The following is a 233851-nucleotide window of genomic DNA, read 5'->3' as shown; positions in this document are numbered from 1 at the left end:
TGCAACATTTAAAGAATATATTGTTAGTGATGAATGAAATTATCTGCAGTTATTATATTAATGTATATTTTGAATTCCACCTCAGAATTAGGTACTGTAAATAACAAGAGCAGAAATATTTTAAATGTTTATAATATGTTATGGTTTGAAAATCTGTTTTCACATACATCAATTTATTTGACTATTATGCCAGCTTCATAAAGGTAACAATATAAAGATTCTGAATTTAAATCTAGGTATCTACTTATTTATAAAAGTTAAGAACAAAATATTTTATGAGTTATTCAAAGTAATGTAGGAGCAGAAAACTTTTCCCTTCTGTATTTCTAGGTTCTTTGGCTAGTCTAATAACTAAATTGACCTAAGACAGACTAACAGGAGAAAAACAAATTTAATTTTGTTTGTACGGGTGCCCCATAAAAAAAATTGAGACTCAATGAAATGGTCAAAGCAGGTCACTCTTAGACAAAAAAACTGCATTTGTGAAGAATCAACAAGACAATACATTCTGAGCTTGGGGAAGTAAATTAGTGAGGAAATAACAATGTTTTATTTATACAGTCTTTCTGGCCCTGAATTCCCTCTTTCTGGTAATAAGGGTCCCTTCTATGCTTCTGCTACAGGGAGGGTACCTTTCACATGGGAGATTTATTTCCTATTTTCAAGGGGACAAAGGAAGATCAGAGTGTTCTTAATATGAAGGCTGTTTCTTAAGTAATTCAAAATAATTAATATGTCAAAATGGCATATTCTGTTCCCCTTCAGTCACATGCTTACTGTGAAAACGCAGAACTTTAGAAGTTTGGCTACAAATCTATGATTGTTCCATGCTATGAATTTTCACAGATCAAATGTATACGAGATTCTTAGAATTCTGGGGACGTTTTTTCAGACTACACTGAGTGAAGCATGTTTTGTTCATGCTTGGTTACTAACTATAATTAGTCACTGTCTGCAAAACTACTTCATCATTATTTATTTGAGAATACACATCATTTTATAGGATATCCCAGAAAAGAGGACTGATGCAATTTGAAATGGAATAAAAATAGAGGATAGATAGGCAGACATGCTATAAACCAAGTGGCTTAATCACTGAATAACAAACACATAAAATAATAATAATAATAATAATAATAATGGGCTTTATTTTATGAATTAGTGTAAGCAATACATTAATACCCAAGGGATATTAATGAGAGAGGTGATTTGCTAACTTTATCATTCAGGACATCTCTTGGGTCCTTAATTGTGTGTATAAGTGTGAATGCATGTGTTTCCTTTCTCTTTACATACACTGGCAGGCACAGGATTCATGCCTCATTTACTGACTTTAAAAAAAAAAATCTTCTGAATGTTTACAGGGAGCATCATTAGGGGGACACTTTCATCATTTATTCAACTTTTCCTTAAAATTATGCTATTAAGAAAGAGATCCTAAACTATTTCTAACAAGTCAAATTGGCATTATTAATATATCTCATCATTGTATTCGCTATAGACCACAGATCTTATGGCTCACAGGATTCGAAAATCTGAGGTTACAGAATGAGTCTCTTAAAGTCTCAATCAAAATACAGAAGAAACATAAAGGATTTTGAGACAAAATATTGCAATCATATCTCCATATTGTTTCTAAATAATTTCCATCCCACAAATTCATGTGATGAAAGAGGTAGAAGAACAGGTTTTTTACGCTATCTTGTCTGGGTCCCAGGTCTCCACTGATATATCATAATGGACAACTAACGGCACCCATTGTCTCTGCATTATGCTTTCAAAGAATCAAGTTTTCATACTTACATATCAATGAAGCTGTAGCCTAAAAGCAAGATGCATAAAATGATGGATATTCTAAAGCAATGGTTAGGGCAATTTAAATAATAAAGGAAATTAATTATGTACGAGTTCAGCTCTTCTCACTATTCAGCCTTGAAGAGTTTCAGCAGAGAATAGGAAAGGTTGTGCATCTTTTACTTTATCCTTCAATTATCTATGAGAACAATATTCACTAGAGCTAAGCTGCTCATTGAAACTGATCCATTTCTAAAAATAAGTATGCTGGAACATGTGTTGTATACAAAGGAGCCTAATATATGAACCTAACTTATTTTTCAAAACAGCATTAAGAGTTGAAAGTGTGGAGGTATAATTTTAACAGTGGAGGAATAGTTTATAACTCATAGTAATAATAAGAAAGTGCCTTTTGATAGCAGCTACCATAGCTGGAAGGGAATTTAGAGATAATTGAATCCTACATCTTCACCTTCCATGAAGATGCTTGTGTGGACAAAGGAGTAAGCTTCATGCCTAAGGGCACAGAACTGGTTAGCAGCAGAACGTTCTTCAGATCTGAGGTACTTGCCTCAGAGACCAGATCAGTTTTCGGTATGTCATAGCTGACTGTCTATTGAGTGAGCAAATCGGTGTATTTCTTAAGTGGTGAAAATTCTAAGAGCTTTATTTTGTGATTTCAGGAGACATTTTTTTGAGTCTCGGTTTTACATGAGACTAAAAAGAATCCTTCCAAGATTTATCTAGGCAATCCATGAATCCATTTCTCTCTGTCATGTAGTTAGGCCCTTGGGTCACAAAATACTTGTTTGTGTGTGTAAGATTCCTGTAAAAATCCTTAGCTCTGACTTTCACAGTTTTGTATTTGTCTGGGGGGAGTAGAGAAGAAACAGAAGTAGAAATTTGGAGCAGACCTACACTTCAAGAAGATAACTACAAGAGATGAGGGAAAAGGAGCATGAAGGCAGTTTATTTTCCTCTATGATATGAGAAAACCTATTTCTTGCAGGAACTCAGATTCATTTAACAAGTATGTATTGAACCTAGGACCGAAGTACATGGGATATTCTTACGGTGAATCAGATAGGATCCCTGCATTTAGGTTATGAACAATAACTTGAGGGTGTCAGGAGAAGCAAGCAGCCAAATGTTAACTCAGAGCTCTCTGGAAAAGCACTTAAGGGGGACATGGCACGTAATTAGTGCTGAGCAGATATTCTCACACACTAAATTAGAATGTGATAAACACTGCAATAATGCTTGTAGGCTAACACAGGGAAAAAGGTATTATAGTAGGGCTGGACTAAACAGGTCAGATTTTAACTAATATAACTTGACAGCATGAACACATGAAGGAACACGCTGTGAGGAAAATTAAGAAGGCAGAAAAAATAGTAGGCCCTTCAATAAGCAAGATTAAATCTAATTCTGAAAAGATCTCTTTCTTTGTATTGATCATAAACACTCATGTGAAGAATGCAGGTATGTCATCCCTTATTTGAAGTGAATAATAAATTGGCTCAGATTCTTTTTTATTTTATTTTATTAGTTTCAGGTACACAAGACAAAGTAATACTTAGACGTTTATCATTTATATCCCTCACACTGTGTGAACCCCCCGCCCCCATCCACTATCCCTCTGACATCGCACAGAGCCATTACATTTCCGCTGTCTCTATTCCTAATGCTGGCTCAGATTCTTTATTCTGTTTGTTTTCTTTTCCTCTATACATTACCTTCTTTTCAGAATTGTGTTTTTTGGATAAAATTGACCTCCTTACATAATAATTGCCTTTTATACATACATGGTTTTTGCCTTCCTTTCTCATGGTTCTTTTCTTAACATATGTATGTTATCAACATTTTCATTATTTATATCATTACAGACTAAGCATGCCCTGTACATTTCCACATTTGCTTTGTGACAGCCTGCTGAATGATAATAGACTTATGAGTGTATTATAAGCAAAGAAAAGCAACACCATTTTACCAAAAGACAGTGTCTTAAGTAGAACAGTTATGAAAAATGGAAAAAAAAAAAGTAAAAGCCCCAACCTACCAACAGATGCTGCTATTTCTGCCAAATTTTGCATTGTCTCTAAGCTGCATTTGTGAAATGTGTGTAAAGAAATCAGCAGAATATAATTTTATTTACAAAATTCATAGCCATAAATCCTTTGAGTGCAACTTAAATCTTAGAAATTGATCTAAATCATTAATATAGTTTAAATAATGTCTTGAATTAAAAAGTATATATGACCTTGTCATTTGACAATGAAATTATTGACAGAGACTTTTGTATCATTCTTAAATTGATTGCAATAATTTTGTAGTGACAGTACAGTTTTTCTTGAGTAGACTTAAGATGGTTTTTGACATTCAAGTATCCCTTTCATGAAAATATATTAACAGACCCTACTTAAACCTGCCTGTCCCTTCTAATCTTGTGCAAGTTATCCATTTTATATAGGTATATAGGTATAGGTAAAGATTTATATTAATTGATTAATGTATATATATTGATTGATATACATAGGAAAATATAACTGTGCATATGTACTTAGGTGTGTGCACACTTGTGCGTGTGTGTATATATATATATATATATACACACACACAGTGCATATATATATATATATATATATATATATATATATGCACATGTATGTATATATACACACACACACACCATTAAGTTTGCGAACTCATCCTAGAAAAAGTGCTCCATACCTCATTTCTGGACATCACTATGGTCACCTTCGAAGTACTCTCCTTGGGAAGCTATGCACCAACATAAGCGCGTAGTTGATCCTTCAAAGCAATTTTGGAACTCTTTCTGGAATGGCCATCAGAGCTGTCATGAGATTGCTCTTGATGTCCTGAATGGCATCAAAATGTCTTCCTTCCAATATTTCCTTTATCTTTGGGTAAAGAAAGAAGTCATTGGGGGCCAGATCAGGTGAGTAGGGAGGGTGTTCCGACACCGTTATTTGTTTACTGGCTGAAAACTCCCTCACAGACAGTGCTGTATGAGCTGGTGCGTTGTTGTGATGCAAGAGCCATGAATTGTTCGGGAAAATTTCAGGTTGCCTCACTTTTTTATGCAACTCTTTCAGCACTTCCAAGTAGTAAACTTGGTTAACGGTTTGTCCAATTGGTGCAAATTCATAATGAATAATCTCTTTGACATCAAACAAGGTTAACATCATCATTGCAACAAGTTCACAAACTTAATTGACAGACCTTGTGCATATAGATCATATATATATATATATATATATACACACACACACACACACATATATATATACATGTATACATATATATACATATGTACATATATGTGTGTGTGTATATATATATATATATATATATGTGTGTGTGTGTGTGTATATATGTATATATATGGTCTGTCCCTCCTGGTTTATGGTTTTGCTTTGCGCAGTTTTAGTTACCTGCGGTCTGCTGTGGTCCAAAAATATTAAATGGAAAATTCCAGAAATAAACAATTGAATAATCAAGGATCCCCAACTATCAACACTGTCTGCTCCTGACAACCCATCACTGAAATTGTCATGGTTCAATGATGCGGGATTGCCTGAAGCAGATGATATTTCTTCTACCATATTGTCAGAAGGTCAATAGTAGCCTAATGCTATGTCACAATGCCTACATCACTCACTTCACTTCATCTCATTCCATAGGTATTTTATCATCTCACATCATCACAAGAAGGGGCAGTACAATATGGTAATATATTTTGTGGGAGAGAGATAGATATCATATTCATTTAACTTTTATCACAGTTTATTATAATTATTCTATTTTATTATTAATTATTGTTGTCATTGTCTTACTTTGCCTAATTTGTAATCTATAATAGGTAAGTACTTACAGAAAAAACATAGTATTTGTAGCGTTTGGTACTATCTGTGATTTCAGGCATCTACTGAGGGTCTTGGAACACATCCATCCCCTATGGGATAGCTACACACACACACACACACACACACACACACACACACGGTCTGACAATTATATTCTCAAGCTTGCTGCAACAATGTTGCTAGCATTTTTTGATATCAGAGTGATTATTTATTAGTAATTTGAGAAACTGGACAAGCAGTTAACCAAATTTACTATCTGGAAGTGCTGAAAAGGCTGTGTGAAAAAGTTAGATGCCTGGAGTTTTCTACAACAATTCATGGCTCTTTCATCACGACAATGCACCAGCTCTCAAGGCACTGCCTATGAGGGCGTTTTAGCCAGTAAACAAACACTAACTGTATGGGAACACCCTCCCTACTCATCTGATCTGGCCCCCAATAACTTCTTTCTTCACCCAAAGATAAAGAAAATAATGATAGGAAGACATTTTGATGACATTCAGGGCATTGAGGGTAATACGACGACAGCTCTGATGGCCATTCCAGAAAAAGAGTTCCAAAATTGCTTTGAAGGGTGGCCTAGGCACTGGCATCGGTGCATAGCTTCCCAAGGGGGAGTACTTTGAAGGTGATCATAGTGATACTCAGCAATGAGGTATGTAGCACTTTTTCTAGGATGAGTTGGTGAACGTAATTGTCAGACCTGTTTTTGTTTGTTTGTTTATTTGTTTTTTGGTATGTGTGTGTGTGTGCATTTTTAAAAGCTGTTTGAAGGTATTATGGAACAAGCAGAACAGCCAGGATTAAACAAATCTGAGTGTTGATTTCATGTAGAGAATCAGACTAATAATTTATGCTTTGTGGAAGGTGATGGTAATGATGATGATGGTTGCTGATATTTATACAAAGCATACTATTTGTCAGTTATTGGAAGAAGTGCATTGCTTGCTTTTGTTCAACAGGGCATGTTATCGCTATTTTTATAACCTCTGTTTTATAAAGGGAAATCATCTAATATGTGTCAGATCCTAGATTGGAAAACGCTTTCTGCCGGCTCCAGGGATTTCATGTTTAATCAGTCAGCTTCGTTACCTATTGGTTTGCAAGATTTGTTTTCTCACCTCATTTAAGTTTCTATGTAAATGTCACCTCCTCAAAAAGTTCTTTCCTAGCCTCACTAGCTTAAATAGCATCTTTAGTGTTTCCACTTCCTTACCTCTCTTTCTTTGCTTACATTATATCAACCATTACTTAAATGTATTATTATTATATGAAAATATACAAGTGAACATTAAATATGTGAGTATGATGTGTCTCACCCACACACTGTAAGCCCTGCAGGTTAAGGGTGTGTCCGTACCTGAAACAGTTCCTGATTTATATAACGCTTTTACGATGTTCTTTTATTTTATTAAACTATTAGGTTGGTGCAAATGTAATTGCAGTTTAAAAGGTTAAAAATAATTGCAAAAAACTCAAATACATTTGCATCAATCTAGTAATAGTATCCATTGTGAAAATTCCAGAAATAGCAAACCAGATCAGTAAAATAGTATTAAGAGTTTATTGTGCATATAAGAATAGTTCACAAAGTAGGATCTTTCAAATTCAAAAGTGATATGAGGGTTGGGGCATGACATTACAGGATGACTTATAAATTGAAAAGGAGGAAATTGTTTATACTTTACAGTGATTGGTTATTTTAATGTGGGGGGGTCACCAAAGGGCAGAAGTTTGGTTAAAAGTGATTATCTTATGCTATTTTTAGGAATATGACATAAGGCTTTTTAAAAATTGTTAAAATAAATAATTTACCAGAAATAATCTAAGTTTCATGTATGTTTGTTAAATAAGCCAGATTTAGTTTTGTTTATGTGGTTTAAATAGTTTTGTCTACTCAGACAATATTCACGTCTGGTCTCAATTTTGTATTTAATTTTAATACTAATTTCATTACTGGAGTTATAATTTGAATTAGTGATATATACAAAAATTAAAATAATGGAAACACTATAAAGTATAATTATTATATTAATCAAGGTTCTCTAGAGAACCAATAGGAATAGGAAACACACACACACACACAAACAAAGAAATTTACTATAGGAATTTGCTCATGCAATTACAGAGGCAAAAAGTCCCATGATCTGCCCTGTGCAAACTGGAGAACCAGTGGTGTAATTCAGTCGTAGCCCAAATGCCCAAGAACTAGTAGAGCCAATTTCTGAGGGCAGGAGAAGATGCATGTCCTAGCTCAAACACAGACAGCAAATTCTCCCTCCTTCTGCTTTTTTCTTTGTCTATTAGAGCCCTCAAGGAATGGATTGGAGGATAGTAACTGTGTTGGAGTGGGGCATCTTCTTTACTCAGTCTATTGATTCAAAGGCTACTACTAATTCAAAGTCCTCTTCCAGGACCACTCTTACAAATACACTGAAAACTAGTGTTCTACCAGCTGTCTGGGCATCTCTTAACACAGTCAAGTTGGCACATAACATTATCATCACAATCATAGTATCATAAAGTGTGAAAAATATTTCTACTAATTTCTAAAAATGAGTAGAGAAACCATAGATGTTAAAATAGCCTCAGTGCTTCAGGGTTATACGTTGTTTTATTGTTTGTTTGCTTATTTTTTGTGTGGGATCCCAAAGAGAATAATTAATTGATTATAATTCTTATCATTCATTATATCATATGAGTATTGACACAACTCTTATAATGAGGAAATTGGATTTTTAAGTAAATAAATTTCTATGTATGGTTTAAACATTTGAACCAAAATTAATTTATACCCGTTTATGAGTATGAAAATGTTTTCAATTTTGTAAAATGCTTTTAAAAATAGTACTTTTATCTAAAAAATAACACATCTAAATATTTCATGACTAAGGTACACTTTAAACTTATTTACAATGTATTTTTTGTTTTCTTCCTGTTGTGTATTATCCTATTAGATATTCAAGACATATTGTATCAATATAACATTTTCTCTCTCCTGTGGCTACAAACCGTAATTTGTTTTTAAAGGGGACATAAAACTGGGATCAAGTCACAGAGGCATTTTACCTGTCACAGACTAGGAGCATACCACAGAGAGCAAAATGGAGGGTACCGTGCATCTGTGCATTCAACATTTCATGGCTCAAAGCCACTAGACTCTTTTCTGCATGACCAACTGACTAATTGCTGTACTTGGCCTTTTCTATTCTCTTCAATTAATGCAATGCACAATTGCACATAGCAACAGAGTCACCCATACAGAACAGAATCTGGGCCAGAATTAGGCTCTAAATCCCAGAAGCACCTGTTACAAATCTAAAGCGTCCAGATGGTCCAGTCTTTGTGGGAAAGTGTCAAACACTGAGTTATCTGTCTTTTTTTACTTTTGGTTTAAGGTCAAAAACATGATCTGTTGAAAGCAAGGAGCCAAATAAAAATCATAAAAAAATACCTAGGATTAGCATGGAAACTTCTCAATTTGTTTATCTAAATCTTTATTGCCCAGTGGAGCTCATTGTTATCATTTTGTAAGCATGCAAATGGGATTTAGTCCATGATTACATGGCAGGCTTTAGTATAATTAGATAAATTTACTTAAACACAGCTGTAAATCATAAAAAAGTGAAATATTTGATGGCTTTAAATTCAGCAGTTTGTATATTCAGACTTAGACTTCAATCAATTGCATTGTTCTAGTTTTGTTCGGGATTCTAAGAAATGCAAAATATTACCTTAGCTCAGCTTTTTATTTTTTTCATTTCTTTCAAGCATACAGCAAAAAATGACATTACATTATGATATGTTTCAAGTGAATCATAATGATATATAGTATTTCTGTTCTTCCTGTTTTCCCTCATTGACACAATATTTAAATTGTACTTTTGTCCCATGCATAATCTTTAGCAATAACAAAACTTTAGTGAACCATATTGCTATTTTGTATTATTAAAAAAAAAAAAAAACACATAATGTGATACATAAAATTTTTGATCCTTCTATTCTTAAATTCTACTTGGGTTATCTTAAACTTCTCTTGGAACTAATATTTTATGAAATTCATTTGCAAGTAAAGAGGAAACGTTATTTTCTGAAAATAACCACTTGTTCATTTGTTAAAAACTGAGTGGCTTTCAAATAATGTAACCGACAGGTAAAGTGATTTTTGTTTTATTGGCTTTCCTGCTCATGACAAAGTTCTGAGGAATTTTTCTACCCAAGCAATCACACTGACAGCCTCACATTTCAGACTTGGAGTGGACATGACACATGCTGTACATTCTACAGCTGTTACTCAAGGTCACAATTACCAGTTGACATCAATTTATTTATTTCCCCCTTTGCTCTATTTTGTCTTATAAAGGGACATATCTTAAAGACAGGCCTGGATCATTTTTACTTTCTTACCAAGATTAAGGAATTATATTACTTGTCACACAATATTCACTGTCCAAACAGATGCACTTCATTACCACTTGGATATGTTACATATTCTGCTGAAGTACATCATAATTTTAAACATATGACTTGGAATATCCATGGATACTGAATTGTTTAGATGAATAGATCTTTTACTCTATAAAACCATTATGTAAGAGCTCAAAAATGTTAAAAAGTGGTTTACTTAAAACATGGAGAATTCATACATAGGTGTGCATATATATAGAATAGATGCATAATTATGTATTTTTATAGCAAAGGAAAATAATTGTAATTACAACGTAATATTCTTGAAGGTAAATTTATGAGGTGTTCCAATTTCTAACTAACCTTTGTTTAGCCACAACCCCTTGTTTAGGAATTTATTATAAGATAAACAATATACTTAAATATTAACATTTTTTAATTTATTCACATTCACAATAAACTTATATCTTTATTACAGCAAACATCATAGAGCTTTTATATTGAAAGGTTAGACTAAATTTCCCTCAACTAAAATCAAGGGTGCATTTTCACTTTATTCTCAGCGATAATGTGCAAATATTATTTATTATAAGCTACAGATACCCCCTCACCTAACTTTAACAATAACAGACATAGAAATATTATCTTAGTAATACTGCTTGGGTCCTGTCATAAATTAAAACTGAAAACTAAAATTTGTCCTCACAAACTACTTACCTACAAAAGAAAGTGAAAAAGAGCCAAGCACCACTTTCAGCTATCACAGTTGATATGTTTTATCCTGAAATTCCTACTGGAAATAATTGTAACAGCTACATAAAATATGTTAAAATATGTGTAAAGAAATCAAGGAGTTAGAATTTAGGAAGAAATTACAGATCGAAACTTGTGAAAAGTGAAGGGCTACATCGGTGAATGAGGCATTTAAGACATGCATCTACTCATGAAAGCATGGCTGAAAATATGAAAAACTGAGCATGATTTTAAACAGTTTGGGTTTGGGGACAAAGGTATACTATGAACTTGACTAATCTTTGTAGGGACTGAAGACTGATTTGACTCATCTCAAGCCCTGAATGTATTTAAATGCTGTAGTATTGCTAGTGCTTGGGTCTCCTAATTTCCAGTGAAATCCTTTTTGGAAAAAGGTAACATCACACAGAGCCTCAGATTATCTCTAACATTTTCACTGTATCGAGTATTGATATAAAAATTATAATACATATGATAGGATAAGATAGTGTGATGAAAAGCAAGAGAAACAACAGATAGTACAAAAGACACAGTGAGAAATCAGGTGATGTCAATATCATTCACAAAATTTCAAAAAAATAATTATGCTTGATATCACTAAAGAAGTAAAAGGTACTATTGATTACTTTGGCAGAAAACTAATAGCTATTAAAAAACTAAATAGAATAACTAATATGTGGGTTAATCAATGGGGTAAATAGCACTGAAACACATTTTATCACTCGGGCATACTGGTATGCAGCCTATCCTTGCTATTCACAGATTTAATATTTGTGAATTCACTTACTTGGTAACATTTATTTGTAATTCTATATCATTGCTCTCAGTTCTGTCACAGCCTTGCATAGACACGTGCATGTGCAGAGCAGTGAAGACTTTGAATGGCCCATGCACACATTCCCAGCTGAAAGCAAACCAGACACCACTCTGCTTTCTTCTGTCAGCTCTCATACTGTAAACAAGTGTCCTTTTGTGATCTGTTTAGCACCGCAAGTCTTGCATCATTGTGCTTTCTGTTGATAATTTCACTGTTTAAAATTCATGCAAAGCATAGTCCTTATGTGCTGTGTAGTGTTCCCAAATGCAAGAAGGCTGTGATGTGCCATATGGAGAACATACATGTGTTAGATAGGCTTTATTCAGGCATGAATGGCAGTTCTATTAGCCATGAGTTTAATGTTAATTAATCAATAGTATGTATTAAATAAGTTGTCTTTAAGCAGAAACATGCATTAAAACAAAGTTATTTATTGATTAGTTGATGAAAATATTTTCATGTATATAGCCCTGTATTTGCTGATTTGGTGTTCACAGCAACGTTATGTATTATGACTATTTTGGGTAATAATAATAGACTATATTACAGAAAAACATTTCAAAGCAAACATAAGTGGGGGAAGCTATAGTACACAGGAAATGATTTAGGAGACACAGGAAAAGATGAGTCATATATAAACCTTGAGATCTCCACAAGAGAGAAATAACAAGAATGAACCCAGAAGAAGAGGTGATAACTCAGAATTTTAACAAACATATGACAGATATCCAGCCACAGACAAAAACAGAACTCTGAAACCACGCAAAATGAACATAAATATATTAACAGGCTATTAGAATACAATTATTAAAACCAAACAAAGAAGACATATTACAAGCATTTAGAACTATAATTTTTTTAAAAGATTAATATCAAAGAACAACCATAAATTTGTCAGTCACTTTTTCAAGGAAAACAAAAATGAAACCAGAAAACAATGACACATCATTTTAAGGCAGTGAAGGGAATTTATATAAATAATGTAACTGCAAGTGTCAATATTTGGATAAAAGGAGTCACAACAAAACTTTGAAGTAGTAATAGACATACATTTCTTAAAATGAGAGAGTGAGAGAAGCAAATTTCAAATCAAAAGAGAGATGACTATAGACATATGTATTAGCATTCATTATCTATTCCTGCACAATAAATTACTCCAATATCACTGACTTTAAACAATAAGTGTTGATGACCTCACAGTTTCTGTGGGTCAAGAATGTGGGCGTAGCTTACCTGGGTGGTTCTCAATCAGTAATTCTAACCTGTAGCTACAGTTAAGTTGTTGTCAGGGGTTAAATTCATCAGATGGCTTTGCAGAGACTGGGAACTTCACTTCCAGGATGGCTTATTCGCATGGTTTCCTGCAGAGGGACTCAATTCTTCATCATGTGAGGCTTTCCATAGTTGCCTTGAATCCTAACAAAATGGCAGCCAATACCCCCAAAAACGAGCAATCAAAAAGAGAGCAAGTGAAGTGGAATCACACAATGCCCTTCACGATCTAGTCTCCCAAGTTCCATATTCTGCCTGTTTGACATGATTCACTAAGCCCAGCCAATCTTAAAGGAGTCTAAAGAAACTTTGGACACTTTGAAACTACATTTAAAGGGTTAAAATATAATAGAAGAAAACCATAAGTAATTATATGGATGCATTTGAAAACCTGAAGTGGGTTAATTTGTAGAAAAATGACATGCAGTGTTGGAACCCAAGACATGATGAACTTCTATTGACCAATAAATATTAAAAATAATTGAAAGAATACTAATAGGGGGCATCTAACTCGCACTCCCACTTTATGTGTCTCCCCCACTGAGAAATAAGAGCGGAAACACAACACACCAAAACTTATGGGGTGCAGCAAAAGTAGTACTAACAGTTATAGTGGAAATTCCTACATTAAAATAAAGAAAATATCAAATCAACAACCTAACTTTGTACTTTAAGGAACCAGAAAAAGAACAAGCAAAAACCAAACAAAGGAAGGAACTAATATACATTCGAGCAGAAATAAATGGAACAGAGAAACAATAGAAAAAAAAATCAATGAAACTAAGTGTTTTGTCTTTGAAAAGACTGACAAATTAGCAAATGTCACATTAACCACATTAGGCCACACAATGGGAAATATTTGTCTCTTTAACAAATGACACTTGGAAAATTGTATATTCATGTGAAAAAGAATGATGTTGGACCCTTACAGTATATACAGAAATTAACCCTAATAGAACAAGAACCTAAACATAAGACCAAAATCCATAAAATTCCTAGAAATAAACAGGTAAAAGCTTCATAACATTGAATTTGGTAATGGTTTCTTGGATAGGATACCACAAGAATAAAGAAAAAAAGCAAAAATAAACAAATGGGACCACATCAAACTCTAAAACTGTGCTGCAAAGGAAACAATCAACAGAGTGAAAAGGCAATATATGGAACAGAAGAAAATATTTGCAAATCATGTATCTGATAAGGGTTAATATCCAGAATATATAAAGAACGTCTACAATTTCACAACAACAAAATCAAATTAAAAATGGAGAAGATTTGAATAGACATTTCTCCAAAGAAGATATCCAAATGGACTACCAATGTATGAAAGGATGATCAACATCACTAATCATCAGGGAAATGCAAATCAAAACCACAGTGAGATATCATCTCATAGCCATTAGTATAGCCATTATTAAGTGAGAGGGAGGGGGAGGGGGAGGGGGAGGGGGAGGGAGAAGGAGTTGGAACTCTTTGTGGAGTTTTGATAGAAATATACAGTGGTGTGGCCACTACGGAAAACAACATAAAGTTTCCTCAAAAACTTAAAACTAGAACTACTATATGATCAAACAATTCCACTTTTGGGGATATATCCAAAAGAACTGAAAGCAGGGTCTCAAAGAGATATTGATACATCATGTTCACTGAAGCATTATTCTCAGTATCCAAGATGTGGAAGCAAACAAAATATCTATCTACAAATGACTAGATAAAGAAAAATGTGGTATATCGTACACAATGTAATATTATTCAGCCTTAAAAAGGAAGACAATCCTCTCATATGCTACAACATGGATGAACCTTGAAGATATAATACAAGGTGCAATAAGCCTGTCATACAAAGGCAAGTAATGCATTGATTCATGTATATGACGTATCTAAAATAGGTTTGAAAACAGAGAGTATAATGGTAGTTGCCAGGAGAGGGAAAAGAGCTGTTGTTGTGCAACAGGTATATAGTTTATCTATTGCAAGACGAAAAACTTCTGGATAGCTCTTGCACAAAGTTTGCATATAGTTAATACTACTGAATATGTGTTTAGTTAATGCTACTGAATATGTAATACAGTTAAGAAGATAAATTTTATGCTATCACTGTTTGACCATAATAAAAAGAAAATTAAATACATAATGTTGGTATTTATTCTCTGAAGGAAATTTTATACTTGCTTTACCCTTCTTACCTGAAACAATAAATTTATAGAAGCTCATAAACATCTATCGATTACATGAGGTTGATATATTTCAAAATCACATCCGTTACAAACATAGGAGTGTTTCACTTAAAGGCAGTGAATATACCTGGGGTAAATTTCAGATTTATCATCAACACTATGGCCATTGAGCTCAGTTCCTCATCTTTAAGCCTCTGCATCTAAGAATGGTGCAGGGATTAAAGCATGTAATACAAATACAATTTTTGGTGCAGTGCCTGGTATCTAAGAAGGCTTCAAAAAATTTACATATGATTCTTCCCTTTGTTATTATTCTCATTCAGCCTAGCCGACAGGTAATATAAGGAAAAACGGATTTTTATAGATTCAAATATTTTTTACTGTTATAAGCAAATTTATTATTATAAAATGTTGATTTAATGATGCTATATTTTATATGGAATTTGTTCTTGAAAAAAGAACGGAGGGAAAATATGCTTTATTGAGTGCATATGAATGTGTAGCTGCAAGGTGAAATTAAGGAAAAAAAATGTTTAAACTTTTCCCGTTATGAACACTATTCCATACTTTCTTAACTTAATAAAATCAATCATGAAATCTGAGATGTCATCATGTGCATTTCCTGGAGTGTGTTACAATCCTGTAACATGAGCTAGTGAAGATGAGTTTGATGGTAAAGTAGTATCCGTGATATTATATATTACAAATAATGGAAACATTGCATTAATTCATGTACATGAGGTATATAAAATAGATTTGAAAACAGAGAGTAGACCTCTTGAGATTCACAGTGTATCTGTACAAGGTTCTAAAAAGTCCTACAATAGAGAAATGATGTGATCACTGAATTGCCCTTTCCGTAAAAACATGCTTTGAAATAAGTTTCTCTAAAACACATTTGGGACGTGCTTCACTAGAAAAGTGCAAAGGAAATATTGTGGAAAGAAATATTGAAACAGCTTAACTAAAATGTTGAAGTGTTTAAATACATTGAACTTTAAAGAGTGAAGTACAAATACAAATGGTTAAAATAGAAACGAAATAAAATGAAGAAACGATTTAAATGGCTAAATAAATATGGTATAAAGAAATTAATTTTAAATCCTAAAATTTAAAAAAGAAACTCTAGAGATTAAACACTAATTTAAAATGGAAGTACACACACATTTCAAAGCTAGATTCTCAATAGAATACAAATCTTTATTCTTCCCCCCCCTCCTTAGGAACTTCTTCAAGACAAAAAAAAAAAAAAAAAAAAAAAGATGAGTAAGATGGCATACATTTCTGAAAATCAGTAGGTTAAAAAAATAGAACATCTAAAACCAAATACCGAGGTTTTAGTAACTTGTTATCCCCACTCTCTGCCCAAAGTCATTCAACCATTCCCTTGGATATGCATATATTTATTTCTGTGCTTGAACAGTATTGCCTTAAACAATAATACTGTTGATAGCTATACATTTGGAATTAGATGGCCTTTTAATTCCCTGAATTCTGTTATAAAATGATCAAATCCATCGATGTCTGCATGGAATGAGACCAAAATGAATGGATGGTGTGTGGAAAAGTCAGTCTATCACCTTGGCTTTTGCTATTTGTGGGATTTGGATAGACATTCAAATGCTATTAGGGTTTCAAACTCATTTATATGCTCTTTGAAGAGAGTGACCATGTCACAGGCATCTTTATTTCAGGAATTCCACAGAGTATATTGCAATCAGTAGCCATTTGAATAAATATTAAATTAATTTTATAAGAGCCCTTTTGGCATCCATAAAGCAGTCACAGCCAAAACAGAAAATTGAGAGGTCTGAAAAGATAGTGAAAAAATAATTCTGAATACTTAATTTAAATTGTTATTATGATTTAGACTTAAGATAAGGCTCATAGATAAGGTTTGGATGACTTAGTTGTTGGGCCTCTTCTTATATTCATTTTTCACAATATGTTCATTATGTACTTTTTTAGAAACCCCTTTCCTTCAAAATATTAGGTAAACACATCTTAACCACCTGTTTGGCATTCCTGTTTGACATTCTGGCTGATTGAACCTGTCAGTTTAACTTTCAAATAGAGAATTTTGGGCAAAATCATATTCTGCTGTGGTATTTAATGCAGTTAAAGTTAGAAAAAACTAATAGCTTCATAATGCATTGCCAGAAAAACATTTAAAATCATTTTAGTATTTTACTAATTTTCTTGAAAATGTATAACATACTTAACAAAGGATATTTAGAATAATTAAATACTGTAATTATAAGATAATAGCTAAAACATTAGAAAACTATTCCTTTCTTTTTTGTATATTGCATTGTGTATTTGCTGCAGTCACCAAATTGTATTCTGAGAAAAGGATGGGATACTTTTAGTTTAATTATTCATTTCAGTAAATTCAGAAAAGATGCAGTAAATATCCTTGATAATGAATATCTAATCTACATGTGTAACATATGTAACATTCTCAAGTATGATTTGAAGATAAAATTAGTAACAACAGCTTGATATAGTAAGAGTGCTCTCTTTTATCTTCTTCTCCAAAATGATACTTAATCTTTAATTTCACAGATGTGAATTTTTTCTTGTTTCATTTATGCTATTGAATTCTACATTCTTTTCAGTGTGTATAGTTACATGATTATAATGGTAGATGTATTTCAGAGTATGGTGTGAAACCGGTTGTGTGTCTTCATGTTAGTGCAGTTAGAACAGGTGGCCCTGTGTTTAGGAGTAAGGATGTCAATTATGATTATTTATGGATCTTATACAAAGAAAACCTTATGTCTGCAGTATGAAATATAAGGTTACGTGCTAATGTTTAAAATAGTTAATTTTTTTACGTTTTTAAAAATACTCAAATTGGTTTCTGGTTATATTTATGGCATTGCAGTTCAAATGATTGCATTGAAGGAAGAGTTTGTCTAGTTTAATTTTTTTTTCTTTTTATTGGGGAAGGGGAACAGGACTTTATTGGGGAACAGTGTGCACTTTCAGGACTTTTTTTTTTTTTTTTTTTCTCCAAGTCAAGTTGTTGTCCTTTCAATCTTAGTTGTGGAGGGTTCTGTTCAGCTTCAAGTTGTTCTTTCAGTCTTAGTTGTGGAGGGCGCAGCTCAGCTCCAGGTCCAGTTGCCGTTGCTAGTTGCAGGGGGCACAGCCCACCATCCCTTGCGGGAATCGAACCGGCAACCTTGTGGTAGAGAGGGCACGCTCCAACCAACTGAGCCATCCGGGAGCTCAGTGGCAGCTCAGCTCAAGGTGCTGTGTTCAATCTTAGTTGCAGGGGGCACTGCCCACCATCCCTTGCGGGACTCGAGGAATTGAACTGGCAACCTTGTGGTTGAGAGCCCACTGGCCCATGTGGGAATCGAACCGGCAGCCTTCGGAGTTAGGAACACGGAGCTCTAACCGCCTGAGCCACCGGCCGGCCCCTGTCTAGTTTAAATTTTAAATAAACTATACAATCGCATATTCAGCAATATATGTTCATAGTCCACTCAAAGCATTTTTTGTTTGTTTGTTTCAGCCCTATGTTGTTGTTGTTTTTAATACAAAATAATTTAATGGTCAGGGAACAAAATGCCCCAGTGGCTCCTCAATGAGACTAGTATAGCTATATAATTCTAATATACCTGTTGACACTCCTGTGATTAGCAACGCCATGTATGTGAGTGATCAATTTAATAATAACAACATTTATCGTTTTACATTGTCAAGCTATCTTTAAATTGTTAACATTACTATTTTATTTCAAAGTAATACATTCACTTAGAAAATTTAGAATACAACAACAAACAAAAAATACAATAAACTCATTCATAATTTTTCCCCAGTGATGATTTTCTGGTGTATATACCATGGCTTTCAAAATAATTCATATGTACACATTATCCAGTTTCATGTAACTTATACTATTGTGTAGGAGACAGATTTAAAAAGACAAAAATAATTGTTGTTTTTAACTCAACACAGGCAAATATAAATTTAGTGCTAAGTTAAAATGGAGAAGGTAAGCTGATCTTCTAATTCTTTAGGGAGCAGGGACCCCTGCTGTTGGTCTGGGGCCCCTGATTACAGAAATGAAACCTCCCTATTTTGGTATTCTTGCTTGCTTCTGGGTATTCTAAGGAAAGGTACAGTGGTGTGCTTCTTTCAGAACTGGATTTGTCATGGTTGTTTTCCCCTTCTGGGTAATCAACAGCTGCTTCTGTCCTCCTGTAAGAGCCAGGCATGGAATAATCTAGAGAGGGTGTTGTCATCTCATTCTGGAGACTCCTTCATTTCTGCACAGGTCCCTCACCTACGATCCATCGTACTTACTGGAAAACTGAAAAACACCAGAATCCAGAGGCCCAAGTTGAAGAGGCATTCTGCTTTCTTCTGCAATGGCTGAAAACTGGCTAGGCCTATCAATTTCGTCCTATCCAGTTGTCTTATTCAATTCATCCATATCTTGAATAGTAGGGATCTTCATGGGATTAGTGAATACCCGGTAATCACCATTTTCCATTGGCACCTTCTTCTTCTCAACAGTTTGATCTTGTTTCTTAGCTTTGCTCAAGTACAGGTCTTCATCAATGAGTTCTTCTTCTGGAACAGAATATCTCCTGTACTTTGGATGGGAATTATAGTAACAAAACCATCTTGCAGGTGATGTAGACAGATCAACCTTGCCAGGAAGCTTCCTTCATTTAAGACACTCATCATGCTGTACCCATGTCTGTTCAGGAATCTCCGGTACTGTCCTGGCTATGGCTGAGGTCTTAAACATTTCTTGGGATACTTTTTCCTTCAATAAGCACTGAGCTTCTGGGCAAGGCACTTGGTATACTCAAAGTTTTGTTTGTTGTAGGCAGGTTTTAAGAAATCTCACTCAATGATTCCAATTACTCCCACACCTTCTCCATGAGTTGACTTCACCTGGCATCCCCCCTTCTCAAGGGACTCTGAGTTGGTTGTAATGGGACATCATTACTCTAAACTGGTTATTATTCTTTCAAGAGAACAGAAAAGTTATTTTCATGTGCTTATTTGTGAAGGTAGATATATACATACATACATAGATAGATGATAGATAGATAGATAGATAGATAGATAGATAGATCTATATCTATATATATCTATATCTATCTATAGCTACAGCTACAGCTACATCTATCTATCTATCTAGCTATCTATCTATCTATCTATCTATCTATCTATCTATCTATCTATCTATCTATCAATCATATGCTACGTTGGCCAGGCTGTTGGCTATCATCTGAGTAGTCACCTTCTTTTGATGCAGAAAAATTTTCATTCATGCTTAATATACAGAATATCACAAAATGCCCATAAAGAATACTCTGTTTCTGGCACTCAGAGGTGATACCACCAGTCTCTTCTTTTATTATTACTGGAATTAGTAAAAAACAAAACAAAACAAAGCAAAAAAGAAAACAACAACAACAACAAAACAGAGAAACTCTGAAGCACTGCATTAAATATGAGGTCTGACGATTAAGTTTGTGAACTTGCCGCCGTGCGCTTACTTTGGTAGCACTGTACAAACAGCTCAGTAAGGTTTCATAACCTTGGTATATCAGTGTCTCACATGTTGTCCTGTGGCGGTGTCTTGCTGAGTGGCATTCATTATTGTTGTTGCATGTTTTTATGTGCTGTCACAAGAATGCTTGAGCTTGAATTAGAGCAATGAACAAACATTCAATTTCTTATTAAACTTGGCAAGAGTGGAAGTGAAATCAGAGACTTGTTAGTCCACATTTATGGGGATAATGCCATGAAGAAAACAGCAGTGTATAAATGGATTAAACGTTTTCTAAGGGGAGAGAACGCTCAGTGTTTAAGGGAGGTCAGCATGGTGAGTAATGAGCAGAACTTACAAAAACATTGCACAAATTTATCAAACTGTGCATCAGAATCATCGGCTGACTTTAAGAAGCATAGCAGACCAAGTAAACATTGATAGAGAAACAGTTAGGAAAATCTTGACCGAAAATCTTGGCATGAGAAAGGTATGTGCAAAAATGGTCCTGAAGGAGCTCACTCGTGAACAAAAGCAAAGAGTTGAAGTTTGCCAAGATCTTCCTGAGATGCATCACTGGTAATGAAACATGGGTGTACCAATACGATGCTGAAACAAAGCTTAAAAGTGCACAATGGAAGTCAGCCAAGTCTCCATGAACAAAAAAGTTCTGTCAGTCCAAATCAAGAGTCAAAATGGTGTTGCTAACTGGTTTTGATATCAGAGGAATTACACATTATGAATTTGCACCAACTGGACAGTTAACCGAGTTTATTTGGAAGAGCTAAAAAGGCTGTGAGAAAAAGCTAGACGACCTGAACTTTTCGCCAACGATTCATGGCTCTTGCATCATGACAATGCACCAGCTCACATAGAACTGTCCGTGAGGGCGTTTTTAGCCAGTAAAAAATAACTGTATTGGAACACGCTCCCTACTCATGCAATCTGGCCCCCAGTGACTTCATTTACCTGAAGATAAAGAAAATATTGAAAGGAAGACATAGCCCTTTTGATGACATTCAGAACATCAAGGGTAATCCAACTACAGCTCTGATGGCCATCCCAGAAAAAGAATTCCATAATTGCTTTGAAGGGTGGACTAGGCACTGGTATCAGTGCATAGCTTCCCAAGGGGAGTACTTTGAAGGTGACCGCAGTGATATTCATCAATGAGGTAGGTAGCACTTTTTCTAGGATTAGTTCATGAATTGAACTGTCAGACCTCAAATGTGGACTATATAAAGAAAAATAAATATTACAAAGACTCTTTCCATAAAGTATTGTAAATCTTAGAACAACTAGTAAAAAGCAAAAATAATGAAGTATAACCCAAAGCTAATAGAGACAGAAATGCTCAATTAATTCAAAAGTCATTTGATCCAATAAAATTACACTCCTAAATATTTACCCAAGAGAAATGGAAACATATGTCCACAAAAACGTTGCAAGTAAGCCAGATGTCCATCAACAGATTTTTTAATAAACAGATCCTGGCATATGTATACAAAGCATTACTAATCAGCAATAAAACAGGAACAAACTAATGATATTGATACAACAAAATGATGGATCTTAAAAATGTTAAGTTGGATGAATATAGCCAGAAACAAAATGTACAAATCATTCATATTATTTTAATTATATGACATTCTAGAATAGGCAAAACAAATCTATCATGACATAAATCAGATCAGTATAAACTGAAGACGGTAGTGGGGAAGGTTTGACTGCAAATGGGCATGAGGGAAATTTTTGTTTGGTGGATATATTTTATATTCTGAGCTGGGTGGTATATAAGTGCATACATTTGGCAAACATGTAATATGTTTGTTTTCTTTTACATAACATATATCTCAGCGTTTATTTAAAAAAGCATATGTAGGAGATATTATAAGCAGTAGATTAATGTTTCAATAGTGTACATAACATATAATATAGTCAAGATCACAGATGATATTGACTGAGGTTTAACTGTCTAATGAAAACATAATGTAATGTATGGATTTGGGTCCTTCTAAGATATTTAAGGTGCTGGATTGAGGAGAAATCTGTGAACAAGATTCAACAGAAGTAAGAGATGTAGTACAAAACCAAAAAATGTGGTGTCAAAATAAAAAAAGAAGATAAAACTCCATGATAAGTAGGTGTTGTATATTTTAAATATCGCAGAGATGTCAGCATTTGTCTTATTGGGCATTTAAATCATTGGTTGCCATGGAAAAGGTATTAATCTAATGGGGTCAAGAATCCAAATTACTTTGGCTTAAAGAGTGACTGATATGCTTAAACATGAAAATAGAAAGTGAAGACAACATTTGAAGAACAAAAAATAATTATGTATTTAGAGAAAAATTGCTCAAATGAGGATAAGAAAGAGAGGATGGAAATTTTAGCATATTTATAGGCTGAGTGGAAGGATTCAAAAAAAATGCATGAGGCTAATAGTACAAGAGAAGGATGTACATGGTTGAGCACTTGAGCTAGTGTTTAGGGAAAATATCTAGGTCAAGATAGGAAGAATTAATTCTGCATCAGAGGAATGATGTTTGATTAGATGTGATAGAAAGGAATAAACAAAGTTGTGAGGGCACAATCTTTTCATGTATCTTTAGGTATATCTGAAACATATGGAGAAATTTTCTATCATCTGTTTTCTGGGAATTCATTTTTGCTTCAAAAATTTCTTATCTAAAAAGTTCAAGATAAGAGGGTCTACATATATTTTGTGTTTAATGCAGGTAATGATTTATTTACTGTCATAAACTCTTCATTTTTTATTAATCAGAAACTACCTAATTTTATATATATATATATATATATATATATATATATGAATTCCTAAATTCTTAAAGAGATAGGTAACAAAGTTGTCGTCTCAAGAAACATTAACTCAGTAATGATCATAAATACACAAATAGATATTGTTAATGCCAGCTTGAGTTCAATGCCAATTATGATAAGGGGAGGTTGCACCAGTGGAGGCATTGGAAGTTTATTACTAAGTAAATATTAAAAGAGACTTTATGGCAATGAATTATATTGTTAAAGATATGAGGAAAGGAATAAGAAATGAGGAGAGAGAGGGAGGGAGAGGGAGAGAGAAAATCAAGATCAGAAATGTGGAGGCAGAAAACACAGGCTATAAGAATAATAATAAAAGTCAATGAGTGTTTCTTTTTTTTTTTTTTAACTAAACGTGATTTGAATCCTACCAGTGATATAATTTTGAACAAATTGCCTGCTTCCCCTTTTTTTTAAGTTCAAATATCCGTTCTAGAGACAAAGTTACAATATCTATTATACATGTAAATACTATGAGGTATTATATGTAAAGAACCCACCATAGTCCTTGAAACAGTGTGTGGACCACAAAATAATTATGGTGAAAGAGTGGTTATTAGACTGGAATATTTTACTACAGTATGGATCTGAGTTTGGGAAGAAATTGGGAATTTATGTGTAGCGGCAGACATGATTGAATATGCTCTTGGGAAAGATTAAGTAAACTGCAAAATCATCAGCTTCTTCTTCCTCCCAAGTAAGCAATCAGTCATTAGAGTAAAATTATTTATGCTGATGTTAGAATGCATTACTTTTCACTTTATTCAATAGTAAGTCTGGCAGACTATTGGTTGCTGTCTCATGCCAAAGAATTCCTTGAAATTGATATATCTTGGTGTGACAGAGGACCGTGATGGATTATGCCCAAGAAGCATGATCCTATTGATTGGTAAATGGCACTCATTGCGGGAGAAACTGGTTGGTCATGGCAATGTATTCAATGTCTTTTTTGCTTATAATTGCCCCTGAAGTGTCAAACTGTCTTTTCTTTCAACTGGCAAGAATATTGAACATATCTTTATGTCTAATTGACTTTAAAAGTATTATTTTAATATTAATCTAAATATTACTATATTTACCAGTAACAGGGAAAATGTATATACTACTGAATTTACTTCTGAATTGAATGTAAATTAATTTAAATAAAAGTTAAATCATATCTGAGAATATTTTGGTAACATCACCACGTTTATAAGTATATTAGTTATTCTTTCCTATAAAAAAATATTCAAACTTGTTCTTGTAGAAATACACCCTCAAAAACTTAGAACTAAAGTTTCTTTTTATTGTTTTATTTTTTATTATTTCACTTTTGTCCTTATTTTATTTTCATCTCTAATTTTTGTGTCAAATATTAGATTATGATGATGGCTAACAGAGCAAAGCAGAAGTCAAGAGAGTAGAAAATTGATGCCCCACAGGGGGGAAGAAAAAGTTCTCAAAAAGTTTAAAATTCAACCTTAAGACAATAAACAATCTAATAAAAAAGACACCAAATACCTTAGCAGACAGTTCACCAAAGAAGATATGCAGATGGCAAATAAGCACATTAAAAGATGCTCCACATCATAGGTTACCAGAGAAATGTACATGAAAACAAGAATGCATGAACATTGTATACGTATTAAAATGGCCAAAACCCTGAATGCTGACAACACCAAAAGCTGCTGAGGAGGAGCAGCAGGAAGTCTCATTCACTGCTGGTGGGAAGGCAAAATGATACAGCCACTTTGGAAGACAGTTTGTCAGTTTAGTACAAACTAGATGTGCTAGTACCATATGATCTAGCAATTGTGCAACTTGGAGTTGAAATGTATGTCCACAAAAAACAGCAAAACAAAACAAAACAAAACAAAAAACAAAACAGCAAAAAACAAAAACAAAAACTGCGCACAAATGTTTATAGCAGCTGATTCATCGTTGCCAAAACTGGGAAGCTACCAAGAGATCTTCAGAAGTGAAAGGATAATCTGGTACATGGACACAATGGAATATTATTTAGTGAAATGAGCTATCAGGCTATAAAAAGGCACAGGCAAAATTTAAATGTGTGCTTCTATGAGAGTGAAAGAAGAAAATAGGAAAGGCTACATATTATATGATTCCAACTTTATGACATTCTGGAAAATGCAAAAACGGTAGAGACAGGAGCAGGATCAGTGTATGTCAAGGTATAGGGGAGAGAGAGGGATGAATAGATGGAGCACAGGAATTTTAGAGTACAGAAGGTATTCAGTTCGGCACTAAAATGGTGGGTACATGTCATTTACACATTGGTCAAAGCCCATACAATATATAACACTCAGTGAACCCTATTGTAAACTATGAACTCGGGTGATAATACGCGTGTGTCAGTGTAGGTTCGACAGTCATAACAAAGGCCCTACTTGATAGGGGATGTTGGTAATGGGGAGACTATGCATGTGTGGGGGCAAGGAAGTCTCTGTACCTTCTGCTCAATTTTGCTGTGAACCTAAAACTGTTCTAAAAATAAATTCTATTAAAAAGAGACTTATACTTACATATTTGAGAAATACAGTATGGAGAATATCTTAGAACGCTCGTAGTTGGCTTTTTTTTTTTTTTATTAAAGAAGTCTCTAAAAGTTCCATTTCCCAGTGTTTCAACAGAAAACATATTCAAAAGGAAAAAAGTTTATTGATCTGGACCCCTCACAAAGTTATTTGTGTGAGGGTAAATACATTTATTTAAAAAGATTCTAATAACTTTGTATTTATTTATGTTATTACTTGTGCTCTCCAGAGGGGGAAATTCTAGTTATTTCATGCAATCCTTTTCCCTAACAAGCAATTATATGGTAGACTTATCTCCAGGAAACCTGTAGGCAGAGACAGTCAGGATGTTGGTCTCTTTTCTTTTTCCAATACCTCTATCAGCCTGTTCCTACCATTCAGGTGTAGTTGCCGTTATGCTTACCAGTACATTTAAATAGCTTCTATTTGAGTCTTAAGTTTTCATGCAAAATGAATTGAGAATGGTTGTATTAAAACAACTTAAAAATCAATAAACTGTTACATTCAAATAGTCCATAATCTCTGAAGAGATATTTGATCATCACTGTACTGAACATAATGAGTGACTCATGAATTCCATAACTACATAGTCAAGTCAAGGGGAAAAACTCTCAATATTATTTGCTTTATCACAGGATTCTCTCTGTATATGTTAATATTCTAATGTTACATATTTTAATATTTGCCATACTTATTGCTTCACAATAAAATATTTCCAACAATACTTTTAGAATTATTAAGACTCTACTTCTATTTATAACTGACATGCAATAAAATGATTATCAGTAGAAGAAAATTTAGTAAGAACTGAATTAGCAAGACTGAATTATTTAGTAAGAACTGACTCCATGGAAGCATGTGTTGGTTCAATCTTACAAACGCATGATTAATAACTTGAGTATATTATATTTGGGGGAAGTACATGGAAGAATTTAATCAATACATAACAGTTGCGTCAAGGAGATTAACTGTCTACCATTGTTGAGCTGGAGTAATAAACATGTCTGTCCTAAATTCACTTTGTTACTATATCTAGCTTATGAAAAAAAATGAATTTGTAGAAAGGTTTTCATTAGTACCTTAACATTTTGTATAGTTTATATCATGAATAAATTTAGATTTAGTTATTGGACTTAACCTAAATGATAGCCTAGGAATTTTTAATCTCATTTTCTAATGCTGTAAGTTTCAGTTTGATATCACCAATGACAAATATATACTGTATCGATGACTGTGGCTTTTAGCCTGTCAGAAATAACATTGAATTATCTTAGGACTTTCATAGGCTTGCAGTTTATCACCTCGTAGTTTCTTTTGCCTTATATATAAATATGCTACCTAGAGAAGAATTAAAAATGATATATGCTTTTTGTTGTCATATAAGGGAATTGTTAAAGTGTCTAACTTTAATGTGCCTTAAGATGCTTTGCATACTATTTTATTCCAATACCTCTGAAAATGCAGAAGATACATCTGATAACAAACTTCATCCTTATTCGAGATAAAAATAATATAAAAAATTTCTCCTTTGTACAAATACGGGAGTTAAAGCATCTGAATATTACATTTAATATGCTGGGAATATAAAAACACAAAACAAAACAAAAACAGACTTTAATACAAATGTTAATATTCAATATAAGAAGAATCTACATTACATAAAAAGGAACAATCAAGCTAGATATGCAATTCATCAAATTTTCTGCTGTTTTACCACACATCTTTCTTATCATTGTTAAAAATGCAATGTTTCCTACTGATACTACCCTCATATTGCAGACGTCTGAACTTTAGTTTTACAAAACTTACATTTCTCTTGATCAAGACTCAATGCCAAGTACCTTCCTCATAACATTAGATCAAGCAGCCTAACTTTCTCCCACATCTTAGACCCTGTCTTCCTCCTCAACCAAAATCTAAGAGCAAGCTCTTAGTAAACATTTGTTAATAGACTGATTTGCCTGGAAGCTTGATACTAAAAACAGTGTTTCTTATCAAACTTTGTTCTGCACACACACACACACACACACATACACAAACATCTGTGTGTGAATAAATATAAATACATTTCATATTTTGCATTCAATATGTATAAATAAATATAAACATATCTGTGTGTTCATTATATATATATATATATATATATATATATATATATATATACACACACGTATTTATTCTGTATTTGTCTTATATTGTAGAAAGACTCAGAAAGAAAGGACCAAAATATACATTTCAAAATTTATCTGTGTGACTTCCTTAGTTTGGGTCTTGATATTATTGATGAGGGGATGCTTCAATTTACTGTTAAATTAATTTAATTATAAATATTAGATATTTATTAATTGGTTACTTTATTGTTTAAAAATAGGAAAAAAGAGCAACATCTATGCCCTTTAGGAAGAAATGACAGTCATTAAAATAATATAGAGAAAAGTTTTTTATACTTTTATTTTTATTAGGTCCAACATTTTTTCAATCTGCAATGTTTTCAAAGCCTGTCTCGTTATCTTCCAATGATAAAATCTAAACAAAATTTTAATAGTTGTTTTAGTCAAAGAAAAAAATGTTATGATGAAATTGAATAAATCTATTCCTTTAAAATGAGTGTTAACATAAGCATATCCTTATAAACAAGTCTGAAATGGATTAGATAGACATAAAGGGACACATTAAAAATTACCAATTCCTCCTCATGCTAAGAAACAAATAATATTTCCGGGTATTGAGAATTTGAGAGTAGACTGCTCTGTTCAGGTTAGGATTCTACAATGAAATTCCACACTTGGTTTGTGCAAATGTAGTTGACTTTTTTTGTTTGCCCTGTGGTGTTTTCCAACCCTGCCATCTGTGCTGAGATTAGTAACATTAAATTAGAACACTTAGGTTTATTTTATGCTTATAAACGGGCTCAAACTTCACTTTATGTGTTGTTATCCTCAATAGATTTCTGCTGAGATTTGCTTTTTCTAGTATCACCTGTAAAAATATTTGTTGTACACTTTTCTATATTACTGGGATTTTGTTTTCCTCTTTCATGTCCCTTCAGCTCTCCCTATCATTTGAGTGTTTCATATTTTGTGATTGTTTTTTCCCATAGTTCCCCTTTTGTGTATGGATACTTGTCTGCTAATCCTAAAAACACCATAGTGGTTGCAGTTGTTTGTGTATAACAATTTCTATCATTACATTTATATATCGTCACACAAGCAAAAAGTAATGCTTTTAAAACAGAAGACCAATTCTCCCCTCACATTGAGCATAGGGAAACATTTTTGTAAGGCTTTTAAACCTACTTGTTCAATGCATAGAAAATTAAAATAAGGGAAAAGAAGGAAGATGATTGTATAATAAGAATCCAATGGAAGCCAGAAAAATAAGCTTACAAAAGTGATATAAAAGGGTAGCCTATTAAATAATAGTTCCAGGTTATATCAAAATGTAGCCGCTTGGTATAGGAAAAAAATAGCCAAGCCATATGATACTCAGAAAATGCAGAGGATACATTGAATTAATGCAAAACAGCCGATGTCCTTAGTATACAATTTAAACTGTCATAAGTTTTTAGGCTTCCTATTTACTCTTTGGTAAGGCAGAGAAGGATAAAATATATGAGATAGAGTTAAGACTAGTTTTAAAGATTTCATGCTCAATGATGTTTATCCTTGATTTTGTAGAAAACACTTTATTTTTTTTATTCAGGTATAATTTATGTACAACTTTATGTCAGTTTTAGGTTTACAATGTAATGATGAAATATTTGTATATATTGTAAAATGATCACGATATGTCTAGTTCATATCCCTTACCATACATAATTACATAATCTTTCTTAGGATGAGATTTAAGATCTACTCTCTTAGAAACATGCAAATATACAACACAGTATTATTAACCATAGTTGCCATCCTGTACATTACATCCCTATGACTCGTTTATTTTATGACTAGAAATTTGTTCCTTTTGTCCCCCTTCACTGATTTGACCCACGCCCCCTACTCCCCTGCCTCAGGCAACCACAGTCTATTCTCTGTATCTATGAGGTTGATGAAATTTACGTTTTAAAGCATTCGTGTCATATCCTATATACCATGACTCCCAAACCTTTTGGCTTTCCTGTGATTGAAGAGTGGACATATGAAGCAACCCCCATTTGGTTGCTTCTCCAGTAGACCCAATAGCTCAAGGCTCTGTTTAATGGTGAATGAACCCATTAGCTTTTTTGTTTATTTAATTTATAACATTATATAAATTTCAGGTGTGAAACATTATAATTTGACATTGAAGAAAATCTTTGTATCAAAACTGACACATTCACAATGAGAGTACAAGTAGTTTGTTTATGGATATAGTTGGTACACTACAGATGTTCTGCGACTTACAGTGGGGTTGCATCCCAATAAACCCACAGTAAGTTGAAAATGTTAAGTCGAAAATATGTTTAATACACATAACCTATTGAATATCTTAGCTTAGCCTAGCCTATCTTAAACGTGCTCAGAACACTTACATTAGCCTGCCGTTGGGCACAAGTATCTTGCTGCCCATGCTCAACATCACACGAGTACTGTACCCACATATCGCTCTCCCAGGAATAGATCAAAATTGAAAACTGGAAGTATGGTTTTTATTGATTGTGCATCTCTTTGCCCCATTATAAAGTTGAAAAATCATAAAATGAACCATTATAAATTGGGGACTATCTGTATTATTAACTTATTCACATTCTCTATTTTTCTCTAATTGTTTCTCTAAGTATTATTCTCCATTCATCAATATCATGGTTATATTTTATTCAGCCCTACGATTTCTAATGTGAGCCTTTCCTCTTAAATACTTTGAACATGGTGCAAGTGACACTATACAATTTCTAGTTATTATCTGAAACTTAAGCACTAAAACAAAAAAGGTGGGCGTATATATTTTGACAGTAGTTAAAAAGAGAATCGGAAGTGGGGAAGATCATTAAGTGACTTTCCTTTTTCACAATTACTATCCTGAAAAGATTGAAAACTATTGGAATCAATTATGTAAAATTGTTTACATATTTACTCATTTGTGAATTAAAATAGTGTATATGTAGGGTCATCTGATTATCCTTGTATTATTATTTTTGTTTGTGGTGATTCATTTGTTTTCTCACTATCCAAGAAAAAATACGTGTGCTTTATATTAGGTATTTTAATGTTACATTGTCATTCCATTTATAATTTAAATCAATGTATATGTATCAAAGACTTATACTACACCAAAAACTTTACATATATTACATACAGATTAACACTGTATGAATTAGTAGTGAATTAGTCATTGAAAGTTGAAAATATGCAATCTTATTTCAAATTTCATGATATTCATTATATTTTCAACGTCAGAATTACCAGATTATATGCTGAAACTATGCAGACCAAATGACAAATTAGGTTAAGGACCACATTTTGCGAAATAAATATAGTTTCTAGTAAATCACTTTATATAAATGATGTTTACTGAAAATTTGTCTCACTTAAAAACAGAGAGAGAGAGAGAGACAGAGAGACAGAGAGACAGAGAGAGACAGAGAGAGACAGAGAGAGACCTGTATGGTAAAACTTGTATTTCTAACACATTGGGAACAGGTCATGGGCTACTCCTGATAACTTTGACATCTTACAAGTTTTATCTCTCTACTGGTAGTACTTTTTCAATGTCAAAATATTCCAGTAATATTGAAGTAACTGCTAAGAAAAAATATTAGAATCTCTTATACTGCTCATTTAGGGGAAAAAAAAAAAAAATGGACAGCCAGTAGTGGGAGGGGGAATGTAAACATATTCTGTTGTACTTTTTGAGGAATCACCACCTTTATTTTATCAAATATATACGCTAAAGTGTATATATATATATATATATATATATATATATATATAATATGAAATAACAGAAAATACTTAGTAGTGATAGGGATTTCTTCTTCTCCCACTCCCCCCCCTTACTCTTCCCCTCTCCCTCCTCTTCTTCCTCCTTTCTTCCAGATGCTATGCTAGCCAAAAAAAAAAAAAAAAAAAAAAAGAGGGGATGGGCAATAAAAGGGATTTGCTCACCAAATATCATTCCTAATCAAGAGAAATTCTATTGAAATTATTGAAATAGGTTTAAAATTCCTAAGTAGTTTAGCTTATGCTATGAAAATATAGACTAGGCACTATTAATAAATGAAAATAAATGTATGAGTCTAATATTTTATTCAAGCTTGTAAAACAGTGAGACACTTTGATAATAGCTTGATTTGTTTACATTAATTAAAACAATTAATTTGTGTTATACTCCAAATAAACCATAAATTGATATTTTAATTCATTTTTTCTACTGCCTTTGATAAACAGTGAAGGCCATTAGAACTGCTTATGTGCTCTTCTAAATGAATGTCCTAATGTATCAAGATGGTAGCCAACTATGATAATGGTTTTGGTCATTGAAGTGACTTGGAGATACAGTCTGCCAGCAGCTAAGCTTTTATTTACACAAAATCTGCCAAGAGACATAACCTTGCTGCATATTTCTAATTTTCAAAGGAAGTTTCAGAGAAATAGGTTCATTTTTATCCAAAGAAATTGTACTAGCCAAATAAGATGAATGAAGTCTTAACTGAATGATTTTGGCAGTGAATAAATCAAAGCTTAGATGTTGTTTTTAAGTGATTTTCAGCTGCTAAAACGCCTCTAAAGTTTTATATAAGAAGGGCAAGCTACTATTCGGTCATCCTGCAATACAACAAGCTATTAAATATGAAGATGCTTCTAGGGTTTGGTAGAAACAAAATCAGTAAAGAAATGAAATGATCAGTCTCTTTGTATGCAATGGTCTTATGACACAAGTGACTTGTGTATGTGTATATATATATATATATATATATATATATATATGAATATATGTATATATACAAATATATTTATATATATATTTACAAATATATATGCACACACAAATCACTTGTGTCATAAGACCATTGCATACAGAGAGATTGATCATTTCATTACTTCATTGATTTTGTTTCTACCAAACCCTAGAGGCATCTTCATATTTAATGAATGCCATATATATATATATATACACACACACACACATATGTATGTATATATATATGTATATGATATACCTGTATATAATGTGTGTAGATATATAATATATATAATTAAATATATGTATATGATATATATGTACATAAGTAAATAATTTAGTAAATTTTGCATTCAATACAACAGTAAATACAGGTGGTAGGTTTAATTGAGTTCTGTAAAATATTCAGATGGAAGTACATTTGATTAAAATTATTGTTTTTCCAATTTCCTAAGATTTGTGAGATTTGAGAAAAAAAAAAAAAAAAAAAAAAACTAAAACAAAAAATAGAAGCCAACACCAAAAGCAGTAAAGGGTTTACTCAAAAACCCTAGACATTTTCTGGTTTTACAGTTTTTTCTTTTAAATTGCATAGTTATAGATTAATATAATAAAATTGTCCATCAGTCTTTGAAACTGTTGAACCCTGTTTGCAGAAATGCACAAAAAGCTGACAAATACTTTTTACTGTTCTCTCTGGAACTCATAGATTTCCTCACAGATAGTCCACATTCACTTCTGTTTGATATCGAGGTGAAGCAAACTTCTGGGTGTTATTCTTCAGAATCATTAACTTTTCAGTAACTTTAAAAATATCTATCCTGCTTGAATCACTTTCTCAGTTTATTATTTTTTTCAGATAATTTTATTTTAATGTCAACCCTAAATGTTTTCTAAAATAAAATTATCAACTTCATCTTGAAAAGAATAGTTTCTATGATTAGATCTGGATTGCTACCTATTGTCTTCTAATTTTACATTAAGAACTTAAGTACTTTGCCCTTTACCAATTTGGAGAATTTATACTTAACTATCTGAAGAATCCTAACAGAACCTAAAATTATATGAATCATGCACTTTCTATTGGTATTTGATTATCATTCGTAAATGAGAATTGTTAACCTAAATATAAAAGGCCAATGTGAGAAGCAACAAGCATTTATTTGGGATCAGAAAGAATTGCAATTCTGGGAAGTACTGATTCATGCAGAAGACTAAATGATTTTCCCATTAGGAGGTGAAGGGAAGAGATATTGATGAGAAAGGGAAGGGAAATAATTACATGAATAGAGGGAACAGATTTTCATTGATGTTAATAAGTCAATGAAGGGTTTTTTTATAGGTGCAAATTTGCTGTTAGTCTTTAGCTGCACATGGTGGTGTTAATTCTAAAGGATGTCCTTAATTTTTAGTTCAGTGGTCAGGATGTCTGCATTCTTATTAGCTTTACAAATAATTGTTTGGAATACAGTGTTGCTTTGTACCAGTAGCAAAGTAATTTTGCCCAGTTCAAACATTTTGAAGGTTGAGGAGTAAGACATGCAAGGCAATTCCTCTGGGAGAGCAGCTCTAACTCCATTTTGGACTGGCTCCATTTATATTACTTTTCTACAGAATCGCATCTATCAATTTACTATAATTAAGAACCATGTTTAAACTCAGTGCTATTGTCAGGGTCAATGGATCTATAACAATTAGGAAACTGTAATATACAAATTCAGCCAGCTTTGGCTTGGTTAAAAAAAGTCTGTAAGACTGGTCACCTTTATTTGCTTACTGTATGTATCAAATATCTGATTTTAACAGGCACCAACATTGTCCGTCTCCATCCTGGTCTAAGCATCTATATAGAATTGTTTTAGAAGTTGTTTAACTCAGGACATTATGAATAACAAAGAATAAGCTTTTTGAAAGTAAATGGATCCATAAACTATACTAAAAAATTATACAGGAGTGACAATTAAATTCGCGAACTTGCTACCGTGCGCTTACTTTGGCAGTACTGTACAAACAGCTCGGTAAGGTTTCATAACCTTGATATATCAGTGTTTCACAGCTGTGTTGATATTGATGTGTGGCAATGTCTTGTTGAGTGGCATTCAATATTGTTGTTGCAAGCTTTTGTGTGCCATCTCAAGAATGTCTGAGCTTGAATTAGAGCAATGAACAAACATTGAATTTCTTTTTAAACTTGGCGAGAATTGAAGTGAAATCAGGGACATGTTAGTCCAAGTTGGTGGGGATAATGTCATGAAGAAAATGGCAGTGTACAAATGGATTAAACATTTTTCTGGCAGGAGGGAACGTGTCCCTGATGAGGAGAGGTCAGCACAGCCAGTAACAAGCAGAACTGATGAAAACATGGCAAAACTTCATCAAATTATGCATCAAAATCATCAGCTGACTGTAAGAAGCATAGCAGACTAAGTAAACGTCAATAGATAAACAGTTAAGAAAATCTGAACTGAAAATCTTGGCATGAGAAAGGTGCAAAAATGGTCCAGAAGGAGCTCATGATGAACAAAAGTGAAGGAGAGTCAAAGTTTGCCAAGACATTTTGGAGAGGCAAGACGATGTTTTGAGCCATGTCATCACTGTTTTTTAAACATGGGTGTACCAATACGATTTTGAAACAAAGGGTCAAAGTGCACAATGGAAGTCAACCAGTTCTCCATGACCAAAAAAGTTCCATCAGTCCAAATCAAGAGTCAAAACGATGTTGCTAACCATTTCTGATATCAGAGGGATTATTCATTATGAATTTGTACCAACTGGACAGTTAACCAAGTTTGCTATTTGGAAGTTCTGAAAAGGCTGCATGAAAAAGTTAGAGGACCTGAAATTGTTGCCAACAGTTCATGGCTCTTGCATCATGACAATGCATCAGCTCACAGAGCGCTATCTCTGAGGGAGTTTTAAGCTAGTAAACAACTCATTGTATTGGAACACCCTCCCTTACTCACCTGATCTGGCCCCCAGTAACTTATTTCTTTACCCAAAGATAAAAGGAAATATTGCAAGGAAGACCTTTTGATGACGTTCTGGGCATCAGGGGCAATCTGACGACAGCTCTGATGGCCATTCCCAAAAAAAGTGTTCCAAAGCTGCTTTGAAGGGTGGACTAGGCGCTGGCATCAGTGCATAGCTTCTCATAGGGGAGTACTTCGAAGGTGACCATAGTGATATTCAGCAATGAGGTATGTAGCACTTTTTCTGGGATGAGTTCACAAACTGAATTGTCAGACCTCATAAGAAATCACTCACTGAAACTATTTATAGTGATCAAAAATAATATGTTCTAAATTTGAATATGTCAATACTTTTGCTTACTAAGAAAATGGTGAGCAAACTCAATCATTTAGATTACGGAAGTATTTATCGAAAATACTCCCTATTTTATGTGAGAAGCAAAATAGTTTCAAGGCTAAATGAGCATGTGCTACACTCACTAAGTGAAACACATTGCAAATTACATTACTGTCCAGGATCCCCAAAATGCAGATGTCAATTGTTGATCCCTAAGGAGTTATACTCTGTACTAGTGTATCCCTGAGACTTACTCATTCTTAGGGGACAGGCATCAATAAACTGCTCAGAAATTTATATATATATATATATATATATATATATATATATATATATATATATATATATATATAGTAGAAGGCCAACTCATATTGAAGAAAATCTTTCTAGCTCTACTTTGGTAAGAGTGTTTTTTATTTCTTTTATTAATGAATGAGTGTTGAATTTTGTCCAGTGACTTTTTTTTTACATCTGTTGGAATTATTATGTTATCTTTATCCCTCATTTTAAAAGACAAACAGATTATTCACAAAAATATCTGTTAACAAAATTCAAGATTCATTCTTTTTTCTTTTTTTTTTTAATTTATCTTTTTGGTGTTTGCTGACTTTCTTGAATCTGTAAGCTTATATTCTCCCTAAAATTTTTGAAAATTTGCCATTTTGTGCAATTATTTTCCTGTCCTATCTCCCTCTACTTTCCTTCAGTGATTCCAATTGTTATACTGCTTGATATTGTCCCACAGGTCACTGCAACTCTGTTCATTTTACTTCAGTGTTTTGTATTGAATAATTTCCATTAATTAGTCTTCACATTTAATAATTTCTTCCACCATCTCCAGTGTGCTGGTAAGCCAACCTAGTGATATTTTCATCAAATTATTGAAATTTTCAATTTAACTTTGGCATATTTTAGTGCCACTTCTCTGCTGAGATTATCTTACTTTCACTCATTAAAGTTACATTTTATTTTCAACTTTAAACTTAGACTCTTTAAAGTTTTGGTCTGCTAAATTCAACATAGGTGCCTATCATCACTGACATAATTTAGGAATCACCTTCCCATTTCCTCAACATCTAAGCACCTGTAGAGAGAGAATTCTGCTAAGTCCTCTGAAGCCAGACCACTCACAGAAATGAGGAAGTCATAGAGTTGATCCCTGCCGATGAGGGCCCACCGATGGCTGTCTCAGGATAAGCCTGAGTCACCATGATCTGTACTCTGCCTGTATTAAGGTTGCTATTTCTGGGATCTGCTGACAGAACTGCCCCAATTTCTATCTGACAAAAAAATGACTGTTAGGTCATCTGTGGCTCTTTTCTATGTCATCAGATTATAATAATCTCTATCTGGAGGCATGAGGGCCTACCAGTTTCAAGTCCCCTCCTGAGCCAGGGATCTTGGGGCCTGCTGGATTCATGGGGCCAGCAGGGGCCAACTTTGTGTATGTAGATAATACATTAACTGTAAGTCTTGAATACCTAAGTATAGGACCACTCATTTGGAAATATACATTGTGTTCTAAGTTTCATCTTTGGAGTCGAAAATTGATCATACACATTTTACCACCTTATGGTGCCTGGGGTATTTCTGTGCATCTGTATTAACCTGACTGACTACCCAGACATTTGTAAAGGTGTTTGTTTATAAACCCAAGGTATTAGAAATAAATTCTTGAAACTACAGATGTTCTCATTTACAAAACAGTGTCACCAAATAATTGCAAGTAACAACATTAACTGTCCCTACTGATGAATTGTCTTTTACCTTATAATATATTGATCCACAAAATCTTACAAGCCATTGAAAAATAATGATGGCAAGTACATATTGCTATTAACACATTTTCTTACTATACTACTGTGTTTCCCCAAAAATAAGACTGGGTCTTATATTAAGTTTTGCTCCAAAAAACGTATTAGGGCTTATGTTCAAGGGATGTCACCCTGAAAAATCATGCCAGGGCTTATTTTCTGGTTAGGTCTTATTTTTGGGGAAACATGGTATTCATTTCTTAGGGAAAAAAGTTTGTTCATAGTAATCTCATGATCCTTTGTATTGCTGCAGTTATCAGTTGTAATGTCTCCCTTTTCAATTCTGATTTCATTTATTTGAGTCTTATCTCTATTTTTCTAAGTATAGTTAAAGGATTGCCTATTTTGTTTAAAAACTGAGCTCTTATTTTTGTTGATATTGTCTAGTCTTTTTAGTCTCCGTTTCATTTTTCTGCTCTGATCTTTGCTAACTCCTTCCTTCTGCTAACTACGGGCTTAGGTTATTCTTCTATTTCTAGTTCCTTGAGGTGTAAAGTGAAGTTGTTTATCTGAGATTTTATTTTTTCTTAAGGTAAGTGTTTATAGCTATAAACTTCCCTCTTAGAACTCCTTTTTCAGTATCAAATATATTTTGGTATGGTGTGTTTCCATTTTCGTCTCTTTCAAGGTTTTTTAAAATTTCCATTTTTATGTCTTCTTTGACCCATTGGTTGTTCAGGAGTGTGCTGTTTTACTTCCACATATATATGTGAATTTCTACTCTCACTCCGTTATTGCTTATTTCTACTTTCATTCCATTATAGTAGGTAAAAATACTGGATATGATTTCAGTCTTATTGAATGTGTTAAGACTTGTTTTTTGACCTTACATGTGATCTATTCTGGAGACTGTTCCATGGAATGAATTCAGAATAGTTTTATTTCATTTTGCACACCTAGCGTTGTGTATATTTCTTCTAATGTAAAGATTTTATGTATTTAGAAACACATTGTACAAAGGGAGCCCACCATATTTACACAGATATGAGTATGTGTACAAACACAAATATTATGATTGTAGTTAAGATGCTATGACATCTCTGTGGGCAGAAATATATTTAGATTAGTTGGTCAGCAAAAACCTATCAAGCGAAGTCATATTTGAAATAAAGTTTAGACATGTAAAAAAGCAATTCACAAGAAGAGTCCAGGGGAGAGATTTTTATCAGAGTATACTGTACAGACACTGACACTATAAATGGTTTGTTCTGTTGTAAACTATTATAAATGAGGCACAAAATAGATATGTTTTCAGATGAGAATATAAGTAATCAGTGGCTGAAAGCTATGTATGCTGCATCATTATGTTCAGAACTATGTATTTAAATGAAAATAATTAGCATTTCTGGGTTGCAGAAAACCTGTCCTATTCTTTTGATAAATTTAAATTTACTTCTGCATGTTTAAAATGAAATTTTATCTGTTTCATCGAAAAACTACTAATGGTTTATATATCATATGTTTATGGAATGATATCTAAGTAAATGAAAGCAACTGTTTCCCAAATTTGTCTTTTAATTTTAGTAGGTATATTAATAATTTAACAGAGAAACACGATATTGTTAGTTTCAGGGTTGTGGAAATATTTTTCTCATTTTTGTTTTTGTCAAAAATTAAGTGTCCTGTTACCATGGAAATATTTGTATTTTTGCTTTATAGAGCATTAAGTCATTATACTGAAATTACAGTAGTGTCTCATGCTTTTAAGAAGCAAATAATTTTACAAAAACATTCCTGAAAACGATATTCAAAATATATGCTAATATAAGACAATATTAGAAACTCATTTTATCTACCTACTTTTCTTAATCTGCTGTGTACTGAGTAAAAGTTACGTGATTATATTTCTTATAATGTTGGATACCATAGCTGATACTCTATAAAAATATATAATCTTTAAAACTAGTATGTATTTTCAAAAAGCAAACTCTATATTAAATTAAAGGAACAATATTTGCATTTATAAATGTAGATGCAACAATAAAGTGAAGAGAGATTTTAGATAATGATAAGATCAGAGATGCAGTCATGCTTGAAGGAACATGATGGAAATAAGAAAAGTCATGGCCCAGAGAAGACGGCATGCTGACTGGTTAATATATATATATATATATATATATATATATATATATATATATATATATAACTTTCATATACATATAGATGAAAGTTATATATATATATATATACACACACACATATATATGCATATACATACATACATATATATAAAGTTATATGTCTTTATCTATATCTATCTATCTATCTATGAAAGTTACTATCTCTCAGGATGATGGAAAACTGCTGATTATCCCTAAAAGTTTTTATCCATATGTGTTATAATAATTAATACTTAGTGCCTTATAAATTAAAACTGAAAAAACTCAAAATATTTCTTTAAATTCACAAAAAAACTTAATAAATTCATTATGTTAATATAAATACTATATTTTTTGAAAAATGAAAATCATGTCAAAACAATTTTTGAGAAGATCTGCATTGTTATATGTTTTGGTAAATATGGTTAATGCTAGCTTGATAGATAATAGCTGGAATCTCATATCTGCTTTTCCATTCAATCTGTATCTATTGTTTTGGTTGAAGGGGATGTAGAAAATTCATTCTCAAATAGTTGAGAAAAAGAAAAGTAGCAATAGTATTTTTGGAAATTGTGGATATTCTTCTTTGAAAAAAAAAGGACAAATCACAATTTCTTGCAAGTTACTTAAAATATAGAATCTAAGAGCATATCAATGAAATTTTCGTAATCAATTTTATTTAAATTCATTGCTGTATCTCATTCGCTGAATAGATTATTTACCAATGTATGATTTTGTTCTCATCAAAAATTGGTCATTAGAAAATATTGTTTCATTGAATTAACCTTTCAAATAATGACACATTCCATTTTTAATGTAGAGATATTATTTATATCAGAACAAAAAATGTCAAATTATATTTTTAAAAAAGATTACTCTATTTGGCTGCTAAATATTTAATGTGTAAAGAAAATATATATCAAAAAACATAAACAGAAGATGGAAAACAATTAGTGTAACATCCTAAGCAAAAATTATGTTGTATGCCTGGACTTATTAGAGAGACCACATCACAGACTGTGTAGATGCTTGACCAGTGCTCTGTACACCTGAAGGTGAAGTTGAATAATATTGAATGTCAACTATAATTATACACACACACACATACACACACATATTTTTTAAGTTTTTCCCATGGGATGGGGATGTGGAGGACAGCTTAGGGAACATAGTCAATGGTATTGTAATAGCTATATACGATGTCAGAGGGATAAGTAGACTGGTAGACTGGGGGAGTTATCACTTTGTGAGCGGTGTAAATGCCTAACTTACATTGCTTTGTACACCTGAAACTAATAAAAAATTAGATTCTATATAATAATTTTTGAGTCAATAATAAGAAATATATGCAAAGCTATATATACACAACCAGATCACAAAAGAAGAAACATAATCAGGTCAGAAACCTATGACGCAGTAATCACTTTAACAATGAAAAAAATACGGGGAAAATAATGAAGCACTTTTCTTTTATCAGTGAAGAAATAATAAAAAATAAAATAAAATTTGCCACAAAAATTAATTAAATACTAAAGTTAACATCATCTTTTGAGATTTTCAATGAAAAGGTCGATATTTATTTTTAAAAGAGAGGCAAAATTGTATGTGATCTCTTACTTGTATTTTGAAGTATATAGGATGATAGAAAGTTGTATTTGCTTGAATTGTGCCTGTTTCTTATTTTCCTCATCTTTTTATTTAATATTATGTTCACTTTTTCTATAATACGTATTTTATAATTGCAGGGCCAAGTACAATGGCTTCCTAGAAGGTTAACTTCTAAAATAATATTTTACATGAATATGACCTTAGTACATATTAAACGTCAAATGGTGAAGTCAAAGTAGAAGGTTTTTTCTGTAATTTTCTACTTTTTACCAGTAAATATTATCTTGTGGAATTTGTCATTCATTGCTGTATTTCTCCAGACCATTCTTCAGTAGGATAACAGCTGTTAAAATTTAATTAGTCATTGATCATCTCTTCATAAAATACAAGCAGGTGTGAACCTATGAATTGAAACTATTAGTGAGTCATTCATGCTTTGTAAAAAGAATAACATTCAAGAAACATTTTTTCTTTTCTTTTCTGATTTCAGTTTGATGGCATTTAAATTTTGGCAGTCCAAATTTTTCAAAGTAAAGTCATTGCTTTTCATCTCTTCCTAATTGTCAATATATAAATAATGTAATAATGATACGTTTAAATTCCTGTTTTATTTATTATCTGCTTAAGCTACACAAGTCTGTTTTTTGGAAATCACTTTTTATCATATTCTGGGATATAAAAATGACTCTTAATTTAAAGTTATTATAATATTATGAAAAACAAAAGTGTATTTAGGAGAAATTTGATCTTACCATGGCAATAGACTAGTATTTACCATTTTATTTTACTAATGAATATGTTTTCTCATTTAATCTCATTTTGTCACATTCCCCCTTTCAATTATGAGATATATTAGAAATATTCATAACATAATCTCTCTCTAATTGTATCACTGAGCTAAGAGACCAAATAAAAATGAGTAATATTGATGATATAGTTTGAAATTCACTGAATTACAAGAAATTGGAAAAAAAATGTTTTCATTCAGAAATTATTCTGCTACTTTTCACCTTCAGAGTGGTTCTCTCTGTGGAAATAATAACTTCATATTTTCATGATTTTAACTGGATATTTTCAAAATGTGAGTGGAACACTGAGACACTTGGAGAAATTTGAAAATTAAAAGCATATTTATTACATAGTATTGGTGTGTCAATATTGGATTTTTCAGATGCTATTATAGTTTTATGGTTATGTAGGGGGAAGTTCTTTGTTTTAAAAAATGCATATCGATATATTTAAGGATGAAGTACCTAGTAACTTGATGCCTGAAACTTGTTTTTTCATCAATTTAAAGTGTATTATTTGTGTATTCTGTGCATATGCATGTATGTGTGTGTGTGTATGTGAAAGAAGAGAAAGAGTATGAGAGAGAGGGAGAGAAACAGAAGAAAATGAGGAGCAAATATTAACTGAACAAAAGTAAAATGTTAAGATTTGCCAAATGGAGTAGGTGAAGAGAAAGCATATAGTGTTAATTATATTGTACTTTCTACTTTTTCATAGAATTGCAAAATTGAAAAGAAAAGCATTAATGGGTAAAGAGAAGGTTAGAAATATCCAGCTTTAAGTGTATTAAGGAATATATAGGTTGCATTTGTTCTAATTTGTTCTAATTTAAGGGATTTAAAATTTTAGATATTCCACAATTTTTAACACTAGCATTTATTTAAAATTTGTATTATAATATCATTACAATCTAACATTTCACCACCTATAGGTTTAATTCTCTTAAACCAAATGTCTAAATGTGATCCATGAACCCGCAGCATCACCCTTTCTGGGACCTAGCTAGAAATGTAAGTTTTTAAAGAACAACATAAGACCTACTGAATCAAATGCTGGGATTGGGACCCAGCATTCTGTTTTAACAGGCCATTTATGTGATTCTAATATACATTAGCATTTGTGTACTACTGTCTTAAATAATTGATTTAGTTTTAGATATGTGTGTCTTCAATCAAGTATATATTTATATTTAATTTAGCCAATACTGGTGTGTATTTTGCTATTTTCAAGGTAAATGTTGAATAAAAAGAGGTAGATAAGGCAAAATCCCTGAATTTAATTATCTCTCAGACAGAGGAGAATTCATCTAAACTATCCCAACAATTATAAAAGCTAGGTTCCAAAAAAGTTATATGTGGGCATTAGGCTGTTAGGGTAATGTTCTCAATGCCCACGATTATTGAGTGGACTCCTGAAACATGTGTGACAGTTATGTGCTATGGGATTCTCCAGCTGTAGTTAGCTCTGTGAGTAAAGGCATATATTAAGCAGGAATTCGGATTTAATATTGTTAGGATTTCAGCACAACTAGTGTAACCAATCATGAGAGCGACAAAGATTTGAGGAGTGGGCATAATGATAAATTGAAGCTGGGCAAGAAGGAGGAGAATAAGACAATATCAGGGTGTCAGGTAATATAGATTACTGGTTGAATCAGTTGGCTGAGGGTTCCAGAGAGATTATCGCTAAAAATGAAGTATCATTGGTGGTGAGCAGTCAAAATAGGTAATCATGGCTAAAATGTGGGAACACTTTCACTTAGCGTAATGTTCCCTAGATCCATCCATGTCGTTGCAAATGGTAAGATTTCATTCTTTTTTTTCTTTATGCTAAGTGAAATAAGCAAGACTGAGATAAATACCATATGATCTCACTTACATGTGGAATCTAAAGAACAGAATAAACGAGCAAACAAAACAAATAGACACAGAGATACGGAGAAAAAACTGATGGTTGCTAGATGACAGGGGGTTTGGGGGATGGGGGAGAAGGTGAAGGGATTAGAAAGTACAAATTGGTAGTCACAAAATAGTCACGGGGATATGAAATACAGTATGGATAATATAATCAATAATGTTGAAAGAGTTATGTAGGGTTGTAGGTGGGTACTAGACTTATCAGAGGGATCCCTTCATAGATTGTGTAGATGCCTGACCACTGCACTGTACACCTGAAGCTGATGTAGAATAATACTGAATGTCAACTAATTAAATATAGTCACAGTATGTAAAGTACAGCACAGGGAATATAGTCAATGGTATAGTAACAGCTATATATGATGTCACAGAAGTAGTAGACTTGGGGGCGGGTATTGCTTTGTGAGGGGTGTAAATGTCTAATCATTATGTTGTTTGTATACCTGAAACTAATATTAAAACGTGGGAACACTTTAACTTGAGATATGGGAGTTACTGCAGGTCTAGGTAATGAAATACCTAGGGTAGAACCATGGAGGTGAATAGTGCAAGTAGGCTGGAGATCAATATGAAGAGAAAAGAACAGTTCAAATAACTAAGCCAGGTTTCTAGTTACTTAGAACAAGACAGGAGTAAATTTGGGATAGCAACCATGACCCAGAATTTGTACATGATCTCTATACTGAAAACTACGAAATGCTGATTAAAAAAAATCAAAACCTATCTAAACAAATGGTAAGGTGAACGTTTTGTTGTGTGTGTGTGTGTGTGTGTGTGTGTGTGTGTGTGTGTGTGTTTCATTTTTTGGTGCTATTGTAAATGATAGTCTTTCTTACATTTTGATTTCAAATTGTTCATTGCTAGTATACAGAAAAAATGTATTTTTCTACATTAACTGCATTGTGCAACTTTGCTGAACTGATTTTTTATTATTTTTATATCCTTAAGTAGATTCTTCAGTGTATTATTTGTAGATAATAATGTCATATGAATGCAGGCTGTTTTATTTCTTATTTTTAAACAAATTGTGTGTACATATATTTATATATAAAACTCATTTGTACCTTCTTTCATTGGATGGCCCTCCAGTGTATTGTTAAATGTGAGTGGTGATTGTGGATATTCTTTATGTGCAGTTGTTTAGTGATAAGTATAATGTTTGGTCAGGTTTATTATAAATGACCTTTACAGATTAAAGATGTTTCCTTCTATTGCTATTGGCTGATGATTTTTTTAATCTTTGATAAGGAATGAATGTTGAAGTTTGGCAAATACTTTTCCTGCATCCATTGAGATGATCTCATGGTTCCTGTTATTTAATCTGTTCCTACAGTGAGTTATAGTCATTGATTTTCAAATGTGAATTCAACCTTGCACTCATATAATAAACCCCAATTATTCATGATTTTTTAAAATTATTTTTATATATTATTGGATTCAATTTGTTAAAATTTTATTGGTAAATTTTACATCTGTCTTTTATGAGTGATATTGCTCTGCAGTTTTCTTTCATAATTTTTTTCTGGTTTTAGCATTAGAGAACACTGGCCTCAAAAAATGAGTTGCAGAGTATTTCCTCTGGTATTTTGCAAAGTTTGAATAGAAATGATATTTCTTGATTAAATGTTTGGTGTAATTTGCCAGTGAAGTCTTCTGGGCCTTATGTTTTCTTTGTTGAAGTTTTAAAACTATAGATTCATATCTTCCTAAGTGTAGTAAAAATCAAGTTATCTATTTCTTTAATAAACTTCGCTGGTTTATGTCTTTAAGAAACGAGTATCATCAATGTTGTCAAATTTATTCTTTTGATGTGTAGGTTTTGAAGCCATGTTACTCTTCATTCTGTCACTGGTGATTTACTTAATTCACTTTTCATCTTAGTCTGGTTAGATTTTATCATTTTTTTACTGTTTTATTTGATGAATCAGCTTTTGGTTCCATTGAGTTTCTCTTTTGTTTCTGTTTTCAAGTTCATTGATTCTGCTTTCAGATTTACTTTTTCCTTTGTCCTTCTTGTTCTGAGTTAAATCTGTTCTTTTCTAATTTTTCAAAGTGGAAGCTTATACAATTAACTTGAGACATCTATTTCTAATATAAGCATTTAATGCCTAAATGCCATGAGACATTTAGGGGAATTTCACAAATTTTGCTATTTTGCATTCAATTCAGAATATTTTTTTTCTAACTTTATGACTTTCTTTTTGATCACATGGATTGTTTATATATGTGATCTCTAATTTCCAAATATTTGTAGATTTTTTTCAAGTATCTTTCTGTATGGATATTTTCTTCAATGTCTTAATGGTAAAATAATGTTTCATGTGATTTCTATTTTTTTTTTTTAATATGTGGAGGTTGTTTTATGACAGTGATTATTATCTTTCTTGGTGAAAGTTTCACGTGTACTTGAAAGTATTGTATCTTCTTCTGTTGTTTAGGGAGTATTCTATAATTATCAGTTAGGTCCACTGGTTGATACTGTTACACAAGTCTCTTTATTCTGACTTGTATCATTTTACAGGCAGAATTATAGAATTTCCTTCTTAAGATCTCGTCTCTCCAGAATGCTTCCTGTACTCTCCAGCTAACAAGAACACTTTTTTCCAAGTTATTCTAGCCAGAAAATATGGTTTCTCTTAGCATTTTAGCCACCACCACATGGCTGCTTGCACTTCTTTAATTTAGCCTACCTTAAGTCCAAATTATGAGAGAAAATCAAGGAAAAAAAGAGTAACTCACCCTTTCCTCACAGAGTCTTCAAGTTTGATTCTTCTCCACAGTCTATTCTTTTATAGTATTTCCAGAATCCTTCAGTGTTTATACATTTAGCATTTTGTCCAATATTTTTTTTTCAGGTTTTTCTGCAAGAGGGACAGATTAAAGAGGATTCCTTTATTTTGGTAATGTGCCGGGGTGGGGGGGGGGGGGGCGTATGGCGGCAAACATACAATTACTTTTTTTTTAAAGCTATATTTTATATTATAAAAACAATTCTTTGGTACTCCTTATAAATTGTACTTGAAATGTTGCTTTTACTGGTGTTCAATTCCAAAAAATAGACTATTCTCAATATCCTTAAAATCATATATGTCTGACTTGAGTTTTCTTTCAAAGTCCCAGCAATGTCTTTTTTGAAGAAGTTTTAATATTTTTTTAAAGCTTCCTAAACTCTCAGCAACAGTTACCATTATGGATGATCCTGTCATTCTTGAAACATTTTCCTATATGTCCCCAAAACCTTCCCCTTATGATTCCCCCCTTGCTTCTATAAATTGTCACCTATCACTCAAGGCTAGATCAGCAAAAAATAGATGATATTTTCTGTCATCTCTTAGAATGTATAGTTTAAAGCCTGTCACATATTGAATATGGAAACAATGCATCATTTTATCTCTTTTTTTGTGTTATATAGTCATGTTAGGCTTAGTGCTTTCTGTATTCTATAATGTTAGATATTTCAACATTCTCTGGATATCCAATAGTTGGCCAATGTTTCCCTTAATGGGTGGCAATGAGTTCTAAGTGTAATATATTACCACCTCTGAACAATACATTTACTTCGTCTTTTATTATGGAATGTCTTTTAACACAAGACACATCTAAAATGTCAAATTGGCACCACATGTTGATCTTTTACTCAATTAAGACTTGGTCATAATTTATTTCCCCGACTTATAAGCTCCCCTCCTCCATTCTGTAGTGATTAGATTGATTTTAAAAACTGAATATTGTACTTATGTAATCCATTTTCAATCAACTTACATGACAGTGAGCTTACATTTTAGTTTCTGCTTTATGATCTCTATGAATTTAATTTTCTTTCTTATTATATGTTTCTAGGGAGATTACATCATATACGTATTCCATAAGCATGCCTTTTCAATGGTCTCAGGAGCTCCAGTCAGAACTACTTACAGTCAAACCTGATACAGACTCACTTCTTAGGTTACATTGGCCCATTAATCAACACTGTGTGGGTATAGCTGTGTTATACAAACACACTTCCAATTTATTTCAATCTATTTAAAAATTTGTTTTAAGTGTCTGTCTTTATTCCCACAGTCTGATAAAACTGCCTTTTATGAAAATAAGAAACCTCTTCTTTAGAACAGATGCCGAAACTACTTGACAGATGTTGTATCCCTGCTTTAGACCCAATCACTCTCTTAGATGGATTTACTGCCTTTTTATTTTTTTTGCAAGAATTGCTGCATTTCAGTAAAGACACCAGTAATTTTATATGCAGTGACCTTGACATGAAGTAACTTTTCCAAAATTGTGAAACAGCAGCTGTGTTAAACGTATTACTTTTCTACTTTATGCACAATATGTTTACTTTTTTTCTTGCTTTTGTTCCTCATAAATATAATTCTGCAATTTGGTTACCTTGAAGTTGTACATAAAGGAAAATATGTAAGTGCTCATTGTAATGAAGGATATTTAACTCATCAGGATTCTAACTGCAAAAGCATTTGCTTTGAAGAAATGTTTAAGCATTCATTGTATAATGGGCAGAATAATCATAAAAGGCCCATTATAGTGTGTTCCTTGCATCCTTCTATGCGGCCTTAGGGAATAGACAGCAGGTCATAAAAAATGGTGTTTTATTTAAGGCTCTAACAACTTTTGTGTCAGCAAAATCATAAGCATTAATGTGTGCTCTTATAAAATATTCAGATAACCATCACTAAAAATTACCTTTTTAAGAAACAATGCACCTGTGATATCTTTATAAATACTCAGAAATGAGAAGAGTAAGAAAAAAATCCTAAATTTTCTTCTCAAAATATATGATACAGTAGGCTTACCATCATTGGTGTTATATGGTGTCTCAGTTAAACATAGATCGGAGGAAATAATAGTCATCATTAAATGTGAGGCCATGTGTAATTGAAAAAAAAATTATATTGCAAAAACAATGAGAACACAGATAAATTTCCAAACTGATTGGTGACAGTGGGTGATCTCTAATTTTAAATATATTTGGCTTTTCTGTAGGTCTATTTGACTTTCTTAAACAATTCATAGTTTTCAGTGCTTTTTATAAAATAATCGTATATAGTACAAAATTGAGAAAAACACTCTACAAATTTTCTAAGAATTCTTGATCAAAATGAGTCAAAATAACATGATTTTCAGAAAAAAATAAGATCAGCCTCTTAATTTCACAGATTTGAAAATTGTAGTAATATAAATTATTTTTTTAGTTACTCCATTACTTACCACATTATAATTTAATAGACACTAAACAAATTCTTGCCTTTATTAAATAACAGGACACAGTAACTGCAGAAACAAATATTTTTCTCTATTATAAAGTCCAATAGACTTTGGGTCTGCCATTTTTATTAAATTTTTGAACTTTTTTTATTTGATTGTTTATATCTGACATGTTCTTGGTGATTGTATTATTTATATCAAACACTTCAATTAGTGGAATACCATCCACTTATGGAAAATAAACTTAAGAATGAGAAAGATATAAAGTCATGTAGAAATTATAAAAGAAAACTGACTTTATTCTTCTTAGCTACACATGTAATTGGTTCTACAATGCTTATCAGTGTCATGCAGATAGTACAGGCTCTGGAACCATATAATCTAGTGTTTCATTCTACAGCGAATCCATCCACTATCATGCACTTTGATTGCCTTGTATACAAAATGATACTCATACAACTAAATAACAGTGTATCTTCTATTTCAGGGCAATTGTGAGTTCTAATGGAACTATTATGTGTAAAATGTTGACTTCAGGCAACACTGCAAGTACTAAGTATAGTTTTTTTGATCCTCAGAATGTAACCCAAACTATTAGGTTGGTGCAACAATAATTGCAGTTTCTGCTATTATTTTTAATCTTTTAAACCACAATTACTTTTGCACCAACTTAATAATGAACAGTGAGAGTTCCTCTGTAGAGCAACCAGGATTAGATGATTTTTGTTTTTTGTTTGTTTGTTTGTTTGTTTATGTGGTGGAAGTCCTTTAGTTATTTTCTGTATTTCTTCTGAAGCAATGGGGTTAAGCTTGTTTTTTCTGCTAAAAACATGATTTTCCAAGGAAATTTTGCATTTCATGTTGTTTTAAAATTTACCGCCATAGAGTTTTGCAAAGTTGTTAATTGGAGATTTAATTCACTTACTTTCATCTTTTATTTTGTTGTTTGGTATTGGGGCTTTTGGAGTTATTGTGACTGGCCTCATTTTCACTCCTTTTCCCCGTCACTTCCCCTTTATTCCACACACATTCATCCCTACCAGAGGAAAGAGAACAAGTCAGGTACATAAATTTAATCTCCTGTGAACTAGACTTCCGGGTAAATAGACTGATGATATTATCAAGAAGAAAGAAAACTTGTCTACAGAATATTCGTAGCTGTAACTTGACTAGTTTTCTATTTTGTATATAAAAATACCATTATATAAACTGCATTGTGGGGGAGGGGGTGTCTTTTCCTATTTGTTTCAGTGCTGTCTCTTCTTCCATTTGATTTATTCTCCCTCTCCCTCTCCGCTCCTCTGTTCTGCCCTCTTCCTCTCTCCCTCCCTCCTTCCTTCCCCTTCTCTAGGTTTTTCACTTCTTGTCCCATGTTCTGCAATTTTTTTCTGAAGTTTAATTTTGATTTAAAGTGTGACTATGCAGTAAGTATGTGGGTCTGCCTCTACCTATGCTCCCTATGAATCCTCCACCCCTCCACCCACTTTCTCAGGTCTAATTTAATTTTAAAAATTGGGGATTTCTAGACAATACAAGTAGCATATATAAACACCCCTAGATAATGCCATCATCCAGTTCTTTAAAGCAGAATTTCTTCTTGAAAGGGGTTTATTTTTATTATTAACTTTTTTCAGCACTTTATAATAACAGTTTTATGTATACAGAAAAATGTTCCATGAACATCCGCTTCCTACCACAAAGATTTGACAACTTCCATTTCACTCCATTTTCTTTATCTATACATATATTCATCCATCCATTCATCTCTTATTTTGATTAATTTCAGAATAAGTGGCAGGCATCATTTCACGTCACCCATGGACATGTTGGCATGCTAGAGTTCGCTAGAGTTCTGTGTTTTTCATGATCTTTTTAGGTAAAATTTACATAAAATCAAATGCAGAAATCTCAGTATAGTATTTAATGTGTTTTGAGAAATGTGTGCACTTGTAATCCAAAGTACTATCAAGATGTAGATAATTATTATCACCTTCAGAAAATTTCTTTATACTTCTTGTCAATTTCTGCTCACACTTTGAGAGGCAGTAGCTATTCTTTGTTTTGTTTTGTTTTCTTTTCTTTTTCAGCACCAGTGATTAATTTTGCTTGTCTGTGCTTAATAGACTTGGTATTATATATTATATCTTCTAATATGAGACATTTTTACTCAGTTTAATGCTATTGAGATTCTTCTACATGATTGCATGATTTTTTTTAATTGAGGTATTGTTGATATATACCATTATATTAGTTTCATGTGTACAAAATAGTGATTGGATATTTATATATACTGTGAAATGATCACCACAGTAAGACTAGTTACCATATACAGTTACAATTTTTTTTTTTTTACTTTGCATACGTTCAAAAAGGTAAAATGAAATATTTGACATGGCAATGCAAGACCTCCAAGAGATGTCTGAATAGCACTACTAAAACAGAGTAAATATGTAAGAAATTAAGCCATATTAGGGTGAAACCACTTTTAAAAATTCCTACCTGATTAGCAAGCAATTCATGTAGTTGTCAAACAAATAGTTGTTTTGTATATAGCATTATGTCTTCTCTTAGTTCCACCTGCATCCATTTTATATATACCACCTTTGTCGATGCTTGAAATGTTTTTCAAACATCACCATTCAATTTTGGAATTCTACAAATTGCATTTCAAATGCAATTTGAGATTTTTGTTTCCCACATGTTCATTTTTAATGTTGCAATGAGTTTTGGAAATGTACATATATATTTTCCTATAAGTACTGGCTGACACACATAGTAATCAGGTAAGCACTTCATAGGAAAATTGGATATTAAAAACCAAGATATATTCTTCCAAAGGAAATACTAATTTAGGAGATGTTCTGCAGAATGTGTCTGCGTTAAAACACAAGTTTGCTTTATTTTCACTCAAGTCTTGGCTGAGGCAATTTTCCTGTTCTCATTATTCTGCCAGTGGATGTGTTGTTTCTTACATAAACCGTCACTGGGAGTTTCACCTCAGTCCCAAAACCCCGCATGAGACTAATATTCTACTGTCCCCAATATGGCCATTGAAACCCAAGCTTCTTGTTTAATCACACAAGCAAGCCATAGCTTTAGCAGTAGCTTTCCACTATGGTTTTCAGCTATTTCTTACGTTTTTGTTGTTCTTGCCTATTGCTTATTTCTTCCACTTTTTTTGAAATCAGCTAGCACAGACTTTTTATAAAAACATGTTTTATCAATCACTTCTAATTGTCTTGAATCAATTTTTTAAAAAAGATATTTAGTTAGCCATATTACAAGAAATGTAAATTAATATTGACTGCAATGTTTTAAAGATTATAGCAGGAGATTAAACTTCTTTGCTTGTTTAGTGATTTTCTCTTTTATTTGGGTTGGCTTATTAGTCACTGAGTGAAAGAGAGTATGCACTAAAGTGGCATTCTGCTTATTTACTACCGATTCTACTCATGGTCTTTTGTATTTTGCAATGTTGTTACACTACTTATTGTTTTATTATTTATCTATACTCATTAGCAATTCACTTTTGAATTATTTAACATTTTAATAAATTATTATTTACTAAGACAAATTATTTTCTGAATTATTGGAGGGCATTGGTAATTTCTGTTTGTTTGAATCATTTCATTATTGTCCCAAATATCAGTGAATTGTCCAAAAATACAAGTAATTTTTCCAAATTTCCTTTAGCCTATGTGAATCACACATTTTTTATAGTGAAAGTAAGTACTTGTTCTCATGTAGCAATAACATTTTTAGTTAGATCAGGATTTATATGTTTTAGTCTACAGAAAAGTCAAGTTGCTAGCAAGCTCATGAGTATTAGGCCAGATGTATTCACTTAGAAGAGAGTTCCATCTGCTCATCTGCTCGTAGGCTAGTTTCCCCATTGTATAGCATAGTTCCTGGCACATAATGAATGCCTGGCACATTAAATATTTGGTGAATGGGCTATTGTCCCAGCATGATTTTGTCACTTTCTCATGCAACATTCAGTAATTCGGGGAAAATAGTCAGTGTGTTGCCTACATATGAAGATTGCCAATGCAGTAATGACATGACAAGAAAATCAGATAAGGATTACATTGTACTATTGAAATGGCTGAAAACATTAGTTAGGATAATACACCCTGAACTAACAGATGGGAAATGACAACAAAATTAGCAAAGAAGTAGACAATATGTAATGACAGATTGTGTTCACAAGGAATTTAATGAAGATTAAAAGTATGATTGCTTTATGGGGTTTATTGCTCTTATATGACACACATTTCATGTGTGTGTAAAGATGTCAAAAGCTTCCAAAGACTTTACCCAGGTAGTTAAGTTCACTGGGCCTCATCACATATAACATATTAGAAAAAATTAATCCTATTTTCCCGTATTTCTTCTTGAAATAATCTTTTCCCTAAGATTGTGGAATGGCATATTCAATTTTTGTTCTCCCTCTTCCTGTTCTTTTGGTATCCATAACAGCTTACCTCCCTTTTCCCTACTGTTATTTGTTTTACTACCAGTTCTTGACCTTGTTCTTAGCCATTTAACCTCTTCTACATGGACTTCATCCATACTTCATTTTTAATTACCATGTCTATTTTTCTATCTGCTTGATAGTTCCAATACAATTAGACATATTAATCATAGACAATTAAAACTCAACAAGTCAAAAGCTGAATTCATCTTCAGTGCCTCTTGTTTTGTACTCCTGACATTCCTAGCTGTAAACCTGCACACTGTCACAGTGTTTTTGGTGAATGGAACCACCTTGTACCAGTTGTTCAAGGTACAATCCTTGACATCATCTCTGACTTGTCTTCGTCCTTCCCACTTTCCTGTCACATGCTGACATTCACCATATAAATACATGTCAAAGTCATCCACTGGATGTCGTCTTCAATCACTAATTCTTGATAACCACAAAAGTCATCTTATATTGAATATAGTAATTCATTTTTCAAATTGGGACACTTGTGAACATGGAAAGGTTCATGTGCGTAGTTACATGGGTATAACTGACATAAACAAGAACAGCACTGTCCCTGACAAACCAGGAATTGCTGTTCTCCCTATTTAAAGACCGCACCTTAGTGCTTGTTTCTATTCTCAACCATTCTCCTCACTGCAGTAACAGTTAACTTTTAAAAGGCAAACTTGTTGTAGCTTTTTTGCATTGCTTTTAAGTTAAATACAATTCCTAACATGGTCTGTATGGTCTTGCATAAACTGGCTCTTGCCTACATCTTCTAATATGTGCCATTCTTTTCTCCATCCTGCTCACTATAATCCAGTCATCGGGCTTTCCTTTCAATTTCTTAAATGACTGTCCCTGTACCTTTGCATGTTAGGCTGCTTTTGCAGGAATCCTGGCCTCTAAATGATACCTTTGCATAGATAATCTCTACTCTTTGGCATAGATAATCTCTACTCTTCATTCAAAGTTTACCTGACATTTAACTTTCTCAGGGAAGTCTTCCATTCCAGCCCTACTCAGGTCTAATTTCTAAGAAATCCTCACTGTAGCCTTGATCTTTTTTTCAACCCGCCTCACATGTACTGCTTATTATGTAATTACTTAATTCCTGCTCCCTACTGGAATGTCAGTCATGTAAGGAAGACTCTGAATATACTATTCATCTTTTTATCCTTAGCAATTTAAAAAAGTTTATTGTAGGAATAAAAGAGTTTATTGCAAAAAGCAGGCTCATCAAAGGTTGAAAGAAGCTATTGTCCTTTTAATAGTCTTTTTTTACGTAAGTTCAGTGTTTGATTTAGGGTAATGAGTAAAGATCCATCCCGAGAAGGATGGGAAGAGATAGACCAATAGCACAAGGAAGAAAGTGGGTCGTCATCTGGGTGTTTATGTCTGCAGTCTAAATATCAAATTTCCATCACTTGGCATTTTAATAAAATTTCTGCCTCAAAATGTACTCTTAATTGGCAAATCCAATAGGTTATCTTGAGGTCTTATCTTCTGTTTCCTAGAATACTGGCAACTATCTGTTTTCTAAAGATTTTTTCCAAATACTGCCATCCTGTATTTTTCCTCCTACCACTCTGATAGCTTTTCCTCTGTGATTTTTTCTTCTCCTGTACCCTGTTTAGACATTCATGGAGATTTGTTCATTCCGTTAATAAATATCCATGTGCCAACTTTTGCCTGTTATTGTTCTCATTATTAATTAATTCCTTTGTTCATTCATTCATTTCAGTAATATTTCTTAAGTGTTTCTTAATGCCAGACACTTATCTATTCACTGCCTACAAGTGAACAAAGCAAATAAAAATCCCTGCTCTCTGACACTTACAGACAATAATTTATAAAACACATGCAAGTTTCCTGCTGTTACAGTACTTGTATTTCAATTGGTGAGGAGGAGGGGAGGGGAGGCAGGGAGAGAAGATAAATAAATAACAAAACAAATAACAATAGTTTTGTAAAAGATGTTAAGTTTTGTTAAGAAAATAAGACATGTCGTGTGCTATGTTAGATACTGTAGTAAAGGAAAGTCTGTCTTAATAGATGCAGTTGAGGCTGAGAGTTAATTGATGAAAATGCTGCTAATGAACAATCAGGACAAATGAATCTATCAGGTAGATGGAAATAGCAAGTAAAGAGGCATTTAGGAGGTGATAGATTTGGGCCTGCTAAAGTACCAAAGATACCAGTGGTGATGGAAATTCGTCAGAGAGGAGATATTAGTGGGAGAACCACCATTTAACTATGTTCCTGCTCTTTACGCCCACATACATGTAGATCCTAGCCAATACTTGACTGGGCAGTTGTAAATTGCATCTCATCCTTGAACTATAATAAGCAAATACTTTTGGATTTATTTTGTTATCATGTGATTGTAATACAGGAAATAGAATGTCATCTTAGGCAACTTTGTGTGTTATCTTCAAAGGCTGTTCTCACTGATGGCACTAATGTTAATATTTCCCTGAAGTGTGTATAATCCGTATGACACTTTCAGGATCAATATTATGTGGAAAGATAAGTCCACTTTCTATTTGAGCTTGTGGAGCCTATTATTTAGCTCAACAGTTTTTGTTGTGTTTTTTTGTTTGTTTGTTTGTTTTCCCTCTAACTATCACTATATTTCCCTTCTCTTTTGGCATAGGCCTGTATTCCGTTTTGCTTAATTTTACTTCTATTTAAGGTACTGTTAAGACAAACTTACTTACTGTTGCATTTCATTCATCCTGCTGTTCTCCATTACATAGAGATAAGGTAGTTAAAAGACTGTATATTAAAAAGAAAATGCTAGTTAACCGAACAGCCAATTTTAAATGTCTTCACCTTCTCAGCCTTTCACAGACCTACTAAAATTTTGGATTTCAGATGATATAACAGCAATGTCTTCAATCCAAGTTTAAGTAGAAAATGCAGGTTTGAAATTGAGGACTAGTTTGGATTAGAAATGGAGATCTGCGAATCATCTCCATGGAGATAATGACTAACACAAAGGAAGTGGATAATATTGCAGAGAAGGAGAGAGAGTGTTAAGTGTTATGTAAAAACCAAGAATAAATTTATCTTCCCAGTTTTAACCTTTGAAGGCTTTGTCCTTGATAAACCCTTGCATACAGTGCAGGCCTTTCATTTTCCCACTGTCATGGTAGTTGTCAGTGTAAATAATCAGTTAACTCACCTACGCTACCTGTCATCCCAGCTTTATGGATGGGTTTTTAGGCTTGGAAAATAAAACAAAGTATATCCTGAGTTAGAATTGTAGTGACTGTGGCAGCCTGCTACCTCAACTGTTCTTTTTGACCCTTATCACTGTCAGAATACATTGAGTTGACTGTAATAGGAGTTAGAAAACTGGACCACAACCACATTTCTCAAAGTTTTTCTTCCACAATACTTCCTCTAACATTACTTAACCATGACTTTAACCATTGCCTCCAGCATCTTCTACCATAAATTAAAGTCTTAGTATATTTTAAACTAAATTTAGCATGGCTTTTAGTGAAGACAAGTCCCCCCATTTTTTTTTTCCGGATTACTGTTGTGTTAAGCAATTGTGTTACAAAATTGATCCCTGTGTCTCACCTGCCTACTATTTTTAATCAGCTGCACAGTTCCAAAATATCTAACCCGTATTTAATTTCAAGTCTATTCATTTCCTCCCATTCTCGCTGTTTCTTCTTGTTACTGGACCAGCTAACTATTCTTGCCTCTTCCCTTATCTCCATCTTCACTTATTACATTGTGAGATTTGTTACCTCGAAGCAGTTGCAAATTTGCTTCTTTGGTCTACAACACATACAATGGCTTACCACCACCAGTTTTCTTAGTCAACATTTCTACCTTAGAAATAGTGATTTTTTACAATATGGTCCCATCCTACATTTTGCTCTCACCTTTTACACCTGACACTCCAAACTGTTATGTAATCTATTTATTGTTCAACACATTTTTACTTATGCATTACATTCCAGTTCATTTACTAAAAGGCATTTCCTCCTAGTTATGTGCCTATATAAACTATCTTTACACTTAATGGCCTATCTAAACAGCCACTTCTGTTAGGAGCTTGTCTTATGTTTCCTGAAGGTGTTTTCTTTTGTTACTTTATGTGTTGAGCAACCATGGTATATTTTACTTCTCTTAAATTTTCATAACCAAGATAATATACTGTAGTATGATTTATGCTTATCTAAGGGGTTATCGTATCATTCTAGTTCTTTAAATTCTCTAATATTAAAATAGTGCTTGTTTCTTTATCATCTGTAGTACCTGGCATACTTGTATGCACCACGTTTAGTAAATACATGCTAATCTGAGTTAAATATGTGAATCTGTCTTTAATGGCATATGAATATCCTTTCATATACAATGGTGGACCATGTTACCCAGTAGGAATATTTTATTGCCACATATATTTCTTAACTAATCTTGAGCTTCAATCTGTCTGCTATAATATTTATTTTCACAGTGCATGTGGGTAAGCAAATTCAATTCATATATGAGTACAGGCTGGTAACTCAATGCTTTATGTATCCATTTCTTTGTTACATTATGCCTTATCTTTATTAGCTTCTAGTCAATAAAAACTCTATAGCCACTGTGAAATGAGATGTATGCTTTCACTAATGATTTGGAAGTATTTCTCGTTTCGAAAATAAATTTTACAGAAATGTAACAGTTTAACATTTGAATGTTTTTAATGCTTCAAAGAATGTTTATTGTTTTTTTAAATCTTTTTAATGACTGAAATATAAAGGAACGATGGTTCTTTAAACAATGAATCATGAAGGGTAAATTCTTATTTGGTAATTTATTATGTATTTAATCTGTAAAATGTTATTCAAAGTAGACTATGATAATTACTTAAGAATTCCTCATCACACAATTATGTCTTATAATCACTGTTCAATCTATTCGATCTATTTATTAGGCTACTGAAAGTAAGTCATTTACAAAATTTAATTGCTTTATATCTGAATAAATAATAGTTTAATTTAGGCAAAGTATAGTATTACATCAATAAATGTGATGTTTCTGTATAGCTAAAACATCAGTAGAGATTTTTTAATAGTTGAGTTACAAAAACTATATAATGCAATTGACTTCTACTTAAGAAAAAAAGCAATCACCACCTGGAAATTCGTAAGGAAGTAGTGGAGTGAGGAAATTAATCTATTAAAATCTATGTAAAGATTTCCCTTCCTATGAAAATATGCCTTAGAGCAATTTGTATAATTATGAATTAACTGAAAATGTGACTGAAATCGCAGATGTAAATATTCTTTTGTGTAAAATAATGTATCATCCTTCAGATATTATAACCTACTTTAGAAAGAGATTTGGAGGGACAATTAATTATCAAAAGCCATTCTGTAGCTTACATATTAAATACCAAGAGGCCAAAGAATCTTAGAAATATTTTCAGTCTGTTATGTTGTTATTTTATTACTTCCTGAACTAGTAAAACATGCAAAAGATAATAACCATAAAATATTAAAGCTACATTAAATATAATTATGGCTAAGGAAAACAAGGTGTCAAATCATTTTATGCCTCTATTTCTCTCGTATTGAAAAAAAAAGGATCTGTAGCTAGTGTAATTTTAATTTTATAATTACCTAATGGATTAAAAAAAACAGAAATCTTTTTGCTCTGTTTTATAGAGGAAAACTCTACCTTTCTATAAAATTGAAAATATGCCTCAAATCTCTAGCATCCTTTTAGTCCTAGTATTATCGTCTACAAATAGAGAAAAATGGAGAAGACATTTTGCACAATAAGGAATATGTATCATTGATAAATACACATCTTAATAAATTTCAGAGTTTTTCCTTTATGCCAAGCCATCTCCTAAGCGTTATTTTACTTAATCTTTAAAACATTTTGATCAATTAAGTGCAGTTATTAGCTAAGATTATAGATAATGAAAATAAAAAAAAACAGAAAGGTAGATTACCATGTTAAGAATTCCCAGTTACTAGATTTTGGAATTAGGATTCAAATCTGGCAGTTTGCCACCAAAAAGATTTAATCACGTCATCATACTGTCTATGTCAGATGAAAGGGGACTTACTTTCTCTTGGATAAACAGGAAGAATTCTCTGATGTGGAGGAGCCATCTATGAAACAAAAAATCTGGTACAGGCTTTCTAAGCAGAGGGAATAACACATGAAAAATATCTAAGGCAAAAAGAAGGAAAAAAAAAGATATTTTCTCGAAAAAGCAATAGCAAAAATGATGTCTGTGGCTGGAACAAAGAGCAAGTGATATAAAGTCAAGAGGCCTTGGTCAGTGTTTTGTGTTTTATTGCATATTCAGTGATCCACCCTTAGAGAAAAATACATGAATTTCTCTTTAAAATGCATGTATGCTCATATTTCAGTTACAACAGTGGTAATAACTTCATATAATAATCTTTATATATCCTGTATTAGCAATCTTTCCATTGAGTTTCGATGAACATTAGTTGAATTAATACTATAACAAATAGACTATCATGTATATTAAATACTCAATAAATATTAGCAACTATTATTACTTTCTAACATGGATAAGGTCTGATCAATGCTTTTCCATTTTTAATATGAAAATTTGGTGTTTATTTCCATAAAATGAAAAGGAAAAAAAAGCAAGCAAAATAAAAACGAGAAGTCTATACTCCAACTCAGTGATATGTGAAGATTTAAAAATAGCTGAATTAGCAAATTTAAGAAAAATGAGGGAAAAATGAGTCAAAAGCAAATGCTAATTTGATTCCATGAGAAAATGTCTCTTCAATACACGGTGCTGGGAGAATTGGATAGCCACGTGCAAAAGAATGAAACTGGACTGTTATCTGTCACCATGTACCAAAATTAATTCAAAATAGATCAAAGACTTAAGCATAAGACCTGACACAATAAACTGCATGGAAGAAAACATAGGTACTAAACTTATGGACCTTGGGTTCAAAGAGCATTTTATGAATTTGACTCCAAAGGCAATAGAAGTAAAAGCTAAAATAAACGAATGGGACTATATGAAACTTAAAAGCTTCTGCAGAGCAAAAGAAACCATCGACAAAATAAAGAGACAACCAACTGAATGGGAGAAGATTTTTGCAAACAGTGCCTCCGATAAGGTGCTAATATCCAAAATATACAAGGAACTTATGAAACTCAACAACAAAAAAAACAAACAACCCAATTGAAAAATGAGTAGAGGACCTGCAGAGACATTTCTCCAAAGAGGACATACAAATGGCAAATAGACATATGAAAAAATGCTCAGCATCTCTAATCAGCAGAGAAATGCAAATAAAAACCACAATGAGATATCACCTCACCCCAGTCAGAATGGCTATCATCAACAAGACAAATAGTAACAAGTGTTGGAGAGGCTGTGGAGAAAAAGGAACCCTCATACACTGTTGGTGGGAATGCAGACTGGTGCAGCCGTTATGGAAGGCAGTGTGGAGGTTCCTCAAAAAATTACGAATAGAATTACCATATGACCCAGCAATCCCTCTCCTGGGTATCTACCCAAAAAATCTGAAAACATTTATCCATAAAGACACATGTGCTCCAATGTTCATTGCAGCTTTGTTTACGGTGGCCAAGACATGGAAACAACCAAAATGTCCTTCGATAGATGAATGGATAAAGAAGTTGTGGTATACATACACAATGGAATACTATTCAGCAGTAAGAAAAGATGATATAGGAACATTTGTGACAACATGGATGGATCTTGAGAGTATGATGCTAAGCAAAATAAGTCAGACAGAAAAAGCAGAGAACCATATGATTTCACTGATATGTGGTATATAAACCAAAAACAGCAAACCAACAAGACAAATAAATGAGAAACAAAAACTCATAGACACAGACAATAGTTTAGTGGTTACCAGAGGGTAAGAGGGGTGGGGGGTAGGAGATGAGGGTAAGGGGGATCAAATATATGGTGATGGAAGGAGAACCGACTCTGGGTGGTGAACACACAATGGTATTTATAGAGGATGTAATACAGAATTGTACACCTGAAATCTATGTTATTACACTAATAATTGTCACCCTAATAAATTGGAAAAAAAGAAGAATATTAAAAAAGAAAATGTCGAAAAACAACCAAAGAAAAAGAGTAAAGACACAGTTAATTAAAACAAACAAATGTAAATATGGAAGCAGCAATCAAACATGAATAGACGTATTTCAAGTAATTAAGTTGAAGCACATCAAAATGCAATTTTAACTATAATTAGAAATACATAGTTGTCAATAATAATATCATTTTGTTAGAAATTCATCTTTGCTTTATAAAAATTAAGTAAACCCAGAGTAAATAAATTATAGACTTTGAAAACAATATTAATTTGAATTTTATAAATTAATAAAATTTATTACGTTAAATAAGAACTTTTCAAAGGCAAAAATTACAAAAAGCAACACCAAAAGTCATACTGAACAATAGAAAATATTTGCAATTCATGTCATAGATAACACTGGGAGAAAACTATTTTTCTATCAAGTATATTACATGTGTAATATGTTAGCTCAAATTATGTACTTATTTCTATTTTTAGGATTTTACTTCAATATGAAAGCTATTATATTAATGTTAGCTTTCATAGAAACAAAATTCTTTAAAAACTTTATAGAATAGAGGGAAGAATTCACATCAACTAGTTTGTCCTCTATAAATTCACTCTTTATATTTGAATAGTTGTGTTTACAACAAGACATGTATAAAATATGCCTTTATAAAGAAAGAAACTTTCTTATTTTGCTAGCAAAACCATGTACCCTATTAAATGGGAATTCTCTTTGAGATTATTTTATCAAATCCCAATTGGGGTTTAAATTGGAATTGTCTTTTAAAATAAGATTTTGTGACCACAAATACACATAACAAAATATTTCATCCAGTTAAATTCCTGTTAACTACAACTACAAGAAAAAGCCAAATTATTACTATATTACATAATTATATTTTATATACTTAATATATAAAACATATATACTTAATGTATCCACATATATTTTACCACAAGTACTCATATATATTGTAGTGCACAATGCACACACACACACACACACACACACACACACACACACACAAAAAAAAATTCTAGCCATTTTCTATTGGGTTGCTACAACTTCTTTATTCATGTACAAGATTGTATAGATGAGTGTGTGATAATGTGAACTTGTATCTGAGTATTTTTGAGCTAGTGTGAAAGCTATTTTTTATATTAATTACTTTTATATAAGACTATCAAATTAAGATAAATAGAGATACACTTATTAAGAGATGAAATATATCAAAATAGTGGATTGTAAAAGAAACACCAGCTCTCTGTGGAGTAATTGTTCTAATAAAAATTATGTTGATAGTTTTTATATAGTATGTCTATAAAATTTATCCCTAAAACCTGAAAAATATTATTTTGATTTCAAAGACGTTATGAAAAAAGTAAATCAAGCATATTTTACTAAATATTATGAAAACATGTCATTTGCTTTTTATTTGTATGTGAATGGTGCTTGATAGCACTTGGAAATAAGAAAACAAAGTAACTAAATAATGAATTGGGTAACTAATTTTCATTTATATTTTGATCCCTGCCCTTCTTTAGCACAAATGTGTGTTTTTTTAATAAGTAAAACCCTAGGGAAATGTCCAAGTAGAGTTTCCTACACAAGCAGATTTCTATGTCTTGAGTATGCATGATTATTAAATTCACAATGTTCTACTTAGGAAGAACTGCCATTTAAAACAAAACATTAGCTATCATTTGCATCTTGCCTCAGAAACACTAGTATAGATAATAGTGCAAGGCATTTTTTATGGCTTCTTGATTTCACTGACATCTGATTCCCACCTAACGTAAAGGTGATTCAGAAAAAAAGAAAATATGTATGTCTATATATTAAAAGCTTACTGATGATAAAACATTGACCAACAAATTTGATTAATGTTTCAGCTATTCATCTGTAATTATTTAGCTTTCTGAATTTTCTTAGCTACTTTTTAAAAATATTATTTTCCAATCCACTGGACATTATTTGTTTACACCCTGAATTGAATAACATATAACACTAAGAGTATCTTGAAAATACATTCTTCTTTAAGCAACATACTTCCAGTGGGAATCTAGGAAGAGATGCTTAAAAGAGAATGCATTTTCAAGACCCTCCTAGTGTTATACATGATTCAATTCTTTGAGTTTTTCATTGCAACTTCATTAATTTATTCTATGTTCATTTCAGTAATTTCTTCTAAAATTCAATAACTGTATCAAAATTTATTTGAACATTTATCCTTTTTCTTTTGTAAGGAGTAAGTAATCTCCCTTCTAACTATTGTTTACTCAGTTATTTTCCAGTCTTATTTATCAAGGGAATAAATACAGTGAATATACATTTTTACTTATGTATACATGAAGATAGAATGCGACATCTCACCCAAGGCAGATATATTCTTCTAGCAATTAAATTCTTCTTCCAACTGGCTGCAATTCTTGAATCAATTTTCATTCTGCAGAGGAAATTGGGAACTTCAAGATGGATGATTATACTAATGCTAGCTATAGGATTTTTACATCAGCAATTATTTGCTAATTCATACTTACGTTTCCTATTAAAATGCCATTTATTTATATGACACAGGAGAGAATCCTTATATCCTAGGATTTTATATATTAAAGTTGGATGGAGACATGTAAAATTATCAAACGCACTGTGTGCATGTACATACACAAAAGAGATGAGAGCATCGGCCAAATGCCAGACTGGGAAGTGAGAAAAGCAAAGTGTTGAGTTGCTAAGAATCATTAGCTGACTAGTGACTAATTAGAATGACTGATTATAATAATAATGATAACAGCAATTACTACTATGTATTACTTGCTTACCAAGTTCCAAGTAATGTCCTAAAAGTACTATGAGCATTATCACATGTGAACCCATGTGTTCACATGATGACTCCAATAACTTTTGGGTTAGATACTACTATTATACACTTTTTAAAAGTTAACTTTTCAGGTCTGACAAAAGATGGTATAGACTCATTTCTCTGCTCCTCCCTTCTAAATGCAATTAAGTTCACTGAAATATTTCAGCACATAATCATAAAGGGACTTTGAAAGGTGAAAAGAAGGTGGACGAGCTAGCGGTCTTAGTGGGTCCTATCCCATATCCTGGGCAGTTGTAGGTAAGAGAGTGTGTTTTGCTCGAGGAGTAGCTTGGGATTGACCCACAGCTCTGCCAACATCATCATAGCCCCACATCAAACACAGGGCAGAAATGGCCCAATCACTAGCAGCTTTAGTGTCAGTGGTGTCTCTCTGGAGAACTGGGAGAGGCTTACCCTGAGTCAGAGTTGTAGCAGTGTTACTAAAACCTGGGTGTGGAACCATTACCCCACCCCACCCTGGGCAGCATCTGTGAGCCAATCTATTGGCACACAGGTAAGACATACACACTATTCTAATTAGGGTGACTGCCTAGTGAAATAGAAGTTTGAAATAGGATCAGGAGTCTCTTAATATAATATCCAAAATAGCTAGCATACAATTTAAAAAAAAATCACTTGTCATACCCAAAACCAGAAAAAAACACAAATTGATGAGCAAAGACAATCAACTGTTGCCAACACCAAAATAAATCAGATGTTGAAACTCTGACAAAAATTTTAAAAGAGCCACCAAAAGAATACTTCAATAAAAATAACTTTGCTCAAGACAAATTAAAATCAGCAAAAAATAAAAGTTACAAAAAGAAACTAAATGAAATTTATGTAACTGAGAAATGCAATAATGACTTGTTGGATTGGGCTTAATAGTGGAATGGAAATGACAGAGGATACAATCAGTGACATGAGGATAGAGCAATAAAATTTACTCCATCTAAACCACAGAGAGAAAATGGACTGAAAATAAAATGTAAAGAGTTTCATGAATTTGTGACACAAGAACGAAGTGTTAACATTCATATCTTCATATCATCAATCTCAAAAAGTGTGGTTGAAAGAGTGTTTGAAGACAGAATGGTTGAAATCTCCCCAAATTTGATGAAATACATAAAATATGTATATCCAAGGAGCTGAGTGAACTACATATAAGGTAAACCTAAATAACCCATACCATGTCACCCACCATCACAATTAAAGTTATGAAAACTAAATATAAAGAAAAAAAATCTTAAGAACAGCCAGAGAAAATCAATGGATTGCATATAAAAGAGCTCCAATTTGAATGGCAGGTGCTTTCTTCTTTGAAATCATGAAAGCCAAAGGAAATAGCACAACATTTTTCAAGTGCTGAAAGAAAAGAATGTTACCTGGAAATACTTTACCTGAGGAAATTTCACTTCAAGAATTAAGAGGGAATAAAGACTTACGTGGATGAAGGAAAACTAACAGAATTTGTCATCCTTAAACAATGGCTAAAGAACAATACTACAAACAGAAAGAAAATGATAACAGCAGCAGATCACAAACTTCAAAACTGAAAGAAAAGTGGAATGGGTAAATGATAGGATAGACTGCCTTCACTTATATGAGTTTCTAAAACACATAAGATGGCTGAAGCAAAAATTATATTTGATGTGCTTATTATACCAGTATTCTGTAAAAAGTTATGTATGTGTGCTGTAGTCAAGTGTTTAAGAACTATACTAGCTAGCTTTGTTGAAAACTGTTATATAAGTGAATGGACCAAAATAATTAGTTTTGGTTCACCCTACTTCATGCAGTATTGCATTAGACATTCATAAAGGTTATGACAAAATAAACTATGGATGGCATATATATCCTCTCACAGATTCCTGCTTCCCAAGTGGTTGTGGCAGAACTGAATACAGAAAGATGAACTATAAATTATTAAGTTTGTATTGCATTCTCTACCACAAACTTCACCATGTTTTCAACCACCACATTTTCCCATTCAAGTTCATTATCCTATCCTGGAATCTACAAATATGTATTTGAATGCTGTGGTACAAGTAACCAGTTCTGTAACACATTAGTCGTAACTACTTTCTCTACTACCTCAGTGAAGGATGTCACCGTTGCCTGCCATCTGATACAGTTATAACACTTATCCTCCACTCAACCGTCCCATCTTTACTATGGTCACCATGCTGTAACTTGCACTTTTGAAAAAATAATCACATATTTAGCCTCATGTAATTGATTAAACTCCAGCCAAAATAAATGGGGTACAATGTCAGACTGATCTTCCAGGGTATTTTCAGTATCTCAGCTGCCCTTTGCCATTTCAACCATTTCCTTTAGAGATTCTTGGCCACTGAATTTTATGATGAGAATATCCTCTGCTCCATACTCAGTAAAATTTCATATCACATATTTTAATCGTCTAAAAAAAAAAGGAGAGAAACTTGACCAGTAAAGAATTATTCAATGTTTTCTTCTTCTGGATCAAAAAGCAAATGAGAGAGAAGACTGAGAGACAGAGAGAGAGGAAAATGAAATTGTTCATTTATATATCCTAAATATTTTATAGGAAACATGTTTCAAATGTGTGTTAAAAGTTTTCACTTTACAGTTTAGGACTACAAGGGCCGTATTTTTCCCTTCTCTCCTTCACACCACCGATTAAATCTGGGAGGGTGTCTTATGTATATACAGGTGTTAAATAATGCCTGATTTTGATGTTTTAAAGAATAAATCATGATGGTTCTCAGCCTGTGGCTTGGGAGAACTCTCCTCCTTTTCTCTTCTTTCAATCGTTTGCATATCTAAAATATCTCCCTCAAGTTAGAAGAAGAAGGAGGGAGAGGAGGAGAAGGAAAAGGAGAAGGAGAGGGAAAACAATTATCTGTTCTGTGAAATTCATGTTGTAAGACACTATCAATTTCTCACAGCATCCATGTGGAGATACCCTGGTTACTAGCTCCTGTGTTTCAGATTTCCTCTCAATCGCTACTCCTGACCCCATTCTTTAAAATGTCTGTATCCATTTGACTAATCCTTATTTAAACAACATTTAGAGTGAAGCTCTGTCACCTGAGACTCCAACAAGACATATAAAGTGTCAACATGTTTCTGAGTTAAATGAATGTGGGCAAGAAACTATCCAGGCGAAAGTCATCTCTGTCACGTCAAGGGAAGGAAACAATCTGAGGACAATAAGTAGATAACTTATATCCAGTCACAAACAAAACTTGTATGACAGGATTTATATCAATACAGGATCATATATCTCAAATGGGCATTTAACACTATCTAACAACACTACAGAAATTCCCTAACAATTTTCCTTTCCAAAATTCCAAGTTGACTATTTCAGATTTTGTCCACTCTCCTCCTCCTTACATCATTGCTTATTCTCTGCCGGTTATTTTCCTTCAAGCAACTCTGAGAAAAATAGAAGCTCTCAGGTATGAACCTCCTATATCTTCCCACCTCCAAATGTTCAATACCTACTTTCCTTACATCTGAAGCTTCCTCCTCGTTTTGCCCATCTGATTCCATGGATCATGTGTCCCTCCGTCTGTCAATGCCCAATCCTCCCACTTGTGCTCTAAATCACCTCATTCCATTATCAAAGGGTGTTTTTTGTTTGTTTGTTTTCACGTATTGTCTTTCACTTTTGAATTATCAAGCTCTGACTCGTTCTTGATGCATCCCAGAAGGATACACATTGGCTCTGAGATCTCTGAAATCTGCTTTCTAAAAGGAAGCAACAAAAGCAGACCCTCTCCCCGCAACTGAAACCACCACACTTTTTTTTATTATTATTTCTCCTTCTGTATTATTGTTTCATACTCTATGATTTTTTTCCGTGACCTTATTCAAAACAGTGATTTACTCAACTGTTCCCAATGCTTCAATGCCAATTCACTGTTAACCCACTGTGATCTGATGTGTGTGTTTTCTGTTCCAACTAGTCCACAAAGATAGCTTTTGTTTTCAAGGACAGTAATGGCTTTTATCTTGAAACATCCAATTGAGCCTTTTCTGACCTCAGTTTATTCTGCCTCTGCCAGCTGTCCACAGAACCAATTTCTACCTCCTTCCTATAATGCACATCTCTCAGTTTCTATGAAACGTCACTCATATGTTAACGTGCCTTTTTTAGTATTTCTTCTCAAATGGTACTTCTTGATTCCAGCCTTTCCATTATGCATCCCCTCAGGCTGTGAAAATGGAGCTCTACTACCATACACTTCCCTTCTTAAGTAATGTGTGATATTTCAACACATATTCTGACAACTTTCAAACTTGACTCTCCAGGTCAGTCCTCTCCTATGAACTTCCTTCCCATTTATATATTACACTGCCTATTTGACATATCTGATTTTATACTTTATAGCCATCACAAAATCAGAGTGTGTAAATGCAATTGCTATTCCCTAGTAACCAACCCCAAACTTATTTCCCTTTCAGTGCTCGTAAAACTATCAAATTTCTTAAGCCAGACATAGTAACTCATAGTAACCCTAAAATTCCCTCACTGTTTTCTATGAATCCATCAGAAAGTTCTATTGGTTCTACTCTTAGAATAAAAATTGTATCTGTTTACTTGTCTGCCTCTCCACTGCCACCATCTTAGTCCCAGTTATCAACACGCATTTGTCCATCTGCCCATTTGTCCAATTGCACTACATTAGCTTTCTAATCCATATTTCTATTTCCACTCTTACTTATAGGCAAATTATTCTACACATATCGTGTTTCTCTGAAAATTAGACCTAATCGGAAAATAAGCCCTATCATGATTTTTCAGGATGACATCCCCTGAACATAATGTGTCTTTTGGAGCAAAGATTAATATAAGACCCAGTCTTATTTTTTGGGAAACACGGTAGCAACCAAAATAATATCATACACTTCTAAATTAGATCATATTTCCTCTCTGATTAATTCCCTAAAATAATAATAAAAGTTATTCTCTTTACTATGGCCTAGAAGAGCCCAATTCACCTGTCAAGTTATTCAACATCATTTCATGTCCAACTTTCTTTACTAACTTTATTACAGACACACTGGCCTTCTGGTAGCTGTTGCATTACACCGAGCTCTTCTATCACAGAGACTTTGAACCTACACTTTCCTTATGCATGGCATTATCTTTCCTTATTATTTCAAATAACTGGTTTCCTCACACATTTTTTATCTTAGATAAAACATCACCCCTATGGATAGTATTTTCTGAGAATCCTATAACAACATATATTTAGTTTATTTCTAATCTATGTTTTTGTTTATTGTCTTCCCACACTCCTTTCTTATATATATATATTTTAATTATCTCCCATATAACAGCAGTAACTGCAATGACATATGTTCCTACTCATATGATTAAACATTATTTCTGGATGTGGAAATAGGATATTGTTCTTTCCTTTGTAAAGATCCAGTACCCACAAAAGTTAGGTCAAATCTTAGGAGCCCGTTGCAAAGTAAAAGGTCTATGGAGAGTTCCATTTGAAGGTGTGTGTGTGGGTGTGTGTGTGGGGGGTGGGTGGGGGGTGGGTATGTATGTGTTTTCATGCATGTGCATAACATAATGCAACAGAGTTGGAGGGAGTACTGCAAGTGTGTTTCTGGGGAAAACTGGAAGGTCAAAATCAGAAGAATTTCAGAAAATAAGATATAAAATTTAATTTATAATCACGAAGAATGCAACAATGACAAGGTCATAACTAGGATGGGTTGATAAGAATCTGATCGAGTAATTTAGTATAAAATAAAATGATGACACATAATTCTTGGATAGTGTCTGGCTATTGGAATTCTATATATTCATACACATCAATGAATTGGTGACACATACAATATTTTTGCAGGATTGCTAACTCTTTGGCCTTCACCTTCCTAATTTAGATCTGTTTTCTTGTCTTGAAATTTCATATTATCAGTTAAAATCAATTTCTTACACTTAATAAAAAGGCCTCCTGCTATGCTGTTAGCTATATAATTTCCAATAATTTTAGCACTAGTTGTAGTTATTGTTTTCTGGCCTTGATTTGCAGGATCCCAGTGACCACACTTGTTCCTACATCCTCGCCAGTATTAGGAGAAAATTTCCTTCCTTTCATCCTTTCCTTCCTCCTTTCTTTCTTTACTTCCATAAAAACTATTAAATATAATTAATAAGAGCCATTCTAACTGGTGTGAGGTGATATTGCATTGGGATTTTTATTTTCATTTCTCTGATGATTAGTGATGTTGAGCATCTTTTCATATGTCTATTGGCCATCCATATGTCCTCTTTGGAGAAATGTCTATTCAGGTCCTCTGTCCAATTTTAATTGGATTGTTTGGTTATTTTTTGTTGAGTTGTATGAGTTCCTTATATATTTTTGGCTTTATCCTCTTATCAGAGGTGTTGTTTGCAAAATTCTTCTCCTATTCTGTTGGTTGCCTGTTTATTTTGTCAATGGTTTCTTTTGCTGTGCAGAAGCTTTTTAGTTTGATATAGTCCCATTCATTTATTTTAGCTTTTCCTTTCCTTGCCTTTGAGGTCAAATTCATAAAATCCTCTTTGAACCCAAGGTTCATAAGAAAACATGAAACACTGCCATTTGTGACAACATGGATGAATCTTGAGATTATTATGCTTAGTGAAATAATTCAGACAGAAAAAGTCGAGAACCATATGATTTCACTGATATGTGGGATATGAAACTGAAAACAATGAAGGAACAAGACAAACAAATAAAGAAACAAAAACTCATAGACACAGACAATAGTTTAGTGGTTACCAAAGGGTGAGGGGGGAGCGAGGGGGGTTGAGGGTAAACGGGATCAAATATATGGAGATGGAAGGAGAACTGATTCTGGGTGATGAGCACACAAAGTGATATATAGATAATGTGCTACAGAATAATACACCTGAATCCTATATAACTTTACTAACCATTGGCACTCCAATAAACTTTAATTTAAAAAAATAATATCTACCATGTGAGGAACTGTTATAAGATACTCTGGTAAACACAATGCACACAGTTCCTGCATTCAGATTGCTAGATATAGGTGCAGAATAAAAGACAATAAAAGTGAAAATTAATGACATATATCAAGTTGTCATAAATTCTAAAATAGAAACAAAGGAGTAACATGGAGTCTTTTTAAACTGAGTGTTCAGAGGAGGAAATTATCTTTACTCTGATAACCAAATTTGAATGAGCTTCCAACCAAATGAAGATCTGGAAAAAGGTTATACCAGGTAAAGGGAACTGGTAATATGAAGGCAACTGGATATAAATGAGCTTGTCATTTCAAGGACCAGAGAAAACAGTGTGTTGGAGCTTAGTGATTGGAAGACAGGGTGACATTCTTAAGTTGGCAGGAGCCACAACAGGAAGGGTTTCTGGACCAAAACAAGAAGTCTGAAGTTTATTCTATATGTATGACAATTATTGCATAGTTCTGTTAAGATGAAGAGCATGAGTAATTCATACCTTCATAGGATCCTTGTGCCTGATATAATGGAGACATGAGAATTGTTTCATATGGCAATATCTCTATGACAATCAGAAAGGTCTGACAGTGTGAAGAAGCAGAATAGAAATAGAGAGCAGAGAGGATGAATCACTCTTTATTAGAGAATTGATAAAATCTAGTTGTAACTAAATGAAAAATCTTTTTTCCTGGTACTGCCCATGGCTCTTTTACTTTTTGTCTTTTTGAGTCTTTGGCATGAATGCGCCCTTTTAGTCATGCCTCATGCCAACATCAGTAAAATGCCAACTTTTTTCTAATAAGATGACTTTAGATTAATTGTAAAAGACATACAAAATCTTTCTGAAATTATTTAAACTAGAAATGAAGTTATATGCATCAACTTCATTTTCTGTTTACTCTTACACATATGTGTAATTCAGGGATTTGAATTCCTCGCTTTAAATAAAGCTCTGCAGTATATCCATTGTCTTTTGTAGAAAATAGTGTTTCCCATTTCATTCTGGGCTGAGATCTGCCACTCTTACTCATTTCTGTTATACTGTTATGTGAAGTATATGTCTTATTTTGTTGTGGTCAGTAGATATACATGAAACTTAACAAGTTCTCTAACTGGAACAGGAGTCATTGACCTCTTCAGCATACGTTTAATGGAAGGTGTCCCTTATGTTGACAGATGTTCATAATGACACTTGTTAGAAAAGTCATGCTTACTAACATTTATACCAGAGGTCAGTAAATTATAGCTCCACCACTTGTTTTTGTAGTCTTGAAACACATCCACACCCATTTGCTTAAGTATTGTCGATAGCTGGTTTAGTGCTACAAGGGCCGAATTGGGAAGTTGTGATAGAGACTTAGGGTCGCATGACAGGACCATACATATTGCATGGTCACACATATCTTATGATTTTTAAATCTATTATAATCATGCCTTATGTATGTCTAGAATATTGGAATTTGCAAATGATTTTAATAACTTGCATCATTTTTCTCCAAAATTCTGTGAATTAGGTATTATCTTCTTTCATATGAACACCTGGGAAGTTAAGTGATATATCCAAGATACATACTTAAAAATTAGCAGAGCGAAAAAAAAACGTTATGTCTAGATCTATGCATAAAGTCTTTTCAAATAAACAAAGAAATTGAATCATTTGTAGTTTGACCATGTCATTTCTAAATAGCCCAAATAAGCCTCCTTGTAATATTGTAAAAAGTTGATGTAATATTAAAAATCAACATTCTATTTTCCTGAATACAAAATTGTCAGTTCAGAAACAATTACATTAATCAAACATACTCCTGGCTTGAGTTAATTAATGCAATGAAATTAATTTTAAATTGCCTTTCATTTAGTTAAAGAAATAATGCTGATTATGATGATGGTTTTTAATCTCCAATCATGTTTTTCCAACTCTCAAATTTGTAGTTTAATTCATCAGTAATACTTTTATATATGAAGAAAGTTGTCTATTCATATATTTGAAGATAAATGGATTTGGGATTAAGCCAATTATAACTTAAAAGCTTTGTTTTCTGTAACATTTGTGCTTCAGCTTTCAACTTTGATGAAAATAAGTTACAATGTGTAATAATGATAAAAAAAATCATGCATTGAATTATATTTTTTCCAAGTGTGACACAACATGATTCAATGATAAATATTCTGAAAAGTTAGGAGAATTAAAATCAGTGTTTAATGTCTTTAATTATATTATTGAAATCATTGATGGGAGTGATAATTTTCTTTTCCTTCTATCTATCACAGACTTAACACATAGTTGATGTGTTAAAATAACATTTTAAAAATACAATGATTAAAGACATAAAAATAAATTATCCTAAAATAGAAAATTATCAGAATTGAGAAAGAAAGATAAGACTGGATTACATATGGCAATAGTAAATTTATATTCTAGAAGCCATTTAGAAATTGCAATCCTACCATTATAACCTGTATCCATTTCCTTAAATCTGTAAATCTTTATATTTTCACCCCAAATCAAAATATATGTAATTAACAGTGTTCTAATCAGCATGGAAAATAGAAAGTTCCCACTTCAAGGAAAGTATACACTATAAGAATTAAGTAGGCATAGATTATAAGATATTTTCTATTCCGTAATATAAAGGCGCGTTTTGAATCTTTACCTTAACTGTTTCAGAGTAGATGGTAAGAGTCAGATGGTGCCATTTTTTTAGTTATTGGGAATCATTGTGGAGGAGGAGCTTGAGAGTTTTTCTTATTTCTATCTGAAAACGTGTAGATTACTATTTAAAAAGACAAGAAATGGGTATAGGGGAACTAAAATGACAGAATTCCTATTTAATGATTTTAGCTCTATTATAGGGAATGTGTAATTAAGAACCATAATTATATATTTATAATCACGGTACATGATATTTTACTCCAGTTAGATTAAGTTTCATTTAGTTTTATTTTGTATTATTTATTGGTTGATTTCTGAAACACATAAGTGTATGTTTTACAGGGAACACAGTTACTATCTATAAATATGTAAAATTTGACATTTACATTTTTGGCTTTGTATTTTACATATAGCATCTAGGTAAAATGCACTTATACTCACAGTTTGAAAACTAATACAAGTAAAATACTATTCATGCAAATAGCATATGTAATAGTAATTATGGTCTTAGGGCATGCTTTGCATAAGTATTAGACTGCATTACTTCTTAGAGCTGTTAGAGAATAATTGATGTCAATTTGAAATGATATGACAAATTATCTTATTTCCTAAAGTCTTGCAGAAAGAAGTAAATGAAGGTTGAATTCCCAACTCATTTTATGAGCCTGGAATAACTTCAATATCAAAATTTGTTCAGAAAATTTTAAGAGGGGAAAATAACAGTTGAATTGATATTTGAGAAACAATGAATTGCACATTAGCAAAGGGGAAAAAAGTAAAAATCAATATCTCAATTGATAGAAAAATATAAAATTTTTATTCTTGCTGATGTTGCAAGTCATAAATAAAATGAAATAGAATGTCTTTAATCCTACAATGAGTATCTCAGAAAAAGTATAACACAGCTACTTTTGTACAAAACCATATTTAATGGAAAAATGTTGAATGATATTCCTGAGTGTGGGAACAAAATAAAAATAAAGTTTTCTGTAACCATTTCTATTTCACATTGCACTTAGATTGCTCATATATGTATGTGTGTATGTATGTATGTATACACATATATTCATACATACACGTATATTTGTGTATATATACATACATATATACATATTTAGGATGAAATATGATTCAGTCTTAAATAAAGAGAGAAATACTGCCATTTAAACAACAGTGAATAATCTGGAGGTCATTAAGAAAAGTTAAATAAACCAGACACAAAAAAATAAAATACTGCATGATATCACTTAAATGTGCAATATTAACAACGACAAAAAGAAATTGAACTGTTAGTTACAGAGTAAAATTGTGGCATAGGCAGGGGTAGAGAGGCAGGAGAGTTATTGATTAAAGGATATAAACTTTCAGTCTTCTAGCTATAAGATGAATAAGTTCTGAAAACCTCATGTACAGAATGGTGACTATAGTTAATAATATGTATTGTGTCCTTGAGATATGCTAAAAGAGTTCAGATCTCAAGTTCTCACACCACACATACAGTAAAGGTAACTATGCGAGGTAAAGGTATGTTAATTAGCTTGATTGCAATAATCATTTCATAATATATACATATATTAAACATCACAATATACACCATATCTATATATCTATATATATATATTACATGAATATATTTATTTTATAAATATATATATATTTGTGAATAAATATATATGCATAAATGTATGTAATGCATAAATATATGTATTAAAAATAAATATGTGTATATTTATAAATATATATGATATGTATTGTATTATAAATAAATAATATAAAATACATAAATTTATAAATAACATATAATCATATATTATGTATTATATATAATACATATATATTACATATAAAGTGCATGCATATATATAATATATAATATATGTTAATCATACCTCAATAAAGCTGGAAAAATTCCCAAAATAATAATTTCAATTCTCTACCAATCAGCATCAATTTAGTAGTTGGATTTTCTACTTGAATACTTAAAAGCATTAGCTTTAAATTCACTATCAGAACAAGTTCACATCATCACTACCAGTTAACATTGTTTTAGATACATGATAGAACGCATTTAGAAAGAATGAAATCTGAGATACAGAAAGTGAAAATATTACCATTATTGCTGATGTTATGATATTTTTACCTAGAAAACACATTTATAAACAATAAAATAAATCACTAAGATTTCTAGATACAAACAAATAAACAAGCAAAAAGATTGACATCTCTTAGGGACTGAAAAAAATTTTACAATTATACTTTTCTAAAGCAAATGCACTAAGAAAAACGAAGTCAGAAATCTGGACTCAGAAAGTGGCCTGTCTAAAGTTTAATGGAGCTGAGGGGAAAGTTAATTCCATCTTGGTCACTAGTTTAGGGGGAAAAAAAAGAAAATATATTTTCTTTTTTTTTTTTTTTTCCCCCAGCAGGTTAAGTGGGCTAAAGGAATGTAAGATGGTTAAAGCAGTAGACTTTAGGTTGGCCACTTAGAGCCAAACCAGACTCTATGATGGTTTTGAACCACCTTGCAGCAGCCATCGTCATAAAGCCTCCATAATCCCGAATTCCTGTTGGGTTCCAAAACCATTCAGTGCCATTCAGTTGGTCACCTCTTTGTTTTGTTGATGGTTTCTTTTGCTCTCCAGAAGCTTTTTAGTTTGATATAGTCCCATTCATTTGTTTTTGCTTTTACCCTCCTTACCTTTGAGGTCAAATTCATAAAATCCTCTCTAAGGCCACGGTCCATATGCTTAGTACTTATGCTTTCTTCTATGCAATTCTTGTTTCAGGTCTGATGTTTAGAACTTAGATCCATTTTGAGTTAATTTTGATATAGCAGTCTAGTTTCATTCTTTAGTACGTGGCTTTCCAATTTTCCCAGCACCATTTACTGAAGAGGCTGTCTTTTCTGCCCTTTACGCTTTTGGCTTCTTTCTTGAAAATTTGCTACCGACACCTCCGATAAGGGACTAATATCCAAAATATATAAAGAACTCATGCAACTAAATAACAAAAGAAAAACAAACAATCTAATTTAATAAATGGACAGAGGACCTGAACAGATACTTCTCCAAGAAGACATACAAACATCCAACAGATATTAAAAAAAAAAATGCTTACCTTCACTAGCTAGTAGGGAAATGCAAATCAAAACTGTAATGAGATATCATCTTACACCTATTAAAATGGCTATTAGAGTAGAGAGGTTGTAAAGTAAAAGGAACCCTCATACACTGCTGGTAGGAATCTAAATTGGTACAACCACTATAGAAAACACTATGGAGTTTCCTCGAAAAACTAAGAATAGAGTTGCCATACAACCCAGCAATCCCTCTTCTGGGTATCTACCCCCAAAATTGAAAACGTTTATCCATAAAAATTTATTGACCACTATGTTCATTGCTGCATTATTAATAGTGTCTATGACATGAAAACAACTGAACTGTCCTTCAATAGATGATTGGATAAAGAAGATGTGGTACATATATAGAATGGGATATTACTCAGACATAGGAAAAGATGAAATACTGCCATTTGCGACAACCTGGATGGATCTTGAGATTATCATGCTAAGCAAAATAAGCCAGACAGAAAAAATTGAGAACCATTGTCATGCTAAGCAAAATAATCCAGACAGAAAAAATTGAGAACCATAAAACTTCACTTATATGTGGCATATAAAACTGAAAGCAACAAATGAGTAAGACAAAGAAAAAAATATAATAGGCACAGCCAACAGTTCAGTTGTTACCAGAGGGTAAGTGGCGAGTGGGATTGTAGAACAGGGTACAGGGGATCCAGTATATGGTGATAGAAGGAGAACTGATACTGGGTAGTGAACACACAATATAATATATAGATGATGTATTATAGAAATGTAACCTATATAGTTTCACTAATCAATGTCACCCCAATAAATTTAATAAGGATAAAATATTCGGTGCCTAGGATGATCCACATATACAGTAGAAATGCTTCCATCCAGCTTCTTTACGTACTAAAATTTTGTTTGGACACTGGATCCTCTGATAAAATTACTGATTGAAAAAAAGCCCTTATGACTGAGTTTGCCAGAAAAAAATAGTAGAAATAGCAAAATCAACAGTAACGCTACCTCCACTTCCCAAAACATTTCAACTCTTAAATAATTATCTAATTCTCTAAACCAAAATCACAATTTACTACAATAAAACGTAGGAGATATATAATTTAGCTTTGTTGACTCTGTAATGTTTAGGCACAGTAGGAATGCTGAATAGAATTGAAATACAAACCCAATATACTAATTTCCTAAAAGGTGCAGTGGTCATTTCTCAAATTTGATAGATGGGCAGAAATACCACTTAGAGCACAGTAGTTTCATACAATGTATTTATAGGAAATTTGCTGACAGAGAAAGGAGTTCACTAATATAGAGAAGATAAGCTATGTTATATGATATTTTAGAACCTGATATACAAACATCAGAATTAGTAGAGACTATGGCAAATCAGCAACACCAAAGTGATTCACATTCAATTACATTGAATTTACTTTTAGTACAACATGTATGGAGAATACAGGTTAGAAAACATTTTAGTTATAAATTACCAATTTGCAAACTCTTGTCGCTTTATGGAAGTACTGTCCAGGATTGAAACAGGCTGGGCTCTAGTCCTTATTCTGCCACTACCAAGTTGCCTCATTTAGCCCTAGTACAGTAGTTACTTCATCCGTAAAATTAACAGGTTTGAACAGGAAGTCTCATACATGGCATGTAAGGAGGTGAGTGAAAGATGTTTTATTTCATATATGCACCTAAAAAAGCAATGTTGAATTATTTCAGCCCTAAAAGGAAAAAAAATAAATAAATAAATAATATATATTAGAAGAACTTAAGATAATACTCAGTTATATTTAATAATTTTGCATTTTTTAAGGCTAATTTAGTTTGGCATTGAAGAACATTAGTGTGAAATTCTAAGTCAGGCTTTAAAAGTTTAAATCCAATCTGACATCTGGACAGAATGTTAGTTTTAGCTGAAGGGTATTCTTTGTCTATCAATTTCATTTTATATAGTCATTTGTAATATATATCATTCAAAATGTATGTAGGAGGGAAAAATTAAGTTTGGTATATTCATGTTATGTAAAGGTGCCAAAATGAAGTTTTAGGAAAATAACTTCTATAAATGGAATTGCATAAATGCCCTCCCTTTTTTTTAAACACACTTATTATGTATATACTATTGACCATAGATTCAAATATAAAGTAAAGTGATCCACTAAGCCACCTGTTAGTTCAAATACATTATACATCAATATTTGCTAATTTAAAAAAATCCGATTAATTCATTATTTCAATATTTTAATTCAGATCTCTGGGAGTTTATGTAGTGATTTGGAATCATGTTAGATTATTATGTTAAATACTTCTCTCCAAAGTATTCATTTCAAATTTACCACAAACTTGTTCTGACTGCCATGAAAATTCAGTAAATTGATTTCTGAATAATTTACTTTGCCTCCTATATGCTACCATGTTTTCACTATAAACCTAAAACCCCATAGATAGAATGGAACTTACTAAATTCTACTTAAAATTTCATGTCAATGTCTTGTATATTTTCAGTAGATGGGAAAGTCTATGGATTTGCAACTCTCATTCGTTTAGTCCCAAACCTGTATTAAGAGTATTGCTGCTTTCCCTTTACTGTTTACCATAATTTTAGAAAATTAGTTGTTTAATCCTCTATTTATAATAGATCATGTGCTATTAATATTTTTTACTAAAGCAGCTACTTATGATTAGAAAAATATTTCAGACATTATCATTTTTTTCAAGAAACATCTGTACAAAGAATGCATGAGTGAAGAATGAATGGATGGATGAATGAATGAGTGAATGAATGAATGAATGAATGAGATTCTCTTTGTATTTAGAATTCAACTTGCAAATGCTGTTATAAGTCTGATAAACAACTTTCCCATCAGGCAGATTCTTACATAAGAATATTTAGGACTTCATTTGGGGGACCATAAGAGTTTGCCTTCAAATTGTAAAAGCAATAAAGTTTATATAGGTAACGGTGAACTCACTCAATAAAGTAGTTTGCCTGTCTGATGTATTTAGGTCACTAAATCCTTAATTTCTGGTGTTTTAGTTGGTATTATATTGACCATCACAAATCTTCTCCCTCTTTATTCTGTTTTGAATAACACCCAGGGTCACAAAAGGAACCATTATGGGATGAACTTCTGTAAAATCCTATAACCTACAGTAATTTCTCTCAGGCTCTCAATTCGGATCTGCTTTGTTGATTAGATAGCCATTGATCATGGCTATATATTTCAGAGCTGCTGAGTGTAGGTTCAAGCCCAGTACCATAGTTGACTACATCAATAAATAAAGATAAATGGGATCTTTACAGTACAGGAATTATCTTCCTGAGTTGGAGGGGAGGGAAAAAAAAATCAACGGAAGTATGGCAAACAGTGGATAAACAGAAAGTGTAAACAGTCTGTGCTAGAGATAGCCTGATTCTAAGAATCATGTTTGCTCAAAACTAGAGGAAAATAGTAGTGAGAAGTAAAAATGGCTCACAGTCTGTTATGTTAACAACAGACAGAATTTTGGGGATTTCCAAAGGAAACATCAGAAATTCGAGGAAGAATGCATCATCCTAAAGACTCTTCTGTCTCTTAAAAAAGTCGCTTTTTTTCTTAAAGAAATAAATGTTTAAATTTAGTAAGTAGTAATTTTACTAACAATTGTCACCCCAATAAATTAAAAATAAGATTTAGTAAGTAGTATTGGTCCTTAATATGTTACAAAGGAAGTAAGTTAATATTTTAAAGATTCATGTTACATTTGACAGATGTAAGATGGAAAATGTAACAAAATGCAACATGACAAGGATTTTAGTCAAGTTGTGCTACATCACTGAGAGGTGAACTTTTTATAACAATAGAAGAGGTAAAAGTTATTCACAGCTTGAAAAAGTCAGAGTCCAAAAACTAGAAAGGTTGAGAACAAACAAATACTAGATAGAGGCTGATGAAACATCGAAAAGCCCCTAACAATTTTAGTTGAACAATCTCTTTGAGGACTTTTTTTTTTTTTTTTAATTCCAAGAAATGGAAAAACATGTGGGACCTATTTGTGGGATACAAAAAAGAGAAAGTGATGGAGACTTCCTCCAACAGTTGAGAATTCTCATTCAATTCAGCGTTGCCAGAAATTGCCATACCAGAAGTACAGAAGTAAAAAAAATAAAATAAAAAAATTAAAAAAATGAAAGAAAGAAAAAAGGCCTAGGCAATTTCTCATGAATAAAAGTGTTTCAGATATCAGTCTGAAGGGGAACCCAAAATTCTCCAGGCAATGGGAAGACAGTACCCAACTAATAACTTGATAGTAGAGTTCTATCAATAGAAATTTTCATTCACATATTTTGGATTCTAAATCATGCCACAAAAAAGCAACTTTTAATGATTTTTGAACCCAAGCATACTTTTATTATCTTTTGTCTACATTTGTTTCTTTACTCCCTTCCCACAAATTAAATTTCTCCTGTGGTCTGTGCCTGAAAATTGTAGACAATCACTTCTCATATGGAGATACACATCTATGAATCACTGAGGAGCTTTTAAAAAGTATAAAATATCAAGTTCAATTATTGACCTTCAAGGAGATATATGAGGTGTGATCAAACAATATGGTGAATTTTTAAATTAAAAAAATATTACCGTAAAAGGCACATTACCATTAATCTCCCTCAAAATAATTCCCCTTGCTCCAAACACACTTATCCCATCGTTCTTGCCACTTTCTGAAGCAGTTCTGGAAGTCCTCTTTCTTATCTTTAGTTGCGCTGTCATGACTGCCTCAGTGTCCTGAATTGATTTAAAACGTTTACCTTTCATGGTCATTTTGACTTTGTGGAAAGAGCCAGAAGTCACATGGTACCAGACACGGTGAATAAGGTGGAGGAGAACACACTGCAATGTTTTTGTTTGACAGAAATTGCCATACCAAAAGTGATGTGGGACACGGAGCTTTTCCGTCATGATCACAAAATACAGTGAGTGCTGCTGCCAAGTGCCATCCAACAGAAAGGGAGGGATCTTCAATATGGGAAGCAGTGCATCGAACATTAGTAATAGTGTGTGACAAGTTTCAACTTGTTTGGCGCCATCAAGTGTGAGCTACAGTTGAGAGAAGGTGTGTTTTAAAGTGTGCCATAAATATTCCTCCATCATGACAATGCTCTGTGTCACACATTGCTTCTGGTATACAGCAATTTTTGTCAAATAAAGACATTACAGTGTTTCCTCATCCACCTTATTCACCAGATCTGGCACCATGTGACTTCCGGCTCTTCCCCAAAGTCAAAATGATCATGAAAGGTAAACGTTTTGAATGACTTCAGGACATCGTGGCAGCCAGGACAGCACAACTAAAGACACTAATGAAAGAGAGCTTCCAGAACCACTTCAGAAAATGGCAAGAAAGATAAGTGTGTTTGAAGCGATGGGGAGTATTCTGAGGGGGATTAATGGCAATGTGTCTTTTACTGTAATATTTTTTTTTTTAATTTAAATGTTCAATGTATTGTTTGATCACATCTTGTACATGATTAGTCTACTTTTGCTGCTATAACAAAATACCATTAACTGGATAACTTATAAACAACATAAATTTATTTGTCACAGTTGTGGATTCCAGAAATCTGATATCAGGGTGGAGCACGGTTGCGTAATGGTGAGGGCCCTCTTTCAGGTTGCAGACTGCTATCTTCTTGTTTCCTCATATGTTGGAAAGAAGGTGAGAGAGCTTTTAGGATCCCTTTTATAAAGGTACAATGTAATCCCATTAATGAAGACTCCACCATCATGACCTATTTACCTCCCAAAGGCCCCATCTCCAAATACCATCACAATAGGAGTTGGGATTTCAACCTGTGCCTTCTGGGGGGGCTGACACAAACACTCAGCTCATAGCATTGTGCCCATATGGGATAAACTCTGTTGGGATAAGATGTGTGCAGGTGTGTGTATTTTAAATAGCTACAGAAGTGATTTCTATGTGAGCTTCTGACTATACCTTAAAACTGTGTTTTCATATATATTCAATTTTGCATCAGAAATGCTGTTTTTCTAAGGGAATATGTATCTAGGTCATAAAATGATATAGCTGTTTGCATTTTTTTTTCTAGACAAGTGATTGTACTTTCTGTTTTGTTTTTCAAATTAAATATGTTGAGGTGACATTGGTTGATATTATATCGGTATCAAGTGTACAACTCTATAGTACATTATCTAAATAGTGCATTGTGTGTTCACCACCCAAAGTCAGATCTCCTTCCATCACCATATATTTGACCCCCTTTACCCTCTCCTTCCTCCACCCACACCCTCTGGTAACCACTGAATTGTCTGTATCTATGAGTTGTTACTTGTTTGTCCTGTCCTTTTGTTACTTTCAATTTTATATACTGCGTCTGAGTGAAATCATATGATTTTCCACTTTTTCTGTCTGACTTATTTCAGTTAGCGTGATAATCTAAAGATCCATCCATGTTGTTGCAAATGCAGTAATACACCATTGTATATATGTACCACATCTTCCTTACTCCCATGATCTATTGAAGGGCACTTCAGTTGTTTCCATGTCTTGTGACTGCACTTTTTAAATATCCTGGAAGTTGTACTAGTGCTAAAATGTCCTTGCGTGTCTTATTGACCATCTGGAACTTCAGAAAAGTAAAGACACAGGACTGACTGAAATTAGACTAACCAACTTTGCAGGTGCTAAGTGAAGAAATAAACCCGATTACCATAGAGAATGGCTGGCTACAGCTGGGAAAAATAATGTGGGGTCTCCTTAGGCACAAGTGTGGCATCATGCATAGAACTAAGTTAAATAAAGAAATGATAGTGGAGAGAATATGTTTGGAAATAAATTTATTTAAAGGAAGAAGGTATTTATTCAGGAGACTTTTAATTCCTCTGTAGGAATAAGAACTTCATTTAGAAGTGGGTGTTGATATTTACTTTTGAACATTGTTAATTGATAACAAGATGTTATAGTTGAAGTTTTCATAATTTACTTCCGCATAATAGACATGAAAGATTAACCTGTTTTATATTCTTTTGAATAGTCATGGTAATTGAGCTATTTGTTTATTTATTTTTGTTTGTGTGTGTGTGCTTACCAAGAATAAGTTGTATTAATCCTGTGACTATTTATGCTAATTTTGGCATGTATTATTCTATTTATGTAATTTAATTAAATAATATACAAAATGATGATATGTGAGTGCAGGAAAGAATGTATTTATTTTCTTCTTTATGCACTAAGTTTAATACTTTAGAGAAACTCCCTACAGACAAACATTAAAAAGAAATTGTTGTCCAATTGGTTTTGGTAAAGCACTTTGTAAGATTCAGAGGTGGAGAGAAAAATTTATAGTTTGCTTTATATTCAGACTGATGTTTCTGTTATTCTCAATGTCTCTCCTTTTTTAAATAAGTTGGACACTGAAAATGTATGTATTATGGAAGTGGTAAGAAAGATATTTAATTAGACACATTATTACTGATGAATTAATTTTATTTTGTCTAAGTTAAAATATTTAAATTTCATGTGTATTATTTTTATTTCTCTCTGAGCTAACAAATTTGTTCAGTTACTTCAATAAACCCATCAAATCAGAGAAGATGTGTTCTATTCTCTCTGGGTTTGCTGACTTTCAGTTCTCAATTTTTAAGACTGTCTGATCATCTATGCTAGACTACATAGTTGGATATGATGCCATATGTAAAATCACACACAACATACATCATTGACCAAATACGCATTATCATCAAGACAATTAATTTCACACCCTAATCCACTGGTTTTTGGAGGTAATATTAAAGAGGCATTTAGAAAGGCCCTGTATCAATATAATGCACTTCTTATCTCATTGGTCTCAGAAGGACCAATAGGAGCATGGCCAAGAGAAGTGAAGTGGCCTCACCACAGTGTTTGCAGAAATTCTCTTATCTGCTTCTCATCAATCCCTCACGGTGAAAATAAATGCCCCTAATGCACATCAAGTTTGGCCAATATCATAAGAAACTGGAGGAAATACTGAAATGATGGTTGTCCTCGAAGGTAAAATACCTACGTACAGCATCCTATTCTTTCTTAGAGAGACGTATGAATCTGGAAGCTCATGTTTCAAGACACTGATAACATGCATTTTATAATAGAGTTTAAATTTCAATATACATTAGTATGGCCCCTTCCTTTTTTTTTTTTTTCCTTCCAGATCAGAGAGTGAGTGGGTATTAAAGAACACTTGCATATAGGAGATTTGGGACAAATTAAAAGTCTGTGTTCTAACCACAATAGTCAATGCGCTGAGATGGTTTGGGACTATGCCTTGATATAGTCCATGCTTACCTCTGCCTCTTTTTAAAGGCAATAAGTTTGGAGTTAAATATTTGATTATTTTAAGTGCAAAACTTTGTAGTGTTGGTGACCGTGAAAAATTTGAAAATATCATTATTATGAAGTTTATATTAGGAAATATTTATAGCCCTGTATCACAGAATTTGGTATAAAGTGAATGTTTATGGATTATGGATTATTATGGATTATTATTATGATGATGATTGATAATCTCATTTCTTATCAACCTTTTAAAAAATTAGATCAACATTTAGTATCTTCCCTAATAATTCTCATCAATTAAAATATAATTTCCTAATATAAGGTATAATAAATGTAATTATGAGTATTTTTAAAAATCAAACTTCACAAAGTCGCCTCAAAGACCTCTCCAGCGTATGTCTCTTTTCTATGTGATATTACCAGTTTTTATGTGTTATGCTGCTAAAATGGTTAGGAGGGAACCTATATCCAAGTTCCATATCCTGAGGAGAAATTTTAATATGAATTAAGATCCCATAAAAAATTCCAGAATTGAGGGTTAGGCCTTTTCTTTAGAGTAGTAGAATTTATTCCTTCTGACACTCTCTATTACTGTTTTCTGGCTTTCATACACTTTCTTCTTTTGTTATTATTATGGTAATAGGTATATGCAAGTATCTCTCAATTTAGAAATGTACTAACTCATACACTTGCAAGGTCCAATGAGGCCCAGGAAATTGAACATGTGTATTTACTATTTACACCTATTTTTTGGTTCACTTTATTACTGCAGGTAATGTGTTAAAGGTATAAACCATTCAAAAATGCACAAAAAATAAGTCACTCATCTTATTTCTTGGATCTAGTCAAGGCATTAAAAATACAGAATAAAATTTGGTTTATTTCATTTTCACATGGTAAAAGTATGTGGAGATTTTTGAGGAAAATCTGTACCTTTAATCATTTTTTTAATTCATTTTGTTTTGCCTGGAATACTGAGGGCATAGTCAGTAAGTTGCCTGGGAATTTGGTGTCAGGGCTCTGACTCCACTTTCTTAGGAGACCAGGTATAATTTCACGAACACCCCTGGTTTCAGTTGTATTGTAGCTCTGACCTTTTGGAGGCAGTTTTCTTCTTTTCTCCAGTGACAGTTAGCACAGCATAGAGAGATCTTTAATTAGCAATCTTGCCCTAGTATTTATTCTAGTAACTTCAAAAATTGAATTATATTCTGGAGAGCTGATCACTTTTAAGAATAGCATAACCTTTACAAATCGCCTCATGGTTTTATCTTTCCTGATGCTTTTCTAAGTCATTCAGGACACACAATAAAGGTAACTAAAACTATATTCCCTCAGTTCAACACCACCCATAGCATTCTGGACACTACCGTTAATTTAAATTCCTCAGGGGTTCATTATATGTGCTGACGATCAGTCATTTGTATTATATGTCAGCATCTGTCATTTCCTCCTCTCTGACTCCGGACACAAATTGTGTGGCTGCTCATGGAGCAACTGAGTCCTGATCGCTATGGAGATTTCTTCCACCATTCCAAAGACAATAGTGTGCCATGTATTTAAAGCAATGAAGAATCACCATACTTACCTGGGACAAATATATTTCTTCCAAAATTGTGGAGCAAATTTACCAAGCCCCAATCTTGAGCTTTCAGTTGTTTGTAGAGACTTCAGTGATCATTTTATTTTATTTATATAGGCGTGCTGCAGGATAGCACCATGTTCTTGGAATTCAGGCAGGAAGCTGAAAGATCTAGTATAAGAGTAATGCATAACATGTGTCAGGTGGCAATTACAAGTGCCTTTCCTCTTCCATAGTTGACTGATCTTTGTACCAAATACATGCTCAGCTTTCTCTTTCGTTAGGAAAAGATTCTTATCAAAAGATTTCTAAGTCCCTCACAAACACAGATCATTAGTGGATTCACTATGAGAACCCTCTCAGTGAGTCTGGACATATCTGATTTACAAGATACACAGATCTGCGCTCTGTCTCTGGAAATCCAACAATACTCTCAATTAGGTTATGAGATTACCAATTTTGAATGCTAATTTGTATAGATTGATCTCATTCTACTCAAAATATCAAGACCTTATTTAAGATAATTACTTAAGCAGTGTATTTATTTTGGAACATACCAAGTTGTAAAGGATATTTCAGTTGAAATAAATCTTTATTGAAAACTGTAGGAAGTCAACTTGTAAGAAACTCAAAGGAATGTGTTGTCCTTTTGATAGTATGTTTAGTTCCCATTCATTTCCAGAGTGGTTATATATATTTTTAAAGAGAGTTTACTTTTGAAGTTGTTTATTATCAGGCTCAAGAATTTCTAAGCCTTTATATATAGAAAGTAAAGAACTATTCTTTACAAAGCTGCAAATCTCTTATGTACAAGTTGTACTCGTTTTATATTTGGAAGATGCTGACGTCATTGGAAGAAACTAGTGCAGGAGCCTCAAAATATGTCCTTGTTGCTATATTAATAGGACAGGAGAACTGTCTTCCACAGTACTCTGATTCTTTGAATTATATGTCGATCTCTAAGTCAAAGCATTTAAAATGCTCTTCTATTACAATGAATTGTTTCATTATTCACTTTCATTTTGTTTCAGTACACTCCATATTCCCGTTAGTTGAATATACTTGAGAAGTTATCATTTGAGGATTCAAGAGTGAATGAATAATGTTTGAAGGGTAAGAAATCTGGATGAGGACATTATCCTATGGTTAAAATAATGTCTTATCTCAGTTTTACACGTACAATAGAGAAGTGTCATGATCCTTAACTCCCAATCCTCCAAAGAAGAGAGTATTAGAATAATTTTTTTCTGGTATTTTTTTAGACCTCTAGAAAAAAAGTTACATAAAATTAGCATTCATATTAGAGTGGCTAAGAACAGTTACATTATATTATAAAATATTGTCTACCACAAGAAATAGTATGTCTCTTCTGACATATGTAAGATCGTTATGCATACTTGATATATTTACATGCAGGATTAGTTTTATCCATGTGCAGAATTGGAAGTTTCAAATACAGTATAATATTTATAGAGTCAAAATCTCTATTTACCCCCACACTAAAAAAACGTAAGGGAAAGAAGGAAGGAAGAAAATATAGGCAAAAGGAAAAGAGATAAGGCAAATTGCCCCTAATACCACCATCAGCAAGATACCCTTCCAAAACATTGACATTTATTTAATAAAAAATGATCAACCACTTGTATTGCATAGATAAAATTAGCAATTACAATTTGTCACTCTTCTAAATGAGTTATTATACTGGTGAAAGTGACTGATAAGATTTTAAATTGAGAGCAATTTCTGAATACAGTATGTGAAGTTTTGGGTGAGGATGGAAAGGCATCATGATTCAGCTTCCTAATGGGTCAGGGAGCCTGGTACCAACAGAGAAAATAAGTATATTCTACAGCTGTAAATCTAACACATTTTTGCTCAATTTGCATAATGTCTGATCATTCCTAATAATGTAAATGTACTTGTGTACCATTAATATGTTTATTTTGAGTTTTCTTATAAATTTTACTATTTGTCATAGTAAATCAAGGTGTATATAAATTTAGAATATCAGACCACTGAAATCTGTTTCAAAATGTGTTTTGTAATTATATTTTGCACTAGACGTTGGCCATGGTTTTGGTTTGGCTTTGTTAGTGTTGCTGATATACAAATTGCTACATCAGTTAAATTTTGAAATCTGTAGTATCTAGAAAATCTTTGTGTACCCAAGATCAAATCCAGGCATATGAGAAAAATTGTAACATAAAAGCAATATATAAATATGAGCAGTAGAATTAGGGAAAACTGATGAGAAACATCATTAATCATAAATACTTTTGGAGGCCAGCGATGTTATAAAAACTGTCGCTAAATAAACTAAATCCAGAAGGTGGCACTGTTGTATTGTATTTTGCAAACTTGGCATTTCTATTTTTTCTCTTTTTGTATACACACATTTGAATGTATGTATTCGTATTTACAAGTATAAACACATAAAACTGCATGCATTTATATAGTGTATACTTGTTCACATAGCAATGTTATAATACAATTTTTGTATTCATCAGTTTAATATTTCCAGCTATATGGAGCTGACGGTATATTTCAGTATGTATTTGGAACATTTTCTTAGATATATGAAGTAACAGTTTTTTTGTAAAGTTAGTGCATGAGCGCACTTTTGGATAATTATTTTATAACATTAACTACACAATACAGTATTAAAGCAAAATAATTTTGTTATGGAGAACTCACATTCAATATTAAAAGAAAATCTCATCAATATACAGTTCCAGTTGAATTGTGGTTTGCAGTGGATCATATAGTGTAAGGTATAAAGTTAATCACAATGATTTAAACTCATTGTTTAATTTATTTAAATATGAAGTTAAATATATGTAATTAAATTCAATTCTAGATTAAGGAAAAAGTAATATGAGTATGTCAACTACATAAAATTTTAATAACCAGATAACTGAATCTTAGTTAAGCAAACTCAGTAAGAAATTATAGTTCTAGCAAATGTGCAACCTTGCATGAGAAATGAGCCTAAAACAGAAAAACATAAAACAGCTGCAGACAAATGTGTAGTTGGAAAAATTAAGACTAAGGAAAAAAATAAAGACAAAATTTCAAAATAAAGTATAAAACTGTAAATGGAATATTGAAAAGTCATCCTACAGATGTGAAAACACTTTGTGACAAAGAAAATATTTTTTTTCTAAGTTATACAGCCTAGTTCATTCATTCATCAATTTTCTCTATCATTTTATCTTTACTTATATGGAGACAACACGATACAGTGGACAGAGCATGGGGCTTCAGTGTAAAGCCTGGCTTGATTAAGCTTTTGCCTACCTCATACCACTGAGGTGACCTTGAGCAAGTAACTTAACCTGTCTGAGAAACCTGCAGCTCCACAAAGAAATGAGGGTGGTGTTACTTAGCTTATTGAGCTGTTGTGACAGATACATATTTAATAAAGGTTACTTCTTTTATATTTTCAAGTTTTGTTCTTGAGGTAGAGTTTACAGTGCTAGGTGGGAAATTTAGAAACAAGTTCACATTTCTGCTTTTGTGATGCTTTTTAAACCTGAATACAATAAAGGAGTTTGCTAAGTGACTCATGTTTTATTCTGAAAAAATAAATAAATAAAAATAAAAAAAACAACATGCAAATTCATGTGCTTATTGTAAATTCTATCTTTGAAACACTTGATTTTCACAAAAAGTAGGGACATTTTTCTTTCTTCCTGTACAAAAATGGTTAGAATCATGTCATTTTTCTTCTTGCTAACTTGCTGAAGAAATCTGACATAATTTACATTTGTATTCCTATGAAAAGTATTTCAAATTGGATTGACAATGTGTTTTATGACATGATTGCCTTCCTAGAAGGTTTATGATTTCATTTGTAGTTTATTTTTTGTAAGATATAAATGTATGCTCAAATTGCTCTAAGTCAGTATAAATAAAACATTTCAAAAGCTGAATTCCTGTAGATCCCCCCAGTCTATACAGTGTATCACTGTTTGAGATAGGTTTCCAGCATAATTGATTAACCTAATAAATAGGAACATTAAATTGCTCAAAACAAAAACCTGATGAAAGAAAGAGTGGGAATCATGAAAAGAACTGTGAGCCACACGGATTCACAATGGTAAGATAACCCTAAACTTCCAGTTCCTAAAATTTCTGAGAAGTGAAAAAATGAAGTTAAACATGGTACCCTGTTCTGTTAAAGTAACACAGATATTTTAAATTATTTTGAAATCAATTGTGTTGTTTTGAAGTTAAATGCTAACTCTAACTTGAGCAATTATTTCAAGCAGAATTGCATAAGAATCATATATATATGTGTGTGTGTGTATATATATATATATATATATATATAATATATATGGTACCATTATGAAGTAATTAAAAAATCAGGATTTTGAGAAATATGTGATACAGAGGAACACGTGTGGTCATTTTTTTATCTATCTATTCACAAATATTTAATATGCATACCGATGGGCCGCATCCCCTAGCAAGCTGTGGGTTTGGTGTCTTTCACAGACCTGACACTCAGGAATATGAAGAACAAAACAAGGCGTCCTCCCCTGAGGAAGTCCTTCCTTTCTGCATGCAGAAAAAAAAGACATATAAGTCCATCGGTAAAATGAACATTTTTGTGGGGTGAATTTAGGTGATTTTAATACTTTTATTTACAAATATTTCAAAGTCTCAGCAATAGTCATATATGATTTGATAAATAAAAGAAAATACGTGAACATAGGTGCACACACACATCACACACACACACACACACACACACACACACACACACACACAGAACTGCTATTATACCTGAAGCCACAGAAGCCGTCAAGTTTCTGATACCAAGTCAGGAAAGGAAATCCTTCAACATCAACTCTTGGGTGGGCTATATCATCAAAAAACACAAAAACATCAAAGAAGTGGATACAAACCCTAGTACAAAATTGCTCAAACAATCTTAGTCTAATGTGAGCAAAAAAAGAAAAATTATATTCAGTGACCCTAATACTTATGCAGTTTCAATGCTTTTTATTTGAAGCCTCTCTCTGTATGATAACTTTCTCTCCTTTCTGAATCAGCACTGATAATTTCTTCAATCTATTTTCATTTCCTTCTCCATTATAAAACCTACTATATCATGACCTAGAAAACATTTTGATTTCCAGTTTGAATGAATACTGAGACAATTTCTAAATGATGTCATATATGCAACATTTTATGGCAGAGGGTTTTAGTAAAAGAACAATGGGGCACAAAGGAACTCAAAGCAGTGCTTATTTTAGTTCATGTTGTTATGTTATATTCTTTAAAATTAATTTGCTAGTGTTCTAGTCATGTATTGTGAATGCTACTTGTTATGTTTATTCTTTTTTTCCCTAAATTTCTTCATCTTTGAACTTTTTTTTTTATATCTTAATTGTGCCTACCGTATTACTTACAGAATAAAACACAGTACTTAGAAAAAAATTTAACCCAATTTACAATTTACAACTTGAGTTGCAGTTTTCAACTCAAGTTTTAAAGCAATCACTTAGCAAAAATTTGTGATGAGCTCCAAGTGTTATGATGTCACACCCGGGCCCATCTGAGTCAGAGATTTACAGAAAAAAAGAAAAAAATCAGAGAGTTCTGAAACTTAGATCTGTATTGGGAAATTGCTTATCATTTTTAACTACTTTATTGAGGTATGATCGACATGTATAAAGCTGTAAATATTTAATGCATAAAACTCAATGAATTTGGGACTATATATACACTTGTGAAACCATCACTACCATCAAGGCCTTGGACATATCCATATGCTCCCAAAGTTGCCTTCTACTCCCTTTATTGTTATTATTATTTTTATATATGTGGTAAAAACACATAAAATTCATCCTATTAGAAAAGTTTAAATACATAATGCAGTATTCTTAACTATAGGCACAGGAGTATAGTAGATCTCCAGAATTTATTTATCTTCCTTAAGTGAAACTGTAACCTTTGACCATCACCTTCTCACTACTCCCTTTCCCCAGCCCCTGGCAATCACCATTCTACTCCCTGCTTCTTTGAGTTGGACTTTTTTAGATTCCCCATACAAGTGAGATCATATAGTATTTGTCTTTCTGTGTTTGACTTATTCCATTTAGCATAATATCATCTAGGTCCATTCATGTTGTCACAAATGACAGAAATGACAGGGTTTTCTTCACTTTTTAAGAATGAATAATAACTCCATTGTATGTATAGCCCACATATTATTTTATTTAAGATTACGAGCTATTTTATTCTTTATAGTAGTTCTTTGTTCTTTCCAAATGTTTCATAAAGAGCATGTATTACTTTAATGAGTCAAGAAAATATTCATTTAAAGTACATTCCATAGCATGGCACAAAAGACCTGGGGGGGACTTCATTCCATCTACTCTTTTGTATTCACATTTAGGTTTTTTTTCATACTTGGCTATTGTCAATAATGATGCAAGGAAGCTGCTTAGTATTTTTATTCAGACATGATTTCTACTGCCTTTTAGATCTACCTAGGCTATGGTTAATAATAGTATACTCCTGAAATACTACTCATGAGACGTTCTGAAAACCATATCCTCTGATTTAGGTAATGTCTCATAATTCCTCAGGTCAGATGTTGCTATCTATTGTACTGGCACATTATATAATCAATAAATGCTTCTTATCACTCATATATTGATCATCTGCTCTAGATGAGGCTCTGCAGGTACTGGTAGATGGATATTCATGATCCTAATGGAAATCACTAGTACTCAGATTGACTGAGTACTTTGCATTTGCAAAGAGCATTTGATTAATTATAACAATCAATCCTCAGAGCATCTCTACGAAATGAATACTATTTGTATCTCCATTTTAGAGAACAGAAAGTTTAGACCAAGTAACTGTCAAAGGAGAGTACCTGGCTGAGCCATGATTAAAATGCTCGATCTTTACCATAAGACCAAATTCTTAACCCTTGCGGGCTACAGAGAATGAGGAATGATAGGGAACTTAGTCACTGAACTAAAGGACATTAGAAATTATCTTGTTCTATTCTTTTTACGAGTGAATAAAATGGAACATAATGAATTTTTACCTTCTCCATAGCTACAAATTCAAAGGCAGAATTGAAATACTACTCCAGTCTCTTTATTTAGAGTTTTATATTTGGCATGACTTTCTAAAATAGCCTAGTACCAATTTGGAAACAGAATCTCATCCCCTTCCTTCTTGTCAGTACATATCTACAACTTATCTGCTTAGTATATCCTGAATGACTTTTTTTGGAAAAAAATAAATATAGCTATGATTCAAGAGACTTGAATCCCAAAATCTCCTACTGTTATATTTGTGGAACCTTGAATACATTTGTCTCTGTGACAATGAATTCTTCATTTGTATAAAATTAAAAAAAAAAGCTGAATTGAATATGATGAACTATATTATTTTATACCTCGTAAAACCCATAACATATACTGCTACTTTTCATTCTCCTAATTGTACCCTTGGATATTGTTGAACCATCAGTTACATTGAAAATAACATTTTACATCTGTACAACTGAAGGACTCATTCAAATTAACATGTTTGTTCCTTATAAGTAATCTGCAAATGTAGTTATTTCTTTTTAATTCCATGTACAGTGGAGAAAGCAGAGATTCAAAATGCTAATTTGAACATTAGTTATCTAGTAAGTAGTAAAATGGAAATTCAATCACAGTTCTTCTAATTCAACGTCCGTTAAATAGTCTGCTAAATTCAGTGGTCTTTTGAATAAAGCACAGTTTTATGACCTATGATATGACTAAATGAGAAATCAGAAGCATGAAACACGAACAAAAATTGAAAAGAGCAGAATCTGCAATAAACATAGGAAAAAAATAACTCCTTATGGAAGGACTTGAAATTGGTCAGAAACAAAAGGAAGTTAGTATTTCCTAACAATCCAGGGATAGGTGGGCACTTGACTTCAAAGGATGAGTGATTGACTTCAGAATTTGGAAATTTATTGGTAAAATTTAGTAATTAGAGTGTTTTAGTATTATTCCATTCAAGGTTATTAATTCATAACTTTTAATATAACTTTAATACTTTCTCTTCATTTATCAGTTATTAGCTTTTGCGCTAGGTTGGATTTTAATTACATTCACTTTCTTTGTCATTTGATGCAGTGTACTACCAGGTCATTCTGCCACTTCCAAAACCAGTTGATGAGACAGCTGATCAGCTTAATAAAATTTAGCAATGATTTTGTATGAAATTATCCTTACATCGTAACTTCAGTTCAAAATATTTTGTAGTTTTTTTCTTGTTGTACCTTATATGTTTAGGATATAAAAATCAGTATCTATGTCTGAAAGTGTGAATGTATAATAGTATTTTGACTGTCATAACATCATTCTGATAATACAGTTTATTATGGTGAGGGTTACTAAAGGAAAAACAATTCCATGGCTACACAGTGCTATTAAAAAATCCTTTTACCCCAGTTAATGATAGATAATTTCACTCAATAACGATATATACTCTCATAACTTTTTCTTAGGAAAGTTTTGAATATCCAGTTATGGGTTAAGTCATTTGATACATACTCATATGTACACCTATAATAGCATTTAGGGATTTATCCTTTAGGATTCTGATGTATTTATGTATATATGAATGGATGGTTGGATGGATTTTTCAGTATACTAAAGTGCATGCAATTATTGTAACATTAGAACAATGTGGCATAACAATTGAAGTGTCAAAAATATGGGGAAAAGATGGCTTAGGATGCTATAAGACAGTAGCTTCCATTCTCATGAACCAGAATGTCTGAATTCACTTTCTAACTTTTGTACTTGAATCATAGTGAATTGGTTGAATTCCTTCTTGTGTCTTAGTGTCCTAATTGAAAAACTGGAATTACTTTGCAGGTTATGAAATATTTTATACCTAATTCAAACATTAGTTTTTATATGTAGGTAAATTATTTATAATAGTTCCTGGAAAAAAAAAAATCACTTCATATATGTTACCTTTGTTGTTGTTATTATTACATAGCAACACTTTTCTTTTTTAACCTATTTTTGCTCGCTGAAGTGTGTGCAAATATAATGAGCCCAGCTTGGCTGTGATCCTTTAAGCATTTTTCCTGATTTTGTCTCTGCCTCCTCCCTCTGGTCTCTCGGGATGCCCTTGGAATGCATCTGAAGCAGCCCTCTTGAGGTCAATAACACAATTCCTGTCTTTCATAATCTGTGAGAGAAACCAAAGGGAGCGAGGACCACTAAGATCTCACAATATCCATATATATTCTTAAATAGCAAAGCCTTGAGGGGAACATGATATGTGAACATTATAATTCTGTTTAGGCTAGTAAGTATTCCCAGTTACCAAAGCAGGTACAAAGAAATGGTCTTTAATTTATAACCTTTATTTCCTTTTTGTTGGCAATTCTTTTTCAGTTTTAGTAAAGTCAGTTGGTTCTCTTAGAGTGGGAGATGAATTCTCAGCAGGAGCCAGTCCTTTGTCTTGTACTTGTATATTAATACTCATAATACCATTGATGAGCATTACAAAAGGTTGTCTTTTGTTGTTTTGTTGTTGTGGGTGGCTCTGGGTCAGCTCTTCAAAAGACCATGAATTTATACTGAGCCAGAACTGCTGCAGAAAGCTTCATTACTGGTAGATAAAGTGCAACACCATCATTCATGTTTTAATTTAGGCTCTGCTTGAAGTGTTAGAGGTTATAATAATTACATTAACACATGATGCAATTTGACTCATTTGAGCAATTTCAATCAGGATCTCATCAGAGTGCTGAGACTGCTGTATTGAAAGTAAATAATGACCTTTTGATTGCAACAACAGATCTTGTCTTTTGTCATTTTGTTGGACTTTTTGGCAGCATTTGATGCAGTTAATCCTGACATTTTATTGGCTGTTTTATAGATTTTGGTAGGATTTTCTTAAATAAAAGTAAAACCAATTCAAAATGTTATCTCTCGGTGATCTATTTAAATATCTGTTCAGTAAGGTCATTTGGTCTCTACTGTAAGATCTTACAAGACTGAGTGATATTTTTTTGCTTTCCTGTTTATATTTTGTAGAAATTCACTTCCTTATAAATGGGTATTTGATAGTTTTGTGCCATTATAGTATGCCATGGACAATTTTTACCATCTCATGTTGAAAAATTAGAGAGGTATGCTTGTGCCCAAAATAAATCATGATGTTGGCCAATTGTTATACTCCATCCATTACTGGTATATCCATTTACACAAAAATAGCTTCGCATTTGGTTACCTGTAGGGGGAGTAAGCTTACACAGTGTGTACACACATAATGCAAACAAAATGTGTTAGTAGGCTGGTGAATATAAAACAAAGTAGCCTTCTCCAAATCAAACAATTTTCAGAGGAGTCCAAGAGGTAAAATTACACAACCAGCAGTAAAGTAGTTGTTTACATTATCTAAGACTTTATTTACCTGAGGAGCCTTACTGTACTGATGTTAGAGTTGCAAATATGCAGAAAGCAGCCAGAAGCTACTTGATAGCATCTTTTAGTTAAAAGTCACAGCTAAAATACTGTAGGCTACACAAATATCAGTATAACATGGAGATGTCTCCTGACTGAAACGTCTTTTATTTTTGGTGTAGTTGATGTGGCTGCAAATATTATAAAGAGACTTCATATGCTACTCTGGAGTGGAACACACACTTATGTAGCAAAAAAAAAAAAAAAGACATAGCTGCAGTAGCAGTCCCAGAATTCACTTTGCTTAGCTCATGCATATTGATTATTTCTATGCTTAACTTCTAATTGTGTGTCTGATTGGGCAATGCAGTGTGTCTGATTTGGCAATGCAGTCTGATTTGTTATTGCATTTTCTGAGAAGATTGTCTAAGAAATTATGCTTTTGCTTATTTTGTACACCTTTCCTGGAAATAAATGGAGTGTGTATTCCATAGAACATGAAATTAGATACTGAAATTGATTCAAGAGGAATTGTTTTAAATTGGATTTTAAATGAGTTTGAAATTTTAGACTAAGAAGGATCCTTATGTAAGTTGGTTCTTTTAGTAATACAAGCGCTAATATAAACTACCCTAGACACTAACTTATTACATACTATACCAAGCATTAATTTATCTTTTGATAAGTAATTCTGGAAATATATACCCAGAAATTTATAATTTTCAGAACATAATTTTCCTTATGTTTGTTCTACACAAATCTCTTTCTGACAGTAATTTCTTTATATTTATTATTTACATTATCCTCTTGAGCAAACATTAACCACTTTACTTTCTGGTTTCTTGCCACTGAAATTCCCTAAACCTAAATATTGTGTAAACCGACCTTCTGCCTTTTCCAATCTTGCGTCTGAATGTAATTAGACAAAATCACATGATCATGATCTGTAAACTCATGAGAATTCTCAATTTTATACAGCAGTCCTTTTAGGTCCTTTAATCATAAACATCCTTGATTCTCAAAACCATCACTTCACAGATCCCTTCTCACACAACAGATGGTCTTGCCTGGTAATTCACAAAGTAATATATTTAATGAGATGCAAACTCTTATCCACATCTTATCCTTTTGACATAGAAAATTGTCTATTTTGTATACCACCTCCTTGTTAACCTCTTTCTGAGATGAAGGGTTTTTTCTTTTCCTGGAGGAGGGTAACTTCCCCATTTTTTCCAACTGGCATCTATACCTTCCTTCCTATTCAGGCCTTGTTCCATCAGTTGTCATTTTTGCCGTTTTTTACCTCTTATTACTTTCTTCCTTGCCCATACCTCATCTTTAGAAAAAATAAAATAAGGTAATGGACATAAGAAGCTAATCATAAAAACTGACATCCTATCATAATCTATCCTATGTAACTAGTGAAGCTTTCCCTTCTCTAAATAATAATACAAGTTCTTAAAAGAGTGTCCTACAGTGTTCCTTAATCTCTAATTTCATATTTATTCTTTAGCACTTTGCCTGCCATTCCACTTACATCATTCCCCCCGTGTGAGCAGACACCTTAGTTTCCAGTTTCAATAGTTGTTGTTGCTTTTTACTACTGGATTCCTGTGAAGCATTTAGTGTTTTTGATCATTCATCTTTAATCTCATTTCCCTAATAAACTATTGGTCTTTCCTCTAATTTCTCTATGTGTTTAAGGTCAGTGTCCTTTTTTTTTTAATCGAAGTTTATTGGGGTGATAATTGTTAGTAAAATTACATAGGTTTCAAGTGTACGGTCATCTACCCTCATCTACCACCCCGTTACCCTCTCGTAACCACTAAACTGTTGTCTATATCTATCGGTTTTTGTTTTTTTGTTTGTTTATCTTGTTCCTTTGTTGCTTTCAGTTTTATATCCCATGTATCAGTGAAATCATATGGTTCTTGACTTTTTTTGTTTGATTTATTTTTTGTTATTTTTAATTAAAGTTTATTGGGGTGACAATGGTTAGTAAAGTTACATAGATTTTGGGTGTACAATTCTGTAATACATCATCTATATATCACATTGTGTGTTCACCACCGAGAGTCGGTTATCTTTCCATCACCATATATTTGATGCCCTTTACCCTCATCTACTACCTCTCCTCCCCCCTTACCCTCTGGTAACCAATGAACTGTTGTTTATGTCTATGAATTTTTGTTTCTTCATATGTTTGTCTTGTCCTTTTGTTGTTTTTGATGTCTGACATTTTGCTTAGCATTCTTGCATCCTCATCTTAATCTGGCTCCTTAAACTACAGCACTTCCTAGATTCTTTCACTGACCTTTCTCATTTAAGTTCTGTGTTATTTTAAGCCTACCCAAGGCTTTTTGCCAGTGCCTAATGGTCAATAATCCTTAAATCCCTCTTTTCTACTATTGCTTTCTTCTGAAATGCAGACTAAAATTTCTGTTTGCATGCTGACTACCTGCACTGTGATTTTTTAAACTTGTCCAAACTTCTCTATCAGTTGTTGCTACCTTCAAAACCAGTACTCGAATGTACTATTTATCATTCTCTCAGATTTATAAGCAGAAGCCCAGAATTCATCTGCAAAAAGATAGAACATGAGCATATCATGAAAAATTGTGTTACACAAGTGATGTAACTCACCTTTTTGGGGGAAATTGTGAATAAGAGAAAGGTGAAATACCTTTTCAAGTCTGTAAAAGATTTGCCATTGTAAAGTTCTTAGTATTTAAAATTATCTTTATAAAACTTTAATAAAATTTTAATGTGTTGTAGTTACATTCTAAAACCTTGAGGGAATAAGAACATATAAAATATAAATAACTTTAAATAAAATTTGAAACAGCACTTATTTAATATTATTTCATTTTATTTTGAAATAATAATCTATCAATCCTAAAGCAATTCCTAAATTTGTATTTATTTGAGATTTTTATATTCAAATTCTGATTAAATATTATTTCTCACTGAATAGTTGTTGAGGTTAAAGAATTTATCAGTACTCTTGACAGTTTAGGAACTTAATTCTCTAAATGATCTTAAATTCTGCAATATGTAAACCAAATTATTCTCTACACACAATTGGAATCGGAATTTATTTGGCTCAGTGTTTTTACTTTTGAATTTTCTGAAAAACCTTAGGTTTGTGTTTGCTTTTATTATTTCATCCTACCTTGGGCAAGCTATTTCAACTCTTTGAGGTAGTATACTTACTCTAAAATGCAAACGTTTGTTCATTTAATGCAATAACCAAGAAGTTAAAGAGCATAAAAATCCCTCACTAAGGTAATACGTATTAAGCGTAGGAATGTATTAAACATACGTTTTCTTCTTTCTAAAGCATTCATTATAATCAAACTTTATCAAATTTTAAAAGAAATAACTAGGGGGTTTTAAGGCTTTGATAGAGATGGAGTCTCTAGAAGAAAATATTGGAGAGACTGGGGATAACTAAACACCAGTGGTGGGCTCGGGTTCAAAATGAGATAGCAGTAATGTCTGTTGGTCCTTTGTATGGATGAACTCCAGAGCCAAAGGAGGTATTTGATGACTCAAGTTGAAGGATCCTTGGAAGCAGCAAAAAACACTCTACTGAAGCTATACTCTTGAAGGTATTAAAAACTTTTTAATACTTGTGTAAGTTTCCTTCTTCTTTTGTGACATATTTTTCCTATCATCTATACTTCCTTTAGATCATTCCAAAATGAAGGACAGCTTTCTTTTCCCTGTCTTTACTGGATCTCCTACCTTTTGCTAATCCAAAATGATATAAGGCTACCCTGCCTTCAAATGAACATTAAAATTTCTAAACCTGAAAATCTCACTTTGCTTAGTAATACGCTTGACATATTAATAAAGTATAATTACTTCAACTAAACTACTCAGAAATTAAAATAGATGTTATTCACTAGTATATGCATTATCCATATTTGTATCAATCTATCGCAAGACATTTTTAAGATCAGGACTTCCACCATGTCTCTCTTACTTCCTTTTCATATATTTTGACAGCTGTTTTTTTTTTTCCTGGAAGAAGAATCTGTATACAAAATTCCAACTTGATTTTGAAGTGACCAGATATGGGTAATAACTGGTAAAAATATTAATTAATAAAATAATAACCAAACAATGGAACAAAAGAAAACTATAGACAGAGATTCTACTTATTTTACAGGAAATAAAAATCAAGTCATGTAGTTTAACACTGAAAGGCTGATCAACAATGAAAAATAAGCTATCTTTTTAGTATTACCTCTGTTTTAGCGGAAATAAAACTTTCACTCTCTCCACTATATTAGGATGAGGAACATACAATTCTTGACATACTCATATAATATATTTTCTCCTTGTTCTCCTCTAATGCATTTCAAAGCCTTATAGAAGCCTATCTTTCCACATTCCTTTTTTACTCAAATAATATCAACCTATCTTTTTCAGTTGCAACAGCTTCCTTAAACCAATCATGTGTCCCTCCATGTGTTGATTTTTATTGTCAGTTTGTTTTAATGCATTTTGTTCAATCTCACTTGTTTATAGATAGCAAGAATATCTTATGTATTTGGTAAATAAAGGACACAAATGCTTTTATTACATAACCTAAATACCAAAGGAAAGAGTGCAGTAATGTATGGGAAAGGTATATTTACTTAATGCCAATTTTATGAGCCAGTTGGAATTTTATTTATCTTATAATAACACTATTATTTGTCTTTGTTTACATTTAGAAACACGTATTATTATATAGAAGCAAATATTATTTTACCAAAGACATAGCTACATATAACATTTATATTTTAGTTGACATGATTATGATATACTATATTGGTTTTACAATGACTGATATAATTCAACTATCCAATCATGTTTATAAAGCTGTTCTGGGAGCAAGTTCCAATTTAACTTCAAAGCGAACAGGTGGCTGATTCATAGAGTGAAACTTCCTCTAATTAACACCAAGGACTGGTGAAATAATACTGGTGACTATGACCAATAAGCTATCACAGAACCTCGTATTGGCAGAAGATACTGAAAAAAATACCAACTAATTCACACTTTAACCATGAGAAGTAAAAAAAGCTTTGTCACAACAAGTAACCTTGTGTTTTCCTAAGAATATGATGTTTCTGTTTGTGACAGTATCTCATAGCATCATATTTTTATGTTAAATTAAGAGAGTTTAAATATACCATTTAAATTCAATTTTCCAAAAACCTTTCTCAAGATTATATTATTTCTATTGTTAAAGTATTTAAATTACTTGTTTTTTATTTCAACAAACTCAATATGCCCAGTTGGTTTAACTGTATTTTATAAGTCACAAAACAGATCCTTCTGTGCTTTGTTTCACAGGCCGGGAACTTAAAATAAGTGCCTGCTATTATGGAGTCAATATCATAACACCACATGTATTAGCTGGCCTTCTCATTATATCTTCAGTAGGTAATTCTTAAATAAACATGTAACAATAATCAAATATCCTTAGTGAATTATATTCTACAGAATATCTGTCCATTTTAAGTGTTCTGTTTTATGCATGCTAAACCAAAAGGACTAAAGCAATCAATTTTAACACATAAATATATATTTTTTTAAAAAAAGCAATAAACACACAGAGTAGAATTGCTAAAATTATTTGGAAGATTTAGAAATTGGAATTTCATTCTTCCTGAAAGATTATAATAATGATGGTATCTCAAAGGACAATTTAATCACAAAGATTGTTTTATTGATCAATAAAAAAGTTCATGTTAATTTTACCTAAGAAATCGCATATTATTTATACCTCAGAAATGTGTTTTAATAATGTTTTTGAGTAAGCTAAGAGACTTAAGGAAATAAGTATGCATCTTTATTATTCACATCTATGGGGCTTTCTGCCATCACAAAATTCCCCAGAAGATGTCAATGCAAGGCTGTAACAAATTACATTCCAAATGAAAAACTAAAGTGAATCAATGAAAATCTATGGGGACATCAAGGGTACAGTTGCAATGTCATTACCAAATGACATGACCCAGTGAATGTCTGCAGAAGAACTTTGTTAGACCACACACACACACAAAAAAATTGTGTGTATATATATATATATATATATATATATATATATATATATACACACACATATATATATATATATATATATATATATATATATATATATATAATTTATGTATTAAAATATTGTCTTCTAAATATACCAGTGACTTTGAAATTAACAGAATAAGGTTATTGCTATTAAAATTATTTGAGAAATAGATGATTGAAGATAATTTCTATTTCTGGAAGTAAATACTATATCACTTTTAATTTTCTTTTGAGTGTATGCATATATATTATTTTTACTTCTATTTTTTAAAGCAACTGAAGCTTCATTTTACAACAGAGAGAGACAATGGAACAATCTGGCAATTTATGCAGCCATATACTGACCTCATAAAGCTGTTTCTGTAGCCCCTGATACAAGGGAGATCTTTATGTCTGTTCAAATCTTGTTCTTCCCTGCTCTTCAAAAATCTTTTCCAGACTATACTAACCTATTTACCAAATTATAAATTAATGATGGCAGAAAGAATGCAATTCCAGAATATTTTTACTGTAAAGACCATGCTGTAAACTTGCTAGCCAATGACAAGTTAGAAGGATATGATAGCTTAAAATATAAGCAAGAGAAATAAATTGTAGAAAGAAGTGTAGCTATACACTTCAGGAAAATCTCCAAATAGGCTTATAAGTCTCTAAATGAAACCAAGGGGGAAAAATGTATATATATATATATATATATATATATATATATATATATACATGTATATATATATATATATATATATATATATATATATATATATACACACACATACACATATATACACACACATATATATATATATTTGTGTCTATATATGTATATTTATATATACATATAAATGCATATATACATGTAAATGTATATAAATATATATGTGTGCGTGTGTGTATCTATATATCTATATCTATATCTATATCTATATCTATATCTATATAGTCTGTATAAACACACACACACAGAGGTCATCCTAGAATTTTGGAGATGAACATATACAAGGTATGATCAAAAGATACAGTGAATTTTTAAATAAAAAACATTATTGCAGTAAAAGTCGCATTGCCATTAATCTCAAAATACTCCCCCTCACTTCAAACACACTTATCCCATCGTTCTTGCTACTTTCTGGAGAACTTCTGGAAGTCCTCTTTCATGAGTGTCTTTACTTCATCCTCCATCATGACAGGTCCTTGTCACATCACTACTAGTATACGGCAATTTCTGTCAAATAAAAACATTATGGTGTGTCCTCACCCACCTTATTCACCAGATCTGGCATCGTACGACTTCTGGCTGTTCCTCAAAGTCAAAATGATTCAGGACATCAATGCAGCCATGACAGTGCAACTAAAGACAGTCATGAAAGAGGACTTCCAGAACTGCTTCAGAAAGTGGCAAGAACAATGGGATAAGTGGGCATATTTTGAGGGAGATTAACGGCAATGTGTCTTTTACTGTAATATTTTTTTTAATTTAAACATTCACCTTATTTTATGTTCACACCTCCTACACAGATATTCACACACACACACACACACACACACACACACACACACACACACACACACAAACTCATATGGCGAGAGGGCAGCCAGTTGTAATACATCTTCTCAAATGAACTCCAGGATAAAATATAATACTGAGAAATGGGGACATGCAATGTGTTATTTATAGTCCTCTGTAAATCGTTTACTTTACAAATTGTGTGTATGTACGTAAAACAAGAAAATAACTTATTTAATAAAACAGAAAATTGTTAATAACTAGTATTTTAGTTAGATTCCTGGTTCAGTGTGTGATTGGGTTTACATTTCTGAGGTATAGATATAGATATAGAACTGCCAAAATGTGCTCATGTACGTAAAACAAGAAAATAACTTATTTAATAAAACAGAAAATTGTTAATAACTAGTATTTTAGTTAGATTCCTGGTTCAGTGTGTGATTGGGTTTACATTTCTGAGGTATAGATATAGATATAGAACTGCCAAAATGTGCTCATGTAAAGCACATTGAATATTCAAAAATCCTTCTCATTACAGTTCATAGTAAAAGTGATTAAGTATTTGCTAAAACAAAATTATCAACATAGGAGGACATTTGTTTCATGCAGAATGTGTAAATATTTTGATTACTGATTAACACTGTTAGCAAATTAATAACATCACAAAGTATGAAGAATCATACTTGAAAAATTAGCTGAGTTTGCACTGGTAAAATTTCTTCTGAAAATACACATTTTTCAATATCCCATTTCTTTCAGTGAAAATCAGAATCTTGGTTAATGGTTTAATTCTCTGGGTGTGCTATGTTTGCTCTGTTCTAAGAACTTCAACAATATCGGGCACATACGGAACAATACCAGTATTTATCGAATGTAGTATCAAATAGTTCTGTAATCATCAATCAGTAGCTACATTTGCAGACTTTATTATTAGAAGTTTCTTACCTATTTATAATGAAACTGTGATATCATAATTTCTTGATTTTGATGGTCATCACAATATATACTTTATTCACTAATTGTGAACTTTTTACACTTTCAATTTGAGAATATTATTTGATAGAAAGTTGATGTTTCTTACAATGTATGTTGATTTGAGGTAAGGACATATATTTAGAAGCTGAATATTAGAGGCTAGTATCCTTTCATCTTATGTCCAACTCCAAAATTCTGAAATAACCTCATTTTCCAGTCTCTTTCATTTTGAGAAACACTGTTTTGTTATCAGACATACACAATTATAAAACACTGAATTGAGGTTTTTCAATTCTACAATAACAGATATTGTATGGTCAATATACACACTCCATTAAAATATAATTTAATTGGGTATCATCCTCAGTGAAAAATATTTTCATAAAGAACAATTAAATATGTTTATAAATAATAAAATACAATATTCTCAAGGCAGTTCACAGTATTCATTGATATTTATTATTTCAAACATATCACGATTTGTCACTATATCCTGCCAATAGAAATTCACCCAAATAAATAATTAAAAACATTAGAATTTGTAAATATCAAATTAAATGAAAAACACAATTAATTAAATAATAATACCCATATAATAATTTACTTACGGGGGAATAGCTTTTTTACGATGGAACATTTCCAATATATCATTTTCTTCCATTTGTTCTTGAGCACATTTTGGTATCAAATACACATTTATTAATTTTTAATGTACCTGCTCCCATAAAATAATCTCAGATAATTTATATTACAAAGAATATAACACAACCAATGATATTAAAAAGAAGATACTCAGTGTTTATTGAGAGTCTATTTTCATCAAAGTGTACATATTATTTTATTTAATTATCAAAAGAAAAAAATGTAATGATGTACGTTCGTATTCTTCCATTTTATAGAAAATGAAAGGAATTATATAGGGTTAAGAAACTTGTTCAATAGTAAGTTTTCAAAGGTCATTCACATTCAAATGCATACTTCTATCATCTGTAATCCGATGCTATTTTAACTTATCATAGTCCCTTCAATAGAATAAAGATAAAAATCAACTAATAAAGAGGTAGGGAGAGGAAGCAATCCTGCTGAGGGACTCATTAATTATAAAATAAAAATTTATGTCTGAGCATCTGAGAATCTGAAAGTAATATCTACCAGAATTGAGTACATAGCTATCACGTTAGGTATTCTCTGTATGCAGTTAATATACATCTTCCTTTGGAACATTTGTTTTCTCAACTAAGCTTTCGATAGGAGCAGCTTAGTATACAATTAAGTTGAAATCTTTGGGAAAATGTTCATAGGAAACATTTTGTTGATATTGGCTAAAAAAGATTTATGTCTTCTGAATACCAAGGACACTGACAACGTAAGTGAAGTTTTATTGAAAAGCTGAGGGAATCTAAAGGAGCATGTCAGAAATACATGTGCTTGTATATCATCATCTTGAATCTGACCTTTTCTTTTTAATCAGAGGCTAAATTTGCTTAAGCACCCAAATAAGTGAATGGTTAACACATTGTGCCATAAGGTCTTACCCTGGATTCCCCCAAGAGTGGTACTATGATGATGCTTTTTGTATGTTTTCTTCTCTATTTGATGGTAAAAAGATGAGAAATAGAGCCCCAAATAACAACATTAAAGTGATATAAAACATTCAATCCAAAGGTTATGAAAATGATTTTATGAAGAAAATCAAAGGTACTCTATTTGCAATGCAGACTATTTCAGAACCATTAAAATAATTCTTTAGAATCAGAAGATATATACATATATATTTAAAATTTATACCAGTAATGGGTAAAATCTAATTACATAAAAATATTGCAACAATAACATGTAGAAAATATAAGCTTTATAGGTAGTGTTTTGCAGTTTGCAAAGAAAACTTTCTGTGCAACTTACAATTCAAAATAAAAATTGTAAATACTTTAAAAACAATAAAACTGGCCAAATATGGAAAAATAGTTGTATACTTTAAAAATGTTTTCTAGTTTTATTGAGAAACATAATTGACATACATCACCATGTAAGTTTACTGTGTACAGTATGATGATTTGATTTACATATATTGTGAAATGACTATCACAGTAGGTTTAGCTAAAATCCATCTCTTCATATAGATATAATAGCAGCCATCTTTTCATATGGATACAATAAAAAGAAAAAAAAAGAAGGAAAATAAATGTATCCTTGTGATGAGAACTCATGATTTTCATTTTAATAACTTCCCTATATTTCATAGAACAGTATTACAATTACCATGTTGTACATTACTTCCTTAGTACTTATTTGTCTTACAACTGGAAGTTTTTACCTTTTGAACACCTTCCTCAAATTCCTTGTTTCCCCATCCACCACCTCTGATAAACACAAGTTCAATCTCTTTTTTTACGAGGTTTTGTTTTTTTCTACATATAAATGAGATCGTATAGTATTTGTCTTTCTCTTTTTAATTTCACTTAGCATAACGTCTTCAAGATCCATCCACATTGTCACAAATAGTAGAATTTCCTCATCTTTTATGGCAGAAAAAAATATTGCTTTGCGTGTGTGTGTGTGTGTGTGTATCACAACTTCTTTATTTATTGCAAAGGACACAGGTTATTTTCATATCTAAATAATTCTGCTATGATCATGCTCGTACAGATATCTTCTAGAGTTACGGTTTTTGTTACCTTTGCATATATTCCTAGAAGTAGAATTGCTCGATCGTATGGTAGTTCTATTTTTTACCCTTAAGAAGATCCTCCATAATTTTTTCCACAGTGTCTGTACCAATTTACAATCCCACTAACAGTGTACAAGTGTTTGCTTTTCTCCACTTCCACACCAGCATTTATCTCTTGTCTTTTTGATGGCATGAGGGCACAACTTATTGTAGTTATAATTTGTATTTTCCTAATGACTAGTGATGCCAAAAATATTTTCATGTACCTGTTAACCTTTAGTATATCTTCTTTAGAGAAATGTTTATTCAGGTGCTTTGTCCAATTTTTCTTTTTTAATTAAAGTTTATTTGGGTGATAACGGTTAGTAAAGTTACATAGGTTTCAGGTGGGCAATTCTGTAATACATCATCTATATATCACATTGCGTGTTCACCAACCAGGGTCAGTTCTCCTTTCATGACCATATATTTGATCCCATTTTGCCCATTTTTTAAATTGGATTATTTGTTTTTTTCAGTTTTGGTATTTTTGTTTGCTGTGTTTTGCTATAGAATTATGTGAGTTCTCCATATGTTTTGGATATTAATGCCTTATCAGATAAATACTTTTTCTTTTCCCCCATACCATAGGTCATCTTTTCACTTTGTTGATGGTTTCTTTTGCTGTGCAGAAGCTTTTTTGTTTGATGTAGTGCCAGTGGTTTTATTTTGTTGCTTGTGCTTTAAATGTCATAACCAAAAAATCATTACTAAGACACACGTCAAGGAGATTTGTTCCTATGTTACCTCCTCTGCTCAGTACTATTTAATAGAGCATCTTTGAAATTGTGATCTTTTAACTTGAGATTGCATGTTCTTTTTACTCTACCAGATTGCCAGACTCTCTATTAAATATCCAAATCACTCCGTTAACTTCAGCACAATAAAGCAAACTGTTGGTTCCTTGAAGTACCTTGTATTATATTTGGAAGAAATAGAACCACAGGAATAAGAATTTTAAAGTTACACAAAACTCTTTGTGTAATCAAATAATTTTTTTAAGTGATAAAAAAGAAGAAGGAGGAGGAGGAGAAGGAGAAGAAGACAGCTTTCTCTATGCATTCTCAAACAAAAAGTGATCAGCCCGTAATCTTCCTTCGTTCCCTAACTTTTACACATTCCACAAACCAGTGTGATCTGCTTCTCCCTCTACTAATCCATTAAAAATGTTCTTGTTTAGATCACTAACAACCTCTGAATTGCCAAATTCAGTGATCTATTCTCAGTTTTTACCACATGACTCCTCTAGAGAATTTTCAATGCTGTTCACAATCTATTTTTCTGAACTCTTTTGTTTGTTTGTTTTTGACTCAGCCCCTCATTTCTTCTAATTTTAGGACTCATCTTGTTCAAACGTGTTGTGTGATTCCTCTTCCTCTGTATCCCTGGTCTGCCTTGTGAACTCCCAAGTCAAACTGATTAGCACAGTCGATGTTTCTCCGAGATTTTCTTCAGGAAAATCAAATCTTTACAAAAATCAAACTCAAAATCTACCTGTAGAGTAACAATCTATTTCTGGTTCTGCAACTCAATTATAAAGACAATAATGACCTTATAGAAACATCTTTTATAGATCTTCCTACTCTCTGATCTCACCTGTCACTATTTTCATTCAAATAATGCCTTTGCACTTGCCTTTCCCTCTGCCTGGAATGTTCTTCCTCAGGGAATGGCATGACTCCCTGCCTTCAATTCAGGTCTCACTAAGGCTTTCCATTTGAAATTCCTACCACTCATTTGCCCCGATTTCCTTTCCTGCCTAAGTTTTTAAATAGCATTGGCCGTCATTTTTCATACCATATTTATTTTGCATATTTGCTTACTGCCTGTCTCCTCTACTAGGAATCAAGCGCCATGTGATCAGGAATTGTCAGTTTTGTCTGTTGCTCTAGCCATGGACTATAGCCCTTTGCTTCATAGCTACACCTCACTGTTGAATAAGTTAGTGAATGAATCTCTAACCCCTTTCCTTCACATACTCCCCACAAAACGAACTGAATGTTATTTGTTGTATGTTATTTTCCAACATGACCTAATTCAGGTGTATGGCAATCATGGTTTATCCTTAGGCAGCACCCCTTTCTAAGTGCTATCACTGACTCTTTGCTCTCTTTCTTCAGATCTAGCATCACAGTAACGCCAGTGCTATCTTTCTAAAACACGTAGCTAATCCTTTTAATTTCATGTAATAAAAGCATTTGACAGAGGATAAAGTTCAAATCTGTTATCATTGTACACCAGGCTCTTTACAGTCTTAGTTTAATGCATAATCACATCTCCTCACCGTCTCCTGGATTATTTCCACAGTATAACTATACAAATCTATTACTGTTACCTGACCATGCTATTTTTACTCATGTGTCTCTGTCATTACTGAAAGGTTTTCTTTATTTTTTTTCTTACAGTAGAGTTGACTTACTCCTCTCTTATCCAACTGGCGTTTTTCTTTTCTAGTCTTCAAAAGATCATTTATTTTATGAAATCTTCTTTGATCCTTTCAGGCATAATAATCGTACAGTTTTCTCTGTTAACATATACTACCCTTATCAACATCATTATATTGTGCTTATGTAATATGCTGGTTATGCTATAATGGAGGTTGTTCAGCTGCTTATAGCAGGAGCAGAAAAGTTAAAAGGTGCAAAGAGCTTAAAATACATACAATATTGAAGTAGGGCAAACCAGGAAAAACTGAAACAAGGTAAAGGATGGGAAACGAGTGTCTGACAGGCTGGTATTCTGTCTAAATGTTATAACTATACAACTGAGGTCTGAATAAACACCATAGGCAATGAGGGGATAGACAAAAATGAAGTGATACCTTTTCCAAATAAGTTTAAGCAATATTAGGAAAGTAGTACATACAAAGTTGAATTAATGTGTTAACAATTTAAGAAAGGAATATAGAGCATTTACTTTTTGCTAAGACCAATGCTAAGCTCTGGTGCTGCAAAGAGTAGTAAGAAACACAGACTTTCTTCAGTGGTTAAAACTGGAGTGCTAGGTTTTATTATGACTACTAGCAAGAGTAATATCATAAAGAACAACAAAAAATGAATCCTTAGCTGGTAAATATCTTCTAATTCAGCTCTGGATTACTTCTAAAAACTAACACACTGCAGGGAGTTATAAAGGGCACCCATAATGAAGAAAGGATGAATGAAAATGTCAGGAAGAAGTAGAAGCCTATTTGATTTCCCTCTAGGCTGTGACTCCCTCTGTGTTAGAAACCATGTCTTATTTATCTTTGCATTCTCTGAATTGGAAACAACTGATAGTACATGTTAAGTGCACAATAAATACTTACCTGTTTAATAAATACTTATTAAACAGAATTAGACCTTCAATACTGTGTTGTTCTCTCTCTCTCTCTCTCTCTCTCTCTCTCTCTCTCTCTCTCAATTTTGCTGTGAGGACACAATGATGGGCTATCAATCAAGGCGATAAAATCTGTAAACAGAGAGTATCCCAAAGTAAGAAGTGGAAAAGATAGAAAATGAAATACCTAAACCCTATATTCATTTTTCTTGGCCTTCTGGTATGTATAGCCAAATTTAATTTTTGATTACAGAATTCTCATATGAGAAAGGTTTTAGCCTGGAGAAAAAAAAAATAAGATGTGTAAAATGTTAATTAGAAAATCAGAGCTGCATTTGCACTTTTATTCCCTATTACATAGGAGTAAATATCTTCTGTACTTGTGTGTCCCTATGTTCTCTCTCCATTTGATCTCTCTTTCTATGACTTCTGGATTATTTATTAAATATTATGGGATAGGCTATACTCTTCACTCTTTTTGTGAGTAACTGGAAGCTTCGCTCATACGGTGAGATGTACCCATCTTTGGCTGCTTAGTGTTAATGTTTAACAATTCATGCCAATAGTTACATAAGCCACATTATACTCTCACTCTAGAGAACAGTATTAATATATCTGGATGACTCAGGTAATAAACTACATATAAAACATGGTAATGGGATTGTATTTGGTCATGGCCAAACTGCAAAAGGCTGGATAGGGATGGAAGACTGGTGAGCATGAGAGCATTCTTACTTCACTTAGGTTTGCTGTAGAACCAGCTGGGCTACAGCTGTATTTAAAAGGCCTTATGCTAGAGAATTCTGTCAGGGCAAGGTAACTAATGACAGGAGAAAGTAACTCTGTGCTAATAGGTCATGAAATGCAAGAACAAGTTGGGAATATGAACGAGCTAACTTTCAAGGTTATTGCCTTCCTCAAGATAGTGCCAAAAATGATACACTTTATAGGGTGTGGGTGTCCTTGATGAATCCACAGAGGCTAGAAATGGGAAAACATGTTAAAATGTTAATATGTATAATAAAGAAATCACCAGCATCATATTTCAACAGCAGTAGTTCAGAAAGATATTTTAAACCTTTGCTTCTTCTCCCATCAAACCCAGAACAATGACCAAGGAGGAAGTATAGTGATTTAGAGAAGAAGGAGGAAAGGAGGTAAGAGGAGAAAGAGAGGAAGGAGGGGAAGGAAGGGAGCGAAAGGAAGAGTGGAAGGGAAGAGGCAGAGGAAGAGGTGAGAGAAAGCCAGGTAGAGAAATAGTGAGGAAAATAAAGGCCCTTTCCACCGCTGGTCCATGGACTTTTTAGATCAGGTTGGAAAGAATAGAGAATCTATACTTGGGTGAGGCTTTAGAATGCACTGGACGCTCTATGGAATGAACTAGAGTTATTTCGCAAGAAAGCAGAGAGGAGCAGGGAGTCTGATAAAGTTTTCCTTCAGGCAGTGGAAATAAAGAATAAACAAAGCCTTTTATGCTTGTGCTTTCCCCAACTGAGGTTAACACTTTTCACAAACATTATTTGCAACCAAAGAAAACTTCATGATACAAATAAGAAATAGAAGTGTAATTATAAGAAAGGTACATAGTATGTTGTGATTTTTAAAGACCAGCCATCACAGGATACTGTGTGTTAATACTCGTGTATTTTCATGGAGGATTAGGAGTACCGTGTTTCCCCGAAAATAAGACCTAGCCGAACAATCATCTCTAATGCGTCTTATGGAGCAAAAATTAATGTAAGACCCAGTGCTATCTTATATATTATATTTCATTAATTATATAAATTATATTAATTATGTTTATTATATTACATTATATATTATATTATATTATATTATGTTATATTATATTATATTATGTCCAGTCTTATATTAAAATAAGACCGGGTCTTATATTAATTTTTGCCCCAAAAGATGCATTAGAACTGGCTGTCTGGCTAGGTCTTATTTTCAGGGAAACATGGTATGTTTAGTTCTGGACATTTCTCTCTTTAAAATAGTGTACATATATTAATTTTTGAAAAACAATATTAAACGCCCAAAATTTTAAACAGGAATAATAACCATTACCTGTAAGGAAGAAATACATTTTTATAAATTTTCATTCACCATAGTCAAGACGAGGTTAGCATTGGGAGGAGTAAGATGGATAGAAGCAAGAAAATACAACTAAAAGTGTTTTTTCCTCTTTTACTGAAATATCATCAGCTATATATACTTGGGCTTCAAGTGAACAAAACATTGAAGGATGAATTCACCATGGCCCCTGGAGAGAGGAGTGTAGGAGGATGCATGTGCCATTTGAAGATTGGGGAAAGATAACTGAAGTAGATATTCTAGGAACAAGGAAAGGATTAGGGTAAGTGCCCTTACCTCTCTGCTCCTTAATATTTATACATAAGATGTCTCAGGAAAATTAAAATTTAAGAAATATAAAATTTATAGGCTCATTACAAAAACTTGGAACTTTTTAAATGGGAAAAACCACTCATTATCTTATAACCATGTGTAGTTATTTCAAAAATGATGGTGTGATATAATTAAATGAATGAAAAAATAAATACGTGGGAGACTATAGCCAAATCTCATGTATATAAGAATTCCAAATAATTTGTTTAAATATTCCATCCTCAAGGAAAAGGAGCATCACCTCCCACTTTAAAGTGTGGGCTGTACAGAATGTCTTCCTCCAAAGTGTACAGTATGGAAAGGGAGGGGATAAAGGGAGTAACCAGTGGAAAAACCTGACAACTATTGCCTCAGACAGATGATCAAGGTCAATATCCGTAGCAATGTCATGATAATAGTTTGTATCCTTAATATGATGAAATGAGAACTGGTGATTTACCTCTGTGGTCTACCTCTCAAAAAACCTATAACCACCGTTTAATAATAACATAAACATCAGACAAATCCCAATTTAGGCATAGTCTACAAAATTTCTGAGTAGTACTCAAAACTGTAATAAAAAACAAAGTCTAAGAAATGGTCACAACTTACAGGAGTATAAAGAGTCATGAGAACTAAATGTAACGTGTTATCTCAGATGTGATCCTGCAACAACAACAACAACAATGAAAAGCTGAAAAGTGAAATCTGAATGAAATGTGGACTTGAATAAGGCACCAATATTGTTTCATGAACTATGAAAAGTACACGATACTATGTTAAGATGTTAATAACGAGAAACTAGGTATGGAGTATGAACTTTCTGCACCATCTTCACAACTGTTCTGTAAGCCTAAATCTATTTTAAAATTTAAAAGTTAATTTCAAAAGTTTTAAAATGCTGTGCTTTCTTATAGCTCTATTTGACTCTCTGTCTAATACTTTTCAATTTTTATTTAGTATATTCTAATAATGTTCAAATATCACCAAATCGTAATATTTTACTAATCTGTGCTTATTTTCATGTTATGGCTGCACCATATGTTATCTATTTACCAATTCCTATCGTTGATCATTTTGATTGATTGTAGGGTTTCCCTTTTTTTACATAAATAATCCTATAGTAAACATCTTTATACATGAATTGTATACTCAATATATACTGGTAACAAAAGATGAATACAAGTCGAGTACACATTCTTTTGGAGATATATATATATATATAACTCATATATATATATATATATACATATATATGTGTGTGTATATATATATATATATATATATATATATATATATATATATTCAACTTCTATTCATCTTTTGTTATCGGTATATATTGAGTATTACAGTTTTAATACCGTTTCTTCCTTTCTTAAAATGTATATACATTTTTTGTTACCCTCTGTATATATTCTAGATATAAAATGTATGGCCAAGTTATTCTGACGAGTAAAATCATTGACTTCTCTACATTGTACTTTAACTATCTAAACTTCAACATATTTACTAGGTATTAACTCCTTTTACAAAATGATGACAAATAGTCTTTGCAGGAAATATCCATTCTAAGATTGAAACCTGTTCTTAATGTCGTCCTCTCTCTTGACAGGAATTAATTAGCAGGCTATTAAGAGAAAATCCATATTGATCTAAAAAAAAATATATATATATATATATATATATATATTTTTAATCTGGTTAGTCGGGGGTTAGTCTGTATAGCTCACAACAACATCACAAAAGAATAATCTAAAGGAATATTATTAGAAAAATAAATACTTCTAAATTACTTGTCAAGTATCCATTACATGCAAAAATATTTTAATTGGATAAAACAAATGTGTATGCCCAAATCCCAACCATAAAGCCAACTTAGAATTTTGTAAAAGCAAATGGATTTATTTGGATTTATTTTTTAATTTTTTCGCGTTCTTTGTTTTAGCATTTCTGGATGTTTTTTAAGAAATAATAATAAATCGTGATCTCCAGAATGTGATGGTCATTTTCTATTGTATCACTTGTCAGAAAATAGAATAAAATCACTTCAAACTACTCATTTCCTTCAGAGAAAATGAAATGCCTCCAGTGAAATCATCTTCAGAATGTTGATAGTCAGGTTTAAGAGCAAACAATAGGCAAAGTGAAATAAAAAGGCAGTGTAGTGAATACAGTAATTTATTCAGGTAATTAGAATGAAAATTATGTTCAACTGAGTACCATAATTGTTTTGAGGTCAGTAACTAAAATTTGTAATTAAACATACTTTATTTAGTACATGAATAATCATGTGTCACTCTTCTATCTATTGGTCATCAGAGAAATGCTGAGTAAAAGAACTTATACAAATTATCAGGCAAGATTATTTTTTTTTTTTTAAATTTGTAAGTCAAAGTTATTTAAAATGTCTTAAAAATAGGGCAAGTTAGAAATTCAAATTTTATACCTAACATTGTGCATTCACCAAGTGCATTGCATTGACATATTTAAACTATTTGCTAAAGTATAGAAAGGCAATTTATCTTATGTACACCTATTCTTGTTTCTAATTTGGTATCCGTCTTATTTTTCCTATTTAAGCCATTTCTGTAATAAAGTGATATAAATCCTGGCTTTCTCTGTACCCCCATCAGTCTGAAATCTATAGAATTCTAAAAAGTCTGAAAAATCGGAGAAATAGTTAACAGATTATATTCCATTTATTTGCACTATAGTATGTACCGCTATCTTATTGATGTTACAGGAAACTGTCTTATCAGTATAATGCAGTTAATATAGATAATTCACTGTAGAATCCTGGAAACCTTCTAGCCTATGTTTTTCAAACTCTTAGCTTCCATATTTAAGGATCACATTTAATGTATACCCTTTCATTCATACATAATTAAAAAACTCATTTTGTGGATTAAAAGGGTAACAATCTCAGACAACCAAATAGAATTGAGGCTACATGATGTGATATATGGATACAAGGATATTTTAGATATCAGAACAATTATGAAACTCTATAATTCTATAGGATTAGTAGCAGATCTCTCCTCTTATAATCAAAAGAATATACAAACTAATTCAAAAGTGGGGCATATAAAAATCAGTACTCTTTACAAGTCAGATGTGCAATGCAAAAATTATCTCACTTGTTCATTCTTTCAGTAGATACCTATTAAGTGGCAATGGGTATAGCATCAATTAGCCTTGTCCTGCTTTCAAAGAGTGTGAAGTCTCATGCAGAAGATTGCTAAGAAAAGTAGCAATGAATGAATTAATCACTGCTGGAATTCCTGCTCCTGCACAAGACTTGGCACTCTATAGACATTCAATACATATGTTAATTCAATATACACTCTTTCACTTACTTGTTCCTCTACTATCTTCCTCTTAGGTCATGAAGTTGATTCAAATACTAACAGTATGTGTTCTCTCTTTTCATAGCCCATAGAGCCCATCAGTATCTAAAAATTTGCAATAAAATTTAATAAATGTTATTGTCAATATGGGGGAAAATGTTACATAAGAGAAACTAACATAGCCTGAGGTACAGGGGAGCTCAAGATACTTTCAAAGAGAACGTAATTCCTGACTTGATGTGCTGGCAGGAAATGTGAGTATAGTTACCATGAGCAGGCAAGAAGTTGAGACTATCAGAAGGCAGCATGTGTGAAGGCCAGAGCATGAATCATTTGAGTGAATAGAGTTCCAACATGTACGACACGCAAAAGAAAATAACAAGGAAGAAAAGGAGAAGCCAGAATCCTTTCCATGGCACTCTTAGGGCCTAGTGATTTTGAACTTGATATCATATACTTTCTACAGCTAATGGAGAACGTCAATTATGGCAGTGATTTGTGTTTCACAAATATCAAGAGCAAATAAAATGTATTAGAGAAAGACAAGCTTGAATGCAGAGAGACCTAATGGGCCAAAGTAATCTACATGACAAAGTGGGAAAGAAAAGACATGTATGGTTCTGCTAAATATTAAGAGTGTAGAAAACATATGATTCAGTCATCAGTTGTGGGTGATTTAAGTCATGGAGCTGTCAATGAGGTTTCTGATGTTCACAGCTAAGAGAATGGTAGTGCTGTTCATTTAGAAGTAATGCACATCAGGATGGGAAGATCTGCAGAGATTTAATAACAAGTTTCACTTTTATCACATTGTGTTGAGCTATATCTCTGTGACATGCTGGTGGGTTCTATGCTGAAACTAATTTGCACATGAATTTGAAACTCACCATCTAGAAATATAGCTTTAGGCATCTCTTGTATAGAATAGTTGCAGTCACAAGATGGGATGAAATTTCTCAGCAGAGCATGGGCAGAGCACACAAGAAAACATGAGAAGAATCAGGAGTGACAGCAGAGTGTTTTGTTTGAGACCACAGGAGAAATGTGAAAATGCAAGATTGAACCACGGTATCCAAAGCTGTAATGATATACTCATTGTGATCAGCAAAACATAAAGTGAGGTCTCCAGTCAACTCTTTTCTAAAGTAGTTTCGGTATGGTAGTAGTGTGCATGTTAAATCAGACAGATTGGGGGCAAGAAAAAAGTAAAACAATGCAAAAGTGGAGAATGTGAGCTTGGGCAAAATGTTCAACAAATGCATTTGAATGGAAATAGAGGAACAGAATGGTATGTTGTTCCAAAAATTAATTTTTCAGGTGCAAGATAAATTAAAGTGTTTGATGTTTTATGTTGATAGAAACCAAAAGATGAAGGAAAGGTTATTGTGATTACATGGACAGTGGATAATTGGTGAAGTCTTTGAGGAAAGTGAGACTGTCAGATACAGAATAAGGTAATGTGTTCATCTTAAGACAAGGAGAGGGATGCGTTTTTATAGAAATTACCTAAAAAGTTGACTGCTTTATTTCCTGAATGATTGTTTGTTTTTCTGTTTGTTTTTGACCTGGTAGGAAAGATTTTGTTGAGATTGAGGGGGGAAAAGCCAGATGTATAGGTGGCTATTGGGATGTGATAAAGCCCAGAAATAAGTGAAGGTCAAACTGCCACGATTAAAGACTCTTGCATGTGAAATGGTGAAAAATGTTTCTATTAGAAGAAATACACACACACATACCTTTCATTCACGATCTGTAAAGTACTTTTATTGCAATACTGCAAATTATGGTCTGTTGTTGCACCTATTTTGTTTCTTGGTCTCTACTTCCTTAACACCTACAGAATTCCAGTGTGTGTGGGAGGGGATTGAATGCAGGAGGGAAAAGTCTCAGTGCTCTGACTCAGCAACACACCCTCCTGTTTGCAATGACTGGCAGCAACCAGGGAGTGGTTTCAGGCAGGAAGAAGTTGTCACCCCAGCCCTTACCTCTCTTCTCTCCCAGGGCTGATGCAGCCTAATTGCTGATTCCCTTTCCCTTTTGGTCTCATGGCCCATCTAACAACTTTGTAACTGATTTTTTGCACTAAATTCCTCTCTATATGAAGCTCTAGAGTGATTTTTGCATCCACATTGGCACTGACTGATACAATTGCCAAGGAACAGATTTGAATTTTATAAAATTTATATGGTGATGGAAGGAGAACTGGGTGGGAAATTTTATTGTCTGATGTAGTGTAAACCACAGAGAATATATACATTTGCTTAGGAATTGAGCAGTTAACCAAAATTCCTATCTAAATTTCAAGTTCTAAGTAAGTTTAACTGAACCAAATATAAATATAACACAAAGACCTCACCTTATGAACTCAGCCTGCATAATTACATTATAAAAAATTTTTTTAAATGTTTAATTAATCACATTAAAATCATATACCATCCCTATTTAATGAAATGGGAACAGCATTTTTAATGTAGTTTTTTTTCTCTTAAATTGTGATTTTTAGTCAATTTATCACCTCATATTAGTAATTTTATAAGGATCCCACCTCTTTTCCAAAACAGGATATTTTATTACTTTAGCTCAGTTAAAATTATATTTTCTTGGGGTTCAGAAAATGAGCACTTTTTCTTTATTTTCTTCTTTAATCAACACACTCACAACCTCATATATTTACATGTGTGTGTTTGTGTGAACATTTAAGTTCTACGCTCTTAGCAAATTTCAATTATATAATACAGTGTTATTAACTGTAGACTCCACATTATAAATTAGATTATCAGACATTACTCATCTCATAACTGAAAGTTTATACCTTTTTACAAACTTCTTATTTCCCCCATCCTTCAGCCCCTGGCAATCACTTTCTATTCTCTGTTCTATAAGTTTGACTATTTTTTGTAGTAATAGATTCCTCATACAAGTGATACCATGCAGTATCTGTCTTTCACTCAGAATAACGCCTTGGAGGTCCATCCATGTTGCTACAAATGACAGAACTTCATTCTTTTTAAGGTATTTTGAATAATGCTGCTATGAATATGGGAGTACAGATATCTCTTCAAGATAATGAATCTAATCACAGATATAATTTTCCATATGGGCCTGGTGAATTCCTACAAGAAAACGCTATTCTGTTGTTTCTACCTGCATTCTTCACTCAAGCCAGCTATCTTTTAAGAACATTACCTTGTTTTTCTAATAATGTCTGACTTGTTGTTTCTACTGTTATATAGTCTTTCTTATTGTTATGTGTTGGGAACAGAGAGAATATATCCTAGGGTGATCTTACTCTGCCATATGAGCTGGAAGCCCATTAAATAATCTTTAACCCTTCATTTCTTAGCTTTTGCCTTTTAAAACACATTTCATATTTGTTAAGTTTTTTCTCACTTTCGTTTCCATTATTCCTTCCTTTAACAGTTTCTTATTAAAATATAAACCTTCAATGGCATATTTTGAACTTAAATGTCATGCATATATCTCATTTCAATGCATTTCCTATATATTCATGCATTGAATCTCTATACATATAATTGTTGGGATTAATATATTATTATATTTGATGAAAGTTGCACAGCTATATTTGTTTAGAATATAAATAAGAATAGGGAGTGTTTAGGGAAAAACACACAAGTTTTAAATGTTTAACGAAATAAACATGCTATATGAATAAAGCAGAGAAAATAATGTACATCATAAATATTAAAAGGAGCACAGAATCCCACGGTCAAACCCTAACCATAGCCTCTCTGAGGACTCGAGCTCAAAATAAAAAGAATAAAAACATTTAAAAAAATGCTGTTTTGAACAATTTAGTAGCTAATGACAACATTATATAAACCTACATTTTAAAAGAATCAAAAGTAGATTGAAGAAGTGGAGCAAACAGAAAAACCTGTGAAAAATTAATTCCCAGGATGAGAATGTTCTAACATGATAATGGTATTAAGCAGTCAAAGAGAAATATGTGTCATCCAGGATGAGAAAAGAAATATGCAAATGTAATCTTCACTAGAGTCTGCATGTTAACAAGCACCGCCTAGCGACTAATCAGTATCCAATATCCCAGTGTGTTGTTTCCTGTCATAGTAGTAATGACCTACATCGAGATGTTTTACTGAGATAGAAATATGTAAATGGAAAAATGTTCCAGGTGTGTTTGACGAAGAGAAGAAGCCAGAATAACTGAATAGAGAAAGTGAGCAGTGGGGTGGGGAATTAGTGGGAGATGAAATCTGAAGTACACGGGGTTTCATATCATTTGGTTAGGGTTTCCCCAACTCCACACCATTGGACTTGATAATTCTTTGTTGCAGGGAGGTTGTCCTGTGCCTTGTAAGATATTTAACACTTTCCTTGACTCCACACACTAAGTGTCAGTAGAACCCCGTACTGATTGAGTGTTTATCAAACTTGTCTCCAGATATCACCAAATGTCCCCTGGGGGTAAAATGATCCTCACTTGAAAATAGGGTCTTGTGGTCCATTGTAAAAACATTATAAGGACTCTCTATTTTGTTCAGAGTAAAATAGGGAAATATTGGAGGATTTTGAGCCAAAGGCTTATGCTTCAAAAGATCATCCTGAATTCAATCTTAAATGTTGTCACTGCAAAAAACAAATGGTAATTATACGACATGATGGAAATAGACTGTAGTGCAGCAAAAGAATTGTGGGGCTACCAATTAGGAGGCTAGTGGTCCACACAAGTGATGCTAAGCAGCGGAATGGTGAGGATAGGTGGAGCCAACATAAATTTATAATAGTTTGGATATGGGATGTGGGAGAAATTGACAAGTCAAGGCTGATGCCAGTGTTTTTACCTGAACAATTGGAAATGCCATAAAATATGATAGACAAATAATAAAAATATACTATTAGGACATTTTAATATTTTAGCTATTATTCTTCAATAAACTTGAGTCAGCACTACTTAAGTCTTAGGCTATACTCTGCTATAATTTTAAGATATTACAAATCTGTAAGTCATTTGGATCCACAAAAAATATCACTCTTCTTAGTTATTCTTTTGTTCACTTAAAACTTCCATCTCCATTATTCTGTATAATGAAAGTAATACATGCCAATGTCCTGAACAAAATGAAAGTAATCTCCCTTCACGTAATGTTCTTCATATTAAGTTCTATATTTCAACTCTTTATATTAAATAGCATGCATTAATAAGAGTATCATTTCTTTTAAATCTAAAAGTAAACATTAAGTAATTTGGATGTATGTAGAAAATCAGCCTAGCAAACTTCTTGGTGGAACCTGAGAATCCTCTACAGAATCCTCGATAAATTCTCTTTAACTAAACTTTCCCATTTTCTAGGCTTAGAGAAAAATACTCCCTGTGAAGTCCACATCACATACTTTCTCTTTCTAGTAAAAATTTATTTCTCAAATAACAACTTTCCATTTTTGTCTGACTTTATTGTCTGTCTAAATATTGATACACTATATTTAAAGGCAAGGTTCTCTACCTCAAAACTTCTTTAAGACTTGTATATGCTGAAGCATGTCTGGAAATGCCAAGTAAGTATATCAATTACAACCTTTTTCAAAACAATTTGAATATGGATTATTTTTTCTTTTTAATGTATGTGTAATATATATATATATATATATATATATATATATATATATATACAATATTCTAAGGAATACACTCTGAGAAAAACTACTTTAATACTCCTAACAAATCTACTGTAACTTCTAACTTAGGAAATTTAAATTGTCATAACTTTATACTATTTATCTTTTGAGAAAACACTTGGTTTGCTTAAAATCCTTATTCTTTTACTTCTGAGTGTTCTAATTGTGCTGTTCCTCATTTACTCATGTTTGCCTAAATCAGTATTCTGCATACCTGAAACTTAGAGACATTTTGTAAAATTTTGTTTTTAGCACTTTTGAAAAATGTTCTATATAATATTATTTTCAAGCTCACCACCACAGTTATCTTCTCTATATGCATGGCTTCTGAATCTACAGTTTTATTCTGAGCTCCTAATCTTTTGACTTTAATGAATTTTGGCCAGTTTGTGTAATATCTCTGCCTGTATAAGCAAATCACAATGTCTCAAATTGTGTTGTTTTCTACCCCTTTTTCAAAGCTTTCTACCCCTTTTGCAGTCTCTGTTAGCATCAGAATACTTTCAGTCTACTATATCAAAACTAGTCAAAATCGTTTTAGTTTCCCTTTCATTCATATATAATATTCAAATGGACTCCAAATTATTCTGGGTTTAACTTCAGTGTCTCTTCAGATTTTATTTTTGGTTCAATCATATTGCTGTCCTAATTCCCTTAATCATCTTTCATGTGAACTGTTAACAGGTTTTAGCTAGAGTTTCTGTATCAAGCTTTCTCTGAATAAATCCTTCTAGTGATGGCATGTTGTATGCATCACCCATGGTGATGGACTGAATTGTGCACATTCTCTTCTCTAAACATCTCCTTATTGAAAATGATCTAATGATTGCCAAAGCACCACTTCCTATCATGATTTATTGTTTATCTTTCCATTCAAACTAGATTGCTCCCTTTTCTAGCCATCCAAAATACTTTGTGTTCTTACTGATATGCTTATCATTCTACTCATTGTTGGAAGAGTTGTTGCTTGTATTTCTCCCTGTCCTTTTAGATTGTAAGCAACATGGCACTACATAAAATACTACTTGGACTTTGGGATAACACACAGTCTGTTTGACATGTGAATACAGTAATTTCACAAACATAAGCTTTTGTTTCTTCATTTTTAACACAGTGACAATTTTCCCTTAATTTAAATAACATAACATACATGAGAATTAATAGCACAGTGATTGTAAATTCAACTATATTTAGACTCCCCAGTTCTTTTTTATACACTCCTCAGAACCTTTATAAATACCAGCCACACACTAGGCACTGAATAAGCATTGTTGAGTGAAAGAGTACAGTTGCCTTTCCTTTAAATTCTTTTTCCATGGTAATGGGGACCAGTATTTATTCCATATGACCGGTGCTGTTCTTTGTAGCACAGTGTCCTATGAAGAGGCATTAATTGTCTGTTGAGTCATAAAAAAGGCTTTTCATGACAAACATAACAAATTCAGTTGACTTTTCCAATCATTTATTCTATAATAACTTTCAGTTTTTAATTGTTTTTTTTTTTTTTTTTTAAAGAATTCTGTTCATAGCTCTAAGGCCAGATAGTGATCATTAGCATTTATTGACCTTTTGCAGTAATAATTTAATCTTTTGGGGAATAAAGTTGATTAATCACAGCTTGACATATTGAAATTTGGTGTAATTCTTTCTCAAAAGTGCTTAGAGGGCAGCAAGTTCTAGGGCATTCTGTATAATAATTAAGGCACACATCACAAATAAAATGTGCTCAGAAAAGCCTTTCAGAAACTTAAAATTACCAATATTGATAAAGTCTTTGAAATTGGAAAAGATCTTGCAAGAGCACATGCTTTAATGTCTCCTCCATCCAGAAAATCTAGGAAAAGTAAGGTTAATAATTTAAAAAGAAAAAAAAAAAAGGTGAGTGTATAATAATAATGAGAATTCAAAAGACTATCAGTGGGTGAGAGATTTTTAAAATATGACTGATATTGAAGATTACCTCATTTAACAAATATTCAACATCATCTTTTAACATGAAAAGGCTGGAATGCTAAAAACTGTATTTTTCAGATCCCATTAGAGAATCTTAAAACATTTCATCAGTAAGTTGTTCTTATAGCAAACTTAGCTTTGGGACTGAGACAGATGGAGAGAAGGAGACAGTATTGGAGATGACAGATTGTACCAGAAGTGGTGAGGTTCTTGCAGCTTTTCAAATCAGCAGAAACTTTCTGACTTGAGTATCAAAGGCCATGGACCTGGAAACAATATTTAGTGCAGGAATCTCCAAATTTGGTGAGCTGATTCTTACTCTACACTTTCTGAATGTGACAGGGAGCAGCTTCTAAGGAAGTCCATATAACAAACATACTTTGGAAGTAAGAAGCTCAGTCTAGCATAAGTTTCTTTAAGCACCCAGATAATTCAATGTGCTATTTAACACTATGAGGTCAATCCCCCATACTTATTCTAGCTGAGGTGGATTTTGTTTTCACCTGTATTCTGACCAATAGAAAATTGTGTCAGAGATTTAACTACACTCAACAATGTGGAAATCTGGGTTTCATAATCTAGATAAATAGGTTGGAAGAGATGCATGCGTGTGTTTCCTTTGTGTATAGGGCTTTGGCTATCCGTGTTATGTAATGACAAAACAATTAAGTTATTGTCTACAGCAGTGAAAATAGAGTTCCTATTGAAGGCCAAACTTTGAAAGATATGGTAGCTGCTGTGAAAAAGCTTATGGTGAAATGAAGCTTATTCCATATGTTGTTAAATAATTTTCAGTGCTCAGTTTCACCCAGTCTTTCATTGGAAAGTTAGTTGGGAAAGAGTTGGACCTGTGATGTGTAATGAGGACATTTGGATAGGAATAAATGACAATGAATATCACTATCTTCTCAAAGTTTCTGGCCCTGCCCTGTCAATATAAGTTTCCTTTCTGCCTTTGTTTTGAAGGCTGTCTCTGCTTATCTTGTAAAGGCCTCACTTAAAGTCAAGGCTGCTCCAGACACTCCAAAGGATATTGTTTCTCCTTCTCTCCCAATTCTGTCATTTCTTATTGCCTCCAAACTCCAAACTGCCACTCAATGGGCAAGAAAATATCTGACCACATTAAAAAAAAAAAAAAAAAAAAAAAAGTTTTACCTTGTGAATAGCACAAGCGTTTGCTTAACTTTGGAAGCATGGAAAAAAATGTATGGTAATGGATATGAAACTTGTTGAAAAGGAGCAAGCACACTATTAGATTGAGCTGCCTTTTGTGAATGAGAGTTTGAGAGAAATAAACAGAAATTATGAGTATATACCCTGGTCTATGGATCTGAGAATGGTTTCATCAGTTTATTTGGTTAGTAAATTGAACCAAAAATCAAAGCTAGTCTATGATTACCCAAATTGCGATGCCTGCAAATTTTTGTTTTGATAAAATGAAAGGAACTCAAAAACTTGAGGAGATATACCATGTTAAAGACCCGGTCTTATTGCAATATAAGACCCGGTATAATATAATATAATACCAGGTGTAATAAAATAAAATGTAATATAATATGATATAATACCAGATTTTATATTAATTTTTGCTCCAAAAGAGGCATTAGAGCTGATGATCCAGCTATGTCTTATTTTGGGGGAAGCACAGTAAATGTTACAAAGAATTCATTGTATATAACTTATTTTATTATCCCATAATTATGTGCCCAGTGGGTTAAGAAACTCTTTAATTCTCAATAACATTTAGGAATATATCGTATTAATATTATTGAAAATGCAGCAATGGCTGTTCTCTATAACAGGAATAAATATGGGAAATACTTGATATTAACTAATTGATTTTCATGGAGATGATGGAATCCTAGAATATCAGAGGCAATGAAACATCAACTAACCTCTGTAGGGAAAGTGGACACACTTACCATAATAGGCAACAAGATCATAATTGAAATGCTTGGCACACTGTAATATTGGTGGTGACTAGCTGCTGTTTCCAGGAGAAAGATATGACCAGCCAGTTAAAACCATACTTTTTTTTTTTTTTTGCATAATCAAAATATAAATCTAAGTCTAATTAAAAATAGACCAGACATGAATCATCACAGTGGAGAGTTACAAACTTTCATACAATTAATTCACAGACCTGGTGAAGTTCAAAAAGGCAGTATCACTCACTTGAAGGAAGGAAGAACAGGCAGGGTTTTAAGATTTAAAGGAAGAGCCTATGTTTAATATCTTAATTATGTACTATAAATCTTCTTCTTAGGCTTCCATCCAAAAAAAGACTTGGCCATTTATTCTTAAATACTCATTCAAGGAATAAACATTCCCAGTTATTTGATTGATTTACTGAGGTTGTGAGCCAGAAGGGGTCTACTAGTGGTCTTTTACTCAAATTGGATTTTGGAACTGATCCCATGTCACCATGTGTTTTCTGTATTTATTAACCCAACCAATGACTGCTTTCCAAGGTTCTGAAATATTGAAATAGACATATTCAGCAGTTAACAGAAATACCATGTTGGTTTCCTGACCTTACAGTCACCAAGACATGGAAACCACCAAAGTGTCCTTTGATATATGAATGGATAAAGAAGTTGTGATATATATATACACAATGAAATACTATTCAGCCATAAAAAAGATGAAATAGTACCATTTTCCACAACATGGGTGGATCTTGAGATTATAATGCTAAGTGAAATAAGTCAGACAGAAAACACAGAGAAATGCTTTCACTGATATATGGTATATAAAACTGAAAGCAACAAAAGAACAAGACAAACACATGAAGAAGCAAAAACTCATAGATATAGACAATAATTTAGTGGTTACCAGAGTGTAAGGAGGGGAGGGGGTTGTAGTAGAGGGTAAATGGAGCCAAATATATGGTGATGGAAGGAGAACTGACTCTGGGTGGTGAACACACAATGTGAAATATATATGATGTATTACCGAATTGTACACCTGAAATCTATGTAACTTTACTAACAAGTGTCACCCCAATAAACTTTAATTAAAAAAAGAGTAAGAGTAATTACAGTAGAATGGGAAAAGTGTAACCTCTGGAAGCAAATTTCCTTTAGCAAAATAGCAAAGTGAAAGCAACACTGCATTAGTAAACAAATTGTATTAATAAGTGCTACTATGAAATGCTCAAAACATGTAAGATAGCACATGAACATTTAACTCATTTGATTGGCCTGTATAGGGGACAGATGTGGCTTGACAATGATAGCGGAGAAAATTAATGCATCCCCTGGTATGAAACTATCTATCTGCTAAAGGCTTTTTCTCCATTTTCTAAGACAAAACACCATATGTAGTTTGATTCAATCTATCAGGAAATAACAGCATAGCTCACTTTCCTGCCCATGTGTTATATTAACGCTCCTGTTAAAGGTTCTAATTAACCCATTTTGTTCATTTCACTACCCCATAAGATAGCATATTGGTCTGGGAAATTTATAATGCAAAGACCTCATGGGGAGAGAAACAGGTTCCCTGAATGATTTGGTAAGATATATGCATTCTGGAGGCTGAGAGATAAGCCTCGTGAAAATTCAGGAGTCTTCTTTTTGAGTGAAGTTTCTAGGAGTCATTGAATGTGTGGGGGAGTGACGTCAGGATGTCCCTTGCAGATTATAGCTCCATTCATCCACTATTGCTAAAAGAGAAGCACAATGTTGCTTGGAATTTTTCAACTTTGGAAACAAAATGTACCATAGTTGGGTGTACTATTCTGACCTATTTTACTGAGTAACTTGAAGGCCTACTAGCTTTTGTAAGAACTCAAAACAAGACGGTGTTTTGCACTTTGTCCCGGGTTCACTTCAACCAACACAGTCACTCGTCCTCAGGATCCGACGGAAAAAGTTAAAAGACAAGCAGTAAAATCTAACATCAGAAGTATTAGTTAAGCTACAAGTGTCAATTTAACTCAAAATACAATTTCAATACTTTGAATTTTTTTGAAAATAATTGAAAATATGTTGCAATTATATATATATATAATTATATATATATATATATATATATATACACACACACACACACACACACACACACACACACACACACATATCGTCTCTGAAGGACGACAGAGAAACCAAAAGAAAACCTCCCCAACCCTCCCACCCCCTAAGCACAGTGGTGAAAACATTTGGCATACAGAGTTGTGCTGAGCTAAACACAGAGGCAGTGAAAGGAGATGTCTCCTCCAGTAAGTAAAGTTTCAAAAGTTGACAAAGACAAGTACCACTCAGCATTCCAAATCAATCCATAAATAGGAATAGGTACTGCATATTAATCTCTAAACAGGATTTTAAAACTGTGATGCTTCCTTCAGGACATTTGTCTTTGACATTGATAATAAGTATCTCTTTTGTTATTTATTTTTGTGTATTTAATGAAGTATATGTATCATTTTTAATTTATGCATCTTTATCACTTCTAAATCACTTCTATATAACTGCAATCAATGTACCTCTATTTGTTATTATTGAGGTTCCATAAGGGGTGATAAAACTCTCTAAAACATATTCTACTTTATATATGAAACCTTATGTTTATTAAAACTTGGAAGTAAACATTATGTTTCCAATTTTACAAATAAAGAAGAAGCTATCCTCCCTTTATCTCCTTTTCCTATCCTTCTATATAGACATAAGGGAATGGCCACATAAGGGAATTGCACACCCTCCTCTATCATGTTAATGCTAAAAAGAGGGCATCCACTGTAGAAGAGAACAGGGCAGACAAAATAAATTGTTCAGTTGACAGTAGCCAACTTCTGTTATTAGCTATCCTAAAGTTAGCAAGAAAACACGCAAATGAAGTAACTATGGTGGCAGGCATGGTCTCTATGTCATGGCCTAACAACATGAACTCCCATTTACCAAGCTTGATGAAGCCATTACCACTATTGATGTTCAACCCATGAGTAGCAAGAACAAATATTGAGCCACCGACCCTTGAGGAGAGCATCTGGAGACTTGGTAGAAAATGGACTACCTTGGACCTATGCTGCCCTAGAAGGGACAGCAGTTCATTTTTGACAGGAATAGACACACATGCCAATATATAGGTTACTTCCCTGAACAGGAGCCTCAGCTAGCACCACTCTCCAAGGACTTACGGAATGATTCACCTGCACAGGATTCTCATAACACATGAGACCAATGTTCATACTTTACCCAAAGAAGAGGTAGGAATCAGTCCAAGACCATGGTTTCCACTGATTGTGTCAAAGCTACAATTTCCAAAATCTAGAAGACTGACAAAGCAATACAATGGTCAAATGCATAGCTAAAGCACCGGCTCAATGGTTATGCTTTATAAGAGTGAGGTGTCATTTTCAAGGATGCAATATGACAATGACACTTATATGATGACATATGACAGTAGGAAAAATACATGGTTCAAAATCCAAAAGCTGGAAGCAGGAATAGTCCCACTTACTATCATCATAGAGAGTGCTGTTGGTATCAATGCAGGTGAAAGCAATAGTAAGGAAGCAGGATTTGACAGAAGGAAAAATTAAATGTGTGTTGTATGTTTAACAAGAGTTTGGGCTAGTCCAACGGAAAGATCCTTTCAGATTTCCTCCTTTTTTTTTTTTTTTTTCTTTTTTTTTTTCAGTTGAAGGAGAATCATCATGGGGTTGCCAAGAGAAAGGCTTGATACCAGGATACGCAGTTCAGTGACTCATTAGGGATATCTTTGCTTCATGTCCCTGCAACTCTTGATCTTGTTGGTTTGGAGGTTTTATCACTGTTTTAGGAACCTATATGAAGCATATATCTGAGTAATATTGTTCTCAGCTCTCAAGCCTCTTTTGGACTTCCTTCCCTTTTGAAAATGACATCAGTCCTCTTTCCCTGGTCAGCTTGTTGTCAGTGACTAATCAACACAGGGTATAAAGATCTAATCCTCCTCACCCAAGTTGGGGCTACCGTGAAGGAGGCTCCGCATTGGACCAGCCACACTAGTATTAAGCATACACCAAGCTGTGCCCAGTCCTACTTCTTTACTCTCTGTTTCACAGGTATATACATCTAATAAATTCCATAGGTGCTAGTTTCTACCTCATTGTCTGCTTTGTGAACAACCTGAAGGACTTATAAGAAATTTATTGTGTGCCCAACAATGTTCTAAATAGTTTACGTATGTTAATTCACTTTAGTAATAGAGATATGCTTATGAACATGCTACTTGATAGATATCAACTGGATAAGAATATAGAAATGTGTATACTAGACGATAAGGTCATTAATAGAACTAAAATTATATTCTTAAACTATCAGAAAGAAAACTACATATTCTGTACAATATGACTATAGACAATCTGTTACCAAATTTCCTGTGAATATTCATTATCATACACTATTTTGTCATAATCATGTGATATAATGAAAAAAAATATTATTTTTGCCAGGAATTCAGTTCTGTTGACATTAAAAATGTAAAATAATACTTTTTAGTACTTAAAATATTTCTTGCATGTGTGGAAGTTATTGATTGTAATATCAGCTCTATTGCCATCATCTATGATTAAAAAAAAGCAGAGTATCAAATAATACTGTATTTTCTAAAGACTCATCAGACCTTTTCATTATTTGTTCTTAATTATAGTTGCTAATGCTTATTCCTCCATTTCCATCAAAGGAAACTTTATTTTAAATAAATGAATACTTTTTAATGAAGTGTTAATTTATACTAACATGAAAGTGAAAATAAGCTATGACAGAAACTCATTAAGGATTCTTCTAAGGGGGATAAAGAAACTGAAGAAACTAACACAGTTTTATTTTAAAATTAAAATGCATTCAATCTAGAATGAGTTTAGAAAAATTAACTTTCAGTAGCAAGTTTCCAAGAATAAAGTGTTCCAATTTACAATTTTCTTTTGTTATGACAGCAAGTAGAGAAAACTGCCATGAGTAATAAAATGCATGAGCCTTTGATAAAGATCACTGCTTTGCTGTTTAACCTTTTCTTCCCTCTCCAAGGTGATATACAATGGTTAGTTTTACTTAGAAAATTGTAGGTGAAAATAGCTTTGGGGCATGGAAAATATATGATTACTATGATTTTTATTCCTTTAGCTTGTACAGAATTTGTTTTATGTTATATATACTTTTACTTCCAAAATAAACTACCCACATTTTTCAGAAATTTCTTCCAAAGTAAGAAGTGATCGTGCAGGGCTAGGTAGATGATTTAATACTTAGATGAAATAATTTATTAATCAGAAAAATAGCATCAGGAAGTTCTGTCAGTGTTCTTGAATTTTTATTATATAAAAGTATTCTGAAAATTATTTTTTAAAGTATGAAGAACCAAAAAGAAAAAAAAAAAGATGTGAACTCCTCTATTATTTACTTGAAAAACATGCAATTATACATAACCATCTATGAAAACGTCCTATTTTTCTCTGACCTACAAATAAACAGAGTTTGCTTCAATTTAAGTAAATGTTACCCCCAGGCAGGAAATTTCTTTGGGTAAGACACAGTAATAATCCTGTCATTCAACCATCAATTTGAAAGTGGAAACCTGGGAGAAGCTGTAGAGAATAGTAGGGTATATTACTCTATTGTGTATTCATCAATCTCTATACCAATATCTTACACAGCAGGCAATTTAAAAGTACCATACATTTACATCTTTTAATATGACTTATTTTCTACATTATATGATTTCTATCTTATTTACTCTTCAATGAATGGAAGGAAAAGCATAATACAATCAAATTTACTCTATTGAAACTTAATAAGCATTCTATAAATGCAATAAAATAATTCCTAAATAGGAAAAGCTATCATCACATATAAATATAACTATAAATTTATTTAAATGAAATCACATTATAAAACATAATTATTGTAGTACAACCAGTGAAGATATTTTAATTCTACAAGCATGCACAAATAAAATATGTCCAGTATTTACAGGCAAAAATAATCTCAGCTAATATATATATATTTTGTTGTTGTTGTTGCTAAATTAAAATTTATTGGGGTGACAATTGTTAGTAACGTTACATAGATTTCAGGTGTACAATTCTGTAATACATTATCTATATTTCACATTCTGCGTTCACCACCAAGAGTAGTTCTTTCCATCACCATATATTAGATCCCATTACCCTCTTGTAGAGCCTCCCTCCCCCTTACCCTCTGGTAACCCCTAAACTATTGTCTCTGTCTATCAGTTTTTGTTCTGCATTTGTTTGTCTTGACCTTTTGTTGTTTTCAGTTTTAAACACCACATATCATTAAAACCATATGATTCTCTACTTTTTCTGTCTGACTTATTTTGCTTAGCATTATAATCTCAAGATCTATCCATGTTGTCAAAAATGGTATTATTTCATCTTTTCTTACTGCCGAATAGTATTCCATTGTGTATATATACCAGAGGTTCTTTATCCATTCATCTATGAAAGACACTTTGGTTTTTTTCATGTCTTGGCCACAGTAAATAAAGCTGCAATGAACATTGGAACACACAGGTCTTTTGAATAAATGTTATCAGATTTTTTGGGTAGATACCCAGGAGAAGGATTGCTGGATCATATGGTAATTCTATTCGTAATTTTGTGAGGAACCTCTACGCTGCCTTCCATAGTGGCTTCACCAGTCTGCATTCCCACCAACAGTGTATGAGGGTTCCTTTTTCTCCACAGCCTCTCCAGCACTTGTTATTATTTGTCTTCTTGATGATAACCATTCTGGCTGGGGTGAGCTTATATCTCATTGTGGTTTTTATTTGCATTTCTCTGATGATTAGTGATGTTGAGCATTTTTTCATATGTCTATTTGCCATTTATATGTCCTCTTTGGAGAAATGTCTCTTCAGGTCCTCTGCCCATTTTTCAATTGGATTGTTTGTTTTTTTGTTGGAGAGTTGTATGAGTTCCTTGTATATTTTGGATATTAGCCCCTTATCAGAGGAATTGTTTGCCAAAATCTTCTCCCATTCACTTGGTTGCCTCTTTATTTTGTTGATGGTTTCTTTTGCTGTGCAGAAGCTTTTAAGTTTGATATAGTCCTGTTCATTTATTTGAGCTTTTACTTCCCTTATCTTTGGAGTCAAATTAAAAAATGCTCTTTGAACCCAAGGTCCATAAGTTTAGTACCTATGTTTTCTTTTATGCAGTTTATTGTTTCAGGTATTATGTTTAGGTCTTTGGTTCATTTTGAATTAATTTTGGTACATGGAGACAGGTAGCAGTCCAGTTTCATTCTTTTGCAATTCTCCCAGGACCATTTATTGAAGAGGCTGTCTTTTCTCCATTGTATATTTTTGGCTTCTTTTTCAAAGATTATCTGTCCATATTTATGTGGGTTTATTTCTGGTTCTCAATTGTATTCCATTGGTCTACGTGCCTCTTTTTCTGCCAATACCATGCTGTTTTGATTATCATTGCCCTGTAGTATAAGCTGAAGTCACGGAGTGTGATATCACTAGCATTTTTCTTTTTTTTTTTAGGATTGCTTTGGCTATTCAGCGTCTTTTGTGTTTCCAAATAAATCTGATTATTTTTTGTTCTATTTCTTTAAAAAAGAAAATTCCATTGGGATTTTATTGGGGATTGCATGAAATATGTATATTGCTTTGGGTAATAAGGCCATTTTAACTATGTTGATTCTGCCAATCCATGAGCACAAAATGTACAATGGACTTTTGTACATTGATTTTTGTAGCCAGCAACTTTACTGTACTGTTTATTGTGTCTGACAGCTTTTTGGTGGAGTCTATAGGGTTTTCTATATATAGCATCATGCCATCTGCAGAGAGTGACAATTTAACTTCTTCATTGCCAATTTGGATGCCTTTTATTTCTTTCTCTTGCCTTATTGCTCTGGTGAGGACTTCCAACACTATGTTGAAAAGCAGAGGTGATAGGGGACAGCCCTGTCGTGTTTCTGAATGTAGAGCAAAGGGCTTCAGTTTTTCACTATAAATTATGATATAAGCTGAGGATTTGTCATATATGGCTTTTATTATGTTCAGATATTTTCCTTCTATACCTATCTTATTAAGTGTTTTAATTATAAATGGATGTTGTATCTTGTCAAATGATTTTTCTGCATTAATCATGATTTTTGTCCTTTATTTGGTTTATGTGATGTATCACATTGATGGATTTGCGTATGTTGAACCATCCTTCTGCCCCTGGGATGAACCCCACTTGGTCGTGATGAATAATCTTTTTAATGCATTGTTGCATTCGATTTGCTAGAATTTTGTTTAGGATTTTTGCATCTGTATTCTTCAGAGATATTGGTCTGTAGTTCTCTTTTTTTGTGTTGTCCTTACCAGGTTTTGGTATCAGGGTAATGTTGGCCTCATAAAATGAGTTAGGGAGTACTGTCTCTTCTTCAATTTTTTGGAAGAGTTTGAGCAGGATTGGTATTAGATCCTCTTTGAAGGTTTGGTAGAATTCACTAGTGAAGCCATCTGGTCCCGGACTTTTGTTTTTAGGAAGGTTTCAGGTGACTGATTCAATTTCCTTACTGGTTATGGGTCTGTTTAGATTTTCCAGTTCTTCATGGTTCAGCCTAGGAAGGCTATATGTTTCTAAGAACTTGTCCATTTCTTCTAGGTTATTGAATTTGGTGGCATAGAGTCCTTCATAGTATTCTTGGGTGATCCTTTGTATTTTGGTGCAATCCGTGATAACTTCCCCTTTTTCATTTCTGATTTTGTTTATTAGTGTCTTCTCTCTTTTTATCTTAGTGAGCCTAGCCAAGAGTTTGTCTATTTTGTTAATCTTTTCAAAGAACCAGCTCTTTGTCACATTAATGTTTTCTTTCTTTTTTTTTTTTTTTTTTTTACTCTAGTTCATTGAGTTCTGCACTGATTTTTCACTAGTTCCTTTCTTCTGCTGAACTTGGCTTTCATTAGTTCTTCTTTCTCTAGTTCTTTAAGGTGTAATGTGTGTGTGTTGTTGTTTTTTTATTATTATTTGGGATTTATCTTGTTTCTTGTTTCATCTGATATCAGTATGTCAACACCTGATTTTCCCTGGATACCATTTACTGTAGTGTCAATTTCCACCCTTTCACTTTGAATCTATGTTTGTCCTTGTAGCTGAGATGTGTCTCTTGGAGGCAGCATATGGTTGGGTTTAGTTTTTTTGATCCAATCTGCTACTCTGTGCCTTTTTATTGGTGAGTTCAGTCCATTTACATTTAGGGTGATTATGGATATGTGAGGATTTCCTATCATTCTATCTTTGGTTTTATGGTAAGTCAGTGTCTCTGTTGTTTCTTTGCCTTTTTGTTGTTGTCTATTATTTCTGTTTGGTGGTATTCTATGGTTTTTCCTTCTGTTTCTTCTTTTATTATGTTACATATTTCAGTTCTGGATATTTTTTGGGGGGTGTTTTTTGAGTGGTTATCATTAAGTTTATGTAAAAGAAAGTTTCATATTAGGGTATTCCATTTTCTTCAACATGCTTTCTTTCTCCATTCCATATTCCGGTTCAGGCCTTTACTATCCCTTCTTTTGTGTTTTGGTTGTCACAGATTATCCCTATTTATGCTGGTTGAATAGCCTCCTTCAATATTCCTTTTAATGCAGCTCATGTGTTAGAAAATCCCTCAGCTTCTGTGTGTCTGGAAAGGTCTTTATTCCTCCTTCATATCTATGGATATATTATTTGCTAGATATGTTATTCTTGGCTCATAATTTCTCTCTTTCAGTAGTATGAATATTTGAGTCCACTACCTCCTGGTTTGTAGAGTTTCTGCTGAAAAATCTGATGTTAATCAACGGGCTTTCCTTTATAGGTTACCATCTTCTTTTCCCTGGCTGCCTTGAGGATCCTTTGTCATTAATTTTTGATAACTTCAATACAATGTGCCTTGGAAAAGTCCTGTTGGGGTTGAGGTAATTAGGTGTTCTATTTGCTTCTTGGATTTGAGGATCCAGTTCTTTCCACAAGTTTGGGAAGTTCTCGTTGACTATTTGTTTGAATATACTCTCTGTTTATTAATAAATTAAATGATTAATATTCTCTAGGTGACACAGATACCAATTGCGGTAAATAAAATTTATGCCCAAGAAATCTGATCACAGAGCTTCTATTCTTAATTTTATAGTACGTGGCCATTGCAATGAATTAATGCATCTTGACTCTCTATTTTGTTATTAATTTTAGATAGACTGTCTCTATCTTGGATACTGCTTTTAAATGCATGTTATTATAATTTATGAAAATCTATTCCTTGTTCATGGTATGGGTCACAAAATTGAAATTTTAAAAATACTATCTATATAATATTTGCATTTTTCTATTAGTGATTAATAATACAATTATAGTTTTTTGTACTATATAAGTTCCATTAATTTTCTCATAGAATATCTATCTATCTATATACATATATGTAATTTTATTAAAGCAATGTGTATTATATATAGGATATTTATTATTTAAAGATTCAAAGAGGAATTCACAAATTATATTTTGCAGCTTTCAGTTTTCTATATAGATGTTAGTCAAATCAAACCATATTTTATTCACTTACATTCTAATTATTTCTGGATTATAGATATATTCTAGTTGTAAAAATGCCAGTTATTATAGAAATACTAGAATGGAAGCAAAATTATTGCTTTCAACATAACCGAGTTGCCAAAGTCAAGAGTTAGTTCCCCTTTCCAGACATCATTCTGTCCCCAATTTGATATGTGTTGTTCTAAAAATGTTCCTGTATCTATATGTATTCATGCATGTATGTACATACATATGAGGAGGTTTCTTTTGATTTTATTTTCTTTCAATTTAATTTTATTGTTATTAGATTTATGTCAATATAATAGATATACAGAAATTTTGTAAAGAATATATTGTATTTCATGTCATACAATTTATAAAATTTTATTTAATAATGTATTGATTACTATTAGATTGCAAACATATGTATAATATATTTATGTATGTAATAGTGAAAAATACACTTTTTGGGAAAATGTACATACAATTTAACTTTAGCACGTAGTTATTGCACTCAAAATCTCCTCTCAGATGGATGTATTACAGTCCCATGAATCACCCTGGCACATATATATGGCATCCAACTTTAAAATTATATCAATATGACCTGTCATTATTAAAAAAATAATACGTACTGTAAAGAAATAAAATAGGCTAGCAATGGCTATGTAAAATATTACAATGAATATAATTGAATATAGAACAGTGTCAATAATATATAAAGATCTTTAATTCAACTAAGAACACTCAAATAACTCAGGTATAAGAGAGGCAAATTACATGAAAATACAATTCAGAAAAGAATTAATACAAATATCAGTAAGTACATGAAAAGGCACTTGCACTGCCAGAAATTGGAGAAATTTAAATGTTTGTATTTGTGTGTATGTGTCCTAAGTTGTTTATTGTGATTTCCGCATTTACCAAATAAATGTTTATTGTCTCTATTATGGTGTTTTCTTCCATTGTTTATTAATTTGTTAGTCAGTCTTAAGAAAAACAACAAAAAGTACTGATTACAATGTGTAAGAAATAGTCTAGAAATTAAGCAAAAATTCCAAGGAGAATATAAACACAAGCTCTTACTGATGAGTTTTAGGGTTACTTTGAGTATCCTTCAAATAATGATCAAGGAGATGTAAAATTGGATGCATACATGTTTCTTCAGAACTTTGTACAGCAGTTGCTTAAATAAACAAAGAATAAAGTGTGACTATAATCTTACCAATCAGAAGATAATGAAATCATTCGGGTGACAATTGTTAGTCAAGTAACATCGGTTTCTGGTGTACAATTCTGTAATATATCATCTATATGTCACATTGTGTGTTCACCATCCAGTAACAATTGTCACCCCAATAAACTTTAATTTTAAAAAAAGAAGATATAATTCATGATCTACTGAGTAAACGTACAAGTATATAGAAAATACAGTGATTGTTGTATATTAACTTTGTAAATTTCAATTTGGTATCTAATAATTTTTCAACTGATTTTCTTGAAAATCCAGTTCTATAATACCAGATAATGATTTTGCTTCCTTTTCAAATTTAGCGTCTTAAGCTTTTTTTTTACATATTAGTTTCTAATATCATTATTGAGTTACTACAAAAATAGGCCTAGCGTAGTTGTATTCATCCAGTGCTACATTTTTAAGCTCATTCTGTTTTTATCATTTGACATGTATTTGTATATCTATAATTTAAATATTTGTGTATCCATGTATCTATATATGCATGTGTCTGTCTGTCTATCTAGAATACTAAAAGATACTCTGCCATATATGAACATTATATCTTTCTATTGACATTAGTACTTTGAAATATAGAAATAGATTTCCTATGATTGAACCATGAAATAAAGCCCTGTTTTCCATTCTGCATAATCCTTTGAAAGTTCTTTTGTCTTCTACTTTATAATATTTTATTTAAAATATTTGCCTCTGTATTCACAAGTGAGATTGTTCTGTACTTTTAGGTTTTGCCATCAATAACATAGTGACTGTTAAAGGAATTTCAAAGCTCCTCTTTTCTTGCTGGTCTCTGAAACATTTTAAATAACATTTGGCATTATCTATTCCTTGAAGTTTTCAAAGAATTGGCTTTGGAGCCCTACACTTTTTAAGGAAAAGTAATTCTTTGACAACATTCTCAGTTGCCTCCAGAGTAATTCATCTGTCTGGATTTTCCATCTCTTTTACTGCTTATTAATATTAGTAATTAGAATAAAATAATTTGGTAAATTGGATTATTCTCTAATTCCCTACTAATATAAACAAGCATTAACTATTTAGAATAGAGTGATATTAAAAATCCCACTAACAAACAGAAAAATAGTTAACATCTAAAAATAAACATAAGGATTGTGTGTGTAGTACATATAGAAAAAAAAACTATGCAATATTAATAAGAAATAAATGAGAAGTGCATAAATGGGAAGACACACTATTTAATTTTTGAATGGAAATACTAAAGATCTTAATTATTCAAAAAATAATTTAATAATCCAATTGAACTCTAAAGGAATTTAGAATAGCCCAAGATTTTGTTAAAGTATATCAGACAGGGAATATTTGCAGGATAGCCTATCCTGTGTGAGGGGAAAAATGAGAAAAAACTTGCCCTACACAATATCAAAACACTCTATGGCAAAATTAATTAAATTAATGTGAAATTAAATGCAAAATCATAGGACAGTAATGCAAAATTTATTTAGGAACAGTCATATTTTATGATTAATATAATTAACAAGTGGATGCTGGAAATTCTACTCATTAAAGGATATTTATTTAAAATATGAGTACCGACACTTTGACTTACGATATTTCGACTTACAAATTTTTGACATTTCGATGGTACAAAAACAATAGATTCAGTAGAAACCATACTTCAAATTTTGCATTTTGATCTTTTCCAGAGTTTTGTATTTTGATCTTTTCCAGAGTTTGCAGCTTAGATGGCTGCTGCAGTAACCCTCAGCTCCCAGCCAGTCACGTGATCACAAGGGTAAAAAACCAATACTCCATAGTGTATTCATTGTGTTAGATGACTTTGCCCCGCTGTAGGCTAATGTAAGTGTTATGAGCATGTTTAGGGCAGGCTAGGCTAAGTTACGATGTTCTGTAGGTTAGGTGTATTAAATGCATTTTCAACTTACAATATTTTAGACTTACGATGGGTTTATTGGGACAGAACTCCATCTTAAGTAGAGGAGCACTGTGTATTAGAAAAATAGAGTTAGATGAATAAAAATATTGTGAAAGAAAGGGTGGAAATAAAACATAAATATAACATTTATTTTATAATTTAGTTAATACTTACAATAGAATAGACACCAGCCAACCAAACTCTGACACTTGCCTGTCAGACAGAGGGGACAGAGAATTTGCACAGCCACACCACCACCAAAGGGACACAACCAGTTAGTAACCATTCTGGTCCCTATGTTGTTCGCTGGCTAAATACTAGCCCAGACTGTGATCATATATAAGCTTATGTTGCTGTTTACATTTTCTAGACTGTGTTCAATTTGATATCAGCTATAATCCTGCCTAACAATGAGTTGAGGCTTTTAAATTGTGTTCTGGATTCTGGAAAGATTTAAATAACCAAAAAAAAAAAAGAAATCCTATCCCATTGTTTAATATAACTCATCTATAAACTCGCTACAATTTGTTTTATAATTTACTTAGTATTTCTTAAGTATTTGTGAGTAAATTTTTAAACTCACTTCCCAGTAAAATATCTATTTTATTTAGTCTTTGAATAAATAGTTACGGGCTTCTTCAGGTCCGGGTGTTCAAATTTGGAGGAGATTTTCATTTCCATACTAACACTGTGAAAACATTAAATAAGCTACAAAATAGTAGCTTCTTAGAAATATAACATTAGATGAGCTACAAAATAATAGCTTCTTAGAAATATAAATGAGGTATGTTCCAGAGGAATAAGTCCCTCTTAGCAGGAAATAGATCATGTAATGCTTACATTGCTGATGCTCCCTGGGAAACTGTGCAAACGTAGCAGTGACAGAGGACATGTGATGGAGTAAGGGCAAAATTTCCTAACATTTAGTGGCAAGAATTGGCTAGTGTGAGAGTTTAGAATTCCAATGAGTCTCAGACCTTGAGTGAACCCAGAATAGTTTGCCAATTCGTTTCCATAGGACTTTCACAAAGTATATAGAGCCCAAGGCTAGGAGAATGTGTAGCATAAGTACAAGGCAGTTACATTATTTGAATAATAGAAAAGTGTTAATAAGGGATATTTTATGCATCATTGAGAAAGCAAGCAGGATGAAATTTAAAATTGTTTTCTTTTCATCCTTAACATTAGCAGTTACAATATTTTCATACCATAGCTATATATTCATCAACTTTAATATTACCTAAATTTGTGTTTTAATATTATAGCATAATCAGTAACAAGCACTTTGTTAGGTAACGAAAGTATCATCTTTATATATGCATATAAATTATGATCAGCTTGAAGTACAAATTACTTTATAGTATTAAGTTGCAAATTCAAGAAAATGTAATCTTGAATATACACTAGTCATAAGTATAATTATAAATTATAGATACTGGAGATATTAATATTTCTTGCATAAAAAGTTATTAATTAAATGTTTAAAGAACAATAATGAAAAAATATATTAATGTATTAATATTAATTTTGCTTTATATATATATGCACTTAAATAAAAGATTGCATTGTTTTTTTTTTAAATGTATTTTAACATTTGTTGAGCAACAAGAATACTTGTATCATGGAAAATTAATACTTGACATTATTTTATAGACCAAATTTAATTAAGGTAATTAAGGTTCATTATGTTTTGATTATCCATATAGAAAAATGTATAGTTCTCTCCTGGTGATTATAATTTTTATATTGTATTTATCTATACATTATTTTATATTCATATTTCTATATTGTTTTCGATCATTTTTACTGAGACACATCTTCCAAGCCACCAAGGGCTTCTGTGAATTATACTCAGACAACATCATAATGCTGATGAAAGTAAAGGATAAGAAGTATAGATACCTTTCTTACCCATTCAATTATTCCAAATTTTATTATTATTATTTACTTTTTTATAATATTTAATTAGATTATATTTTTAAGATTAAAATAATTAGAATTAAATACTTATACTTGGTAAATATTGTGTCTGTCTATTTTTTTGTCATATTAATTTTAAGGAGGTAATCCATTACAATGATAATACATTGATATCATTGACTTTTTGAGGGAGCACATTTAAAAAATGGGAACTTTATTTATACTGCAATGTGTTTTTTATTCTAATAATCTCTGAAAGTCACTACTGTGTTCTTCATCTCTGTAATTTTCAAATTATTACATAAATGGAAACATATAATATGTACCCTTTCAGATTTTTTTCCACTCAGCGTGATTTCCCTGATATCCATCTAAATTGTTGCATAAAATACTGTACTATAGAGAGTGTGGTATTGATACAAGGATAGACAAATAGATCAATGAAATTGAAATATGTCATTTCAAAAACAAACCTGCACATATGTGGTCACTTGATATTTAAAGATGACCCCAAGAAAGGAAAGTAAAACATTCTTAATAAATCTTGGTGAGGGCAACTGAATATCCATATGGGTAAACGTTAACCTCATCTCCTACCTCACACCATACACTAAATTTAATTAAAAGTGGATCATCAATCTAAACATAAGGTTTAAAACTGTAAATCTTTTAGAATAAAGCCAAGAAAATGATTTTGTGATATAGGTTTTGGGTGAAAACTTCTTGGGCAGGTTTCAGAATTCATAAAAACAGATGTTATAAAATTTAAAAAGAACTGTTCACAGAAGATCATTAAGAAAACTGAAAGGCAAATCAAATAGTGGAAGAAAATAAATGCAATACATTTATCTGGCCAAGATATCATAGTTAGAATATTTAAGTAACTCCTAAAAACTGATGAAAAGAAATTCAGATAATCCAATTTTAAAAATGGTGAAAGCCTTCAACATGCATTTCCCTGAAGTAGCTCAAATTAGTAGTTAATGTTATTACTGGAATGTAAATTTAAGCCACCTTGAATTACTACTCCACTCCATCAGAATAATTAGAATTCACAAGACTGATAAAACCAACTGAACAAGTTGGAGTAACTCAGTTTCTCATATGCATTTAATGAGAGTGTAAATTGAAAAGAATTCCATTAAAAAATATCTGTGTTAATTTCCAATAAATTTGACCGTATGCCCAATTTGACCCAGCAGTGCCACTCCTAAAATATACATACATGAAATGAGAGCATATGTTCACACACACACACACACACACACACACACACACACACCCCAGATCTTCAGGATTATTCATAGCTCTTTTATTTATAATAACCCCAAATTGGAAACAGCTCAAATGTCCACCATAAAGAGAACAGAAAAAAAATTGTAAATTAATTCTATTGAATGCTATTCAGAAATAAATGTGGGGAGTGCAACCCCATGGACTTACGTTAATAACAACTTAAGCTAAAGAAACTGCACACAAAACTTAATTTTTATGTTACATGCTTACATTTATGTAAAGTTCTAGAATAAGTAAAACTAACTTATGTTAATAGAATTCAGAGGAGTGGTTATGAAGCCAGGTAGAAAAACTGAATATCAAGGAACATGACAGAACTCCCTGGGTGGATGGAAATATTCTCTGTTTTGATCTTGGTGGTGGTTACCCAGGAGTAGATATAGGCTAATATTCACCAAGATGCACACTTAAGATTTCTGCATTTTACTTTGTATAAATTGCACTTAATATACAGAGGAAAAAAGAAAGAAAGGAAAACTAAACAAGCTCCTTTCCCAGAAGTCTCATATAGATGAGAGGTGGAAACGAAATGAACGAAATCAATGACAAAATCACATTTCAAAAATCCTTGGACACATGGGATTTAATATTAGCTATTTTGAACTACAGAAACAGAGAAGGCTATGCTTCTAGAAAAGAGAATATGACTGATTTTATAAAAGGAATTTAAGGCTGCTTTAGTTCACACTACCATCCCCATTTCTCCCCAGCATTCCATGAACAAAGAGCTATCTGCTCCCAAAGGATTCAACATAAACTTGGTTATACTGTGCTATACTACGCTATGTAAAGATGCTATAAATTAGTAACATGTCATGAGAAAGTATATCTAAGAATATCAGAAACATACTCCTAGGAAACTGGGATATTGCTAAGAAATAATTATATTAAATCTCAAAGAAATTAATGGTAAAATAATTTCCTTAAAAAATAATGAAACCTGGTGTGAAAATAGAGACACCAACCAAATAGAAGCCAGTGAAGAGATATATAAATGTAATTTTATGGAGTCAAAGCCATTTGGAAGCCTCCATAAGAAACTAAAGTACAACTGAAAGCCTTGCTAAGTAAATTGAAGTCAAACTTGAAGGAAATACAAAGTAAATGAAAATAAAATCAACTATCAAAAGACACAGATATGATGTAAAGGAGGATCACCGCATTCATAATACTAGTTCATTCTCCTATTCAACATGTTTTATATACTGCCATGATTTGCCTTCTGTATGTGTTCATCCAGAGCCTCTGAAAAGCACCAAGACCATGCAAGGATTTTATTAGAGAGCATACCCGCCTACCATGTTTCCCCGAAAATAAGACCTAGCCAGACAATCAGCTTTAATGTGTCTTTTGGAGCAAAAATTAATATAAAGTCCAATCTTACACTATATTATATAAGACCTGTTTTATATCATATCATATTATATTATATTACATTACATTACATTAATTATATTATATTGTATTATATTATATTATATTATATTATATTATATTATATTATATTATATTATATTTATTATATTATAGACCCGGTCTTATATTATAGCGAAATAAGACATGGTCTTATATTAATTTTTGCTCCAGAAAACTCATTAGAGCTGATTGTCTGGCTAGGTCTTATTTTCAGGGACACATGGGAATAGAAAAAGAGAAAGCAGTCCAAAAAGATGAAACTGCAGTTGGAACTGCTATGCAAGATTGATCCCAAATGAAAGGAAGAATGATGGAAGTTTGGATGGACATTTCATCCATTGCCATACAGCCTAAGAATGTTTAGCTTGGAAATCGGAATCTTCTAGTAAAAATCAGCCAACAGAGGAATTTTGTGTTTCCCAGAAGCAGAATTGCCTTCACAGTCTCTTACTAGTTGGAACAGCCTGTGGGAAGCATGGTCTTGGCATAAACAATGAATGCACTGCAGAAAGCTGCTGCTTGGGAATTTGGACTACTCAGGATTATTTGAAATCCATCTGAATTATTTGATTATTGCATTTTGGGGTAGTTTTGGCTCACTGACTCAAGATATAATGTTTTATGAAGGCGAAAGTAAAGTTGAAAAATGTTTTATCCAATTACAAAATAAAGGAGGGGAAAGAGAAAAGACAGTAATTTTTATATACTGAAAATCAATTTTTACATACTGAATCTTTTGTTGTTTATATATATTGAATTTTAATGGATATTTATTTTTAGGTACTCAGAATCTGAAAATTATTTAATCATAGACCCCATGTCATTGAACATTTTTGTCACTGTCCTCTGATATAGTTTATTTCTACATCAGTTCATTTTAAATTATTATAAAGTGTTTATGTACACACACAGCACAAGTTCATATATCTCTGAAAATATGTATGTTACTTAAACAAAATATGGCAAGAGATAGAATTCTAATTTCCAATTCTTTTCTTTTGAGACAAATCAGTATACACATGTTTTTTCTATGCCATTCTCTATTTCAATAAAAAAATCTGAATATAATGAGACATTCCTTTTTGTGCATGGCCATTTCTTTTTCTGTGGAAAAAATTAAAATTTTTAAATTATAATTCATGTTTTTAAATTTTACTTTATTATGACATTTTTGTTGTTCTCTTTCTGCTTCCACTGGATATAAGATTAGATTGTTTATGTGAGCTTTTTCATGTTTCTTGAGGTAAGGCTGTATTGCTACGAATTTCTCTCTTAGAACTGCTTTTGTTGTAGCCCATAGATTTGGGGTCATTGTGTTTTAATTTTCATATTTTAATATGTCTTGATCAGATTTTTACTTATCTTTTATTTGGAACTTCATGAATAAATAAGAACATTCCTCTTGTTTTGATTTTTCACTAATTTCAAATTTCATGTTCTTCCGTTTAAAAAAAAATTGAGACTTTCAATATTCTGACATTAGACTGTTTCCTTTTGTCTTGCTCTTTCATATATCTTACAAAATATAATTATTATCATGTTTTTTTATTCTTCCTTACATAAACAGATCTTTCAACTCAGTAACTTATTCTTCATCTACACCCTTGGTGTTATTTATCACACCTATTTCTTTCTTCATTTCACATTATTTTTCTCTACATTCCTTTTTATCATTTTTTATTGTTGCATTACATTAATCATATTACCCTAATTTTCTTATGTATATTTAACATCTTTGTTTTCAGTCTATCTGCTTTAACAGTTTTACCAGATAGCATATACTGTTGACTATGTGTATATTTTTATTTGAAGGCATTTTATTATTTTGGTCTTGGAGTGCATATTCTAGTGGAGGCATTAGCTGTTCCTTTGGTGAAGGATACTGTAGAAGGGCAGAAAGGCAGGCCCCACTCTGAATCATATCAAGTGATTTTCAGGACAGTGGAAGAGATGAATCCCTGGGAAGGGAGCCCAGGTACCAAATAACTACAGAATCTTGTTTACTGCTACATCAAAGCCAGCTATGTTACTCACAGTTTATCTTTTATTTCTTTAGGAGAAGCTGACTTTGAAATAGACATTGCTCTTGGTAGTCAACCAGTCTGCCCTGGATATTTTCAGAGCTAAATGTCAAGGAGTGAAATCTAAACTCATTGACTTGCTCATATTTTCAATGGTCCTCAATAATAGGCAGAACTTCTGAGACCCTAATGTCACCTATGAATGTTGTGATGTCATATGCCAACAAGTGGGTGAGAGACAAGAAACAGATGAAATGTTTGACACCAAAAATCTTTTCTTGTCCTCTCGGGAAGCTGTCTGTTTTAAAACCTCAAACCCACTCACCAATCCCCAGGTTAATTTCATTCTGGTGATCAGAACACATTTCAAATCCTCCTTGCAGTTTCTCACATGTGTTGTCATCATGTTATTGTCATTGTTATTATTGTTAATCATATTAATCCAAACCCTCATCAATTTTAACTCAAATCCATGCGGTTTATTGTCTTGATTTTTTTAAAAGATATGCATTTTATACTCAGATTTTAAACTTCTCCAAAACTTGCCTGTGTACATTTTTTTTCCCTATGTTGATATGGTGGCTTAGAAATAAAAGTTGGATGGAAAATTAATGCTGGAGATAAGAGGTCAAATAACAATAGAACGACCCAATTCCCAGTTTCAGATTTCTACCATCATCTGACAATCCCTTAATAATATAAGATAGTTTTGTCTTTATCTCTTCATTTGTAATTGGATTCATGTTTTGTATTTAATGAAATTAAGCGTCAGTGGCACATAATTTCTGACTTATAGAATTTATAATTATAAATTAAATGGAAAATGAATTAACTTCAACCTGAATTCTTAAGTGTATTTTGTAGTTCATGCTATAAAAAACAATAGCTGTCAAAATGCGAAATCATCCATTAAGTTACATTCAAATTGGTCATGCTAAATAGAGTAAAGAAGAAAATAAAATACCATAGCACTTAAACAATTTCACTTACAATGTAAATTAAAAATAGATATAATTTGCACACTTACATAATATAAGTAAATATATTGCATGATATATATATATATAAGATCAGCTAAGTAGAATATTCTGGATTGATAAGGATATTCACCAAATGTTTAGACACTGTCATCTATTGCTACTGACTAGAAATCTGTTGTCAGTACGTTTCCAGATATTCCATGGAAAAATCTGATTTATGAATTTTCCCTATGAATAGATACATCTTTATTTTACTTATTAATATTTTAGCATTTCAACTGTAATTTTCTAGTCCTCTTTGCTATTTTTTTCAATCTGAATGCCTCTTCAATTCTAGAATATTCTCCACAATGATCTTTTTAAGTAATAAAACTCATTATTTTTTTATTTCTTTCATAGCCTCTAGGTGCCTTGACTGATATTTTTTATCTCTATATCTGACAGTTTTCTTCCAAGATTATTCCCCTTATTTAGTGGTTTATGGCTGTTTCTCTAAGAGCATGATGACTTTGCCAGTGGTAATTTCTGTTAATTTGTAAGTCCTAGAGCAGCTGCCTTTGCCAGCTAATGAATGTGATTTTTGCCCTTCCCTCATTGATGAGAAAGCTTTAATGAGGCTATAGGTACCAGCTATGATAATAGCATCTTCAACTCTTATTCATGTTATAACTAAAATTTTTGCAATTCAGTTCCTAGGGGATTTACTTTTCTTTCTTTTGATCTTTCATGTGGGGTAGTAAAATATATATCGTCATCAGTAAATTTCACCTTACTTTTTATTGAATTCATTCTAAGGCCATTATGAGGAAGTTATATTTGTATATCTACGTTAAAATAAATATTTAAAATTTCTGTATTTTTTCATAAGCTAAATATCAGCATTCAGGTCAAAATAAGTATTCTCTTAATTGTTTTACTGTGATCCTTGAGGCATATTTTGGAGAATAACATAAAGATAGCTATATAACTTACAGAGAAATTTCATAATCATAAATGCTGGTTGTTGGTCTAGGGAAGAAAATGTTGGAAAGCCAAATATACATGTCTTTTATGAAAAATCTAATATGACTGTGATACTATAGAGCCTTACATCAAGATTTTCAGAATATATATATTTTTTTTACAATAACAGTAGAATGGAAATTTCAAATGTCTTTTTCTCCTAATCAATAAGTACTTGATTTATTTAACAATATGCAAGACATAAAATCTAATGAACTGGCTTGAATGTAACTGGAATGAATCAATAATGTATCATAAAAATAAATATCTATGAGAACATTTGTATTCACTACTCAGGATCATCTTTCGTCTGTTATTCTTCCCAAATAATTTTCCATTGTAAAAAGATTAACAAAGAAAACAGCAACACCGAACGCTGAGAGATCTTCTAGAAAACAGTAGACGAGTGAGAGGAGTGAAGTTAAAGAAAGAGTGAAGACATTTTTTGATCCATTACTCAATTTTTAAAGCTGTCCAGAAATTTTGGAAACCTTATGGGTGTGCTTACCATTACAAATATTTATATTTCTCTCTTCTTTTTAGAGGCGCCAAAAACTGGTATTTTAAAACATTTGTCTGCAATTATGGACACATCATGTAGACAATCAAGGACTTTTTTTTTTTCCCCCTTAGTATCACAGCTGCTAGAGGGAAAGGTGGCAGACAGAAGCAGCAGGATAGGCAACTAGAAAGCCATCTGCTTCACAGACAGCAATATGTAATTCTTTGGGATTGTTGATGAAACAAGTTGATTTAAATGATTTTTCTTTGAGAATGCTCTTCTGAGATCATAAATTCAATTAATAGATCATTCGTTATCAAGAAGTGAATACCTTCATTTTAATTTTACCTTTCCTCCCATGTTAAATTTCTGTCTGTTTCTGTGGTACCCTCTAATATTACTGAGTTTATTTTCATATGAATAGAATCTGTTACAGACAATCCACATCATATTGCACTCATCTCACATAGAATATTGCCAATTAGATGTAATGGGTTTGATGCAATTAAAACCTATAAAATAACCATTTAAATATCTAGTTATCAATAATTTAATTTACTTACATTGGTTTCCTTTCTGATCACATCATCACTTCATCTAGTAGAGAAGTGGAAAAATAGTTAAATTCACACTGATCAACTTGGGTAAAAATAGATTAAAGCTCTAACTAAAATATCTGTGAAGTTTTTCGTAAAGCCTCTTTCTCATAACCAATAAAAATGACAGAATTTGGCCGTTTACCATCCACCCTTTAAAATGATTTAAATTTGATCACTAATAAAAATAAAGTATGGCACAAGTGATTGAAACATAATTTCAACAGTGAATACTAGCCAAAGGATTCATTTTCTTCTCCCAAATATATTTTACAAAAGTAACAAGCAAGTAACTTGACTGAATTTGATTAATTCTTCTTCCACTCATTTCAGTTCTCTTTATTTTGCCCAAAGCAGAGGTAATTAATTAAGATAAAAATAATATGAGATCAGAAGCAATTAAATTGGTATAAATTTTCCTTAATTAAGTCTCTCAACTTGGCAGTTTATCATTTTGGCACTTTTTTTTTTTTCCAGATATAGCTGAACAAATTGTCAAATATTTTAGGGAAAGTGGCCTAGTTGTATGTATACTATAGCAGTGCACTTTTTTTTAATACAGAACTTCATGTCTTCTAAAAATGGTTACTGAGTTAAAGACTTGTAAAAGGATAAAAGCCGAAAAACCTATTATTTTTGAAAAAGAAAGCAAATGCGAATCCAGTTTTCCCTGGAGTGTTGAAGGCCCCCAACTCTTGTGATTATTTTACATCCTCATCCAAACAGATGGCATGGTTAACTTCCCCCAGCGTTAGCACCTCTTTGCCGTTCGCAGTTTTCTGTCAATGGAAACGGTAATTCCTGGTAGAAAATAATAATAATAATAACAATAATACTAATAATGAATAATACAAAGCAAATGATAAATGTATTTTTGTGTCAAATTTAACAAATTAAGCTATTATAGTAATACAAAAAATAATATGATAAGTGAAGTTGGCCTAACAATTTGATGTTTTTCTGTCTCTCATATCATTTATGAAAATATTTATTGAAAATACTTTATTATGATAGTTCTTGACCTTGTGTCTTAGATATTATTGAAAGTTGGATGAAAGCAGGTACAGAAACACCACAATGTACATTTATACACACAAGACTCACTTTTGGGCTCTCTCCTGCTTCTTCCTTCCCTCCGTTCACGACTTCCTCCCTCTCACTCTCCTTGAGCTCTCTCTCTCTCTCTCTCTCTCACACACACACACACACACACACACACACACACAAGTTGCTTACAAATTTAGGAAGTGCTGTAGATCTCCTAGATGTTATACTTAGATTGATTTTAGAATCAAAATGTAGATTAAAGGTTATTATTTTAAAACTGCTTTTTTAACCCCCCCCCCCACACACACATTACATCCTATCCCTGGGTTTCTATCATATCATCACATAGTTTAGTTCTTTTTCATCATTCAAGTCTCAAATGAAGCAGTGTCTCCCTAGGGTCCGTTTTTCTAATTATTTCAACAGAGTGGCCTGGTTTTGCCGCCCCACACTCTACTCCATTGTCCTTTTAACTTAGTTCACACTATTAATCACCACCTGAAATTGTCTTCCTCATTTATTGGATTATATATTTGTTTTCTACCTACCCTTACCTAATTACAAATTCTGTGAGGAAATAAACAATGTCTGTTTTGTTAATTGTTACATCAATAGCATTTCTAACAATGCCAAACTCAGGAAGTGTTCAGTAGATTTTGGTTGGAAAAAATGAAAAGTGGATACTACTTCTCTAACAATATCAATGAAAGTTACTAATTGTGCTGACTAAATCATTTATTTTGTAACTCTTTTCGTTAAAAAAACGCAGATTTCTTTAATGAATTAATTTACCCTCTCTGTCTTATTCATATTTGTATATGAGCGCAATCTTCTCTCAACTTATCTGAGTCAAATGGATTCTTAAAATCAATATAGCAATATAATTTTGGTATTCCAGGTGACTGTTTACTGTAATGGGGTATCGATCCCTTTAAAAAATCAATGCCCATTGAATCAAATATTATAAAGAAGATAAATGATTTGAATATTATAATTAATTATAGGTAACCGTAATAACCAGTTTTACTTGCTTTTAATACAATGAGGGCAAAGCATATCTTTGGCTTCCACTTTGTCAAACATACGAGTAAGAGTGGCAATTAGTATTACCTCAAGAATTGTATGCTAGGAGGAAAATATCTCTATGCATTATTACACTGCACTAAAAGTTCTTAGGCTCAAAGTATAATAGACTGTCAATTAAAGACCATAAAATAAATTAATGAGGCTGGAAATGAATATCAACAGAAAAAAAATTTCAATCATACATGCAAAAATATGTTTCATTATTTATACTTCAAAACATTCCACAGAAAAGTTACTATCAATAAATTTTACTTCTTGAAGTGTGTTCTAATTTGATATTATTTGTGCAGATAAATTGTTTGCTTAATATGCACAGAGTGCATTTTTTGTAATAGTTTTCAATATACATTAAATTTCTGAAAAAAGTGCTATTATATACTTTACAGGGTTTAACTTATTTAATCTTTAGAAAAAATATTTGTATGTGACACATATTTTCCCTCAGTATTCAGCATCTTGAATATTATTAAGTCACAGGATTTTAAATAAAGCTGTATATACTGCTTATGTACTGGTATTGTTTTTGCCATTACAAAGAAACATTATATGGCAAAATTAACCTGAATTGAAAACATGGCAATTGATTGTGCCTTACTGAGTTTGTTTAAAATATTTAGATATAGTCCTTGAAATTACAATGTGGCACATTTTGGAGATCGAAAATTAAAACTGCTTCTCAGATGCCATTTATGACAAACATAAAATGCCGCTGTGTATTAATCTTCTTTCTTGAACTAACAAATTGGATCAGTTCACAAAAAGCTATTTTCATAAATGCTAAGACTATTTTTGGTTAGAATTTGGAAAACAGTGTGTGCATCTGATTCTAAATGAAGTGAGAAGAATTTTGCAATTTTATCTAAAAGGCATATTTCTGAGATACCCATATGAGGAAGCAGAAATTGAAAAAGAAACAAAACAATTACTACTCTTGTGCTACTACCAGTACCTCCATCATGATTATTAATAATCATGATGCCAAGAACAAATCACACTTATTGGACAGTTTATGAGCTTCAATTGTCCTACCTCATTCAACCCTCACTGTAAACCTATAACCTGCCATTTATTACCTCCGCTTTATGATGAGGAAAACTATTTCAGAGAAAGGAAGTAAGGAAGTCAAGGTCATAAGTTAAGGGCCTACAAATGCAGACCAGGAATTTTAGCATAGCAAACTTATAGCAGTGTCCAAAAATAAATATGTATCTTAACATGAATATATGAATGCATTTCTCAGATTATAGTTATTTATTTCATTACATTTTGCTTGTATTGATATATTTTTGTTTGACATTTTCAGGATCATATATGTTCCAAGTCTTAGGCTAGAAGCCCTCCAGGATCCATTTAGCCCTAAGCATAGGAGTCTGCAGACCCACCTGCTCTGCGATTAAAAGGCTGTTTTCCTGTGCAGAATGAATATCAATGAAGGACACCACACTGCTTCATAAGCCACACTCTTATTTTTTTTAGAATATGTTTGAGTCCCTTGTTTTATGTGTATATATATATATATATATATATATATATATATATATATATATATATATGATCTTTTGGTATTTGTTTGGACAAGAGGAAGGGATCTAAGTTTAAACTAGTAGCAAAATACACCTTTCCAGATTTATGGGATATACGGTCATAAGTCACCACAGGAAGGCACAAAATTTACATTAAAAATTGGCTGCAAATTTGTACTGACAAGCTTATTTATTCTGCTTCTTTTCATTATGTTTTTTTCCTACTCTTCTAGTCTCTCCCATCATATATTGTAGATGACTGTGCTATGATGAAAGGGAAGAGATATTAGGAAACATGCAACATATGATTAAGGAGAAAGGGGCTTTTAATTAATGACTTAAGCCATAAATAAATGGAAAAGAAAAAGACAGGCTTGAGCATGCCAATATTCTGTAAGGCTTTTTTATTGTATGAGGATAAAATGTCAGATTGGTTATGGAGAACTTTTTAAGTTACTATGAATCAACTTAAACGAACTTAGCAAAACATTGTCAAATGTTGTAGTTGTGCAATTGATTGTCTTAAATTATAAGTTTTATCTAGGCTAATTCATAAGAAAGATAAACATGAAATTGAATTTTACAGTTCACTATTACCTAACATTATATGGATATAATGCATTAATGTAAGGTCGTGGTATCTGCTATAATAAATTAGCACCTGCATTTCCATGGCTTAATGGGAAAGGAGGCTTAGCTCTAAAAATAATAATAGACAAATATTGGTTTTCTTGCTCAAGAGCTGAGAGTTTGATTTAGGAAGTCATTAAACAGCAAGTTGCCCTGGGAAGAGGTAGTAACCAACAGAGGGTGAAAGAGTATAAAAGATAGAAGAGAGATTGTAAGTCAGATCCATGAGGCCATGTGGAAGTGGCACACTGCATTTCTTCCCGAATACTTTGGGCTGAGATGGCATCCCAGGGCCACAATTATGTAAATACAGGCTTGGAAGCAAGACAAGTGAGTCCAGGAGAAGGAAAGCACACATTTTGTTAAGCAGCAAGCATTATCTTCCCACATTTCCAGTTATATATATTTTATTTGGTTTTATTTGTATATAGTGAAATGGAGTCAATTTATGAGTCAATCTTTATTTATTTTATAAAATGAGAATAATCAATATAATAATGCCTTTTTATAGGGCTTCAGAGTCCAAAAATACATTTAACATATTGCCACAAAAATATTCTTTTCTGGAAATTAGTTGTATTTCTCAAAGGTCATTAGATTTAATCACATTGATTATTTTATTTATAATTTATTTTATGAGATAGCATTTGAGAAGACTTCTTCTGAATCAATAATTTTAGTTATAATTAAATTTACTTTTAGTTAAATTTAGTTTTAATTAAATTTATTATTGTGAATGCAACACACTACTTTAAGTGTTGTAAGTAATAAAAAGTAGATCCAAGAGCATTTTGAATAAAACGTGACAAAGTCTACAATGAATAAATGATAAAGGGAGAATTAATATTCAAGGATTCCAGAAAATAATTTGGTTAACAGGATAGTTAACAGGACAGTCAATAACAAAGCTTCCCATTGCTCTGTTGAACAGGTGGCACTCACTTTTGAGGCTGTAGCAGAAATAAGGGTTTAAATAACCCTCCTGCATGAGACAGAGCAGGAAAATAAAGAAAAAGGAAAAAGAAAGAAATAAAGAAAGAAAAATACTTTTTCTAAGCTCCTAAGGGAATTTCCTAAGAGCGTTTAACTTTTCTTTGGAGTAGAAGTAGAATAGAACAGATTTTTCACACTATCTAGAAAGTGGTTCAAGTTCAAATTTCTCTAGAAATTATGACAACATATAGCTACATGGAGTTAAGGGATCTTAAAGAATAGTTATTTCCTATTAGGGATATATTTGAAATAATTATAAGAGCAAAAAAATTTCTACCCCAAGAAAGATATAAATGAGCTGATTATCAGAACAATCCCATTGCCCCCTTAAAAAAAAATAAAAAAATAAAAATACTATCAACTGTATCAGGTTGTTATAAATCTAATTTTACTTTTGTGAAGTATTAATTTCTTAAGCTATTTGCATCACTTTTGAGGCTGTAGCAGAAATAAGGGTTTAAATAACCCTCCTGCATGTGCCAGAGGAGGAAAACAAAGAAAAAGAAAAAAGAAAGAAAGACCAATTGTATTCACAATTGGTTTCAGCATATGTGTGGATAATGGATTTTTAAGTAAAAGAAGGTCTAAACAAAAGATAGATTAATTTTCATGTTTAGCAATAAAATATATATAATAACTTAAAATGAGTAATAATAGTAAGTTCTCAAGTAAGTGACCCTCATCACCGCCTGTGGGGGAGAAGTCCCATAGCATGGAGTGCAGCAAAGAGCATAAGGACACTGCCAGCAGGGGCAACAATCCCAGGGTATCAACCCACTGTATAGTTTGCAGGTGTCATAGTAGCCAAGTTAGAAACAACTTACACAGGGGATGAGTCAAACGGGGCTTTACTCACAGTGAGAAGAGACAGAGTGAGATCAGCTTCAATAGTAAGCGTTCGTCCCCCATGGCCAGGTCTCCCAGGAATAGCAGTTGATGGGAGAAACGGTCTGCATGTGTCTTTGCTCAGGCAAAGGACCCATTTCTTCTCCACTGGGAAGCAATAAGCAGAACAAAGAAGTACGTGTCAAATACAGGACAGTGGTAAATATTACCAAATAAGGCAGTATGCTCAGCACAGGCTCATCTTCACGTAAGGAAATATTCCAGACCTGAGACATACTCTCTTGTAACCAAACACACTCTCTTGCAAATGTCAACCGTCAGCACATGAGGCCCTTCCCAACAGTCTACCACTCTGGCCCTTTCTCTGCCACTAAAAATAGCAGATAAAGGACATCAAATCTGGCAAGAATGACACTATTTACAGTAAAATCGATCCATATGATGGAGAACTTCAATTTAAAGTCTTCTTTTACTTTCAGCCAGTTGATTTATTTTCTTGTACATTATTTCTATTAAATTAGGAAATATTAATTTAGGTCAGTAAGTCTGACAATGCATATTTGGTAGCTTGCTCAAGGAATGCTTATATTTAAAATTATGTTGTGATTTCTCTTTGAATATCACTTTCATGTCTCTCAGTCAATATAGAATACCCAAAAGTGGTCATTTTAAAAGAAGCAAATGGATTCAAAATCTATATATTTTGCTAACATTTAGCAGGCTAAAGTATTTCTTAAAGTTCTGTTGTACTAGTTGTGTATAATTTTTGATATTATGATTTATAAGAACGATATATAGTTACCTTTAAAACACACAGGTATGAACTGCACAGGTCCACCTACATGTGAATTCTTTTTTCAGTGAATATTGTAAATGTATTTTCTCTTCTTTACAACTTTAATAACATTTTTTCTCTAGCTTACTTTATTGTAAGATTACAGTATGTAATACATATAACATACAAAATATGTGTTGACACATGAAAAAATGTGTTATTTATGTTATTGGTAAGCTTCCAGTCAACAGTTGGTTATTAGTAGTTAATTTTGGGGGGAGTCAGAAGTTATATGCAGATTTTTTACTGCATGGGGGTTCCAGTGTATCTAATCCCTGTTTGTTCAAAGGTCAACTATATTTGGTTTTTATCTCATTTTTTGCACAGAGGCATTTAAAACCGCTGGAATTTCCTAAGTGATGGAGAGTTAAACGTGTCTTTTGTTAAGTTAATGAAGTGACTCTTGGACCCACACCTATAGATGCGGACTAGTTGTTAGGAGAACGAACCATGTGATTAGAGGGTTAGAACTTTCAATCTCATCCCCCTGAACTTTGGGGAGGTGAGAGGGACTAGAGATGAATAAATTGACAATGGCCAATGATTTAATCAGTCATTCTTATGTAATAAAGCCTCCATTTAAAAAAAAAAAAAAAAAAAAGATAAGCATCAGAGAGCCTTCAGGCTGGTGAACATGTGGATATTTGGGGAAAGTGGCAGGTTCAGAGAGCATGGAAGCTCTGCACCCTTTCCCCATACCTTACTGTAAACCAAAATTAGTTTTAGACTATAATAAAGTATAAACAGCATTTGTTTAAACAAAAGATGCTGCAGCCTGGAAGACACTGATTCAGATAGCAAGTTAAATAGTGCTCTACTGAGACAAATGGGAGGCCATTTTGGTTACCGCCAAAATTCCCCATTTTATGCAAAAGAGGTGTCCTAGTTATGCAGTTCTGATTGGTCAGTATAGATGCAAACAAGGATAAAATTTGTGTAGTTCTCTTTGTATGGGCAGGTCTCAGTCCATTGGTAGAAACATGAAACCAGGGTTTCCCTGCAGTGGTTGACTCAGATGGTGTGAAATAAGCAGGTCATAATGTGGGAAGCTCAAAGTTCAGTCTGAGGGTCTTCGTGGTACACAAAGAAAGTGAGGATCTCCTGTCAGCAAATGGCCACTAAGGTCCTATTATTAATAAAATTCAGGTCCTGGGTTGACCATGGGGAGTCCATCTGAGCAGATAAATTCCTTCTCAGGGTTCATAGCAGGTAAATCTTTCTTCTTGGGGGTCCATGTTTTCCTATGCATCTCTTTCTTTTGGCTGTTTCTGAGTTATATTGTTTTATAATAAATCAGTAATCTAGTTAGTAAAATGTGTACTGAGTTTGGGAGCCACTTTAGCAAATTAACCAAAGCCAAGGAAGGAGTTGTTGGAACATACCATTTATAGCTATTCGGTCAGAAGCACCAGTGTCAAACTAGACTTGCAACTGGTATCTGAAGTGGGTTTGTGGGGGAGCAGTCTTGTAGGACTGAGCCCTTAATCTGTGGGATCTGATGCTACCTCTGTGTAGACAGTGTCAGAATTGTGGTGAATTGTAAGACACCCATTGATGTTGCAGAACTGCTTGTTAGTGTGGGGAAAAACCCCTCCATACATTGGAATTGATGAGCAGAATAATGGTGGTGATCAGAACTGAGATTGGTACCGGATTTTATTTTTAAATATAACTGTTAATAAATGATGGTTCCCGTAATCAATAAGTAAAGAAAGACAGTATAGGCTGATGTTCGAGTCCCCTAAACATTTATGTTGAAAACCTAATGCCTGATGTGATGGTATTACAATGTGAGGCCTTTGGGAAGTGATTAGTTCATGAGGGTGGACACCTCAGGAATGGGATTAGTGATCTTACAAATGAATCCCCAGAGAGATACCTCACCCCTTCCTCCACTTGAGGACACAGCAAGAAGTAGACATTCTGCCACTTGAAAGAGGACCCTCATTTAGACCACACTGGCACTCCAATCTCAGACTTCTCGCCTCCAAAATTGGGAGAAATACACATATTTTGTGTATAAGCCACCCATTCTGTAATATTCATTTTGTTATAGCAACCCAAATGGACAACGACAAACATTGATTGTTGGGAATGAAGTGATTAAACAGGTTTCACCAGAATTATTTCTGTACTTTTAAGCAATCTCTCTGATAATCTACTATAAGTAGAAAAGTATCGTTAACAATCCTGATCCCATCAAGTGTAAAACTAACAAGAAACTAAAATGGGAAGAAAAATCTAAAAATATAATGTCCTCCTTATTAAAATTTTTGTTATCTTTGTGCACAATGTTGCGTCAGTCTACACTTTAATGCTCATGCAAATTTATGAATGCCTTTTTCGCTTCTAGTTGAGGGGTTAACTTGAGAGTATTTGCACGGTTTACAACCAAGAGGCTTTATAACAACTGAGTCCTCTTTACAAAAGATGGAGGGATTATTTTTGATCTACAGTCATCCTTTTGTATATGTGTGGGATTGGGTATAGGACACCCCCTCAGATACCAAAATCCATGAATGGTTAAGTTCTTTATATAAAATGGCCTCAGTATTTGCATATAATCTGCAAACATCTTCCAATATACCATCATCTCTCGATTACTTATAATAATATAATGTAAATGCTACATAAATAGTTGTTATACTGTATTGTTTAGGAAATAATGACAAGAAAAAAGTCTGTACATGTTCAGTATAGATAAATCATCATAGGTCTAACTCCATAGTTACACATCACAAACCAAGTAACATTTTTCCTTGAGTATTTTCAATCCAAAATTGGTGGAAGCAGTGGATGCAGAGCCTGTAGATATGAAGGACCAACTGTATTTTATTACTTTCTCTAAGGCAGAGTATGTGAATCTTTGTTAAAACACAATTCCAAGTTTCTCTTGCTCTATTAAAGACTTAATGTGACAAAAAATTATCTCCAAACTATGAAATGGAGACACAGGTGTCAAAGCTAGCAAGCAAAAAGGATTCATAAACCATAGGTATTAAGCAGTAGAATTATAAATGATACATGTCTACCCTCAATGCTTCACATTCAGGCAAGGATATTTTGAATTGACATTGATTTTGTTCATAGAATGAAAAAAAAAAAAAAAGGATTGTAACATGGGCTACATTTTAAATACTACTATATGAATGGTGTAGGGAGGGGGAAATCCCCCTTTTCACTTCCTGGTTCTTATGGCTGGTTGAATAATTAAAATTACATAAGGCAGTTTAACAGGATAAAATTTAAGTTTAATATGTACTCATGGGAATTAACTTAAGCGTGGACAATTGCAAAGACAGTGAGGCAAAATGAGGTGAATTTGTCATTCTAGACTAAGGAGAAAGAGGTAAGAGTCTTCAAAGAAAAGTGAGGCAATTCGCAAGGAGATGAAGAGTTAATGTTTAGTAAACAATGCTTGCTGGGCCATCTAGAGACATTGGGTCCATGAGGTTTTTCCCTGTCTGCCATACCTAGTTCAGAATGTATTATGATTGATAGTTCTCCCAGGAACAGGCCATCTATTTTAAATACTTTTAGGCAGTTTGGGGGAGGTAACCAAAAAAAAAAAAAACTTTATGAAAATTCTGGTTTTCTTAACAATAATCAGACTAAATTAATCCTCATGCAAAAGAGACATATTTGGGATGGCAAATTTTTCTCCCCTATAGTGACAAACCCTCGAATTGTAAACAGGTACATTCTAAATCAGAGGTGACCATTTTCAGGTCCTAATTACAGGCAATTTCTCATCGTTATCTCATTTATTTCTGTTTCACAGCAGAAAACAGAAAGTGGGTAAATGCTAAAAATTGAGCATTTATTTTTTTACTCTTGTATTACTGTATTAAATGTATTACTCTTGCATTTAAAAGAGTAAATTATTATTTCTGCTTCACTCTTATCTTTCTCACGTGCCTTCCTTTGACCAAATCCAAATGGAAACCAAACAGCCAATGAGTCCACTGAAACCGTTCATGAAGTTTAGCTTCCTGAGGCACAGAAAACTCTGGGAAAGAGTGGAACGTAGATCTTGCACAGCAAGGGGGATAAAACATAGTTTCTACTCTTAAAGATTGCATGCTTTATGTTCAAAACACTCTTTTCTTGTGCACACAGATTTCCAACTATAAAACATAGCTGATTTGACCCTCTGAATGTCCCTGAACTGGACATTCTTCTGTTCTAAAACCCCATTCATAACCAGAGTACTGCTGAATTGTTGTATCTATCTGTTCGTTTATTTCTTACTATTTTAAAATCATAGTCACTTTCAAAACACAACACTTCTTCATAATGAGTGTGCAGTACCCAACCTAGAATGATTCTCAATGGGTCACACCCTTGATTAAGCTGGAACCCGTGAACTGCTTATGATGAACAGAAAACGGATGTTACTACCTTGATCAAGCAACATTATATAAGACTCAGTTTCAGCAGACTGGAGACTCTTTTGCTGGCTCTGAAGTAGAATGCCGTCATATTGTGACAGGGCTTGTGAGAGGACCACATGACAGGGAGCCATGGGCAGCCTGTAGGAGGTGACTCCAGGCCTATTACCAGCAAGAAAATTCCCCTATAGCTGCAAGAGGATAAATGCCCCCAAATACTTGAATGATAGTGGAGGCAGATTTTTTCCACACAAGCCACCAGATAAGAACACAGCACAGCAGACATCTTGACTGAACCCTTGTGAGGTCATGAGCAGATGATCCAGTTAAACTGTGCCTGGACTCCTGACCTAAAGATACGACAGATGATAAATATGTGCTGTTTTGAGCATACAATAAGTGTGTGGTACTGTGATACAGAGAATAGGAAATTAATATTATTTTTGTAGTGCTATTTTAAATACTATTTTTTTTTCAGAGATCTCAGCTTGTTTTATATGATCACTAATCTCTCATTACCTTCATGCCATGTCTCCTTTAATTCATTGTCTTTTATGAGAAAATCTCAACATTATTCAATACTATTCTTTCAAGTTACCATATGCACTAGCAAGAAAGTTTCTTTTATAAAAATGTAAACATGGATATAAAGCATATATATATATATATATATATATATATATATATATATATATATAAATCTCCATATCTTATATAGATTTTGAGTTAAAAAACAAAGAAAAATATATTTGCTTAAAAGCAAAAGGCCTTTCATACTGTTTGTTTTTTTTAAATGATTCCTTCTCTGAAGTAGACACTACCGAAATGGATGACAAAATACAGAAGAGCAGTGTAAACTCACATCCTTCATGCTGAGAAATTATGCATTGCCAAGCACAAATGGAAGATTTAAGCTCATTCAAACTATTCTTTACTTATTGTAGACTACGCAAATTTTTGTAGGAAGATTTTCATCACCAGAACAAAGATGTATTAAGTGTATCAATAAATAATCTAGTCTACATTGTTTCTGTCTTTTACTCTGTGAACTTAAAATGTATAGAAATTCAGCAATCTTTTTTTCCCTGGGTATAGTTAGAAAATGATCAAAAGTACACATTTACTGGTCTCCCTTTAAATGTAATTGTATCAGAGCAGGCTCCCTACTGTCTTCCTAGGCTCTGGCTGCTGTTGTGACAGTCAGTGCTGGCCTTAATCTTATTGTTAATGTCAAAGACCAAGTGTGACAGCCCCAGACAAGATAGGCTCCAGTGAATGACAGAGTAATCAGTCTGGAAAAGAACTGGCTCCTCCATAAAGGATCAGACGCTGGAAAGTCAGTATCAGCATGTTCACATGTTTGCTTCTTTTCTCATTCTGATGGCAGCCAGATCATTTAACATCGTATCCTTACGTCAAAGATTATTTGAAATTCATGTTATTCTAACACTCTAAACCAAAAGGGATAAAAAAATGTTGTATATGTCAGCATTATCAATATATGAAATTCAAAGTATCTGAGTGCATTCTGTGGAGATAATTTTAAAATATAGGATTTACAAACAGCTCCAATGAATGTCCCTTCACCATCTCACGTTCAATTTTCTAAAATGCAATACTGAACAGTGTCTGTTGAGGTTATTAAAGAGTGTAACTTTCTTTACATCTTTATGATTTCTATTCCATTTGGCAATGATGTATATTTTAAGCAATTAAGTAAATTTATATTTGATACTCCAAAGACAGATACACATTAGTCAACTTAGTATATTGTACATGTCCAATAATTTTTAAGAACATGAAGAAAATCTAAGCAGTGATATTTCATTTCTGTGAAATCTTTTGCCATATATCATTTAAAAGGTTAACAATATTTAAATATATTATTAAAATATATATTATAAATGACATTAAAGTGTTTGTATCATGTTTCTAAGTTTCTCATATAATACTTTTTGAAAAGTGCACTGTATCTTATTTTAAAAAAATTCACTATATGTGCATATAGTATAAACAATTCTGTAAAAAAACACTTGGCAATATATAGCCTCACATAAATTTACCTGAACAAGAAAAAGTTGAAAGTTCCTCCAGTTATTGAAGAACAAATTAAAATCTTAGGTGGTAATATAAATATACTATTAATATCTCTCTTTAGAAGATATAGAGGGAATGTGTACTTTCTAATAAATTTAGACCAGATTTCCAAAAAACTGAGGAGTGTATTCAGTATTTGGGGAGTATATGCCTAGGGAAAAAATTAAAAACAAACAAATAAACAAGAAAATGACTATCATTTTAATTTTAAGATAATAGTTAAAATTATTGTTTTGATAACTTACATTTTGATGTTCTATTAGTAATAAAATCAGAATTTTTAATGATATAAATTTCCCATGACTATTAGCACATGATGAGTCAGTGGAGTAATGCAATATGGTTTTATATTAAAATTTATTTTGATTTAATATTTTATAAATATGTGGTTTATATAAATTTTAATATTTGTATAATTTTTGTTCTTCAAAATAGCCATCTATCCTAGAAATGCTGCTTTTAAGATTTGGAATGAAAAGTGCAGATTTCTCTTTAAATCCTATTCCATAGTTATTTAATCATGGGCCTACAACATTTAAGTTTCTGTTGACCTTGGAAGACAGTGTTTTATGGTGGAGAAAAGCCTACCTGTTGAACGCTAAAATCAGTAAACGTTAAATAAAGGAGTCAATAATTAAAGAAACATTTCTAAAGATATTTCTGACAATGATAGCAGAGAAAGAAAACAATAGCTAGACAGGAATATAGCATCAGGGATAACTATTGTATTTAATCATTTTTCTTTCTTTTAAGATGGGACCTTCTAGAGAGTGCTGTATGTTGTATGAAATGATTCCTAAGGGAGAGAGAAAGTGCTATGCAAGAAAAATAAAACAAGAGCAGTTGGAATTCCAATACTAATGAACTGATTTTCATTTGAAAGGGACAGGGACATGTCTCCCATCCATATGAAAGAAAACTAGACAATAGGAGTACAGACATAGAGCAGTTTATACACTGGTCCTCAGAAGCTGAGTGAGTGTCCATTTAATTTATTCAGTATTTTCTCTAAATCGAAAAGTAAATAAAACAGCTGAGATTATGGGGAGGAGAGTTTGTTAAGAGGTTTTCAGAGAAAAGGAAAAGATACAATAGTTAATCAGAAATGTGGGAAAGTTAAACAAAAATGTAAAATAGAGGTTCAGCATCCTGATTATAAAATGAGAAATATCAAGACTACTGTGTTATCCCTCATATCCACATTTAATTCCTTAGTTTCAGGCCGACAAGATGTGTATGTTTGGGGCTTAACCTGCATTTTGATATCACTAGGTGAGTATAATAAGGAAAGAAGTGAGTACAGCATATAGGGATATTTAAAAGTGAGATCAATTACAATAGACCATTAAAAATATTGAATACATAAATGGGGTAATGAACCAAAAAATAATGGGGTTAATGTATTGGATGAATCAATATATGAAAGAATTACTGAAATGGATAAAATTACAATATGTGGACTGGTGATATAAGTTGTGCCACTTGAGTGAAGATTTCTGAAGTTAATATATTAGTATTGGTGCAGTTTTGATGAGGAGTAAAGTGTATACTGTGGAAATGGATATCTGTGGGAAGAGGTAAAACTATTACAACAGTAACAATAGTGACAGATGTAGAGATAGAAAGAGGACAATGAGCTAGAGGCTAAATTTATCTGTCAATGGAACACAGTATGCCGGACTTGGGGAGACATCAGATATGAAGTGACAGAGTCTGTGGTATAATTTATTGGTAAGAGCTAAAAAAATTGGTTTTCTTAAATATAAAAACAGTGCAAATGACTAAAAATCACACACCTCAATACTTTTCAGTATGTGTGGCATGTGCAGAGTTGCAAAGGGATGACAGTGAATAACGGAAAGTTATTGAGTGGAGCAGTCATTTTTTGTTCCCTATGCCATCTTCCTTCAGCTCACCTCTGACACCAACAATAACTATGATGGACTGTTTTTTGTAGGAAAACAAAATCTAAGCTCAGATGTCCTTCATACTTTCATCTTTCTGCTTTTCTTTCTTATGGTTTCCACTGATGTTTAGGGCAATTAACACTTCCAGGACAGCCTTCAACTAATGGGGGGTGGGAGGTGGAGCACAAGTGCTGAGGAAAGAAATGACAGAGCCTCTTGTGCTTCATACAGTTGCCTCCAGGCTTAGAGGACTCAGGTGAGTTGAGTCCCAGTAACTTACAGCAATAACTTCACAAGCAAAACATCTACTTGTGGCTATTCCATATTCACTGTCTCATACTCCTTATTTCCACTCCTTCTTCTTCCTCAGACTACCTTCAAATAATCGAGCTATACTCACCTTTTTTTTTCTCCACAGACTTTACTTTTAGATACTGAGATTTACACATGTTAAAGTTACATATTTTAAAATTTAAGTAAATGATACAAGGAATTAACTGTGAAGAAGGCCATTCACAACATAAGATATAATATTATTATCACTTGATGGGGTGAGAAACCTGTCAGATCCTTCAAGAAGCTTTGTTTTGCACTTTCAGGTTTTTTTCACATAACTTCCTGGAACTTCTTGGCTATTGGAGGAAGTCGGCCAACATGTCTGCTTTTCTACCATGTTACAAGTAACCAAACAAGAAACTGGGGTTCCTAAGTTTTGATTATGATGGTGAATTGAAAGCCAATTTGCCAGGTGCACCCTCTCCACTAATAGCTGTCCCCATCTTGAACAAGGCTGGAGGTGCAATTCTGCTTTCCAAAAAAATACAGGCTTCCCGTCAGAGGGGTGCTTGAAAGGTGGTAATCTCAAAGGAGAACCAGAATATAATGAGTGTAAAAAAATGAAGAGCAATTTTAAAGTGCACAATGGAAAGGCATAAAAGAATGGGGAAAAAAGTGAGCATTTTGTTGTATGAAAAATGAATCTGTACTGGATTTTCACGAAATGGGCTCTTGCAATTCTGTTGGTGACTGTGGGGGACAGGTGTGTGAAGTATTATGAAATTAATCCTGACAGTCTTTTTCAGGAAGTCATTGTTTTGGTTATGATATTCAGCAGTAAAAGATCTTAAACAACTTTCAGATGCCATTCTTTCTTGTGGGGGTGTTATCCTCCTTGTATACTAAGGATTTGATAGCTACTGGTGATCTTGTTACTGGCCCAAAGTCTGAGTGTCTGACCTTTTGAAAGGCCAAAAGTCAAAAAGTCAGAGTTTGGAGTATTGATCAAGAAGGTGAAAACCAAGAAAACGGGAGCCCTAGTGGTACATCAAATGCATCTTCCTGAAGTATAGAGTTGAGGCTTCTTTTATGTCAATGGAAGGGTTCTTTTAGTAAAATTCAAGCTGCTGGAAGAATTCCATTACTTATTAACATGTCTATATGCAGGACTAAGCAGAAGCTATTCACCTGAAAGCTATGGGAACAAAGCAGTGTTGACCAAGATAGCCTCAAAGAAGCCAACCATTTCACTCTGCTACAGTTTCCTGGCTTTTCTTAGTCATTACTGAACATGGTTACTTGAGTGTGTGGTGCCGTGATGGTTTCTGTGGGGTGCTTGGTGTTGTCAGAATTGCTGGGTAACATGAAAGCCCTCTTAGAGCAGGGATGCTATGATGGATATCTGAAAGTTTGGTTTCTTGTGGGCCTGGAGGGGGTAGTTGTGGATTGGTAAGAGTTCAAGTTGCTGCTATAACTTTCTTAGGCTCCTCTTCTTTGTGATTTCAATAAGTGAAGAAGTAAATCGTAAAAATGGTGCAAACAGTACATTGTACTGTGTTTCCCCAAAAATAAGACCTAGCCAGATCATCATCTCTAAAGCGTCTTTTGGAGCAAAAGTTAATTTATTTTAATATAAATTATTTTAATATAAAACCAGGTCTTATATTATATTACATGAGACCCGGCCTTATATTAAAATAAGACTGAGCCTTATATTAATTTTTGCTCCAAAAGAATCATTAGAGCTGATGGTCTGGGGAGGTCTTATTTTCATGGAAACACGGTATCAATTGAGGTCTGCCATTTTTGGTAAAGCAACTGGATCACAGTTGTGAGAGGCTTTCACCATAATGTATTGGATGTGTAGGAGAAATAGACATATGCTTTTATGAAATATAGGATACGTTTTTTAAAATAGTCAAGTTAAAGTCAGTAGAGACTATTTGTACAATTTAAAATAGCTTGCTCTAGTGGCATACCTAATTTACTCTTTTAAATGTCCTCCTAATTGTCAGCTATTACTCTTCCTATTTTGCAATGTCTGTTACCTTTTTCTGACTACACAGGCCAAGGATTAGTTCCCTGTGTTTGTTAACCATGCAGTAGGTCCTTCTTAATTTCCCACATCTTTATAAATAGTCTGACAGGAAACATGAAATCTTTGGATCAGACTAGTTATTACTCGCAGATCATCTTAGATTCAGTTTCCCATCCCCCAGTTTTCCATGAAGTGACATAAGAGCTACCTGTTCACACAGTAGGTTTATACCACAGGAAAGAGATCCAGAAATTATGAGACTCAGATTTTTTTTTTTTTTAAATATGGAATACTTCACAAATTTGCATGTCATCCTTGTGCAGGGGCCATGCTAATCTTTTCTGTATTGTTCCAATTTTAGTATATGTGCTGCAGAAGTGAGCACAAGAGACTCAGGTTTTATATATGATGGTTGGCACATCGGCTCAATCTCCCCTCAGGACAGAGAGTTTTACTATGGGGTAAAAACAAATAATCCTCTGGGAGGAGATGTGAAAGCTTCCCTAAAATATAAGCAAAAGTCAAATGGTTCTGAGAGAGATAAAGATGTAGATATCTGTAGAACAATGTGTAATCTCTAATTTCCAAGGCATGTTTGCCAGTTAATCATCCTTTAACAACCTCTTTTAGTGCTCTTATATAAAAGTATGCAAGGAGATTTGTCTTCTCCTCTGCTATACTCAATTTTTAGCATTTACCCACTTTCTGTTTTCTTCTGTGACCTTGACTGATACAGCTAATAAGTAGTAGAACTGAGACTTTAACCCATATAATCCGGTTCCAAAGACTGAGGTATTAATTACTATGGTATATGTCTTGAATCCATGAACATTATTCCGTCACCTGCAACAAAGGAAATGATTTACTCAAAAATAGTCTAGCTTCTACACTAGGAGGATACTGTAATTTAATTAATATTGTCAACATCTGTTCAACAAAATAGTCTGGAATTTTATCAGCATAGAATGAGAGATATGAACAAATTAGAAACAATCATATACCGTGTTTCCCCCAAAATTAAACCTAGCAGAACCATCAACTCGAATGCATCTTTTAGAGCAAAAATTAATATAAGACCTGATCTTATACTATGTGAGACCCTGTCTTATTTTAATATAAGATATTATATATTATATTACATAATATAAGATTTATATTAGATTAGATTAGATATATAATATGTTATATTATATATGACCTGGTCTTATATTAAAATAAGACTGGATCTTATATAAATTTTTGCTCCAAAAGACACATTCAAGTTGATGGTCTGGATAGGTCTAACTTTTAGGGAAACACAGTAGCTCTTCACTTAAAATAATATTCAGTGAGCTCAGCATTCCTTTATGGTCCCCCCAAATTGCATGTGAACCAATCACAAAAGCATCTAATCTGCTATGTTTGTTCTAGGTGATTTTCTACAGTTCATTATCTTATGCCTTCACTTAGATTATAATGGGAACAAAGAAATTTTATTCTCCAAAAGGAATACCTTGGGGTCTATCTGTTTATTAGACATGAAAGTTTAAATTAATGGTAATAATAATAGTTTTACCTATTTTTCTGCCCTTTGAAAAATCCAGCTGGATTATTCATCCCATTTCTTCTTTTCAAGCACATGGAATGAATACTTCTCACAGCCTCACTTTCATTTAGGTTGAGGCCTTGTAACTAGGTTCTGTTCACTGTAATGTGGTTATAACTGATGCAGACCACCTCTTGACTTGGTCCATAAAACACCTGTCCTCAGGTATTTCTTCAGCCAGCTCTTTAATAGGGAAGTCTAAAAAGCTGGATGGAGAATGAATCCTAGGTTAGTAATTGGAGGATATCTGCCAAACTGAATTTCTGAATAGCACTGAATTATGACATGAATGAAAAAAAAAAATATTATACTGTGAACCACTGAAATTTGTGACTTGCTTTTTATATCCAATAAAATAAATTAACTAGACACCTAACTTCTCTCTATTACCTTCCATTTAATTAAACAGAAATATATTGGAAGCAACTATAATGGTAGATATTGACAGATTAGGTCAGATATTCTTTCTGTTTTAAAAGACCCCTGAATAAACATCATCACCATCATCATCATCATCATCATCATCATCATCATCATCAACAACAAAATTGGGCTGCCAAATAGCCAAATGCTTCACCTAATAACATCATATGTCCTCTGAATCAATTGCAAGGACTAGGAAATCCTGAAGTACGCGTTTTATCATTCTAGATAAGTTATTTGAGATCTCTTGAGATGAATAGTACAAATTGAATCTAAATGATTCCTCCTTTGCCACAGAGTTAAATAGCCACTTTCAAAATGGGCTGCATTTAACTCTTCCTCATCAGTAGTTTTCTTTCTCTTGACATTCCTTCCCTAGTGTTTTCATTTGATGTTTCTCTTACTTCCTAATGTTAAAATTGAGCCATCAGAAACACTAAGTTAAAATTTATTTTTCTTTCATAAAAATATATAATTTCCAGTTGTATATGAACATTAAATTAAACACTCTAAAATTTTCTGAACAAATGAAATAATTACATTGTTCCCTGAGATAGATAAATATCTCCCAAGCCTCAAATATATTAAATAGTAGTATTCCAATCAGTAGCTCTTATTCATAAATGAAGGTGTTATGTATATTAAAAAATCTATGGTAAATGTTTTCCTTTTTAATTTTTTTTTTTTTGTATTTGTTCTTGCTTTTTATGTAAAGCAGAATGACCTCTGGGAAAAGGAAAAGTCCTAAACACAAACAGGCAATTACAACAATTCAGTGAACTGTATGTTCCGATTATAGGAAAAAGAAGTAGATATGGGAATTTTAGCAGATACGCAAAACATCATCAAAATTAAAATATTGAATGTTTATTGATAGAGATAAAATGCGTTGACTGAAGTATTGAGCAACGATTATACATAAACTAGTGAAAACAGAGGAACAAAAATTTAAGAGGTCTTATTGGAAAACTATTCCTTGCCAAGATGTTTTATTAGCCTGTGGAGGGGTTTTCTAAAAGATATGCAGAATCATTATTTAAATCCTTTGAAGACAGATAAGAAAAACTCTTCCAAATAATTCTGTAAATACAGCCCTGCTCAATTGCTTGACACAGTATTATTCTGAGTAGTGCTCTGACAAAATGCTCTGAATACCTTTTTTTCCTCTTTCTTTAGAGATATTATTGGCATTTTACCCACTTTGTAAACATAATTAATTATCCTTCCAAAATAAATGAGGTTAAGTGTGGTTTTGTTTTAATGAGTATTTCTAATTTATTTCCCAATGATTGTGGAAAGTTTGAAAAAAAGTTCTGCGGAAATTAAAATAACAGCCATTGAATGAATTAATATTAAATGTTTGATATAGAATATAATAGATTTTGAAAAGTCTACATAAAAGCCATACAATTTTATCTTAAGTACATTTTATAATTTTATTGATCATTAATTAATATCAGGATAAGGGATACTGTATAATTGCTGCAGAATTCCATTTTCCATATTTCCAGGTTACTTTGGAGAAGAAAAGAGAAAATCTACACCAATTCTCCAATGTTATGCCTCTTGAAAAATTGTTTTATCTTCCAAACACCGAAACCAAATTGGGTTCTTTAACCTATCTTTGTTAAACTTTTTCATTTCAGTCACAACTAATTTACATATATTATTTTTGTCTTTTCTAAACAGTAGCCAAGTAGCACTGTCCAAATCAATGCAAGTGCCCTTTATTAAATTACAGTTCAGTTTTTAATTTGTTCTCTTTGCTAAATCATTTTTCTTCACAATATATTAACACAACTGTTTCCTGAAGTAACTCAAACTTTTAAGGTTCATTCATATTAATCTGAGGCAAGGAGAGTTAGAAGTCATTGCCTTTAACAGAGTTATAGTATTTTTCTGTACAAAGAGCTAGTAAGTATTAAAAATCACATCGACGATAGTCTGCAAGACATGGGGACAAATAAAGTGCTGCTGAAAACTTAATAACTATAGCACAAATTGTAAAAAGCTGTAATCATAGAAATGAAAGTTCCTTTCTATACTTCATAAATAAAGACACAGTAATTAACCAGTTTTAATACAGAATTTAACCAGTTTTAATACAGAATTTGGAAATAAAGTAGGAAATGACATAGAATAAGGGTAACTAAAGATGCAGATGTGATGGGGAAAAAAGCAGAATAAATTTTGGATGTTGGTGGAAGATTTTGGATTTAATTTTAGTTTAATTTATTTAATTGTTTTTGGATAATTTACAGTTTTTATTTTATCTTGTTCTACTATTGCCACCACATATTTTTTTCATAAATGTGCCATTTTGCATTGTTTTCCAAGGTTTGTTTTTTTGGCATACAATTGTTGAATATTTTATTTTAAAAATATCTATTACATCTGTAGTCATGTTTTCCTCTTTATATATTTTCTTACTTTTAGAAAAAAAATTAAATATTTTGTTTCATGTTACAGCAGATGTTTATTTATTAATAATTTTCCAAGATTCAGATTTTGGTTTTATTTAACTATGCAAATTTCCCTGTTCCCCACTTTGAAAGTTTTTGTTATTATTTTTTATCACTTTCTTTCATCTTACTTACTTGGCTTTACTCTGTTGCTCAAGCTTCTTGAGTTGAAAACTTAGCCCATTTTTTAAAATTTGTTCTTAATTTCTGACAAATATAACTAACATTTTAAAGAAGTAACACTGCATCACACAGGATGTTGTCGTAGTATTTTAATTGACCTTACATTTTAATTATTTTGTAATGTCCCTATGCTTTCTTATTTAATACAGCAGATTTTTATAGTATACTTTTAGTTTTAAGATAATGTCTTTAATAATTATTTCTGTATTGATTATAATTTAATCAAATTTACTGTCAGAGTATAAACTTCTATGGGTTATTTTTGAGACTTCCCTCATTACCTAATATATGTTTGACTTTTTAAAATATTCTATTTGTGATGCAGATGTTTTATATATATTTCATTATGTGTTTGGTTGGAGTTACATACTACAACATGGATCATGGATACATCTTATAAAATATTGTGGAGTAAATAAAAAGCTATACAATAGTTTAGTAAATTTGTATAAATATAAACATATATTTACAAAACTCCATAATAAAACTTTTGGAGATATATACATATCTCTGGTATTTATACCATAGGAGTGTCCATAAATAGGACATTATTCTGACATGCAAGAGTTTCTATTGACATAAAAGAACTATTTAAAGAGAAGAGCACCTTCTACCGCTCTCTATCTGTGTCTCTCTCTCTCCCTCCCCCTCTCTCTCTCTCTACACACACACACACACACACACACACACACACACACACACATCTATGTTATGAATATAAAAGGGAATTAGATTATCAAACATAAAAAATAAACATAAAAACAACTATAGGAAAGGGGCATTGGATGAATTGTCAGAATCTAAGAGTTTCACGTATTCTGCATTAAACACTTGGAGATGTAAAACTGAATTCAAGGCTGCCAAGACAATAAGTATTCAACCCAGGATCCCAGTTTCTATACATTTTATTTTACATTATATTTCAAGGAATTTACTAATATTTTGACCACTCTCTAGTCTATGTGATCGTTATAAATAGATGTGTTGGTACTGTATATAGTTGCATGTGTATCCATGTAAATCTCTTCTCAGAAAATCTTACATAGCTCTTCCATAGTGGAGATTCACTCACTTTTCTACTGATAACTTATTTTAGCAGTGTACACTATTAAAGGAAATAATTTTTTAGAGATTATGAGTCTGGACCAGAGGGAACAAATTGGCAACTGCATTCAAGAATTATTTTGCTAAAATGCAAGAGGACCTAGTTTCCTAACTCCTCAGAGTAATGCCCAGACAAGTAAAGGAATGCCAAGTATCAGGACCTTGGAAACACTGAGATTTAGCGACATTTTAGCTTTTTAGTAGTGATTACTTCCCTTGAAAATAATAGAACTATTTATTACTCCTATAAATTTATTGATAACAAGAATTTAAGAACTGGACTGTATTTAAGACTGTGCCCAGCTCCACATCATCCAGAAGAAGAATTTGAGAGTTAGTAAAGCTAACTGAGTTCCCCAGTATCTCAAACTAGTTAGTGCATGGTCAATTAAAAGAAAACGTTTCTATGGCACCAAGGCCAGTGTCTAGAACCTATTCATGGTAATGTTAGGCCCTGTGAATAATAATTTAATTGCAAATGTTAAGGCTTTTTCTAACACATAGCTCAGATACTGAATCTTAATACATAAAATCCAATTGCCTTGTGAATTTATGGAAGATTCCAATATACACTAGCTTTACACATTTGTATTTGGAGTCAGAACAATAGCCCAATAAATTATGTAATTTCATTTATCCTTCCCTTTTAATTGTGATTTTTTGGAAAGTGAAGTTTAAATTTTTAAATGTGAAAATGTATTTTGCACAAATTCAAGTTTTGGGAAAAAAATTGCTACAGGTTAACTACTTCATCGATTACAGATATTTTATTTACATAAAAGCTCACCACTTATATAATTACATTTTACTTGGTGTAGATCTTAATGCTACAATTTACATCAGTAATTTTAAAGTTTTAATCAGAAACATTTTATGTGTAAAAATCTGTACAATATTAATGTGACAAAAAACTACTAGTTGAAAAACAATTACAGAAAATTTTAACACAATTACTAAAAAATATAGTACTTAACATGTAAGATTATATAAACTTACCTAGATAGCTAGCATTGCCATTTGTTTAGAAGATAAATTGATTAGTAGTTGATAAAAAAAAAACACTTAGATTTTATTCTAATAATTGTCAAGCAATATTTAGACTTATAAATTATGAAGCATATGTTTATATCTCATTATGGCATATGATAGAAAATATTCACTTTTTAAAAATATGTTTCTGAGCATTATAAACTTCACTGTGGTACCTAAAAATCATAATTATCTTTTTGAATTAAACATTTGTAGATTATGTAAATTAATTCCAATGAATTTTAATTGCACTGTTACTAGAAATTGAAGTAGAAAAGATAAAGATACTTTATAAACTATCATTTGGGATTCCTTTCCATATGTAAGCTACAATTTCCACAGCAATTTAGAACTCAAACTCTTTAATTTATAATTTAATATTTTTAAATGCTAGAGAATTAATTTATTCTGATTTTAATACTTGATGCAGAGAGTTGCTCTTTGGATCTTCAGTATGTTACATGGCTTGTTATGTTATACTGCTTAATCTTAAAAATAATCTTGTTGGACTTCTCCACATTATTGCTGATCTTTTAAAATGTAAACACTACAGAGTTGTTCTGTTAAACAGTACAGACAATTTTCTGCCTAGAGAAACAGTACTACCACATATGCTAAATTCACTATCGTTCATTGGTTTGGCAGTGTTACAACTGTCATTTCCAGGGCAGTAGTGGATAAACATAAATGGGACCATGTTTTATCCAAATGTATATATGGCTATAAGTAGAAAAATGATTAATTAATACATCTTATCTCTAGACACATGCTACGTTAAATATGATGATATGTATATGCATATGTGTCAAAAATATCTAAAAGGAAATAAGTGTTAACATTTAAAGGCAATCTCCCCCTAAGTTCCATTCCAGGGATGCCCTTTAATCATTATGGGCAAGAAAACACTCCCTCTTTTTATTTCTGCTGGGTTTCCTCTTTTCATCTCAGCTGACAAAGAATTTTCTTACTCGTTTTGAAGTAGCCAGAAAGTTTGTTAAAATCACCAACCTGTCATGAGCCCTAATTTAAATATGATTTTGAAGGAGTGGGGAAAGTCTCTGCCCTCCCCATCTCAGTAGCCACAAGTTTGTAAACTTTGGTAACAGAGAAGCTGGAAGATGGATGAAAGCCATATTGACTTTGGGTCAGAGATGTGTGAAGGGGCCATGACAATCAATGGTGAGATATGGAGATTTGAGTAAAGAAAAAATAAAAACAAACGAAAAGAAAAGAAAATTCACTAACTAATTTCTTCAACATCAGTGACATTGCGAAAGTTTATTTACTTTTGGAGTGGGCCGTTATAGTACAAGCCCCTCCTTATATCTCCATCCTTAGTCTCCCATTCTCTGTTACAAACAATTGAATTATATATACGGTAAGTGTAATTTAATGCAAAAGCAGCTGCATGACAATTCCCCGAATCATCCCCCTTCCTGTTTGCACTTTCAAAATATTTGGCACTTTTAAACTCTTCTGTAGAAACCTTTCTCTGAAAGGTAGGCTTTAGGTTTCCCTCTGGCAAGTTAGAAGGCACACAATCCGTTACCTGACTTTCAGTCAAGCACAATGTTCATATATCCTAAGTAAGTAAATTTTATTATTACACTGCTCTAATACTTTCACTGTCTCTGAACAAATCTGCTATTTCCTAGGAGAGCATAAACTGGTACACACAATTGGAGACAGAGTCCAGGCTAACAAATCCATCAATGAAGTATTGAATCTGCATAAAATTGAGTAATTTTAAACATGAGAGGATATGTTCTTTAGCATACATAATTTCATGACTTGATAGATTGAAATGAGTTGTGTGTGAGCGTGTGTGTGGAGAAAGGGAGAGAATTGGAAGTGAATTTTTTCTACTTCAAATTTAAGATGGTGCAGTAAATTACCTATGCATCCAAAATGTATAGTTTTACCAGTAAAAGAGTCTCTACCAGGAGGAAAGTGGTTACCTCTGCATAATAGTCCTGCTCCAGCACAATCCTGTCCTAGATATTAAAGCTGAGTGACCAGGGCCTATACCATCGATAATGATAAGGATCACTGCAGGGCCTCTGGTTTTCTTTCAGGGCAGGTGATGCTCTATAACCTTTGAAACTCAAAGAAATAGTTAGGAGTTCACTTTTGTTCCACAAGGAGGCTGTTTTGACTTCTGTGTAAAGGTTCCAATATCTGCTTATCAAGGGGTAAGGGGATGGTTGGTCTTTGACAAGAAAAATAATAGAAAAAGTATGTGTGTGTGTGTGTGTATACATATACATGTATAATGAAAGGAAATAGTAAAATACTTTTTAGAAAGAATCATCATTGCTAATATTCAGTTAGTTCATTTATTTGCCAGATACTGTGCTAATGAATTTACGTCAATTATAGCATTTAATCTTCACAACAAAACATCAGGTAGAAACTAGTTTTATTTGTATTTTACTTTGGCTCACAGTAAAACGACTGGGCTGTGTCTAACTTAATTAAGAAGCCTGAAGAGAATTTTTAATCAAGTCAGCTGCCTCTCAGGGCCATATTCTACGGCACTTTTTAGCAATATTTAAATGAAAGTTTTTCTTACTGGGAAACACATAAAGCTCTGCTTCACTAAAGATTCTACCACACCTGTTTTTCTTTTAAAGAAAACATGTGTACATAATTCCAAAGCAATTTTTAAAATTATGGTTCTCATTATTAAACGTAATCAAAAGTTCCAATTGATAGAGTTTCTCTACATTCACTGTCTTCTGTCTTTGTAGCACCACTCAAACCAGTCAGGTTGTTATAGATATTGAAAAGGACTGACACAACAGTTAGATCCCCTTCTTTTATACACATGTGGTGTTAATTATTTAACAAATTTCATGGACCTATTATTATGTAATGCACGCTAGCCTGTCAAATAGCAACATACTCGTCCTTTGTTAAATTATCACTTTTTGCAACATACAACTGGTTTTCCCTGAGGATTGTGGAAATTCTGAAAAGTGTCCTGTTTAATTATGATAGTCATTTCATGCCTTGCTTATAAAGAGAAGTTGTGCTTGAAAATTGTTTTAGAATTATCAGTATCTCAGATTTAACACACACACACACACACACACACACACACACACACACATACACACACAATTGCTGGTAACACATCACCCCAAGATATGAGACTTAAAACAGAAATCATTTCATGGTATTCACGATCTGTAGACAGCAATTCAGGCCAAGTTCAGGTAGGGAATTTTTCTGCTTCATGTACTCCATGTGCTTTTATAAGGTAACTACATGGATTCGCTTGGCAGTTGAGTTGAACTGGAGGGTCCAAAAAGGTCTTGCTGACATGTGGCACATTGGAGTGGATGGCTGGAGGGCTGGGCGCAGCTGGGCTGCTCTCCCTCTCCATCTTTCCATTGATCTCACTATCAGCGTAGTTCAACTTCTTACATAGCAGTTCTGGAAGTGTTCTGTGAGAGAGGAAGTGGAAGATCCCCTCAGTCCTCTTAGTTCCAAGCCTGGAGATTTCAGTGATGATTCTTCTGCCACTGTATTGGTAAGAGCAGTGCCAGTACATGTCCAGATTCCAGGGAAAATGATAGACATATCTGTTGATGTGCTTTATAATATATTTTTTAAAAGTAGAATATTTTAATCTACCAAAATAAACAATAAGATGAATAATATATTTGAAGTAATATATTGTTTACATCCTATATTTTGATTGAATATATCTGTCCTGTTTTAAACCAAAACCTTCTGAGCATATGGACATGTATGTAATTATATATCTTAATTATACTATCCCCATTGCATAGAAGAGAGACAACTAATTATACTAAATATCCCCATTACATAGAAGAGAGACAACTTTTTTATTTGTCATTGCAGGTCAATTTCATTGTTACATCTTTTAAAACTCATAGATTTTATTTAAACTTATTAATCTTATACATTACTTCAAGATAAAATATATCCACCCATCAAATTATTTATTTTTAATGTCATCTTATTTAAAATGTGTTTCTGTACATATATACATACTAATATAATTTTTTACTCCAATAGCAATACCTACCCTTGCATTATTTTGAAAACTTTCCTAAGATCTTTAGTGAAATCATTGTAATAGCTTTAAAAATACAGCTCTATCCTTCTTCCTCTAATTTTGTAAAGGAAGGAAATTATTTGGTTATCAACTGAAAGCCATGGAAGCTTCTATAAATCACTTCAATTTACAGGCATCTTTTGACATTATAAAGCAAAAATATCTGCTGACAGCAGACCAGAACTACTTTATTCCTAGTGGTAAAATTAACATGCAGGCCAGTAAATGGAATTTTTAGTTACAATTCATTAATATGTTCTTAAGCATCTTTTTGAAAACCATCCATGTACAAGAGAGTCAACATCAGCTCCTGACAGCTGTCCCCTGTATGCTTTCTGTAAACAGAAAATGAAGCAACATCCCAGTTATTCTCTCTGGAAAGACAGCTTTCAGCGCTTTATGCAAATAACATGACCCTCTGGCTGTGGCACATTCTTCAAAAAGACACCTACCTTCAAAAGTGACAGCAAGTAATAATGTGACAAATGAGCATGCAGCCTGCACATGTGCCACATATTTCACCTAGAATCCTTGGATGTGATAAAATGAACGTGACCTCTGGTGCCAAGGACATTGTAATCAATGGAACAGAGCCCCAGGAGAAGCAGAGTGGTGGGGGCTATGTCCTCATTTAGCAGGCTTTTAGTTAAAGCTTTTTAAAATCAATTTTCCTCTTTATTTTATTTTTTGTCATGAGATACACACACTTAGAGAATTTCTATTGTCTTCATTACAAGAAGAAGGGACTGTATTTGCTGTTCATCTGGAAGACAAAGAGAGGTCACATACGATATGCGCCAGTAATTAGACTGTAGGTAGGCAATATAAAACTTTAATGAATATTGATATTGGGGTTAAAGATCTTGGCTGATTGTTAGTATAGTCTACTATACATTTTGCTTTGTTTTACAATTGATTTTTTTCCCTTTTAAAGCGAGAAGACAAACGATGTACCTTTTATTTTTTTACTGCTGAGAGAATTATGCAAAAAAGTATAAAATATTTCCAACTGACTTTGCAAAATAGGTAATGAGCAAATGAACTGTTTTCAATGTACCCTCACACATGAATGCAGTAAGCACCCCATGAAAGCTTTATTGCATATTAACTCTAGCAATCCAATATAAGAAAAAAACAATAGGCCACTTTTTCAATCTGCCTTGACAGGCTTGGCAAACATTAAAAAGTCCTAAACTTGTCTTTGTGGCATCAAGCTGAGATCTAGGCCACCAACTGGCAAGGACTGCAGAATGCAGCAAAAGTAGATTTAGACATTTGCTTTATAATTATTTTGAAGCTACTGAACAGAATCATCTTTACAAAATTTATATTCAGAATTAGTGAAGATACGTGGAAAACGAATAAGAATTAACATTATGGTTACATTTCTACTAATGGGGTTGTGAAAGAAATTAAATTGAATTCATCATAAAATAAATACACATTCAAAACACAAACAAAAGTATTCTTTGATCCCAAGTTCAAAATAGTACCAGTCACTCATTGCTTAAATTTGATGAATATATATGAGTATATAACTAAGTAACAAAAAACAAAAAAAAGCTTGGGTTTAACTATTATTCGAACACGACACTAAATGTTGGGAAAGGTTATCTATATACTCTAAGGAAACAAAAACAAGTTAGTTGAGTAAGAGTTAATTTTTAGTGTTACCTCTACAGACAAAATGGCCTTTGATATTACAAATTTGACAAAGGAATGGTAAAGCCATCCTCTATAATACCAGGTAGCCCATCTATTCATGTATTTCTAATTACACATAAAAAGAAATGGACATAATAAGATTTGCTCACTTTATAAAATAATTGTAAAGTATGAGATATTTCAAATATTCAGAAGAATACAAAAATATAGCTGTGTTCTCACTATTAAACTTGAGAGACACTGAATCTGATATTTTTAGTTTTTTACTAATACCTTGTTTTTATCAAAATTAGGCATGCTGAATTATTAAAGAGAAATGCTTCCTTTTAGCCATATTCTCTGGATCCCAGAAGCGAGCACTTTTGATTATTTTAGCTGTTTAATTTGGTTTTGATCTTCATGTCTCTAAATATTATGTTTACTTCTTTATCTTCAATTTTAGGCAATTTACAAATATTTACAGTTTGGGGATAAGGTTTTAGATCTCCATTTCATATCAACCCAAAACATGTGCATACTGCTCTGCCCTATCTTTCCAATAAAATTGCATGATAAGTTTCATGGGCTCAACATTTAGGTTTTAACATGATGGCCATATAGACATTCTTCACAAGCATTTCACTAATTATGATTTCACTGTGATTCATTATGATCACACTATTCTACAGACTATTTCCCATTCTAGTTTTCAAATTCATTAAGCTAACATAATTTTTATTTTAATGCATATTTAGCTTTCTGTGTACTCATTTTTAATGCTCTCTCCATTTTTACACATAGTATTCCTCTTTGCCACAAATATTCTCATTCCTCTTACTCTCCTTGTACTTCTTTATTTTATACATTCTCTGTCAAATACTAGTATTTCATACAGAAAAGGAAAGGGGTAGTTTCTTGACTTCTGAGTTGGTTTTCATTATTTTTATGTTTTTAATATCATTTATTCTATAAACAATATTGGTCTGCCTTTAGTGTTTAGTTTAAGGATTGGGAGTATGTGTGAAATTAGCTTTTAAAAATAAATTCCTATAGTAGTCTATTTTGGGGGGATGATATAGTTTCAATATTTGTGTACATTAAGTAGCAGCTTAGACCTGCCATGTTTTACATCTAATATTTCCTTTTATTCTTATCCATGAGGTAATGTAGATGGAGATGATTGTGTTTTATTAACAAATTATTGACATATTTTTAAACAAATTTATTGATATAAATCACAAACTATAAAATCCATCTATTTGAAATGTACAATGCAGTATTGTAATGTGGGGTGTTATGCAGGGCGGCCTGCAGGGTCTCAGCTCCTGCTCCCCACATAAGAACGCAGGATGTGGCTAGGCCAAAAAGGAACACCCAGGGAGCCATAGGTAGGGGAGTCATACCACTATAGTCTCACTGGAGGCTGGATTCACATGACATGCGACATGCTATCCGCTTTTCTGCCAACCGACGGACTCCACTCGACTCACACACCAACCAGCGCAGCCGCAGCAGTTATGTCAGTGGCCAATGGGCTAACCAGCTACAGCTGATGGCCAGCTAGCCACAGCCAACGGCCATCTACTACTCGAGCCAGCACTCCTCCATATGCTGGAAACTGCTCTCCGGGACTTTGTCCCCACAAGTATTTTTTAGTATATTCATACATTTGTACAACCATTGCCATTTTTATCTCTCCAAAGAGAAATTTCACATTACCAGTTACTCCCATTCATTTTCCTCCTAGCCCCTAAAAACCACTAATCTCCGCTTGTCTCTATAGATTTGCTGATTATGGACATTTCAAATAAATATCATATAATAATTATTTTTGGTGATTGACATTTCAATTAGCTTAATGTTTTTCAGGTTTACCCATGTTGAAAAATATATCAATATTATTATTTTTTATATTGCTGAATAATATTCTCTTTAATAGATATGCCATATTTTAATAATCCATCAGTAAATGGACATTTGGATTGTTTCTACATTTTGGCTATTATGGGTAAATTACTATAAACATTTCTGTACAATTGTTTGTATGGATATAACTTTGTAGTTCTCTTGGGTATGTACTTAGCAGTATAATTGCTGAGTCACATAATAAGCATCTCTTAGAAGCACTTGGGAAGTCTTTGCACCTCTTTGATTTTTTGGAACAGTTTGTAAAGTATTAGTACTAATTTTTAACTAAAATTATGGTAGAATTTGCCAGTGAAGACATCTGAGAATATGTTTTGTTTGTTTGTTTTTGTTATTTGGTTTGGGGCAGAATTTTTAAAATTACTAATTCAATATTTTAAATTATTAAATGTCTATTTAGAGGGTATTTTTTTTTTTGAGTCAGTTTTGCTAGAATGTGTGTTTCTAAGGATTGTATCTGTTTTTCCCAATTATCTTAGTTATCTAATTTGTTGGCATCAGTTGTTTATAGCATTCCCTTATATTCCATTTTATTTTTTTTATGGTAGTATTTATGTCTCCTCTTTCATCATATCAAGACAATGCTAACATCTCCGAGCTTTTGGTTTGTTTACCTGTTTTGTTTTGTTTTTTTCCTTTTTCTTTTTCCCTTTCTTTAGTCTAGCTAAAGATGAATTGTTTGCTGTTTTTCACAAAACATAAAACAACAAACAAAAGTAAAAACAAACAAACAAAAAAACCTTTTAGTTTGGTTGAATTTCTCTGTTATTTTTTCTGCTTCATAAATTTGTGTCCTAATAGTTATAATTCCTTTCTATTTTTCCGCTTGCTTTGGTTTTAGTTTGTTCTTTTTTTTCTAATTAATTAGGAAAAAAAAGGTGAATTTATTTGTGTCTTCTTTTTTGCTGTAGATATTTGCATCTATACATTTTCCTCTAAGCACTACTTTATCTACATCCTATAAGTTTTTGTATGTTATGCTTTATTATTTATCTTAAAGTACTTTACAGTTTCTCACATGCTATTTCCTTCACACATTGATTACAGACACATATTTTTTTAATATCCACTTTTTTATGAGTTCCCCCTATTTTACTTGATTGTTGATTTTTAATTTAATTTATTTGGTTTGAGAACATATTTTATATAATATCAATCATTTAATATTTATCCAGTCTTACTATATGGTCTAGCATATGGTCTTGCATGGATTATGTTCCATGTGTGCTTGAGAAGAACGTGTATTCCACTACTGTTGAACCTAGTGTCTTATAGATGTCTATTAGGTCCGGTTATGTTTGCATGTTGTACAAGGAATGCCTTAGAGGAATTCTATTCCCTTGATGATCTCTTTCCTAACCACTATTGGAAGTGGAAGAAAGTTCCCAACAATTATTGATGAGTTATCTATTTTTTTTTTTAGTAACCTTTTTCAGGTATTTCTTCATGTAATTTGGGGTCATAATGCTATGAGCATATGTGGTTATAATTATATCTTCAGAGCAAATTTACTATTTTATGATTATAAAATACTCCTCTTGCTGTCTAGTAAAACTTTTTGCCTGAAAATCTATTTTTGTCTGATATCAATGTAGTCATTTAATACTATTTTGGTGACAATTTGCATAATATGTATCTTCCCATTTTAGCACTTTCAACTTGTCTTTGGATTTAAAGTATACATCTTGTACACTTTATGTTTTTGTTTCCACCCAACTATTCCAGCCTTTTAAATGGAGTTTCTTTCACATTTAATATAATTACTTATTTGATAAGATTTATGTTTGCCATTTTGCTATTTGTTTTTAGTTTGCTATTTGTTGTTACATATATGTTCCTCTTTTCCTCTATTAATTTTTCTTGCTTTTCATTTCAAATAAATATTTTTAGCACACCCTTCTAATTCCCTTGTTGTTTCTTTTAATAAACTTTTGAGATATTTTTATTATGGCTGCTAAGGGGATTACATCATAAATAAAAAGAATGATGATCAGATTAATATTAGCAATAGTATACAGAAACATTGCTCTATTGTATTCCATTCCTTCATTCCTAATTTCTGTTACTTTATTATAATAATTAAGTCTTTCTATGTTGTTAGCCCATCAACATATTTTTTTTTAATAATTATTACTTTATAAAGTTGTATTTTAACAATAAGGGAGAAGAAAATAGAAAAACACTTTTATGCTATTCTTCCTATTTACTTATGTAGATAACTTTGTAAGTGTTTTTTATTTCATGGTGTTGATTTGAATTAAATTGTTCTTTCATTTCAGTCTTAACAACTCCCTTTAGTAATTCCTGAAGGGTAGATCTGTCAACTACAGATTCTCTCATTTTTTGTTTATCATGGGGTGTCCTAATTTCTGCATTTTGGAACGATAGTTTCTGAATAAAGATTTCTTGGTTGACCGTCTTTTTATCCTCCCACCACTTTCAAATATGGGATCCTATTGCTTTCTGGCCTCCATGGTTGCTTTATATGATTCTTACTTTTCTCAGGCTACTTTCAAGATTCTTTTTTTTTATGAAAGTTTGACCTTCATGGGACTAAGTATGTATCTCCTTCATATAATCCTACATTGAATTTGTTGAATTCCTTGGGTTTGTGTACATTAATATTTTTATCAAATTTCAAAATCTTTAGCCATTATTTCTTCAAATACTTTTTTCTGCTCACTTCTCTCTCTCCACTCTTCTGAGTCTTTTTGTGAATATGTTGTTTTACTTGATGGTGTCTGTCCTACATGTTCTGTTTATCTTTCTTCATTTTCCTTTCTTTCTCTTCCTTATACTGGATAATCTTAATTGACCTATTTTGAATTTTACTGATTCTTTCTTCTGTCTGTTCAAATTACTGTTGAGCTCCTCCTGTGAATTTTATATTTTGCTTATTGTGCTCTTAAACTCCACATTTTCTACTTAGTTCTTTATTTCTTTTTTGATATTCTCTTTTGATGAGGTATTGTTAATATACTTTCATTTAATTCTTAGGTATGTTAGTTCTTTCTTTAATTCTTTGAATGCATTTATAATAGCTGATTTAGAATCTTTGTCTAGTAAGTTTAACATCTGTTTTACCTCTGGGACAATTTTTATTGACTGCTTTTATTTATTTGTTTGTGTATGTATGAATGTATTTATTTATTTATTTTCTTATGTTGATACCATACTTGTGTGTGTGTGTGTGTGCATGTGTGTTCTTCATGGTTTGTATTTTTATAAAAACTGGATACTTTACTGTTGTCATGCAACAGCCTACCCTTCAGTCCCCTCATACCTACCCGTAAAGATAGGAGAGTCTGTGAGACTGATCCTTTCAGGGCTTTGCTTTACCTTTGTGCTTACTCCTTATGTCTTCCTGTTTGGCCCCAAAGGATGGCTGGTTAGTCAATGACGGTTAAGCTTCCTCAAGGGAGGAACAACCTAAGACAGGCACAGTCTCATAGGGGCCATCTAGAAAACTCATGGGGTTGATAGAGATGGGCATAGACCCCCACCTTCCCCTGGCTAAGAAGAGTTTCTGCCTCTTCCTTCCCACAACCTGCTTGGGAGGAGATTCAACGATGTGATAACATCAGTTCTCCATCTATTCATGTCAGTAAGTTTCAGCGTAAAGGTTTTGTCCCTTGGGGAGGTACATCCGACAATTTACTAATACATCATGGGACTTTTGGTTTCCGGCCACTTGCAGGCAAGGGTGATTGGTTTGAATCAGTTTCCTAGTATAATGTATGAAATTCACTGACCATGGAGAAAACAATGTTACTTCCTTGTGTGTACATCAATAAAAGCCACAAGGTGGCCCAATTCAGGGCTCTCAGTCTTTTGAGGCTGTGAGACACTTGGCCCCTAGTGCATAAATCTCTTGACTTCCGTTTCTTTCTTAACCCTTTGCCGCCCTTTCTCGTTCTCTCACTGCCCGTGTTACACTGGACACAACACTTTACTTAATATAATATGGCAAATTGTTAGTATTGTTGTTTTGTTGTTGTTGCTAATGGAACTGTTGTAGCTATTTGTTTGTTTAGTGACTTTCTTCGGCTAATTCTGTAAAGTTTGTTTCCTCTATAGTGTGTCACTATTGAAGTCACTGTTTAGTTGTCAGCTAATAATGGCGAGAGATTTCTTTCAATGTATGGAGCTTACAAACCTTCCATCCTTCATCCAGGGAATCTGTGAGTTGGGCATGTTTGCATCCTTAGGCATTTTACAACCCTCCATTAACTTTCACTTCTTCTGTGTGAAGGGCTTCAAGTTTAGCCAAGATGAGAGACTGGGACCTACTCAAGTCTTTCCTGGACGTACATAAAGCCCTGCACATGTTTGACTTTCTAGATACCCCAGGAAAATGTCAGAGCTTTTCAAAGCTTCCTCTGAGAATATCTCATTTCCCAGCTTTTCCTTTTAAGTTTTGTTCCTGCTCTTGTTTATACCACCAGGTATCACAGCCTCAGACATCTGCAATATTAAACAAATGCCACTGAATGTTTCCAGTAAGTGCTTTGGGGATAAGTATTTCCCAAAACAGCTCTGAGTACAGACAAATAACAACAAGGCCCTGTGAATGGATCTTTCTAATGGAGTCGTAAGACAGATCAAGTAGCAACAGTGCTCTGGAAATAGGAACTTCTAGTAACTTATACATTATCTGCTTCCTTTGGTAGTTTCAAAGCTACTGGTTTCACATGCACTGTATTTGAAAAGTCAGTGTGTGTGTGATCTGAAGAAAATTGATGTACAGCACTAAAAACCCTGGTGTTCTTACTGAGATTTAGCAGTTATTCTTGAATAAATAGTTCTTAGATTTTGTTTAATATACACATTTCTAAAAATTAGATTCTTAATTATTTTTGCTAGAGTTGCCCTTGCTTTCTTGGAAGGATGGGTTATGAAGGATCTCACTCTACCATTTGAGCAGCCCCACCAATATGAAATTATTTTAAACCATGAGTTCTATTATATTAACAATCTATTTGCCACCCCTTAAGTATGAAATAAAGATGTTAATATTACTATTTTTTTACATCTCTACCACTGTGTAGACTGTTTTCTAGTCTGATTTTGTTTACATTATTTCCCCTGCAAGTTGGTTTTATGAAGAGGGCTTCATGTTGGATAATAACTACAGCAATGTAATAGTTGATGTTGAATTCAATACACACTTAAACATGTTTTTTTGTTTTTTTTGTGTGTGTTTTTTTTTAACTATTTTTTAACTGCCTCTGGGATAAAAGCAAGGCACTCCGAAGGAATCATGGATGGTGTTTATTTATCTCCTTTTGTACAAGGGCCCAACCTTATGTAGGAACCTCATAAAAAAGTTTTCATTATATACAGGACAAATGCCATTGTGTCTATGTTTACTTAGCTTTATTTTAAGATCATAATCCTTAGAATTTAATTTTTCTTGAATTACACTGGACCACCACTTCCTTGCTGTAGCTTTCTCTATTTGAGCTCAGACACATACTGAAATTATTATTATTATTGAAGTGTTTATTTTAGTCCAGTATTTGAATGTGCAACATTGAAGCATGGGTATAACCTTAGCCCTCCATGTACTATATATATATATATATATATATATATACATTTTTTTTTTTCCCACCTAAATTCACTTTAATAACTACCTAGTTTTAATGCTTATTTAGGTATGTTTGTCTGTAGGAGACTTTATCAATGACATGAACACTGACAACCTTTTCAACTTCATTTCTTAGAAATCACTCTTTTTCATATGTTCTCTTCAATTCTGTTTTATGGGTCTGGTTTACACATTTGCTATTTCCTTTGATTTCTAAGAACACTACTTGATTGTCCAACCTTTTTCATCATTCAAAGACACTCCTTTATGAAGTGTTTGCAAGCTACACATAATGGCTTTTTTTCCAAATAATATAGATGTTATCCCTTATTGAGTACAGGAACTGTACTTAATTTGCATTTTTTGTTTCAAATGCTTATCACAGTTTCTGACTTGTTTACACACTGAAAGTATGTTTGTTGAATAAACATGTCACTGTATCATATAGCATATGATTCAGAAAACTGAATAATGATAACAAAATGGAAGATAAAACAGCATAAAATATTGTATACCTGTCATTGTTTTCTTATTATTTACAGAGTAAATTAATTAGCTTTAATGAAATTTATTGTTTCTCATTAATTTGCTTTTACAATGAACAGACTCAAACATCCAAGTAGCTACTCATATAAAATGTATTCAAATTTGAAATGATCAAAAACGTTCTGTACAGAACGTGACTTATTTCAATAAATCTGACTTTCTTGGATGAGTGGCCACGTGTATTAAAAAATCAAGTTTAACATTATTAGTGAATTGTTAGGAAAATAATAATCAGGTGATTCAGAGAAGATAAACGTTTTCACATGCAGTATATCATTTGAGGTTAACTCTTAAGTCGATTAAGAGTAGAGTAAATGGTTTGTGACAGGATTAGTTAAATTATAGTCTACAAGGTCAGAAAAATGTACATCTTTTTTTTTTCTATAATTAAGAATAGCACACATACCATAAAATATTTTAAAACAAAACAATATTATCTAAAGCATTTATTTCCAACATCATGCCTGTAAAGTGCTACTATTATTGTGTACATTTATCTGGGCTGTAAATTGCACTAGGTATATCTGTATCTATCTATCTCTTAATCAAGTGGAATTACTGATGTTGTAACTTTCCTATTAAAATATGTTACCAGCACTTATGCAAATGATTTTACCTATTATACAGCATTACTTTTTGGTCTTTATTGTGTGTATATATATATATATATATATATATATATATACCAAATTATATTTAGCTCATCCCTATTATTAGATGATTAGGTTATATCAATTATTTCATTAATATAAATGATTCTCTGAAAAAAATATTTGTTCATATGACTCACACAATATATAAATATTTGTATGTTTATAATTCTCTATATTTCCACCTGAAATTTCAAATTTATTAGAACACATAGTGCATAGTCTATAGTCCATAATGCTCTGATATGTTTAATCCATCTGTATTTGGAATACATTTTCTTATTAATATATTTACTTTCTAGTAAATACATTTTCCAGAAATTTGTCAGTTTCATTGCACGTTTCAAAAACAACAACTCTATGCTTATCAAGTCTTTATTTTGTACTATTTGATATATCCTTGATTTTTATGTGCAATTTTACTTTCAACCAAGTATTTTTTTAATAGGGTAAAGTAGAATGACTACTCAAATTTAGACGTGATTGAGTTATTCTGTGAACACTTGATATAAGTACACCAGAACTTGCAATTTTATGTTGTGTTTTATTAAATAATACAGATTTATTAATTCTTAATCTATGAAATTCAATTTTATTTAGTAATTAAGGTCATATTCTCATAGTAATCATTAATTACATTATCATTTTACTCTGTTATTTAGACAAGTCATTTGAAGAATGAGAATACACATTAAATGTTATATAAACGATTATCTTATTTAAAATATTGCCTTTTATTTACTACTGTGTTAAAAAATGTAATTTAGAATTTTGTAAACTTTTGATGTAGTTTTTATTTATTTCAGTTTTTTAAAATACTATATTAGTTTCTGTAATTTTTTTAGCATGTAGCCAAAATGTGGATTTAATGTAACAAAATGTCATTGCTACTGATACATTTAAATTAATTGTATGCTTTTCTTAAAAAGAATTTATGATGTATACCAAAATATCAAAGTGATCTATTATATTTAAGGTAAGGGATTTGTACTTAGTATATCATTCCACAAAAAAAGCACAGATAATACATACGAATATATAGTACAATTTTTCTAATTACTTTTGGAATAACTAATACTCATCTCCGTCTCTCTGTGTCTCTCTCTGTCTCTCTCTGTCTCTCTGTGTCTGTCTCTCTGTCTCTCTTCTGTCTGTCTCTGCCTCTGTCTCTGTCTCTCTCTCTCTCATCTCTATTTCCATCTTTGTCTCTATCATTATCTATATCTATCTCAGGAGACAAAAAAAAGAAAAAGAAAGGAAAATAAAACATTACTAGTATTTATTAGGTACACAATTTCTGACACCTGAGATAACCATTCTAAAGGGGTCTAATATTTCCCTTTAAATTTCCTAGAGATCATCTGTGCAGTTATAGTCATAGTACTGTGGGGGAGGTAGATGCATGGATGTGAAACTGGTAGTGTGCTCAATACTACATTTCCTGCTTTCCCTTCTTTTACTTTATTCCTATTTTTTTAACTTGTTATAATTCTTGACATACCATATAGTGCCTCCATTTTATTAAACCGTAGACCACTATAACTTTATATGGAAGCAATTTAATATACCTAACTAGTCTTGCATATAACTATATGGGAGCAATTTAATATACCTTATTAGTCTTAGTGTACATTTTTCAAATATTTTATGATCTAATACTATGATGATAATCTTTTTACATTTTTTTTCAGTAGATACTGCCATTTTTCCCCAAAAAATGTGTTTGGGGAATTAGAAAATCTTCTCAAATGTGTAAGAGCCATTTTATTTACTTTGCTACCTGTTTATATACATATATAAAGTTATATACAAATATATATAATGTTTGTATGTTAATATATTAATATAAATGTGTACATTGTACAGAATCTAGCAAAAAATTATATTGGCAAGGAACTTAATTATTTAAAGTTTTCTGAATAGATCTATTTGCCATGATGATTTCTCCCAGTTAATTTTATCAAAAATTATAGATACTTTATCCAGAAATTTGACACACCTTTTTAAGACCTATTCTTTGAAGTATGTTTGAATCACTTGACCTTTTTTATCACTCAAGAATTTACAGTAATTTATTCGTATCATGTATTATTAAATTCAGAGTACTTAGGAGACTGACAATGAGTTTGGTTGAATGACAATTCTCTGACTTCAAAGTTTAAAGTAATTTTCTCCTGTCACTGATTGGTTGTACTGAGCTATTAATACTCTATCTTATTCCTTTTTAATATATATCATGTCAGTTCATCTGGGTTTTGGAATTAAATAATGTATATGACCCTCAATGGAGGACTTGTCTACATAATGTTAATATACCTGTGTGGTGATGTAAGGGAGGTAAGACCACAAGAACCACACTATAGCTTCTGCAGGTAACCACTTGTGTGTGAACATATAATCGGGAAAGTTCACGGGCTTTTTGGGAAGTTTTGATGCATATTCTTTTATTGCATAATAGTCCACTTCAAAAATAAGCTATTCTTATTCTCCCAAGTATGATTTTACTCAATTAAAAATAATCCTTATGACAGTTTAATCCTGTAGTTCATGACCAAATGAATATGACACATTTACTATAACTCAAATTCTCAGGAAATTTACTAATGGTCCATGTACTGTTCTATGGAGGTGAAATTGTATGCTGTAGGAAAGCTGGCAGCCACAATTAACAAAGCAAGCTGTCAAAATTGACAGTAGCCACTTTATTTCATGAAGACATTTTAGCAGATTTATCCCATTTATAAGGTACGTGGTAAGACTAATGTCAGTCCTGAAATATTAGTGACACAATTTGATAGAATGGCTTGCAATAGAGGTGTAAAGGGGTAAACACATAGTTCCATTGTTACTGTCAACAAAAATTTGGATATAAATAGCAGTTTGTTTTATGGTGTTTTTTTTTTTCTTTTTCCTACCAAATTAACTATTTTTTCCTTAGTCATTTAGTGCTAAAACAAATATTTCTTTTTTTACTCCTTGCCTGTTAATATGGCTCTATTTTTTTTTAAAGGCTAACGGCACTAAATATGGCAATGATGTGGAACAACTAGAACTCTGATAAGTTGATGATGAAAATGTAGAAGGATACAAAATTTTGGGTAAACTGTGCCATTTCCTAATAAAGTTAACATATTCCTACCCTATGATCCACTGATTCCACCATTATAGTTTTATGTAAAAAATGTAAAACATATCCACTAATGCTGGAAAAAATAATTATAATTATTTTATAATAGTCAAAATCTAGAAACAACCTAGATGGCCATCAATTTTCTTTAGAATGCTTACACAAATTGTGACATATCTTTACAATAAAATACTACTGAACCATAAAACAGAACATTCATACAACAACATGGATAAACCTGGAAAACATAACACAGTATAAGACTTTTATATAAGACTTGTATAAAAGAGTAGATAATATATGATACTTGGCATTGGAAAATCTAATTTGTGATGGAAAAAAAAAAGAATTGTGATAGCTGTTGCTTCTGAGGTTTGAGGTGAAGGAATTGATAGACGAATCATAAGGGAACTGTTTGGGATGCAGATAATGCTCTGTATCTTTATAAAGGTTTGAGTTGCAAATATATATGCATTTGTCGGCACTCACTGAATAGGTACTCTAAAGACTTGTGCATTGCACTGTTTTTAAATTATTGATCAAATACTATATATATATATATATGTATACATATATACATATATATATAAAATTATATTTTGAACTCTTGAAATTGATATGCATGCTGAAGCATTTTAGAAAAAACAAACCGATATCTGAAACTTACTATGAAATCAATGAAAAATAAGATGGATTGATGGATTGATAGAGAGATGAATGGATAGATAGATGATAGATGGTAGATTGATAGACGATAGACAGATAGATAGATACAGATAGATAGATAGATAGATAGATAGATAGATAGATAGATAGATAGATAGATAGATTAGATAGATAGAGGAACTGTGTGATAAGCGGTAAAACTCAACTTGTAGAATCTAAATGGAGAATATGAAAATAGTTTCAACTATTTTATGATGAAAAATTTTAATATAAAAATGTTAACAATGAAAAGTAAATACATGAATTCCTTATACTACCTGATGTCAGTATTACCTTTATTTTAAATTTATCATCTAAAGGTGTGATTATAAAATCATGGAAGAGATAAGGTAAGGGGAAAATCACCAAAGCAGCCATCTATACTGCACAGACTTATTCTAATATTTGTGGTGTTTTGTTTATCAGTTTTTGAGTTTTCATAATTTTAGCTTTTATATATAATTTTTAAATTATTCATTTCTTTCTATTTTTTAAATGTTCCTTTTTTATCATCTAGTTCTCTTAAGGTTTACCCATTGTAGTTATTCATTCTTGACTTTTGTCTAGTTGATCTTCATTTTTAATAAGATTTGCTTTCTTGTATTTCTAATTTGCCCTTTATTCTTATATCTTATTTGTAGATTTTCTAGTTTATTATTTTCTAATTTCTAAAACTTTCCTTTAGCTCAGTTTGAAATATTAACCTATGCTTTGTTTCTGCTTATGGGCATGTTTTCCAGCACAGTTTCATTGTCTGAAATAGTATTACCCTGGTTCTTAGTCTTTATTTTGTCATAATAACTTTTTTTAATCCTATAATGATCATATTCTATCGCTTATTTGAAATTTGTTTTTTCTCTCTCTCTTCTTTTTTTTTTGGAAGGAAGGGTAAGTTTCAAAACCTTTTACCTATTCATGGCTTTAGAATTTCTTCTTTGGCTATTTTTATAAAGTGTCAAAACTTGTGGCCTTTTCCTACTGAGACTTCTCAGTTCTCTGTTACAGTTCTAGGCGTGTATGCCCAATGCTTCGAAAGGTCAAAACTCAAAACGTTCAATTTTGAAATAAGAAAAGGTTTATTGGTTGAGAAGGTGCCAACTGAGAAAGTGGGAGATCTAATTGTGCCTCAAATCCATCTTAAGAGAGCACAGAATTCAGCCTTCTTTTATGTCAAGGACAGGGGGAATGGATGAGGCAAGAGGTGGTATCCAAGGAAGAGCAGGAAATCTCCAAATCTCTTGTTCCCAGTCAACTCTTAACATTCTTGATCCAAGCTGATCTGAGGCTGGTTCTGAGATTCCTGCAAATCTTTGATAAACAGTTACAGTTTTGTATATCTTTTCCCAATTATTCAAGGGTCTATTTTTGCTGAATTCCTCTATCAGCATATATACAGTTAGAACTGTTTGCTTGAAAGTTCTGGGAGAAATGCAGCTAGAATTTATGGTAAGACTCATATGAGAGAGAAGCAAAAGCATTACACCCAGTCACATCTCTCATTTTCCCCACTCTTCCATGCCTCTTTTCTTTACCTTTTTTGTACCTTTGTGGCTCAATCTTGGTTCTATCCCCAGCAATTTCCCCTTAGTGGGATATGGGGTATTCTGGAAATGAGTTGCTGATGGTTTCTTTTGAGTGTACTAGTACTTAGTACCTAGTACTTAGACTTTTTCAGCACATTCAAACCTCACCACGGACACTTGCACTCACCCTGGTTAAATTGGCCTGATGCATTTGGCCATAAGTACTTTCTGGCTAATCTGAAGTTCTTCTCGGGTTTGCATCCTCTGGCTACTCCATGCATATGCTGATACCATGCTAATCTTGCACTGTTCTGGTTGGATCTGCGTATTTGAATTTCCATAGGGATAGCTTTTCAGTTACTTTGATCATAGACATTGTCCTTAAATTGTTGGTTTGGTTATGTAAGTTCCTCTGACATTTTTATTTTATTGAGGGAGTCCGGCAAATGTAAAACTATACTGTAACAGATGCTACTGTGATCTTTCTAGCATTGCATAACAATTTTAATTTTAAAAAGCATCTTTCATTTTCATATCTAAAAATTAATCTTTCCATAATTTAAATTGATACTTAATTTCTTTATATTAAAATTACATTACTATAGACTGATAATATTTGTGTATTCAATTTATTTAAAATTGCATGTAGAATTCAATTATCACTTACTACATTTCTTTACATATAAAATTATGCATAATTGAACAGTAAAATCAATACATGCATGTGATAGCTGCAATAACATACATATAATGTATAGAAGATATAGTCTCCCTGGGAGTTTACATCTAATTTTTTATAAATTTTATGATTTTAGCACCAAGTAAACTGAATCTTAGCCAGGATGTTCGCCTACATTGATAGAAAAGAGAAAAACTAATTAATACTTAGTTTTAGTGGTTGGCATGAGTCTATTTATCCCTTTGTTTAGCACATACTTATTGAGAACCAACTTTTCTAAACAGTGTGTGTGTTTGTTTCCGTTTAGTATTTGTTTTATGTACTGTCTATAAAAGTGATCCCTTAAACATTAAAAAGCAATATGTGCAATACTTCTAAAGAATTCATCATAATTTGAGAACATAGAATATTCATATGTATACATTTAATTTTAGGCTTCATTCACAAGGTAAAATGTAGGAGGTCCTGTGTGGTGTAGTGGTGCATAATGCAATGTGTTCTTTAGCAAAATGCCTTTTTTTTTTCAAGTTACTGAATGACTAAAAAAGATGTTACAGCGTAATAGTGATTATATATATATATATATATATATATATATATGTGTGTGTGTGTGTGTGTGTGTGTGTGTATATACATATACATGTATATGTATATATATTTAAACATCTTTAAAGTAAACAACCTAACTTTACTCCTCAAGAATCTAGCAAAAGAAGAACAAACTAAGCCCGAAGTTAATAGGAATGAAATTCTGACATTTCCAACAACGTGAATGGACTTTGAGGGCATTTTGCCAAGTGAAAGATGTGAGAGAGAGAAATACAAATGCTGTTTGATATCACTTGTATGTCGAATCTAAAAGAAAAAAAACCTATAGGAACACAGAACATATTGACAGTTTCCAGAGGTGGGGAGTGTGTCATAGGGGAAATGGATGAAGATGGTCAAAAGGTACAAACTTCCAGTTATGGAGTAAGTTCTGGGGATGTAATGTACAGCATGGTGACTATAGTTAACAATACAGAATTGTATATTTGATACTTACAGGCAACATTGGTGCTAACAGCACCATGCTCTAACCAACTGAGCTGACTGGCCACTCCTGCATTGTATATTTGAAAGTTGCTAAGAGACCTTGAAAGTTCTCATGACAAGAAAAATGTTTTTAAGTATGTGAAGTGATGGATGTTGACCAGACATATTCTCGTAATCATTTCAAAACTACATACATATTTCAAATCATTGTGTGTTCATCACCCAGAGTCAGTTCTCCTTCCATCACCATATATTCGATCCCCTTACCCACATCTCCCACCCCCACCCCCCACCCCCTTACCCTCTGGCAACCACCAAACCATTGTCTGTGTCTATGAGTTTCTGTTTCTCATTTGTTTGTCTTGTTCTTTTGTTGTTTTGGTTTATATACCACATATCAGTGAAATCACATGGTTCTCTGCTTTTTCTGTCTGACTTATTTCGCTCAGCATTACACTCTCAAGATCCATCCATGTTGTCACAAATGTTCCTATATCATCTTTTCTTACTGCGAATAGTATTCCATTGTGTATATATACCACAACTTCTTCATCCATTCATCTATCGAAGGACATTTTGGTTGTTTCCATGTCTTGGCCACTGTAAACAAAGCTGCAATGAACATTGGAGCACACGTGTCTTTATCTCTAAATGTTTTCAGATTTTTGGGTAGATACCCAGGAGAGGGATTGCTGGGTCATATGGCAATTCTATTCGTAATTTTTGAGGAACCTCCACACCGCCTTCCATAACGGCTGCACCAGTCTGCATTCCCACCAACAGTGTATGAGGGTTCCGTTTTCTCCACAGCCTCTCCAACACTTGTTACTATTTGTCTTGTTGATGATGGCCATTCTGACTGGGGTGAGGTGATATCTCATTGTGGTTTTGATTTGCATTTCTCTGATGATTAGTGATGTTGAGCATTTTTTCATGTGTCTATTTGCCATTTGTATGTCCTCTTTGGAGAAATGTCTCTTCAAGTCCTCTGCCCATTTTTCAATTGGGTTGTTTGTTTTTTTGTTGTTGAGTTGCATGAGTTCCTTGTACATTCTGGATATTAGCCCCTTATCGGAGGCACTGTTTGCAAAATCCTTCTCCCATTCAGTTGGTGGCCTCTTTATTTTGTCAATGGTTTCTTTTGCTGTGCAGAAGCTTTTAAGTTTCATATAGTCCCATTTGTTTATTTTAGCTTTTACTTCCATTGCCTTTGGAGTCAAATTCATAAAATGCTCTTTGAACCCAAGGTCCATAAGTTTAGTACCTATGTTTTCTTCTATGCAGTTTATTGTGTCAGGTCTTATGCTTAAGTCTTTGATCCATTTTGAATTAATTTTGGTACATGGTGACAAATAGCAGTCCAGTTTCATTCTTTTGCACGTGGCTATCCAATTCTCCCAGCACCATTTATTGAAGAGGCTGTCTTTGCTCCATTGTATGTTTTTAGCTTCTTTGTCAAAAATTATCTGTCCATATTTATGTGGTTTTATTTCTGGGTTCTCAATTCTATTCCATTGGTCTATATGTCTGTTTTTCTGCCAATACCATGCTGTTTTGATTATTGTGGCCCTGTAGTACAGGCCAAAGTCAGGAAGTGTGATACCTCCATTATAGTTCTTTTTTCTTAAGATTGCTTTGGCTATTCGGGGTCTTTTGTGGTTCCAAACAAATCTGATGATTTTTGTTCTATTTCTTTAAAATATGCCATTGGGATTTTGATGGGGATTGCATTGAATCTGTATATTGCTTTGGGTAATATGGCCATTTTAACTATGTTGATTCTTCCAATCCATGAGCACGGAATGTCTTTCCATTTCTTTGTGTCTTCTTCAATTTCTTTCAGAAAAGTCTTATAGTTTTCAGCATATAGGTCTTTCACATCCTTGGTTAAGTTTATTCCTAGGTATTTTATTCTTTTTGATGCAATTGTAAAAGGAATTGTTTTTGTATTTCTTTTCTGAGATTTCATTGTTGGTATATAGGAAGGCAATGGACTTTTGTGCGTTGATTTTGTAGCCAGCAACTTTACTGTATTCGTTGATTGTTTCTAATAGCTTTTTGGTGGAGTCTTTAGGGTTTTCTATATATAGCATCATGTCATCTGCAAAGAGTGATAATTTAACTTCTTCATTCCCAATTTGGATGCCTTTGATTTCTTTCTCTTGCCTGATTGCTCTGGCAAGGACTTCCAACACGATGTTGAAAAGCAGAGGTGATAGGGGACATCCCTGTCGTGTTCCTGAACGTAGAGCAAAGGGCTTCAGTCTTTCTCCATTAATTATGAGATTAGCAGAGGGCTTGTCATATATGGCTTTTATTATGTTAAGGTATTTTCCTTCTATACCTATTTTATTAAGTGTTTTAATCATAAATGGATGTTGTATCTTGTCAAATGCTTTTTCTGCATCAATTGATATAATCATATGATTTTTGTCCTTTATTTTGTTTATATGATGTATCACATTGATGGATTTGCGTATGTTGAACCATCCTTGTGCCCCGGGGATGAACCCCACTTGGTCGTGATGAATAATCTTTTTAATGCATTGTTGTATTCGATTTGCTAGAATTTTATTTAGGATTTTTGCATCGGTATTCATCAGAGATATTGGTCTGTAGTTTTCTTTTTTTGTGCTGTCTTTACCAGGTTTTGGTATCAGGGTAATGTTGGCCTCATAAAATGAGTTGGGGAGTACTGTTTCTTCTTCAATTTTTTGGAAGAGTTTGTGCAGAATTGGTATTAGATCCTCTTTGAAGGTTTGGTAGAATTCACTAGTGAAGCCATCTGGTCCCGGACTTTTGCTTTTGGGAAGGTTTTGGATGACTGATTCAATTTCGTTACTGGTGATCGGTCTGTTTAGATTTTCCAGTTCTTCATGGTTCAGCCTTGGAAGGCTATATGTTTCTAAGAACTTATCCATTTCTTCTAGGTTGTTGAATTTGGTGGCATATAGTCCTTCATAGTATTCTTGGATGATCCTTTGTATTTCTGTGGTGTCCGTGATAACTTCCCCTTTTACGTTTCTGATTTTGTTAATCAGTGTCTTCTCTCTTTTTATCTTAGTAAGTCTAGCCAAGGGTTTGTCAATTTTGTTAATCTTCTCAAAGAACCAGCTCTTTGTCACATTAATTTTTTCTATTGTCTTTCTGTTCTCTATTTCATTTATTTCTGCTCTAATTTTTGTTATTTCCTTTCTTCTGCTGACCTTGGGTTTTACCTGTTCTTTTTCTAGTTCTTTAAGGTGTAACATGAGGTTATTTATTTGGGAATTTTCTTGTTTCTTGAGATAGGCCTGTAATGAGATAAATTTCCCTCTTAAAACTGCTTTCGCTGCATCCCAAAAATTTTGGTAGGATGTATTTTCATTGTCATTTGTTTCTATGTATCTTTTGATCTCTCCTCTAATTTCTTCTTTGACCCAGTCCTTCTTTAAAAGTATGTTGTTTAGTCTCCATGTATTTGTGTTTTTTCCCGCTTTCTTTTTACAGTTGATATCCAATTTCAAAGCCTTGTGATCAGAGAATATGCATGGTATGATTTCAATCTTTTTAAATTTGTTGAGACTGATTTTATGTCCCAATATATGGTCTATCCTTGAGAATGTTCCATGTACACTAGAAAAGAATGTGTAGTCTGATGTTTTAGGATGAAGTGCTCTATAAATGTCAATTATGTCCATTTCATCTAATGTGTCATTTAGGGCTACTATTTCGTTATTTATTTTCTGTTTGGATGATCTATCCATAGCTGTCAATGATGTATTTAAGTCCCCTAGTATAATTGTGTTTTGGTCAATTTCTCCCTTTAGTTCTGTTAGTAGTTGCTTGGTGTATTTCGGTGCTCCCTGACTGGGGGCATAAATATTGATGACTGTTATGTCTTCTTGTTTTACAGTCCCTTCACCATTATGAAATGTCCATCTTTGTCTCTTGTTATCTTTTTCACCTTGAAGTCTGTTTCATCTGATATCATTATGGCTACACCTGATTTTCTCTGGGCACCATTTGCTTGGAGTGTCAATTTCCACCCTTTCACTTTGAGTCTATGCTTGTCCTTGTAGCTGAGATGTGTCTCTTGGAGACAGCATATGGTTGGGTTTAGTTTTTTGATCCAATCTGCTACTCTGTGCCTTTTTATTGGTGAGTTCAGTCCATTTACATTTAGGGTGATTATTGATATGTGAGGATTTCCTGTCATTCTATCTTTAGTTTTCTGGTAAGGCTGTGTCTCCATTGTTTCTTTGCCTCTTTGTTGTTGTCTATTATTTCTGTGTGGTGGTATTCTATGATGTTTCCCTCTGTTTCTTCTTTTATTTCAGTATATATTTCAGTTCTGGATCTTTTTTGAGTGGTTACCCTTAAGTTTATGTAAAAGTAAGTTTGATATTTAGAGTATTCCATTTTCTTCAGCACGCTTACTTTCTCCATTCCCATATTCGGGTACAGGCCTTTATTCTCGCCGTTTTTGAGTTTTGGTTGCCACAAATTGTCCCTGTTGATGGTGGTCGAATAGCCTCCTTTAGTATTTCTTGTAGTGCAGGTCGTGTATTAGAAAATTCCCTCAGCTTCTGTATGTCTGGAAAGGTCTTTATTCCTCCTTCATATCTAAAGGATATCTTTGCTGGATATATTATTCTTGGCTCATGATTTCTCTCTTTCAATAGTTTGAATATTTGGTTCCACTCCGTCCTGGCTTGTAGAGTTTCTGCTGAAAAATCTGATGATAATCTAATGGGCTTTCCTTTGTAAGTTACCGTCTTCTTTTCCCTGGCTGCCTTGAGGATTCTTTCTTTGTCGTTGATTTTAGACAGCTTCAGTACAATGTGCCTTGGAGAAGGCCTGTTGGGATTGAGGTAACTAGGTGTTCTATTTGCTTCTTGGATTCGAGGGTCCAGTTCTGTCCACAAATTTGGGAAGTTCTCATCGACGATTTGTTTGAATATATTCTCTGTTCCTTCTCTCTTTCTTCTCCTTCTGGTATGCCCATTATTCTTATATTGCTCTTTCTGATGGAGTCAGAAAGTTCTTGTAGAGTTCTTTCATTTCTTTTAAGTCTCAAGTCTCTTTCTTCTTCTATCTGTGTCATTTCCAGGTTTCTATCTTCGATGTCACTGATTCTTTCCTCCATCTGGTCAACTCTACTACCTAAGCTGGTTATTTCATTCTTAATTTCTTCTATTGAGTTCTTAATCTCCAGAAATTCTATTTGGTTCTTTTTTAAAATTTCAATCTCTTTCGTAAAATGCTCATACTGTTCTTTAATTGAGTTTCTGAGTTCATTTAACTGCCTATCTGTGTTTTCTTGTATCTCGTTGAGTTTTTTCAGAACTGCAGCCTTGAATTCTCTGTCATTTAAGTCACATATTTCTGTATATTTAAGTGCCTTTTCTGGAGATTTTTCACTTTCTTTCTGAGCTATCTTGTTGCCTTGGTTACTCATGGCGATTACTGGTTTACTATTTCTCTTCCTAGACATCTACAGGAGTGACTTCTGCAACAAGTTGATAGGAAGAGGTCTTTTTTTGTTCAGCAGTTCTGTTTACTCCTGCAGGGAACCGCCCAGATAGGTGGGGCCAGGGGCGGGTGAGCTGTGAGAGGTGGCCCAGAGCAATGGCAGCGACCACCACCACAGCCTGTCCTGCTTCCACAGCTCTCTTCCCTTTGCCGGAACTAGTTGGGCTGTGGATTTGTGTTTGTGGGCCACAGTTCTCAAATATAGCAAATTTTCTGTTGTTTTGATCTGACACTGCTACTGTTTCGCTTCTAGCACCGGGCAGGTGGGGGCGGGCGAGCTCTGAGAGGGAGGGAGGCGGCTAGTCTCAGTGCCTAAGGCTCCGTTCTCTGCTCGGCAGTGCGGGCTTAAACCACCGTTTTCAGCCTTTTTCCCTCAGTCTTTTCTCCGAGGTCTCTGCCGTGAGCGTTGGGTTCAGCCGTGTTATATGCTGTCCCCTCAGCCCTGTGGAGCCCTGGCGGAGCCCTAGCAGTCCGATCTCCCGCAGCTGCGGTAGTTCCGGGAAGCAGCGAGCTCGGCGCACTGAGCTGGGTCTGAGTCCTGCGCCCGCGGGGCTGCGTCTCCGCCCGCTTCTCACTTTCCTCCTCCCCCCGCTCGCGCGCGCGAATCTCCCACCTGTAGGTGATTTCAGTCGGTAGTGGGCCTCTTCGTCTTGCCTGTCTGCTGTGCAGGGAGTCCTTTGTGGAGTTTTTGTTGTTCGATTCTTTGTAAATTCCAGGGGAGCTTTACAGAGGCTCACCTCACTCCGCCATTTTTCCGGAACCTCAACAACCTAACTTTACTCCTCAAGAATCTAGCAAAAGAAGAACAAACTAAGCCCGAAGTTAATAGGAATGAAATTCTGACATTTCCAACAACGTGAATGGACTTTGAGGGCATTTTGCCAAGTGAAAGATGTGAGAGAGAGAAATACAAATGCTGTTTGATATCACTTGTATGTCAAATCTAAAAGAAAAAAAACCTATAGGAACACAGAACATATTGACAGTTTCCAGAGGTGGGGAGTGTGTCATAGGGGACATGGATGAAGATGGTCAAACGGTACAAACTTCCAGTTATGGAGTAAGTTCTGGGGATGTAATGTACAGCATGGTGACTATAGTTAACAATACAGAATTGTATATTTGATACTTACAGGCAATCTTGGTGCTAACAGCACCATGCTCTAACCAACTGAGCTAACTGGCCACTCCTGCATTGTATATTTGAAAGTTGCTAAGAGACCTTGAAAGTTCTCATGACAAGAAAAATGTTTTTAAGTATGTGAAGTGATGGATGTTGACCAGACATATTCTTGTAATCATTTCAAAACTACATACATATTTCAAATCATTATGTCTATACCTTTAACTAATACAATATTATATGTCAATTATATCTCAATAAAACTGGATATCTTTAGTTGGCATTATAATGTAAATACTATTAATACTGCTTTGCAAAATACATTAAAAATATTTGTAAATGTGTAAATGGATTGGAAAAGTAATGTCATTGATGGATTTCAAGAAGGAAACTGTAGGGGCAGCCAGTTAGCTCAGTTGGTTAGAGCGCTGTGCTCTTAACAACAAGGTTGCCGGTTGGATCCCCACATGGGTCTGTGTGAACTGCGCCCTCCACAACTGGACTGAAACAATTACTTGACTTGGAGCTGATGGGTCCTGGAAAACCACTCTCAAAAGAAATAAAAGTTAAAACAAAAGGAAGCAAACTGTACATTTTTACTTATATGTTCTGTGTAATTTTTAAAGCCTAGCAATAAAAAGAAAACTAGAATTAAAAAACAGTTAGAAATCAGAAATTAAGCAATATATTATTTACTAAAAATCATCTAATTTTTATATCAAATACTTCATTAAAAAGGAAGGAGTGTTTGTTCATAATGTACCAATGATGCTAATATTGGTAAAATGAATTTTTTTAGGGAATTTCATCAGTCATGGACAATGTTTATAGCCCTTTATTTTTTTGACAGTTTGAAGTAATTTAGAGAAGAAAGAATAGAATGCCATTTATAAATTATTGAAAGATAATAACTTCTTTTTTTATAAATTTTATTGGGGCATATTGGGGACCTCTGTGTTTCTCCAGGGCCCATCAGCTCCGAGTCGTTGTCCTTCAATCTAGTTGTGGAGGGCACAGTTCATCTCCAAGTCCAGTTGCTGTTTTCAATCTTTAGTTGCATGGGGCACAGCCACCCCATCTCATGAGGGAATTGAAACGGCAACCTTGTTGTCGAGAGCTCACGGTCTAACCAACTGAGCCATCTGGCTGCCCCTCTAGAAGCTCAGCGGCAGCTCGTTGACTTCAATCTAGTTATGGAGGGTGCAGCTCACTGCCCCATGTGAGAATCAAACCAGCAATCCTGTTGTTCAGAGCACACACTCTAACCAACTGAACCACCTGGCTGACCTATAGCCCTTTTTGAATAGTTTATCAAAACAGAATATTTTTAATATTCAAATATCACTGTTATTTAAATGAGATATCCTGAGATTTGTAAACACATTGACATTTTAATGTTAAATATTTTAGAATAAGATTTATGTTATAATAAAAATTATACTTATCACCATTAAATACTCAGAAATAACTAGAAATAAAGCAGTTCATACTATGCATCTTCTTATACTTTTGTGCTTAACTACTTATTATTATGTACAGGATTCTTTAGCAACTCTTGCTTCTAATTAGTATACTCAAATTTGATGTTTCCTTTCTAGAGTATGTGTGTGATTTATTTAGTATTAGATTATAAACTTTAGATTCTATGTCCACTAAATTTGAACATTATAATAAATAAATTTTAGGTACTCTGTTCATTAAATTTGAACATGATATTACTTTTTTTAGTTTTTAATGATACATGAACTACCAAAAAGTTTGTTTTCAAGTTTTCTCTTGGGTAAATATCGTTGTTACAAAGTAGAAATTACTGCCTATGATTTTGAGATTTCCTTCTCTTGTACTCAAACTATATCTACATAGAAGACATTGTGTGTATGTTTGTGTAATACTATGATTCTCATATGTATTACATAGTAATCATAGTATTAGATTTATTAGTATAAATGATGTGAATTCACTTAAAGAAATAAACATGTTTTTATGAGAGTATGTAACAAAAATATCACCTGAGCTAGACTAGGTGGTTAGGGGATATTTTTCTGAGAACATTTTACTTAAACAATATTGGAAGGTATGAAAATATGTATTTTGATGGTCTTGTGGATTGTGAAATATCTTCACAAATTTGCAGATAGAAACGATGAGTGGTCAGTTAAAAATGTATTTCTGGACCTCATAGAAGAAATCTAATTTGTGATACAAATTTGAGTTACTGGTGTTTACATGAAAATTAAAGAATTTTGTATGACTGACAAGTTTCTTGTGAAGAATATAGAAATAGAGAAGAAGACAAAATTATAATATTTAAGTATTGTTAACGAACATCAGTTTTGAAAAGGAACAGAGTTTGAGCTGACAGATAGGTTTTTCAAAAAACAATCAATGTATACACCATCATGGAAGTTAAGAAAATAGTGTCAAGAAGTGACTAGTTAATAGTGGTAAAGGTTCATGCATTAAATCAGTGATCTTTTTTCTCAGTAACTCATTTCTTCTCTAAGTCATGCTCTGCTCTTCTGTGCCTTGGAGATAAAAGTGGATAAATCCAAGCCTCCATTCTCATGTAAGTCATATTCTTGTTTAGAAAGAAAATCAATAAAGAAATAAGCTAACACAAACAATGTAAGATGGTGATACATACTATGAAAAGCAAGTGGAAGAAATGTGTTAGGGTGCCTTAAGAGAGTTTGCTGTTCTGGATACAAGGTAGAGGGAAGGACTGGCTCCTAAGGTGTATTTTAGGAGAAACCTAAAGAGCATAAGAGAGCAAATTATGTTGCTAACTGAAAAAATCATTTTTAAGACCCACGGAATAGCAATTGCAAAGTCTCTGAGGCAGGAGAGGGCTTCTAGAACTTCAAAGAAGTCACCAAGTACATAGTTAAGCAAATTAGAGGCAGAATAATTTGAGATTAAGGTCAGAAAGGTAATGAATGCAAGATCATATAGGATCTTGAAGGCCTTGTTAAGGGTTATAGTTTTTATTCTGAGTGAGTGGGAAATGCAAAGAAAGATTTAGCAGAGGTGACCAAAAGATAATTTGTTAAAAAACAAACAAACAACAACAACAACAGCAAAATTTGGTTGCTGAATTGAGAATAAAGTTCAGTAAACAGAGGAAGGAGGTCGAGAAACCATTTACGTAGGTGGGTTTTCTCTTCATCTGATGTGGCTTGCATTAGACTTCAGCTATGGAGATGGTAAGAAATGCTGGGACTCTGAATGTATTTAAGGCAGCACTACAGGATTTGTTGAAGGTTTGTATATAACTAGATTCAGAATGGATTATAAAACCATTCTCTGATATTGACTAAAATTTATTTGAAACAGTTTCAGTTTCAAAATGTTATTTATTTAAAGATACCTTTATTTATTTATTTTTTGTCTTGTAGGCTAAAGTTTTTTTTTAAATTTCTTATTTATCATACTTTAAACAGATTAATATTTTCTTAATTATACAAATCACAGATTATTGTAGTGTTTGCATTAGAGTTCTCAGTCAATGAAAGTTTCCTTTAATTGAAATAACACAAACTCACTGAACTGATAAAATTTCAACCTAAAGCAAATATCTATAAGATTTTACTTTGTTTTGACTTCTCAAAATTAAATGAATTCCTTTAACTATTAGAAGAACAAATAAAAGCATATCACCCTAAATTTTTTTACCCTAAATTTTCTGAAACTTCAGGTTGAGAACCACAATGAAACTTGGAGGACAAATTACTAAAGAGTCAGTATGAACTTGTAGAATGATCTCAACAAAATTGAAAATTCAATTGAAATTTGAAAAAGACCATTTTAATAGTTTTTTTAAAGAGCTATTTTATTTTTCAAAAATTAAATTTCTTCATTAAAATAGGAGCATACGTTTCAAAAAATGTGAAATTAAAATCATGATGAGTTAGTTAAGTAAACTTTCAGTGTGATCAAACAGTTGGTTATGTCTCCAAGTAAACTATGGCTCTTAGCCAAATTAATAGAAACTACCATTTCCTAACTATAGAAAATATGCCCTTGTATTTTGTGCTGAGGTCATTTGGGGAACATTACATTCAACATTAGATTTACTTATATTTATTCATCCATTCATCCATCTTCTGTCTATTTGTTGAGTTCAGTCTGTGTCAAATATCCTCTCTTCTGGGGTTAGATTGTGTGTGTGTGTGAGTGTGTGTGTGTGTATGTTTGTGTGTGCATGTATGTGTGTGTTGCATGAGTGTATACATATATAGCTTCTCACATCCTGCTCTAACTTACAGTCTAATAGTTTAGTTAGCTCCTGCAAAATATAGAAGAGGGTACAACTTTGAGGATCGTAAGTCCATGTATCTGCAAGTTGTTCTGTCAAGTAGATCTTTGTGAGTTAGTTAAGGAGCTGTTGTAACTGACAAAAAATATCTCAGTAATTTCACAAAATAAATATTTATTTATCTCATACATAGAATATGATTTGTGGTGTGGTGGCAGTGGTGGATTCAGGCTGATAGAAGTTTTGTCGTCTTCAGGCTTGTGTTGCCCATGTCTCCCTTGTCATTAACAACTAGCTGGCAATTAGAAAGAAAGTTTTTTAGTGGTCATTCCTGAAATTGTTGGACAAATTTTTCCTCCAGTCATGGGCTATGGCTTTGTCACATCACTTCCTTTAAATGCAAGGGAGACTGAGAAATGGAGCCTAGATCTGAACTCAGAAGGAAAGTGATTTGAATTTTGTCAGCAGCTAATTGTTTTTTCCTATATTTGGATATGTATGACTTTAATGGATGTTAATAATTTGGCTCTAACATTTTGTATATGTTTAAATTTGCATTAAAAGGAAGGATTTTTTGTTTCTGAGTTACATTTAAAAAATCACTTTTGATAGTAAACTAGTATTGAAATCATAGAAAAAATTAGTCTCTACAGAATGTGAAAGAACACATCATTTTTTTTTTTATTTTTTTTTTGTATAACTGATTTTTCTCCATTAGAATAGTCTGAAATGTGTGAATGTCTTCCTAAGGAGGTAAAAAAAAAAAAAAAAAAAAAGCTTATGTTACATTTACCCTGAAATTTATGCCCATTTTGATAGTATGTGGGTTTTAAATTCCTGTTCTAGAAATTGTGTGACACAGCCTACTTATATTATAGAGATAAGAAAGTGATAGTCTTTGATATTTAAGTGATAAGCCAACTACAAATTGGCAGAGAGAAACGCAAGCACTGTGTATCTAGCCCTTCAATAGTGTTCTTTCCACTACTTCACATTATCTCACAATATGAATGTTATCTTGTTTTGAACTATAGTTAATGACAAAAAGACACACCGAGTCTTTTTCAAGTAATTTTCCAATATAAATATGGTTTTATCAGTTATTTTTAATCACTCATTTTAAAAATATGTCTGCCAGAAACTGAATATAACAGGTATAGTCTATTACGCACAGCCTAATTGAATACTGTAACAGATTGAACTCACATTTTCAACATTTTATAATCACTCACGCTCATTGTTTGTGTGAATGAAATGTCAGTGCAATAAGTGAACTTCCTCTGTTACAATTGGCTGTTATATTTAGTTCGTATCAGGATTTATTGAACTTGAATGGTGCTTCATGTGTCATTGTTTTTCTTCCTTAATCTTAAAAAAACACAATTGTCTTCTCAGTATTCCATTTAATGAAGCATTGTAAATTATAGTCATTTAGAGAATTAAATTTCTGCAAATCATTGTAGAGTGCAAAAATGGACATTGTGTCAGAGAGGAGAGAGAAATGATCTCTAGTTTCTTACATTTGAAATATTTATGAGATTGAAAGATAATATCAAAATACTGTATATTTGTGACCTATTAATAAGACTTACAGACTTTTCAATTTAACATACAGTTGTTAAAAAATTTATACCTACGTGATAGGTTCTGGGGATACAAAGGTTAATAAGAATGGTTGGTACTCAGCCTACCAAGAGCTCATCATTCAGAAGACAAATATAACTCCAATTTCAAGTTAAAAGTCTTATACGGGAAGCATGCACATTATGCTGTGGAGAAAGAGAACAGTGAGATACTGCCTAATGAACTGAGGTTTTCACAGGACATGACACTTAAAAAAGGTCTTGGATAAGAATAGAACTTCAGCTTAAGAAGAAAGGGGAGCTGGCACTCAGTGCAAAGGGAATTACATGACAAAGGTAGCACAAAGAAGGAAAATTGGATGTGCTTTGCTCAAGAACAGACTATTTGACTGTAATACACATTACAGAAAACCACGGGAGATACCCATGGTCCCCAAGTTTTGAAGCCCAGAACCAAACAATGCACACACCACTTTGGCTTATGTTCGTTTGTCAAGCATTTAGTCACAGTTGGCCACATTTAACCAAGACTCATTTTGTGATCAGACGACCTGTGCTTAGGGTGCCTGACTTAGAAGGGTCCTGTGTTTGTTTACATTCTCTGCCCTTGCCATCTTAAATTTTTGATAATTTTGGACAGGGGCTCCACAATTTTATTCTTTGCTGGGCCCTGAAAATCACGTAGCTGGTTCTGTACTTCAAAGCCAAGGAGGATCAGCAACACAGTCTAGCCATGTGCCTTTAAGAAAAGTATGCTGGCTTTCAATGGATATCTGGCAGGCTCTGCTAAGACAAATAGGACAAAGCAGTCGTGTAATTCCAGTTAAGCAGGGAGAGATGATGTGATGTGCTTTATGTAATGAGCTTGGTTCTCTGACGCTAAGTCCATTGGTTCATCTTTCCTTTTAAAACTGAATTTGTCTAACTTATTCCATACACATATATGTGGGACTTGAAAAATATCGTCATGGAAAAGTAATCAATTTTTTGTTTACCTTTCTTTTGTTTTTATGGTTATGTTTTTCCTGAGAAATTATACAAAAGTGATAACATTAAACAAAAACTAAAAGAAATTTACTCATGTGGAAGCAGTTGTGTGAGTCACCTGGTTAAACCAAAAGTGAAATAAGTTAAAATTTAACTTCACTTCGAAGAGTTAACTAATCCAATCGCATAATAAGAAATAGAAAAATGGCTTATCTTAAGAAGTAAGACTTTGGTAAATAAAAAATAAATTAGAAAAGAGAACTGTTACTTTGTGTTTACTTGAGAGACTCTTGGAAAGAGATTACTCCTAATCAGCATAATGAACTAATGGGGAGGTTTAACTGAAAACCAAATCCTCAAGTAAACATTTCAACAACAACAACGAGAAATAAAAGAAAGAACAAAAATGTCATTAAGAAACCCAAAGAAAAATATAACACAAGGCTTTGGGTACAGAGTACCCAAAGGCTGTTGCTAAATGTTAGAGCTGTTATTGTCTTAAAATAACCAATGTGAGGCAATATACATATGTGAGGAGATTCGAGAATAGAGTTAGGAATTGAAGAAGAAGTCCAGAAAAGAAAAAAAAGGAAGAGGGAAGAAGATATTGGAGGAGAAAAAGATTGAAAGGTAACACTCTGGATATACTTAGCTTTGCAAAAATTTTCATCAAGATAGCATGCCTCATTAGAAAAACCTCTTCTTTCCATGGAGTAATTTTATTGTGGTCATCTCATACTAAACTTGCACCTATCTGCCATCTAAGAAGAATACAGGTATATGTGGACACTGATAGATGTGACATATCACACCTACTGCCTAGATGAAGATCATTTACTCTGATTATTGCTGCATAACTCAAAGGAAGCAAGTGCTACAAATAAAGAAAGCCCGAACAATCTGTCCCCTGGCTCTTTCTTCAAGGAGTTGCAGTCTTTGTTGATAGGCCCCTGTATTATAGATTTGAAAAAGCTGCTCATCCATTATAGTCCTTAGGAATAATCTTCTAAAACATCTTCATTCTATAAACAAAAACATAAGTCCAAAAGTTTTGTATTGAACAGCACACTGAAATTTACACAACTAGTTAGAGAATTGAGCTAGGACTTAAGCTAAGGAGACCGGATTCCTTTCTCTGAATTCAGGACACCGAGTAATTTAGGAGCAAGAGTAAAGTGGACGGACATGAGGTCAGTTATGAAGACGGGTTTTAGATCAGTTACGGCTAGGATGGGAAAGAGTTTAAATTTCATCTAGGTATATGGTGATGAATGAAAAGGTTTTGAATAGGGTGTGTTTTATATTTCTGTATCAAAAACATCTGATTTCTTAGTGTAAGAAGAGGATATCATGTGGAAGTGAAGGGACTAGTTAGAAGCCATTTCAATAGTCCAGCGAAAAGATTATTGTGGTTAAGCCTAGCTGTAGAGTTCTTAAGGATTAACTGGCCTAGGGCTATATTTGGAGTACAGAGCCAAGAGGATTGCATAGGGATTAGATGTCAAATATAAGGAAAAAGAGGAGTCAAGTATGAATCCTAAGGTTTTGAACTGAAAACTGATTGATGGCTCAATTTGCTCAATGAGGGTGATATTGTGGATCATAAAAGAAACAGCAGAAAACATCAATAGCTCACTTTGAGGTGTTTATTATAGTTTTGTTTCAAACTTTCTATATATTTGAAGATGTTCATGATGAAGCCATGGAGAAAAGTATTCTGTTTTAAAAACAGAATGTCATCATAGTGTCATAAATGAGTCCAAGGTTTCAGTTACATAAAATACAGTATTCATGTAATGTATCTGTCTTGAGCCTACTGTAGAAGGTGGGATTCAATGCTATTATATCTGTTTTCACTTTTTAATGGGGCATGCAATTGAAAATTGACATTCTGCAATGGTTTAAGACACATATGGGGCCTCTAGGTCAAGTTGTAAAGAAGAAAACATATAAATCTGGAATGCTGAAATGAAGGGGAGAAATCAAAGTCTTCCAATAGAAATACAAGAGATAGACACTGAAATAGAGCTACAGAGATAGTGACACAAATAGAAAGAGTGAAAAGGTCATAAACACAGAGGTGGATTGCTATGGCATTCCTTTTATCATGGCTTATATAAATACTTTGGTGGTAAGAGCCCAGCATCAGTGGAAGTGCTGCGGTGATCCTCTTCTATAAGCTGGAGGTAAAGGTAGGAGACACAACTGTTAAAATAGTCTGCCTGATTTCAACAGGAATGATGTGATACTGTGTTCCTAAGTCATTGTTTTTCACTTCCAAAGGAAGAGTTGACATAGTTATCATAATAGGCAGGAAAACTGGAATGGTGATCAGAATAGCCTAATGTATAGAGATGTTTGGTGATTGCAAATACATAATCAATCACTAAGCATCAAATAGATGGCAATCCTGATAAGAAACTTCTTATCTGATCTATGTAATCATAGGAAATGATATATCTGGTAAACCAATGCTTGATTTGGCATACCACAATAAAGCGTTCAGAGCGTGTACTCAGTTCTGAGACTCAACTCAGTTGATTATCCTAAAGCCTCTTGAATAAAAGTACACTGGTACACTTGAAGGAAGACTCCACAATAACAACACATATCTATACAGTATCTTCCTTCTAGCATTTGAACAGAGACAGTGGTTAACTGTGAGCTTTGAAACAGAAACTACTCAGCCTATTAGCAATTATTTAAAATGGGCACTGAACCAATTCCTGGGAATACAGACTGTAACTGTGATATACCTGTTAGAGTACAAGCTTGTAAAATTTAGGTAGAAAATAACATTTTTACCTGATTGTATCTCCCAATGCATACAGTGGGATAACACATTTATACTCATGTCATTTCCTGAATTATTGAGCTATAATTAAGATATGTAAGCTTATTTATCTTATTATTGTCATATTGGCTCTCTGAATCAAAGAGTAAGGCTATTAGGGGAGAAAGAGAAAATGGAAATTTCTGGATTTCCCACATTACATCAAATGCATAAACCAAAAACATATCTGTGGTAGAGACAAAGATACTAGAAATGTGATGCATTTACAAAAGATAAATAGGAGTAGTAGAGTGCAGATGGATTTCATTAGTGGTCCCATTGGGGTGCTCTGCTGTACACATGTGACTTCCTGTGGCAAATGATTTGTTAGCGAATCAGATGCAAGCTGAAGCTAGTAAAGCAATTAAACAATACAGGTTGCTCTCTAGCACATTTGTTCTTCTAACTAACCATCCAAACATACCCTGGAGTATAAAATGTCTGGAGAAAGGCTGATGGAAAGCTGAGTTATCCCATTTGAGACTATCCTATACCATCCGGCTTTCTGAGCAAAAATGTGTGAATGAGACTAGAGAGCAGCCAAGCCTGGCCCAGGTCAGCAAAACCACCAAATAGAATTTAGACTCATGAGAAATATAGGCTGTTGCTTTAAGCCAGTAAAACACTGCATACCTATCTTGGTGTGCAGTATTATTGTATCAATAGTGACTGTCACCAGTGGTTGCCACCCCATCTCCTTTATTTCACTTATTAACCTAAAGCTCAAGAGATACTGATCTTGTATTATAAAAGTGAACTCAGTTTAAGCAGGAAATAAATTCAATTTCAGCTCTTCATCTAGATGTTGTCTCCTTAATTTGAGAACATTAAACTTAAATCAAATTCCAAGCACTTGTTTTACAACTAGTTATAAAACCATAAAAATAAATAAATAAATAAAATTACTACTCATCTGGAATTCTCTCTCTCTCTGTCTCTCTGTATCTTTGTCTTTCTCTCTTTAATCTCCCCTCTCCAAAATACTCACAAGTAGTTTGCTTCTCCATGGCAGGAGATCAATGCATCTTGTCCATCTTGCTTTTAAATTTAGAACACATTTTATTTTGCCTGGATATTGACCTTTGTAATATCCTAGAGGTCATCACACTTCTCCACCAAATAACTATCTCCTTCTAATAAGAAATCTAGAAGGCACCATTTTTTAAAATTAAAGTTTATTGGGAGACATCATCAAAATGGCGGCATGAGGTGAGCCTCTGTAAAGCTCCCTTGGAATTTACAACTAATCGAACAACAATAACCCCACAAAGGACTCCCTGCTCAGCAGACAGGCAAGACGAAGAGGCCCACTACTGAATTCACCTAAAGGTGGGAGGATCGCACAAGCTGGGGAGGAAGGAAGGGAGAAGTGCGGAGACGGAGGCACGCGGTCACAGGATGCAGACAGGACTCAGTGCACCGAGCTCGCTGCATCCCGGAACTACCGCAGCTCTGGGAGAGGAAAGAACTCAGACTGCTAGGGCTCCGATTATGGCCCACAAGGCTGAGGGGGCAGCATATAACACGGCTGAACCCAATGCTCACGGCAGAGACCTCAGAGAAAAGACTGAGGGAAGAAGGCTGAAAACGGTGGTTTAAGCCCTCACTACTGAGCAGAGAGCGGAAGCCTAGGGACTGAGAATAGCCGCCCCCCCTCCCTACGATCCCAGAGCTCGCCCCGCCCCCACCTGCCCGGTGCAAGAAACAGAACAGTAGCAGTGTCAGATCAAAAGAGCAGAATATTTGCTGTTCTGAGAACTGTGGACCTCAGACACAGATTTGCAGCCCAACTAGTTCCGGCAAAGGGGAAGGAGCTGTGGAAGCAGGACCGGCTGTGGTGATGGTCGCCGCCAATGCTCTGGGCAACCTCTCACAACTTACCCCGCCCCTGGCCCCACCTATCTGGGCAGATCCCTGCAGGAGTAAACAGAACTGCTGAAACATACAGGCTCTGCATCTGGAGCTGGAAGAGCTTTGGAACATCAAAAGCTCTCCACATACCCACCGGGACACTGCGCCCTGTGACCTAGACAAAATATTAACAGAGGAGAAGCCCGTCTCCCAGGGAATCCCCCCATTTTGTAAGAAGCTGGAATAGTGCAGAGGAAACATAGCACTACTGTGTGGGAGAAGAAAAATAAGCTGCAGTTGTAGAAAAAATAAAACATTCTACTAACAAGTACTGGAAAACAAAATAAAGACAGCTTCCTATCAACCTGTAGCAGAAGCCACTCCTGTAGATGTCTAGGAAGAGAAATAGTAAACCAGTAATTGCCATGAATAACCAAGGCAACAAGATAGCTCAGAAAGAAAGTGAAAAATCTCAAGAAAAGGCACTTAAAGATACAGAAATATGTGACTTAAATGACAGAGAATTCAAGATTGCGCTTCTGAAAAAACTCAACGAGATGCAAGAAAACACAGATAGGCCATTAAATGAACTCAGAAACACAATCAAAGTACAGCATGAGCATTTTACGAAAGAGATGGAAATTTTAAAAAAGAACCTAATAGAATTTCTGGAGATTAAGAATTCAATAGAAGAAATTAAGAAGGAAATAACCAGCTTAGGTAGTAGAGTTGACCAGATGGAGGAAAGAATCAGTGACATCGAAGATAGAAACCTGGAAATGACACAGATGGAAGAAGAAAGAGACTTGAGACTTAAAAGAAATGAAAGAACTCTACAAGAACTTTCTGACTCCATCAGAAAGAGCAATATAAGAATAATGGGCATACCAGAAGGAGAAGAAAGAGAGAAGGGAACAGAGAATATATTCAAACAAATTGTCGATGAGAACTTCCCAAACTTGTGGACAGAACTGGACCCTCGAATCCAAGAAGCAAATAGAACACCTAGTTACCTCAATCCCAACAGGCCTTCTCCAAGGCACATTGTATTGAAGCTGTCTAAAATCAACGACAAAGAAAGAATCCTCAAGGCAGCCAGGGAAAAGAAGACGGTAACTTACAAAGGAAAGCCCATTAGATTATCATCAGATTTTTCAGCAGAAACTCTACAAGCCAGGAGGAGTGGAACCAAATATTCAAACTATTGAAAGAGAGAAATTATGAGCCAAGAATAATATATCCAGCAAAGATATCCTTTAGATATGAAGGAGGAATAAAGACCTTTCCAGACATACAGAAGCTGAGGGAATTTTCTAATACACGACCTGCACTACAAGAAATACTAAAGGAGGCTATTCGACCACCATCAACAGGGACAATTTGTGGCAACCAAAACTCAAAAAGGGGGAGAGTAAAGGCCTGAACCGGAATATGGGAATGGAGAAAGTAAGCGTGCTGAAGAAAATGGAATACTCTAAATATCAAACTTTCTTTTACATAAACTTAAGGGTAACCACTCAAAAAAAAAAAAAAAAAAAAAATCCAGAACTGAAATATATACTGTAATAAAAGAAGAAACAGAGGGAAACATCATAGAATACCACCACACAGAAATAATAGACAACAACAAAAAGGCAAAGAAACAATGGAGACACAGCCTTACCAGAAAACTAAAGATAGAATGACAGGAAATCCTCACATATCAATAATCACCCTAAATGTAAATGGACTGAACTCACCAATAAAAAGGCACAGAGTAGCAGATTGGATCAAAAAACTAAACCCAACCATATGCTGTCTCCAAGAGACACATCTCAGCTACAAGGACAAGCATAGACTCAAAGTGAAAGGGTGGAAATTGACACTCCAAGCAAATGGTACCCAGAGAAAATCAGGTGTAGCCATAATGATATCAGATGAAACAGACTTCAAGGTGAAAAAGATAACAAGAGACAAAGATGGACATTTCATAATGGTGAAGGGGACTGTACAACAAGAAGACATAACAGTCATCAATATTTATGCCCCCAAGCAGGTAGCACCGAAGTACACCAAGCAACTACTAACAGAACTAAAGGGAGAAATTGACCAAAACACAATTATACTAGGGGACTTAAATACATCATTGACAGCTATGGATAGATCATCCAAACAGAAAATAAATAACGAAATAGCAGCCCTAAATGACACATTAGATGAAATGGACATAATTGACATTTATAGAGCACTTCATTCTAAAACATCAGACTATACATTCTTTTCTAGTGTACATGGAACATTCTCAAGGATAGACCATATATTGGGACAAAAAATAAGTCTCAGGAAATTTAAGAAGATTGAAATCATACCAAGCATATTCTCTGATCACAAGGCTTTGAAATTGGATATCAACTGCAAAAAGAAAGTGGGACAAAACACAAATACATGGAGATTAAATGACATACTTTTAAAGAATGACTGGGTCAAAGAAGAAGTTAGAGGAGAGTTCAAAAGATACATAGAAACAAATGACAATGAAAATACATCCTACCAAAATTTTTGGGATGCAGCGAAACAGTTATAAGAGGGAAATTTATCTCATTACAGGCCTAGCTCAGGAAATAAGAAAACTCCCAAATAAATAACCTCATGTTATACCTTAAAGAACTAGAAAAAGAAGAACAAGTAAAACCCAAGGTCAGCAGAAGAAAGGAAATAACAAAAATTAGAGCAGAACTAAATGAAATAGAGATAAAAAAGACAATAGAAAAAATTAATGTGACAAAGAGCTGTTTCTTTAAAAAGACTAACAAAATTGACAAAACCTTGGCTAGACTCACTAAGATAAAAAGAGAGAAGACACTAATTAACAAAATCAGAAACGTAAAAGGGGAAGTTATCACGGACACCACAGAAATACAAAGGATCATCCAAGAATACTATGAAGGACTATATCCCACCAAATTCAACAACCTAGAAGAAATGGACAAGTTCTTAGAAACATATAGCCTTCCAAGGCTGAACCATGAAGAACTGGAAAATCTGAATAGACCGATCACCAGTAACAAAATTGAATCAGTCATCCAAAACCTTCCCAAAAGCAAAAATCCGGGACCAGATGGCTTCACTAGTGAATTCTACCAAACCTTCACAGAGGATCTAATACCAATCCTGCTCAAACTCTTCCAAAAATTTGAAGAAGAGACAGTACTCCCTAACTCATTTTATGAGGTCAACATTACCCTGATACCAAAACCTGGTAAGGACAGCACAAAAAAAGAAAACTACCAATATCTCTGATGAATATAGATGCAAAAATCCTAAATAAAATTCTAGCAAATCGAATATGACAATGCATTAAAAAGATTATTCATCATGACCAAGTGGCGTTCATCTCCGGGCACAAGGATGGTTCAACATTCGCAAATCCATCAATGTGATGCATCACATAAACAAAATAAAAGACAAAAATCGTATGATTACATCAATTGATGCAGAAAAAGCATTTGACAAGATACAACATCCATTTATGATTAAAACACTTAATAAAATAGGTATAGAAGGAAAATACCTTAACATAATAAAGGCCATATATGACAAGTCCTCTGCTAATCTCATAATTAATGGTGAAAAAGTGAAGCCCTTTGCTCTACGTTCAGGAACACGACAAGGCTGTCCCCTATCACCTCTGCTTTTCAACATAGTGTTGGAAGTCCTTGCCAGAGCAATCAGGCAACAGAAAGAAATAAAAGGCATCCAAATTGGGAATGAGGAAGTTAAATTATCACTCTTTGCAGATGACATGATGCTATATATAGAAAACCCTAAAGACTCCACCAAAAAACTATTAGAAACAATCAACAAATACAGTAAAGTTGCTGGCTACAAAATCAACGTACAAAAGTCCATTGCTTTCCTATATACTAACAATGAAATCTCAGAAAAGAAATACAAAAAACAATCCTTTTGCAATTTCAGCAAAAAGAATAAATACCTAGGAATAAACTTAACCAAGGATGTGAGAGACCTATATGTTGAAAACTATAAGACATTTTTGAAAGAAATTGAAGAAGACACTAAGAAATGGAAAGACATTCCGTGCTCATGGATTGGAAGAATCAACATAGTTAAAATGGCCATATTACCCAAAGCAATATACAGATTCAATGCAATCCCCATCAAAATCCCAATGGCATATTTTAAAGAAATAGAACTAAAAATCATCAGATTTGTTTGTAACCACAAAAGACCCAGAATAGCCAAAGCAATCTTAAGAAAAAAGAACAATAATGGAGGTATCACACTTCCTGACTTTGGCTTGTACTACAGGGCTACAATAATCAAAACAGCATGGTATTGGCAGAAAAACAGACACATAGACCAATGGAATAGAATTGAGAACCCAGAAATAAAACCACATAAATATGGACAGATAATTTTTGACAAAGAAGCTAAAAACATACAATGGAGGAAAGACAGCCTCTTCAATAAATGGTGCTGGGAGAATTGGATAGCCACGTGCAAAAGAATGAAACTGGACTGCTATTTGTCACCATGTACCAAAGTTAATTCAAAATGGATCAAAGACTTAAGCATAAGACCTGACACAATAAACTGCATAGAAGAAAACATAGGTACTAAACTTATGGACCTTGGGTTCAAAGAGCATTTTATGAATTTGACTGCAAAGGCAATGGAAGTAAAAGCTAAAATAAAGGAATGGGACTATATGAAACTTAAAAGCTTCTGCACAGCAAAAGAAACCATCGACAAAATAAAGAGGCCACCAACTGAATGGGAGAAGATTTTTGCAAACAGTGCCTCCGATAAGGGGCTAGTATCCAGAATATACAAGGAACTCATGCAACTCAACAACAAAAAAACAAACAACCCAATTGAAAAAATGGGCAGAGGACTTGAAGAGACATTTCTCCAAAGAGGACATACAAATGGCAAATAGACATATGAAAAATGCTCAGCATCACTAATCATCAGAGAAATGCAAATCAAAACCACAATGAGATATCACCTCACCCCAGTCAGAATGGCTATCATCAACAAGACAAATAGTAACAAGTGTTGGAGAGGCTGTGGAGAAAAAGGAACCCTCATACACTTGGTGGGAATGCAGACTGGTGCAGCCGTTATGGAAGGCAGTGTGGAGGTTCCTCAAAAAATTACGAATAGAATTGCCATATGACCCAGGAATCCCTCTCCTGGGTATCTACCCCCAAAATCTGAAAACATTCATAGATAAAGACACGTATGCTCCAATGTTCATTGCAGCTTTGTTTACGGTGGCCAAGACATGGAAACAACCAAAATGTCCTTCGATAGATGAATGTATAAAGAAGTTGTGGTATGTATACACAATGGAATACTATTCGGCGGTAAGAAAAGATGATATAGGAACATTTGTGACAACATTGATGGATCTTGAGGGTGTAATGCTGAGCGAAATAAGTCAGACAGAAAAAGCAGAGAACCATGTGATTTCAGTGATATGTGGTATATAAACCAAAAACAACAAAAGAAGACAAACAAATGACACAGAAACTCATAGACACAGACAATAGTTTAGTGGTTACCAGAGGGTAAGGGGGGTGGGGGGTGGGAGATGAGGGTAAGGGGGATCAAATATATGGTGATGGAAGGAGAACTGACTCTGGGTGGTGTACACACAATGGGATTTATAGATGATGTATTACAGAATTGTACACCTGAAATCTATGTAGTTTTACCAAAAATTGTCACCCCAATAAATTAAAAAAAAAAAGAAAAGAAAAGGGAGAGGTTAGCTTCCTGAGGCATATAAAAGTCTTTGGTCCTTAATCCTGTGCAAATTCTACTAGGTGTCACTGCTCTGAGGGAAAGGAATAATTCCTCCTCAGGCCCAACTTTTGCTAGTACAGCTCTTGGCTCTGCCTTCTGGAAGTTTCTTTAGTTTGCATTGTGCACCATAGCCAAGTCTGAAAAATTGGTGAAGAATAAAAGAATGGAAGAATATGTCTTTGGGGGGTCTGAGAAGCTCTCTCAACCTGATTCTTTTCTTTGAAAATTTGGGGACCAAAAAACTTTGTATAACTTGAATAATTTCAGTTCTTGTGATCTGGCTGGCAGCACTTTTGAAAGTATAGCTTTCACAAATTTTAGTTTTATAAGTCTTAAATGTTAGGGAATTCCATGTGCGAAGAACCACACCCCCAATTATTTTCAGAACATTTTTCTCTCTAGATTAAATTATAGCTCCTTTGAGCAAATCAGACTGCTGGATCCTTTTATTCTTGGATCCTTTTATTTTGCTTAAAGGGTTTATTTGATGCTAATTCCTTTCAGAATTGGTAACTAAAGGTATTTGAGCAGCATACCTAATTTGGGCTTTTTCCTTATGATATATAGTAGCAGTTATATTTTATTTGATGGGAATCAGTTTTATTTTTAAAACTGTAAGTTATGGGTTTCCTATATTTGCCCCCAGTTCTGTTTATAAACTTTCAAATACTTTTGTGAGCTTATCTCTATTATAGTAAATTATGAAATACGTCTAATAACAACAAGCTCATTATTTCAACATCTTGCCTCAATATCTCCAAGCCCTACATTGAAAAGGCATTAGGAAGTTTTTCTCCCTTTTCAGAATTCCATAAGCAAAATTTCACCAAATATTTTGGCACTAGAGAAAATAAATTGCCATTTTCCCTACCTTTGGTATTTGTTTCCTCACTTTAAGCATGTAGTCCAAAATCCACAGCCATATATTCTAGGTTCTTTTTACAACCACCTATTTCCATTTCCAGTTTTTATATCAGCTTTTACTACATAAGATAGGAGAAGCAAAACATAAAAGCTTCTGTGCAATTTAGCTTAAGAGTCTCTGCTTCTAAGTGTTCCTCCTGGGACCAAGGCTCAAGGGCAAGAGCTACTCAGTCACAGCTCTTCTAGAGACAGCAGATGTATAAGATGACATGAACACACCAACCCATTAAAGCGTTTTTACTGTCACATCTGCTAACATCCCATTGGCGAAAGCAATAACATGGCTGAACCTAAGTTCAACTAGTAGTAAATGTGCCTGGAGTTCAGGGAGATGGGGTTACTGTTTTTCAGTACTAATGTGCCTTATTCTGTTCAGGCTGCTAGTATAACAGAAAAACGATAGACTGAATAGCTTATAAACAAAAGACATTTATTTCTCACATTTCTGGAAGTTGGGAAGTCCAGATCAAGTCACTCACAGATCTGGTGTCTAGTGAAAGCTTGCTTCTGACAGCTGTGTTTTTGCTGTATCCTCACATGGTGGATAGGATGAGGAAATTTTTCCAGGTTTCTTTTAAAGGTCACTAATCTCTTACACGTAGGCTCTGCCCTCATGACCTAATCACCTACTGAAGGTTCAACATCCCAGTACCATTACATTGGGGGTAAGGATTTCAACATAAGAATTTTAGGGGATGTGGATGTTCTATAGCATGATGTATTCCAACACAGTTCTAAACAGAAGTTGGATAAAGTAATGTCTTCAGCAGTTTTCAAGAGTGAAAAACAAAATCAGTGCAAAGCAAGCATAGGTATATACTAATAAACTGTCATCTGTTTGAAGTATCATCCATTTGCAAGTGATCCATTTTAGGTGGAATTGTAAGAGAAAACAAGAGGGATTATCTATTTCTACAATCATGACATGGTAGACAACACATACTATTCATATGCTAGTCACCAAGGAGCTTCTGGTGGGTTTATCTGTAATATTTTCTCTTTAGCTCTACTTGTAGCAACATGAAAGCATTTCATAATATTTGACTATAACATAGTTAAGTTTTTAAAAATATTTTTTTTTCACTCTTCTTGTCAGGGAGATACTGGGACTTCTTCCAATGAAATAACAAGGTAAAGTAAGAAAGACCTAGTGAACTGGTGATTCAAAATAGAAAGCAAAATGTATCCTTAAAATCATGGTGAAGGAAAGCTCCAAATTACAGCAGGGCAATCACCTTAATATCAAAGAAATCCTAATAGGAGAAGGCAGATAGACTACTCTAAAGGCATACCTCTAAGGAAAAAAAAAAAAAAAATTTATATATATATATATATATATATATATATATATATATATGGTATTTTATAGATATATAGATATATAGGTATATAGATATATAGGTATATAGATGTATACATATATACATCTATAAACATATATATATGTGTGTGTGTGTGTGTATATATATATATGTGTATATATATATATATATATATATATAGAGAGAGAGAGAGAGAGAGAGAGAGAGAGAGAGAGAGAGAGAGAGTATTTATTTAATGTGTTAATTTTAATTTTGAGACCAGTTATTGGTTGGTCAGCTATTTCAGACTCTCTTAACAATGTTTTCACTACATTAGAAATCTTGAATAATTTTCTATTTATTCCTTGAGTACATGAATTTTATCAAGGGTTATAAAATATGATCCCTTATTTGTGTGCTAACCTTGATGTAATACATCCTTTTAAGCTGAAGACACAATTTTGCCTATGGATAAGGTAAATAATCTTTAAATAGGATTTTCTTACTTCCCACTCTTTTCTGTTTCTCCTTTTATAATGTCTACTATATCTTAATGTCATTTTAAGTTACCTAGATCCACCTACATGGCTGTTTCCTTTCCTCACAAAAGTTCTCTTTAAAAGAGGATTTTAGATTAGGAGTGTATGCTAGACACCAAAATAAACAGACACAATATTTGGAAGTTGTTTGCCACATAACCATACACTGATTTTCAAATAATATTGACTATAAACTTTTTTCCTTCTTTCGTTCTTTTTTATATCTTGTACGCCCTTGCATACTTTGAGAATACAAAAGTTTGAAAGAATGAGTGTGATAAATTTCTGAGGATGGTATTTTAGGAGAAACTTTTGCTGTCTCCATCCTCCTACCACCATGAAAACCTATTGCTAGCCCCTCACCTCAGACCTACTGAAGAGCAGGGCTTCAACACCGGCCTAAAAAGAGCTGAATAGGTGACAAACATTGGTTGGGTTCAGGGTGGTCTGACTTCAGCCTGAGAAGCATTGAGCACAAAAGTTTTGTGACACCTTTGGTGCCAGAGCTGGGAAGCATCACCTCTATGGGATTAGCTTATTGGGCAGGAGTTAGGCATGCGTGTCTGGAAGTCAAGATATTGTCCCCATAAGAAAAAGAAGTAACAGGGACTACAGGGCCACACATATGGGTATAAAGAGCCCAGTAGCTGGGACTGAGGATGGAGTAACAACTAATCTTCTAGAATAAGAAGGTTAAGAATAAGAAGAATCTGCAACAGTGAAGTTCCCTGAGACCAGTCTGGCAGGAAATGTTCAAGTAGCTTCAAAATTGTGTCCTAGGAGACAAAGGGTTATCTTTGAACTACTGGAGTCCCATAGAGAATGAAGCTTAGAACAGTACTAATAAAAGTACAAACTGTGATACTCTTGTGCCTCTCCTTTCACAGGAATCAATGAAACAGCTGGCAAGACAAGCAGTAAGAAGAGTACCAGCCAGTAGGGAATTATAGGAGCTAATAATGCTTTTTTCACTGTAGGTGCCCAGCCTAAAGCTCCCTGAGCTGCGAGAGGGGTATAAATTTACCACTGATCAATTCAGAATTTTGATTAGTATCTGGATATGGCATTTCAGTGATCAAATTGAATCTGGGTTTAAACTGCTATCAACAGAATATCTGTCTCATAAGATTAAATAGACAACCTATAGAAATTGCCAGAATTGTTATCTGGATAAGACTTGCTGTTTTTTTGTTTTGTTTTGTTTTCGACACAGGACTAAGGGAATATTATTTCATTCAGTAAACTAAAGGGAAGGTGAGAAGTCAACATAGTGGTCTAAATGCTTTGAGTCCAACTTCTTCAATTTTTTTTCCATATTTGTTAAAATTTATTCTTGGTTGTGTAATACTCCTTCCATTTGATCAGTTTATGTGTGTAATTTTCTCTCTTTCTTTCTTTCTTTCTTTCTTTCTTTCTTTCTTTCTTTCTTTCTTTCTTTCTTTCTTTCTTTCTTTCTTTCTTTCTTCCATCCATCCAACAAAAATTGCAATGGTTAGAATAAATAAAATTCATAAGGTAATATAGAAACATAGAAAATTAAGATTTGGAAAAACCTGAGGGTCTACTCAATCTTCATCTTCATATTTTGCATGCTATCTCCCTTTTCCTGAAGTGATAACTGTCCTAGCTTTAAACATTTATAATGAGAGAGCAGGCTACTCTAGCAGGTAGTTGAGCCAAAGGTAAGATTTTTAGTAGTGACTTCCCTATATTCAGCTTAGTTGGTCACCTTGCATATTTTATCATTTTACTTTCTCTGCCAAATACTTTAGGGGTTTCCTCTGGGACAGTATATAACAGATATTGAACATGAAAAAATAAAATGAAATAAATAACCCAACTGAATTCACCCACCATGTCCTTGTACTATCTCTTTGCAAATATCTTAATCCTGAATTTCTCATAGTCATGGTTTCGCACACTGTAGGACATTTCTATTATCTATATCCAACTTACATTATGGCAAATAGAAATGATCCAATACTCCAGAGAGAATTTTGGAAAATCTATTTAAGCACATATGTCTATTAACTAATTTCACTTTTATTTTGTCAATCAGTGGGAAGCAGAGTTCATATTGCCTTCATGAACTTCTAAAACATCAGGTATTTTTCAACTAAAATATTTATCTGAGTTTATGCCATGTTATACCATATAAATTAATGTAATGTTTTAAAAACTTACTTTTAAAAATGCTATCGATTCAGGTTGCTAGATTTAGACCATCATTCTAATGTTATGAAGTAGTTTTAAATCCCAATTATTTTATTTAACTCATAGGACAGTCTTTCAACTTCCCTGTATCCAATTTTGGAAATAATATCACATATTTTAATTTGATTAATTTATAAATTACATTAGACTATCCATAAAATGAAACACCAGAGACCTCACTTAACTTTCATCTTAATAGTTTTAGAGCATTTTTGTATGAATGGTTATAGCCTACTATAGTTCACATTTTGAACATTTTCACCAGGCTATTAAAGGAAATTTTTAGTAGTTTGCTGAAATAAATATAACACATCCATGCCTGACATCAACTCTGTCCTATTTAATGTCAAATTCAATGGACATTTTCATTGATTATTTTACTTCATAGCACAATTAGATACTATTTGATCAATTAACACTCATTTGGTTGCAATAGACAAAAACCCAATTCACAGTAGTTTAGGAAAAAGGGGAATTTATTGGATCTTAAATTTCTTTTGTATTTTTAACCCTCTTCACACTTCTAGTCTTAACCACTGTCATTTGTTGGTTGGGATATTAAGGTAGCTTTTTAAGTAGTGCCCTTTATTCCATTCCATTCAGTGAGTACTGATATCTTTGTAAAACAAAATCAGGTCTTTCTACTCTCCTAATGTAAATCTCCCCAATGGTCTTTGCTTCCCCATCACATAAGGTTCAACATGCTGACCTCCTTGAACACATATCCTTCTCTTGTCTCTCTGCTTTCCTGAATTCCAGCACACGGACCATCTTTATGTTTCTTGAATACACTGAGACCCTCACAACTCTTGGTCGTGGATTAGTTGTTTCCTTTGTCTGGAATGGTTTGCTCTCTATTTTCTCTTGATTGATTGTATATGCTGTTCAGATTTTGACATAAAACACCTATTTTCTGATTGTTCGATCTACTCCCAGAACCAATTCACTTTCAATCATTCATTCTGCTTTATTTTTTTTGACATGAATTATACTCTATCATTATGTTATATTGTTTATATATGTATACTTTTTTTATTTTATTTTGTGTATTCACACATAAGAATGTAAATCAGATGAGAGAAGGAACACTGTTAGTTTATAGCTGCACCCCTCATACAAGGGGAACAGTGCCTGCAACTGGGGTAGTACTCATTAAACATGACACAAATGAATGTAAATACCCTGGAAGGAGGAGTGAAAGGAAGGAACCAAGAATATATAATCTTCTGCCACTAAATCTCCTTCTTATGCCTCAGCTTATTTCTCAGTATCCATTTTCTCTCAACCAGCCTATTCCACAAGCTAGAAACAAAAGTCCTGGCAACTCTGTTTTGATGTTTGTTTTGTTACCTTTTAATGTAAATGGATTTCTCCAACTCAGCTGAATTTCAGAAAATTTCTGGAGAAAAACTATGATTGGTTTCATTTTGATCACATACTCAATGTCTGGACTAATGATTTACAAAGACAAATTTAATATCCTGCGGGAGAGACCGCTTGTGCCAGCTGATATTGGTTCTCTCCTCCCTCTGAGCACACCACTAAACTAGGGTTCAGAAGGGCCTTGTTTTGAATAGTCATTGTGTATGGAATATGTATTGGAGTGATGGGCATCATTTCTAGCTGACGTGGATAAGAAGGGAGGAAAATTCATCTTATTCTCTTTCTTCTGCTGCCAGCCAGATGGAGGGTGAAACAGAAGACTTGGATGGCATAGGGTATAGTGGAGCTGATTAATGGGAGGGAATTGAACATCAGAATAATTACATGTAATTGATCCACTGACCTCTAATCAACTCTATTTTCACATAGAAATACATTTTATTGTGATAGTCTACTAAAACTCTAGTTTTATTTGTTATAATATTTAGCTTACTTAAACAATATAATAGGGTGCCAAAAAATGTATACACATGACTTGTATTCATCTTTTGTTATTGGTATGTATTGAGCATTACAATTTTAATAGTGTTTTTTTTCCTTTCTTAAAATGTGTATACATTTTTTGGCACCCTCTGTGTATACCCTCATTCTCCAATTTTTTGATGCAAGTCTATGGCCTTTTACCCATCTATGGTGCATTGATCAGAGTTCCTAATCAATTGATCACTTCCTGTAATCAAAAAATAAGTAAAACACAGCCATATAGCACCATATGCTTGTATAATCTCATACTACTTATAAGGGAGTAAACACTTATACACAGTTGCAAAGAAATCCACATGCATACCACTTCTATATTTTAATTTTTTTTAAATTTCTCTTATAACACTCAGTATTTTTTGCTCTCAAATTTTCTTGACATAGTCTTCCCAACTGACTCTACTTACTTTTTATAAAAGCATAACTGCCTTTCTTATAGTAATATTCAATCTTTTTACTGATACTCAGTTAAATTAGTTAACTAAAAGTGTTAAAACCAGCATAAAGCACATTTTGGAAGGGAGTATAATTGACATTTGGTAAGAGTACAACTCAACTTGTGGATGAAGAAATTTGAGAACATGTCACAGTGCACACTATAAGCTGAAAGCTTTCATCACACATAAATGTCAGTTACTATTCTATATAAGAGAGTGGACTGCATAAGCCAGATCAACGATTAAGAGAACATTTATTAAGAGAGCTTATAATTTCCTACCCCCATGAACACCCATTATCACTACTGTAGTCACAAATCTATTTCTGTTCAATACCACTCTTTAAAATATACTGTTATTTAGAACTGCTACCATCTAGCTACTTTCTAGAAACAAAACCAAAGAAATATTTCTTAACTTGCTGTTTTCCACATAATTCATGCTCCTCAATATATATCTTTGAATCAGTATTGATTCAAAGATCGCATCAGATAAATATTAAACTATTATTCTATTACAGCTCCCTGGTCTGCAGAGGGTGTTACTCCTTCTTCATGTTATTTAACAATAGGGTACAAATATGTGTTGGAAAACTAGGTAATACAATCATTGTTTATCTGTAGGTCTCCCCTACTGTACAACAACATAGGCCATAGATACTCAAGAGCAGAGACAATATTTAATCACATTTGAAAATTATTCAGCTTTGGGTGAGGAACATGGTAGAGATTCAATAAAGAGCTAGCATGTATTGACTGCTTATTAAGCACCAGGAAAGCTGCTAAATGTTTTACATGAATTACTTCATTAATCATCTAAAGAACACTATGAAGTGGATACTATTAATATTTCAATTTTGCAGATGATATGTTGAAAGTTAAAAAATTTACATTTTTGCTCCAGGAATGTCTTACAGCTAGTAAGTGTTTGAGCGATTTGTCTGGGCAAATCATGGTGAAAATGTGATATAAAGGTCCCTGCTGTTCTGGTGCTTACAGACTAGTGGGGTAGTCATGCATCAGTCAAAATGTTTTAACAGCGAATGCATATTTACACATTGGGATAAATGCACTTGAGTCACAGAAGCATTCCCTATGATTATATTGTGTTTTTATATTTGAATTCACCACATGTATTATATTTATTTGTTGTACAATGACATAGCCATACATTTTAAATTGTGTCCTATATTATTTTGTGGATAACAAATACTATCCTTTATAGATGAATTTTACTTAAGTCATGGATGCAGATTACTTCCAAATTCTGGAAATCATTCTAATGTGTTAGCTTCATTGAGAAAGCCTATGTTTTTAGATTTAAATCTGTTAATATTACAATGTTACTAATTTTTATTGTGTCTCTCTCCCCACCTTAGTGTTGTAATTCCCAAAACATGCCATACATACATGCAAATGTTTCATGAAAAGAATTACTCAGAATGAGATTTTCTTTTTTGATATCCTTTTAGGAAAAGTTCGCTCGCCTTCTTAACAGAAATGTTTTAAAGACTTATCACTGCTATTATTAATGAGAGTTTTATCCTCACTCCTTAAACTTCACACTTACCTGTATTTGCCCTTTAAATAAACCAATGTGTGGGAAAACTGGTTGAATATATTTTTGCTATTACCAGTGTGACTGATTATTGTGGTTGCCCCTTAATCCTGTTGATACTAGTTTTGAGTCATACTTACTGTGTAGAAATCAATATTAATTGATTAGAACTGTCTCCGGTGAAAGTAGCAGTCAGGTTTTGGTGCTTAGAGTTAATTTTCTGAATGGATCTATATTGCTGGTAAATCTATTATTTTTATTATTTTACCAATGTTTGTAATAGTAATTATATAGCTGTGTAGGATTGTCTCAAAGTCAAGCATGCTATATGTCAACAAAGAAGTTCACAATCAGTGAGGTATTTTTTTTTTTTTAAGAAACTGTTATCCCCCAAAGGAAAATAATAACATTTTATGAATAAAAGGATCATTGAGAAAGTAGAGTTTTGTCTTAGATTTCCAAATCTCTTCCTGCTATAATTGCAACCCCAAAGTAGATGGTTGCCAGGTAAATACAAAATACATAAGTGCAACAGATTGACCACCCAGAAATAAAGCCAATATACTCAGGAACATAATAAAAGACAATGATAGGTTTAGAAGTTTCTGAGTCAGGGATGCTTCAGTTGATAAATGAAATTGGCATGTGTAACTTTCTATTTGAAGGAAAGAAAACATAAATCCATACTTCATATCATATACCAAATTGATCTCTAGTAAAGATATTCATTAAAAATAAAATATTAAAACTTTAATAGAATATTGAAGAGAATAATTGACTATTTGTAAAATCTTACAGTGAGGGACATATTTCTAAGTAAAACCTTCACCTATGGCCCCTCCTCCCAAAAAAATTCCAAAGCAAACTAGGATCGTAGCAGCTCTTAAATTAGCTATACACTGCAACTCACTTTTAAATAAGCTTAGTGGATTTAAGGGAAGTTTCAGTTTATGACTGTAAATGTTTGATATAGTTTACTATATTTTTTGCAGAAAATCACCAATAAATAAATTATTGGGAGATTTATGAAAATTCAAAAATTATTGAGAGGAATAAAAGTACTCATATTTTAAAGTGTGTTGAAGTTGTTGGACTTAAAGCATTGAAGGAAATATATATGTCAGGATTCTAATCAATGTCTGTTCTCTGAATAATCAACACTGTATTAATTACTCTTACTGGTAATTCTCAAAAAGGAAAAAACAACACGTTTAGTTCATTTCTTATTTCTCCAATATGTCTTAGAATTCATAGTGGAAAAGATGGACATACTGAACAATGTGGATTTTAAAATTTGCGTATCAAAATCTACCTTAAAAGATGAACTGAAAATGTCAGGTAAAGGAAGAAAAAAATATGTGTAAAGGAATCTTTATCAGAAATAATCATAGCATTTGTAAGGCACTTTAGAAAAGTGATAGAAAAGATTATGTACTAGCAAATATTGTAAAATAAAATTAAAATAGGCAATAAAAAAACAAAAACATTTCAGTAGACACCAAGTCTAAGAATCTTGCAGTAGAGAGAAACATGAAAATTGAAGCAACAATTAGGTAATAATATCTTTAAAATCAAACCTCAAATTAGGATGCCACTGACAAGAGTCATTTCCAAGTTGGAAATCTGCTTCTACGGCTACATATAATAAAGTATTTTAATATAGAGGAAATCATGGGATAATATTTGACATGGCTTTACTCAAAGGTATAAATCATATACTCATGCAGAAGAATTTCCTTCTATAAATTTATCCTAGATTTTTTTCTAATGTTTTTCAAATATGAAGCAGGTGGAAATTGCTATTCGCATTAGGAAGCCAAGAGATTCAGATTGTATATGTGTAACTTGCTTACTCACTGATTAAATATAGAATATAATTTTGAGTCTTATCAGTCACTCATATATCCTCTGATCATATGACATTGTTAAATATTCAAAAACTTTCAAATAGATAAACTAATAAAATTAATATATTTATATGTGGTTCCTGTTGAATCAAAAATGTATATCGTATTATCTGCTATCAAAATTTTTATTGGAATAGTTTATTAATAATTTAATTATAAATTCTAGTAAAAATTTTATTTGAACTCTCTTTTTACCATAAGTAATGATGACCATAATGTCTACTGTACTTTTTGTAAGAAAAAAATATATAACATTAAGGATAGTATAGCATTAAGAGTCAATCTAATCAAATTTATTAAATGTTTTATAAGTTAAGCCAATATATTCCTTGCTAAATATCATTGTATTATCTACTGCAACTCTAGCTGGAAAATTTAGCTTACACTAATTACTTTCTTCAGATCAAATATCATTCCTGAATAACAACTGATATATATATATATCTTTCACTCGTCTAAAATTAAAGGATAAAACACTTAAAAAGACTAACCTTTGCACAAGACTATTTTCCTCTTTCACTGAAGGTATGAACAAAATGAAAAAGTGTTTCTCTGCTTTCATTCATGATTTCCTTTAATTCTGTATTTTTATGGACTTTATTATTTTATTTTTAAATTATAGTTGACATACAATATTATATTAGCTTTAGGTATACAACATAGTAATTAGGCATTTATGTACCTTATGAAGTAATCACCATGATAAGTCTAGTTCCCCTCTGCCACCTTACAGTTATTACAATATTATTGACTATATCCCCTATGCTGTATTTTACACCCCTGTGACTAATTTTATGACTGGCAGTTTGTACTTAATCTCCTTCATCTTTTCCACCCATCCTCCCTTTTATCTGGCAACCATCAGTTTATTCTCTGTAACTATGAATCTGTTTCTCTTTTGTTTTATTTGTTTGTTTTGCTTTGCAGATTCCACATGTAAGTAAAATCATGTGGTATTTGTGTTTCTTTGTTGGACTTACTTCACTTAGCATAATACATTCTAAGGCCATCTATTTTCCTACAAATGAAAAATTTCACTATCTTTTTATGACCGAGTAATATTTCATCTTCTATATGTACCATGTCCTCTTTATCCATTTGTCTATTAGTGAGCACTTAGGCTGCTTCCATATCTTGGCTATTGCAAATAATGCTGCACTGAACATAGAAGTGCATATATCTTTTCAAATTTGTGTTTTTTATTTCTTCAGCTGAAAACCCAGAAGCAGGTTTGCTGGGTCATAAGGTAGTTCTATTTTTTTTTAATTTGTGGAGGGACCACCATACTGTTTTCCATAGCAGCTGCGCCAGTTTGCAATCCCACCAACAGGGCATGGGGGTCCTTATTCTCCACATCCTTGCCAACACTTATTCTTCGTTTTCTTTAGATAATATCCATTCTGACAGGTATGAAATGATATCTCATTGTGGCTTTGATTTTCATTTCCCTGATGATTAATGATGTTGAGCATCTTTTCACCTGTCTGTTGGCCATCTGTCATTTTTGGAGAAGTGTCTATTTGGGTCCTCTCCCCATTTTTAATCACATAGTTTGTTTTTTTGATGTTGAGTTGTATGAGTTATTTATATGTTTTGGATATGAATCCCTCATCAACATTTCTTAATATAGCAGCAATTCTTCCTGTCAAAGAATTCCGTTTTTATGCCTCAGGAAGATAATCTGATCACCCATACAA

At 32.9% G+C, this 233851-nt stretch overlaps 1 non-coding gene and 1 pseudogene across 1 annotated transcript; both read right to left on the bottom strand.

Moving 5' to 3' along the window:
* Positions 1-19091: 19091 nt before the first annotated feature.
* Positions 19092-179271, bottom strand: LOC109458356 (MORC family CW-type zinc finger protein 4; annotated as a pseudogene).
* Positions 169376-169482, bottom strand: LOC141571467 (U6 spliceosomal RNA). Its single transcript, XR_012496195.1, has one exon. It is a non-coding gene; the product is annotated as a U6 spliceosomal RNA (small nuclear RNA).
* Positions 179272-233851: the final 54580 nt, after the last annotated feature.

Source organism: Rhinolophus sinicus, linkage group LG04 (assembly GCF_036562045.2).
Source record: "Rhinolophus sinicus isolate RSC01 linkage group LG04, ASM3656204v1, whole genome shotgun sequence".
NCBI classification, from domain to species: Eukaryota; Metazoa; Chordata; class Mammalia; order Chiroptera; family Rhinolophidae; genus Rhinolophus; species Rhinolophus sinicus.
Note: the sequence above shows the minus strand (reverse complement) of the source record. Positions and strands in the feature narration are given on the sequence as shown.